General features: G+C 47.3%; 1 protein-coding gene across 1 annotated transcript; it reads left to right on the forward strand.

Annotated features, from left to right (window-relative positions):
• Positions 1-6,442: 6,442 nt before the first annotated feature.
• FAM78B (family with sequence similarity 78 member B) lies at positions 6,443-234,641 on the forward strand. Its single transcript, XM_086956963.1, has 2 exons — positions 6,443-8,426; positions 233,287-234,641. The coding sequence occupies exons 1-2, from the start codon at positions 8,164-8,166 to the stop codon at positions 233,807-233,809; spliced, it is 786 nt and encodes a 261-aa protein (XP_086813089.1). The 5' UTR covers positions 6,443-8,163; the 3' UTR covers positions 233,810-234,641.
• Positions 234,642-288,358: the final 53,717 nt, after the last annotated feature.

The following is a 288,358-nucleotide window of genomic DNA, read 5'->3' on the forward strand; positions in this document are numbered from 1 at the left end:
GCTCTGACAAACAGGGGGCTGCTGAAAGGCAGCTCCCTGTGTGTCAGAGCAATTTTTCATGTTTCCCTGCATGCATATTTGCGTGCAGGGAAACAAATAAAAACCCTGCTTTCTGCAAGCTTGCAGAAAGCTGAGTTATGTTTGCTTTTGCTTGGTGGAAGCTGTCAATCAAAATCAAATAGCTACCTCCCAAGAGTGGAAACGTTGAGAGGTAGCAGGGGTCAGTCCTGGGGGGTGGCGGTCCCCAGGACCATCCATGGCTCCACAAGGTGCCCCTCTAATGTTTATTTCAGCATCGGGTAGGTAGTGGACCCCCTTCATTATTTTCTTTGAACCCCGGGAAGATGTTGGTCCCAAGGTTGCGAGGGGCCCATGCGGGACCCCCCTACATTTATTTCACATTGTTTTCCCCAGAAAAGTGGCGGTTCCTGGGGTGCGGGCTGGCTCAGCGGGCCTGCTCGCATACATATTATACAGTGCTTCTGGAAGGTGGTGGTCCCCATGAGTAAAGGGGGGGGGGTGTGGGACCCCTGCGTTTATTGTACATTGTTTGCCCCTGGAAGGTGGCAGTCCCCTGCCCGCCTGCAAACATATTTCAAAGTGCCCCAGGGAGGTAGCGGCCCCGGGGCTGCGGGCCATTTAACATTGTTTGCTCTGGGGAGGTGGCGGACCCCGGGCTTTCATAAGCCCTGGGAGGGTCCATTATATAATTACTCATGCCCCCGAACCTGGCCCATCAGGGGGCTAAACATTAGAGAAGTGCAGAAGCCTGTTCAACTTTTTGTTTGTGCAGGATCCAAGGATTCGGGGCGACTACCAAAAAATCTTTTTTTCCAAATGCTTTTTTGCCATGGTGTGATCCCTCTAGGACTACGTCACCACATCTAGGGGGTCATGGTATTCCTACCCTGCCAACTTTTCTTTTTGAAACTTTTTCTGTGGGACTCAGCTGAAAACCGAGTCCCAAGGTGGCTGCCAACACTTCCCGGATTTAAATGTTGGCAGCCAATCAGATTTGAGCACAGGGACTGTTACATCCTCTGAGGATCCATATCCCTATATATACAAATTTGAGTTTTCCTTAATATTTCCAAAAGTACTGAATGGATTTATGCCAATTTACAAAAAAGGTTGCTTTCTGGACCAACAGCTTCCTTTCTGCCAAATTTGGTGTAATTCCGTTCAGCAGTTCGAGCTGTAGTCATGTCTAAAACCTCTTTGGGACTGAACATGGGGAAACCGCGTTTTGGGAACACTTGAAGTGAGCATCACACTAGTTTTGAAAATGTTGCGATAGTTCCTCAAACAACAACCAAGTCATTGGCAAATTTTAAAAAAATGCTCTTCCTGTACAAACTAGGTCCTAACTATAACTACCTAATGGCGACCACCAGTAGGTAATATGTATATATATATTCTCCAAAAGTTTATTTTTCTTCTCAGAGAAGATTATATGAACCTCCTTGTAGTGACAAGTGTGAATTTATTGGCCCAACAATCAATCAATCATTCAGTAGATTTGTTGAGCACTTCTTGTTACCCGTGGGGGTATCCAGGCGCTGGTCCATGTTTAACAGCCTTTCATGCATCTGTGTTAATGTAGTTTGTTTTCCCTGTTTTTCACCTTGTTTTTAAACATGTTCCCCTCTGGGCCCCTGAACAAGGAGGGTGGTCTCCAAAACAGGTTGGGTTTGTTGTTGTCAATAAATTCCCGCTTGTCACTACAAGGAGGTTTGTGGTATCTTTTCTGAGAGGAAAAAGGAACTTTTGCAGTACATTTGTAGGGACTCACAACCAAACTACCACCCTAAGAGGCCAGGAGTTATGTGAATCGAGGAGTCTACAAGACAAAAAGAATAATTTTCCGACAACAAAAAAATATATATATATACATATATACGCACATATGTATATATATATGTATATATATATATTTTTTTATATATATATATATATATATATATATATATATATATATATATATATATATATATATATATATATATATATATATATATATATATATATATATATATATTCCTTGTACTCCGCTTGACATGGCAGCCGCCATATCACTGTCCTTTTACCCAGACAGCTCTCCAAGAAAAGCGAACAAGACAGACCCAAGTTACTGGTGCAATTTAGTGCTTTATTTCCATAGAACCCAGCAAGACCGCACGACGCGTTTCGCCTCTGACTCGAGGCTTGATCACATGATACAGTTGCCAAAACATAGATGAGGGTACTTAAGGAGTTCAACAAATAGTGGGTGGGACTTAAAATGTCCACCTTTACCTGATTTGCCCATTTCTATTCACATAGAGAGAATACAATGTGATTAGTGTCATTTTAAATAAAACTGAGTATCTGGCGTAGTGCCATATTCCTAAAACACAAGAAATCTTTTGATGTTATGTTGTGTGTTGTAGTTCTATGCCTTACAAGCACTGTGCACATTTCACAATTTTACATACACAATCCATATATAATTTGATAATATGTACACAATAATATAAATATCTGCACACATAAAATTCAAAAAAACATATAAAAAGAATAAAATCCAATTCATTATTATTATATATACATAATACTCACAATAAAAGACAAAGTGCCTGTGCATAAGTGGATTATCTTAATCCTACTACAAATTGTATGTCCTGCTAGTAACATAATTAGTTGACAAAAAAGCAATATGTCACCTAACATGTAGTTTGGTGTTACTTATCATGTCAACAACATACATCGTTATAATTTCTTGTGTATTGAAAAAAGGACACTGTTGCTTCTCGCAATAAAACAAAATCATATTATTGATAGAAATTGGGATATCTAAATCTTTTGAACTCACATATTCTAGTTGTTATCCCTCATACAGACTATCACCTTATATGTGCAAAACAATATTGTGGATGCTAATGATTTATATTTCATAATTCCATTGGTAAAATAATCATGAAAAAGATTTTTAATTAAAATATTATAAGGTATGGGAAGAGGTTTCAGATTTTATAGGACTTCCCAATATCACCATCAGACAACGAGTGCCAACACTCACTATGGGAAACTCGGTCAAAAACCATTGATGTATGGAGGAACAGAGAGAACTTAGTGTCCAGGTTTCTGATCTATACGAATTCATAATTCATTTTTCAGGTATATCATAAAGAATAGGACTACAGACAAGTATATAGATCTTCACTCGCATTCATCCCATGCGGAGTCTTACTGTCCAATTCTATTATGTACCTGGTTTCCAATACCCGGAGTTTTGCATCTCTATCTCCTCCTCTTTTCAACGGGAGGACACAGTCTATGGCATAATATTGTAAGCAACTGGGGTCACTTTTGTGCTGCTTTTCAAAATGGCGGGCTACCGGGTATGCCTGGTCTTTTCCTACGATGGCCCTAATGTGCTGCAGTATCCGCTTGTGCACCGGAAGGCGAGTACTCCTTACATACCGGAGAGCACAAGGACACTGCAGCACATATACAGCGAATTCAGTTTTACAGGACATGCGTTTCCTTATCTTCACAGGATCTTTTTTGAAGGGTACAGTGTATTGCGTCTTATTGCACCCATACCTGCACGCCTTGCAAGTCGCACATTTCTTGAATCCCCCTCCAATAGCGCCCCAAGTATCCGAGACTTCTTTCTCTAGGAAATTATGTACCAACTTATCTGCCATAGAAACAGACTTTCTAAAAGTGATGCAAGGTTTGTCATGTATGTATTTTCCAATAATAGGGTCCCCAGTTATCAAATTCCAATTTCTATAGAAAATCTTACGGATTTCCTTATGCTGTTTGCTATATTTAATGATGACCCGTGGCTTGATCACAGTTTCTCCTTCCTTATGTTCAGTTGGCTTGGCTTTAATAGCTAAGGCTTCTTGTCTAGTGATCGCATTTGCCCGATCTATTGCTTTCTGGACAATCTTTTTAGAGTAGCCACGTGACAGAAAGCGAATTTTGCTCTCTTCTTGTGCTATCTTACAGTCTGCTTCTATACTACAAATTCGCCTGATCCTCAGCATTTCCCCAAAGGGAATACTGCTGATCAGGTGATGGGGATGCTGGCTAGACGCGTGCAAGACTGTATTTCCAGCCTTTGGGACTGAACATGGGGAAACCGCGTTTTGGGAACAGCTGAAGTGAGCATCACACTAGTTTTGAAAATGTTGCGATAGTTCCTCAAACAACAACCAAGTCATTGGCAAATTTAAAAAAAATGCTCTTCCTGTACAAACTAGGTCCTAACTATAACTACCTAATGGCGACCGCCAGTAGGTAATATGTATATATATATTCTCCAAAAGTTTATTTTTCTTCTCAGAGAAGATACTATGAACCTCCTTGCAGTGACAAGTGTGACTGTATTGGCCCATCAATCAATCAATCATTCAGTAGATTTTTTGAGCACTTCTTGTTACCCGTGGGGGTATCCAGGCACTGGTCCATGTTTACCAGCCTTTCATGCATCTGTGTTAATGTAGTTTGTTTTCACTGTTTTTCACCTTGTTTTTAAATGTGGTCCCCTCTGGGCCCCTGAACAAGGAGGGTGGTCTCCAAAACAGGTTGGGGTTGTTGTTGTCAATAAAGTCACGCTTGTCACTACAAGGAGGTTTGTGGTATTTTTTCTGAGGAAAAAGGAACTTTTCCAGTTCCTTTGTAGGGACTCACACCGAAACTACCACCCTAAGAGGCCAGGAGTTATGTGAATTGAGGAGTGTACAAGACAAAAAGAATAATTTTTCAACAAAAAAATAATATATATATATATATTACAACACGATCCAACTTTGTGTCGTCAGAAAAACGGCAAGCACGCAGGTTATCCGATATATTTAAATTCTTTATTGCAATCCTTCTCACCCCAGACAGACGCGTTTCGCTATAAAAGCTTCGTCAAAAAATATATATATATATATATATACGCACATATGTGTATACATATATATATATATATATACATATATGAACTATTCAGCTCCTTTCAACTTCCAGCAAGCAGCAAGCCACGCTGGCGACGAAAGAGACGGACCACCAGGTGCATGTACGATGTTTTTATTTTACCGCAAACAACAGCTACGCGTTTCGGGCTAGATCGCCCTTGTTCAATGTCAGCTGAAAAAAAAAAAAAAAAATATATATATATATATATATATATATATAGTGTGTGTGTGAGCATGGCATGTGAGTTTGGTCTCACGCAGACACATTGAGGATATTAAACAGGCACGCCCGTGCCCCACTGCCTCGCCTGACTCTGCTTCTGTTCTTGGGAGATAAAATGCCAACTCTTATAAATAGACTGCGTGATGGCAAGGACGAGGGGGGTGGGAAGGGCCAGGGAGTTTAAGGGCTCAGTGCAGATTACAGCAGCCTGGAAGGGACAAAAGCTGATCAGCCACCCGGTGGGTTTTGGCATCTCTGCTGCTGCTCTCTTTTGTAAGCCCTTGTCCACTGTACTTCTATGTGTGTGTTTTATGTTTAAGATCTCGCCATTTGTCCTCCAAAGATATGCGGTCCCATTACTCAACTCAGCAGCACCCATTTTGATAGCCCTTGTGTGTGGCTAATGGCCAGAGCTGTCTACTTTGCTGCTGGGTAGCCAGGTTCGATCCTGGCGTCTGCTTGACATCCTGTGATTCTGGGCAAATCACTTAATCTCCCCATGCCTACCACAAATGAAGGTGTCCTTAAGTAATGTAACTGATGCTCGTGTAAAGCGGTCCAATACCTTTCGGTCGAGTTCGTGCTATATGAAACTGTGAAGAAAACCCCTCTGAAGGATGAAAGGCTGCGTTAGTTCCACAAAGATTCGAATGTGGGGGGCTAAAAAAGCATGCACGTCTCTTCAGCGACGACATTCAGCCACTAATGCATCCTAAATAGGCGGGAATCTGCCGCCAACCGGTTTCATATAATGTCTCATAATGTCGTACAAGACTCCCAGTTAGATCGTAAAATGCAGGCACAATCAACGTGCATCTCACACCTGTGGGCTGCGGTGCCACTGCACCTGCTGCTCCACTGATCACTACTTCCATACAAGTCTCTGCTGCAAGTGCATTACCGCAGATAAGTACATCAGCAGGTTAGAGGCCTGTGTGCTAGAAGAGTTGCCTCAGGGGGAACTGGAACTGGATTCCCTGAAAGGGTCTGCAGCCTGCGTCCGGCAATTCCCCACATTTGTGCAGTAGGTGCATTACCTTCCGAGCTGTCTCAGTGGTCTCGGCCGTCTGAACTGCAGGTTGTGAACATCACTTGGCAGCAGGCGCATCACCCGAAGCTACTATCTCGCTCGGATTACAAATAGGCTCTACTCCAGGTTCCAGGCACCCTCCGGAGCAGGTGGGCGCTTTAACCAGCCGAGGCGAGCGCCCGTGGTTCCATGAAGGGGCGGGGCCGAGGCGGAGGGGGCGGAGCTCGGGCGGGAGCGCAGGATGCTCTGTAGCAGCGGCAGCACCGGCAGCGGAGGCATCCCGTCCATGCCAGGCTGCACCGCGGACGGCGCGCCCTCCGGCCGGGCGTCGACTAGGGGCTGCGGGGGCGTCCCGCCCTGCCTGGCTGTCAGCTGCCGCCCGCTGCGCAGGATGCGCCTCTAATTATAGACCATGCAGGGCTCCCTCGGCGCCCTCGCCCTGCCTCGCTGCCACTGCGGGGAGACTGCAGATGGCGAGAGACGGAGCCGGCTCGCAGCCTCATCCTCCTCCTCCGCCGCGGTGACGCTGCTCATGCCTCCGGCCGCCACCTCCGCTCCTGCCTGCCCGCTGCCCGGAGGCTGCCCGGCGGGGCTCGACGACCGAGGACCGCTCCTGCAGACCGTGCCGGCGCCCGGCCTCTAGGCGCGGTGGTATCCCTGCATGGGGGTGTGTGGAGGACAGGTGGGACCGCCGACCTCTGCAGGACATGGCCTTTTGATGCCAGCCTCCACTGGCCATGTATTGTGAACACTGGCCTTAAGAAGACTGGCATAGATTTCTGCTCTCTGCAAGGCGTGGGTCTGTGATCCCATCCGCATAAGACATGGGTTTTGAATTCCGATCTCGATGAGACCTTGGCGTTGGCTCGGGATGTCTAGTCTATAACACATGGGTCTTTGATCCCGAACTCTAGAAAGCCTGGATATTGAATTCCCATCTCAATAAGACTGGCGTGGATTCCTGGTCTCTGTACTACACACATCTTTATTCTCTGTAAGGCATGAGCTTTGAAATTTGACCCTGATAAGACATTGGAATTGATTCCCGATCCCTACGAGCCATGGCTGTTTGATGGGGATTCCCTATAGGACATGGGTTTTGAAATTCGACCCTGATGTGGCATTGCCATTGATTCCCGACCTCTTTAAGGCATAGGTCTTTGATCCCTACCCCTATAAGACATGGGTTTTGAGTTTCGACCCTGATAGGACATCAACATTGATCCCTGATCTCTTTAAGACATGGGTCTTCAATCCCAATCTTTATAAGGCATGGTGTTTGGATTCCGAGGAGACATTCGCAAAGATTCCGAAACCCACTAAGACATAGGCCTTTGATCCTGAACTCTATATGGCTTAAGTCTTTGATCCCATTCCACGTAAGACATGGGTTTTGAATTCCAATCTCGATAAGACATTGCCAGAGATTCTGAAACTCTAAAAGGCATGGGTCTTTGATCCTAGAATCTCATAAAACATGGGTTTCGAATTCCGATCTCTGAAAGGCATTGGCTTTGTATTCCTTTCTCAAAAAATCATGGGTTTTGAATTCTAGTCTCATTAAAACATTGGCCTTGAATTCCAATGTCTGTAAGGCGCAGACTTTGAAATTGTTGTAAGACACTGTACTTTGACCCCACTTTCTAGAACACCAGTGTCTTGAACGCTCATCTCTGTAAGACGTGGAGCTCCAATCGTTTTAAGGCCCAACTATGGAACTTCGATCGCTGTAGGACATGGCTCTTGGACCCCGGCGATGAATGGCCCAGGGCCCTCAATTGAACTTTTGCCTCGGCTGAAAAGCAGACACAATCTTTATGTTCAGTCATCTGCAGGATTTGGCTTTTTTTTTTCCACCCCTAGGATGCTGACCATTTCAGAGGGGCTTTGATGCCATTGCTCAGCCAGGTTACGTGGACGCCTTCCCCCCCTGGCCTCTCCCCGTCCCCCACGCCATGGGCTGCATCCAGAGCATCACCTGCAAAACACGGATCCGGCGAGAGAACATCGTGGTGTATGACGTGTTGGCCACCATTGACCCCTGCCCCACTGTCATCGAGGAGACCTCGCCCATCGTCCTGAGGTACAAGACCCCCTACTTCAAGGCTTCCGCCCGGGTGGTGATGCCCCCTGTGCCCAGGAACGAGACCTGGGTGGTGGGCTGGATCCAAGCCTGCAACCAGATGGAGTTCTACAACACCTACAGCGACCTGGGCATGTAAGCGAAGCCGCGTCGGTTCATGTCAGCCTTGTAGCTAGCTGCCCCTCCCCCACCCTCTTGAAATATGAAAAGCCCCTCAGTGGTCGCCATGCACGTGCTTCCCCTCGCTGCATGCCTGGGGAGGGGGCTGGGCTCCAGATTCAATCCATAATGCATGAGACCCCCCATTCCCTCACCACCACCCCCTCATGCATGCCACATTCACACTGTCCCTAACCACACACACCCACACCTCAGGACACCCTGAAACACCGCTGCAGCCGCTTGAATCAATGAAGTCATTTTACCTTTGACAAGGGAAGGGGGAAAAAACGAATGTGTGGCGAGTGCACGTGGATGAGAACCGAGAAGCTCACGGTGTCACGCTTTGGGGGTGCAAAACGGTTTCTAGAAATTCATGAATATATTGGCACTGAGAGGCGAAGGAGCGGGGTGGGGCTCCCGTACATCAATAATTGTTTTTTTTGTTAGTGAGTGTGCATTGTGCAGCAGTGGTGTAACGAAAAATCATGTGGCCCCTGCAGAATGTCACCAGGGGCCCCTGAGTCTCGTATGTATTTTTCGGCCTTGGGCTGAAGGGACAACCTTGAAAGGTTGAGGGGCCCCTTAAAGTGTTGTCCCCCCCATTACACCCCAGCTATGTAGGAGTTTACATAGAACACAAAAGGTCAACAGTTTCCCCATCTATCGCCCCACCTGCTTTCCTTGGTCAAAAGCTCTACCCTAGTTCTCCTGTCTCTGTAAACACGGATTTTGAAAAGTTTATTTGCATTTAGCACAGGAGAAGTCTCCTTGAAATACATCCTAGCCCCCGGCATGACACTCCAAGACGTATATTCTTTTTAACATGGCTGTAGTTCTTCCAAAGGTACTTGTAGTCAGTTTGTTTTCTTAGCCTAATCCGATGCAAATTTGTGAAGTGTAACACAATGTGTACATGCACAGGCCTTATAAAATCTTCTGGTACTTTTCTGTTAACTTTAATAGTCAGACACTTCTCTGTAAAGACTGGAATTCTCATGTGTATTTCAAGCTTCTGGGCGGTGTTAAGAGAAAAGTTTTCGTATCCATACCGTTCTATTGCATGGGTGACCCCAACTGATATACCCACGTTGTCCTGGGTCCTGAAGCAATCAAGGAGAAACCCCCATCGCCTGGTTTGATAGTAAAATGCATCTATACCTGGAGTGCAGTGGGCCCCTCAGACCTCTGGGCCCTGTGCCACTGCACCTGCTGCACTAATTATAGGTATATCCCTATTGCCCAGTGGTTAATTTGTAAAAAAAATTAGTGCCAAGGCTCTTGTCAGGAGGCAGCTTGCCCCAGCCCATTTCGCCTGTTAGCGATGCCTAAAACAGAACAAACTACTAACCGTGAAATTGGGGAAAGGATGTGTTGTAATGGCCAGAGCTGCCGACTTCGTAGCTGGGAAACCAGGTTTGAGTCTCGGCATCAGCTCAACATCCTGTGATTCTGGGCAAATCAGTTAATATCCCTGTGTCTACCATAAATTAATGTGTCCTTAACTGGTGCTCATGAAAAGCGCTGGCGTTGATGTTTAAGTGCTGGTGCTGAGCACCGGAAACCACCAGCTCAAATTAAGCACTGCCATTCCCCCTTACAGTTTAACAGTCTTAGATTGAGAAGGTCGAACAGTACAAGTACAGGATGGCCGGGGAGGCCAGCAGCTATGTCAAATAAAAGACAAGTGCCAATATCCCTAATCGGGGGCTACTAGATTCCGAAATGTGTTTTATTTGTAAACAGATAAAATGCCCTCAGTATTATCTATAAGCAGGGCCTCTGGAATAATGCAATTTTGTGGCTGCAGCGTTTTGTGCATACTTATGGATTTGCTGCATTTGTCACATGCAGCAACTGCTGCAATATCTGCAGATCGGAACAGAAAATATGTTTCAAGCTCAAACCGATCAATAGTTTCTAATAACGCAGTGACACGTCTTTCAGTGCACTGGAAGGTCCTTTGCAAAGGTTGACTGATCCCCTTTTTGTTGCTTATTGCTGTATTTTGGTGTTAAACTCGTTCTAATGACGTGAAACCCTTTCCCAGACTGCGTTCACCTGTGTGCAAAATGATAAAAAATGAAGAAATACCATCACAAAATATGCCCTCTTGCACTGCATAGTTTGCTTTTTCTTGTCGCATAATTTAGTCAATCCTGCCACATAACGTAGCCCTCCCATGCTGCATAATTATCCATTTTGGGGTTGCTGCTCTGGGCAATTGCTTATCCTTACGGCAAATTTATCTCAACACGCTGCCTCAGCATTTTGAGGTTTTTAGCGATTAAGGCAACTATTGATTGTCCTGATGATGGTCCCCATGACCCTTTAGGGGGACCGAAACGCCGTCGACCCATCTAGCGCTATATACAAATACTTGATTGCTAACTATTGTAATGGCGCTCTTTGACATTTTCTGTGGAAATTGAATGTATAACAGAAAAAGCGCTTGTTTGCCTTAAAAACCCTTCTATTTTCTCACCATCTGTAATCACCCCGCTAGTGTTGGGCACAGGCTTTTGTACCACACGGGTGTACTGTGGAAGGTATCTTTTGCTTTATTCGAATTGCTGTTTATTAAGTAAACTTGAAAGACCTCTGTCCGGCTGGACATGTCACTCTGAAATATAGATTTGACTCTGTCTATATTTATTTGTCATACATTATGTAATGCATGGGACCACTGTTGTTTGAATGAGTATGTTCCCCAAGGTCCCCTGCTGACTGTATTTGGGGTCCCTTGTTGTTATTGAGAGAGCATAATTATAGCAGCCCTGTCTTGAGGCACAAAAGCACCCTGAAAGTATTAACATTTGCACACAGTATCGAGTATGATTTTGCACCCATTTAATGTCAAGGTGATATAAAATGGGGGAGTAGCATGACCGAACGGGTTTTGCATCCAACTTGCATGTGTCAATGCACCATTATGCATACCGAGGTGCAAAACGTAAATGCAGCTTGTGCTCAGCTCACAATAGGCGCTTGTTGAAAACAAGTGATCAAACCTAAGTGATGCTGTATCTGTCTGAATTTTGTCTTCTCTCTCTTTGACAAAGCCAAGAGGTCAAAAACTCATACCAAGTGCAGAAAAGTACCAAATACAAGCTTTTTCTGTCAGCCCTCACCAATTACCTCTCCTAATTAAGTCATCCAGAAAATACGAGGGTGGGAGCAGAGCTTAATTTGCACCGGTGCTTGCCGGTGGTCAGCACAGGCATTCTTTTTCAGCGATCTGGACTTATTTTTCCTTGTCAGACTTTGACCCAGCGCAAAAGAGGTAGGCAGGAAACGGAGAAAAAAGAAGATATAGAAAGATAGGAAACCAGTAAAAAAAAGGTTGAAAGCAGGGAGGAAAAAAGAGCCTGCAATAGCGTGATAAGAGATAAGTGTAGGGTCGAGGAAGAAAGAGGCTTGAGGTGAAATCAAGATTTGGCAGCCGGCATTTGCAGCTCCCGCCCAGGGAACAAGCCTTAGTACTTTGAGGACGAGAATAAAGCGAAACCCAATCTGAAAATGAATCTTGAACAGTGTGGAAGTTGCCTAGCTACGAGTTTAGATGTTATTTGAAAAGTGCGGTGCGATTGGTTGCAATCCGCATTAGAACGTTTAGAATTATCCACAGTTGTTAACTTCTATTTTTTTTAAACACATCCTACTGCTGATATTCAGGGCCAGTTTTAGCACTGATGGTGCCTGGTGCGACAATAATTTTTGGCGCCCCCTCCCCCCCCCTCCCCATGACCGCATTCTCAGATTCTCTCACTACCACCAGGCAAAAGTGCCCCTCATCTCTCCAATCATAAGTTATTGCTAAACACAGCGCTCCCTCCCCCCACCGAGGTCAGTGCCCCCTCCACATGTAAGCGCCTGGTGCATCCGCACCGGTTACACTGCCCTAAAGCCGCTCCTGCTGATGTTCAGTATAGGCGCTCCTAAAGTAGACAGTTAATTCTCTATGAAAAATGGCTTTGCCCAGGAAGACACAATTTGGACGATTGGGGAGCCGGGATTAGAAGTGTATAGGTGTGGCTATTTATAAAGAATAACCCCAGCAAGTGAGCAATGTACATTATGAAGGTGTATGGGAATGGTTATGAGGTGCGCCCCCTGAAAATCGGCAGTATCGAATATTGGGGACAGAATACTGAAAATAAAATATCAACTGGTGAGCAAGTCTAGATTTTCGTTATCTATCAGTGCTTAATTTGTAAATGTAAAAAAAAACATGGGTGCAAGGGCCCTCGTCAGGAGGCCGCCCCACCCATTCCACCTGCCAGAGCTGCCACGGGCAGCCCCAACCCATCTACTAACCATCACACTCTTACAAGTGTGACAATTCCAGGCCCCCAAAAGCCATAAAAATGGCCTGGGTGGTAGGCATTAGTCATTGTTATTGTACATTGAGTTAATAAACAGCTGTTGTAGTTATCTCTAAATTCAACTGACCAGTAGGCAGACTGTCATAAGTGCCGGTGCTGACAAGTGCCGGTGCCGAGCACCGGAAACCACCGGCTCAAATTAGGCACTGGCCCACATATATGTACCCACACAGTACATATATCTTCAAGGTACATAGATGTGAAGTTAGGAGCAGTGTATCTATACTTGCCTACATGTACTTACCTTTGGATATGTTGTCCCTTGATATTCAGCCCTCAATATTAGTTTGCCACAATATTGTTGGTGCTGACTTTCAGTAGTATAAACCAGTATTCAGCAGTATAATCCAGTTCTGGGATTATGGTGTCGATTCAGGATTGTGTGGAAGTGGAGGGAGAAGAAGGAGAAGCACAGAGAAGCTGAAGATGTCTTGCCAATGATGACTGAGAAGTTGTTCCATGAAAAGAAAAAGGCCTTGGGGCATATTTACAAGGGGATTGCGCCACCAGAATGTCCCGTTTACCGACAGATGCCCATGGGCCTTTGCTGCGCTTAACAAGTGTTTAAATAAATAAAATAAATTCCGTTGGCGCAATGCCCTGCACAATATTTACAAAGTAGCGTTAATCCACTTTTTTGTGCCTTAACACTGCTTATTAACCCCTTCCATGCTGCCGTTGGCCATTGGCCGACGGCAGCACTACCTCCCCAGTGCTGCCGTCGGCCAATGGCCGACGCGGCCCCGCCCATTTTGCGGAAGTGCCGCACTGCAGCGAAATCGCGGCAGCATGGAAGGGGTTAAATATTGTAACTTTTCACACAGGTATTTGCGTGAAAGGTGTCTGCAGAGGGTGTTGCAGTGGGCCTTCCATCGCAACACCCATTGCTTTTTGTCGCTGTCCCATATTTACATGGATCTGTAAATCTGAGGCAGCGCCAAAAACTAACGCCATGCGATAGTAGGCGTTAGAATAGATCAACGAGGAGAAATACGTTTATTTCCCTTCTTTTTTGCTTTTTTGATGTGTGCTGCATCTGCACATCTGCCATTAATGATTGTTTATGTGCAGGATGGTGTCCCTTCCTGCACATAAACAATCATTAAATAATGACAATTTGCTTCTTCTATGTGTACCGCAGAATGCAGGAAACATAGAAGTAACAAACCGCCATTTGTTAATGGTTTATGTGCAGGAAGGGACACCTTCCTGCACATAAACAATCATTCCTGCCATGCAGGCACCCTTGCACTACGGCGCAAGGGTGTCTGTGTTGGCGCTAGGTAGCTATTTTTAGTGCCAGCTCTAGTGAAAACACAGAGGTGCGCCGTATTGTTGCAAATGCGACGCATACCAAGAAATGATGGAGCGCTCTTCAGCTGTGGAGAGATGAGGTCCTGATTACAATTGGCCTGACAAATTGCCACACCTGCGTAAGCACCTGTTTGCGCAGGGTTTGCAGTGAAAAGATGTGTGATGTGCATTACTGATGGTAATTGCCATGTGCGAAAAAGATTGCACTCTTCATTACATTTCGACAGCTCAAACCTCCTGGAATTGAACAAAGGGTAAAGGCCAGGTAGTTACCAGGACCTGTGTTTTTTGGTATGGTAAGCATAAAAATCCACGTTAGTCCCCCAAAAATCAGAATATGCAATAATTATCACATCCAATAAATTCGGAACACCACTGTGTCTGATTTTTATCGGATCATTAATCAGGCCTTTGGTGCATAGAGGGTGAAGGTTTGTCTCATGAACTTTTTTTAGCCATATGTCTGAATTTCAACTCACCTTCTTGTGTTAGATTGGCTTCCTGCTGTGATTAGTTTTTGGACCAGGTGGGTTGGTTCACTGTTCATTACTGCCTTGCAGGTGAAGAAGCAGTTCTTGTTGATAATGAGTCTCCCCCCCCCCAGGGACAGCCAATCCACTTTTTTTAGGAGACCAGTATTGTAATCTTGTGTTTCTACCTTTGAGGAGTCTGGCAGTGGCACACAGGACAATCTTCACAAGAAGGCCTCTGAGAAATGTAAATTACGCTGGCGTAATTTGCATATTTTTTGGATTTTGCATTACTCTTGCGACACGAAATTCCAGAAATGACGTCACTGAACTGTTTTGTGTAGTTATGCGCCAAACTCTGTTGAAATTTACAGTGCAATGCGCCATTCAAGGTTACCACAAAAGCACAGGAACAGAATGGGAGCAGCTGTTGTTTGTAGTCTTTTATTAAATGTTCCCTTTGACCAAAAATTGGCCTGAGGACGCATTTTACACTAATGTATAGTACAAAATGATAGAGTTGCATAATTATATATAATTTTGCTGAAATTTCAGGTAATTACACAAAAACAGTTACATGAATTTAGCATAATCCTATTCACAGGGATCAGGGTCCAGTCTGGAGCTCCAGGAGGGTCATTGGCCCACATTGGTGCCAGAGGATCAGGGTTTAGATGGCGGTTCTGAATCCTAGTTTTGATTAATATGTTTTTATCCTGCGTAGTAGTGAGAATTTGTGGCAGGATCCCTGAGTTTTCGTTGTTATTTATGTTTTGAAGAGAAGGCAACTGCAGTGGCGGCTCCTCCGCAATGGCGGAGGCGCGTCACCCCGCTGCTTTCAAGCAGTGCGAGATTGAGAAGTAAAAAAAAAAATGATAATAACTCTCAGTTACTATCATTTCATGTTTGTGCTTCTTTGCGGGCGGGCGGGTGAGCGGGGCTGCTCTTCTCTCGGAACAGAGCAGGGGAGGAGAAGTTTGCCCACTTCTAAGAGCACAATGAGCGTTTGGTTGACCCTCTCAGACCGCCCAAACCAGTCATGCGCACTTTCTCCATTCTCCATGCAGGCTGCATTACAGCCAGGGTAGAGAACATGCCAAGCCCCCATTCCCTGGTTGAGTGTTGAATCAGGATGCTCAAAATGAATCACAATGCTGCATTGCAGCGTTGTGATTGGTCAGTGGGGCCTGGCTATGCTTCCTGTTCCTTAAGGAGAGCAGGAGCAGAGACGCAGGACCCTGCTGCACAGTAAGTTATTTTTTTTGTTTTGCATTATGCACAGTATCCCCCCGAATCTGCCCCGCTCCTCCACCCACAAGCCTTGCCGGCCGCCACTGGGCAACTGTCCATGGGGAATCTGAGTGAAATGGGCCCAATTTAACTAAAGTTTTGCATTGGACCAACGCTAAGCTTTGGGTGCATATGACACAAAAGGGGCATAAATTACATCAGTGATCAACTTCTGCATGCAAAAGATAGTCGGCAGGGTTGCAGAACCATCAACGCCTTGGGTTGCACAGCCCTAATCCTTATTAATTTATGCACAGTGGGTGTAACAGAGAAGGACAAGCCAAAACTGGCCAGCCAATCAACTAAAATAGTGTGTACGGCCTTTGCATGAAATTCTAATGCCAAAACAAGCCAGGTGCAAACAAAAGGCGAAAGGAATAATGTGAGATATTACGACACATAATGTATAATTTAAGCAAAACTGCATATATACACAGTTTATACTTTGCCAGCTGTCAACTCTTAGGAGTTTGTAGACAAGGGTGAAAATAGCCTACACTGGGCATGCAAGGCACTGCTGCTTCACGTTTGCATCGCAGCACTAGTGCAGTGTTAATCCACCTTTTTTGCGTGAGCGCCAGTGATGTAGCTATCAGTAGTGCAGCAGGTGCAGCGGCACCGTGGCCAATGGTCCTAGAGTAGGAGTTCAAAAAAGGGGTGAGCCTTCCATGGTCCTAGAGGGCTCCTCTGCATTCCATTTATGGCTGTGTATTACTATGTAACTGGTACCAGAGGGGCAGGTTCCTTGCTTGCATTAATTCCTGTGGCACCCTTTAGATGCCACTGATGAGCACTCCAGATAACTCAGCATGCAAATTGTACCAGCTTAGATTCTGCAAAATGTTTCCATAATATTTCACGCACTTCTTCATTATATGAGCCACAGTAGCTGTAGGCCTTATAGTTCGCGAAGAGTAGGTGAGTAAATCTCTTCGGTGTTATGTTGCGGAGCCAATCCTGGATGTCTGCTTTTGTGGAACTGATGGCGATGAGAATGAGTCTAGGTTTAGTCAGTCGTGGCCGGTGCAGGTAAGCGTGGTGGGGTTGTTGGACGGGGTGGGGGTGGGTGGGCAGGGTGCGTTTTGTGGGGCGGGGTCAGGGGGGAGTCGACAGACGATGGAATAGGGAAAGTTAAATAAATAAGTAAATCCTATTCCGTCGTCTGTCAACTCCCCCCGCCCCCGCCCCACCACGCTTACCTGCACCGGCCGTGACTGGTTTTAGTCCAGTTAGATTCGAGGTATGCGCATGACACTGAGGCTTGTAGGAGAGTGAGGCAATCTCTGTGTGTACAGCTATCTTTCGTTGTGGTTTTCAGAGCTGAGGGCACGTTCTTAAGGTACTTCACAGGCAGAGCCACGGAAATTATGCAGCAGGGGAGGACCAAATGATGTGGCATTGTTTTTGAAACTATGAGGCAACAAAAGCCCTCTCAATCACCTCAATGAGGCGCATTTTGTGACTATGTTACTTCCTTATTTTGTCAGTTTTGCACGTTAACACTGTCTGGGCAAAGGTTCCTCTTCATCAGTTACAGTTTAACCCTAAAATACATTAAATATCAAGAGAAAGATCAACCTTTATGAAGGGCCTTCCATTGCACAGCAATACATGCTGCTGTGTTTTTAGTAACTTTTGATCCGTTTGAGGTAAAAACAATTTGTTTATTAAAATCTTCCAATTATGGAGCAGATAATTGATTATGTGGCAAAGGCAGCACATACATAATTATGCAGAAAATGCTCCGGCCGCAAAATTGCGTATTTCCAGTCAGGGTTGGATTGGGATTAAAAATCGGCCCGGGCAGGCTAAAAAAAAGTGGCCCACATTTGCATATTGCTTTTCCGCAAAACACTGCTTCAGCGCAATTTTTTTTTTTTAAAAAAAAGGGGTTTAAAAAATGCAGGGATTCGTTTACAGTGGTCAAACACCTGAAAACAAGTAAGGCCACTTCCGCTCATACCCCTCATGCACACATTAATGGACCGGCCACCGAGAGAAAGGGAGTGACACTTCTGCCCGGTGATAAAAGGGAGGTAATGGACACCAATTTACCTCCAGAAAGGCCACTCAGGGCCCCACTGGGCCACTGGAGGCATTGAACAATACAGAAACAGCACAAATCGCCCCCCAGGCTGCTCAACAAAGCAGCCCACAGCCAGAACTCGGATACTGGCCCCTCTGGAATTGCCTGAATGCCCTCGTTACCAATCCGACGCTGTTTCCAGTTGACTTGTCGGCAGGTAATTGGCCACCACTTAGATCTGAGAAATCAGGGTTTCCACTTCACATTTATCAATGTGACAAGTACCTACACAGGTGGAGGGTGGAGTGGAGATAGAGGAGGGGCTAAATCCTTGTTTTCTGGGTTTCCTTAATCTCCTCACTATTTCCTGCCTCTTACCATAAATGCTGAGGCAACAACCTACAGTAGAGTACCATCTTGTCTTAAAGTGGGGGGAGGAGGCGTGAGTCTGAGTAACACCGTACTACCACCAGTAAGACATATATATAAGTAGCCAATGCCCATGTCTATGAGGTTTTAGAGATCTACAGTTCACTCTCATCACGTGGCCCTGTGGGTTTAAGTGGACACTGCAACGATGTGTGTCATATATTGAAATCCCAGTAGAGTTGGCTCAACTTTTCCCTCTATCAATATCAATACAGATGAGTGCTATTGAGTTAGCTCTGTAAATGCCATTATAACATATGCCTATTACAGTGCCTCGAAGCTACATGACTGTTGCAGAAAGCGCTGTAGAGAACCAAGTTATTACTACTGGTAATCTTGTAGGTAGATTTTTATGGGATTGTAGATATGTCGAATCTCTCCTTTGTTTTGTGGGACATAAGGGAAAGGATATGTAATGTGTTTTCATTTTTGGGTGAGTTGAAGTAGGGATAAACATGTCTGCAGAGCGGCTGCTAAACTTTCAACATCTCCAAGTGGAGGACGGCTTGTATATTCCGGAGACTTCGCACACTGGCTATACATTTACCACCACTGGTAAATATACTATGAGAACAAGCACTCCCCCCAGCCAATAGAGTTATTTTCTAGTCCATTTTTAACCCCTCACTTTCTAGCAGCTTTTACATTAATTCTAAATGCTTCCAATCTTGTCAAAAGAGAGGAGGAATCAGATCAAAACGGGGAAAGAATTAGAGCATAATAAACCTAACTCCAAGAGCAAAACATGAGAGGCTGGAAGTGTATTCATATGACCTATATGAGAAAAAATTCGACCTTAAATCCTCTCAAAAGAGTGCCAATAACTCATATCCAGGCGTTCACACGCATAAAACAAAGACGAGGGATTTTAGGGCCAGATGTAGGAGAGGAAATACCGGTCGGTAACGGCCGAATTCGGCCGTTACCGACCGGTATTTAGGAATCGGCATGTAGGGGCCAGTATTTTACTGAATCGGTAAATTTACCGATTCGGTAAATTTACCGATTCTGTAAAATACCGAAGCGGTAATTGAAAATTAAATTTTACCTACATCTCCCACCTTCTATTTTACCGATTCATAAATACCGAATCGGTAAAATTCGGCATTTATGAATCGGTAAAATAGAATTACCTACATCTGGCCCTTAGCCCTATAAACTGACAGGACATGCCCAAGATGACATCGCCCACAAATTTTATAAATCTATATAGGGCGTTGACCTGAGAGAGGACTCTGCTCGGACTGAGCTTCGTGTGCTCAACATCCCTCCCATTCTTAGAAAAAACCTTCCAGAGGTAACGATACAAGCCCACTATTTCTAATTTATATGTACCCAAATACCAATTAAAAATTCCTCTTTAGTCCTGACGCCTTCTTATGAAAAATCAAGATTTTGCTTTAAGAAATACTTATCTTCAAAAAGTGGAGTTCTGCATAGTTTCACAATGCTACAAGATGACGCTGCAAGTCAATATGAGTTACGTCTATAATGGCTACATTGTCAGCATATATCAGGGAGCCAATGGACAGTTCACCAATTCTGGGAGGATCACCCTTCAGTTGAATTAAGGTGCCTGGAAGATCATAAATATATAAGGAAAACAGAAGGGGAGCCAAGAAACAGCCCTGCTTGAGATCGCTCCAAGTTTCAACCTTATGGGGTGAATCTTGTATCCCCCCCATCAGGTATCCATAAGTTGCTCCATAATAAGACCTGCAAGGTGGTGAGGAATACCCAAAAGAAGAAACTTTTCCCACATTTTTTGATGACCAACTCTATTAAATTATGTGGAGAAATCAATAAACGATGTGAACACTGAGTGCTGACATACCTTGCGAAAAGGAGTATTTTCCGCTATTGTTTGAAGGACCGCAATATTGTCAAGTGTACTATGATTCCTCCTAAAGCTGGCAGGTTCCGGGGGAATAATATTCTGATCTTGAGCCCACTGTTCTAAATGGCAGAGCACACTCTTGGCAATAAGTATGCCAGGAGCCTTCTTAAACAGTGGTACAATAGCAGTGCCCTCCCAAGATTGGGGGATTTTCCCGGAATGATAACAATAATTCAATAATGGGGCAAGGAAGGATCCCTAAGCTGCAGCCTCCTTTTTTAATGACTGTGATGGGAATTTTCGTCAGGCCCCAAAGTGCCAGAAATTATGGCATTCTTTATAAACCCTACAATCTCGTTAACAGAGGGAGCATCAAACACGGAATACAATACTTTGTCTACACAGAGAGTCACGGGGATATCTAACTCACTGTTACTCGTGTACAACTGCGAAATATATCCCACCCAGACATTTTCGGGAAAGGGGATTTCCTGCACGTTCACCCTGGAGTCACATTGTTCAGCAATTAAATGCCAGTTTTTCCTAGAGTCTTTGGCAATTGCAGCATCTCTTAGATTGATTTATTTTAAATTGCATTCCCTCCTACTTTCCTGGAGTTTACGTCGGGTTCTTAACCATTTGAGGCGGTCGATTTCATGCTGTCTAACTAGGGAAAACAGTAAATACTGTTTTCTTATTAGTACATTTATTTCCTGGTTTATTGCCATAATCTGGAACAGTTGAGGTACTGCTGCTAGAATGAATGTTATTGGCCCACCCTCAGACTTTTCACATTATAATCCATAGGGCAATGGAATTTTCTTTTTCTGTTTAAGGATTCTTTTTACATTTTTATTTTTCCTTTTCATAGTCAAACCCTTTTGGCTCCTTACAGGAGACTCCACCTGACCCTACACTATAACCCTACTTGACTCGGCCACAATATGATGCAGTGTAGTCAATGTACTAGCAATTACAGATTCCCCTTTCAGCCCTACTCCTTACTGTGGTGCTAATCCATTTACTTTCCCAGCTTTTTGGTACCTTTTATGATGCCTTTTTAGGTCTCGGCCTGCGTAGGCTGCGCTTGCGCAGTCTCGCTGGGCGAGAAATTATGTCTTAGAGTAGGGAGGTAAACTAGCCAGCTCTTCTCCATTGGCTGGCTTCCCAAACGGCGGCCAGCCATTGGAGAAGAGCTCTGCCTGTCACTCTAGGCCGCATCCGTTTCGGATTGAGGGGCGTGTTTTTGCTGTCCTTTTTATCAGTGACGTCATCCGTCACTCAACAAAAAAACACGTCCCCCAGTCTGAAATGGACAGGGCTTACAGACTCCTGCTGCCCGTCTGCCCAATGCTTGTTTTTATTTTAATATACCGCAAAGGCGGCCCGAAAGGCATTGGAGCGCTCTCCAGGGGAGAGGGCAGTTCATCCGCAACATCCACCATGCGGGGGGCCTCGGCGGCAGGAGCGCTCCCCAGCTTGCCTTGCGTTTCCGTCAGGCTGGCCTGTGCGTGCCGCAGCTTTCCCCCACCATCAGCATGAATGTGTCCTTGTGTAGCGTAAATGGTGCTCATACCTGTAAAGCACTCCAATACCTTTGGGTCGAGTTTGCGCTATATAAATGTACACAAAAAAAAAATTCGCCACTGACCTATATTTTTAAGACCAGTGCATATCTTTATCCTCGATCTCACCTCGTAAACCCCGCCCTATGCAAAGCTTATTCCCCGCCGCCACCCGTGCCGGAATGGTAGTAGGAACCATTTATTTATTTATTTATTTTTAATATTTATAGAGCGCTGCATATACCCTTGGGCGTCTTGGCGCTGATAAATCATTTATTTGAATACGAAATGTGAGGTTATGAACCAGTTGATTAAGGCGGACTGTAAAGGGTGATATGGTTATTGAGTGAACAGCCAGGTTTTCAGGAGTTTACGGAACTGAAGGAGGGTGGTACTTTGCCTGATGTTGAGAGGCAGAGTGTTCCAGAGTCTGGGGGCCGCCACCAAAAAGCGACGGTCTCCCCAGGTGACTGTTTTGGTGCGGGGGACGACCAGTTGATTGAGAGTGGCTGATCGTAAAGCTCTGGTGGGTTTGTAGTGTTGTAGTTGATCTTTTAGGAAGTGTGGTCCTTGATTGTTGACTGCTTTGAACACAATGCAGAGGGATTTAAAGTGAATTCTTTTTTGTACAGTGAGCCAATGAAAATCCTTTATATTTTTGGAGATGGATTCAAACTTTGTCTTGCCAGAGAGCAGACGTGCCGCCGCGTTTTGTATCGTTTGGAGTTTTGTGATTACTCTAGTTTGAGCATTAATAAATAGCCCATTGCAATAGTCCAAGGATGAGAGGACAAGGGCAGTGACTAGTGTCTTGATGGCAGAGTCAGGGAGAAAAGGACGTATTTTCCTGATCATTTTTAATTTCAGGTGTGCAGTGGACACTGTTTTGTTGGCGTGGTCCATGAAGATTAGACCGTCATCGAAGATGACTCCGAGGTTCCTGACCTTGGTGGTAGGAGTGGGAGGGGTACCGAAGGTCTCTGGCCACCAACTAGTTGGTCAGGCTGGTAAGAGAGGTCCAAAGATGAGTACCTCGGTTTTTTCCGAATTTAGCTTTAGGCAGTTGGTAGCCATCCATTCTCCTATATCCAGGAGCCCTTTCTTAAATTTTTCGGCTACTTGCTCTCCATTCCCTTTGATTGCCAACACTAGTTGGGTGTCGTCGGCGTAGGAGGTTAGGCTCATCCCATGTGCTTTGATGGTCTTAGCAAGGTCCGACACATAAATGTTAAAAAGTGTCGGACTCAGGGATGAGCCTTGAGGAACTCCACAGGGAGCAGAGAGTTGGGCCGATTGAAAGGGACCTAGAATGACAGCCTGGGTTCTTTTGGCAAGGAAGGACGCAATTAGGTCTTTGGCAGTGTGGCCGATGCCACATCCCTGGACACGGTCGACCAAGGTGTTGTGGTCGACCGTGTCGAAGGCCGCCGATAAATCTAGCAGAACCAGGATGGCAGTGCCACCCTGGTCCCTGATTACCCTGATGTCATCGGCGGCTTTGATCAGGGCTGTCTCTGTGCCATGGTGTTTCCTGAACCCAAACTGCGTGCTGTCCAGGAGCTGATGTTTTTCTATACATTCGGAAATCTGGATGTTCATGATTTTTTCAATCACCTTCGCCATGAAGGGGAGGCTAGCGAAGGGGCGATAGTTTTTTAGCTCACTTTTGTCTAGGGAGGGTTTTTTCAACAAGGGTTTTAGTAAGGTGTTTTTGAGGGGGTCCGGGTAATTGCCTGACAAGAGAATCGAATTGCAAACCTGCGTGAGTGCCGGTATGATAGAGTCCATTACCGGTCGGAGTGCGGAGAGAGGGCAGGGGTCCAAAGGTGATCCTGATTTAGTGGATAGTGTATTTTTTATTTGGTCAGGGGTGACCGGTTGAAAACTGAGGAACATATTAGCTGGGGAAGAGGTAGTAGATGTGGTTGTACTTAGAGGTGATTTGGTGGAAAAAGCCTGGTAGATATCATCTACTTTGGTGAAAAAAAAGGAGGCGAGAGAGTCACACAGAAGTTGCGACTGAGGGGGAGTGAGGTCGGGGGAATTACCTGATAGTGCTTTAGTGATTTGAAAAAGTTGTTTGCTAGAATTCTTAGCTTTCTCAATTTGATCACTATAGTATTCTTTTTTTGCTTTCGCTATCATGGCTTTGTAAAGTGCCAGGGCTTCCTTGTAGACTAGTTTACTGGCTGTGTCATAGTCTTTTCTCCAGATTCTTTCCTTGCTACGATTAATCTGTTTTTGTGCCCTTAGTTGTTCATTGTACCAGGGGGCAGTAGGTTTGGATCTGTTTTTGGAGTGTTCTTTGGAAGGGGCTGATTGGTTTGTAGCCTGGCCCAGCCAGTCGTAGAATTGCCCCAGAAAAGAGAAGGAAGCAGTTAAAGAAGATCGGGCTAGAAAAGGAGGATATGAGAGTCCGGGGGAGGACTGATGAAAAATCCAGTCTAGTACTAGAGGGAACGTAAGCAATTGAAAGTGGTGAATGGTGTTGGGGGGGAAGATACCGAGGGATTAGAAGAAGAGAGTATAGATAAGAGCTAGTTGGAGGGTGGTGGTGGGGCGAGTTGGGCTGGTCCCGGGGTATGGCAAAATGTCTAGGGGTTGTGTATCCAATCCGTCTTTCATTTGCTGTGTTTTACGAGGGTTTACTTTTCCCATTGCAAATGCAGGAATGCAACTAGGAAAAGTAACAACTGGATGAGGTACTCCAGCTGGCCGCGATACAACTTGAGATCTGTGCGAGGGGATAGTCCCAGCCGGAGGGCAGTGCGCCAGGCAGAGCAGCGGCCCTCTTAAGAGTGGTCTGATGGGGGTGCTAGGGCATACGAACGGGGCGTGGGGTGAGTGAGAGGATGGAGGGCTGAGGTAGAGTACAGCACTTCGGCGATGATAGCAGTGTTGCTGCCTCACTCCAAGTCGTTGTCATTTAACCATGTTTCCGGTTAGGCCCGTTCATTTGACAACTTGATGCCTTCTGGGAGTTGTAGTCTTGGTTTGTTTCAAATGAACCAACCGAATGAAGGCACCAGGGAACAATACTCGTAATACAAAAGCCATGGACAGGAAATAGTATACTGGTGACATACAGAGAGAGAGAGGGCAACCGTACAGCCTAGAACAGGAGAAACAGATGAACAGTGTAGAGGGGTGATGAGCAGGGGGCTGGGGGGATGCAAGTGCGAGCTTTGCATGTATTTGGGGGGAGGCGAGGGAAGATGAGTAGGGGCCAGAGAAAGCACAGTGTTGTACACACTGTGTGCGAGCGGTGTGAAATAAACCGATACTAGGATATTTTTACAGGAGGCATTTGCATTTAATTTGCTGAACTCAGTAACTACACCTCAGACCTTCCCAGCCAGGATCGGACCCGATAGAAAAACCTGCATCACAGGTCAATCAATGTGTATCATGTTCTGTCTTCACGTCAGTGCATACCTACACTTCCAATATCACTCTTGTTCCATGGGAATACGCCCTCGCTGCAGAGGTAAACTCAATCTCGCCTCAAATACCCATTTTTTGCTTGCCTCTGTTCCCTTCTTGTCATCGTTTTTTGCTTGCCTCTGTTTGCTGGGGCGTTACTGGGCAGGGAGCTCTCTGTGTGTGTGGCTCTGTGTGTGTCTATGTGTGTGGCTCTCTGTGTGTGTGGCTCTGTGTGTGTGTGTGTGTGGCTCTCTGTGTGTTTTTGTGTTGGGCTGTGTGTGTGGGGGGGCTGTGTTTGTGTGTGGGACTGTGTGTGTTTGGGGGGGCTGTGTGTGTGTATGTGTGGGGGGCTGTGTGTGTGGCTCTGTGTGTGATGGGCTCTGTCTGTGTGTGTGGCTCTGTCTGTGTGTGGCTCTGTCTGTCTGTGTGTGTGGCTCTGTCTGTCTGTGTGAGTGGCGCTGTCTGTCTGTGTGTGTGGCTCTGTTTGTGTGTGGGTGGCTGTGTGTGTGTGTATGTGGCTCTGTGTGGGTGGCTCTGTGAGTGTGTGTAGGTGGCTCTGTGTGGGTGGCTCTGTGTGTGTGTGGGTGGCTCTATGTGAATGACTCTGTGTGGGTGGCTCTGTGAGAGTGGCTCTGTATGTGTGTGTGGGTGGCTTTGTGATTGTGTCTCTGTGTGGCTGCAAATGCAATAGGTCTCGCATTTGCGAGCAATTAAGCTATTGGCATTGTAAATGACAATGCCATTTATTTATGTTTTAATAACCAAAACATAAATAAACATAATGTCATGAGCAATGCCTATAGCTCTAACTTTAGTAATGCAGAGACCATAGCATTGTAAATGCTTGTTAAATATTGGAAATATCTCTATCTTGTCGATGTCCAAAGAGGGGTTCTAGTTCCGGTGCCCAAACAACATACTTAAGTCTAGCTCTTTATTTTCAAGAAAACAACCATGGGTGACATCACATAAGGTAGCGGTGTACCAACTTGAACCGAAATATCCTTTAACCTTCCTGGGGGCACAACCATTTTAGTTTCGTTTTTTGTTTCACAGTATTATCCTTAAATGGGTTTATGGTTGACTTTAACTTGGAAGGGCATAACTTGTTTACAATCTGCTCTTCAAACAAAATTGCAGACATCATTTCCAATACATGATCACAGCTAAACACTGTTTTTTTCCAATAGAGACAAAACAGAATATAAAATCCTTTGAATAAAAAATAAAATATCAGATTAAACACCATCTCCTCCATTGACAGAGTTCAATTGAGTGCTCAGGAGGAAGACTTCATGGTCGAATTCTGAAAGGGACCCACCCCCAAAATAACACTTGGATTTGTAAAGTGCGGCTAATTACCCGTGAAGGTATCTAGGTGCTGTTCATTTTTGGTAGGAAAGGGGAGATTAAGTGATTGGACAGAATCACAGGATGTTGAGCCGACATTGAGACTCGAACCGGTATCCCCAGATTCAAAGTCAGCAGCTCCGCCCGTTTCCCCAAGGGAGAGAAGCTACAGTACAGTGGAGGTAATGATGGATGCTGCGAACCAAAGGGGTTGGGGGGGGGGGGGGGGTGTTGTGTTAAGAAGGCCCCTAGAAGTCAACATTTTCCAGGAGGGAAACTTACCCCCCATAAGCAAAATGAAGTAAATTTCAGGAAGAGCAAAATCTTCACCAAACATCTTCTCTTTGCTGGCAACTGTAGCAGCTTCATTATACATTTCTCTTCTTGGGGACACTTCTGAGGCTGCGCATAACCCCCCACGGAGGCCCCCTTCCTGGGGCGAGCTTGAAAAACAATCTTTGATAATGCTATCGGAGGGGTTAGAGGATGTTGAATGGGCAGCTTCAGGTGACTCCATAGAAGATGAAGCCGGAGGTGGATGAACTGGACTCTCCTGTATCCCAATACCCACCAAGGGCTCAATGTCATCACTGACCCTCTTTGGACATCCATGACCTGAAGAAGAGGACCTAGCCAAAAGTGGAGGCAAGAGAAGACAGGAAGTAGAGGCTTCCACCACCGCCATGAAGGTGACTTTAAGCATTTTCTGTAAACAAAACAGTAATAACGGGATGAGATTTGAAAAGATATTGCTGGGAGCTTCCTGTGCCACGAATGGATTTTTTTGTTTTTGAGTTTTGACTCTGGAAAGAAGAAATTACTCACCCAGAAAGCAATTTCTTCAATGTCACGGTGTTGTCACGAAACCCCTCTTAATCCCTTCCAAGCCTGCCCCCACTGATATTAAAGCTGCTGAACAGGCCGGGGAATTCATTGCACCCACTGTTCACAACTCAGAGAATGCCCAGGTAATTCCAGGAGGCCATTGGGTGACACAGAACAAAATGGGGCGCAAACCTCCATCAACCAAAGAGAGGAAGCATACAAATGTGTTCATACCCTTGACTCTACCACAAATCGCACCCAGACCTAGCTGGGCCGCTTCAGTGGATCCCGGCGCACTTTCAGCCAAAGCAACTAACAACAAACAGTGTTAACATCAGGGCTTGAGTCGGGGTACCAGGCGGGTGGACGGCGTCCCCCCACTTATTTTACCGAGAGCTCGATAACTGGAGGAAATGGAACCACACATTCACTCTCTGGCCTGTCTGGGGCGAGATCGGAGCCCATTCAGAACGCTGCTCACGCGATGGCTTCTCTGATGCAATCGCATCTAAGGGGTGAGCAAGGGGAGGCAATGAGTCTGATGGTGCAAGCCACCTTTTGTGACGTCACTTCCTGTCGTGACGTCAGCGCCCCCACTTCTTGTTTTTAGGACTTGTGCCCTGGTTAACATGCAATCAAAAGGCAGGCAGCAGGCACGACTCATCCTGGACATCCCTCGTCACAGCCACATCTCTGCCCATCTGAAGGACTTGCACTGGCTCCCCGTCAACAAGAGGATCACATTCAGACTCCTCACCCATGCACACAAGGCTCTCCATGACATGGGCCCCAAATACCTCAACAGCCGCCTCGCATTCTACACACCCACTCGCCAGCTCCAATCCGCCAGCCTCGCCCTTGCCACTGTCCCACGAATTCTCAGATCCACCGCCGGAGGAAGATCATTCTCCTACCTGGCGGCCAAGACATGGAACTCCCACGCCACCCACCTACGGCTGACCCAGGATCATCTCTCCTTCAGGAAACAACTCAAGACATGGCTGTTCGAGCAGTAGCGACTCCCCCTCCCACCAGCGCCTTGAGACCCTAGCGGGTGAGTAGCGCGCTATACAAATTTGCTGATTGATTGATTGAATGTCAGGGTAGAGATCAGGATAAAGCATGCAAGCATCTAAACAGCAAGCAAATGGATACGCCTGTAGATGAGCATATGTGCAGAGGGCAGGCTCCCCTCCAGGAGGCACAAGCCGCACCAGCCTTATGCCGGCAGCCTCTGCGCCACCGAGGGGGCCTGCGGCCTTAGCCTCTACCTGCTGCGCACTGCCGTCCTCAGAGTCACGTAGCACAGCTGTCCAACTCTGACTCCCTCGGGTTGCCGTGTGTCACTGCTGTCTGTCCCTACCTCACAGAGCAGGGGAGGAAAAGGCAGCAGGCCAGCAGAAGACAGGAAACAGGAGCTAGAAGGCTGGCCAGAAAACTCTCCTACTGCCGGCCACTGTTGTCGCCGCTATCGTCTTTGCACAGACCGAGGCTGTGGGCTGCAACAGATGGAGCACCCCCCTGCCAAAGCAGAAAGTTAGCCATGCTACAGCGCTTGCTCAGAGCCACGTCCGCCGCTTGCTTCCTCCGTTAGCACGTGCTGATTCCAGTGTCTGACGTCAGTAGACGCACGTGTCGGCTCTCCGCCTCTTGTGATTCTGGGCAAGATCACTTAATCTCCCCGTGCCTACCAAAACAAACGGAACGTGTCCTTATGTAATGTAACTGGTGCTCATGTAAAGTGCTCCAATACCTTAGGGTCGAGTTTGCACTATATAAAATCTGCAACAACAACAAGAATATGCGAAAACATGATTGCCCAAGGGCACAGATTTTTGTCAAATGGGGGGGTCAGGCTTAAAAAACATGTCTGCTGGTTCAATTAATAGTTTACATCTAGTCAACCTGGCCAAGCCAAGGAATTACCCTTTCCAGATAAATGTCACTGGACTTTGAGCTTTGTCCAGAATTGAAATTCAGTGCTTATATTTTGGTAAAGTGGCAAAGCTGGAATTAGATGCCATGTATTTTAGTTTGATGATTAACAAAAGCCCTATTGCCTAATGAGAATAACACACTTGACAGCAATTATTTCTAGTTCAAAACTTCAGGATTGGAGAGTGTCTGTAGTGACCTGCGTTCAGGTAGTGGCTCTACTACTGCTAGTAACTCTATGCCAAAAACCTTACCTCGGGTATTTGGGCCTCAATTGTAACATGGATTAAGAGGTCGCGGCTCACAGTCCCTTTCAGTTGCCTTCTAGTGATCTGTGGTTTTTCCTAGAGCAGTGGTTCTTAACCTTTTGACTTCTGTGGAACCCAAGTAATCATTACTCGAATCAAGAGACCCCCATATTCATTATTAGAATCAAGGGCCCCCAACTGAGCCATTAGTGGAAGCTGGAGACTCTGGTTTAAGCAGTATCTATGATTAGATACTGAAAACAATGCCCAAAAATACAGAAACAACATTCATCAAACACACATATACACTAGCAATGAATTATTTTATTTAGTTCACAAACATATTTTTTTTAATAATCTAAAATTTCATTTTAATGGGAAGATTGAGGCTTATCTAAATGCAAACCTATCATCCATACTGTATTCTGTAGGGTGCATTTGATCTGCTCCCACGAATCAATCTGAGCAGAGAAAGTACATTTTTAGCCTCCAATTTAAAATTCCTTTACATCTTCAGAGCGTTTTAAAATGTTCAGTTTTACATTTGCTTCTCTATCCAAATAAGAACTATTAATCTGTTATTATTTAATTTCCTAAGTAGTCACCGGCCCCCTGAGTAAGCGTCATGGACCCCCACAGGTCCCAGACCAAAGGTTAAGAAAGGCTGCACTAGAGAGTTACAAGAATGTATTTATTTATAAGTTGTATATAGCGCTAGCTAGACCCGGAGGTATCAGAGCGTTTTACATAATCGTGAGAGACTACAATAAATCAGGCATGCAATAAAAATATGAAAAGAGACTCAATAGATAATAGTACACATCAAATAAAATAGAAGCAAAACTAAAAAGAAGAGGACAATTCGATAATAGACAGCATAGGCAAATAAACAGCCAACTATGACAGAGGGTTTAGCCCTGTACAAGAGATGATTAGCCAAGTTCAGAAATCTATAAGTTAAGTATTTATTGACTTTCAGGTCTCTTTTGAAGCATGGGATGGAGAGGTTGCATGGAAGACCGCAAGGTAGAGAGTTCCATATGCTCAGAACATTTCCGGAAAAAGAACGAGCCCTGTTTGCTGATATTTTTAGATTGGGAGGTAGGAGCAAAAGTGCCTTGGAATTTCTCAAAGATCTATTAGTCCCTGCTTTGGTAAGCTTGTTTTCTAGGTGTTTGGGTATTTGTGAGTGACGGGCTTTGTGGGTGATACATGCAGTCTTGTAGGTACATCTTCCTTCGATGGGAAGCCAGTTGAGGCTCTTGAGGGCAGGAGTGATGTGTTCAAACCGTTTAATGTCTGTAATGAGCCGGGCTGCTGTGTTTAGAACTGACAAGGGGGCGAGGTAAGAATGAACAGTCTCACACAATTTTCACAGGTGCAGGAAAGTTTGATGTATTTATTCTAAGGTGAGTTTAGCCCTGTGCTGAAATATGCAGCATTGCTGTTATTCTGGGGTGGGACAGCCAGGCTAAAAAAGAAAAACATTAAAATTGTAGTCTAAGACAAGTGCCTGACTGTCAGGTAAATCTGGTGCACCTTTTTATTTCTCTCCCACTTGTTTCTGAAAACATCTCTTTTATTCTTCTGAAGAGCCCCCCCCCCCCCCCCGCCCCCCCCCACCTTGATAATAAGCAGGTTCTTAAGGCAGAAAGGCAAGGACTTGTTATTAAATGCTTACTGGGCACGCAGAAGGCGCCCGAACGCTGTGATACATGAAAGATTACCATTGAGCCATTTATGGAATAGTAATTCTTGATTTATGTATGGGACAAAATATCGTTTTGCATACATTGTAAGGATATTGCAAGTCACTGAGGAGTTGCACTGGAATATCGTGCAACAATTAAACCAAAATTAAACACACCGACAAACAACTAGTAATTTGTTATAAAAACGTGTTTGCTGTTCAGTGCAAGCCACCTTCAAGAGCAGCTACCGTTTATAATGGAGGTAAAATGCAGAAAGAGTGCTGCTTTTGTGTAATGAAATATATACAGCCTGGGAAAATCCCGACCATGCTTCCATAAATGGTTCCTTTCTGCTGCCAACTATTAATTTCAGGAAAACAGTTCAGAATAGTTGAAAATGTATTTAGCTGGTTAAACAGGCGTTGTAATTCTGCTCTTACCTGAAGTGTGATAACTTCTCTTGAGCTGCTATGCCGGTTTCGTATTACCGGTGAGTAGTGATGTCACAACTAGACTGTAATATGAAAAGCAGGGAAGGAATTTGTACAGGGATTGCTTCCTCCTCTCTCATACATCAGACCTGAAAGCTTTGAAGAGCTGCTCTGGATTAACTTTGTTTTGTCAATGCTTGTGTGATCTTGTGGTTTCGATGAAGAGATTTTTGAGGTCATTTTGCAGAGAGGGCTCAGAGTGGGGTTTTCTCAGAGGGTGACCATGATCAGGGTCTGAACTTTTGGGTCTGGTCACTGATAGTGTCAAGTGCCTGGTAGTTGTGTGGATGAAACTTGGTATTTCTACTAATAACAGAATCAATGAGCGATGATTGTAACTGTGTGAGTGTGTGTGTGTGTGTGCGTGCGTGTGTGTGTATGCAGGCTTCGTCCTCCTGAATTTGAGGTAGTGTGGTGTGCGGTAGTAGAAAATGTTCCCTATGGTGGTGAGGGCATCTAGGAAGCCAATTCTTGTCCAACCCTGGGCTATAGCGGCTTCGCAAGTAGCTTGAAAACTGCAGTTGGTGGGATGGATGCGGCTACTTCCGGGTATAGATTTCCAGTTTTGTCGGCCACCGACAAATCTGTAAAATAAAAATAAATACCCATAATGCTTCCCTCCCTCATTTCTGTCATTCCTATCACTAGCGCTGGGACGCTTACGGGCAGCCATGCGCTTTACAAATCTGTAAAATAAAAATAAAACCGATCAGCTCTTACCGTGTCCTAGCTGTTGTATATTGCTGCTTCTAGTCTAACCCCTGTTATGTGACAGGTTTCTAAGCCTCTGTCTCTCCCATGTAGTCAGCTTCTGACTTAACCATGTTGAGTTCATGGGGCGTCTTTAGTTCTCAAGTGCTGCACCCACATTGTGAGTCTGGTTGCTACATGTGAACATGCTGTAAAAATACAGGTCATAAATATGATGGGAATGCCGGAGTTAGCATTTTCAAGTCATTGGAAAAACCTAGCCAGTATTTTGGATATTTTTTTTATTCACTGTGTTATTCTCATGCATAATTTGTAACCAGATACAAGTATAGGGGTTCAATGTTTTTTTTTCTAAAAATGCCTCCACCAGTGCTGCCAGATACCAGTGTTGCCGACTACCAAGGCTGCCTAGTAATAATTCCACCTTACGCCTCTTTCGTCCACTGCCCTATACTTGCTATCTCTTTGTCTCAATTTCTTCCCTAATTTCCCCCTTTGTCACTGTGTTCATATCTTTCTCTTCCTCCTCACTCTTTCTCCCTTTTCTGCCTCTCTGTCTCCTGCTCTGGGTGTCTGAGGATGAAAAGTAAATTCTGAGGGCCTTATTTATGAGGCCCTTACCCCGCTGTTGCATCACTTTTGGTGACGCTGTGGCGGCATAAAAAATGTGCCACACTGCGCCATATTTACAAAGTGGTGCATCTAGGCAGATGCATCACTTTGTTAAACCCCTGCGCTACATTATACCTGTGTCAGTTATAATTTATGCAGGGTGGGCGTTCCATTGCAGAATTGCCATGGAGAAGTAACACCGCGAAATCTATGAGATTTCACAGCGCCACTACTAGGGCGTCACTACATCAAATCCTTACTCCTGCTTGAAGCAGGCGTAAGGAGTAACGCAGGTCTTTTCAAATGGGGCATGCCCCATGTGAAAAGACACGTTGCTGGAGTTGTGTCTGTTTTCAGACACACTCCAGCAATGCACCAATTTTGTGCCTACATATACGTCAGGAATACTGACACAGCAGTACATCCTTGCGACATGGAGTGCCGTATTGTAAATACGGTGCATCCATGGTGTCGCAAAGATGACACTATGAAAAGTGTGTAATCTCTGTTTTCCTGCAGCGATGCAACACTTTTCATAAATGAGGCCCCGAGTCCGAAGATGGAATGCGGGTGCCTACCACCTGCATCCACCATCACACATTAAGCATTGGTTATTTCAGGAGCGCACCCATGTGATGCTAATCAGTCTAGAGCAAGCATCAAAGGAAGGTGCCCAAAATATTTCGGTGTATGAGACTTTTTTGTCCGCTTTATGCCTCATTACTACTGTATCTTGCATCTATGTGGACAATGAGGAAGGCGTCCACAACTGGACCCAAGCATTCCTCTTAGGAATGTATTCCTTTCTTTATATTTATAGCATTCAATTACCCGAAAGCTTGTTGGAGCGGAGCGGAACTGACTTATAGAAATTGACCACAGAGCAGAACCATGATAGAAGCCTTTGTGCTGCAAACAGGTCTTTAACTGTTGGCAGAAAGCAAGATGGTCCACTTGCATCTGGAGACAGGGGAGGGAGTTACAGAAATCAGCGGTCTCCAGAGTAAATCCTCTTTTCAGGACATAGCCAAAGGGCCAAATATCTGTGTGCATTCCTTTTAACTCCGTTTGTCACAGGGTATCAACACTCATGGTCTCCAGATGAAGAGACTGCTGGAAACCCTCATGGATCGAGATTTCCAGCTAAAGTGTTAGCTGCCTGGTGTAGTCCAGTCCTCTCCAGGACTGACACGCCTTGTTAAATCAGCCTAATCGCATAGTTGCCATAAACTAGTGCCCCTCACACACAGGACAATACAGCTGTTCCCACACAAGCAACATTGTCTCACATGCATCTCACCTACCACTTTCTGAAACTTGATAACGACCCCACAGGAGGACGTTTAACCATTAGTGGCCCATTCCCTACCAAAGTGACGGTGCGGGCCGGGCTGAAGGAGGGAGGTGGGAAGAGAGGGGGGGGGTGGATTTTTTTTTTAATCTTACCTAATGCTGCCGCTGTCTCCTGCTGCATCGCACTCTTCCTGATTCTGGGCACAGGCTCCCAGAATGCACTGCAGCCAATCGTGATGCTGCATGAAAGCAGTGTCAGGATTGGCCTGAGCGCCGGCAACGTGCGCTCCCAGGCAGACTGAGAACCTGTGCCTGTTCTCTCCAGCCCCAGCAACGCAGCTGGGGCTGGAGAGAGCTTTGCTGCGCATGAGGGTTTAGCCACCCACAGATGTCTGGCCAAACCCTCGTGCACAGTGAAGGGAGTTCCTATCACCCACCACTCCCCCACCAGCAGTGTCATCCGCTGGACCCGCCCCCAAGATTCCTCAGAGTCCTGAGATGGGTCCGGGGGATTAAAATAAAACGATAATAAAGCGGGTTTAAAACCCATTTTATTATTGTTTTATTTGCTGGTGGTGGGGGGAGGGCGCTCTATGGCTCTAATAGAGCCGCCGCTGCTGAGTTGAACTTTCTCAACAACACACCAAAATACTGAGTCCAAATATGCAGGTTGATGGATATCCGAGCACCAAGGCACCACTCAATACTTCCAGTTAATTCACATAAATCAAAAACTACCAACAAAGCAAACCAAATAACCCAGTTGATATGTAAGCATTATTGTTTGACCTCTGATCACACCCAACAAATGTATAATATATATGTTAGCAACAAAACATAAAATATCCTTATGCCCTCACACTGCCTGTTTCTTACCACAATTTACCAAAAGCACCAAACTGTGATGAATCATCAAAGCATGCACCTGAAGGTACCAAACCAAAATGGCACTACGAGGAATTATTAGTGTCAGAGAGCATGCCACATAAATGCTTCGGTCCAGATTTTCCAAGATTTTGCTTCGGGGTTGAGTCTCTTTTTTGACGCAGCTCACAATGTAAAATCTATTCTGGGATTTGCAAAGCCAGATTTGTGTGACTTTGTGTGGCTTTGTAAAGAAAAGTAATGCAACACAGCTCATAGCATTGTCATGTGCTACCTTGTGTCAGGTAGGCGTTACATGGTTGGGGTGTTCGCATTCCTGTGAATACACCCATGTATTTTGATACAAACCCTTATTTACAAACATGTGTAAACACAGGTTTGCACCAAAATGATGTTCCTACCTGAGGCTGGTATAACGATGAGAAATATCTTTATTTCTCCTCGTTACTTCTACTTTGCATGTGTGCCAGATTCTGCAGCACACATACAAAGATGAAAAAGCCTCAAAGGACAGTTTTTGTGCAGGAAGGTCACCCTTCCTGCACAAAACGTATCCTGATCACATCTCTGGCACCCTTGTGGCATGATGGAAGGGTGCCTGCATCGATGCTAGGCGGCTAAAAGTGCTCCAGGCTAGGAAAACGCAGAACTGCAACTTATGTTTGTAAATATGACACAGTTCTGCTCTCTATCTTTCAGGTAATGCAGCACAGCACAAGAATGCAACTTCCTTTGCTACGTTATATTGCATGAAATGTTAGTAAATCTGGGCCTTACAACATAACAGGCATTCAATCCTAAAACACCACACAGTCTTATTTGAACTGTCCCTCCCAGGCGGCAGTGACATTATTGCCGACTGAAAGATGACTGTACGAAGACTGCTTCTGCGTGCACACAGACTATTACCACCAAACACTTCCTAAACATCTAAACAATTCACTCTCGTTCCTCCTAGGGCCTTATCACAAAAAGTGCCCCAGCGGCCTAACAGAGGCCCCTGCAGCCTCTGTGCCACAGGTGGACCCCCAAGTCATCAAGGGCCCACAACACTTCGGGGGGGCCCAATACAGCCCAACACTAATGAATTTATGTGAGATATGGGGGACTCAGAGGTCCCTCTTCATATGCTACAGGGGGGCACCATCATTTTGTGTTACGCCAGTGAGGAGCCCCACAGGCTCAACGGATGTGTGCGCCTGCTTCATGTGGGCCCAGGCATAATAGTATTACAGAAGTGGCTACAGATGCTCGTGTGGCCCTATTTATGAATGGATGATGACAGCACATATTGTTGACCATTGCGATCATGAGGGGGCATCGTGGCCTCATGGAAATAAGGGAATATTTTGCCTTTGTGCTCATGTCATATTACAGATGTGTATGCAGAGGCAATGGAGCAGTCTGGAGGCGCACACACTGCGCCACATAAAGGTGGTGCACTGTCAGAGTGTCACCTTGAAGGGTGCACCTTGGGATTGGAGCACTGTGGCCCAAGGGACCCGCAGGGACTCCCAGGTCCCCATGTAGGCAGGTGCATCTCTGGCCACACTCTGAAACACAGGCTTGTTTGGTCAGACGTGAGTCCCTTGCTCTCTTTGCCACTGGATTCAAGCAAGCCAGGCTGAAGACGGCTGGAATGCCAGAAACTGGTCCTCGGAAGCTTGTTTCCGGTTCAGGTAAGACATGGCTTGGCAGTTCGGGCTGGACTGTTCCCATGAGGCACAGGGTCAGACTGATTTGCATATGGCCATGTCTGAATTGGGTTGGCTGAGTTGACTGGGGGTGAGTGTTTGATTTGCTCAAACGCTTCGTCCATCATCCCCTTTTGTATCTCTTTGTTCGCCCTAAGTGTGGCAGGGTTTGCTTAGACGTGAGTCCCTTGCTCACTTGGCCACTGGATTCAAGATAGCCTGGCTGATGAGGATTATGAATCATAAACGGGTCCCAGGATGCTTGTTTCCGGTCTAGGGAAAACATGGCTTGGCAGTTCGGGCTGGACTGTTCCCATGAGGCACAGGGTCAGACTGATTTGCATATGGCCATGTCTGAACTGGGGTGGCGGAGTGAGCTAAAGAATGGTGATGGATTAAACCCAGATCAGTTGATTGGGGGTTAGTGTTTGGTTTGCTCAAACGCTCCGTCCATCATCTCCTTTTGTAACAAGCATTCCTCCATCCTGCAATTCCATGACCGGCTGTTGGAGAGGTGGGTATTCTCCAATATAGGCCCCGATTCCGAGTTTGTCGGAATAAAGGTGCAGTTTGCTGCACTTGATAAATAACGAATACGGTGCGGTCCATTATTTATCAGTTTGAAATTAATAACGCCTATCATGGCTTTTTGGGAAATAACCGCACCCTTTTCCCCCTCTTAAATTACGGCACGACCCTGTCGAAATGTATCACAGGTAATTTCTGGATGCAGTAAACATCACCTTCGTTGGAATTCCGAACCTTGCGTAAACAGGGGTTTATAGGGGATCGAAAAATTCTGATCAACGTGTAACCAGGGCCATAATGTTTACGCTGGCGTCACCTTCTCAACCCCCTCCCTTGAAAACAAATGGTGCCATGCGGTGTAAACAAACCCTCTCCAACCCGCAAAGAAAAGGTACCATCGCACAGTCATTTTATTTCTATTTACAAAGTTTTACATTGTGCCAGCGTTCTGCCTTGAAGCAGTCGCTCCAAGGTTCCTTAAGGCTCTGTAAACGTTCGTGGGGTTTCACTAAACACCGTTTAGTGCACAGAATGCGCACTGGATATCACGAGAGTGCGCAGGACAGGAATCTAAGCACACTCATACGTACTCCGGTGGAAACTCTAGTTGGTCAATTATAAATGGTTTCTGCTGCATGTGGTTGCTGGCAACGAGGGTTGTGAACCTTTAATTTACAGTGGAAGCAGCGCTGAGAAGTTCAGCACTTGGACAGCTCCGCTGGAAAGCAGCGGCTGAGCGAGGCGGGGTGGGCGGGCCGCAGGGGCGGGGCGTGGGCTCGAGAGGGTCCTGGAGTAGATGGGGCAAGTAGGGATGGAAGAGAGGGCGGGGACAGTGTGGATTGGAGCGGTGGAAGGGGACTCGGGGCTCAGGTCCACGGAAAGAGGATCATTTAATGTCTGGGAATGTGTGGATCGGAGAAGGGTGGAGCTTTGAGGAGGGGGTGGGGGGGGGGTGTCCCGAAGTGGACTATGGAGGGGGCTCTTGTTGAAGGTGGCGCACAGAGGGGTGGGGGCGGACTCGATGATGGGGTCTTGAGTTGCGGAGGGGAATAAGATGGGGTAGATTGAGGTCGGGATGGACTAGGCAAGTTGCCTGTAGAATGCGACCAGTGATCGACGGGGGGTGAGGGGGGAGTTGATGGAAGCGTGCACACGGGTCAAGTAGAAGTAGACTGGGGGCGGGGGCTGGGGTGGAATTGGCTACGCAGCCAGGGATCGGGCCGGGGTAATAGCGTGGGGGTGGGGTTTCGGGTGAGTTGGGTAACGGGTTGAAGCCAGGGATGGGGTTGTGGAGACGGAGGAGGGTGAGCGTGAGTTGCCGACAGATGGGTTTAAGAGGGAGCTGCACGTGGAAGCAGGGATGGGTTTAACGAGGTGATATTTGTGGGAGACACTGCAGGCAGCCTGCGCCCGCGTCTCCCCCCTGCCCTGGCCTCGCTGCAGACATGGGCGTAGGAACTGTGGGGGACGCGGGGGACAAATCCCCCCCAGATTTTGGAGTGGGGGGACGCAGGGGACAAGGGTGGGTCTACCTTCTGAGAGGGAGATTAGTAGGCCTGTAGCTCACGAAAAAAAGTGCGAGCGGAGCTGCGTGACCTAATGGCCCTGCACTTGACCTGGCGCCTCTCCAGTTACCGGTCTGTGAGCCGCCAATGATCCGATAGTCACAGCATAAGGTGACGTCAGAGGCCACTCGCCCCCCTGCCTATGCCCTCTTCAACTCTTTGTGTGGCGCAGCACCCCCGAGGCTCCGGGATTGATTTATTTCTCACCTCAGCTGCCTGGAGCCAGTGGGGAAGCACCCAGAGCATCGGTGTCAAAACACCGCGACTTTGACATCGCATCGTCCTTCAAATCGCAAGCTTTTAGTCCGCATGCCAAGACTGCGCGATGTCATTAACATCGCATGCAATTACAATGCATGCGATGTTAATGGCATTACAGCGCAAAGCGGTGGTTATCTTTGGCAAATACAGCAGATTAAGCGGTGGTTTATGCAGCGGATTAAGTGGTGGTTTTATATTTGGCAAATGCAGTGGTTTATAAAAGGGGTTTTATTATAAAAGACCGGGATTATAAAAAGGGTTTTGCCGTTTTGCCATATAAAAATGCTGCGGATTTTACAAGGGGTTTTGGCAAAACGGGATTTGTATGCGATGTTGATGGCAAAACGGGATATTAAAAACATCACAGTCACATGATTTTAAAAATGCATACTGGATGGATGGGTGTATGGGTGAATGGATGCATGGGTGCATGGATGGATGCATGAATGATTAATAGATGGATGCATGATGGGTGGATGGTGGCTGGATGAATGGGTGTATGGGTGAATGTATGGATGCTGGGTGGGTGGAGTGGGTGGGTGGATTAATGGATGGATGCATAATGGATGGATGGGTGTATGGTGCCCGGATTACTGGGATGGATGGGATGGATGGGTGTATGGGTGAATGACGAGGGCAACAGAGGGCAGAAGGCCACAAAAAACGAGGGCAACATAAGGCAGAAGGGCACGCAAAAACGAGGCAAACAGAGGGCAGAAGGCCACAAAAAAAACGAGGGAAACATAGGGCAGAAGGGCACGAAAAACAAGTGGAACAGAGGGCAAAGGGGCACGGAAAACGAGGCAAACAGAGGGCAGAAGGCCACAAAAAAACGAGGGAAACATTGGGCAGGAGCCGGAGGCCACATAAACCAGGGCAACATAAGGCAGAAGGGCACGCAAAAACGAGGCAAACACAGGGTAGAAGGCCACAAAAAACGAGGGAAACATAGGGCAGAAGGGTACGAAAAACAAGGCAAACAGAGGGCAGAAGATGCAAAATGGATGGATGGGTGTATGGCGCCCGGATGGATGGGATGGATGGGTGTATGGGTGAATGACAAGGGCAACAGAGGGCAGAAGGCCACAAAAATCGAGGGCAACATACGGCAGAAGGGCACGAAAAACGAGGGCAACAGAGGGCATAAGGCCACAAAAAACGAGGGCAACATAAGGCAGAAGGGCACGCAAAAACGTTGTCAAGACGTGCTAAGTATAGTCGCCGATGTGACAGGCGATCCTATTACATGGCCACATTTGCGTCGCAACTACTTGCGATGTGAAAATGGCTAGTGTAACTGCCTTTACGATGTAATTGTCACAATGCGAACGCCCGTGATGACGTTGAGGCCAATGGATCGTCATACAACCTAGCCAGTGGCAGTGCACTGATTGATTTGCTGACCTCGGACTCCTCGCTCCCGTGTCTGTTGCCGGCTTGAAGACGGAAGGGCTGCAGCAGCACGCTCCCACTAAGTGTGAGGTCCCTCCTGCGTGAGTACCTATCCCATTGAAGTGACTGACTTTTGGTTTGGTTAACTTGTAAGTAAAGCCAAGGGCTGTTACACTGCATTCATCTGTCGGTCTGTTGTACTCGTTTTTCCCCCTCCCTCCTTCTTGCTTTCTCGTTGCGCCTCTCCCTCTCTTCTGTTCTTTGACTCCAATTTTAGGTTGCTATTTGCTGAACTTTGATTTTACCTGACATTGACATGTGATCAGCCAGGTGAGACATGACAGTGAAATGTTGTGCTCCCCAGTTTTAGGATTCCAGTGGCTCTGCCTAAAACCCATACCCTCCTCTTGTGTAACGCAGACTCAGCTCCAGTGCGCTGGCCAGCAATGACATTCCACAACAAGGGAAATGGAAGACCCATGGCTTGACCACTGTGTATCTAATTATATTATAGAGTATGCTGATAACATTAATAGTAAGCTACATTTATTCAGGCTGAACCCGGAGAAAAATATGAGGGCCCTTTTTGCAGGCGCGGCAAGTGTAAACTGAGTTGCCCCATTATCAGTGCTTTAAATGGGAAAAATAAGTGCAGGTACTCATTAAAATTAGTTAGAGGTGTGGGAAAGGGGCGGGGCTAGGGGCGGGGCTAAGGGTAAGATATGATGATACATAATGACCTCTATATCAGTTACAGCACATATCAAAACGCATAAGGAATGCGTTTATGTTGAAAAAACACATCTTTATTTCATTGGTAGACTAGTGTTGATTATGGCATCTGTTGGGACGTTCATTTATCTTATATAAATAACGTTATAGAATGTTCTGCTGATTGGATTGTTTGAGAGCTGTTCTTCACACGTTACTATTTCCACCTGCGTTTGAGCCCTTATGATGTTACTACTTGAATAAACATAATTTATCCACTTCACATCTTCGTTTCCTGCTTCAACAGAGGGGCACACAAAGGAAAGCAGCCTTTGTGCTGAACTAAAAGGTGAAAAAAACATCTTTGGGAAGGTAGGGGATTGTTTGGCGCTGCTGCTCGTGCACTTCCCTAAATCGGACAGGATTAATGACTGGCAGCCCCAGCCCATTTCACATGCCTGATGGAGGAGCACTTTAAGCTGATAGCCGTTGCGCACCTGATCAACAGTGCAGGGTCGGTTTAGACCCTGTACTGTTGATCACAGCATGACACAGGGCAAGCCCTCTCAGACCTCTGCAGGCTGGGGCCATTCAATTGAGCACTGCTGGAATCTCCAGCAGCGACTCTGCAAACGGCCTTTCATGCGCTCTGTGACTTGCAAGCTCCTCGTAGGCAAAGCGGCGTCTGCCCTGAGCTGGAGGAGTCACTGAACCTGAGCCTGCTGTGCTCTCAATGAGGGTACTGGTACTCTTCCCTCAACTAAGAAAAGTGCCGGTACTGGCGGACAGAAAATTCGGAAGTGCCGGTACTCTGTACCGGTGAGTATCGGCCCATTTAAAGCACTGCCCATTATCAAATCTTTTACCATTAATGGCCTGACAGTGTTCCCAAATTAAAAATTGATTTTCCCACTTAAGCCGCTTGTGTTTGTGATTCACAAAAAGTGCAAGAGGTTTACTCACACTCTTGAACCAGCATTTGAAATGTGTGTAGCCCTTATGACCTTACTGCACCAGTCGGTGCCTGTCCACATTTAGAAGTGTCAGCCCTGCTAGGGCATCTTCTTGATAAAACATGTGCCAAGTGCCACATGCCCTCCGAGCTTTCTGTTTGTGTTTGTATGTGACAGCTGTGGGTCATCTTGAATTAGGGACACTCAAGTGGGATTTCAGGAAAAAATATGCTTTTGAACACTGTACAAATTAGATTTTCAGCTAAGTGACTTTAAATTTTTACTCACTCCCTTACATATTTTGGGTGCAAGGGCAGGCTATGGCAGAGTACCGGTGGACTATAGGCTAGAGGTTACCGGCACCATGTTTGAGCCTTTGTGCAGCTCACACACACTCACACTCTCTCCTAGTTCTGCGTTTCACAATTCTCTATTGCTCTTAAAACTATGTGGAGTTTTACACCTGATGGTATCTCGGCTCAGGATACTGCTAGTGAAGTTTTTGTCTCAAGTCCCTCAGTTTCATTTCTTTGTACTTGTCACCATTTAGCAACTGAGCAGGATGATCTTAGTACCACATTTGAGTAGCCAGTACATCTTCCAAGTCCACTACTTTCCTGCCTTTCTTAATATTTCTCTTCATAACTATGCGATTGTATACATTTAACGCGCGTACGGTCTCTCACAATGGGCGATTTGTATAGGGTCACTGGAAAGTCCACAAGATTGTCCCTGTCCCCCCCAGAAATTTAGTGTCTCCTACGCCCATGGCTGCAGATCTGCGGGGGCCTCGCTCCGCCAGGGATGGGGGAGGGGCGCCGATGGGAGGCGTCTCAGCCGTTTCTGTCTCTCGGCTGCTGGGGCTTAACTATCAACGGTGCAGCATGAGCAGTGGCACCAAGGGTCTAAAGGGCCTACTTTACTCTAATTATAGCATTTTTTTTATTTCCAAACCTGGGATGGCGGGGAACGTTCCTTGCTTGCATCAGGGCCCATGGCGCCGTTGCTACAACAGAGCTTTTCAACACAGTGTGTGTTCGTTTCTCATTTTACAGAGTTTCCTGTGCTTTACTGCAGCGTGACTTCTGAAAGCGGTCGATATTTGCCCACCTCATTACACTGAGGAGTGAAATTATTTTTTTCCTTTTTATTAACACTTTATGCCACCCTTAAGGTTTATAGCTCCAAGGAGGAAGCGGGTCTAGGGAGGAAAGGAGGGCACGAGAACAAGAGAGAGCTTTGGATAAGAGGCAGCATTCTGCTGTGACATGCAGGCCACTTCTCTGTTGCTTACGGTTGGGTGCAGGAGGACACCCCCTTCCCTCCTTTGTTGGGAGAGTGTCTCCTGACCCACCTGCCCCTTTTTACTTTGGGATTTGACAGGGCAGCTCTCAAACAGACCTATTGCTAACAACATAGTATGAGTCTGCCTGTTTCAGCCATTGGCTTTCTTCGTCTAACCTCTTTCAGCCATTGGTTCGAGAGTTCTGTCAGTTTCATCATGGCTCAGCCCAAAGCAGTATTGTTCGTCATTGATCTCCAATCCAATGCTATCATTGGCTGTTTGTATGTGTCTTCTCGCCTCTACTCCCGTGCTTGTGTTGAACTGCATAAGATACTATTTTACGACTGCGCCTTCTCTGTCGACCACAGTTGGCTCCCTCTCATGTGCGTTAACACATTCAACCAAGATCTACTTGTTTTACCACTGCTTGTTTTTTAGGTCGAGCTTGGGCAGGGCATGTGCTGCTGTGCGAGCCATGCTGTATTGGAGTATGTACTTGAAGTCCCGCCCTCTCTCCACCCATATTTGTCATTGGTTGGTGTCATTGCCCTTTGTAAATGCTGGCTTCTGATTCGTTATTAGACTTCTTAGTGCCCCCTTAGTACCGCCTTGTCTTCATTTGCCACCTCCCATGAGGACTGACCCTTTTACTTCGTTTTTACACGGTATGTCTTCTTTAGTCTGTAAGCAGTATTTTCTTTAATAAGTTTCTCTTAGTGCACAAGGGTCTCTCATGCGGAGTTGTGGCCACCGGCCTGTTTATTTAACTCGTAGCAAACGGAGAGCTCTTCTGGGGCCATGGGAGACAGAAGCGGGCAACTTAGTGATGCCTTCAAGCATCTGGAATGTGGAGGGAGGAGCCAAGATGGCGGACGGACAGGACGTGTGAGCTCCTGGCTCCGCAAACCGTCTGCTGTTTCACGAAATCCTGATCTTTATTCTCGCCTACGATGTGAGCAAATGGAGCCACGAACGCGTTCATGCTAACCGCGTTCCCCCGAGGTCCCCGCCGGCTGTTTTGATCGTGGATTTGCACCGTTTGCCGACTTCCGACTCTGCCCCCGGACTCTGCCCTGATCACCGCCGCCGGACACCGCTGGTTGCGTACGGTGAGACAAGTAGGGGCAGGGCCGGCTTTTAGAGGAACGTTGCCAGCTGCGGAGGTGGGCGGCTTGGTGAAACTCCCTTTAGCGACGGAGTGGATACTTGTGTGGTTGGGGCCGGGCAGGCGACACTTCCTTTGTTGTGCGGCCAGCGGACTGAGCGGACTCCATCTTAGAGCGCCTCCTCCGCCGCGTACCACCCGCATCGTCAGACAGTGGGGGGCTCTCACACCACGCGAGCCCCGTATTACGAGCCGTATCTCCCTTGGTGGCTCTGACTGCTGATCCTCCGTGCTATGGAGTCGCCCCCCCCCCTCCGATGTGGGCTGACTGCAGGGATGGTGATGGCGCCGGTCTACCTCGCCGAAAAGGCGGATGCTCCCATACCCCCAATAACTGCCGCCTTGCCTATTGTCGAGATGGAGGGTGCCCTGGTGGCGTCGCTGCACACTGCTACCAGGCCGCTGCTGGGAAAAGACCTGAATTATGGCGACATCCTTATAGCCCTTACAGACCTGAAGGCGACATGGCGGCGAAACGCCCGGGAGCTGGAGCGGAAGATTGAAGAAGCTGTGCCTTCCAGGGAACGACTGCGACTGTCTGGCCCCCCACTACCTCTCATTCCTCTCGCGGCGGATACAATGTGGCGACAGGAGAATACTGTGGAACGTTCTTTCCCTGGCTACAGTGTCGAGTGTTCTCTTAATAACGAAGCTGCAGTTACAAAGTTTCCTTCCATTCTGAACACTGAGACTTTGCTTCTGCAAGTGTTGCCACGGCTTTTTCATCATTGCTGGAGTGTGTGCCGATCTGGGGAGAAAAGTATGTTCGTCATCTTGGACATGGTGATGGTCGGTGATTGGGAACGCTCGCTTCCTCTTCCTCTGCTTCTTCTATGCAGAGAGCGGCCATTTTGCTCCTTTGTTCTGCCTGCAGTGCACTCGCAGCGGTGGCCATGCTTGGGAAGGTTTCAACGTTCAGGCCAGGGCTGATGTTGTCCCTCTCGATGATCTTGCCTGATTGACTGGCCGTGACCCGGACTAGAATACTTACCGATATATTTGGTGTGTTGCATATGTGTAATTCACTATTTTAGATTGCAATTGCTAATACTTACCATGGTCTTCCTCGTTTTGGGTCACACGTGATGTATCTGATTCTTGTCCCTTCCTAACGAGGTGGGTGTACGTGCGGACTGGGGGCCTGGGGATAACTATTGATATTGGTGGTCTCGAACTTTGTTTTTTGTTCGGCTGGGGGGGAATCGGGTTGGAACACTATCTTGATTTACGCTGGGGCTCTATGTGGGATATCCCTCCTCATTAGTGGCAACGACTTCTGTATTCGCTCTGATATGGTCGATGGGTTGTAGGTCTTGGGCGGGTAGTGGAAACCGGGACTCAGAAATTATGGCCCTCCTCCGGGGATAGGTGTTTCGTGGGAGTTTTAGATTAGATTTTCTTTTCTTGCTCCCTATATCTAAGGTGATGTTATATTTTTCTTTTCTTTCTTTCTCTTATTTCTTATTCTATATTTCGGGTTTATGGGGCGACAGACGCGCTGCAGGGGGGGGGGGGGGGGTAGGCCGTAGCCTTCGCATGCGTGTAGGGTGGGGGTTGGGGGATGGGTTTTCGTTTTCTTTCTGTTCCTATGGTGCCTTGTTTTTCTCCTTAATTTATTCCTTCTTTCTTCTCTTCTGGGTCCGTGTCGATGTTGCTGGCGGGCGGGTGGCGGTAGATAACTGTTAGGACCTTGGGTCTCATATCCTTGTTGCATACTTTCTTGCTGCCAGGCCGCCTGGGGGGTTTTGTCATTTAAGGTGTTGGGCTGTGTGTGCCTACGTCGCTATCACTATCAAGTCCACATGGACCCTGCTCTTCCTTTTGGCTTATTTTTCCCTTTTATATTGAAACGAAATAGTTGGACTTTACTAGTTGCTATGAAAACTTTAAAATTAACCTTCATTGATCCTGAGGCGTGTAAGCACACGATCTACAGTGTAACTGCTGATTGCTTGCTGATTGGTATTGCTGTGCTGTCGCGCCACCGTATTGCATGCACCTGTGCTCAACAGTATTTGTGGCCGGCCTGAGGGTTGTGGGCCACTATTTGTACTTTTCTTGATGCACTAATAAAGGTTTTCAAAAATGTTAAAAAAAAAAAAGCATCTGGAATGCAATAGGTCTCGCATTTTCGAGAGTTTAAGCTATTGACATTGTAAATGACAACTCCTTTTATTTATATTGCAAAAATCAAAACATAAATAAAAGTCCTTGTCATTTACAATGCCAATAGCTCAAACTCTCGTAAATGTGAGACCTATTACATTGCAGATGCTTGTTCTGTGTTGTTGGCTGTCGCCTCGCAATGGTGACCTTCTGTTCTACTCAGTCTGACACCTGTACAAATCCACTCCTTGACCAGTTGTGACTGGCCTGAGGCTTTCTGCCCAAGGAACCTGATAAACATGAAACCCAAGTTGACAAGATACATTTCACTCTGACTGGTAGGGTAGTTCACATTTTCAACAAAGCAGAATTGTGGTCATCGCAGGCTTTTCGCCTATGCCTTTAAAGTTGGATATATTCTGGCGACCACCTAGAAGAACTTGAACATCGCCTGGTCAGCGAGACCCGTTCTTGTCAATGTAGGACAGACACATTGCCGGGAGCAGGTCTTCAGGAGGCTGCCCTCTCCCGGGCTGGTACCTAGCATGGGTTACTGTACTACCCTGTTGCTGTGATTGCAAAGCCAGAGGAAGGGCTGGACAGCCGCAACAGGGGAAGAGCTAGCCCATGGTCTGCTAGAAGAGCTACATAAAGCCCACTCACTGGCATCTGTGTGGCGGACACCTCAAGAGGCCATGACCACCGGTAAACAGAAGACTTCTGCTTCCCAGGAGACATGGAAGAAATACTAAGACCACAGAGAGTCTATTGGGAGTAGATGTGACCTAGCGGCCAGACCTGCTGACTTTGGAACTGGGGAGCCACGGTCGATCCTAGCATTAGCTCAATATCCTGTGATCCTGGGCAAACCACTTAACATCTCCCTCCCTAAAAAAAAGAATCTAACTTTGTCTGTTGCTCGTGTAAAACATTCTAATGGCATTGAGCCAGTTTTGTGCTAAATAAAACTGCAAAAAAAATTGCTAGAGTTGTTGAGCTGCATAGACGCTTTCCTATGCATTAACACATTTTTGGAATTTGGAATTTGGAAGTGGATTTATTGAGCGCATAGCTACCCTTGGGCATCCCAGCGCTGAGAGGACCTAGTTTTTTCCAAGTGGAGGCCAGAAACAGGGAGGTTTAGGGGAAGAGCCAAGTTTTTAATTGTTTTCGGAAAGAGAGTAGATTATGATCTCTCCTCATGGCTAGTGGGAGGGTGTTCCAGAGCTTTGGCGCGTTGTAGGCGAACATGCGACCGCTGGAGTTCTGGACTTTTTGGTTCCGTCCAGAGGTGTCAGGGTACAACACCCAAAGACCCCGGAGTTCCACCTGCCTTGGTGCACAAATGAACAGAAACACGGGCTTCTCGATGGTGGCGTCAAAGACCAAAGGTTTATTACTGCAGGGACACAGAAGTCACAGAATCTACACACGGGCAGAGACTAGGAGCCTGTTCGATTTGTACAAAGTGGGTTGCTCCTTATATACGGTTTTTTTATGCTAGGGGCAAATTCTTTACATGTAATACATTCCCAAAACCTTTGTGTCTAAAACAATAAATATTTGGTGTTACACAGGAACCGTCGATAATATCTGAGGCCAAACATTGCGAAGAGAGGGGTTCCCACTAGTTTGTCACAATTCCCTGTCAATATTGCATTCAGGACCCGGACCGCCTCATCGTAAAGTTCGTTACCTCCCCCTAATAAAGATTCAGAAAGAAAGAAACAGAGCCAGGTGTGGAAGATAGAAAAGTGGGATAAGGGATGTTTGTGGGTTGTAAATGGGCAAGGCTACCGGCTTCGGCCGCCTAATCATGATCAGGTACAATGGACACGAAGACCAGTTTGGCAGGGCTGGCCTCGGGCAGAGGAGGCAGCCTTTGTCGAGTCATGCAGCTACAGCGTGATCTGGTTTAAGGTGCACGTGTCATGTAAGAGGTGAATCTCCGGCTAAGGCTACGTGTCCTTAATCAAAGTGGAGTGAATGAAGTGATCCGAGGCTATTGCATATGTGAGGGCAAGGAAACACAAAATGGCGGCCATGGTCTAAGATGGATGCCGTGGGTATATCAGAAATATGTCAATGGAAGGAGTGCTCTTGCTCGTAGCGTAGCGAAAACACTAGGATATACTAAATGGATCATTTGCGGTTCACTGATACCAATATTAGGTATTTCCGACAAACTTGAAAACACGGGTTCAAGTCGTCACAGAACCGTCACGGAACCTCAGACCCTCCTTTTGCCCTTACATAGGCAATTACTCAGTCTATGTCAGAATCTAGTTCTATGCTCATCAGGTCAGTGACATGTTGTTGTATCATCATCCTTTCTCGTGTCTTTTCTCCAAACGCAGGTGGTTTTCTGAGACAAGTCGCAGCACAAAGACTACACAGAGCAGGACCACACTGGATAATCAGACAACATGAGAATAGGAATACTAGGATGACACCAATGACCATTAGAACCTTCCATCCCCACGCTGAGATCAGAGTCCAAAACCACTCCATGAAGGACCAGTTTCCCTTGTCTACATGTATGGAGTCTGAAATCTTGTGCAACTTAGAGATCGCCTCATAGACTGTTGGAGCATTATTAGGAATAAAGACACAGCAGCTCGATTGGATCATTCTGCATACCCCACCTCGATCTGCAAGTATAACGTCTAGAACCATACGGTTCTGCAACGTCATGAGCCTATCCGCCTGAAGCTCAGCTGTCAGATTGCTAAGGGCACCAGCAGTTTCAGTAATAGTAGATTCAACTACCCGTGTTAGCTGACGTATGTTTCTACTATTGGCCATAGGTCCCCAGAACGGAAGGAAGCCTTTGAAGAAGTCTCCGGCTTCCTGACCAGCGGTATCTTCCTTGCTGAAGACACCTCTCGCTACTCTTGTTCTGTGGTAATCGGATGAAGCAGTGTATGTCGGAGGCAATAATCGAGCAATATAACAGGATCCTGAGAAGTCGGCAGGCAACCATGTATAAGCTCTGTCTCGACAAATGAAATAGGTACCCCTAGCAGTAAGAAAGGCAGGGGAAGAGTTAGCCGGAAACACATAAGTCTCTACGCACTCACTCCTCCCTAGCTGAGCTCTCGGATTTCTCCTATTACCTTGCAAACAGACCTGACCTCGGTGAGGTACGACCCAGATTGGAGTTGAGCTTTTACGCTTGCTTTCTCCTAAACTAAGGCGATACTCTGAAGTATTCCAACTTAAATATACTCGCAATTCGTCTCTAGGGTATGATGGAGTATTATTGACGTCCTTGACCATGTCAATAATTCCCTGGACTAAAGCTTTGTTAGCAGAGTTATATTTAGTGGAACGTGGTGGACGTGGAGGATAGGTTTCAAGGGCATAAGCAAAGATGGTTTGGAAGGCCTGAAATGATCCATTATAGCTGTAAGGCAAAACCAGATATGGAATACCTTTATCCATAGTGTGAGGTATCAAGCCACACACCCAGCAGTCTGTCGTGTTAACTACCAGTTGGTGTTGGTGCAAGAGCTGTACAAAAGTGTTGTTGGTGAATTCTGAGCGTCTGGCTTGCTCATGTTCCGGAAACGGGTGAAAAGAGTGTATAGAGGAAACAGTAGAAATAGCAGGATCAAGGAGAGGTACTGTAGAAACTGGAACAAAAATCAAATTTATGCTAAAGACGATTCCACCCACCAATGTTGCTAAAACAATCAAAAATGTAACGGCACATTGCATCAAGAAACATTTGCTGTGAAGAATTCTATTAAGTCTGTTTCTGCGAACGTAAATCACATTCTTTCGTTGCAGCGCAGGAAGCTCCATCTTCTACAATCCGCTCGCGACCACTGATGATGTGTACGTAGATGAAAATGCCTCTATCAGCCCTGGGAGTTCCCAGAACTAACAGAAAGATCGACCTTGTGTCAGACCCCTGCAAATTCAAACTAGGCACACAGCCACGACCCTACGGCTACCCAGACGGCAAGGCAATTTAAAAAACAATAAACAATAGCAAACTTCCTGGCTGAAGGCAAAGGTTCAATATATCAAAAATCACAATATGCAGTTGCCTGCTTTATTTGTCCTTTTTATGGCTTCTAAGGTTGTATCTCTTCTTCGCTGGTACTGTCTGATCGGAAAATAGTGTATTACTAGCAGCTGTTGCAGAGTTTAAGTTCGCAGATAGCAAAGTTTCTTCTGATGCCGGAGTCAAATGTTCAGTGTTCAAAGGAGTCTTTTCAGGAGGAGAGTCAGGTTTCAAAGTGTCAGTAATCAAATCGGCATCGCTGAAAGGGATAAATTTCGGAGTGATTTCAGATTCGGAGGCACCAATTCCCTTCTTCACCCAGTCGTCGTAGGGCAGCGGCAAAGGAACACGCTTTACGTGAGAGGCGTGAATCCAATGCTTACGGCCAGCGACACGTACGGCTGTCCTCGTTGCCAGTAGGACCTGGAAGGGGCCGATGTAGCGAGGTTGAAGATTCTTTGTCCTCGCAAAATTTCTGACCACCACGTGGTCGCCGGGTTTCAGCTGATGCCCTGGACTCTCCGGAGGTTTTGGCAAAGCATCGAAGACCTGTTGATGAATAAGACTCAATTTAGCAGTCAAGTCGTAAAGGTAGTCTATCAACATAGGATATTCAATGGAGCACAATTGTTTAGGCCTTGGCACACCCCAGATATTTGCCGGGCGGCCAAACACAATCTCATATGGAGAAAGCCCTATTCTAGAATGCACTGTTGCTCTCGTTGATAACAAGGCCAAAGGAAGTGCGTCTGGCCAGGCTAAACCTGTGGATGCTTGTATTTTGGCTATCTTAAGCTTCAGAGTGCCATTATAACCCTCGACTAAACCAGCAGACTGGGGATGGTTTGCACTGTGGAATTTTTGTTTCACTCCTAGACCGGCACACACACTCTGCATAACTTTCCCTATAAACTCACTTCCGTTATCTGACCATACAATCCGTGGCATTCCAAACCTAGGGAAAAATTCCTTGAGAAGAATTTTGGCAGTTGATAGGGCAGTGTTGTCTTTTAGTGGGTATGCTTCTATCCATCTGGAAAAAGCACAAACTACCACCAGGACGTACTTTAAATTGTTGCAGCGTTCCATGTGAATGAAGTCTAACTGAATCACTTTGAAGGGGCAGGAAGGAGGAGCGAAATGACCAGCTGGAGTTGGAGTTCCCTTGCCAGGATTATGCATCAAGCACACCATGCAGTTTTTCACCACTCTCTCTGCACACTTACTGATTCCCTCATTCTTCCAGACCGGAGCTAACATCTTACATATCCCTTTAGAACTTATATGCGCAACTCCATGTGCCATCGTCACTACTGCAAGCACATATGCATCAGGCAACATCCAACGCTGCTGTTCTGTCAAATCAATCCAACATCCATTCGAGTCCAATTTGCCCGTACTTTCTCTCCATACACGTTTCTCTTCCTCAGTCGCTTCTTTCTGAATCTCTTTCACACTTTCCATAGTGTCCTCACACATTCCAGACTCAGCAATCCATCTTGCAGACGTAGCAACGTACATTCTACTCATCGTGTCTCTAGCTGTCTGCTTAGCAGTTTCATCAGCAAAGGCATTCCCACGACCAACATCATCCGTGATTGCTTTATGAGCACTGCACTTCACAATCGCAACTTCAGTCGGCAAGGTTAGAGATTCCAACAAGTCGTTAACTAGCTGACCATGTTGGATCTTAGTCCCATGGGACGTAATGAAACCTCTTTCTCTCCACAACCGGCCAAAACTATGGGCCACGCCAAATGCGTACTGACTATCTGTAAACACATTCACTCTCTTTCCCTTAGCTAAAACACACGCTCTCGTTAGAGCTATTAATTCTGCAGCTTGGGCAGAATTCTGACTCACTCTTGCAGTCTCCACAATCGTCTTCAAAGTCGTTACCGCATAAGCAGCAGTCACATCACCATTCTCCAATTTAAAACATGACCCGTCCACATACAGCGTACCATCTGGGTTGGATAGAGGAGTATCTTTTAAATCGATACGTCCTTTTGTCTCTTCCTCCGTTTTGAAATAACAGTCATGTGGCTCAGAATCACTCGACTCTTGATCAGTCGGCAACAATGTTGCTGGATTCAATACATTGCATCTTTTGATCTGAATATGACTCGCTAATAATGTCAGCTCGTAACCAGATAATCTCGCACTAGTAAGGTGTTGTGTCTTCGTTCGATTCATGAGTGTATCCACTGCATGAGGAACCATGACCACTAGCATATTGTTCATCACCAAACCAGCAGATTGTCGAATGGAAGCTGCAGCTGCCGCTGTAGCCCTCAAACAACTAGGTAACGCTCTGGCTACCGGATCTAATGTTGATGAAAAATACGCACAAGGGCGTTGTTTGTCACCAAATTTCTGTGTCAGAACACTCAACGCGCAACCTTCTCTTTCGTGAACGTAGAGCGTGAATGGCTTGCTGTAATCAGGTGTACCCAATACAGGAGCTGAACACAATGCTTTTCGCAATTCAGTAAAACTCTCTTGACATTCATCAGACCATGGCACCGGACTCGGAACATTTTTCCCAGTCAAAGCTACCAACGGTTTTGCTAAAAGAGAAAAATTTGGGATCCACTGCCTACAGTAAGAGGTAATACCTAGGAAGGCACGTACTTCTCTCTGTGTGCGTGGAACACTCATCTGCGTAATTGCTTTTATTCTTTCTGGGGTCAACTTCCTTCCCTCCTTTGACAAGAGATGACCTAGGTAGGTCACTTCTTGGCAGCAGTATTGCATTTTTGAAGGTGATACCTTATGATTCAAATTGGACAAATGATGCAATAACGAAATCGTAGCTGCTTTGCAAGTTTCCTTGTCATCGGCAGCCACTAGAAGATCGTCTACATACTGCACTAGAGCCGAACCTGGAGGAAGGACAAAAGAATCTAGCTGACTTTTTAAAGCTTGACTATAAATGGATGGACTTTCACAATAGCCTTGTGGAGCGCGTTTAAATCTGAAACTGCGACCTCCTAGACAGAAGCCGAAAATATCCCTACTTTCTTCGGCTATCGGAATGCTAAAGAAAGCATTCTTTAGGTCTATAACTGAGAACCATGTAGCTGTAGCAGGTATCAATGTTAACAAGGCAGTAATATCTGGCACTACAGGAAACTGCGGAATTACAATCTTATTAACTTCTCTAAGGTCTATGACAAACCTATAAACTGGAGGTTTTGTAGGGTCAGTTCGCTTCAGAATCGGTAATACAGGACTGTTACAGACATTTCCTCTAGTTTCTTCAACTACATCTTTCTTAATCAAGTCTTGCACAATCAATAAAAGTGCACGCTCACCTTCGCTCGATATTTTATACTGGGGAATTCTTGGAAATTTCACATTTGCTTTCAAAGTTACTACATACGGTGGAATTTCTAGGAGACCTACATCATTAGGACCAGTCGCCCAAAGAGAATCAGGGAGTGAACGTAGCTCCGGCGGGAGTGCGTCCATTGACAAGTACATCGGAGAGGTGATATTTTTACCCAGTGTAAGCTGTACCCCTTCCGGAGAACAGTACAATGTCGCATATAGTCGTTTTAACAAATCTAAACCAAGCAGATTTTCATTACAACCTGTCGTCAAAATCAGGGGTGCTTTCAATTGGCATGGTCCAACAGAAATAGACAAAGGACCAGATATCGGGTTGTACACAGGGGCGCCTGAAAAACCTACGGAAACATTTGTTGAGCCAGACAAAGGTGCGCCAGGGAGTTTCGCATGCATGATAGAACTTTTTGCGGCACCAGTATCCAACAGAAACGGTTCGACTACACCTGATGTTGCTACTGCGACATAAGGCCCACTCTGATCCACTGGAACTGATACTACTCCCTCTCTCTGTCCATGGCTGTCCTAGTACCCATTTTGTTGAAAACCCTCTTCTACTTCACAATAATCTTCAACAAGATATTGCTGAGATCTATTTTGCTGAACAGATTGTCCATTTCGTTGATCAAAGTGATTGGAGGGACGATCATTCGTTTGTGGAGGCATAGCACCTCGTCCTCGTCCTCTAGAATTCTGCACAAAACCACCACGACCTCTTTGAGCTGCTGCTGCATTATTTTGCGCTAAGATCGGACATTCATTTTTATAGTGACCCTCTTTCTTGCAGTACGCGCATTGATTCCACTGATATTGAGGTCTTGATGTACTATAATCTGCCCTTTGGTATGAGTTTTGCTGCGTATTAGTCTGGTTCGTGCGAGGCGGATACGCCTGCTGCAAAAGAACTTTAGTTTTCAAATCTTTCGTTTTCTTTTCTGATTTTTCCTTCTCCTCTTTATCTCTATTTTCGTAGTACTGCGCAGTCGCAAGTATTTGCGCTGTCGTAGATACAGCCCACGCACTTTCTGAGTCTTTTAATTTATTGCATAATTCAGGTAACAAATTATGCACAAATTTATCGACAAACAATCTTTGTCCTCCTTCTGTACTCATGTCCTGACCACTATGATCCACAAAAGTTTCTTCGAACCTCGTGAAGAAGTCCGAGACACTTTCGTCTTTCTTTTGCCTACATGCTGACAACTTGTCCCAATTAACACGCAATGCTGGCATCAGAGTCTTCATTAGATCAATTATTCTACCTGGCAGATTAGCGATCAAAGGTTCAGGTTTCGCACCACCTATTTGTTGATTATCTGCTGCAGTGATAGCTGCCCAATCACCACCTAAAGCAACTTGATGATCTTCTCTACGAATTTTAGCCCACACTGGTTGCGGAACTACATTACCAAATAACATATCAATGTCGGCTAAGTTCATTATACAAGCCTCAACTGTCTGTGTTAATTCCTTGTAATATCCGGCTGGATTCTTACGCGGATCTGGCAAGGCCTGTTTCACTGCTAATACTTCTGCTCGCTTCCATGGAATGTGTATCCACACTCGTTGGAACTGCGCTGGAGCACCTGCAATACCAGCATTATCATCACGTGCCACTGCTTCGCGCCAGATTGGAGGAACTTCCCTCATAGGATATTGGCGACTTAGCTTCATTTTACCTTTCTCTAAATCTCTTGGTGAACGAAGAGATGGATCATTCCTAAAACTTAAAATGAGTTCCATCGCTTGTTTTATTTTCTCACCCACTATCATTCCAGCAGCAAACTCCTTTTGAACCCTAATTAAATCTTCCAAATCTGATTCGACATCGTCTTCTTCTATCTCTTCACGTAACAACGAGCACATCTCATCAAAGACGTATCGCTGCGTTGGTTCTCCCCACTGCATAAATGTGTCTAGCACATCTCTCGTACTATATCTTCTACCCTTCGAAATCCATCTGAGAGCCGTGGAGTCTAAAACTCCCCGTTCCTCAGTACTCGGAAGCTGACTCCGTCTCTGTACAGAGTCAGGAGTAGGAGTCTTAATCAAAGTTTTATATATAGGAGACAGCATATTAGTAACCGAATCAGTGATTCTCCGACGAACAGAAAGTGGAGTTAGTACACTCGCAGACATAGAGAATGCAGTGGAGGTAGGAATAGATGAGGAAGCAGTAGGAGAATCGAGGAAAATAATTTCTGGGGCAGTAGGTACAGAGGTAGGTATAGTGGCTGGCAGTGTAGGAAGAGGAGGAGCTGTAGGAACATTCACATTCATCACAGGAAGTACAGGAACTTGATTCTGAGGGATAGGAGCAGGAGCACCAGGTTGTCCAGCAACCGGCAATTGAACATTCGGGACGAGTGGAGTCGTAGCACCTTGTGCATACGGTGGAGGTGATCGTAACAGATAAGATAGCAGAGGATCGTTTTCGGAGTCCTCCAGTATCTTAGCCATTTTCGATGGCAAGGCAGGATAGCACTTGTCAATCGCTAAGTTATGCTCTCTAATGGCTACATCTATGACCTTCTCACACTCGTTAGCTTGCAACTGTTTAGTCGCTTGCTCTAGAGTTAACTCTTCTTGTTCTTTCTGCTCTTTCTTCAACCTTCTCATTTCTCTCTGTTTGGATTCTTTCCGCCAATAACGGAAGGAATCAAACATTGCCGGCCGGGCTTTCTTCTTGAACAATTTCGCTTCCAAATTGTCGAGAATCTCTTGCTCAAAACTACCATGCAGTGGCCAACTAAGGACACCATCCTTCTTACAATAGCGAACCCATATCTCATTATAAGTTATAGGACCCACGCCATACTTACAATATAAATCATATAGGGGAGTCCCAATCGGAGGAACCAGACAAGAGTCCTCCAATCGTGAGTCACTGTTGCAACTAAAACAAGACAACATTTTCCGACTTACCATTTTCAGTCCGGAACACAAAAACAAACAAAACACGGAACAAATATGTGCACTCGAACCAAGAACTTAGGCCTACCAAAACGAACTGATGTATCGATACCCAAAACTAAACCAAATAGATTATCGTAACTAGAACAACCAGTGATAATCTAACAAAACCAAACCAAACCAAGAACCGATCAAGGATTTTTAACAATCCTCACAAAAAGTAACCAGCTAGCTATCACTAAATACTTAACTGAGTCACTGAAGACGTCACCAAGGAGAAACCCGTCACGTTTCGCCGTACTAAGGACTGCACCACTTCGGGTCCAAGACAGGGCGACGGTCAAGGCAACGGCCCACTGCAGCCGTCCTGAACGGGAAACCCTCGTGGAAGAGAACTTCGGGCCACTTTTGCGATATGCCGGGATCGATGAAGTGGGGCGCCTCCCTCAGGAATCTTCACACGAAGCTTCTCGAACTCTTCAGGCTTTTGGACCGGTACCGAATGACGTCGCCCCACGTTGGGCGCCAATTGGAGTTCTGGACTTTTTGGTTCCGTCCAGAGGTGTCAGGGTACAACACCCAAAGACCCCGGAGTTCCACCTGCCTTGGTGCACAAATGAACAGAAACACGGGCTTCTCGATGGTGGCGTCAAAGACCAAAGGTTTATTACTGCAGGGACACAGAAGTCACAGAATCTACACACGGGCAGAGACTAGGAGCCTGTTCGATTTGTACAAAGTGGGTTGCTCCTTATATACGGTTTTTTTATGCTAGGGGCAAATTCTTTACATGTAATACATTCCCAAAACCTTTGTGTCTAAAACAATAAATATTTGGTGTTACACAGGAACCGTCGATAATATCTGAGGCCAAACATTGCGAAGAGAGGGGTTCCCACTAGTTTGTCACAATTCCCTGTCAATATTGCATTCAGGACCCGGACCGCCTCATCGTAAAGTTCGTTACCTCCCCCTAATAAAGATTCAGAAAGAAAGAAACAGAGCCAGGTGTGGAAGATAGAAAAGTGGGATAAGGGATGTTTGTGGGTTGTAAATGGGCAAGGCTACCGGCTTCGGCCGCCTAATCATGATCAGGTACAATGGACACGAAGACCAGTTTGGCAGGGCTGGCCTCGGGCAGAGGAGGCAGCCTTTGTCGAGTCATGCAGCTACAGCGTGATCTGGTTTAAGGTGCACGTGTCATGTAAGAGGTGAATCTCCGGCTAAGGCTACGTGTCCTTAATCAAAGTGGAGTGAATGAAGTGATCCGAGGCTATTGCATATGTGAGGGCAAGGAAACACAAAATGGCGGCCATGGTCTAAGATGGATGCCGTGGGTATATCAGAAATATGTCAATGGAAGGAGTGCTCTTGCTCGTAGCGTAGCGAAAACACTAGGATATACTAAATGGATCATTTGCGGTTCACTGATACCAATATTAGGTATTTCCGACAAACTTGAAAACACGGGTTCAAGTCGTCACAGAACCGTCACGGAACCTCACCGCCAGATCTTGCCTTTTTTATTCTAGGGATGGAGGCCAGGGCAAGTGTATCAGATCTTAGATGTTTGGTAGACTGGTGTGGTTTCATCAGGGATCTGAGTATTGGGGGGCCCTTATCATGCAAAATTTTGTGCGATATGCAGAGCGTCTTGAATGTGATGCGCTCCTTCACGGGGAGCCAGTGTAGGCTTTTGAGGGCTGGTTTCGCCGAGCTCCGTGCTTTGGTTCCCGTAAGGACTCTAGCTGCGGCGTTTTGGGCCACCTGTAGTTTTTGAATGACTGATGCAGGGGCTCCCAGGTACAAAACGTTACCGTAGTCTAACCTTGAGTTAACCAGTCCCTGCATCAGTAACTTCCTGGACTGGAAGGGAATCAGGTGGAGGATCTTTCGGGCCATACGGATTAGGCCGAAGCAGGTCCCTGAGGTTTTTCTGGCCTGGGTTTTAAAATTAAAACACGGCTTCCAGGAAGGAACAAAGGGAGATGGGGACACCTACATGAATTAGAAGAGGGTCCTGAAATACAAAAATAATAAAGCCAAAGAGAAACTGTTGCTCACGCATCAATGACCGATTAAACAATGAAAGCAATTATATACTGATTTTGTTTTAATTCCAGTAATTTTCATAGAGGGAAAATGGACAGACAGGACATCAAAAGACATAATTGTGGTTCACTTACTTACAAGATGTAACAACGCACCTTAAAGTACATAGGACACAGGAAGTTGCAAGACACGGGGGGGGGGTCCGTGTCATATTTATTTTTTATGAATTTGACTTCCTTTGCATTCGTTCAGTTATTTCCTTTATTTTAATTTCGTTTTACAGCCTTTTGGACAAACCAAATTAGTTTTCGCAGTGCAATAATTTCTGGTTCAACCAGTTTTCATATTGGATTTTGATTTCTTTTTCCCTCGCACTTTTATTTTTATTGCAGGATGCTCTCACAAACCTCTTCTCCCAGTGCCCCTTTTTGCTGTAAGTTTGTGTCTCAGGCATCCCCTTTGATCTATGCTGAGGTTCCACTTCACTGACCTTTCTTTTATATCTCTAGTGTACTGTATTTGCCTTACTTCAGCCACTTTTCATAGTGTACCTCACCTCTCTCCGACGAATCTTATTCTTTTTTCTGTATCTGGCTGTGTCTTGTGACCCAGACGTTATTGAGGTCATACCTGGTAGATTCCCCAAACATCAAAAGGAAACAGCAATCTTTTCAGAGAAAAGGAAAACTGGCGGATGGCTTTCGCCTTTGCCCTCAGAGTTATGCTTATACGGATAGGCCTGCTCCCTAGGATCAGAATATATACACAGGTGTTTCTATTTTATATTATATGAGTATTTATTATACACTATTAATGCACATATAATGTGAGTAAAAATGATTATAAATAATATAAACATCTCAGCAAATAATATATACAAAGTGCAAAGGTTAGATGCACTCAAATCATATTCCATCACACAGCCCTAATCAGTTAGTCTAATGCCTACTGATTAACAGGTAGTTGTGTTAGTTTATTTATGCTGACTCCATTTAGCTCATACTGAGCCATTTATAATTTCATACTCCTTCCCCTGCATACCTTTTCATGCAAATAACCCTGAAGTCAGACCTGCCTATCTAAGCGTCTCTCCAGCAACTGGTCCATGTGTGAGAAACGAGTCCGAGTCACCGGTATCTATATACCTTGCTAGGTCGACACCTACCAGAGCACCTCTTTGGGTTGCTAGAGTCGTCTTGGGTACATTCGGAGAGCTTCCCTGGGAATGCATTCCGCTAGTTGATCACCATCGGCTTTGTATTTTGTAACTCACTTTTGTGTGGATTCTATGTCTTTGCTTTATTTGTCTTAGGCTGTCCAGCTTGAGTTTTTCTCTTCCTTGGCCAATACCTTATTTACTGTATCTTTCCACCTGTGTTGGATTTCTGTAAACAGGCCTTTTAAATCTTGTTCTTATCTTGTCACATTTGCTGTGCATTCAAAAGCAGAAGTCAAATATCAGGCACTGTTTTTCAAGGGAGCTTGGTGCTTACCTTTCTTTCTCTGACTTCAAAGTGAGAGGATTTAAATGACCATCTTTCTGGCTACTGGGTGTTTGCTGAGGAAGGCTGTTGGATGTTATTTTTTTCTAGCACACAACACAATTTAAATGTCTATAAATTACCCTGGGCGGAGACCTCCATTCTGCTCCGCCCACAGAGCATGCAGAGATTTGCCTTCTTTGCGTTCCGTGGAGAACGGCGGAGCCGAGTTTGCCAGCCCCTGCCTCCACCCCCATCAAGAAATAAGTTAACCTTAACTAAAAATAAAGTGAAACCCACTTAAATGTCAAGTCAATAGCACTTTATTTCGATTATTAAAAATCATAAAAGCGGTCACACAGTTATATTACACACAGAAATATTAAAAAGACATTAAAATATAATCATAAATAGTACACGGTATTATACATGATAAAAAAGACATAAAATCAGGTATTGGTAATGGGGTCATCTTAAATGTGTACCCCTGCATCCCCGGGCTGCCCTCCTCCTCTTCCTCGCCTGTACCAGTAATGCTTGAGAAAATTGTGCATACGTGCGCGCCCGCGCATTTCTCGCAAGAAATGCGCATGCACGCGCATGCACAGTTTTCTCAAGCATTACTGATACAGGCAAGGAAGAGGAGGGGGGCTGCCCGGGGATGCCGCAGTACACAGGTTAGTGGTGTTAACTTTCTTTTTAATTAAGGTTAACTTATTTCTTAATAAGTGGTGGAGGTGGGTGGCGTAGCGGAGCTTCATGGAGTTTATTTTCAACTCCGTGGACCTCCGCAGAGCCCGCTATGCACACTAGGCCCGGAGGTACTATAAAAGAACTGTTCAGATATTTAAGAATATATCAGAATAAGGAAAGCTCTAATTCAATGAATACGCCAGGTGATGACATTTGTATAGATTATTGTTTGTGTGCTTTATGCTTTAATCAGTAAAACTGTATGTCTGTGTAAATGTAATGGTCATTTTAATTGAAGATGTGTTTTCCATAATGGCAGTATGCTACCACACCATATACTCCACTTTATTCCACTCTACTCTACACCACTCCACTCCATGCCACTGCACTCTACTCTATGCCACTCCACTCTACCCTGCACCACCCTACTCTACTGTGCTCCACTCTACGCCACTTCACTCGCTGAAACAATCTACTTTATATCACTGCACTCAACATCACTGTACTCAACACCACTGCAACCTACACTGCACCACTTCACTGTACTCTGCACCACTCCACTCTGCGCCACTGCGCTCTACCCTGCACCACTCCACTGTATGACACTCTACTCTGCAACATTGCACTCTAGGCCACTGATATCTATGCCACTCTACTCCGCACCATTACACTCTATGCCACTGTACTCTACTCTGCACCACTTCACTCTGTCATTCGACTGCCCTCTATGCCAATGCGTACGTTGCACCACTGCTGCTGCAGTGTGTCTCTCTGGGCACAGGTTGATAAATGCTGTTGCTACAGCCAGTCTTAACAAAATAATACTCTTCACGTTGTTCTTTGTTTTAAAATGATCATATATTTCACATATTATTTCTCCAATTCATTGCTTTACATGGATATCTTCATGATATGTAAAACTTCATTTCCCATAATGCATCATTTTTGTATACAGTTTCATTTTTCTCCCAATGCATTTCGGCATTGAATGCCTTCATCAGGTGAATATCTGAAAGTAATACAACCATAGTTCAGTTAAATGTTTAGGATTCTTTACCTTAAATACAACCTCCACCATAGAAGTTAGTGTGTGACTGTTTGTGCTTTCAAACCCAAATTAAAAAATTAAAATTAAAATCTGCGAGCCAAATGTGTGAGTGTATAGTTACGTTGTGGCAGTGACTGAGGTGCTATCTCGAGCGTTAATCGATGTGTGCTAAACACACGGTTTACGAGTTTTTTCTAAGCGCAATATGCATGCTGCCTTACTCGTACGAAGTTTCAATCCACTCAATGATGAGTTAACCCTACTCGAGATTTATGTTAAATCGTGCGCTGTATTAAATAGGTGCTTTACTCTATCAGGTGTTTGAAATGCTGGCGTGCTTGCTGGTTACCAATGCTGTAGTTCTTCGCGTGTAACTCCTAAAGCGATATCTGCATCGTACGTTGTTAGTGCATACAGGCGGTGCCTGACGTCTTTAAATAATGTTAAACGGACCGTCTTTGAATATGCTGTGTGATGCTCGCAGTTGCGACTCAATAAAGATTTCTTAACAATCATGATTCTATGCGTAGAATCATGTCAACTGTGAGCCGCAGTAAAACATCCACAAACCCACAGGAGAGATTGTTAAAAAACGTACAATGCAGATCGATTAACGCTCGAGATAGCACCTCAGTCACTGCCACAACGTAACTATACACTCACAAATTTGGCTCGCAGATTTTAATTTTAATTTTTTAATTTGGGTTTGAAAGCACAAACAGTCACACACTAACTACTCTGGTGGAGGTTGTATTTAAGGTAAAGAATCCTAAACATTTACCTGAACTATGGTTGTATTACTTTCAGATATACCCCTGATGAAGGCATTCAATGCCGAAATGCATTGGGAGAAAAATGAATCTGTATACAAAAATGATGCATTATGGGAAATGAAGTTTTACATATCATGAAGATATCCATGTAAAGCAATGAATTGGAGAAATAATATGTGAAATATATGATAATTTCAAAACAAAGAACAATGTGAAGAGTATTCTTTTGTTAAGACTGGCTGTAGCAACAGCATTTATCAACCTGTGCCCAGAGAGACACACTGCAGCAGCAGTGGTGCAACTTACTCACTGAATGTAATGGGGGGTGATTCTCAGGAGCACGGTAAACCAGTGAACCACACTGAAATCTAGCAGTGCACGACCAACACCCCTTTTCGATTTTCACCTTTATGTAAATGCATCATACATCACTACACGCCATTCTACTCTACATCACTCCACTCTATGCGACTCCACTCTACACCAGTCGACTTTATGCCACTGCAGTCTAACGTGCACCACTGCACTCTACCCTGCAGCACACCACTCTATGCCTCTTTACTCTACTCTGAAACAATCTACTCTATGCCGCTGCACTTTACGCCAATATGCTCTACTCTGCACCACTGTACTCTATGCCACAGCTCTCTATGCCTCTCTACTCTACAGCACTCTACTCTTTGCCACTGCATTCTACGCCACTGTACTCTAAACCCCTACACTCTATTCTGCAACACTGCACTCTTCACTACTGAACTCTACTCTACTCTGCACCACTGATCTCTATGCCGACTCACTCTATCCCACTACACTCTACAGGAGTAAGACATCCAGTTTCTCGATAGCCCACAGTTCAATAATACATCAAACGTCAATCTTCAGCTAACTGATCAATACCACTTTTGTATTCTGGCATGAGCAGCACCGACTGGGACCCCGTGTGAGTATTCCCTTTTCCTCTCTCACTTTACCTGTGTCTCACTTATTTCACTGTCTCACGAGGCTGATCAGTCCCCATCAGGTACTCATTATTCCATCTAAGTCCATCCTTGTTTAAGGATCCTACCTGACATATAGCATTCTAAGCGTCTGCCTTCTTTTGTTTTTCTGATCATTAGATTGTCCCCATATCCCTTGGTCCTGAAGAGACCCTGCACAGTAAAAGGGTCCAAACGCTGTCAACTGTATTTGAAATGAACCAGTTTAACAGCTCTGACTAATGTACACAGAAGCTGGAATCATTACTAAGTTAATCTATGGTTGCCTATTTAAAAAAATTGTGGAAACCAAGCTGTACACTTAACATGTTTTTCACTGTTTGTTTTATGGTTTCATTTCACTTGGGGACACAAAAGCACTATTGTTTTTTCTTGGTCTGTGTATATATCAATTTGAATTTTACAAATCTGATAAAAAGAATGAATGTGAACATAAAGTCTGCAAGGCCCTCTTTCTTTGTGACTTCACCTTAACCCGTTTTTGGGATTGCAATTGTGAATTTGATTATTAGTATAGATTAGCCTAACTTTCTGCTAGAACCGTTGTTTCTGTTACAAACTACACTCTACTCTGCACCACTCTACAACACTCTACTGCACTTTGTGCCAATACACTCTACACCACTACATTGTACAGCTCTTTGCATCACTCCACTCCACTGCACTCAACACCACTGTACTTTATGCCAATCCTCTCTACTCTGTATCACTGCACTCCATGCCACTCTACCCTACGCCACTACACTCTACAGTGCACCAATCCACTCTACCCTGACCCACTCTACTCTACACCACTTTACTCTGCTCTGAAAAAATCAAATCTTCGCCACTAGCCTCTACGCCACTCTACTCCACTCTGTGCCACTGTACTCTACGCCACTGCTCTACTCTACTCTTCAATACTCTATGCAACTGCACTATATGCCAATGCACTGTACGCCACTCTATTCTACACCACTGCACTCTGCGACACTCTACTTTGCAACTCTGCATTCTTCATCATTCTACTCTGCGCCACTGCACTCTATGCAACTGCACTCTACTCTGCGTCATTTAACTCTGCAGCCCTCTATAACACTATATACCAATGTCCTCTACGCCACTACACTTTATGCTACTGTACTCTGCATCACTCCACTCTCTATTAGACTGCAGTCTATCCAGAACCACTCTCCGCCACTCTAATTTACTCCGCACCACTGCAGTCTACCCTACTGAACTCAATGTCACTCCACTCTGTCATGGCCCACTCTCCTACACACCACTTCAATATACTCTGTAACAATCAACTGTACACCACTCCATTCTATGCCCCTCAACTCCACTCTGTGCCACTCCACTTTGTGGCACTGCAATCTACGCTGCACCACTCCACTCTGTGCCACTCTAGACTTTTCTACACTACACCACTCTACTTTATGCCACTTCACTCTACTCTAAACCACTGTGCTCTACATCACTGCACTCTATGCCAATGCACCCTTCACCACTTACCAAAACTGATACCTCTGCACTGTACACCTTTCTATTCTGTACCACTTTACTCTACTCCACTCTACGTCATTAAACTCCATGATACTTCACTCTGACACTCTACTCCATGAAACCCTACTCCAATTCTACAAAACTCTGCTCCACTCTATGCTACTCCACTCTACAACACCCCACTCCACTCTGTGACACTCTACACAACTCCCTCTATACCACTCCATGCAGCCTTACTCCCCTCTATTCTACGACACACTACTCTACTCCATTCTATGCCACTTGACTCCACTCAACTCTATGCCCCTCCACTCTATGACACTCTACTCCCTCCACAGCACTCTGCACCAGCCTTTAGCTATGCTTATCAGCAGCCATGCTGGTGTACAACATGGCTAATGCACATTGGCAAAGCCAATAGCTATTGCATAGCCCGAGAGTGCAGGACAAACAGGCATGTGCACTTAGGAGTGGTCAAACCATTCCTCCCCTGCTCCTCTGTCATCGGAACAGCCCCGCCCGGAACACAAAGCTGGAGCCGTAAGAAACATAAAATTATAATAATGCAAGTTAATATCATTTTATGTTTCCTTTTCTTCACTGCTGTGAAGCAGTGGGGCGACACTCCTCCTCCTTAGCGGAGGAGCTGGCACTACTAGAACAGGCTCCCCTCTTTGCTGCTATTATACCCCTTAAGTACTTGCATTGATCTCTACCTAACGTCAGGGCCGGACTAGCCATAGCGGGCACCGGGCAATCCCCAGGTGCGTCGCACGGGTGGTGGCCGGTTTTGGGCCCCTGGGGGCCGTTTTTGTTACAGGGCTATAATCGGCCCTGTACCAAAATCGGCCGAAAACCGACCCCGGCAAAGAGCTCGGCAGCACCTCCAAACCCCCGAGTGGGGAGGGGGGGCGAGCACTTTGCCAGGGCTGGTTGTGGTTCTCAGTCCGGCCCTGCCTAACGTCTTTCAGGCTGTGCACTCCTCTCAGCGGTCCCTTCTTCAGATCTGCGCTGTATCGCGAGCCTCCATTGCGCCGTCTCTAATCTTTCTTTATTCTTTAAGTGACAATGAACAGACATAAGCCTCAGGGCCAGATGGGAAACACGCTAGAGTGGGTTTTAAAAGGCTTATTTCTGTTTTACCCACACCCCTTTGTCTATGTTTGGAATTAGTAACCTAATCTGATTTGACTCCTGACCACTAGTGGAAGGGATGCGTGGTTTAAGAACAGGGCAACGTGGAGTCTAGTATCTGCTGGTAGATTTAATATGTGGTTTATTATTCAACATATAATATCCAGTATGAAAAACATGACATTGGTTTTAATATATTTTGTTGTAAAACATCTGCAAAGTCAGGTGCTAATCTCTATTAACGCTGTGATACCAGGCAAAATAGGTTACAATCCAGAGGTGTGGATGCTACTCTCTATGAATGCCATTAAATCAGGCAAATAAATTAAATATTTGAGTAGTTGGACGCTAATGTGTATGAAACTCTACAATTATACATAATGGTTCTGTTGTTGAACAGCTGGAAAATCATTCACTAATCTGTATGATACACTGTGAAACTATGCCCAATTAAATCTATTGTCGACCATCTGGACGTTCGAGGCCTAATTAGTATGAAACACAGTGTAATTAGGCCCAACCAAGCTGATCAATTTAATCGTCATCTTAGTGGTTGACAAAAGCATGGTTCTGGTTTAGTGGATGTTATATACTTGAAATGTGCAAACTCCTGTGATGCCTTGCCTGTGAAGAAGTCATAATTGGTACTCATGTGAGCGTGCTTTTCAAAAGTTATGAACTCTGTACTCCGAGGCCAGATTACATGATCGCCATATAGTTGTTTCACTTTTAGGATCCAAGTCTTTTTGTAATTATTAGTCCACCTGGTGTTGAATAATTCCACTCATTCCAACCTATATCGTAAAGGGCATCTGCATTTCAAGACTATGATACTCCACAATCTCCCTTCCGAAATGGGTGTCAGCCCCCTTTCCAGATGAAGGCTTTTCCCACTCATTTTGCCAAGCCGAAACATGTCCACGTTCAAAATGCACGATATCATATTCTCCCTGGTATGGAAGTCAACAGTATTCTGATCAAACAAGTAGCAGAAAACTGATGGTACGATGAACAGGGATCACCACTTATTCAAGATATTTAACAATCAAGGCAATTGATGCCTTTAAGCTTTCCAATTGTACATGATATCACTTTCTTGTGTTTATTGGACCACATACCATATGTGATTTATTTTATGATCGCTGTTTTTTGCACGAGAAGAGGCTCACCTTTCCGAGGAGTTCTGAGGGCAGTTCCGCCCATACGGCTTGCCGCTCCCGCTTCGCGGGAGCCGCTGCGCACAGGAGTGCGTGTGTCATCACCAGCACCTGGACACTGGAAGCAGAGGCAGGGGTAAGAGGAAAGGCGTGGGCTGCGAGTGTGCAGGGACTCCGTTATCCAGGAGTCCCTGCGAAGACCACGGATTAACATCCGGTCCGCTCTCCCCGCCGGCCCTCCCCCCGCCCATCTGACAGTTTAAAGGGCGCTTTCACCACCATCCCAGTGGGACGCTGTTTTTTGCACGAGAAGAGGCTCACCTTTCCGAGGAGTTCTGAGGGCAGTTCCGCCCATACGGCTTGCCGCTCCCGCTTCGCGGGAGCCGCTGCGCACAGGAGTGCGTGTGTCATCACCAGCACCTGGACACTGGAAGCAGAGGCAGGGGTAAGAGGAAAGGCGTGGGCTGCGAGTGTGCAGGGACTCCGTTATCCAGGAGTCCCTGCGAAGACCACGGATTAACATCCGGTCCGCTCTCCCCGCCGGCCCTCCCCCCGCCCATCTGACAGTTTAAAGGGCGCTTTCACCACCATCCCAGTGGGACGCTGTTTTTTGCACGAGAAGAGGCTCACCTTTCCGAGGAGTTCTGAGGGCAGTTCCGCCCATACGGCTTGCCGCTCCCGCTTCGCGGGAGCCGCTGCGCACAGGAGTGCGTGTGTCATCACCAGCACCTGGACACTGGAAGCAGAGGCAGGGGTAAGAGGAAAGGCGTGGGCTGCGAGTGTGCAGGGACTCCGTTATCCAGGAGTCCCTGCGAAGACCACGGATTAACATCCGGTCCGCTCTCCCCGCCGGCCCTCCCCCCGCCCCTTCCGCCCCACACGGCCACTATATTTTGGCTCGACTCTCCCGCAGCGCGGGACGCAGCACGGGCGAAGACAGGGCTAAGACTGGGCCGTTTGAGGCCGTTAGAGGACGGTAGCGGACTGGACTGGCCCACCCCCTATCGTTTTTTCTCCTAGATATTCATCTACTTGCTCACGAAATGAGTACTAGAGCAACCCGGAGTAAGACCTCCAAGGCTGCCCCACAAAAGAACGGCCCTATGGATGACTTTATCACCCGCACTAACATTGCCATTGATAATGAAATATCTAAATTGCAAACCCGGGTGTCCTTAGAACTAGATGCTGCTAGACGCCTGTCGCAAGTGATAGCGCACTCAAAAAAATCCTCTCTAGGCCACATAGCCACTGCGGTTACGCCAGAACGCCCTATTGTCCCTAAAGGCATAGTCACTCAGGCTGTTGTTCACCAGATCTCATCTAACTCCATTCCCTCCCCATCGCTAGAGCAATATACTAACGTAGAAGAAGCCAATCCCTTACCTGTGGCTACACTTTGTGCCCAGACTACGATCCCTAACCCCCAGCTACCCTCAATCCTTACTACTAGCAAACCACCTAAAAGGAAGCGTCGAGCAGGCACTGCTTATGCACGCAAAAAGGCGAAAATTGTGCCTCCCCAAAACCTAAACTTAACGAGAGACCAATTACCTAACGTGCCATCAAATGTCTCCCAAGGAGAAAGTATGGGGTCACAAACACCTAGGGAGGGTGGTATAGTGGTTCCAGAAGCTATCTCAATGAGTATGGTCCAAGAGACTGAGGGCTTGCAGACTGAAGGGTTAGGCAACAATGATAGGGCATTTATAGAATTGGTTTGGACAACTTTAAAGAAACTTCTTTCCCCTCTCGACCTTAGACTCTCGAGAATAGAGAATAACTTGCTCGAGATGGAAAAAAGTATTATCGCTCTGGCAACTCTCGGCTTGAAAACCCTTGAAAATCAGGGGCAGCTTGCCCCGGACATCACACGTCCACTCTCTCCAACCCAATCGCAGGATGTTCCTCCTCGTAACCCTTCCATACCATGTCAGGGTAACCCGCCCCCAGCACCACCCCCTTCCCGACCGATACCCAAGCCAAGGTCGGTGGCAGTGAATCAAATCCCTCCTGCCACCAAATCCAAAGCATCTCAACGACCTACAGAGCCCAATTCATGTAAGCCCAAATCTGACGCCCAGCCCAAACCCGCCTCTGGTACTGCACAGGACCCCCCAGCGAAGGAGAATTTCAAAGGGGGATATATTGATCTTCCCCCTGAGGCCAACGACTATGTGGTGGTCCTAACGGGCGTCCCCCAGATTGGTGTAGACCAATATGAGAACCACTGGTCATTAAAAAATAAAATAATGTATTGGCTAAACAATAATAGACCTATTCCCAATGGCCAGAAAAGCAGAGTACTGATGGTCCGCAGAACTCGCTGGGTGGGCCCCACAAAGAAATCTAGCCCAGGGGATTGCATTGTGGTGACCTTCGAGGACCCGCATACGGCACAATTTATCTGCTCCTGGCCTGGTCCTGAAGGGTCCCCCGTAATACCTAGACCCCTGTCTTTCTTTTACCCACCCCGCCTCCAGCATACCCCAGTGGACAATTGGTCCATAGTTCAACACCAACCCTGGAAAAGCCATCCTAAGGTCCACAACCAATTCCAGCCACTTTGGAATGGTTTTCCCACTTCAAATAGGTATGGTGGCCTGGAGGAGGTGGATTGACTCTTTAGCCAACGTTTCCAGCACAACTCCAACAAACCAAAAGATTTGTTCGCCGGAAGCCCACTAGAGCATGCACCCCCGGATCCTGTAGTGGGCCTAGTGGGATATACCAATGGTCTGGACATTAAGGTAGGGTTGATACCCTTTGGCACTTCCGTCTTTCATACTTCGGAAGGTAACACAGTTCCATCCTTTACGACTCCCCAACCACTGAGCCTAGAGAGTGCTGCAGAGGTGAATGGGGTTGACCCACCTAAGACTCCTCCTTTGCAGTACTCCAAATCTAGACCAAATGTCTACGGAGATGTTGTATTTGAAGCTGCTCCGCCCATCCTTGCTTCTCTACAGCATACCTCTGATCCAGCGGTAATAAAGGTCCTGAGTTGGAATGTGGCTGGGCTCGATCGTAACCTTGATGATCCAGATTGGACTGCATTCCTAGAACCATACAACATCTGCCTCTTTCAGGAAACTTGGTGCCAAGAACCAAAGCACAGAGTGGGGTTCACGACCTACTTTGTCCCAGCCGTACAGCTTCCTGGATCCAAAGGTCGTCCATCAGGCGGTCTATTGATTTGGATCAGTATCGCCCTAAGGCTAGGTGTCACCCAAAGGTCTACTAAATCCCTTGACCTACAATGGCTATCATTGCATTGCAAAGGAGGGAGGTCCTTTGAAATATTCAACATCTATTTGAGGGGCACTAATGGTGGGTCTTCACGATTATCATCTACAGGCCTAAGCAACGAATTAGCCTCTTGTAATATTGATTCTTATGTCCTGCTGGCGGGTGATTTTAACTGTTGCTTTGAGCCATTGTCTAGGGACGACATTCTGGATACCTTCGAAGAGGACTCCAAGAGAGGTATCCCCATTCTAACTATCGATCCGATCCCCAAATGGACTCAAAGTGCAATAGAAATCAATGCCCTTTGCCTGGAACACAACCTAAGATCAGTCAACGGTCGCTCTAAATCTGACCCCAATGGAGCCCATACTTATAACAGAATTGGACGGACCTCAAGAATTGATTTTATTATGCTTAATTTTAATTTGTGGGCTTTTCACCAAGACATGGAGGTCATTGCATCTAGCGATAGTGACCATAACCCACTCTCGATTTTGATCACTAGCCCATGGAAAGAGGGGACCTTTGCTAGCTCAGAGCACAAGTGGAAAACCTCCCGCGAAATCGTTCCCTCTAACTGTAGTAGGCGCTTGAAGTGGGCAAGAGTCTCGGCGGACGAAGAGAGGCTATCACAAGCGGCGTCTATTTTGCTAGAGGCTGATTCCAGGCTGGATGCATTGATCCCCACAGACGGAAGGACCCTGCCCCTGTTTGTAATGACAATAGAGGCTTTGAGTGATCTTTTCCTTATTTCCCAGACAAGCTCCAAGGTGGTCCGTAATGGTGCTTACTCGTCCAAGTCATCATGGTACTCCTCGAAATGCCGAGAAGCAAAGGGGGCCCTTATCTCGGCAGTAAAAAACGAGGATCCTGTCAAAGTAAGGGCTGCAAGGAAGATCTACAAAAAAACCATAACAGCAGCAAAAGAAGCATACGATCTAAACTTCTGGCGGGATCTGGCCGAAGCAAGTAAAAAGAAAAATGCCAAGGAGTTTTGGGACTTACTAAGAGCCAGGGAAAAGCCTATTGATCACCAAATAACCTGCAACATCTCCGGTGCCGCATGGTTTGACCACTTCTTCAAGTTGTACTCGATTCCACTGGGGGTTGGTGATCATATTTTGGCTCCTTTGCCTCGCCCTACAATAGTCCCTATGATCAGTGGTGGCCTTTTTTCCAAACAGGAGGTAGAACTGGCAATTAAGGGCATTGTTTCCAACAAAGCTGCAGGCCCCGACGGAATCCCGGGCGATCTGCTAAAAGCCTACCCGGCGTGGTGGAGCAGATTGATCACTTCCCTTCTAAATGAGGCCCTGCTAGGAGGCGCCTTTCCTGACTCCTGGAGGGGAGCGGAAGTGGTCCCCATCTTTAAGAAAGGCTCCAGAGACGACCCGGCGAATTACCGCCCTATTAGCCTGCTGGACTCTACCCAAAAAGTGGCGGGCAAAGTTGTCCTAAATAGGATATTACACTGGGCTGAAGAAAACCAGATACTGTCCAACCTTCAAGCAGGTTTCCGGAAGGGGACTGGCACTATTGAGCAGACATTTCGCCTCCTTATTCTCTACTGGAAAGTGGTGGTGTTGGGAGGGGGGAGTTTGTATTTGGTCTTTATCGACCTACGTACAGCTTTTGATCTGGTCCCGCGAGCATCACTTTGGAACACTCTCAATGAGTTAGGCTTACCACCATATCTACTAGCCTTACTGAGAAAATTCCACGATAGCAATTTTGCCCAAATTAGATGGGGTTCACAAGGCGAAAAAACATCCCGCATCCCGGTCAACAGGGGCGTCCGCCAGGGTTGTGTACTCGCCCCCACTCTGTTTTCTCTTTATGTTAACGGAGTGGTGGAGCACCTTTTACGAGATCCATCTGATGCTCCGACCCTGGCGGGGAAAAAAATCCCAACGCTCCTGTTTGCGGATGACACCCTTCTAATTTCTAAGACACCAGTGGGTATCCAAAAATTGCTATCCAGTTTCAAATCTTTCTGTGATGACAAAGGGCTGGCCATTAATATAGCAAAGACCAAATTTCTTGTGCTTAATCCCCCAAAAAAAGCAATCGCTACCCCTGTCCTTGACTCTGTGCACCTAGAGAGAGTCAAGGAATTCGACTACTTGGGTATTCGGTTATCCGATTCCATGAGCTGGAGGTCACATCATCAGAAGGTGTTTCTTGCTCACAAGAGGGTAGCTGGAGCCCTGCTCAAACAACAGCGAGCTTCGCCACTGAAACCCATTGGGGCTGTTCTAGACATTTATAGGGCAAGGGTTGTAAGCGCAGCACTATACGGCGCGGAACTGTGGGGCTCACAGAAGATCGATACTCTTGCCTCCCTCGATAACAACTTTCATAAAGACCTCTTGAGGCTGCCCCACAGTACCCCTACAATTCCTATTATGCTTGATACCGGTTCACGCCCGATATGTGATCAAGCAAAACTACGCCCGCTTTTATTATGGTCTAGAATCCGGAATGTCCCAGAACTTAAAAGCTATGCAGAGGCCTTGGACGATCTTTTGTCCCATATAGGATGCCATAAGATCGCGTGGCTTAGAGATGTTAAATCCCTCCTCTTTAAATTGGGGTTAGGAGATCATTGGGTTAGTAAAACCTCACCCCCAAAACAAGTAATAAAAAAAGCCTTCTGGTCGTGGTTAGACAATGAAATGCTGTGCAATCCTAATCACTGCAAAACTGTTGTCCAGTTTCTGTTAATCAAAGAGCTTCCTTTTAGGGAACCCTATCTGGACTCCATTCATAACTCTGGAGACAGAGCACTGTATATAAAATTCAGGTTAGGCGTTCTCCCTCTTTGCCAATTTACCTCATCCTGGAAACCGCCCCTGCAGACGGTGCCATATTGTCCCTTTTGCGAATCCAGGGTCGAAACTGTTGCGCATATGTTGTTTGAATGTAACACCTACGCTGCACCCAGGAAGATGTGGTTAAAACCACTATGTAGGATCCTGGGAACAAGATCGCATGTAGAAGCCCAACGCATATTGTGCACTGATTCAAGACCCTTTTTCGCCTGCTGTTTGGCAAAATTTTTAGGCTGGGCCTGGCGGTTACGAATTGCAAAAAAACTGTTGTTACAGTAGTATGCTTTTATCTCTTCTTCTCCCCTGCATAAAGAATCCCATATGATTATTTAGATTGTTTTTATCGCATAATGTGTAAAAATTGCACTGTATTGTATGCGCCAAATATTGTTTTTACTCGTTATAAAATGCAGCTTTTATGATATGTTTTTATATCGAAATAAAGCTTATTCATCATCATTCATCATTTATGATCTCAATAAATCGCGTCAAGATAGTAATTCATTTCACTAATGTTATGAATTTAGACAGGTAGATAGTAGAATTTGAGACTAATTGAGGAACACAAAAGTAGTAATAATTTTTAATTCTCCTATATCGCTCAACCTAAATATGGGCCTGACTATGAGTGGGTCAGTTAATTCCGATCCATCTGTATACCACTGTTTACGCATGGGTCAGAATTACAAATTTGAAGGTATTTAACACATTCTTTTTTCAACGATTTTGGCAGGTTAAACCTACCGAAAGTTAAGGGGGAAAAGCATATGGTATTTACTGAGTCATTTGGTCTTTAGTGCATTAAACACAAAAATCTGCATGTTATTCCTCACAAACTTGTAATAAGTGTTATATATTGCATCCAATAAATAACATACCCCTTGGACTCGTTAATTATCAGGTGCGTAAAATAACACCTAAACTCGTAACTGGGCCCTATATATTTTAAATTATAAAAAAGTCTATAACCCCTTAATTGATTTACAGAACATACAAAAGAGGGAAAAGAAGAAAACATCAGTTGGGTTGTTAAGGAAAATCACTGTGATTGGTGGAGGAAAGGCTACAGTCTGAAGACAATCCACAGGAGGAATTTCCTCTGCCATTTGAACTCCCCTATGTATTTAGAACTTCTGAAAAATCTGAGGATTTTCTCTTACCACTCAGCTGAAAATCAGACCACTAAATAGCCTTACTGGGTGTGGCAGTTCGGGCTGGACTGTTCCTATCAGAAACAGGGTCAAGACTGATTTGCATAAGGCTGGGTCCGAACTGAGGTGGCATGGTGGTTGAAAAATGATGGATTGGGATGCAGCCCGAGCGATTGCCAGTGGTTGAGATAAATTGAAGCACTCCATCCATCACCTTGCTATTTTTGCTAATTTATTTATTTTATCTATAATGTTTTATATTGCTTAAACATGACCCTTGCAGGTATCAGAGCGCTTTGCAATAATCAAGGCAACATGTATAGAAATAACAACCTCATCCAGGAAGTATGAGGTATGGGAGAATCCCCTAGAGAGAATGAAACCGTTTTCGAGGCAGACAACAACCCGTAGAGTAACATAAGAACAGAGTCAGTGACAAAAATGCATGCGTGCAGGCTACAGTCTAAATCATGTCCTGGGGTATAAAGCATGCATTTTATGGCATAAATTTGTTCATTAGTTTCCTTTTAATATCTTCCTTGACTGCGGCAGTTGAGGAATTCTTTCTGATTTCAGGTGGAAGGGCATTCCAGATTCTTGGGGCCATTCCTGAAAAGGTTCAGTTATAAGCTTTCTTTTTTAAAATGTTTTGATGGTTTCAGCAGTAGTGAGATAGAGCCTCTGGATGCTCTGCCGCCACCAGAGAGCTCTAGTTTTTTGTGTAAGGTATCTCGGAGTGTTGAAATGGAGGGCGTTGTGGGTCATGCAGGCAATTTTCAAATGGATCCTTGTCTCGTACATAAGCGTTTAAGAGATTTCAGGTCAGGAGTGATGTGATTGTTTCTTTTTGAAACTGTAATGAGCCTAGCAGCAGAGTTGTGAGAGGCCCTTAGAGGCACCATGTGCTGCATTATGTCGCATAATTTGACCCTTCCCTGTCACATAATTTGACCCTTCCCTGTCACATAATTTGACCCTCACTTGCCACATTAGTCCAGTGCCCCTGCCTATACTCTGCAGACATGTTTGTAGGTTTCCACTGGATTACGATTTTAACGGTGTGTGAAACTGCATAATTTTTTTTTACACTTTCCTAGCTAAATGTGATATCCCAGGATCTTGTATCACTTTTTTTTTTACCTGAGTACGCACCTCATGTAAAACAAAAGTCCTGCGATATTTCTGCAAGAGACTGCAGTGGCGGCTCCTCCGCTAAGGCGGAGAAGCATCTCCCCACTGCTCAAAAGGCAAAATAAAATGACACTAATGTATTGTTATTAATATTTTATTTCCCCTATTACAGTCAGTGATGGGCGGGGCTGGCCAGAGCAGGGGAGGAGTGGTGTGCACACCCTAAGTGCACATGAACTGTTTGGCCGGCCCTCTTGGCATGTTCCTATCAGGCTGCATTACACAGCCTGGTCAGGAACATGCACAGGCTCCCTCTCCACTCTGAGCGCCGATCCACGGCGCTCAGACCAATCACAATGCTGGGACGGTTAGATGAAGAGGACAAGGACCGAGGACGGAGGAGAGGCGGCGGCCGGCTGTTAAAAGTAAGTGCTTTTTAGGTTTCGCCTGTCGAAAGCTGCACACCGCGCAGCTTTTCGGCGCAGGCGAAATCTAATGAGAACAGTATGTGGCTTGGTCACCGCCTCTCTGTTCCATTGGCTAGCTCCATAAATCGAAGCTAGCCATTGGAACAGAGATCTGTCCATCATAGCCGGAGCAGATTTGTGGGCGTTCCCGAGAATTTTAGGCTTTTACCCACGTCATGCGGCTGTGGGCGGGGTTTTTTTTTGTCGTCAAGGTTTGTTTTCGTCGTTTCTCTGAAGATGGCGGCCGGGCAGTAGCTTGTTTGTACAGGTCAGGACATTATTTGCTTATGCAACCAACTTTGTGTAATAGTTGCAAGTTACTTTGGCGCTATAGAGGCGCTGTAAATATAATAAGATAACTACGTTTTAATTTAGCAGTGGGCTCTGGCTGGTGCCAAGCGTTTGCCTCCACAACCCATCAGACAGCGGGCTCTGACGAAGGCATCTCGAAGTTTCCTGCCTCTGTGGATACAGGGAGAGACCAGCACACTGGCATCAGCATTCACACTGAAGTGTCACTCGTTACCGCACAATTCACAAGCAGCCTCCACCTTCACTTCGCTTCTCAGGTCCCTTTCCGATCCTTAGCAGTAACAAGATGTGCTATTAAAACCGGGCGCAGAGACTGACGTCCTGACCCCGGGGCCCCGTCCTAACCCCAGGTGCCCCCCATCAGACAGACTGGCACCTGCCGCAAGCCGGACTGCAGCCTTTCACCCCCCCCCCCCCCGCGCACTCGCCTACACAACCCTGGCACCTGCCCCCGGGTGCGCCAGGAAGCCCTCCCGCTGGGGCTCCCTCCTCCAGACCACATTTTGGGTTGGGCCGCCATGGACCCCTGGTCCGGACACCCGAGGCACTCTAGCTTGGAACAACCAGCGCCGCTTTAAAGCGCCTACAGCGGTGACTTATGCGGCACAAGCACTGGCATTCAATCAACCATTGAGTCAAATGTGCGTCAAGTTCTGCATTACGTGGAATATGTGACCGTACAGGCAGGAATGTGTTAGTTACAGCACAGCCTGGGGTATATTACCGCACAGTCACGCATTACCTCACCCCACGCACTGTATTACAGCACCTTAAAGCAGTCTGTTAACACACACTCGCTGCTATCTGCCACACTTGGAGAAGCGCGCCGCATTGATTACACAGAATATGTGACCGTACAGCCAGGAATGCGTTACAGCACAGCCTGGGTATATTACCGCTCAGGTGCATACACTACCTCACGCCACGCTGCATTACAGCCCACACACTCTGTGCTGTCTGCCGCTTCAGAGTTTTATTTATTTATTCTGTAGCCATCGACAGAAGGAAAGACCGGTCCTCCCTGAGGTCCTGCTGTCTCCTCTTCCTTAGACCCGGCCGGAGCCCCGGCCCAGCGCCCAGCTGCCTTCCCATTGGTCGCCTCTGATGATGTGCCTGCCTGGTGCTGTCCAGGCGCTGCTGGCGTGGGGGCGTGGGGGCCCTGCCACTGAACCCCACACACAGAACGACTTACCCAGTCTCAATCTCCTCCACATGGCGAGCCTCTCTCTGCTCCAAAGGGGGGGGGGGGCTCCTGCTCAATCTGCTTTTTTCCACCACTCAAGTTTTTCTCCTTTTCCTTATCTAGCTCCTCCGTGCTGTATTTCTCTTATCCCTCTCGTTTCCCACCGCGGCCCTTTTTTCTTAGTAACTGTACTTGGTGCACTCACTTTCTTCTTCTTCCTCTCTGTGTGGCCCTCTTATGTTCCCTGCTCTGCAGTCCCTCACTCCTGTCTTTACACGAGTGCAGAACTGATGTCTCCCTCTCTTCTGTTTTGGCACCTTTGGCTTTACTGCTGTCGTTGCTGTCTTTGCACCCTGGTGTAATTGAGCTGTACCCCTTTCCTCTGCAGGGACACCCTCTCTTCACCCTGCTCTCCCAGCCTCCTTGTTCTCTGATGTTTCAGTTCTCCTCTCCTACTTTGAAATCTGTTTATGCCCAGGCCCTTGTGGTGGAGAGTTCATCCGTGTGTTCCTCTGCACCCTGATATTACTGATCTCCCTCCACTCCTTTCTTGGCACCTGTCCCTGCTCTGCACCTTGATATTGCAAGCTCCCTCCACTCCTTTCTTGGCACCTGTCCCTGCTCTGCACCCTGATATCACAGCACAGCTCCTCTCTTGCCTTACGTACCTCACCCCTTTAAATACCATTCTGCTTCTCTGACACCCACAGACTTGTGAAGAAAGAGTTCAAAGAATTTCATAACAAGGAAAATCTCTGCTCCTGCACCTGTCACAAGGAACTAACCACCCAGGCACTGCCCCTGCGGTGCATTCTGTCAGCGCTGGAAACACGAGCTGTGTCCCTGCAGGGCACTCCGAGCGGATGCACCGAGCAGCAATCAGGGAATTCCTGCACTGCATTTCAGGGTTGCGTGGACTGAGACATGTCCTGAACTGACGCAGAGGTCAGGCCGATGAGCACGGGGAAGTGCAGCTCCATTGCACTCTGTACATTGCACTTTATTTTGGTGTATTTTGGTGTGTTATTTGTGGCTCTTAGTGTGTGTGTGTGTGGCTGGCTCTGGGTGTGTGTGTGTGTGGCTGTAATTGCTGTCTGCTGAGCTCATTTGTAGGGTACAATAGGTCTCACATTTGCAAGAGATTAAGCTAATGGCAATGTAAATAACAATGCCATTTATTTATATGTTTTCAAAACCAACACATAAATACAAATGTTGTCATTTACAATGCCAATAGATCAAACTTTTCAAAAGGCGAAACCATTGCATTGTAAATGCTTGTTTTTAATGACATTAAAGGAATGCAAACAGAGAGGCCTCCTGAAGCAATGCTTTCTGTCCCATTGCACATTCTTTGGGCGGATCCAGTGTCAATGGATGGCACATGACCTGCTCCGATCACAACTGCGATCAGGGGCATAGTGTCCACTGGTGCAGTGGCACCGGGGCTCAGACATCTCAAGGGCCCACTTATCCCTGATTATTGCTGTATTTTATTATTCAAACAACAGCCAGGGGCCACTTCCTTCTTTGCACTAGGGCCCATGACACACTGGTGAGGCCAGTGGTTGAGGTGATATATCCGCCATTGGCTTTGCCTCTCTCTCTCCCTGTTCCCTCCTGGCCCCTCCCACTTCTTCCTTCCCCTCTCCCTCCCTTACCCCCTCTCTGTCTCGCTCCTGTCCTGTTCCTCTTCTATTTTCTTTCTCGTTCCCTCGCTCTCACCCTGCCCATCCTCCTCTCTCTCTCTGTCCCTTTTCTCTCTCTCTCTCACCCCTTCCCTCTCTCCTCTCTCAGCTCCTAAACAACCTCCATATGCCAGGCCAGTATTTGGCTCACCATTTCCAGACAGGCGGACACAGCGCCAAGGCACATTGTAACACTCCAGGGACTCTGCTGTACTAAAGTCAGGGCCACTGGAATTAGGCGGACTAAATTATGCGGCAGGCTTAAGTAAATTATAAGGAACGAAAAGGCAAATTATTTGACATAATGCAGAACATTTTTTGCTAGTATTACAGAATCACTGCCATTTTTCACGTTAACACTGTCTGGGCAAAGGATTCACCTCATTAGTACCAGTTTAATATCCAAATACAGTACTAAGCAAATGAAAGATGACCAGTGAACCTTTGCATAGGGCCTTCAACTGGGGTTGCTGCAATTTTAGTAACTCTTGATCCATTTGAGTTAGAAACATTGCAGAAGCTGCAGATGCTGGATTATGTGGCAAATGTGACAGATCCATAATTATGCGGAATACGTAGCGGCCAAAGAATGGCATAAATCCAGTGGAACTGACTAAAGTGTATCTTTAAAGTTAGATTGCGGCCTGCTGATTTTTCCATGTAGGGTTTTAAAGCAGTAATATTACGTCTTGCACAGTGACACTCATGTTTCAAGTGAGGCGGCTCACTAGGGAAAGGATTGTAAATTAGACTGAAACTCAGGAGGGTTGATTAAACTAAACTAAACTATCCAGGATACAGGAGACGGAAGAGAAAAGACACATCAGGGGTCTGTGCCACCTCGTGGACAGACCACGTGCCTCTATGTTATCTCTCAAACAAGCCATAGGTTTATGTTCCTGGCTGCACCCAAGAGTGCATGGGAGCTGCTATTTGGCCTGGGTATAGGTCAAGCGTGGCACGGATGGTCACACTAGGCTGGTGCTCACAGACAATGGCGTTGGATTCATTATTAAAACGGGTGCACTAGGGTGCTGCTCACACTGACCCGGAGTCGAAGGCTGACTTGGCACGCAGGGGTGCCTGAGGGGTCGCCTATGTCTGATAGCACCCTGGGGTGCACAAGGGGTCTCCCACACAGAGCACAGGTCGCCTATGTCGTATAGCACCCTGGGGTGCCTGAGGGGTCTCCCAATCTGACCACAGGTGGTCTATGTCTGATAACACCCTGGGGTGCACGAGGGGTCTCCCATTCTGACCACAGGTGGTCTATGTCTAATAACACCCTGGGGTGCACGAGGGGTCTCCCATTCTGACCACAGGTGGTCTATGTCTGATAACACCCTGGGGTGCACGAGGGGTCTCCCACACAGACCACAGGTCGCGTATGTCTTATAGCACCCTGGGGTGCACGAGGGGTCTCCCACACAGACCACAGGTCGCCTATGTCTGATAACACCCTGGGGTGCACGAGGGGTCTCCCACACAGACCACAGGTCGCCTATGTCTGATAGCACCCTGGGGTGCACGAGGGGTCTCCCACACAGACCACAGGTCGCCTATGTCTGATAGCACCCTGTGTTGCACGAGGGGTCTTCCACGCTGACCACATGTCTTCTGCGTCTGATAGCACCCTGGGTTGCACGAGGGGTCTCCCACGCAGACCACTGGTCTTCTGCGTCTGATAGCACCCTGGGGTGCACGAGGGGACTCCCACACAGACCACAGGTCGCCTATGTCTGATAGTACCCTGGGGTGCACGAGGGGTCTCCCACACAGACCACAGGTCTTCTGCGTCTGATAGTACCCTGAGTTGCATGAGATGCCTCCCACACAGATCACAGGTCGCCTATGTCTGATAGTACCCTGGGGTGCACGAGGGGTCTCCCAAACAGACCACAGGTCGCTTATGTCTTATAGCACCCTGGGGTGCACGAGGGGTCTCCCACACAGACCACAGGTCTCCCACACAGACCACAGGTTGCCTATGTCTTATAGCATGCTGGGGTGCACGAGGGGTCTCCCACACTGACAGCAGGTTGCCTATGTCTAATAGCACGCTGGGGTGCAGGAGGGGTCTCCCACACAGACCACAGGTCGCCTATGTCTGATAGCACCCTGGGGTGCACGAGGGGTCTCCCACACAGACCACAGGTCGCTTATGTCTTATAGCACCCTGGGGTGCACGAGGGGTCTCCCACACAGACCACAGGTCGCCTATGTCTGATAGCACCCTGGGGTGCACGAGGGGTCTCCCACACAGACCACAGGTCGCCTATGTCTGATAGCACGCTGGGGTGCAGGAGGGGTCTCCCACACAGACCACAGGTCGCCTATGTCTGATAGCACCCAGGGGTGCACGAGGGGTCTCCCACACAGACCACAGGTCGCCTATGTCTTATAGCACCCTGGGGTGCACGAGGGGTCTCCCACACAGACCACAGGTCGCCTATGTCTGATAGCACCCTGGGGTGCACGAGGGGTCTCCCACACAGACTACAGGTCGCCTATAGGTCTTCTGCGTCTGATAGCACCCTGGGGTGCACGAGGGGTCTCCCACACAGACCACAAGTCTTCTATGTCTGATAGTACCCTGGGGTGCACGAGATGCCTCCCACACTGACCACAGGTCGCCTATGTCTTATAGCACCCTGGGGTGTACGAGGGGTCTCCCACACAGACCACAGGTCGCCTATGTCTGATAGCACCCTGGGGTGCACGAGGGGTCTCCCACACAGACTACAGGTCGCCTATAGGTCTTCTGCGTCTGATAGCACCCTGGGGTGCACGAGGGGTCTCCCACACAGACCACAGGTCTTCTGCGTCTGCTAGCACCCTGGGGTGCACGAGGGGTCTCCCACACAGACCAAAGGTCGCCTATGTCTGATAGCACCCTGGGATACAAAAGGGGCCTCCCACAAGTCTTCTATGTCTGATAGTACCCTGAGTTGCATGAGATGCCTCCCACACTGACCGCAGGTCGTTTATGTCTGATAGAACCCAGGGGGCATGAGTGCCGACCCCACAGACGGCTGGTATAAGGCTCTTGCAGCACGCCGGGGCTCTCGTTCAGCCTCTCGCGCCCTCCTCTCTTGCTTTTCAATGAATGGGGCGGGGCCGAGGGTCAGTGTCTCCCTCAGTCAGTTCATTGATTTAAAGCCAGCATCCGGAAGCCTGAAATTAGATCATCAGCCGAGAGCTCCGTTGCACTGGGACGGGTGTCGAGTGAGGTAATGTGAGGGGGAGGGGTCAGGGTCCCTGGGGACATGAGGGGATATTACAGTAACGTGGGGGAGGGGCGCAATCCCTGCGGATGTTAAGGGTAATGTTGTGATGGCATAGGGGAGGAGACGGGACACCTACGATGTAGGGGGGTAATGTAGCAGGAACATGGGGGAAGGGCTGGGTTGCTGGAGATGGTAGGGGGTGATTGATGCTACAGTAATGGGTGGGGTCACTGGGCATGCGCAGTCTGTTCTGTAATCCTTCATTTGCCAGGGCTTATTGTATGGGTGAGTGATGCACGCGGCGAGTCTACCATTTATTCCTGGGTTCTGGGGGGGGGGGGGGGGGGGGGGGAGGGGGGGGCGATTTCATGGTCGGGTGGGCTTTCCAAGTAGTCAGGTGTGTTGATGGATGATTGGCTGCACCAGAACGCGCTTTAATTTGCTAATGGACATTTAGCTGCAGTATTGAACGCATTGCTAATGAATCTACCTTTTCCCCTCAAAGTAGCAGTGTGGAAGCCGGCACTAGCAACGCAAGGGGCTCCAGGCCCACCGGAATCGGAGACCCAGGCTCAGGGGGCACTATGTAAGGCAGTGCTTCTCAAATCTTTTAGAACCAAGGCCCAATTTTAAAATGGACACACTTTCGCTTCTCACATGACTAACGGGCATGAAGCTGGGCGATTTTTGAATGAAACTAAAGCAACCTGTGGCAGCGCTTTGTCATTTACAGAGAGCACATTTTCAATTGAAATGGTCACTACATTTGCACACACATACAGTTTTACTGGTAAAAAATATATAGCACACACATGATAAAGTGTGGAAATTGGGCTTCGGTGAATGCTTATCATATGTGGCACCAAGTAAAGAATTTTGATTTGTTTTGATCCTAATAAAATCCAGCACATTCAGATTTACAAGAAAGGAACCTCATTTTTGCTTTCCCAACTGCTGAATGCATAGAGTTCCTTTACAGGTATTTACATTTTGTTGTATGTTGCAAAAACATGCCATCCTACAGCCTTTCCTTTCCACCCCCTGTATCCCAGCAAGAGTGTCACATAATTCACTTTAACGACTTTGCAGTCAGAGAAGGAAAAGTAAGCACCATTCACAGCGGTGGCACTGTGCTGATGACGGAGGGGTTCCGTCATGGCCCGCCCGTCGCTCCTGCGCGGCGCGAATTCCGCGCCTGCGCTGAGCGTTCTATTGAGCGGGTGGGGCCATGACGGAACCGCTCCGTCATAAGCACAGCGCAACCGACGCTGGTGACGGAGCGGTTCCGTCACTAGCATGCGCCCGCCGTATTTTCGCCCCGCCCCTCAGCACTGCAGCGGAATAGCCGCTGCAGTGAAGGGGTTAAATGGCTGCATCCTAGGGGAGAGGTGACTTCCGACCCCATACTGATAGTGTCTATGGCCTTTCACTCAAACCTGTTTTCTTGGAATAGAGGACAAGATGCCCTCTAGTACTGAAGATGAAGAGCTCTCTTTACCCATTCAGTCCTTGGCAGTGGTTAATTTGTACAATAACAATTGCCAGGGCTCTCCTCAGGAGGTAGCGCTAACAGGAGAAATGTGCTGCTGTAAACTGACTCCTGACTAGAGCCCCGTGAATTATTAACCTGGAGAGGACTTGGCCTAATGGGTAGAGCTGCCGATTTCGGAGCTGGAGAACCCGGTTCGAGTCTCAGCATGGCTCAACACCCTGTGAGTCTGGGGAAAATCATGTGCCTTCTAAATAAGTGTGACCTTAACTGGTGCTATAAGCAACGGTGCAGAGGATTAAGTGCAGGTGCTGAGCACCGGAAAGAACTGGCTCAAATTAACACTGATCTGTGGCCTCTCACTCCTGGCATCTCCTCTAGGATAAAAGAAAGAGAATGAGAGACGTACGTCCCTATGTCAGCGTTTCCCCAACTGTGGGCCTCGACTTTGGTTTGATAGGAAAATCTAAGCAATAAATGAAGATGTCTTTAAATTTTGTGTTTATATTTGGCACATTTGATTTGCTTCAAGACACAAGTCAAATGCCATACTATGTTGTCTGACAAATTGCTGTTTATTCTTATAACATGGGGACTGGTGTTTACTTTTCTTTCTCGGAGTGGAGGTTTTAAAGTGAATTATGTGACAACCTTGCTGAGGTACAGGGAGTGTGAAAGGAAAGGCTGTAGGATATCATTTTTTTGCAAAACACCACAAAATGTAAGTTCCTGTAAATGAACTGTAGGAATTCAGCAGTTTGGATGCAAAAATGAAGCTCATATTTTTTTTGTAATTATGAAGTGTGCTTGAAAAAGAGATTTTAATCAGGTCAAAACAAGTCAAGAAACTTTACTTGGTGATGCACAAATGATACATTTTCACAGAAACCAGATTTCCAAACATTATCCTTTGAATGCTATATACTTTTATCGATAAAATTACATATCTTTGCAAATTTAATGACCATTACAATGGAAAATGTGCTATATGTAAATTACAATGCAAAACTACACAATGCTATCGTTACATTAAAAAATCACTTTGCTTCATGTCCATTAATGGTAGGTGGGTTTATGAAAGTTTGGAGTTCAAAAGATTGGGTCATGGTTCTAAAAAGCTCTGTCATACTTGGCCTTTCAGTACAGTCCTGGCCTCTATAAAGAGAGTACCGTTTGTACCAATTCAGTCCTGTTCATCTCACCCCAGGACTTCTCTCTAGCTTTGGAGATTGAGCATACTCAGTGCTAAAGAGTCCTTTACTACAAGCCAAGTCTCTAGCGTTGGACAGCATGCACTCTTTGTCCGTGTAATATGGGCCTCTGCCAGGCCGCCTTCCCACTTGGAGCTGGTACTGGGTCATTCACAGGTTATACAACCCATAGCCTCTATGTAGGTAGTATCCATGTGAACTGTGAGAAAGTGGTCTTTTCATGCCCAGTCCTTCCTTGGCCTCTTTCTAGCAATGTACTGAACCTCGACATTCAATGGACATTCGATTGAAGCTGTGCAAAACTTCATATATTGCGGATTTTCCCCTCGTCTCTACTTCCTATTTTCCTCCTACCCCTTTACCCTATCCCCTTACCCTTCCTTGCGCCATTCACCTTGTCTCCTATGTTCTTTAAATACTTTTCTTGATACTTATGCCACTTTTAACTGATGTAAATTGCAACATTATTGTTCCTCATGTAAAGCGCTCCGTTTCCTTTGGGTCTAGCCAGCGCTATATAATAACTCATTAATTAAAAATGTTCCCATTTCGTACTCTCACTCTCTTTATCTACTTCCCTAGCTCCTATCCCCTCTCCCCCTTGAATCTCTCACCTTGCCTAGCCCCCTGTCCTTTATGCCATTTTGACTAAGCACTCCATTCTCCCCTTGTTGGGGAATGATCCAGTATTTATACTCTGGAGTCTCAGCAAACCCGCTGAGGGAGTCCACTGCGCCAAGGGAGCCACTCACAGCTGAGGTATAGTATGGCACCCCTTGCCAAAGCACGCCCTGTCCCCTTTTTGGGGAAGGATCCAGTATGCAGGCCTTAGAGTCTCAGAGACCCCTGTGAGAGAGTCCACGGCGTAAAGGGAGCCTCCTGCAACAGAGATAGAGAAGCGATACCACTTCCCCTGGGATCACAGCTTACTGGACTTTGGGCGTTGCTTTGACTCATCTACCGGTTTGTGCCCCTGTCGGCCTTCCCCTCCTCTTTCCATGCTGTGTCCTTCACCCTCCCCTTCCCTTTCCCGCCTTCATTGCCTGTCTACTTCCCCAGCTCCTACCCCACTCCCCTGAATATTTCCCCTTGCCTGCTTTTCCCCTTATGTATTTGTGCTTGTTTTATCTCGACCTTACAAGTAACTATGTTGCCATGCTCTAATAACTGTGTAACCTTTGTAACGATGTAACCTGTAACTATGATCTGATGCTCACGTAAAGCGCCCTGATACCTCCGGGTCTAGCCAGAGCTATATAAAACCGTTAAAATAAATAATTAAGCAGTCTATTGTTTGCCCATTTATTATCGACTAGACAGAGTTATCTTTAGTCAAGTGCTGATTCAAAGATTTTTTTTTAAATGACCTGAAATTAACTATTACTAGGGTCACTGGAATGATGCGATTTTATCATAATTATAGATTTGCCGCATTTGCCACACAATCTATCATCTGCCGCATAATCTTTAGATTTTAACAACAAAAAGCTGGTCACCTTTCTGTTTCTTATTGCTATATTTGGGTGTTGAACTGGCACTAATGAGGTGTAACCAATGCCCAGACAGTGATCTGTTTAAAAATGACAAAATAATAATACAATATTATCACAAAATGTGCGGCACTAGGCTGCATAATTTACATTTTCTTGCTGCATAATTTACATAACCCTCCACATAATTTGGCCCTCCCCTGCCGCATAATTAGAGTGGCCCTGACTATTGCTTACAGCTAATTTGTTATTTTCTGCAACATTGCTTTATCTACCGCGGAGGCCATAAAGGCAAAATGTGGGAAAAAATTCGAGTGCAGACATTTAGCAATTATTGTCCTACACTAGTCATTACTGCACTATTAATTGCGCCGCAGCTCAGTACAGAAGTGCCGGTGCTCTACTGATTTACACGGTTGTAGTTCAGTACTGAAGTGCCGATGCTGTACTGACAGTATTGTATTCCAGGACAGAAATGCAGGTGATGTACTAATTAACAGTGTTGTAACCCAGTACAGAAGAGCCAGGGCTTCACTCATTTACAGTGTTGTTGTCCAGTACAGACTCGCTGTGCTGTACTAATGACACTTTATGGCCTATTTCAGATGCACCGAGTGCTGCACTTATTAACAATGGGGAAGAGCAGTACAGAAGTGTCTGTACTGTACTAATTAACAGTACTGTAGTCCAGTACAGACGTGCAAGTACCATAATAATTAACAGGTACATAATTATCCCAGAAGTATTGTTAACTAGTTAAAACTGTCGTTATCCAGTGCACAAGAGCTGGTAGTGTACACATTTGTACTGTACTAAGTATTGATGTTACAGTCCAGTACAGTAGCTCCCATACTGTACTAGTTCTTTTAAGGCCAAAAAATGGACTCGAGACACAAAAGAAGCAAATATGGAGTTACTGGTCGAAAGCTGCGAAAGAGAGTTAAAGCCACCCAACGACCTTGAGAACGTCAACGAGCTGACGGATCACTACACAGCAACTGTCGAAAATATCGTCAATAACACCATGCCATTAAAATTGAAAAGAATCTCAGAGAAGACTAAAAACCCATGGTTTAGCGAAGCACTAAACGAAGAAAGACGCAAATTGAGAATGGCTGAAAGGAAAGGGAGGCAACATCCGTCTTCCGTTGAATTGGAAGCACTCAGGAAAAGTAGAAACCAATATAATAAAAAGATCATCAGCTCAAAAAAGGAATTCATAAGATCAGAACTGGATAATGCCAAAAACAGACCACGAAAACTCTTTGAAATCCTAAAGGAGCAATCAAACAAACTAGCCAAATCGGTGCAAGAAAACTCAAAAACATCTCTAAGCTGCGATGAATTTTCCACATTTTTCACGGAAAAGGCCAAATCACTCGAAGTAGAGCTTAGAAACGCTGCGGTGAACCTTCCTACCGAACCTCGGGTTACCAACGATTCCGACTCTACAACGGATCGCACTAAGGCAAAAAATAGGGCAAGTTGGGAATCATTCGAACTGTACGACCAGCACATGATTGCCAAGATGCTCACAGAAATCAAACCAAACAACCACTACCAAGACCCCCTGCCTGCAAAATGCGTAAAAGAGATCAACCACATCCTGATTCCAATATGGACCGAAATAATAAATGCTTCACTTTCACAAGGGATCCTACCCGACTGCCTAAAAACAGGTCAAGTCGTACCCATAATCAAAAAACCCACAGCGGATGCATCAGATCCAAACAATTTTCGCCCAGTGACCAACATCCCTTTACTGGCCAAGCTGACTGAGAAATGTGTGCAGAACCAACTGAGCCAACATATCACAAAGTTCTCCTTGCTAGATGAATGCCAGTCAGGATTCAGAGCAGGGCACAGCACGGAAACAGCGATCCTCCATATTGTTGATGATGCGCTACAGGCTCTTGACCAAAATCAAGCATGTTTACTGATTCTCCTTGACCTGTCATCGGCATTTGACACGGTAAATCATGAAGCATTACTGACCAGGCTTCGGGACAGGATGGGATTGTCGGGAACTGTGCTAAAATGGTTCGAATCCTTTCTACAGAACAGAACGCAGCGCTTCCTGGTTAACCAATCAATCTCACTTCCATGCCCGATCGCATTAGGAGTCCCTCAAGGATCGACTCTATCCCCTGATCTTTTTAACCTATACGTCGAACCACTCACAGAAATTCTCCAAAAGTCTCAACTATCCTATCACATGTATGCTGATGACACGCAAATATACTTAAAGATCGCATCCCTAAAAGACTTGGAACTAATGAATGAGACACTAAAAATGGCACTTCAATGGTTAACCACAAACCATCTGAAGCTGAACGCACATAAAACAGAGTTCCTACTAATCTCACCACCAAGGAACAACTCAGAAATAAAGGAATGGACGAAAGTCGTGACTGCGCTGAACTGCACCCCTACCCTGGTCAACTCAGCTAAATCACTAGGAATCACATTAGACGAGAATCTTGATATGACAGCCCATATTCACTCAATGGCGAAAAGTGCCCGCTTTCACTTGAACTACTTAAGAAAATTGAAACCATTCATCACAGAGGCGGACCTCAAACTGGCAATCCAATCCTTAGTTATCTCGAGGATTGAATATGGCTGCACCGCCTTAGCTGGCTTACCAAAAATGTCTACGGCACCTCTAAAAGCCTGCCTTAACGCGGCGGCAAGACTTATCACCGGAACCAGGAAATATGATCATATATCCCCGCACCTGAAAGCTTTAAACTGGCTACCTTATGAAGCCAGAATCCAAATGAAGATAGCATGTATCACACACAGAGCGCTACACGACAACACACCAAGGTATCTAGCCAAGAAAGTACAACTGTCCGGCGGCAACAGACCAGCCCGGAGTGCTAAGGAGTTGCTGCTACGGCCAGCCATCTTCCAAAAGAAAAAAACCTATGACAGAGCGTTCACAGGAGCTGCCCCCAGAATATGGAACTCACTCCCTCCAAATATCAGGAAGATCAAGAATCTGGTTGCATTCAAGCGGGAAGTGAAGAGCCTACTGATGAATAGATACATTACCTAGTGAAGATCACTGTTCACGATTCTGATATACTAATGCCTTAGTACTGAACTTGTATGGCACTAGTAAGGGAAGCCTAATCAATACTAAAAGGAACACATATTCTTTGATATGAGAACAACCTAAAGGCCAACACTAATGGATACTCTGACAGATCACGAGAACAGCACCCCATACGAACATACACCGAGCTACCTCATATTGGTTATTTGTTATATATACCTGTTTTAGTTGCTAATTTAGCCATAGCATATTTTAACGCGAACGCCTCACGTGTTACGAATATATAGTGCTGTACTTTAAATGTTTTTATATATGTTAACCTTCTACCTCTCCTATGTCAAGCGCTCTGATACCCAAGGGTCTTGTTCGCGCTATACAAAACTCTATAATAAATAAATAAATAAATAATAAATCGGTACTGTACTAGTTAATAGTGTGTTCTTCCAGTACAGATGCATCTGTACTGCACTAGTTAATAGTGTTTGTCCAGTACAGTAGCACCCATACTGTACTAGTTAATAGTGTGTTCGTCCAGTAGTGAAGCACCGGTACTGTACTAGTTAATAGTGTGTTCGTCCAGTACAGACGCATCTGTACTGCACTAGTTAATAGTGTTTGTCCAGTACAGTAGCACCCATACTGTACTAGTTAATAGTGTGTTCGTCCAGTAGTGAAGCACCGGTACTGTACTAGTTAATAGTGTGTTCGTCCAGTACAGACACATCGGTACTGTACTAGTTAATAGTTTGTTCGTCCAGTACAGAAGCATTGGTACTGTACAAGCTAATAGTGTGTTCGTCGAGTACAGACTTTCTGCTACTGTGCTAGTATTTTTTGCTCCAGTACATACGTGCTTGCACTTTCTTACTTAATAGTTGCGTAGCCCAGTATAGAAAAACTGGCAAAGTCCCAAAAACAGTGTTGTCCTATTTATTTTGTTTAATACTTTCATTGGGAGCTTCTATGGCCAAGGGGCGTAGCAGAGCGGCTATAGTGTGAAGGAGGAAGGGGGGAAAAAAGATGTAAGGAAGGGTAAAATCATTCAGAATGCAGCTTGGGCAAGAAGATGGGTCTTCAGTTTCTTTTTAAAAGATCGGATGTTAGTTTCATAGGGTGGATGCGGTGGAAGAGGCAGTGCTTAATTTGTAAAAAAATAAGTATCAGAGCTCTCATCTTGAGGCCACTGTAGCTTGCACCACAAATTGCCCCTGGCATGCTGCCAACCATAGTAATACACACAACTACTAAACATCACACTCCTACAAGTCTGACAATTCGAACTGTGTCAGGCCCCCAAAACTATAAGAATAGCTTGGGCAGCAGGTCATATTTATTTTTAATGTATATTGAATCAATAATTAACTGTTGTTGTGGTCATCTCTAAATTAGCCAGCAAGCGCAACCTTGTAGCAGACTGTCACAAGTGCCAGAGTTGACAATTAAATGCCTAGCACAGGAAATCACCGGCTTAAATGAAGCACTGGGACAAGGGCTCCAGGGAGTGGAGACTTGTAGGCAGTAATTGTTTTGAAAAAACAGAAGTGCTGGGTCCAAAGTTTTTCTTAGGCGCCTGCAGCTGGTGCACCCAATGCTGGGACTGCTTGCTCTTAGATTGCACCTCATACCTTTTTAGGTCTTTCCTAGGCAGCGCATGCGCTGTCTCTTCGAGACATGTTGCATTCAGGATATGGACATTAAGCTCCACCCATTGCCTGCCCATGTTTTCAGTTGGCTCTTGTGAATGTCCTTTGTTAATGCTTTATTGTCTTTGGTTACTTTGCTAACTAGTCCCTCCTTGGTCCCTCCTTTTCTACTCTTGTAACCGCCCATAAGGACTACCCATGTTACATGTAATGTTACTCGGTATGTTTTATTTACGGTTTGTGAGCACTTTTGTTAATGAGTTCTGCGTCGTAGCTGCAGCAGCAGACACAACTGCTACACACTGCCCCAACCGCACTTCCACGACATGTTGTTCTTGTAATTGTTCTTGTAATTTTAATGTGTTTTTGTATGGTTTTGGTTGCGAACGTGTGCAAGGTACCATTTTATATATTTATTTATTTTCCCAGCAAAGTACGCCTCGCTTGATCTTTAATAATGTTGGCTGCACTTCTTGTCTTTTATTGTACGCGGCTCACCCAACTCAATGACTTATTTTTATTTTTAACACAGCATGCTGCACTTTATCTTTGCCAATAGCAGCCGCGCATCTTTTACTTTGTTGAATGTGGTTCACCCAACTAAACGCTTATGGCTCTATGATATCTAGTTTTATCCTGCTTCAGGCATCGAACAGGGGTCTCAGAGGGGATGATTTACAGATAATATTGAGCTAATTGGGTTGGATGCGGGACATCCGTTCACACTTCTGCGATGTGCCAGTCATCTGTGTCGCCTTTTTGGAAGACAGTTACTGTTTATGTGGGAGTCGTGGAGCGGCAAGAAAACACCTACAGTAGGTGTGTACATGCCTTCATGCTGCGTCCAACCCTCTATAGAGTGTGCTTGGATTGTTTTCTTTATCTAACACTTGGTTGAAATGTTTTTACAGATGAGGCTTCCGTGTTTCTTAGCACCCTTCATAATAGCGCGGCAGCCAGCGATCCAACGATATATTGTCTGTCGGTTGTTTTGTCCATGGCATCACCATTGGCAGATACTATCCTTTAAACTTTGCTTCAAGTGATATTTTCAATCTAATTATTTGGTCCCATCTATGTTCTCATTTCAAAGTGAGTGGTCCTTCTTCTGTGCCCGCTGAAGCTCACAGTCCCTCGTCTATGTCGTTATTAATTTAGTAGTCCTTCCTCGAAGGCTCTGAGTCCTGGCATGCAGTGAGCCGAAGAGAGCCGAGAATGCAATTTTCAGCCCTGTTCCTGAGAGCTCTCTGGGTTCAGGAGCCGATGTGTAGGTGCATCAGCAGCAAGGTGCGTGTGCTTTGTTGTTTTATGCTTCGGGCTGTCTTGTATTCAGTTGCCTACTTACTGTATGACATTTCCACTTTTGCAGTTTTTCAGTGTCTGACATATAAGTATTTTAGGGGTGACAATAGGTGAGTTGCATCGCAGTTATGCCGCTTAAGCAAATCAATAAAAAAAGTTAATGTTTTATCCACATGCATACAAAATAATTTAATGTGGTGTTCATGTTAAGCACATTAGTTTCCGTGCACGAAGTTCAAGCTACATAAAACTGCACAAAATAAACTGGAGAAAAAACACCAGAGGAAAAGACAGCAGAGGTTGAAACTCACAGTAAGAGTGAAATAAAGGGGCAGACCGCGTAATGTGGTGGAAGAAAGAGAAATAGGGTGGGATCAAGCCTATGCAGTTGTAACATTCTAAGGTGAAAACCTACACCACCAGCACGTAAATCAAATGTGTCTACTGCCTCACCTGTTCTCATCTCACAATCTGACTGCCCCCTTTCATCCCTCACACTCCCTATCTACTCTTTATACGGCCTGCTCACACATATTAAGAACATTTTCTTTTTTGTGCGTTTTCAAGGTTTTCATCTCTCAAACCCACGCTCTCCTCCTCTTCTTAGGTCTTCTGCATACACAGGTCTTTCCTCTTTATGCATATGTGGACTCTCTCCCCATATTTCTGTCTTTCTCACAATCTTTCTGCTCCTCTGTCTCGAGTTCATTCACTACTTCCTGCACAAACTACCTATCCTTCTCTATCTTACTTTCTATCTGTTCTTGCAGCTCTCACCCCATCTATTCACCATACCACATAATTTCACTACACAAATACACTCCACACCGCACAATTCCACAGCTAACAATTCCAATACAACCCACATAATTCCACACCTCATACATCCACTACACTCGAAACCAAAACATATAGGCAAAAGGCATTGTCATTTACAACGCCAATAGCGCTAACTCCCCCAAATGAAAGACCTATTGCATTGCAAATGCTTGTTCTTCCTACTCCCTACTCTTTCTGTGGCGTTATTTTACTCTTGCGGGTTCTTTTTCATTCTTCCTTACTCCTTTTCTCTCTGTTTCTATATCTTTCTCATCCTCCTTCGGTCTCCATTTTCTCCATTCTCCCTGTTGCTCTGTGTCAAAATCTGACTATGAAAAGTAAGTTCTAGTCCCCCCCCCAATATGAGTGCTTAATTTGTGCAGGTGTCCACCACTTGCACAAATTAAGCACTATTTGTGGATACTAAGCTCTTTCCCCATACCATTTCAGTTATGAAATTGGTCCTTTAACCCCTTCGCCGCACGGCAAATTCTGCCGCAGTGCGAGGGGCAGGAGGGAGGGGGCGGGGCTGGGCATGACGCTCTGGTACTCAGGACGGCTCCTGGGCGTCATAAATCACGGTGTGTGTGGGCTCATGACGGCCGGGAGCCGTCTGAACTCCGCCCACTGATTAATTCTACCGCACCGGCAGGAAATTAATCGCGCGTGGGCGGAGCGGCAACATTCGAATGGCTCACGGCCGTCATGAGCACACGTCTACTGTGACTCATGACGGCCGGGAGCCGTCCTGAGCATGGAAGCTGTTAATGGACAGGCAGTGTTGTGATTTCGATGTGAGGGTGATGCAGAGCTTTTAAGCAACAAAGAAGACCAACAGTGATGGTCTGAGGTCTTTGCAGTTTTCTCATGATTTTGGTTGGGTCCTCTATAAACTGCATTGTTATGGTTGGTTCTCACTGTGAGCCACTAGCATGAGTACCATATTCTAAGTATAGTAATTCACTCCTATATCATAGGTTCCGAGTGACATCTTAACCCAAAGGAGGTACGCTCTTGTTGTCTATTTCATGTCACTCAGAACCTCTTGATAAAAAAAATATCCCTGTATATCACTGTTATCCATCTTTAATTCTACATATAGTATTCATTACATGTTAGGAGAACCACTCTGGTTTGAGTTTCGAAGAATCCTGCGGATGCATTAATGGTTAAATAACACATTCCTGGCCATGAAGTTGCCTGGGGTGGTGAAAGTGACTTCTACATTGTTAATTGATTGAAAGAGGTGATATGAAAGCTCAGAGGGAGTGAGACAGATTGTGGCAAGAATCTCAAATTTAAGGGGCCTATATTTCTGATGACTAAGTGGTCTAATGCATCTGCAGCAGAAATATGTGTTTGACTTCCTGGTCGCAGGTTTCAATTTTGGTGGGTCCACTCAGTCATTTACCCTTCCAACTGCAATGATATAGTACCATTTTGATGGGTAACAATACACATCTGTTATTTCAGCAACAAGATACCCTTCTGGGTAAAATTGCGCTACAAATAACGCACTTTGTTATGTCAGTTTTTGCGTCCTTTAAGCCACAATTTTAGTCTGTCATCCATTTTTGGACTTGTGTGCTTAACTGCTGCTTTCTGGTTCTTTTGGGATCTTTGTGTGTAGCTGAGCCTTATTGATATACATATGGTAACCAGGACTGTCGATTGTTGCAAGGGGAGTCATGTAGGTGTTGAAGAGAACCTTTGGGTCAACTCACATGAGCCATTTTTGATATAAAAGGGTCACGTTTGACCTGTTGGGTGTGGCCTGAGAGGAATGATCTAAACAACTGGAAGACTGACCTTCTGGCCCTGAAGTAGTCTCCAATCTGACATCAAAAGGAGCAGACAGAAGATTATAGCCCAGTACCCAAGTACTGGTTCTGGCCTAACTAACAGTATTATAGTCCAATAAGGAAGCAGCGTCATTGCCCTAATTCATACCATTTTAGTCTAGTACAGAAGCTTTGGCACTGTCCTAATAATGGTAAGAAAATCCAGTACAGAAGTACTGATGCTGTCCTAATGAACAGAAATATACTGTAGTACAGAAGTTTTGGCATTGCTCTCTTTAATAATATTGTAGTAAAATACAGTTTTGCTGGTGTTTTTTCAATTAACAGTGTTGCAGTCCTGTAAAGATGTACTGGTACTGCACTAATATGTGTACTGTAGTAATTAGAAGTACTTAACACCAGTACAAAAATGCAAACACTCTACTAATGAGCAGTGTTGTAGTCCAATACTGAAGGCATGGCTTTGCATAATTATTTTTGCTGTCTGCTACAGAGTGCCGATTCTATAGCAGTTTATAATGGTAGTTAGGAGATGGCACTTTATGAATTAACAGCACAGTTTTCCGCAATGTAAATACTGGTACTGTATTCATTAACAGTATTCTATTCCAGTCCAGAAGTACAAGATCTGAATTAATTAACAGTTTTGTAGATCAGTAAGTTAATGCCAGAACTAGACTAACCCCGGTACTGTACTAATTGATCACGTTGTAGCCCAGTATAGAAGTGCTGTTACTGAACTATATAGCCTACTACGGAGGACTATCTCAGCTGTTAAAGGCCCTGAACCCAAGCCATAGGGCCCACAACGAGGGTTAGGGCCATTAACAACCATTATAGGCCATGGCAGATAGCAATAATAATCCATATTGGTAAAGCGCCAACATATAACCCCTTAAGGTTCCTAGGGACTAGGGGCCACCGGGGAGATTAAGTGAGCTATTGCCCAGAGTCACATGATGGTAAGCTGAGATGCGGCCAGGGAAAGAACCGTGAGCCCGGGCTCCGGAGTCCGACACTTTGGCCACTGTGCCACACCTCTCCCTTGGGCTATAATGCTGTTAGAGCATTCCACTCACTGTGAGTGGAATGTTCTGAAACAAACAGGGAGGAAGATGAACATTGAAATGTTGAAGCAGAAGGTCTGTACCAGCCACTAGGTGCCCGAGACACTTTATCGGGCTCAGTGGAGCTCTCAATATCCCTATATTATAAATGATCGTGTGGCATTGAATTTCAATGTACATAAGGCATTGTACTGCTGAGGGGGCACTGACGTTTATTTGTAAACAGATAGCACTGTTTTCTGTTGAAATGCATTGACAGCCACAGCCCACCTTCCTCTCCTATCACTTGTTGACATTATGTTTGTCTTTGACCATGTACAGTGCTTTGCTGCCTTCTGGTTAGGTTCACTCTATAGAAATACCATATACATTAATCTCGGGCGGAGCTTGTGGAGTGCAGCTACGTGGAGTTCAACGGAGCTGGGGGGAACCTCCATGGAACTCTGCGTAGCTCAGCTTCGTCACCCACCTCCACCGCGCATACATTAAAATAATGTGCAGCTGCTGCACGGCTCTGCCTGCATTGTTTTTGCCTAATCTTGTATTTTTACCCTGTGCCTAACTTTCTTTCTTGCCCAGACTTGTTTTTATTCCCCTGTGCCTGTACTTGCTTTCTTGCACAGACTTGTTTTTATTCCCCTGTGCCTTTACTTGCTTTCTTGCCCTGACTTGTTTTTATTCCCCTGTGCCTAACTTGCTTTCTTGCCAAGACTTAACTTGTTTTTCCTTCCTGTGCCCAGTTCTCCCGCGGCCCCTGCCAATTTTTCCGGCTGCTGCGTCCCTGTGGCCCCACCCACCTGCAATCCCATTCACTGCCACGCTCCCGCCTCCCAGCTGCTCCTCCCTCCCACATCCCCTCATATGGAAGCCGCTACGCGGCCGCTGCCCGGCCGCGCTCACCAGGCATGCCGCTGGCGCACCTAAGGCAAGCCCATCTGTGCCCGTCTGTGCATGGACCGCTCCCAGCGCCAGGACCCCTGGACACCACGAACCCACCCGACGCCCGACACCGCTACGATGCCAGAACCCTCCACGCACTCAACACCGGACGAACAAACACCTGCTTCCTGGCCGCCCTGAAGCCCACCCACTGAGCTTTCACCTGCCGGAACTGCAGCTTTACAAGCATCCGCCCCACCACGCTGCCTACCAGGAAAGATCCCAACCACCTCAGAAGCAACCTTCTCAACACTCGCTCAGCCCGAAAACATGCCGTTGAACTCTGGGACCTACTCGACTCAACCTCCCCAGACGTCGCCTTCCTGACAGAGACCTGGCTGAACCCCGCCTCGGCACCCGACATAGCCATAGCCGTTCCGAAAGGCTACAAGATCACCTGCAAGGACCGCTTCAACAGACCAGGAGGAGGAATCGCCATCATCCATAGGAACACTCTTAGAGTCTCGACCAACACCAACGACACCCTCAGCGCCGCCGAACACCTGCACTTCCAGATCCACACCGACCCCAACACCACCCTCAGAGGAACCCTCATCTACAGACCGCCCGGACCCCGACCACAGTTCAGCGACTCCATCGCCGACTTCGTCAACACACACGCCCTCGCCTCCACAGACTGCATCCTCCTCGGGGACCTGAACTTCCACCTCGAGAACAATGACGACATCAACTCCACCACCCTGATCGCCATCCTAGCCAACCTCGAACTCAGACAACTCGTCACAACACCCACCCACTCCGCCGGTCACACACTTGACCCCATCTTCTCCCCAAGCCCCCACATCTCTTTCAACCATACCACTGAACTCCACTGGACCGACCACCGCTACATCCACTTCACCTTCAAGAAACCCACCACGCACCACCGCACCCAACAGATGCCTCAACGCTGCTGGAGCAAAGTCACCGAAGACCAACTAACCGCCACCCTCGCCCAGAGCCCACCCGCTGACCATACCAAACCCGACACCGCCGCCCGCAACCTCAGACAGTGGATCAACAACTGCGCCAACACCCTCGCCCCGATGAAGAAACCCTCCAACAATCATACCAACAAGAAAACTAGCTGGTTCACTGAAGACCTCCGGGCCTCCAAGCAAACATGCCAAAAGCTGGAGAAGATCTGGCTCCGTGAACGAACACCGGACAGCCACGCCGCCCACAAGAACGCCACCCGCAGACACCATCACCTCATCAGATCCGCCAAAAGGGCCTCCTTCAAAGACAGCCTAGACAACAACGCGCACAACAGCACAGAACTCTTCAACATCGTGAAGGAACTCTCCAAACCCAGCTCCAACACCAACGACGTCCCACCCTCGCAAGACCTGTGCGACTCGCTGGCCACCTTCTTCCACCGCAAGATCACAGACATCCACGACAGTTTCAACGCCACGACCGCCCCGACAACCACGGAGACCTCCGCCCCCACGACCACCATCCGCACCAACCGCCTGCTCTACTGAACCAACATCAATGACGATGACACCATCAAAATCATGAACACCATCCACTACAGATCTCCGTCAGATCCATGCCCACACCACATCTTCAACAAAGCCAGCACATCCATCGTACCCCATCTCTGGAAAGTCATCAACACCTCCTTTGAGACAGCAACCTTTCTGGAGAGCTGGAAGCACGCCGAGGTCAACGCCTTACTCAAGAAACCCAAGGCGGACCCCAAGGACCTTAAGAACTTCCGGCCCATCTCCCTGCTCCCGTTCCCGGCAAAGGTCATCAAGAAGACCGTCAACGAACAGCTGACCCGCTACCTCGAGGAGAACAACATCCTGGACCCTTCCCAGTCTGGGTTCCGCAGCAACCACAGCACCGAGACAGCCCTCATCGCCGCCACCGATGACATCAAGTCCCTGCTGGACAACGGAGAAACGGTGGCCCTCATCCTCCTGGACCTGCCAGCCGCCTTCGACACGGTCTGTCACCGCACGCTACGAACACGCCTGGGATCCAAGAGAAGGCCCTGGACTGGACCACCTCCTTCCTCTACGGCAGAACACAGACCGTCCGCCTTCCCCCCTTCCGCTCCAAAGCCACCGAGATCATCTGCGGCGTACCCCAGGGCTCATCCCTCAGCCCAACTCTGTTTAACCTCTACATGGCACCGCTCGCCCATGTCGCCCATCGGCATGACCTCCACATCCTCTCCTACGCCGATGACACCCAGCTGATACTCTCCCTCACCAAGGACCCCCACACCACCAAAACCAACCTTCACAAAGGAATGAAGGCAGTTGCTGAATGGATGAGGAACAGCCGACTGAAGCTGAACTCGGACAAGACGGAGGTCCTCATCCTCGGATCCAACCCTTCGGCCTGGGACGACTCCTGGTGGCCGACCGCATTGGGAACCGCTCCAACACCCACCGACCACGCACTCAACCTAGGGGTCATCCTCGACTCCACCCTCTCCATGACTAAACAGGTCAACGCCGTCTCCTCCTCCTGCTTCAACACCCTCTGCATGCTCCGTAGGATTTACAAGTGGATCCCCACTGAAACGAGAAGAACAGTCACCCAGGCCCTTGTCAGCAGTAGGTTGGACTATGGAAACGCCCTCCACGCAGGAGCCTCGGCCAAACTCATGAGATGGCTCCAACACATCCAAAATGCCTCTGCACGCCTGATCCTCGACATCCCTTGCCGCAGCCATATCACACCCCACCTGAGAGTCCTGCACTGGCTCCCGGTCAACAAGAGGATAACCTTCAAGCTCCTCACCCACGCACACAAAGCACTCCACAACACCAGACCAACGTACCTCAACAGATGACTCAGCTTCTACACCCCCACCCGCCAGCTCCACTCCGCCGACCTCACCCTCACTACAGTTCCCCGCTTCCGAAGAGCAACTTCAGGCAGCAGATCGTTCTCCCACCTCGCTGCAAAGACCTAGAACACCCTCCCCATCCACCTACGGCAGACCCAAGACCTGCTGACCTTCAGAAAACTCCTCAAGACCTGGCTTTTCGAGCAGTAGCAGCATTCCCCACCCCAGCGCCTTGAGACCCTCACGGGTGAGTAGTGCGCTTTACAAATGATATGATTGATTGATAATTTAAAAAGAATAAAGGTAGCTTACCTTATTGCGGCATCCCCAGGCTGCCCTCCTCCTCCTCGCGTACATCTTGCACAAATGCGCAGTTCGTGCAAGATGTACGTGAGGAGGAGGAGGACAGCCCGGGGATGCCGCAATAAAGTAAGCTACTTTTATTCTTTTTAAATTATATTGTACGTTATTTTAATTTATGTGGAGGCCCAATTTAGCGGTGGTGGATTGGCTAACTCCACTCTGGAGCCAGAGTTGTTTTCCCTACTCTGCCTTCTCAGTTGAGCGCGGAGTAGGGAATTCTCTGCAGACTGCGCTGGCAGAGTGGAGGTCTCCGCCTGTGCCTAATATACATACATACATCTCTGCCTTTTCCCTTTGTGTAGTATATGACATTGGGCACGAGGACCACTTGATGCTCTCATTGTGTTTTATCACAGCATCTATACTTAAATTGGAAGTGAAAAGCAGCAAGGGATAGAATGCTTATGCGGTCGATGCTGGTGTGTGGATAGAGAGAAGCGTACACGTGCATGCAGTCTCAGTGGGAAGTGTTTCTCTGTTATGCATGGATGGGATTGTCTTCTCGACCATCTAGCTGCTCCTGTGCAATGGATGTAGAAGAGATTCCTTCATGTAAGCGTATATTTCATCTCTGGAGAGGTTTGAACCATACAGTATACGCCCGAGGTGGCTAGTACGTAAAGATTGCCACAGTCGGAGGTGCATTTTGGATCATGCGTTACATTTTGTCTGACGTCCAGCCACAGGCTGTCGCGGAGCAACCTAACTGATTGGGTATCATGCCATCGGAGATGGTACATGCCATGAAGATTTCCCCAGGAGAGGCAAGGAGCAATCCATAGAAATGAGTAGGGCTTTAAGTTGGACAGGTCTCTGCCAAGCTAAATCCATGTCTGAGATGCAATCCCTCTGTACATTTCACATTTACTTCATCATGGAGCGCCATACATTAAATACGGCGCATCCATCATGTCGCAAGGAGGGCGCAGTGGAAACTGTTGCATCGCTGTTTTGTTACAGCGATGCAGCAGTTTTCATAAATGAGGCCCTTGGTGTTTGGGTAGAGGCACAGCTGGATGAGGAAGCCTCAAAAGCAAAGTTAAACAAGCATTGACAATGCCATTAAGTCTAGCCAAGAAGCAAGCAGGGGAGAAGCGCATGGGTGAAAAAGCAATGGGGTGAGTATAGGAGGATGAGGGCAACATGGATAGAGGCAGGGAGAAGCATACCGGTGACAGACTGCAACAAGGAGCTCCGGGGGAGAGAAGTACATGAGGGAGATACCTCGAAAACACATGCACTCTTGTGGAGTGCTTAACCAAAAGAAACAAAATGATTGTAAAGCAAACCGCGAATGCACAGAGGCCAGCCAATCAAAACAGATGTAAAGAGGGTATGCTCTAAGTAAGGGGCAAACACAAGATTGACAAGCTAGGATTACAATAATGAAGTAGGCAAACGAGAGTGGACAGGAAAGCCATCCAAGTGTAAGCAAGGGGCAGGCTCTACTCCCCCATGTTGTTTTGGCCCTATTATATCTCTCAACAGACAGTGCATGCGCAGTCTAGTGGGCGAGACCTAAAAATAGAAAACATTGATAACAGAACTGTTTCCGCTAGTGGAGGGCTCAGCCTATTCTTTCAGAAGACAAAGCAAGGCATCATCCTTAGGGCGCCATCCAGAGATGATGCAAGATAACTGCAAAAGGTAAAAAAATGCCTTCTTCGGTGTACATGCAGCGTGATAGTGATTTGCCTTGCGCGCTGAGAGTCCTGGTGCTATTCCTGTTCGAGGAAGAAGGGAAAGCAAGTAAGAAACCAGGAAACCCGCTGCATCTGCCCTGAGATCTACCACGAAGAGTTGGCATTTTGCACCGTTTCCTACCTCACTTCTGGGGCTTTCAACTACGGCGTCCAGAGGACTTGACTTTATTGAAGTTCTGGTCGGAAATCATGTTTTTATCACATCTCAACAGTTCATTTCAGAGCTTTTAACACAGCTGGAAGCGTGTTACCTGACAGTGCGGGTTCGAGGTGAAGTGCTGCTGATCAATGAGGTAATTGATTGGCTCTTCAGGCAGCTCTTTTCAGATTGCTAATAACTACTTAGTCAATTGTACCACATGGGACAGATGAAAGAGTGACTCTGGCATGGAAATTGTGTGAACTAATAACACCAGGCATAGAATTAGCCCAGTTGAAATTTGTGTAACACCGGCTTAATTAGTGTAATTTTGTCTTACTCTTTTTATGCAGAATTCCTGAATTTACGCTATTGGGCCACATCACATAGTTACATGCCATTCACGATAAAAGTGTACAGCGACTGCTTCGTTTACGGTAAAAATTGACCGCAAATACATTGATACAATGCAAACGAAAGAGTGCACATCTGTTGTTCTCAGTGCTTTTGTTTTTTTTTGTTTCGCTTTTTACAATAAAATGCATTCTTGCAACTGAAATAGACGCAAGGGCGTATTTCATTCTAAAATACAGCGCCAAATGGCAGTTTTGCATTTCGCATAGTTCGATGTGCCACATTGTCCTTCACCGTGTGTGACACTTAAGCCAGCCCTTGTTCGTTGGCCTACAGAAATGAGCATGCTGGGTCAGTTAGACCAAGGACGCTGGAATGTGTAGCAATGGAAGATGAAATTATGCGGAAGGGTTGGTTTAATTACATGGCAAGAAAAGGCAAACTATGTGGCACATTCAGTGGTAGTAATATTTCACTAATTTCTCATTTGAACAAACAGTAATACTCCCTGGACAAAGTAACCACCTCATTAGTACCAGTTTATCACCAGGATACAGCCATCAACAACTGGAAGGCGACAAGTTCACCTTTACAAAGGGTCCATTTCTGTACTGCACTGTGTGCTGCACTTTTCTCAGTAACTTTCCTCATCCAGTTACGCTTGAAAACTTTTTTTGTTGAAACCTGCAAATTATGCGGCAAGTAATTGATTACGTGCAAGGCCACTGGAATTAATCAAGTGTGCGGGCGCGTTATTATCACATAAATATAGAGTTGTCACATTTGCTACATAATCCATCATCTGCTGCATAATATGCAGATTATTAACAAAAAAAGAAATTCTTCAAGCTCAAACGGTTCAAAGGTTACTGGATGGAGTGGTACGTTTTGCCACACAGTGGAAGAAATTTTGCAAAGATTGACTGGTCACCTTTCTGCTGCTTATTTCTATATTTGGGTATTAAACTGGTACTAATGAGGTGCACCCAATGCCCAGTGTTAACAAGTGTAAAAAGTACAAAATAATGAAGTATTAATATTTTAAAAAGTGCCAAATCAGGCCGCATAATTTGCCTTTCCATGCCACATAATTTACACGACCCTGCTGCATAACTTGGCCCTCAGCTGCCGCATACTTCCAGTGGCTCGGATTATGTGACACGTGTACTAAATTCATGCGCAGAAAACGCAGCAGTCACAGAATCCCATAATGTCAGTGGGCCTGGCGTGGTGTCATGTTTATAACGTAATAACAGAAAAAACATTGCGATATTTTTGAAAAATATACTATTTTCTGGAGGTCTGACGTATGAGATGGGAACTCTGATGCATTTGCTCTAGGTCTCAGGTACAGCCTATCTGTCTTCCTCTCTGACTCCGGTCGCCATGGGCTACAGCGAATCAGACTGCACCAGTCTAAACTGGGTAGTTGCACTCCCCACTTTGGAACTATGCGCAGAGAAGCCGTTTTGTAAAGCGCCTTGACAGCCCGTTTACATGGGTTTGATCGCGCTATATCAAGAAGTGCATTTTAAAAATTCGAATCCACTTAAATTGCCGCCACCCTGGTTGGAAAGGCCTCTTAAATACCGGGATCCGCGCCCTGTATGTTCACCCGCAGTTAAACCACAGCGCATCTGCAGGGATTGCCAACCGCAGCAGCCCACATCACCCCAGCCTCAATTTTCAAGAACCCTAGTCACTCAGACTTCTTGCCCAAGTGCAGTTCAAACGCTCTGTAGTAGCCCAAGTGCTTTTATAGGATGTTTAAGACAACCTCACTCTAAGTATTTGCAGAGAACGCAAATGGGTCACATGTCTTTTAGTATAAGCTCATTCATTAAAAATGTACTATTTACGTTGCTTAGTAGGGTTGTCTGATTTTTCTGTATTTGAAAACCTTTAAACTGTTAGTGACCTGACACTTTAAATCACTTAACACCAATGATCGGCTCTCTGTCTTTCATGTTTTTGCGGCGCCAATAAAAAACACAATTTGCTGAATATGTGCTTAAAAAAACCAACATAACAATTCAAAATACAGCTAATGTTTGCTCAACTGTATTCCAGGATCTGAGAAAAGATTATTCTGACTCCAGAAATAGAATACTTGGGTCAAGATGCTTGTCACTTATATGGGGCATGACAATCTTCACTGTGCCATAAAACCTATTTCGTGTTTTTGTTTATAAACACATGTTTATTCTTTTATTTGCAAGAAAAGTCACGTTCATGGTCCCCGAAAAACCCCTGGCCACTTGACTTACAGATATTAGCTGCATCAGTTGACCTTCAACGCCTCGTACACGAAACTTACAACCATTTTACATACAGTGTGATTGCAGCCCATCCTCACTCCCCCCCCCCCCCCCCCCCCCCCCCCCCAGCCATTTACCCCAAACCCTGGCATGCTTGGCAGGGCAACCCCGCGCCTCATACACCAGTTTCTCTTTCTGGACACACAGTGCCGGCCGGCAGGGCTTGTGCGTGATGGGGCGGGCACAGGGAAGGGGAGGCATGCAGGGGTGGGGTTGTGGTTAATGTAAAAAAAACAAAAAAAAACACTTACCTTGCCGCCTGGTCCCCCGTCTCTGCTCCTGCTCTCCTTGTCTGGACTCGAGGAACAGCAAGCTCATCCAGGCTCCCCTCACCAATCACAATGCTGCGATGCAGTGTTGTGCTTGGTAAGCACCCAGGCTCCCCTGACCAATCAAAACGCTGCAATGCAGCGTTGTGATTGGTTTTGAGTGTCCAGATTTGACGCTCAACCAGGGAATGGGGCCTGGGCAAGTTCTCCACGCAGGCTGTAATGCAGCCTGCGTGGGGAATGGGGAAAGGCCGCATGACTGGTTTGTGCGGCCACAGAGAGCAGACCAAACAGTCATTGCACACTTAGAAGTGGGCACACCACTCCTCCACTGCCCTGCTCCCGCTGCCAAACTAAGCTGCACAGAAACATAAAATAATTAAAATTAAAATAATAATTTAAAGTTATTACCCTTTTATGTTTCCTTTACTTTAACTTTGCACTGCTTAAAAGTAGTGAGTCGACGCTCCTCCGCCATAGCGGAGGAGCCGCCACTGTGGGCACACCAATCCAATCCACATCCTCATGTCGATGGCTTTGGAACCTTAGGGGCCATCCAGTAGCTCAAAATGTCCCTTTTAGCCACCAGCAAGAACACCCTATCTGCCTGGGAAACTCCCACACCTTTGTCTACCCCCAACAGGACCAGGAGAAGGGAGAGGTCCAGTGTCAGTTCAAATACGCGTGAGAGCCCGGCGAAAACCACCTCCCAGTAGCGTGTTATGTTGGGGCAGGACCATACCATGTGAAAGAAATCTGCCAGTGCTTGAGGGAAGCGTCCACATCCAGGGCCTGTTCTAAGGCCCGCTCCGAACAATCTGGCAGGGGTGAGGTAGGCATATATTAAGTTATTAATAGTGAGTTCATACTATTTCACTAAAAAGAGTTTTCTCAAACAGCCGCTACATTTTTCGAGCCTGTTTCTTTACTAATGCTTTTTTATCGAGAAGCCTAATCCAGAGAGAAAAATGCAGTTTTATTCGCCCAGCTGAGAGCCCTGCTTTTTTCTCCTTCTCCAAAACAACACCCTAAGGTCCACCAGGCATGCAGAGGAGCTTGCAGATTCTCATAAGATGGCTGCCAGTGTGTCACTTTGATTGCCATCAGATGTTGTGCAATCCTTACATTAAATTAAATACATTTTACTCCATATCGCCTAACTCCTATTAACGGACTCTACAGAATTAAGAGGGCTCTCCTAATAAGGGCATTAAAGCTAATTCTTCTTTATCCTTAGCTAGTTTACTTTGGAGAGAGGCCAAGTGCTGAATGAGCAAAGAGGCCACCTGTAATCCATTCTGCCGTCAGTGCAGGACTGGTCATAGCTGGCACTGTTAATACGCCGACTAGGCAGATGGGGGAGACTAGTTTAATGCCTGGAGGGGTGGAGGGCTTCTCAAAACTCCCAGCTCTCAAAGCAGCCCTCAGGGAGAAACATTTTGTTTTCTTATTGGCACATACATGGTTTGCTGCTGCAGAGGACTAATTCTCACCAATACTGTGCCAGACATTGAAACCCAGGAATATTTCAGGAATTAATTTTTCCTAGGAACTTGCTGTAAAATGCAAATATTTCACACAATATAATTTGATGTAAAATAAATCGTTTTATCCCATTAAGAAAAACATGTTTTAGTTCCATACTCCCATCTCCCTCCTAAAAAAATAAGGCCCCAGAAGAAACTCGGGCTTACTTGTTCCTTGCGTTTGCTGTGACACTTCTGTGTAGAGTTTGTGCACCAGGTCAGTGTCACTTTCTTACAGCCTCTGCCCTGACTTTATCTGGCCTACTGGTGAAAGTATAGCCCAGATGCCTGTGATCAACAAGTTTGTATAAGTTGCAAGTTGCAAATAGACCTGGGCAGAGTTCACAGAACTCCACAAAGGGCCGAAAAAACTCCACAGCGCTCCGTGGAGCTCTGCAAGCTGCGGAGTGTGATCATTCTCGCTGCTTGCACTGACTTTTAGCGCTGGGAGTTTTTCCCGCGCAGTAAAATCAGCACAAACGGCACCACGTGCAGCTCAAGAGGGCGCTGTACTTTTTTCTCCAGCTCGAGTGGATGGTCTACTTGAGCGGCAGCTTCCTCAACGCAAGTGGCAGGTTTCTCAACGCAAGCGATAGCGGCCTGCCGCGACCGCCTTCATTAACCCCTTCGATGCTCATGACGGAACGGTTCCGTCATGAGCATCGGTTGAGCTGTGGTGACCGGTGGTGGTCTAGAATATGATTTTCCATGCTCACCAACTAACCGGAGCGCGGAGTGGGCAAAACTCTGTAAACTCTGCCGTAGTTCACCACCCACCCCTAATTGCGAATCGAAAAGAAAAATGCTAAATAAGGCACAGACACCTGAGGAGGCTAATGCTCCTGCTGCAGAGATCTGTGTTTAACCGGTAGTCATAGCTCGCACAATTAGATGCCATTGAGTTGGGTGATTGTAACATCTGTTACTTCGAGTGCTGTGAAACAATAAGACACTGAGGCGCTATATGAAAATGCATTACATACTACCTGTAGGAGCACTCACCAGCCATCCATCATGGCTGTAAATTAAGACTTTAGATGAGAGTAAGCCAGCGTTCCTCCTTGCAGAATGGACCAGACCAGGTATCAACCCCCAACAGACCTACTGCAAGTTTTGGATAATATAGCACAGTGCGTTAATGCACCTTCAGTTAGCAGTAGATCACAGGCTAATTTTTTGCACCGAAGGCCCAGCCTTTATTCTTTTTTAAACTCCTCAAAATAGCTCCAGGAAGCTGAGCTAAGAGGAGCACCTATTATCCTAGCGCCAGCTCATCGCGTGGGGTGGGATATGTAAGCGGTGGATCTCAGAACTAAAGGCTGTTATTTGCTGAACCACAAATATCCCTTCACCGCAATGCTTTGGGTAGTAGCAGTTACATCACATATCGTTTGACCCCCAAGAGTATTATGGGGTTTGACCACTTGGTACACCCATAGCTCCTCAATAGAATCCAATTTGTTGCTTAGAGCAGTGCTTTAAAAGGGCCAGTACACAAAAGTCATGCGTCCCCACATTTCTTTATTTTGAGAGGGAGAGTACCTGCACTTCTCAGAGCGGGTCAGGGGTGGACAGGTCGTATTGGGCACTGGTCATTTTCCCAGTAGGCCGTAAGGGTGGAGGCCGGCTTTGGGGTGGTGGTGGATGTTTTTACTGTTGCAGGGGGCCGGTTTTGAAACAGTGCTGCAATATCGGCCCCCTGTAACAAAAGCAAGAGCAGTGTTTCCCACCAGCAACCCCCAGGGGCCGGTCCAACTTAATTGCCAGGGCTGGCTTGCGTTCTCAGTCGGGCCGTGGGGAAGGTTCCATACTTTTAATGGGAGAGTACCAGCACTTCTCAACTGCACGCAAGCATTATTGGTTGGTGAGTACCTACCCTCACACAATTCCAGTTTAACCACTGACTCAGGGCGTAGGATAGGGCGAGAATGGAAACATCAGGGTGAGTCCTGTTTGCTTTCCTTCTGCCCCTGCCTTCAATAGAGTAGTCACCTAATTGTGGAGAAGTGTGGCTCACTGGTTAGAGGACAACGATAGGGAGCGCGAACGTCACGCTCCACTCCAAAATGCACTGCAGTTATAGGATACTCGATCCAAACTCATATTATTCCATTTGTCCATTTTCAATGTTAATCCGTGTTTTAATCAAAACATGTTTTATCTAGTTTTTTTCACTTTTTCTTGCGCTCAATAACCACATATGTAACTAATTGCGTTTTTTGGAAACTTTACGTATCAACATGCGCCAATCCAGGCTTCTTTGTGAATACAAATCCGACACAACAAGTAGTTCCAAGCAGCTTCTTTATTCTTAACCCAATGCATTTCGGGCACTTTTTGCCCTTCATCTGGGGTAGCTGAAAATTACAAAGAAGTCCATTAATATTAATAATAATAACCTCCCCTCAATTTAAATTAATACATATAGCATTACTCGACTATAACAACTTGTTTAAAAATGCATTGCATCAATTAAGTTACCAAGTTCACAACCTTCGATGCCTCAGGTTACTTATTTTGCTTAAAGAAACACAATTACAGCCGGGATGAATTTAAACGCCAATGTAACAAGCTGAGTTCTGTTATTTGGTTAGTTTGTTCATGGTTGCACAAAATGTAATACCAGGTATTTCTCGAGGCGTATTAAACTCTCACTATTTCTTAGTGTTAGCATGTTCATATGCTCAATAAAAGCCAAATGCTTTCTTCATCTTAACGTGCTTAGTATTTATCTGCCCCACTCTTATCAATGCGCCGAGCGTACCTGCTCTCGTATTTCTTATCCTCCCAAGGCAGGAATGAGTCCAAGCTTCAAAAACAAGCTCTCCCACTAGCAGCTTAGCCGTTAGCCTAATGAATGCTCCACCCTACAGGTGCTGCCAATGAAAATGCGTTTAACACACCCTATGTTTCTTTTAAACTTCTAATCCCAACATGCATTATTTCCTCTCAATTGCAATATATGTATTAAAGTCATAAGTCCATCTTCTGCACTCCATGTGTTTGTACTTTCAAGCGACCTCTTTATTCCACACTGCCAGGAACTTGCTGTTAATTTGTATGTGGCTTTTGTTCGCGGTCAGTTCTTTTGATTTAGAAATTTCAACATTTTAGTCCTCGGGTGCAAAACCAACGTATGGCGATATATTTATAAACAATGAATGAAGTGGTATGCACACCATGTTTTTTTTCTTTTCTATTCGATTGCAACCGAATTTGTGTCATTTCCTTTTGCCTTTGCGTGCAAACTGGATTGTGCCTCACCATCATGCACTTTGCATAAACAACAACGATAGGGAGCGCGAACGTCACGCTCCACTCCAAAATGCACTGCAGTTATAGGATACTCGATCCAAACTCATATTATTCCATTTGTCCATTTTCAATGTTAATCCGTGTTTTAATCAAAACATGTTTTATCTAGTTTTTTTCACTTTTTCTTGCGCTCAATAACCACATATGTAACTAATTGCGTTTTTTGGAAACTTTACGTATCAACATGCGCCAATCCAGGCTTCTTTGTGAATACAAATCCGACACAACAAGTAGTTCCAAGCAGCTTCTTTATTCTTAACCCAATGCATTTCGGGCACTTTTTGCCCTTCATCTGGGGTAGCTGAAAATTATTAATATTAATGGACTTCTTTGTAATTTTCAGCTACCCCAGATGAAGGGCAAAAAGTGCCCGAAATGCATTGGGTTAAGAATAAAGAAGCTGCTTGGAACTACTTGTTGTGTCGGATTTGTATTCACAAAGAAGCCTGGATTGGCGCATGTTGATACGTAAAGTTTCCAAAAAACGCAATTAGTTACATATGTGGTTATTGAGCGCAAGAAAAAGTGAAAAAAACTAGATAAAACATGTTTTGATTAAAACACGGATTAACATTGAAAATGGACAAATGGAATAATATGAGTTTGGATCGAGTATCCTATAACTGCAGTGCATTTTGGAGTGGAGCGTGACGTTCGCGCTCCCTATCGTTGTTGTTTATGCAAAGTGCATGATGGTGAGGCACAATCCAGTTTGCACGCAAAGGCAAAAGGAAATGACACAAATTCGGTTGCAATCGAATAGAAAAGAAAAAAAACATGGTGTGCATACCACTTCATTCATTGTTTATAAATATATCGCCATACGTTGGTTTTGCACCCGAGGACTAAAATGTTGAAATTTCTAAATCAAAAGAACTGACCGCGAACAAAAGCCACATACAAATTAACAGCAAGTTCCTGGCAGTGTGGAATAAAGAGGTCGCTTGAAAGTACAAACACATGGAGTGCAGAAGATGGACTTATGACTTTAATACATATATTGCAATTGAGAGGAAATAATGCATGTTGGGATTAGAAGTTTAAAAGAAACATAGGGTGTGTTAAACGCATTTTCATTGGCAGCACCTGTAGGGTGGAGCATTCATTAGGCTAACGGCTAAGCTGCTAGTGGGAGAGCTTGTTTTTGAAGCTTGGACTCATTCCTGCCTTGGGAGGATAAGAAATACGAGAGCAGGTACGCTCGGCGCATTGATAAGAGTGGGGCAGATAAATACTAAGCACGTTAAGATGAAGAAAGCATTTGGCTTTTATTGAGCATATGAACATGCTAACACTAAGAAATAGTGAGAGTTTAATACGCCTCGAGAAATACCTGGTATTACATTTTGTGCAACCATGAACAAACTAACCAAATAACAGAACTCAGCTTGTTACATTGGCGTTTAAATTCATCCCGGCTGTAATTGTGTTTCTTTAAGCAAAATAAGTAACCTGAGGCATCGAAGGTTGTGAACTTGGTAACTTAATTGATGCAATGCATTTTTAAACAAGTTGTTATAGTCGAGTAATGCTATATGTATTAATTTAAATTGAGGGGAGGTTATTATTATTAATATTAATGGACTTCTTTGTAATTTTCAGCTACCCCAGATGAAGGGCAAAAAGTGCCCGAAATGCATTGGGTTAAGAATAAAGAAGCTGCTTGGAACTACTTGTTGTGTCGGATTTGTATTCACAAAGAAGCCTGGATTGGCGCATGTTGATACGTAAAGTTTCCAAAAAACGCAATTAGTTACATATGTGGTTATTGAGCGCAAGAAAAAGTGAAAAAAACTAGATAAAACATGTTTTGATTAAAACACGGATTAACATTGAAAATGGACAAATGGAATAATATGAGTTTGGATCGAGTATCCTATAACTGCAGTGCATTTTGGAGTGGAGCGTGACGTTCGCGCTCCCTATCGTTGTTGTTTATGCAAAGTGCATGATGGTGAGGCACAATCCAGTTTGCACGCAAAGGCAAAAGGAAATGACACAAATTCGGTTGCAATCGAATAGAAAAGAAAAAAAACATGGTGTGCATACCACTTCATTCATTGTTTATAAATATATCGCCATACGTTGGTTTTGCACCCGAGGACTAAAATGTTGAAATTTCTAAATCAAAAGAACTGACCGCGAACAAAAGCCACATACAAATTAACAGCAAGTTCCTGGCAGTGTGGAATAAAGAGGTCGCTTGAAAGTACAAACACATGGAGTGCAGAAGATGGACTTATGACTTTAATACATATATTGCAATTGAGAGGAAATAATGCATGTTGGGATTAGAAGTTTAAAAGAAACATAGGGTGTGTTAAACGCATTTTCATTGGCAGCACCTGTAGGGTGGAGCATTCATTAGGCTAACGGCTAAGCTGCTAGTGGGAGAGCTTGTTTTTGAAGCTTGGACTCATTCCTGCCTTGGGAGGATAAGAAATACGAGAGCAGGTACGCTCGGCGCATTGATAAGAGTGGGGCAGATAAATACTAAGCACGTTAAGATGAAGAAAGCATTTGGCTTTTATTGAGCATATGAACATGCTAACACTAAGAAATAGTGAGAGTTTAATACGCCTCGAGAAATACCTGGTATTACATTTTGTGCAACCATGAACAAACTAACCAAATAACAGAACTCAGCTTGTTACATTGGCGTTTAAATTCATCCCGGCTGTAATTGTGTTTCTTTAAGCAAAATAAGTAACCTGAGGCATCGAAGGTTGTGAACTTGGTAACTTAATTGATGCAATGCATTTTTAAACAAGTTGTTATAGTCGAGTAATGCTATATGTATTAATTTAAATTGAGGGGAGGTTATTATTATTAATATTAATGGACTTCTTTGTAATTTTCAGCTACCCCAGATGAAGGGCAAAAAGTGCCCGAAATGCATTGGGTTAAGAATAAAGAAGCTGCTTGGAACTACTTGTTGTGTCGGATTTGTATTCACAAAGAAGCCTGGATTGGCGCATGTTGATACGTAAAGTTTCCAAAAAACGCAATTAGTTACATATGTGGTTATTGAGCGCAAGAAAAAGTGAAAAAAACTAGATAAAACATGTTTTGATTAAAACACGGATTAACATTGAAAATGGACAAATGGAATAATATGAGTTTGGATCGAGTATCCTATAACTGCAGTGCATTTTGGAGTGGAGCGTGACGTTCGCGCTCCCTATCGTTGTTGTTTATGCAAAGTGCATGATGGTGAGGCACAATCCAGTTTGCACGCAAAGGCAAAAGGAAATGACACAAATTCGGTTGCAATCGAATAGAAAAGAAAAAAAACATGGTGTGCATACCACTTCATTCATTGTTTATAAATATATCGCCATACGTTGGTTTTGCACCCGAGGACTAAAATGTTGAAATTTCTAAATCAAAAGAACTGACCGCGAACAAAAGCCACATACAAATTAACAGCAAGTTCCTGGCAGTGTGGAATAAAGAGGTCGCTTGAAAGTACAAACACATGGAGTGCAGAAGATGGACTTATGACTTTAATACATATATTGCAATTGAGAGGAAATAATGCATGTTGGGATTAGAAGTTTAAAAGAAACATAGGGTGTGTTAAACGCATTTTCATTGGCAGCACCTGTAGGGTGGAGCATTCATTAGGCTAACGGCTAAGCTGCTAGTGGGAGAGCTTGTTTTTGAAGCTTGGACTCATTCCTGCCTTGGGAGGATAAGAAATACGAGAGCAGGTACGCTCGGCGCATTGATAAGAGTGGGGCAGATAAATACTAAGCACGTTAAGATGAAGAAAGCATTTGGCTTTTATTGAGCATATGAACATGCTAACACTAAGAAATAGTGAGAGTTTAATACGCCTCGAGAAATACCTGGTATTACATTTTGTGCAACCATGAACAAACTAACCAAATAACAGAACTCAGCTTGTTACATTGGCGTTTAAATTCATCCCGGCTGTAATTGTGTTTCTTTAAGCAAAATAAGTAACCTGAGGCATCGAAGGTTGTGAACTTGGTAACTTAATTGATGCAATGCATTTTTAAACAAGTTGTTATAGTCGAGTAATGCTATATGTATTAATTTAAATTGAGGGGAGGTTATTATTATTAATATTAATGGACTTCTTTGTAATTTTCAGCTACCCCAGATGAAGGGCAAAAAGTGCCCGAAATGCATTGGGTTAAGAATAAAGAAGCTGCTTGGAACTACTTGTTGTGTCGGATTTGTATTCACAAAGAAGCCTGGATTGGCGCATGTTGATACGTAAAGTTTCCAAAAAACGCAATTAGTTACATATGTGGTTATTGAGCGCAAGAAAAAGTGAAAAAAACTAGATAAAACATGTTTTGATTAAAACACGGATTAACATTGAAAATGGACAAATGGAATAATATGAGTTTGGATCGAGTATCCTATAACTGCAGTGCATTTTGGAGTGGAGCGTGACGTTCGCGCTCCCTATCGTTGTTGTTTATGCAAAGTGCATGATGGTGAGGCACAATCCAGTTTGCACGCAAAGGCAAAAGGAAATGACACAAATTCGGTTGCAATCGAATAGAAAAGAAAAAAAACATGGTGTGCATACCACTTCATTCATTGTTTATAAATATATCGCCATACGTTGGTTTTGCACCCGAGGACTAAAATGTTGAAATTTCTAAATCAAAAGAACTGACCGCGAACAAAAGCCACATACAAATTAACAGCAAGTTCCTGGCAGTGTGGAATAAAGAGGTCGCTTGAAAGTACAAACACATGGAGTGCAGAAGATGGACTTATGACTTTAATACATATATTGCAATTGAGAGGAAATAATGCATGTTGGGATTAGAAGTTTAAAAGAAACATAGGGTGTGTTAAACGCATTTTCATTGGCAGCACCTGTAGGGTGGAGCATTCATTAGGCTAACGGCTAAGCTGCTAGTGGGAGAGCTTGTTTTTGAAGCTTGGACTCATTCCTGCCTTGGGAGGATAAGAAATACGAGAGCAGGTACGCTCGGCGCATTGATAAGAGTGGGGCAGATAAATACTAAGCACGTTAAGATGAAGAAAGCATTTGGCTTTTATTGAGCATATGAACATGCTAACACTAAGAAATAGTGAGAGTTTAATACGCCTCGAGAAATACCTGGTATTACATTTTGTGCAACCATGAACAAACTAACCAAATAACAGAACTCAGCTTGTTACATTGGCGTTTAAATTCATCCCGGCTGTAATTGTGTTTCTTTAAGCAAAATAAGTAACCTGAGGCATCGAAGGTTGTGAACTTGGTAACTTAATTGATGCAATGCATTTTTAAACAAGTTGTTATAGTCGAGTAATGCTATATGTATTAATTTAAATTGAGGGGAGGTTATTATTATTAATATTAATGGACTTCTTTGTAATTTTCAGCTACCCCAGATGAAGGGCAAAAAGTGCCCGAAATGCATTGGGTTAAGAATAAAGAAGCTGCTTGGAACTACTTGTTGTGTCGGATTTGTATTCACAAAGAAGCCTGGATTGGCGCATGTTGATACGTAAAGTTTCCAAAAAACGCAATTAGTTACATATGTGGTTATTGAGCGCAAGAAAAAGTGAAAAAAACTAGATAAAACATGTTTTGATTAAAACACGGATTAACATTGAAAATGGACAAATGGAATAATATGAGTTTGGATCGAGTATCCTATAACTGCAGTGCATTTTGGAGTGGAGCGTGACGTTCGCGCTCCCTATCGTTGTTGTTTATGCAAAGTGCATGATGGTGAGGCACAATCCAGTTTGCACGCAAAGGCAAAAGGAAATGACACAAATTCGGTTGCAATCGAATAGAAAAGAAAAAAAACATGGTGTGCATACCACTTCATTCATTGTTTATAAATATATCGCCATACGTTGGTTTTGCACCCGAGGACTAAAATGTTGAAATTTCTAAATCAAAAGAACTGACCGCGAACAAAAGCCACATACAAATTAACAGCAAGTTCCTGGCAGTGTGGAATAAAGAGGTCGCTTGAAAGTACAAACACATGGAGTGCAGAAGATGGACTTATGACTTTAATACATATATTGCAATTGAGAGGAAATAATGCATGTTGGGATTAGAAGTTTAAAAGAAACATAGGGTGTGTTAAACGCATTTTCATTGGCAGCACCTGTAGGGTGGAGCATTCATTAGGCTAACGGCTAAGCTGCTAGTGGGAGAGCTTGTTTTTGAAGCTTGGACTCATTCCTGCCTTGGGAGGATAAGAAATACGAGAGCAGGTACGCTCGGCGCATTGATAAGAGTGGGGCAGATAAATACTAAGCACGTTAAGATGAAGAAAGCATTTGGCTTTTATTGAGCATATGAACATGCTAACACTAAGAAATAGTGAGAGTTTAATACGCCTCGAGAAATACCTGGTATTACATTTTGTGCAACCATGAACAAACTAACCAAATAACAGAACTCAGCTTGTTACATTGGCGTTTAAATTCATCCCGGCTGTAATTGTGTTTCTTTAAGCAAAATAAGTAACCTGAGGCATCGAAGGTTGTGAACTTGGTAACTTAATTGATGCAATGCATTTTTAAACAAGTTGTTATAGTCGAGTAATGCTATATGTATTAATTTAAATTGAGGGGAGGTTATTATTATTAATATTAATGGACTTCTTTGTAATTTTCAGCTACCCCAGATGAAGGGCAAAAAGTGCCCGAAATGCATTGGGTTAAGAATAAAGAAGCTGCTTGGAACTACTTGTTGTGTCGGATTTGTATTCACAAAGAAGCCTGGATTGGCGCATGTTGATACGTAATGTTTCCAAAAAACGCAATTAGTTACATATGTGGTTATTGAGCGCAAGAAAAAGTGAAAAAAACTAGATAAAACATGTTTTGATTAAAACACGGATTAACATTGAAAATGGACAAATGGAATAATATGAGTTTGGATCGAGTATCCTATAACTGCAGTGCATTTTGGAGTGGAGCGTGACGTTCGCGCTCCCTATCGTTGTTGTTTATGCAAAGTGCATGATGGTGAGGCACAATCCAGTTTGCACGCAAAGGCAAAAGGAAATGACACAAATTCGGTTGCAATCGAATAGAAAAGAAAAAAAACATGGTGTGCATACCACTTCATTCATTGTTTATAAATATATCGCCATACGTTGGTTTTGCACCCGAGGACTAAAATGTTGAAATTTCTAAATCAAAAGAACTGACCGCGAACAAAAGCCACATACAAATTAACAGCAAGTTCCTGGCAGTGTGGAATAAAGAGGTCGCTTGAAAGTACAAACACATGGAGTGCAGAAGATGGACTTATGACTTTAATACATATATTGCAATTGAGAGGAAATAATGCATGTTGGGATTAGAAATTTAAAAGAAACATAGGGTGTGTTAAACGCATTTTCATTGGCAGCACCTGTAGGGTGGAGCATTCATTAGGCTAACGGCTAAGCTGCTAGTGGGAGAGCTTGTTTTTGAAGCTTGGACTCATTCCTGCCTTGGGAGGATAAGAAATACGAGAGCAGGTACGCTCGGCGCATTGATAAGAGTGGGGCAGATAAATACTAAGCACGTTAAGATGAAGAAAGCATTTGGCTTTTATTGAGCATATGAACATGCTAACACTAAGAAATAGTGAGAGTTTAATACGCCTCGAGAAATACCTGGTATTACATTTTGTGCAACCATGAACAAACTAACCAAATAACAGAACTCAGCTTGTTACATTGGCGTTTAAATTCATCCCGGCTGTAATTGTGTTTCTTTAAGCAAAATAAGTAACCTGAGGCATCGAAGGTTGTGAACTTGGTAACTTAATTGATGCAATGCATTTTTAAACAAGTTGTTATAGTCGAGTAATGCTATATGTATTAATTTAAATTGAGGGGAGGTTATTATTATTAATATTAATGGACTTCTTTGTAATTTTCAGCTACCCCAGATGAAGGGCAAAAAGTGCCCGAAATGCATTGGGTTAAGAATAAAGAAGCTGCTTGGAACTACTTGTTGTGTCGGATTTGTATTCACAAAGAAGCCTGGATTGGCGCATGTTGATACGTAAAGTTTCCAAAAAACGCAATTAGTTACATATGTGGTTATTGAGCGCAAGAAAAAGTGAAAAAAACTAGATAAAACATGTTTTGATTAAAACACGGATTAACATTGAAAATGGACAAATGGAATAATATGAGTTTGGATCGAGTATCCTATAACTGCAGTGCATTTTGGAGTGGAGCGTGACGTTCGCGCTCCCTATCGTTGTTGTTTATGCAAAGTGCATGATGGTGAGGCACAATCCAGTTTGCACGCAAAGGCAAAAGGAAATGACACAAATTCGGTTGCAATCGAATAGAAAAGAAAAAAAACATGGTGTGCATACCACTTCATTCATTGTTTATAAATATATCACTGGTTAGAGGAGGCAGACCTGGAAACAGAGGTCTGCCCGGGACCAGGGTTCAATTCCTGGCTCGGTGGGGTCTTGAGTCGTAAAAAATGTCCTTGGACTTGACAATTCTCGCTCCGGTGCCTACTCGATTCACGGGTTCACACTCTGCGACTCTGGGCAATGGCTTGCTTAATCTCCACAACGGCCCCTCGCGGCGGGATTCCTGGCTTTCACCCTGCGGATACCTTGCCGGGGTTATCTCACAGGGGAATACCAGGACGGGTTCCCTAAGCAAGCACTTAGAAACCAGTGGTGATTTGCGCTATATAAATTCCTGTACATTTACATTTAATTCCAGGCTACTATAGACAGTGTTTACTGCCTTGGATTTTCATGTGGCAATCCATTGCATTCTGGATATTTTAGCCCTGGGTTGCTTTCATGTAACGGATTAGACAAACACAAAATTAGGGGTAACAGTGCTTAATTTGAGCCAGTGGTTTCCGGTGCTTGGCACAACACCGGAGATTATGACAGTCTGCCACGTGGTGGCACTGTCTGTCTAATCTAGAGATGAGCACAACAAAAGTTGTTAATGAATTCAGTATATATTAAAAATGATGAATATTTGCCACCCAAGCCACTATTTTAGCTTTAGTGGCGTGGAATAGTCTGAATTGTCACACTTGCGGGAGTGTGATGGTTAGTAGCTGTGTTGGGACTGTCATTGGCAGCGCTGGCGGGGGCAATGGATGGAGAGAGCTCCAGTTGCCTCCTGATGAGAGTCCTGGCTTTTATTTTGTTACAAATTAAGCTCTGGACATGTAGTGCGGCGGGATGCTAATACTGGCACCCCTAATTGGCTTCTTTGGGCATGACCCACCCCTGCACCTCCTCCTTCCAGGGTGTACATCACTGAGTATGATATTACAAGGCAGTCTAGGGAGCAAAGAACTCATTCACCTCTTACTTCACTCCTTGGCGTTTCATGCAGGCGTTTCTTGTTTCTTAAACAAGTTATGAATATTTTGTCGACCAAAGATGATGAGAGGCTGAGTAGGTCCACACAATCTCAAGACTTTCATCTCACTGTTCGGCACAGCCTCCTACAGCGGATACGTCATGACGTCCACAGAGCCGCCAGCCCCCCCCCCCCCCCCTTCTCTTTGTCACCTTCCTCTAATATGGCGGCGCCGCAGACAGGTGGCAGATGCCGTTAATTAGTGTGAGACCTGCTGATCACAGGAGACCAGGCAGGGGAGGAGATCAAGGCGCTCATCTGCTCCAAGCAGCGGGAAGAGCAGTTCCGCGTGTGGCAACGCCGTGCTGAAAGAAGAAACAGGGAAACTCAAAACCAAAACCGAAAATCTGTCCCCCGTTCCTCCAAGAAGTGCCTAGAGGCAAGTTAGTTTGTAAGGATTCACTGCACACCACCCTGGCCGGTTAACCCTCACCCTGAAAGGATTACCCTGACCCCCACCCACCTCCAGCGTTCGGGGATAAGCACAGAGGGGAACAGACTACTCTTAAATATTTTGGGGAGAGGGGTTACCATAGACACTTCATTGCGGCTCTCCTACTTTAGACACCTAGAGCTGTTTTCCCAGAGATGGACGACTTACACTAAACCCGAATGTAGGGATCGCAAAGATGCAGAATTGCATTGCAGTGCTTAATTTGAGCAGGTGCTTTCAGGTGCTCAGCACCTGCACTTCTTTCACAGGGCCCGGGCTACAATTTCTAAATCTGCAGGTGGTGGTCTCAATAGTAATTGTTCAATTCAAAATAAAAAGAATAGCATACATTGCATGGTGACTGGCTGGTAAATGTTCACAGGCAGGCCGGAATACGCCTGTCCAGGCAGGCATGATTGTGTAACACCACGTTAGTGATGTCATCACACTGATCACAAATCCAAGAAGTCATCGACAAACTAAGGCTTGCATTCTATTCCCCTAGTCTGCTGCACCCTGTCACTGCCTGAGCCTTATCCACCCATTGAATAATTGTAGCTGGGGGCTGGCTCATGACGGAGTTGAGGTAAGGAAGCTGCAAGAGCGCATTTGGATGTTGGGAGTGAGGGCTCTTGAGGAAGAATAAATAAAAGTAAGTGTGGACTTTCCACTTGTTACGTAGCCAAAGTATCATATCCGGCAGCCCTGCATTGTTCCTACCCTCAATGTGCTCGATGCGGCTGTGGCCCAACACAACTTTTGTGCGACATGGCGTCACCAGTAGAATCTGTGCGCTGCACTCCAGCATGGTAATTGCTGAGCGTGAGTGAGTCCAGTAGGCACCACAGCCATACATACCGGCATTGGCAGCATAACTGCTGGGGACAATGCCTGTGCTGTAGTAGGCAGGATCACAGCAAGCTGAGCAGTGGATGCCGATGCCGTCGCCTTCCCTGGACTTACTAATTCCAGGCAGCACTAGCAGTGACATGACCTGCTGTGCTCAAGAAGCCACCTGTTCCGCAATAAACCCAGTCATACCAAACTGATTAATATATGCAAAAAAGCATTTTCATTTGGTGTACATTTTGTTTTTGCGCTCAGTGTAGGTAAAAAAGTAAAACACGTCATCTTCCGCATCTTTAGGAATGACAACTGGAAAACGCAGAGTTCAAAATAGCAGGGACATGTACAGGCTGACGACAGGGGTCAAAGGCAGCAGCAGTGTTAGAGAGGAGAGACAGCAAGAGTAAAGAGGAGAAGAAACAACAAGAGAGGAGTATGATAAAACGGAGCAAAGTAGAAGAAAATGAGGAGAGCAAATCAGATGCAAAGAGAAAGCAGCCATGATGTGAAGAGAGCATTAAGAAGAGAGAAGATGGAACAAGCATTGGAAATGCAATAGGGCTCGCATTAGGAAAGTTTGAGCTATTGGTCTTATAAATGTTTTTTTTTATTTATTAGTTATTTTTTCAAATAGTTAAATTATTAGCTTTGTCATTTACAATGGCAATAGTTATAACTTTCGCAAATGTGACACCTATAGCATTTGTAATGCAACATGTTTTGTATTTACGTGACTTAGATGTATTGATATTACAAATAACAATGCTTTTAATTTTTTAAAATAATGAATACTTAAATCATTTATTTAATTTGTAATGACAATAGCTTACATTTTTGTAAATAACTTTTGTGAAGATTATGTTCAGTGTTTTTATTGTGACGAAAATCCAAGAACAGAAGTGAAATATTAACATCTTTTTGTGATTTGTAATAAAGCGTGAAAGCTTGAAAACAGCTTGAAACATTGAAAGAACATATTTGAACCAGTGATGCTGTGGTGGTGCTGAGTGGTGCTGTTGTTGCGCTGAGTGATGCTGTGGTTGGGCTGAGTGATGCTGGTAGATGGTTGATTGTGGGTTGAAGGAGAGATTCTTACAAAACACCACACCTAAATTACATATTCCGATTCTGTTGCTGGCCATGCACCCACTGACATAGGAAATACTGAGTTTTACAAGAAGCCAATGAAAGAAAATACATAGGGCCCGATGTAGGTAAACGGGATTTTCCGATTTCAAAATACCGAGGCGGGCCGAATCGGTATTCTGAAATCGGAAAACGAGATGTAGGAAAAAAATACCGAATGAAAACCGAATCGGTCGGCATCGGTAATGAGATTCGGTACGTTCCGATTCAGCTCGGTCCGAATCGGAAATTACCGAATCGGCCAACAACGAATCGGAAAATACCGAATCGGCTACCACCGATTCGGATATTTCCGAATCGGCGAATACCGAATCGGTAAAAGCCGATTCGGTAAAAACCGAATCGGAAATCATAGACCCATGGCGAAAAAGCCCATAGGAATGCATTGCATGACCCGATTCGGCTTTTACCGATTCGGATTTTACCGATTCGGATTTTACCGATTCGGATTTTACCGAATCGGTAAAATCCGATTCGGCAATAGGCGATTCAGCCAATGAGGTGGCTCCCCCTCCCCCACCCAAACAGGGAGTGGCAACCCTGGCAGGTGCAGCCAATTAAGAAGTTTCTAGAAGTTTCTGGAAAGCCTGCCTGAGCCCAACACACAGTTAGCAGCAGTGGGAGAAGGAGGTTGCAGACTGAGCAGGAGCAAGAGAATATGGCAGATCAGGCAGGAAGCCAGAAGTCCTCCCAAAAGAGGAAGCCCAAATTCACCACCACAGAACTACAGGTGCTGGTTGAGGAGGTGGTGAGGGTGCACCGCCAGCTCTTTGGCAAGCTGTCCCTCAACGTGCCAGACAGCACCAAGAGGAGATTGTGGGCAGACATCGCCCAGAAGGTCAATGCTGCAGGAGTCACCCCCAGGTCCATTGAGGAACTTAAGAAAAGGTTTTATGACCTCCGCAGCCTCACCAAGAGGAAGCTGGCCGACCTCCAAAGGCAGGCTGGACTCACCGGAGGAGGCAAGAACCCGGCGCCACCCCTCACCGAGCTGGAGGAAATTGTCTCCAGCACCATCGAGAGGGAGAGCATCGTAGGGATCGGGACCCTGGACAGCACTGCGATGGCCACAGCTACAGGTAAGAAGCATGCGCATCATGACACACCCTACCAGACACCTCCCCATTAGACACAATGCATAGGCAAACACCAGCACTGTACTGTCACCAACATACAAGAGACAAGCATCATGGTACATGTAGTCAGCAGAAGTTAGCCAAATATGTCAGTGCAGAATCACAAGACAGGAAACAGTGTGACACGGTGTAAGGAGATGCAAGGACATGTGGAATGCCATAATTGTACTGACTGTAATACATCGGCACTCAGTTTACAAATGCTTCTTTGTACCTAGGGGCACCATCAGGCGGCACCACTGTGGCAGCAGAGGGAGCTTCGACATCACATACTGCAGTGGCAGGGCCGAGCACCAGCCAGCCTGGCCAGGAGGAGGAGGAAGAGGATGAGGAAGGAGACACCCCAGGGCTTGGAATGGAGGGAGTCCTGGTGATTGATTTCCAGGCAGTGCACTCCCCAGTACTGCCCAGCTCACCCCCCTTGCAATTTTCACCATACAACTCCCCAACAAGGCAGACCATTCCGCCGACAACAGCTCCTGCCACAACCGTGGCCTTGCCACCCGTCCTACCTGTCCTGGGAGCAGGGGCTCCGGGACCGGCCAGCACCACACCACCACCAGTGGCACCCCAGCCCACTCAGCAGGCCGGAGGCAGCAGTGCCAGACGCCGTGCCACCACCACCACCACCACCACCACCACTACTGCACCAGCACGGGAGGGCAGTGTGTTCCTGGGCCTGGAGGGCCAGATGGTCAAAATCCAGCGCCAACAGGCCAGATCCACCATGGCCTGCCAACGCCAGCTCCTGCAGCACAACCTGCAGATGGGGGAGTTGGTGAAGGGGTTCCAGGCTGTTGTGGACAGCAACAAGGAGGTGGCAGCAGGGTTGGGCAGGCTGACCACTGCCATCACCCACTCCTCTGCCAGGCAGGAGGAGCATGAGGTTGCGCGCAGGAGGGATGCCCGGGTGCTCAACCGGGCCATGGCCCGCCTTGCAGCGGCGACCGCACAGCTGTGCCATCGTAGCTCAAATCAGGAGTCGGTGCAGAGTCAGCATACTGCTGAGCTGACCAGGGGGATGGCCAGGATCACCACGGCCATGGAGGCCATGTTAATATCAAACGCCGCCTCCAATCCTGCCCTGGACCTGGGTGATGCTGGTGACAGCAGCAGCCGCAGCAGCCCGGCCAGCGCTGCATCAGAGCCAAGGAGGAGCACCAGGCGATCCGCTGATGCTGCAGGCCATTCGGAGGGGGCCGAGGGACACCCCAGTGGGTCTGGAAAGCGGGCCAAAAAATAGGCTGGCAAGGGGGGATGATCATACCAGAACCCTGGACTTTATTTGTTTTGACAGACTCCATTTTTTGATGCACTTCAGTGATGTAACTGTGGTGCATCACTATTAAAAATTTTATTTTCCAAGCAACATTTAGCTGTCTTTGCATCTGTACTCAGTCAGAAATAGTTCTCAGTGATCTCCTCACGTCTGTATCTGCCATCACATGGCGTACACACCCCAGCTGGCTGTGTCAGTGGCACAGCTTCGTCGTCGTCATAGTCCTCGTAGTCAGACAACTCCACCTCAGTGCCCTTCTTGACCGCAAGGTTGTGTAACATTGCACATACAGCTATGATCTTGCAGCAGGTGATGGGGGTATACTGCCTTGCACCTCCACTCTTGTGCAGGCATCTGAATCTACTTTTCCAGATGCCAAAGGTCCGTTCAACAACATTCCTGGTGCGTATGTGGGCCCGGTTATACCTCCTTTGGCTGGGTGTGGAGGGGTTGAGGTAGGGGGTGAGTATGAATGAGCGGAGGGCATATGCACTGTCGCCTGGAAGAGAAAGGGGTCACATTAGACACATGCATACATGTATTACACCTACCTACTATGTGTTATGGGGGTCTGATGATGTGGCTCACCTAGGAGGTATCCTTCTCCAAAATCGCCAGCCATCAGCCGTGCATATATGCCGCTCTGTTGGAATATATAGGAGTCATGGGTACTCCCTGGAAATTTTGCTACCAGGTCTGTGATGGTGCACTTGGCATTGCAGATCACCTGCACGTTGATGGTGTGTGTCGATTTCCGATTGCGGTATATGTATTCGGTGTCCGCTGGTGGGCAAATCGGAATATGCGTGCCATCTATGCAACCGATGACTTGGGGAAAGTGTGCCATCTGGTAGAAGTCCGCTTTGGTTTGTAGCAGTTCTGCGTGGGTTGCAGGGAATGAGATGTATTGGTCCATCCTGTCTATCATGGCGTCAAGGAATATGTGGAAGAACCTTGACAGGCTGCTCTGGCTCACCCCTCCTGCTGCTGCTACTCCACTTTGATAGCTGCCAGACGCTACCAGGTGTAGGCTGCATAGCACCTGGACGTGCGCAGGGATGGCGTGTGCCCTTGGGGTGTGGTGGTCCAAGTATGGCTTAAGGTCCCTGATGAGCTCAAGTATGGTGTCAGAGTCCAGCCTGTATCTCTGTAGGATCTCAGCCTCAGTGAGCATGAACAGGGTTATCCTCTGTCTGTAGACCTGTTCATTTCTTAGCCATTCCCTCAGTCCTTCCTGCTGTAGCCGTAGCCGCCTCGCAATGACATAGAAAGCTGCCATCCTGCAAGTTGCAATGCATTTTGGGACTGTTTATATGGGTTTGAGTTGGTTACCACCTGATTGCAATCCATGGTAAATACCGAGTGAATTCTACCGATTTTGAGCCGATTTCGGTGTTTCTGTGCCTCCCTACATCTCCCCAACTGTCGGAATCGGGGAATTTCCCGATCGGAGATTCATACGAATCGGCATGTTTTCCGATTCGGATCATGTCCGAATCGGTATTTTTTCCGATTCGGTACATGGACCGAATCGGTGATTTTCCGAATCGGTGTCACTAACGAATCGGTAGTAGGACCGATTCGGTGATTTTCCGAATCGGTGTCACTAACGAATCGGTAGTGGGACCGAATCGGTGATTTTCCGATTCGGTGTCACTAACGAATCGGTAGTGGGACCGAATCGGTGATTTTCCGATTCGGTGTCACTAACGATTCGGTACATGGACCGAATCGGTCTTTGTAACCGAATCGGTGTTTTTCCGATTCGTTACATATCCGATTTTCGGTATGTACGTATCGGATTCTTTCACATTCGGTACACATTCCGAATCGGTTTTCTATCCGATTCGTTCTGTTTTTGGTTCCCTACATCTCGATGGCTGTTTACCGATCGGTAAGGGCCAAAAATCGGTATTTTCGGCCGATACCGATCGGTAAAGCCCTACCTACATCGGGCCCTATGGGCCCGATGTAGGTAAACAGGATTTTCCGATTTCAAAATACCGAGGCGGGCCGAATCGGTATTCTGAAATCGGAAAACGAGATGTAGGAAAAAAATACCGAATGAAAACCGAATCGGTCGGCATCGGTAATGAGATTCGGTACGTTCCGATTCAGCTCGGTCCGAATCGGAAATTACCGAATCGGCCAACAACGAATCGGAAAATACCGAATCGGCTACCACCGATTCGGATATTTCCGAATCGGCGAATACCGAATCGGTAAAAGCCGATTCGGTAAAAACCGAATCGGAAATCATAGACCCATGGCGAAAAAGCCCATAGGAATGCATTGCATGACCCGATTCGGCTTTTACCGATTCGGATTTTACCGATTCGGATTTTACCGATTCGGATTTTACCGAATCGGTAAAATCCGATTCGGCAATAGGCGATTCAGCCAATGAGGTGGCTCCCCCTCCCCCACCCAAACAGGGAGTGGCAACCCTGGCAGGTGCAGCCAATTAAGAAGTTTCTAGAAGTTTCTGGAAAGCCTGCCTGAGCCCAACACACAGTTAGCAGCAGTGGGAGAAGGAGGTTGCAGACTGAGCAGGAGCAAGAGAATATGGCAGATCAGGCAGGAAGCCAGAAGTCCTCCCAAAAGAGGAAGCCCAAATTCACCACCACAGAACTACAGGTGCTGGTTGAGGAGGTGGTGAGGGTGCACCGCCAGCTCTTTGGCAAGCTGTCCCTCAACGTGCCAGACAGCACCAAGAGGAGATTGTGGGCAGACATCGCCCAGAAGGTCAATGCTGCAGGAGTCACCCCCAGGTCCATTGAGGAACTTAAGAAAAGGTTTTATGACCTCCGCAGCCTCACCAAGAGGAAGCTGGCCGACCTCCAAAGGCAGGCTGGACTCACCGGAGGAGGCAAGAACCCGGCGCCACCCCTCACCGAGCTGGAGGAAATTGTCTCCAGCACCATCGAGAGGGAGAGCATCGTAGGGATCGGGACCCTGGACAGCACTGCGATGGCCACAGCTACAGGTAAGAAGCATGCGCATCATGACACACCCTACCAGACACCTCCCCATTAGACACAATGCATAGGCAAACACCAGCACTGTACTGTCACCAACATACAAGAGACAAGCATCATGGTACATGTAGTCAGCAGAAGTTAGCCAAATATGTCAGTGCAGAATCACAAGACAGGAAACAGTGTGACACGGTGTAAGGAGATGCAAGGACATGTGGAATGCCATAATTGTACTGACTGTAATACATCGGCACTCAGTTTACAAATGCTTCTTTGTACCTAGGGGCACCATCAGGCGGCACCACTGTGGCAGCAGAGGGAGCTTCGACATCACATACTGCAGTGGCAGGGCCGAGCACCAGCCAGCCTGGCCAGGAGGAGGAGGAAGAGGATGAGGAAGGAGACACCCCAGGGCTTGGAATGGAGGGAGTCCTGGTGATTGATTTCCAGGCAGTGCACTCCCCAGTACTGCCCAGCTCACCCCCCTTGCAATTTTCACCATACAACTCCCCAACAAGGCAGACCATTCCGCCGACAACAGCTCCTGCCACAACCGTGGCCTTGCCACCCGTCCTACCTGTCCTGGGAGCAGGGGCTCCGGGACCGGCCAGCACCACACCACCACCAGTGGCACCCCAGCCCACTCAGCAGGCCGGAGGCAGCAGTGCCAGACGCCGTGCCACCACCACCACCACCACCACCACCACTGCTGCACCAGCACGGGAGGGCAGTGTGTTCCTGGGCCTGGAGGGCCAGATGGTCAAAATCCAGCGCCAACAGGCCAGATCCACCATGGCCTGCCAACGCCAGCTCCTGCAGCACAACCTGCAGATGGGGGAGTTGGTGAAGGGGTTCCAGGCTGTTGTGGACAGCAACAAGGAGGTGGCAGCAGGGTTGGGCAGGCTGACCACTGCCATCACCCACTCCTCTGCCAGGCAGGAGGAGCATGAGGTTGCGCGCAGGAGGGATGCCCGGGTGCTCAACCGGGCCATGGCCCGCCTTGCAGCGGCGACCGCACAGCTGTGCCATCGTAGCTCAAATCAGGAGTCGGTGCAGAGTCAGCATACTGCTGAGCTGACCAGGGGGATGGCCAGGATCACCACGGCCATGGAGGCCATGTTAATATCAAACGCCGCCTCCAATCCTGCCCTGGACCTGGGTGATGCTGGTGACAGCAGCAGCCGCAGCAGCCCGGCCAGCGCTGCATCAGAGCCAAGGAGGAGCACCAGGCGATCCGCTGATGCTGCAGGCCATTCGGAGGGGGCCGAGGGACACCCCAGTGGGTCTGGAAAGCGGGCCAAAAAATAGGCTGGCAAGGGGGGATGATCATACCAGAACCCTGGACTTTATTTGTTTTGACAGACTCCATTTTTTGATGCACTTCAGTGATGTAACTGTGGTGCATCACTATTAAAAATTTTATTTTCCAAGCAACATTTAGCTGTCTTTGCATCTGTACTCAGTCAGAAATAGTTCTCAGTGATCTCCTCACGTCTGTATCTGCCATCACATGGCGTACACACCCCAGCTGGCTGTGTCAGTGGCACAGCTTCGTCGTCGTCATAGTCCTCGTAGTCAGACAACTCCACCTCAGTGCCCTTCTTGACCGCAAGGTTGTGTAACATTGCACATACAGCTATGATCTTGCAGCAGGTGATGGGGGTATACTGCCTTGCACCTCCACTCTTGTGCAGGCATCTGAATCTACTTTTCCAGATGCCAAAGGTCCGTTCAACAACATTCCTGGTGCGTATGTGGGCCCGGTTATACCTCCTTTGGCTGGGTGTGGAGGGGTTGAGGTAGGGGGTGAGTATGAATGAGCGGAGGGCATATGCACTGTCGCCTGGAAGAGAAAGGGGTCACATTAGACACATGCATACATGTATTACACCTACCTACTATGTGTTATGGGGGTCTGATGATGTGGCTCACCTAGGAGGTATCCTTCTCCAAAATCGCCAGCCATCAGCCGTGCATATATGCCGCTCTGTTGGAATATATAGGAGTCATGGGTACTCCCTGGAAATTTTGCTACCAGGTCTGTGATGGTGCACTTGGCATTGCAGATCACCTGCACGTTGATGGTGTGTGTCGATTTCCGATTGCGGTATATGTATTCGGTGTCCGCTGGTGGGCAAATCGGAATATGCGTGCCATCTATGCAACCGATGACTTGGGGAAAGTGTGCCATCTGGTAGAAGTCCGCTTTGGTTTGTAGCAGTTCTGCGTGGGTTGCAGGGAATGAGATGTATTGGTCCATCCTGTCTATCATGGCGTCAAGGAATATGTGGAAGAACCTTGACAGGCTGCTCTGGCTCACCCCTCCTGCTGCTGCTACTCCACTTTGATAGCTGCCAGACGCTACCAGGTGTAGGCTGCATAGCACCTGGACGTGCGCAGGGATGGCGTGTGCCCTTGGGGTGTGGTGGTCCAAGTATGGCTTAAGGTCCCTGATGAGCTCAAGTATGGTGTCAGAGTCCAGCCTGTATCTCTGTAGGATCTCAGCCTCAGTGAGCATGAACAGGGTTATCCTCTGTCTGTAGACCTGTTCATTTCTTAGCCATTCCCTCAGTCCTTCCTGCTGTAGCCGTAGCCGCCTCGCAATGACATAGAAAGCTGCCATCCTGCAAGTTGCAATGCATTTTGGGACTGTTTATATGGGTTTGAGTTGGTTACCACCTGATTGCAATCCATGGTAAATACCGAGTGAATTCTACCGATTTTGAGCCGATTTCGGTGTTTCTGTGCCTCCCTACATCTCCCCAACTGTCGGAATCGGGGAATTTCCCGATCGGAGATTCATACGAATCAGCATGTTTTCCGATTCGGATCATGTCCGAATCGGTATTTTTTCCGATTCGGTACATGGACCGAATCGGTGATTTTCCGAATCGGTGTCACTAACGAATCGGTAGTAGGACCGATTCGGTGATTTTCCGAATCGGTGTCACTAACGAATCGGTAGTGGGACCGAATCGGTGATTTTCCGATTCGGTGTCACTAACGAATCGGTAGTGGGACCGAATCGGTGATTTTCCGATTCGGTGTCACTAACGATTCGGTACATGGACCGAATCGGTCTTTGTAACCGAATCGGTGTTTTTCCGATTCGTTACATATCCGATTTTCGGTATGTACGTATCGGATTCTTTCACATTCGGTACACATTCCGAATCGGTTTTCTATCCGATTCGTTCTGTTTTTGGTTCCCTACATCTCGATGGCTGTTTACCGATCGGTAAGGGCCAAAAATCGGTATTTTCGGCCGATACCGATCGGTAAAGCCCTACCTACATCGGGCCCATAGGGCCCGATGTAGGTAAACGGGATTTTCCGATTTCAAAATACCGAGGCGGGCCGAATCGGTATTCTGAAATCGGAAAACGAGATGTAGGAAAAAAATACCGAATGAAAACCGAATCGGTTGGCATCGGTAATGAGATTCGGTACGTTCCGATTCAGCTCGGTCCGAATCGGAAATTACCGAATCGGCCAACAACGAATCGGAAAATACCGAATCGGCTACCACCGATTCGGATATTTCCGAATCGGCGAATACCGAATCGGTAAAAGCCGATTCGGTAAAAACCGAATCGGAAATCATAGACCCATGGCGAAAAAGCCCATAGGAATGCATTGCATGACCCGATTCGGCTTTTACCGATTCGGATTTTACCGATTCGGATTTTACCGATTCGGATTTTACCGAATCGGTAAAATCCGATTCGGCAATAGGCGATTCAGCCAATGAGGTGGCTCCCCCTCCCCCACCCAAACAGGGAGTGGCAACCCTGGCAGGTGCAGCCAATTAAGAAGTTTCTAGAAGTTTCTGGAAAGCCTGCCTGAGCCCAACACACAGTTAGCAGCAGTGGGAGAAGGAGGTTGCAGACTGAGCAGGAGCAAGAGAATATGGCAGATCAGGCAGGAAGCCAGAAGTCCTCCCAAAAGAGGAAGCCCAAATTCACCACCACAGAACTACAGGTGCTGGTTGAGGAGGTGGTGAGGGTGCACCGCCAGCTCTTTGGCAAGCTGTCCCTCAACGTGCCAGACAGCACCAAGAGGAGATTGTGGGCAGACATCGCCCAGAAGGTCAATGCTGCAGGAGTCACCCCCAGGTCCATTGAGGAACTTAAGAAAAGGTTTTATGACCTCCGCAGCCTCACCAAGAGGAAGCTGGCCGACCTCCAAAGGCAGGCTGGACTCACCGGAGGAGGCAAGAACCCGGCGCCACCCCTCACCGAGCTGGAGGAAATTGTCTCCAGCACCATCGAGAGGGAGAGCATCGTAGGGATCGGGACCCTGGACAGCACTGCGATGGCCACAGCTACAGGTAAGAAGCATGCGCATCATGACACACCCTACCAGACACCTCCCCATTAGACACAATGCATAGGCAAACACCAGCACTGTACTGTCACCAACATACAAGAGACAAGCATCATGGTACATGTAGTCAGCAGAAGTTAGCCAAATATGTCAGTGCAGAATCACAAGACAGGAAACAGTGTGACACGGTGTAAGGAGATGCAAGGACATGTGGAATGCCATAATTGTACTGACTGTAATACATCGGCACTCAGTTTACAAATGCTTCTTTGTACCTAGGGGCACCATCAGGCGGCACCACTGTGGCAGCAGAGGGAGCTTCGACATCACATACTGCAGTGGCAGGGCCGAGCACCAGCCAGCCTGGCCAGGAGGAGGAGGAAGAGGATGAGGAAGGAGACACCCCAGGGCTTGGAATGGAGGGAGTCCTGGTGATTGATTTCCAGGCAGTGCACTCCCCAGTACTGCCCAGCTCACCCCCCTTGCAATTTTCACCATACAACTCCCCAACAAGGCAGACCATTCCGCCGACAACAGCTCCTGCCACAACCGTGGCCTTGCCACCCGTCCTACCTGTCCTGGGAGCAGGGGCTCCGGGACCGGCCAGCACCACACCACCACCAGTGGCACCCCAGCCCACTCAGCAGGCCGGAGGCAGCAGTGCCAGACGCCGTGCCACCACCACCACCACCACCACCACCACTGCTGCACCAGCACGGGAGGGCAGTGTGTTCCTGGGCCTGGAGGGCCAGATGGTCAAAATCCAGCGCCAACAGGCCAGATCCACCATGGCCTGCCAACGCCAGCTCCTGCAGCACAACCTGCAGATGGGGGAGTTGGTGAAGGGGTTCCAGGCTGTTGTGGACAGCAACAAGGAGGTGGCAGCAGGGTTGGGCAGGCTGACCACTGCCATCACCCACTCCTCTGCCAGGCAGGAGGAGCATGAGGTTGCGCGCAGGAGGGATGCCCGGGTGCTCAACCGGGCCATGGCCCGCCTTGCAGCGGCGACCGCACAGCTGTGCCATCGTAGCTCAAATCAGGAGTCGGTGCAGAGTCAGCATACTGCTGAGCTGACCAGGGGGATGGCCAGGATCACCACGGCCATGGAGGCCATGTTAATATCAAACGCCGCCTCCAATCCTGCCCTGGACCTGGGTGATGCTGGTGACAGCAGCAGCCGCAGCAGCCCGGCCAGCGCTGCATCAGAGCCAAGGAGGAGCACCAGGCGATCCGCTGATGCTGCAGGCCATTCGGAGGGGGCCGAGGGACACCCCAGTGGGTCTGGAAAGCGGGCCAAAAAATAGGCTGGCAAGGGGGGATGATCATACCAGAACCCTGGACTTTATTTGTTTTGACAGACTCCATTTTTTGATGCACTTCAGTGATGTAACTGTGGTGCATCACTATTAAAAATTTTATTTTCCAAGCAACATTTAGCTGTCTTTGCATCTGTACTCAGTCAGAAATAGTTCTCAGTGATCTCCTCACGTCTGTATCTGCCATCACATGGCGTACACACCCCAGCTGGCTGTGTCAGTGGCACAGCTTCGTCGTCGTCATAGTCCTCGTAGTCAGACAACTCCACCTCAGTGCCCTTCTTGACCGCAAGGTTGTGTAACATTGCACATACAGCTATGATCTTGCAGCAGGTGATGGGGGTATACTGCCTTGCACCTCCACTCTTGTGCAGGCATCTGAATCTACTTTTCCAGATGCCAAAGGTCCGTTCAACAACATTCCTGGTGCGTATGTGGGCCCGGTTATACCTCCTTTGGCTGGGTGTGGAGGGGTTGAGGTAGGGGGTGAGTATGAATGAGCGGAGGGCATATGCACTGTCGCCTGGAAGAGAAAGGGGTCACATTAGACACATGCATACATGTATTACACCTACCTACTATGTGTTATGGGGGTCTGATGATGTGGCTCACCTAGGAGGTATCCTTCTCCAAAATCGCCAGCCATCAGCCGTGCATATATGCCGCTCTGTTGGAATATATAGGAGTCATGGGTACTCCCTGGAAATTTTGCTACCAGGTCTGTGATGGTGCACTTGGCATTGCAGATCACCTGCACGTTGATGGTGTGTGTCGATTTCCGATTGCGGTATATGTATTCGGTGTCCGCTGGTGGGCAAATCGGAATATGCGTGCCATCTATGCAACCGATGACTTGGGGAAAGTGTGCCATCTGGTAGAAGTCCGCTTTGGTTTGTAGCAGTTCTGCGTGGGTTGCAGGGAATGAGATGTATTGGTCCATCCTGTCTATCATGGCGTCAAGGAATATGTGGAAGAACCTTGACAGGCTGCTCTGGCTCACCCCTCCTGCTGCTGCTACTCCACTTTGATAGCTGCCAGACGCTACCAGGTGTAGGCTGCATAGCACCTGGACGTGCGCAGGGATGGCGTGTGCCCTTGGGGTGTGGTGGTCCAAGTATGGCTTAAGGTCCCTGATGAGCTCAAGTATGGTGTCAGAGTCCAGCCTGTATCTCTGTAGGATCTCAGCCTCAGTGAGCATGAACAGGGTTATCCTCTGTCTGTAGACCTGTTCATTTCTTAGCCATTCCCTCAGTCCTTCCTGCTGTAGCCGTAGCCGCCTCGCAATGACATAGAAAGCTGCCATCCTGCAAGTTGCAATGCATTTTGGGACTGTTTATATGGGTTTGAGTTGGTTACCACCTGATTGCAATCCATGGTAAATACCGAGTGAATTCTACCGATTTTGAGCCGATTTCGGTGTTTCTGTGCCTCCCTACATCTCCCCAACTGTCGGAATCGGGGAATTTCCCGATCGGAGATTCATACGAATCGGCATGTTTTCCGATTCGGATCATGTCCGAATCGGTATTTTTTCCGATTCGGTACATGGACCGAATCGGTGATTTTCCGAATCGGTGTCACTAACGAATCGGTAGTAGGACCGATTCGGTGATTTTCCGAATCGGTGTCACTAACGAATCGGTAGTGGGACCGAATCGGTGATTTTCCGATTCGGTGTCACTAACGAATCGGTAGTGGGACCGAATCGGTGATTTTCCGATTCGGTGTCACTAACGATTCGGTACATGGACCGAATCGGTCTTTGTAACCGAATCGGTGTTTTTCCGATTCGTTACATATCCGATTTTCGGTATGTACGTATCGGATTCTTTCACATTCGGTACACATTCCGAATCGGTTTTCTATCCGATTCGTTCTGTTTTTGGTTCCCTACATCTCGATGGCTGTTTACCGATCGGTAAGGGCCAAAAATCGGTATTTTCGGCCGATACCGATCGGTAAAGCCCTACCTACATCGGGCCCATAGGGCCCGATGTAGGTAAACGGGATTTTCCGATTTCAAAATACCGAGGCGGGCCGAATCGGTATTCTGAAATCGGAAAACGAGATGTAGGAAAAAAATACCGAATGAAAACCGAATCGGTCGGCATCGGTAATGAGATTCGGTACGTTCCGATTCAGCTCGGTCCGAATCGGAAATTACCGAATCGGCCAACAACGAATCGGAAAATACCGAATCGGCTACCACCGATTCGGATATTTCCGAATCGGCGAATACCGAATCGGTAAAAGCCGATTCGGTAAAAACCGAATCGGAAATCATAGACCCATGGCGAAAAAGCCCATAGGAATGCATTGCATGACCCGATTCGGCTTTTACCGATTCGGATTTTACCGATTCGGATTTTACCGATTCGGATTTTACCGAATCGGTAAAATCCGATTCGGCAATAGGCGATTCAGCCAATGAGGTGGCTCCCCCTCCCCCACCCAAACAGGGAGTGGCAACCCTGGCAGGTGCAGCCAATTAAGAAGTTTCTAGAAGTTTCTGGAAAGCCTGCCTGAGCCCAACACACAGTTAGCAGCAGTGGGAGAAGGAGGTTGCAGACTGAGCAGGAGCAAGAGAATATGGCATATCAGGCAGGAAGCCAGAAGTCCTCCCAAAAGAGGAAGCCCAAATTCACCACCACAGAACTACAGGTGCTGGTTGAGGAGGTGGTGAGGGTGCACCGCCAGCTCTTTGGCAAGCTGTCCCTCAACGTGCCAGACAGCACCAAGAGGAGATTGTGGGCAGACATCGCCCAGAAGGTCAATGCTGCAGGAGTCACCCCCAGGTCCATTGAGGAACTTAAGAAAAGGTTTTATGACCTCCGCAGCCTCACCAAGAGGAAGCTGGCCGACCTCCAAAGGCAGGCTGGACTCACCGGAGGAGGCAAGAACCCGGCGCCACCCCTCACCGAGCTGGAGGAAATTGTCTCCAGCACCATCGAGAGGGAGAGCATCGTAGGGATCGGGACCCTGGACAGCACTGCGATGGCCACAGCTACAGGTAAGAAGCATGCGCATCATGACACACCCTACCAGACACCTCCCCATTAGACACAATGCATAGGCAAACACCAGCACTGTACTGTCACCAACATACAAGAGACAAGCATCATGGTACATGTAGTCAGCAGAAGTTAGCCAAATATGTCAGTGCAGAATCACAAGACAGGAAACAGTGTGACACGGTGTAAGGAGATGCAAGGACATGTGGAATGCCATAATTGTACTGACTGTAATACATCGGCACTCAGTTTACAAATGCTTCTTTGTACCTAGGGGCACCATCAGGCGGCACCACTGTGGCAGCAGAGGGAGCTTCGACATCACATACTGCAGTGGCAGGGCCGAGCACCAGCCAGCCTGGCCAGGAGGAGGAGGAAGAGGATGAGGAAGGAGACACCCCAGGGCTTGGAATGGAGGGAGTCCTGGTGATTGATTTCCAGGCAGTGCACTCCCCAGTACTGCCCAGCTCACCCCCCTTGCAATTTTCACCATACAACTCCCCAACAAGGCAGACCATTCCGCCGACAACAGCTCCTGCCACAACCGTGGCCTTGCCACCCGTCCTACCTGTCCTGGGAGCAGGGGCTCCGGGACCGGCCAGCACCACACCACCACCAGTGGCACCCCAGCCCACTCAGCAGGCCGGAGGCAGCAGTGCCAGACGCCGTGCCACCACCACCACCACCACCACCACCACTGCTGCACCAGCACGGGAGGGCAGTGTGTTCCTGGGCCTGGAGGGCCAGATGGTCAAAATCCAGCGCCAACAGGCCAGATCCACCATGGCCTGCCAACGCCAGCTCCTGCAGCACAACCTGCAGATGGGGGAGTTGGTGAAGGGGTTCCAGGCTGTTGTGGACAGCAACAAGGAGGTGGCAGCAGGGTTGGGCAGGCTGACCACTGCCATCACCCACTCCTCTGCCAGGCAGGAGGAGCATGAGGTTGCGCGCAGGAGGGATGCCCGGGTGCTCAACCGGGCCATGGCCCGCCTTGCAGCGGCGACCGCACAGCTGTGCCATCGTAGCTCAAATCAGGAGTCGGTGCAGAGTCAGCATACTGCTGAGCTGACCAGGGGGATGGCCAGGATCACCACGGCCATGGAGGCCATGTTAATATCAAACGCCGCCTCCAATCCTGCCCTGGACCTGGGTGATGCTGGTGACAGCAGCAGCCGCAGCAGCCCGGCCAGCGCTGCATCAGAGCCAAGGAGGAGCACCAGGCGATCCGCTGATGCTGCAGGCCATTCGGAGGGGGCCGAGGGACACCCCAGTGGGTCTGGAAAGCGGGCCAAAAAATAGGCTGGCAAGGGGGGATGATCATACCAGAACCCTGGACTTTATTTGTTTTGACAGACTCCATTTTTTGATGCACTTCAGTGATGTAACTGTGGTGCATCACTATTAAAAATTTTATTTTCCAAGCAACATTTAGCTGTCTTTGCATCTGTACTCAGTCAGAAATAGTTCTCAGTGATCTCCTCACGTCTGTATCTGCCATCACATGGCGTACACACCCCAGCTGGCTGTGTCAGTGGCACAGCTTCGTCGTCGTCATAGTCCTCGTAGTCAGACAACTCCACCTCAGTGCCCTTCTTGACCGCAAGGTTGTGTAACATTGCACATACAGCTATGATCTTGCAGCAGGTGATGGGGGTATACTGCCTTGCACCTCCACTCTTGTGCAGGCATCTGAATCTACTTTTCCAGATGCCAAAGGTCCGTTCAACAACATTCCTGGTGCGTATGTGGGCCCGGTTATACCTCCTTTGGCTGGGTGTGGAGGGGTTGAGGTAGGGGGTGAGTATGAATGAGCGGAGGGCATATGCACTGTCGCCTGGAAGAGAAAGGGGTCACATTAGACACATGCATACATGTATTACACCTACCTACTATGTGTTATGGGGGTCTGATGATGTGGCTCACCTAGGAGGTATCCTTCTCCAAAATCGCCAGCCATCAGCCGTGCATATATGCCGCTCTGTTGGAATATATAGGAGTCATGGGTACTCCCTGGAAATTTTGCTACCAGGTCTGTGATGGTGCACTTGGCATTGCAGATCACCTGCACGTTGATGGTGTGTGTCGATTTCCGATTGCGGTATATGTATTCGGTGTCCGCTGGTGGGCAAATCGGAATATGCGTGCCATCTATGCAACCGATGACTTGGGGAAAGTGTGCCATCTGGTAGAAGTCCGCTTTGGTTTGTAGCAGTTCTGCGTGGGTTGCAGGGAATGAGATGTATTGGTCCATCCTGTCTATCATGGCGTCAAGGAATATGTGGAAGAACCTTGACAGGCTGCTCTGGCTCACCCCTCCTGCTGCTGCTACTCCACTTTGATAGCTGCCAGACGCTACCAGGTGTAGGCTGCATAGCACCTGGACGTGCGCAGGGATGGCGTGTGCCCTTGGGGTGTGGTGGTCCAAGTATGGCTTAAGGTCCCTGATGAGCTCAAGTATGGTGTCAGAGTCCAGCTTGTATCTCTGTAGGATCTCAGCCTCAGTGAGCATGAACAGGGTTATCCTCTGTCTGTAGACCTGTTCATTTCTTAGCCATTCCCTCAGTCCTTCCTGCTGTAGCCGTAGCCGCCTCGCAATGACATAGAAAGCTGCCATCCTGCAAGTTGCAATGCATTTTGGGACTGTTTATATGGGTTTGAGTTGGTTACCACCTGATTGCAATCCATGGTAAATACCGAGTGAATTCTACCGATTTTGAGCCGATTTCGGTGTTTCTGTGCCTCCCTACATCTCCCCAACTGTCGGAATCGGGGAATTTCCCGATCGGAGATTCATACGAATCGGCATGTTTTCCGATTCGGATCATGTCCGAATCGGTATTTTTTCCGATTCGGTACATGGACCGAATCGGTGATTTTCCGAATCGGTGTCACTAACGAATCGGTAGTAGGACCGATTCGGTGATTTTCCGAATCGGTGTCACTAACGAATCGGTAGTGGGACCGAATCGGTGATTTTCCGATTCGGTGTCACTAACGAATCGGTAGTGGGACCGAATCGGTGATTTTCCGATTCGGTGTCACTAACGATTCGGTACATGGACCGAATCGGACTTTGTAACCGAATCGGTGTTTTTCCGATTCGTTACATATCCGATTTTCGGTATGTACGTATCGGATTCTTTCACATTCGGTACACATTCCGAATCGGTTTTCTATCCGATTCGTTCTGTTTTTGGTTCCCTACATCTCGATGGCTGTTTACCGATCGGTAAGGGCCAAAAATCGGTATTTTCGGCCGATACCGATCGGTAAAGCCCTACCTACATCGGGCCCATAGGGCCCGATGTAGGTAAACGGGATTTTCCGATTTCAAAATACCGAGGCGGGCCGAATCGGTATTCTGAAATCGGAAAACGAGATGTAGGAAAAAAATACCGAATGAAAACCGAATCGGTCGGCATCGGTAATGAGATTCGGTACGTTCCGATTCAGCTCGGTCCGAATCGGAAATTACCGAATCGGCCAACAACGAATCGGAAAATACCGAATCGGCTACCACCGATTCGGATATTTCCGAATCGGCGAATACCGAATCGGTAAAAGCCGATTCGGTAAAAACCGAATCGGAAATCATAGACCCATGGCGAAAAAGCCCATAGGAATGCATTGCATGACCCGATTCGGCTTTTACCGATTCGGATTTTACCGATTCGGATTTTACCGATTCGGATTTTACCGAATCGGTAAAATCCGATTCGGCAATAGGCGATTCAGCCAATGAGGTGGCTCCCCCTCCCCCACCCAAACAGGGAGTGGCAACCCTGGCAGGTGCAGCCAATTAAGAAGTTTCTAGAAGTTTCTGGAAAGCCTGCCTGAGCCCAACACACAGTTAGCAGCAGTGGGAGAAGGAGGTTGCAGACTGAGCAGGAGCAAGAGAATATGGCAGATCAGGCAGGAAGCCAGAAGTCCTCCCAAAAGAGGAAGCCCAAATTCACCACCACAGAACTACAGGTGCTGGTTGAGGAGGTGGTGAGGGTGCACCGCCAGCTCTTTGGCAAGCTGTCCCTCAACGTGCCAGACAGCACCAAGAGGAGATTGTGGGCAGACATCGCCCAGAAGGTCAATGCTGCAGGAGTCACCCCCAGGTCCATTGAGGAACTTAAGAAAAGGTTTTATGACCTCCGCAGCCTCACCAAGAGGAAGCTGGCCGACCTCCAAAGGCAGGCTGGACTCACCGGAGGAGGCAAGAACCCGGCGCCACCCCTCACCGAGCTGGAGGAAATTGTCTCCAGCACCATCGAGAGGGAGAGCATCGTAGGGATCGGGACCCTGGACAGCACTGCGATGGCCACAGCTACAGGTAAGAAGCATGCGCATCATGACACACCCTACCAGACACCTCCCCATTAGACACAATGCATAGGCAAACACCAGCACTGTACTGTCACCAACATACAAGAGACAAGCATCATGGTACATGTAGTCAGCAGAAGTTAGCCAAATATGTCAGTGCAGAATCACAAGACAGGAAACAGTGTGACACGGTGTAAGGAGATGCAAGGACATGTGGAATGCCATAATTGTACTGACTGTAATACATCGGCACTCAGTTTACAAATGCTTCTTTGTACCTAGGGGCACCATCAGGCGGCACCACTGTGGCAGCAGAGGGAGCTTCGACATCACATACTGCAGTGGCAGGGCCGAGCACCAGCCAGCCTGGCCAGGAGGAGGAGGAAGAGGATGAGGAAGGAGACACCCCAGGGCTTGGAATGGAGGGAGTCCTGGTGATTGATTTCCAGGCAGTGCACTCCCCAGTACTGCCCAGCTCACCCCCCTTGCAATTTTCACCATACAACTCCCCAACAAGGCAGACCATTCCGCCGACAACAGCTCCTGCCACAACCGTGGCCTTGCCACCCGTCCTACCTGTCCTGGGAGCAGGGGCTCCGGGACCGGCCAGCACCACACCACCACCAGTGGCACCCCAGCCCACTCAGCAGGCCGGAGGCAGCAGTGCCAGACGCCGTGCCACCACCACCACCACCACCACCACCACTGCTGCACCAGCACGGGAGGGCAGTGTGTTCCTGGGCCTGGAGGGCCAGATGGTCAAAATCCAGCGCCAACAGGCCAGATCCACCATGGCCTGCCAACGCCAGCTCCTGCAGCACAACCTGCTGATGGGGGAGTTGGTGAAGGGGTTCCAGGCTGTTGTGGACAGCAACAAGGAGGTGGCAGCAGGGTTGGGCAGGCTGACCACTGCCATCACCCACTCCTCTGCCAGGCAGGAGGAGCATGAGGTTGCGCGCAGGAGGGATGCCCGGGTGCTCAACCGGGCCATGGCCCGCCTTGCAGCGGCGACCGCACAGCTGTGCCATCGTAGCTCAAATCAGGAGTCGGTGCAGAGTCAGCATACTGCTGAGCTGACCAGGGGGATGGCCAGGATCACCACGGCCATGGAGGCCATGTTAATATCAAACGCCGCCTCCAATCCTGCCCTGGACCTGGGTGATGCTGGTGACAGCAGCAGCCGCAGCAGCCCGGCCAGCGCTGCATCAGAGCCAAGGAGGAGCACCAGGCGATCCGCTGATGCTGCAGGCCATTCGGAGGGGGCCGAGGGACACCCCAGTGGGTCTGGAAAGCGGGCCAAAAAATAGGCTGGCAAGGGGGGATGATCATACCAGAACCCTGGACTTTATTTGTTTTGACAGACTCCATTTTTTGATGCACTTCAGTGATGTAACTGTGGTGCATCACTATTAAAATTTTTATTTTCCAAGCAACATTTAGCTGTCTTTGCATCTGTACTCAGTCAGAAATAGTTCTCAGTGATCTCCTCACGTCTGTATCTGCCATCACATGGCGTACACACCCCAGCTGGCTGTGTCAGTGGCACAGCTTCGTCGTCGTCATAGTCCTCGTAGTCAGACAACTCCACCTCAGTGCCCTTCTTGACCGCAAGGTTGTGTAACATTGCACATACAGCTATGATCTTGCAGCAGGTGATGGGGGTATACTGCCTTGCACCTCCACTCTTGTGCAGGCATCTGAATCTACTTTTCCAGATGCCAAAGGTCCGTTCAACAACATTCCTGGTGCGTATGTGGGCCCGGTTATACCTCCTTTGGCTGGGTGTGGAGGGGTTGAGGTAGGGGGTGAGTATGAATGAGCGGAGGGCATATGCACTGTCGCCTGGAAGAGAAAGGGGTCACATTAGACACATGCATACATGTATTACACCTACCTACTATGTGTTATGGGGGTCTGATGATGTGGCTCACCTAGGAGGTATCCTTCTCCAAAATCGCCAGCCATCAGCCGTGCATATATGCCGCTCTGTTGGAATATATAGGAGTCATGGGTACTCCCTGGAAATTTTGCTACCAGGTCTGTGATGGTGCACTTGGCATTGCAGATCACCTGCACGTTGATGGTGTGTGTCGATTTCCGATTGCGGTATATGTATTCGGTGTCCGCTGGTGGGCAAATCGGAATATGCGTGCCATCTATGCAACCGATGACTTGGGGAAAGTGTGCCATCTGGTAGAAGTCCGCTTTGGTTTGTAGCAGTTCTGCGTGGGTTGCAGGGAATGAGATGTATTGGTCCATCCTGTCTATCATGGCGTCAAGGAATATGTGGAAGAACCTTGACAGGCTGCTCTGGCTCACCCCTCCTGCTGCTGCTACTCCACTTTGATAGCTGCCAGACGCTACCAGGTGTAGGCTGCATAGCACCTGGACGTGCGCAGGGATGGCGTGTGCCCTTGGGGTGTGGTGGTCCAAGTATGGCTTAAGGTCCCTGATGAGCTCAAGTATGGTGTCAGAGTCCAGCCTGTATCTCTGTAGGATCTCAGCCTCAGTGAGCATGAACAGGGTTATCCTCTGTCTGTAGACCTGTTCATTTCTTAGCCATTCCCTCAGTCCTTCCTGCTGTAGCCGTAGCCGCCTCGCAATGACATAGAAAGCTGCCATCCTGCAAGTTGCAATGCATTTTGGGACTGTTTATATGGGTTTGAGTTGGTTACCACCTGATTGCAATCCATGGTAAATACCGAGTGAATTCTACCGATTTTGAGCCGATTTCGGTGTTTCTGTGCCTCCCTACATCTCCCCAACTGTCGGAATCGGGGAATTTCCCGATCGGAGATTCATACGAATCGGCATGTTTTCCGATTCGGATCATGTCCGAATCGGTATTTTTTCCGATTCGGTACATGGACCGAATCGGTGATTTTCCGAATCGGTGTCACTAACGAATCGGTAGTAGGACCGATTCGGTGATTTTCCGAATCGGTGTCACTAACGAATCGGTAGTGGGACCGAATCGGTGATTTTCCGATTCGGTGTCACTAACGAATCGGTAGTGGGACCGAATCGGTGATTTTCCGATTCGGTGTCACTAACGATTCGGTACATGGACCGAATCGGTCTTTGTAACCGAATCGGTGTTTTTCCGATTCGTTTCATATCCGATTTTCGGTATGTACGTATCGGATTCTTTCACATTCGGTACACATTCCGAATCGGTTTTCTATCCGATTCGTTCTGTTTTTGGTTCCCTACATCTCGATGGCTGTTTACCGATCGGTAAGGGCCAAAAATCGGTATTTTCGGCCGATACCGATCGGTAAAGCCCTACCTACATCGGGCCCATAGTCTCTAATATCTAGGTTTATGATGAGTCTACCACCTGAAGCAGTAGGGTTTAAATACAGGTAGAACACCTATAGCATTTGTAATGCAACATGTATTGTATTTACGTGACCTAGATGTATTGATATTACAAATAACAATGGCTTTTAATTTTTTTAAATAATTTATACTTAAATCATTTATTTAATTTGTAATGGCAATAGCTTAAACATTTGTAAATAACTTTTGTGAAGATTATGTTCAGTGTTTTTTATTGTGACGAAAATCCAAGAACAGAAGTTAAATATTAACATCTTTTTGTGATTTGTAATAAAGCATGAAAGCTTGAAAACAGCTTGAAACATTGAAAAAACATATTTGAACCAGTGATGCTGTGGTTGCGCTGAGTGATGCTGTGGTTGCGCTGAGTGATGCTGTGGTTGCGCTGAGTGATGCTGTGGTTGCGCTGAGTGAATATGACATGCACCCTCGAACCAGCTAATGTAAAAGATAGCGAAACTGGAGCTTTCTCCATCGAAATCGACAACAATACGGTTATCAAAGGCCTATTAATCTATAGACCCCCGGGAGGTAGCAGAAACTTCGCGGAAAGTCTCATTCAGAACGCTACCCCATCGGCCATGAGATACAGGAAGTTCCTTGTATTAGGTGACCTTAATCTCCACTTCGAAGACCTCAACAACCCAGCTGCTCAAGAATTGCGTCAAGAGCTGCAAACCATACAATTAGAAACAGCCTCCTTCCTCCCGACCCATCGACAGGGGCACCAACTTGACCCCATCTTTAGCAATTTGGAGGATCTGAAGCAGGACCCTCCCATTCCTTTGCTGTGGACCGACCACTTCCTAGTCCCCTTTCACCTCCTAGTTAAGACTCACTACAAACAAGCCCATCATAGTGCTAATAAACAACAAAGGAAATGGGCCCGTTTTTCCATGGACTCTTTTGAATATCACTTCCTACTAAATGGTTCCCCCACAGACTTAGGAGTTGATGTTGACAAGGCTTGCACGGCCCTGGACGGACACATCACTAAAGCCCTAAACATCACTGCCCCATGGGCCAATAAGGGCCCGGAGCGGCAAACCAAAACTGCACCTTGGTTCAGCACAGCTCTTAGAGAAACCAAGGCAGCCTGCAAGAGGCTTGAACGCGCCTGGAGAAAGAACTACTTACCAGAGGCAAGAGATGTGTACAAAGCTAGCATAAAAAAATACCACTTCCAAATTAGGAAAACCAAAGCGACCTTCTACGCTGACCGTATAGATAGTGCAAACTGCTCATCCAAGGAGCTCTTTAGGATCTACAAAGAGATCACTACTCCTCCCCCCTCTTTAGAGCAGGCCGACACCTCAGTACAATCTTGTAACGTCATTGCGGAATTTTTTCACAAAAAGGTACGTGACATCTACACCAGTTTCCCTGATGACGCCAGAACTGGCTCCAACCTTCTACCCCCTCAAGAAGAAGCGACTTGGAAGGCAAAGATCGAAGACTGCCTTACAGCATACCAGGTTCCGACGGAGGACCTATTGATAGCCACTGCTAAAGGAATCAAATCAGGCTCCCCCCACGATCCTGCCCCTGCCAAATTCCTGGCCAGCGCCATGAGTCTTCTGGCACCGTATGTGGGCCATATATTGTCTACCTCTTTTGACACTGGCAAGGTCCCACACGGGTGGAAACAGGCAGTCGTATTGCCTCTTAAGAAAAAACCCCATATCAGTGCGTCCCAGCTTAGCAACCTGCGCCCTATTTCGCTCCTACCCTTCTTCTCGAAACTGGCGGAAAAGCTGGTCAACCAACAACTCTCAGCACAAATAGAGTCTAGAGGCCTCCTGCATACCAACCAGTCGGGCTTCCGGGCCCGCCACTCCACAGAATCAGCCCTCCTTTTTTCGACTGAGGCACTGAGGAAGCACGTGGACGACGGGCACGTGGCGGCATTAGTTCTCCTGGACCTCAGCGCAGCCTTCGACACTGTAGCACATCATACGCTGCTACAGTGTCTGAAGAAAGGAGGGGTGACAGGCACGGCCTGGTTATGGCTGGAATCTTTTCTTACAAACCGTAGCTTCTCGTGGAGCAAGGAGGAGCACGCTCTGACACCTTTGACCTTGGTCAAGGAGTGCCTCAGGGATCAAGCCTGAGTCCAACCCTCTTCAATTTGTATGTCACCCCCGTGGCTACCACTGCGGAGCGCTATGGGGTGGAAGTAGTGACATACGCAGACGACACTCAGCTGGTGGTCGCTCTGACCCAACCTGCTGAACAAGCCGCCTCGAACTTCTCATCATGCCTCCAAGAGCTCGCTGGATGGATGGCGAAGAACTGCCTCCGTCTGAACGGAGACAAGACTGAGGTGCTAATTGTAGGAAAACCCCCCTCAGTCTGGTCGTCAGCCTGGTGGCCACAGACCCTGGGGCCTCTCCCTACCCCCAGTGATCAGGTCAAGAACCTCGGAGTATGGGTGGACTCAAAACTTAATTACGACTACCACACCAGACGGGTAGCTGGTACGTGCTTTTCTATTCTACGGAAACTCCGTAAGACCCTGGACCTGCTCCCAGAATCCTCAAGGAAGACCCTGGTCCACGCTCTTGTCACTTCGAGACTGGACTATGGCAATGCCTTGTATCTAGGCGCCAACGCCACTAGTCGGCGTCGACTGCAGACAATCCAGAATGCTGCCGCCCGCCTGGTCCTCCGGCTGCCCAGACGAGCCGCCTCAAAAAAATCTCTACAAATACTCCATTGGCTCCCGATCAATGAAAGGATCGACTTCAAGGTCCTATGTATTGGTCACAGGATCGTACATGGCAAGGGCCCTGCCTTCCTTCGGAACCTACTCTGCCCCTACACGCCAACCAGACAACTCCGCTCATTAGGAGCAGGCCTCCTCGCTGTCCCCAGACACAAGAGAGCCAGAATGGGGGGGAGATCCTTTCGTTCTCTGGCGGCACATAAATGGAACTCTCTTCCCCTGAGCCTAAGATTGGAAACATCGGAGCTCATCTTCCGCAGGAAACTTAAAACATTCCTCTTTCCTAAAGAATAGCCCCGCCTTTGTCTTACTGACTGAGCAACTAGTTCTTCTGACAGCGCGGGGACACACTGACAGTGTAACCAGGCGCTATACAAACTCAGAAATAATAATGCTGTGGTTGCGCTGAGTGATACTGTGGTTGCGCTGAGTGATACTGTGGTTGCGCTGAGTGATGCTGTGGTTGCGCTGAGTGATGCTGTGGTTGCGCTGAGTGATGCTGTGGTGGTGCTGAGTGGTGCTGAGTTATGCTCTGGTGGTGCTGAGTGATGCTGTGGTGATGCTGGGGTGGTGCTGAGTGATGATGTGGTGATGGTGAGTGGTGCTGAGTGATGCTGGGGTGGTGCTGAGTGATGCTGTGGTGGCAATGAGTAATGCTGTGTCGTTCAGTGATGCTGTAGTGGCGCATAGTGATGTTGTGGTGCCCCTGAGTGATGCTGTGGTGGTGCTGAGGGGAGCGGGACGAGAGGAGAGGAGAGGAGAGGAGAGAGATAAGAGGGTAGAGAGTCGATAGGAGAAGAGAGGTGAGAGAGAATAAGAGAGAGGAGAGTAAGGAGAGGGGAGAGTGAGGAGAGGGTTGAGTGAGGAGAGGGTTGAATGAGGAGAGGGGAGAGTGAGGAGAGGGGAGATGGAGAGGAGAGAGGGGAGTGAGGAGAGAGGGGAGTGAAGAGAGAGGGTAGTGAGGAGAGAGGGGAGTGAAGAGAGAGGGTAGTGAGGAGAGAGGGGAGTGGGGAGAGAGGGGAGTGGGGAGAGAGGGGAAAGAGAGGGAGGGGAGAGAGGTATTGGAGAGTGAGGAGAGGGGAGAGTGAGGAGAGGGGAGAGGGAGGGGAGAGGGGAGTGAGGGGGAGAGTGTATTTCGATTTTGTGTGTAATTATTATTTTAGCAGTCCCCAAATGGAATTCAATAGGAATATTAGACTTATTTCTTATGTTATATATTTTCATCTTTCTATGTGAATCAGATCTTTAATCGGGAGTAACAGGCTCGGACAAGTCATGATTTGAGGTGCCTCTCCATCTTGCGTCTTTAATCTTGCAGTTTCATTTCTTTTGCGGCCTTTAAAGATACTTGAACCTCCGCATGGATATGTCACGTTTGCAGCTGGGGTGACTCGAGTCTGAGCGCTGTGGATAAACCGCAGCCTCTGCCTGTCTTTTCAATGAACCTTCGACCGAAAGCTGATAGTCTGAGTTCTAATCATGCAGTGCCTTCAGGGGGCTGTAAAGGGGTCCCCGAGCTGTTGGATACACGAATAAAACGAGCCTCCCCTACAAGGGAAGTTACGAGGTTGAGAGTGAAAGGCCGCTTGGGGCCATGGCGTCATACACTAGCCCATATGCACGGCGCACGCTGTGACCGTGCACGGCTCACCAGCTGAGGGTATCACCGCCTGGACTAGAGTAGATGATCTGAATTGCCACTGCTGGTGCAAACAGTGCTTTTTCACTCGCCCCTCCTCCTTTCCACTTTACCTTTGAGCACTAGTGTGACATTCGTCCGATGAACACATTACTAATGAATAACATTCATTCATGGTAAGATGTACCAACGGAGCTGTGATAGTTCAGGGGCTCCCCTCCCCATCAGACCTGGGGGGAGGGGGTGTCTCTCAAAGGGGCGTGGCCGATTCAGTTAAGAGTGTGGCTTAAAACACCCCAGCTAAAAACCTGTGCAGATCATTGAGTGCCGCCTGACTGGCATTTTGCTGCCTCTGTGATTGCATCTAGATTTATAATACAAAAAGTAAGTTTACCTACAACAAGCTAGCGTTATTGTAAGCAAAATCCGATGCACACAACAAATCAGTGTGATATGAATGATCACCAACAAATGATAAAGATGGAGTCACACAGATGTGTTCTTTTTGTGTCGTTTTATTGGAATGCATATATTAAGAACATGAAACCAGCCAGGCTGGTTTCATGTTCTTAATATATGCAACCATGAAAGAACAGGTTATCGAGTTGTATTTAAACGCTGTTTTAGTGTCTCCCTTAAGATAATGGCAAGTCTCCGACCCAAGTCCCTTTTCCATTGAATTTTATTTTTCTATTTCTTTATATTGAAAGCAATGCGGCACCCACGCTTTTGATTAGGATGGTTAAAGCAAAAGTGCCGGTACCCCAATTACAAAAGGCATGCGACAACGAGGTGGTGCCAGGTAGGGGGAAGTCACTAACATATGATCCACCAGGGCAAACCCAGCATAAAAAAGTTTTAGACCCATATGAAATGTGCTGGATAAAAGGAGACACGGCCTGGCGGCCGTGAAACTGAAAGTACGGCCGGCCGGCCATGAATAATTAGGGGATGAGAAATGCGCTGGGAGGAGAAATGCAGAGCGCACGCTGAGAAGCTTGTGGGAGGGAGGCTGGGCTGCCTTTGATGTGGTAATGCGAGGCAGGCAGGCAGGCAGCTGGTGGCATTGTGCACACGCTTTTTAGGGCTTGTGCTTGCGCAATGACCTAAAAAGCGCACATGCATTGCATGGAATCGCCAGTTGTTAAACTCTGGATAAGCCACTATAGAGCTTCGCCAGATATGTGCAAGCGCATCAGCAGGCGAGCCCTAATAAAAAGGATGTGGAGGACAGGACAGAGGAAAAAAAAGCATACAAATGATAAAATGGAGACACAGCAGCTAATCACTGCTAGAGAGTGATAGTAAAGAGCCAAGATCGAGGGGAGAGAGAGCAGAGCATGGATAAAAGTGAAGAGAAAAAAGGGCAGGGCTAAAATGAATAGAGGGCAAATCAGAAATACAGGGTGTGACAAAGGTGATAGAAAACAATTAGAGAGCTGAGAGGGTAGACTCTTAGAGCAAAGACTACAGGTCAAGGTTAGACAATTGAGACTGAGGCAGTGAGAGTGTTGGAAGTGGGGTTTACCGGAGGAAAGCGTGAGCGGTGGCCTCCTTGGCAAAATTTTCGGCACCTACACTTCTTTTTTTTACAAATTAAGCACTGCATACACAGGACTTCTTTTATCACCGCCGCTGGGATTATGCTGCTGGGCCGGGGAAAGGGGTGAGGGGGAGGACGGGGGGGGGAGGAGCACAGAAGAATGCAGCAGGGCTGAAAAAATTATGCAACAAGAAAAGGCAAACTATTAGGCATAATCCGGCACATTTTTTGTAAGTATTACTTCATTTTATTGTCATTTTTACACATTGTAATACTGTCTGGGCAAAGATTGCACCTTATTAGTACTGGTTTAACAACCAAATACAGAAATAAACTGCTGAGAAATGACCAGTTAACCTTTGCGAAGGGCCTTCCACTGCACGCAGGCACAAGTCAATACATTTTTAATAACTTTTGATCCGTTTGAGCTACAAGCATCTTTTTTTATAAATCTGCAGATTATTCAGCAGATGATGTGTTATGTAGCAAATGTGGCAAATCCATACTTATGCAAAACAAGCTGCAGACGCAGAATTGCAGAATTCCAGTAGCCCTGACATTAGATGACGGTGAAATCGCGGTTCCAGATATGGAGTTGTTGGACAGGCCACGTGAAAGGCTTGCTCCCTCCCCGCACGACCAGGCCCGAGCCTGGCTCTTCAGGTGTTACACGCAACAACCACCCGTTTCCCGTCTCATATGGGACCCCTGCCCCTGGACATCTCCCCATCATGGGCCCGATTCCCTACCGGCCCTCTCGCCCGGCCTGGGCGCCATCTTGGACACAGCACCACGAGGCCGCGTGGCCTCCGATCGACCCTAACCCTGGGCCTGGCCAGGCCCCGACATCCCGGCACCACCATCCACCCAGGAGGTGAGCGGACTACTTGGCAGGTCAATGGGAGAAAGAGGTGTCGATGGCTCTCCCCCGCCAGGTGCCGATCGCCCCCAGCTCCCTCAGGTGCTGGCTCCGCCCCCCTGCTGGGTGTCTGGACTCCCTCATCCCGGACCTCCCGACCTCCAAGTGCGAGGGTCCGGACATCAAAGGGCGCCAGACCTATAACTGGGGCAGCTCCAGAGCAGGAAACCAGTTGTATCCTGGAGTCGAGAGACGCAGTGAAGAACTCATCCTTGACGGACTACTGGCGCTGCCGTAGCCCTGCCTTGCGAACTATCGACCTGCCTGCTGGCGCTGCCGCAACCTTCTGAAACCTTCATCGTCGTCGGGACCTGCTGGCGTGGCCGCGGACCGTTTGTAACCACCACCTTCATCGGGACCTGCTGGCTCCGCCGCGGACCGTCGCTACCTTCAACCATCCCGGGACCTGCTGGCTCCGCCGCGGCCCGATCATCTAGAACGCCGAGCTCGAGGATTGTGAGCCATTTCATCTACCAGATTGGTAACGAGACTGTCCCGCTACCCCTTTCCCAACCAAGAGACTAGAATAGAGGGGACCCCTGAGTCCAGACCTCCTTGTACCATTTCACCGTACTTAAAGAATTGCTTATAAAGTAACGTTGAACCTTATCCTTGTGTGGTGTACATCTGTGGGGGGGAAGTTACTTGTCTGTACGATCGCTGGAGACGGCTCTCCCCGGAGACCTCTCCCCTTGTCCTCGGCCGACCCTCCCGGTCCGTCTAACAGGAGTTGTATTATCTTGCAGCACAACTGCAGTGGCCATCTAGAGGGAGGGATGTGCGATGGGATGACACTCAAACATCGGGATTGGATTTTTAAAAACATTTTTAGTGAGTTTAACAGCAACCTATTCCATTGTATAGAAAGCATCAAGGCTGGTTTTAGTCTCAGAGGCACCCAGTGCAACAATTTATGTTGGTTCCCCCCTAATGAGCTCCTTCTCCACTGATTCCCTCTCTACCACCTTCCAACAATGCCACTCATTTCTCCACAGCCCCTCTCTCACATGCATTTCACTTTTTTCTTTGCGCTGCTCATACAAACCCTAGTGTGTCAGAGCACTTTACAACACCCAACACTTACGCAGAGGTAAGGAATCGTACACGTGTAAATCGGTCTATAGGAAAAGTTCAGGGCTGGACTGACCGTAGCGGGCACCGGGGGTTATCCTGGTGGCCCAGGAGGGTGGGGGCGGTTTTGGACCGGTTGGGGCAGTTTTTGGTATGGGGCGGTTTTGAAGGAGTGCTGCAATATTGGCTTCCTGTACCAAAAGCAGCAGCAGTGTTTACCACAAGCAGCCCTCCTCTCTCCTCCTCGTGGCTGGTCAGACTTAATTGCCAGGGCCGGCTTGCGTTCCCAGTCCGGCCCTGGAAATGTTACACAAAACAGTGGTATTAACGTTCTGTGATCTGCATGTATACGTTCTTTGCAGCAGATATATTCACCCTCTTTACTACTTTATGCTGTGTCAAAGCTGCCACTAGACAAAACTTCCATCTCTCACCAGAAGAAATATTAATCACCTGGTTATCTTGACATTTAAATTGTTGCCTGAAAACTGCTAGACAGGCAAGGAAACAGCAGGTGCTTTTGAAAACAAAAGTTATTTCTGAACACAGTGCTTCTTCCAAGGTCAGCGCCCGGTGCATCTAACACTGGTCCCACTGCCCTAAAGCCCTGCATAACATATTGACTGTAAGTTCACACCTACTGTGCAGCACATTAGCATCTTTCTCCTAGGCCCGGTCGGTATTTCAACTATGCTGGAGTATTCAGAGTAATTTCAGTGATCCTGCTTTACTCTTTGACATGGAATTACTGATAATAACATGATTGCTCCTGCTTGCGTAATATAGAGTATTTTGGGAAAATCTTTTCTACTGCAAAAGCACATTTAGCGAGCAGCCGCTCGCACACGCTACTCTTCTTCTGCAGCATTTAGCACTATTTCTTAGTGCAAACTGCATCCTTGCAACCATTATGGACGCGAAGCGGCATTTTGCACAAAAAAAATAGTGCTAAATGCTGGAGGTAGTAGCGGGGAAATCTACCCCAGGAGCACATTTAGCGATTGCAAGCGGCTGCTCACTATTTGTGTTCTGTTGCATTTAGCACTATTTCTTAGCGCACCGCAAAATGTATTCTCATGGTCATTTTGGATGTCAGCGGGCATTTTTGCAGTATTATTAAGCGTACTCTCACAGAATTCGTAGGTCATTCTGTGTGATTACACTGCACTGAATTACACGAGTTACGCCCACCCCTACTATTAACATTAAATACACATACCTGACATGATTAAATTCGCCATGTATCATCTCTCATGCTATTGTTTGAAAACTGGTTGCTGTGGGGAGTGGAAGGCCACCAGGCAATCCTCCTTTTACCTTAGCAAAGGATAGAATCTTTTAGTCTATGACTAGGGGCACACAAAGTTACGAGTTGTTTGGGTGTTCAAGCTATAGCATCTTTACGGCCGGGGTTAGACCTGTAGATGCCTAGTCTTTGTTTCCCTGTGCAGACGTTCCTAAGTCCCCTGTATTACCATGTATGCCAAGTCCTTTGTAGTCTTACAGAATCTCTTCCCAGTGTTGTGTGTACTACTCCCTGCCCAACCCTTCATAGTTTTCCTTCCAAATTGTCTCTAATTCATTGTCAGCCCAATGAGTTACAGACCTGGTCCAATTCTGCACCCTCTGGCACTTTCCACGGCATTGCTGTGCCACGTTTTGGCAGGACCGAAGCAAGGCTTAAGAATTCGTGGCCCATTTTCTTTTTCTCAGGTTGTAGGAGTAAACTGTACAGGAAGTATGGCTGATCTATTCAGAGCACCTTCTAGCATGCCTGTTACCTTGCTCCAATAAAACTCCATTATCTGGCAGGTTCACATCATGTGGAAGAAGCCAGTGTCAGTGTGAGTATCTCGTGTCTGGAAAAGGGCATATCAGACCTATTCTCTTTGGGGTGAGGTCTGCCCTGTGCAAGAAGTTTAACTGCTGTCATCTGAATTGCGTGCTCCTAGCACCTCTAGTCGGGAATTTCAGTGCACCCTTTCATTCACTATCAATGCACCCTTTCATTCACTATCAGTGCAGCCTACTTCCAGGGCTTGAGTCTATTTCAATTGCAATTGACTGAGATCCCCGTCTAGGTCCTCCTGAAGGGCCCTGTACAAACATGTGCTTGGTTTCTTTGTTGACCCTATGTCCAGCACTGCTTGGAGTGTAAGACTCTGATTTGGCTCTATCATGGGCATGTGCCCCCATTTTTTTTGCTATACCCCAAAAAGTCACCATGTATTAGTAGTCATCCTGTAGGTACTGTGTACATTTCTATAATCTCTGTGAAGGTTTTCAACACCCCTACCTCATGCACATCTGCCACTTATGCTATGCTTCAAAACATAGGGTGCTACAAGGGACTTATTTCAGAAATGTTTTCTCTTAGTCAACGAGTGGTAACACAATTTCACACTCTTAAGTATCCAGAGGATATCAGATTTGTTTTGAACACAGCATAAATGCATGGAAGGTAAAGATAAAACAGAGCAAAAGAAGGGATGTATGTTTTGAATCAAATCTTTACTTATTCTACAATATTTTTTCTATGGTTCATAACATTGAGTATCAGCTCCAGCTAATTCAAACAAACAACCCAAATTAAACAATAAATAGTGGTTGTAAGTTGGCGTCTAACGACAGCATTAAAGGAGATGATAGCAGGATGTCGACGTTTCGGTCTTTGTCTCGAGACGAACCTTTGATGATATTTTCCGCGCCGCTCGAAGTTTCCCCAAATAGAACAGAACACCGCTCCGTCTGGACTAATTAGCCAGCACGTTTGAAATCCGAATAACGTTGGCTCACATCCTTTCTTTGTGAGACTTCTCCTTTGACCGTTTTTCATCCAACACGGTTCCCCTTGAAACACCCCAAGGGAGTTGTTTACAGCATTGAAATAAAACATCGTCCTGATGATGGTCTTATCGATGGATACAACAAAGACCGAAACGTCGACATCCTGCTATCATCTCCTTTAATGCTGTCGTTAGACGCCAACTTACAACCACTATTTATTGTTTAATTTGGGTTGTTTGTTTGAATTAGCTGGAGCTGATACTCAATGTTATGAACCATAGAAAAAATATTGTCTTTCTTCGTTCATGACTTTTTTTGCTTGAATTAATTTGTGTTTTCACATCCCTTGTCACTTTTACAAAGTAAAGATTTGATTCAAAACATACATCCCTTCTTTTGCTCTGTTTTATCTTTACCTTCCATGCATTTATGCTGTGTTCAAAACAAATCTGATATCCTCTGGATACTTAAGAGTGTGAAATTGTGTTACCACTCGTTGACTAAGAGAAAACATTTCTGAAATAAGTCCCTTGTAGCACCCTATGTTTTGAACCATAAACTGCCCAAGCCTACAAGGGTTTATTGGGTTTCCCCTGAGAAAAATCTCCTATCACTTATGCTATGCGGCATTGCTCCCGGTTCTGCATCTCATACTTCCTCCCTTTGATCAAGATTTTAAGTGGTATATTTGGCAAATAGACCATACCATGCCTAAGCCTATGTTTACAATTTGCGCAAGCTTATGCTATTACCTCTAGCAAAACCGGTGGCTCTGCATCACTCTTTACACATCCAGACAGTAGGGTGTACAGGTGTTCATCATGCGCCATCCCCCCACAGCCCCACTGTAGGAAAGTAGAGTATTATGTGGTATAGCTGGGTGGCCTTAACATGATATATTTTCACAATAAATCCTTAGATCAGTCCTGGTAGAGTGACAAAGAGCAATCAGGCTTTACTAGAGGAACAGCTGATGAGGATTTCAGAGTACCAACATGGATGATAAGTAATTGGCACGACTTGAGAGAAATCCAATACCAATTTATAAAATAGAGGGTATTTTTTATCTTATTTAAGACACCTAAATGAACATATCATACAAACAACTGGAATTATAGATTTTTGAAGCAATATTAACCCCTTCAGTGCTCATGACAAAGCCAGCTCGTCATGGGCGTTACCTGCGCTGCGCGCATGACGAGCTTGCTTTGTCATGTAAAGTGGGTTCTTTTAATTTTCAGCGCACAGCGGGAAAAGCTGCAGCACTCATGAAGTTAAATTAGTGCAGTAAGATACAGAAACAAAATGACATCGCGATCAATGGCAAAATACAAGAGTGACAATTGGTCGCTTTCAGATCAAGTTACTTGGAACCCTTATGGGGTGGTTATGGTCATGCTGGCCCTAGGACCAGGCCACAACAGTCAGATAAATGTTGCCTACCCACTGGAGTTGTTCTGGCTATCCTTGGTGCTGAACGGGAGCCGCGGTTGGTGCTGTTTTTTACCACTTACACTGTACTACAAGAGAAAAAATGCAAAAACTCTACAGGTACACTGCTGCTGATGTAGGATCGCAGTTGCCCAGTGTTCTCTGTAGCTGCAGCGTCGAGTGTGAGGGTCAGTTACCAGATTGGTGACCAAGCCTTGGCAGCAGTAAGCACAACAAAAAGCTTTGGGAACTTCACTGGGTCCAGGGGGAGTAACGTAGCAGCCTGAGACTTCAGGCAGGTGAGGCTGCAACGTCCGCATTGCATTGCATTGGGCCACCAGGATTTAGGCGATGCCTTGGAGGGTCCGATGGCCAGCGATTCTTTAGGTCTGGTGAGTGTCTTTACCTGCAGGTGCAGGGGACTAATGCCACTAGTTCAGGTGAGACTGAGGGGGCTTCTGACTTCCACAAGGGTCTCTCTCTTCATCAGTGTCGAGTTTTAGCAAGAACGGGGGTCATTCACTCACTTCCAAGTCTGTTGTCTTGGGGACAAAGTATCCCTCTTTTGCTGTGTGCTGGTTGGCAAGGTCCTGTTGTTTGCAGCCAACATGGGTCTCCTCTTGGTCCTTCCTTGAAGTAAGTTGTTCATATCTAAGGTTCTGGTGTCAGGGACATCCATTACATCCTAGATTTAGTGGGATTAGGGGTGTGGAAGCTAGTAGCCAATGGGCAGCTAGCCGCTGCAGCTAGTCTGCCCCTGAGGTGACCACATCCAGTGGTGTAGGTCACCTTTTCTATCCAGAACCCACTATTTCTGCCATCCTAAAGATGGCAGAATTGCATTTTAGGTGTACTGAGCAGGCTGCCCACCCTAGAGGTGTAGCCAGCCTTCCTGGGGGTGTACACCTCCTGCATGGCTAATTTCCCATCTTGCCCTGGTGCAAGCATGCCTGGGGCAAGGGGAGGGCTGGTTCCTCCTCAGGCGGACAGCCCAGATGCATATCAGAGGCAGTGTACCCTTTCAAGCTCACCCGCTTTGATGTGCCAATTCACTAGTTTTCTGGGAGGAGGGTTGTGACCTCCTTCCTGCCCGGCCTTTGTCTCTAACTGGGAGTGATCACACTGCCTGGCAGGAGGTCAGTGTCCAGTCTTGGTGGCAGCAGACGTTGGAAAGCATCTTCTGGTCAGCCAGAGCACAGTAAAGATGAAAGCATGTTGTTTGATATCAAACATGACTTATTTTAGTGGTCTCATTATGGAGATGCCAATCTCGAGAGTGCCCGGTTGGCAGCCCATGTTTTCCCATGGACTGCTAAAATATATAGTGGTTTCCAATGGGGAAAGTCACTATCTGGACATATAGGTTTGCACTTACATGTCCACACCTGCACTCTGCCTCCTGGGCTGAGGAGGCCTTCCTTAGGGGTGCCTTACATACATTAAAGGCAGTGCATGTGACTGTGCCACACATGATGATGGCACGGTCGAGTTTGAGCAGTTTGTATTGCTTCTGCAATGGAAGACCTGCTGTCAGTAGGTTGCATGGGTCACCCAGGGTGGCACAAACTCATGCTGCAGCCCTGGGGGCCCCTTTACCAACAATGCCCTGGGTACCCATGGTACCATATACTATGGACTTATAATGGGGTAAAACCTTTGCCAATTTGAGATTACCAAGTCGAAAATAACAGTTTTAGGAACAATCACAGGCACTGGGGTCTTGGCAGCAGACTCCAGTACACTATCAGAGCCATAACCATCAGCATTTGGAGCAAAAACTGAGGTGGTGACTATACAAAAAGGGGCACTTTGCTATACCCACTGTGACTCCAGTGCGGGGGCCCACTGAGGTTGGGCATCCATCTGGTAATATATGAACTTAGGAACTCCCACGCACTCCTTCTTTTTGGGTAGTTTTGTTTTAAAAAACCAACTCTGTACCTTCCTGCCTGCTAAATCAATGACACCATCAAAGAGTCTAGTTCTTTATAATAGCGAACAATTGGAATTTGATGTTCCCTGTCGGGTTATTATATTGACTCTCCTACTCAACCCATTTAGTAAAGCACGCTATTGAAAGGAGAACCTTTTGATCTGTTGCGTCGCTGTGTGGGGCTGGAGCCCTTCAGAGAAGGCATAAGAAGCTTCATACACAGGTGAACTGCCACTAGCGGCTTTATTAGCATGGCTCGCGAGTGCAACAGCGGTGGGTTACATGCATAGGTGGGGCAAGGGCTGAACACAGCGGGTGGGCTGTTCGGGGAAGGGAGACTAGTGGCGTTTCAAGGTCTAGTTAGTGAATATGGGATTCCAGCACAGCACTTTCTCTTAGATGGGGCATTGGCAGCTGAAGTCCGTAGGTGGTGGAAGTTGGCATATGGGAACCATCAACTCATGTTTGCTTTAAAGATACACACACAATTAAAGGCAAACATAGAGTGATTACCCTCTTGTATAACGCGTTGATTATGCAATCTAAGTATGTGGTGACTGGGTTGCGGGACCAGTGGTCTGCAAATATGGGAACACCATTCAAAGGAAGGGATTAGGGCAACATCTCAAAAGATACCCCCACACTTCAGTGAATTCCAGGTTGAGCTTATTCAGTAGTACTTTTTACACAGGGTTTATCTCACATCTAAAAGCATTAAACTTATTTTTGCAAATGCACATGCGGCATGACCTCGCTGCAACTCAGAGGGAGCAGACCTCTATCATATGGTGTGGAAATGTCCTATGCTTGTAAATTACTTGGAAACAGTGGTGCATTTCATCAATGAATCCACAGGCGGGAGCATTACCAACGCTCCAGTGACTCGCCTTTTCCCTCGGGCTTAGTCGAGTGCTCGTCACATCTAGACATACAGACCTGGCATTGATACTGGCTCCTAGACAGCTCTCTATGAACTGGAAGGCCCAGAGTGGGCAAAGACAATGGGGTGGATACTCCAACAGCTCAAGTGGGCAAGGTGTGAGGGTGCAGCACTGAACGGGAAATCAAAACAAGGGTTGGGAAAGCATGATTGGATGCAGGCCTGGGATGCAATATTGCAGGACTACCCCTGTATGGAGAGCAACAAGCTAATACTTCCTGCTCCTGATGACGATGCTACTAGGGTATAATACAATGACAACCTGCTGGAGGCCCGCCCCCTTTTTTATATTTCGTTATTATGTATGTGCTAAAGTAGGTCCTTAAGTCACGACAAATAGATTTCTGGTTGGCTACACTATCTTTGTTCCCTCATATGCTCCCTCCCTTTGAAGACAGCATTATAAATGCATATTTCTGATACATCTCCAGTGGTTCTAATAATTTTCTGTTCTTTTTTCCTTATTGTTTTTTCTTGATATCATGTAAGTATTACACAGTCCACTGTCTGGAAACGACCTAGCATTTTTTTTCTTTTCTCATTAGGGGCTGCTCCTCCGTTTGGTGCAGAGGAGCGTCGCCCCACTTAAATTACCCCAAAGATAAAAAATAAAATGGTACTACATTAGCATTTTAGTTTTCATCCTCCGTCCTGAACCGAGCATCAGGATGGGGGTGGGGTCACTTCTAAATGACAGCAGCAGGGAGGAGGGTGGGCTGTTGGGTCACTTTTCAATGTGTGCATGTCTCTTTGGCTGGCTGTCTTGCTACGGCCAGCCACACATACGCAATCTGAAAGCTCTAACCTGGCTATCTTATAACATCTGGGTTAGAGTACGTGCATGCCTTCAGGGAGGTGGGGAGCACAGATTGAGGCTACTCCCTCCAATGAGGGCGCTGCTCTCACAGCCTGCAAGCAGCACCAGGATTGAGGCCCACATAGTAGCGTGCAGTTCATCGGAAGTGGTCCAGAGCGGAGGTTGTTGGTTCAGATAAGTTTTATTTTTTACTATTTGTGTGCGTGCCTGCCCACCCCCTCCCCTTAGATACCCACTGCCACTGTTTGTCATTGACAATATGATCCTTAATGGACACCGTGACAACTCCTTTTTAGGTCGAGGACCGAAAGGCTGCGCTTTTAGTACGGGGTTTGAACCCGCCTCTCTCCTCCATCTCTCCTTCATTGGCTGGCTTCCTAAACGGAGGCCAGCCATTGGAGGAGAGGGGCATCACTCCAATCAAGCCCCGTCTCTCGGATTCGGGGGCGTGTTTTTTGCATTCTTTCGACCTGTGATGTCACCCGTCACTTAGAACGCCTAAAACACGCCCCCGAATCCGAAATTTTTGGATGTTTGCGGCGGCCATTTTTTTTTTAGCTTTGTTGTCAGGAACAGTCCCGCTGCCACTCCAGGTAAGTTTTGACCCTGCTCTTCCTCGTTGTGCTTGTGTCCGTCCCCACACCCGCTCTGATGTTCCTCATTGTGCTTGTGTCCGTCCCCACCCCGCTCCTGCTCATCGTTGTGCTTGTGTCCGTCCCCACCCCGCTCTGCTGTTCATCGTTGTGCTTGTGTCTGTCCCCATCCCGCTCTGCTGTTCATCATTGTGCCTGTGTCCGTCCCCACCCCGCTCCTGCTCATCGTTGTGCTTGTGTCCGTCCCCACCCCGCTCCTGTTCCTCGTTGTGCTTGTGTCTGACCCCACGCCCGCTCTGCTGTTCCTCGTTGTGCTTGTGTCCGTCCCCACCCCGCTCTACTGTTCATCGTTGTGCTTGTGTCCGTCCCCACACCGCTCTGCTGTTCCTCGTTGTGCTTGTGTCCGTCCCCACCCCGCTCCTGTTCTTTGTTGTGCTGGTGTCCGTCCCCACCCCGCTCCGCTCTTCTTCATTGTGCTGTGCTGGTGTCTGTCCCCCCCACCCCCGCTCTTCCTGGTTGTGCTGGTGTCCGTCCCCCCCGCTCTTCTTCATTGTGCTGGTGTCCGTCCCCTCCACCCCCACTCTTCTTCGTTGTGCTGGTGTCCGTCCCCCCAACCCCCACTCTTCCTGGTTGTGCTGGTGTCCGTCCCTCCCCCACTCCCGCTCTTCCAGGTTGTGCTGGTGTCCGTCCCTCCCACCCCCGCTCTTCTTCGTTGTGCTGGTGTCCGTCCCCCCCACCCCCGCTCTTCTTCGTTGTGCTGGTGTCTGGCCCCCCACCCCGCTCTTCTTCGTTGTGCTGGTGTCCGTCCCCCCACCCCCGCTCTTCTTCGTTGTGCTGGTGTCCGCCCCCCCCACCCCCGCTCTTCTTTGTTGTGCTGCTATCCATCCCCCCCACCCCTGCTCTTCCTGGTTGTGCTGTGTCCGTCCCCCCCCACCCCCGCTCTTCCTGGTTGTGCTGGTGTCCGTCCCCCCCACCCAGCTCTTCTTCGTTGTGTTGGTGTCCGTCGCCCCCACCCCCGCTCTTCCTGGTTGTGCTGGTGTCTGTCAACCCCCACCCCCGCTCTTCTTCGTTGTGCTGGTGTCCGTCCCCCCCACCCCCACTCTTCTTCATAGTGCTGGTGTCCATCGCCCCACCCCCGCTCTTCTTTGTTGTGCTAGTTGCCTGTTCCCCCCTCAGCCCTGCTCTTCCTGGTTGTGCTGGTGTCTGTCCCCCCCACCCCTGCTCTTACCGGTTGTGCTGGTGTCCGACACCCCCATCCCCGCTCTTCTTCATTGTGCTGGTGTCTGTCCCCCCCACCCCCACTCTTCCTGGGTGTGCTGGTGTCCGTCCCCCCCACCCCGCTCTTCCTGGTTGTGCTGGTGTCCGTCACCCCCCACCCCCTCTCTTCTTCATTGTGCTGGTGTCCGTCCCCCCCACCGCGCTCTTCTTCGTTGTGCGTGTCACCCACCCACCCCCGCTCTCAGCTGTTGTAAATAAACAATAAAATGAATCATCTTCCTGAAGTACTGCAATATAAATGAAGTTTATTCCATCACAGTGTGCACTTCTCACTTCAGGGAAATGATGCATAAATGTATTTTTACCCTTTTTTTTTATTTAAGTGTTATCTGGGTGTCTGGGCGGAGCACCTAAATACGCCAACGTATTGTTATTTGAAAGCTTGAGAGCGGGGTGAAAAGGACTGATTACTAGGGTGTTTACATGTTTTATGCAGTGAAACAAATGTCTAACGCCCTTGTTATGACTGGCCAAGCAAAATGGGCAGGAATGTCCCACCCCCAGAGTTACTGATACAGGGAAAATCCAAGTTGGACCCTAACAGACCACTAAGAAATAAAGAATTACTGGGTAAAATCTGTAACACTGGTACTAATTCCCCTTTTCACATTTTTTCCATGCTTTCACACAGATTTTGTCTGTTTTCAGCAGTCTAAATCTCCGGGTAAAATAAAAAGATCCGTGGTGCTTCCACAAATCTCATAATTCCGAAGCGGTTTCGGGCCCCATGGGAATTAATAGGTCATTCATATTAAGGGCCTTATATGCTTGCAATTAGGAATACTGCCTTGAAAAAGTATCAGCAAGTGGCAATCCTTCCTTCTGCTGTAAGAAGTAACTGCTCCTAGCAGTCAAGTGCTGGGCAGAATCATTCAATACAGTAGGCTGTGAGCTTTAGGATTTATTGAGGTTTGTTTTTGACCTGAAATCAAATTATAAATCACGCTGTTCCTCGTTGTGCTTGTGTCCCCCCCCACGCTGTTCCTCGTTGTGCTGGTGTCCCCACCCACCCACGCTGTTCCTCGTTGTGCTAGTGTCCCCACCCACCCACCCCCCCCCACCCAAGCTGTTCCTCGTTGTGCTGGTGTCCCCACCCACCCACGCTGTTCCTCGTTGTGCTTGCTCCCCTGGCTTTGCTTGCTCCCCTGCCCCCTGGCTGTGCTTGCTTCCCCTGCCCCCTGGCTGTGCTTGCTTCCCCTGCCCCCTGGCCGTGCTTGCTTTCCCTGCCCCCTGTCTGTGCTTGCTTCCCCTGCCCCCTGGCTGTGCTTGCTTCACCTGCCCCCTGGCTGTGCTTGCTCTCCTTGTGCTTGCTCTCCTGTCCGTGCTTGCTCTCCTGCCCGTGCTTGCTCTCCTGCCCCCTGCCCGTGCTTGCTCTCCTGCCCCCTGGCTGTGCTTGCTCTCCTGCCCCCTGGCTGTGCTTGCTCTTTTGCCCCCTGGCTGTGCTTGCTTTCCTGCCCCCTAGCTGCGCTTGCTTCCCTCCCCCCTCGCTGTGCTTGCTTCCCTGCCCCTCGCTGTGCTTGCTTCCCTACCCCCTCGCTGAGCTTGCTCTCCTGTTTGTGGCTCTGGGTGTGTGTGTGGCTCTGGGTGTATGTGTGGCTCTGGGTGTATGTGTGGCTCTGGGTGTGTGTGTGTGGCTCTGGGTGTGTGTGTGGCTCTGGGTGTGTGTGGGGGGCTGTGTGTGTGTGTGGCTCTGTGTGTCTGTGTGTGGCTCTGTGTGTGTGTGTGTCGCTCTGTGTGGGTGGCTCTATGTGTGTGTGGGTGGCTTTGTGTGTGTGGCTCTGTGTGGGTGTAAATGCAATAGGTCATGCATTTGCGAGCTATTAAGCTATTGGCATTGTAAATGACAATGCCATTTATTTAAGATTTTAAAAAAAAAAGTCATGTGCAATGCCAATAGCTCTGCTTTTAATAATGCCGAGACCATTGCATTGTAAATGCTTGTTTTACTTGCTCCTATATTGATGAAAAGTGTGGAAGAGTATAATTAAGTAAGGCTTATATTGAGCAAGGTAATGGTCGATGTATCATGTTGTACTGTAGAAAATAAAAATACATTGTTTTTGAAAAGTCAGTTTGTAGGGTAACACTATAGAAGTTCCTCCATCACTAACATACCATTCATGTGGCCACCTAACCTCATGTAATCATGGACATGGTTTCCTGTTCTGGCCTTCTCAATTACAAATCTTTGCTATCAGGTGGGTTTGTCATCACTTCCTGCCCGCCATCTTGTGGGGTTAGTGCTCCCTCCTGAGTGCCTTTATCAAGGGCATGACAATGCAGACGCGCAGCAAGGTCCGGGCGCTACTCATGCTGATCATTATTTTTTAATTGTTGGGCTGAATTGTGCTATTTTATTCACTGTTTTAGGATTGTGTTGGGGATAGGGTCCTTATTTTTATTTTGTGCCATGCTGCAGTGCCTACCCCTCAGTCCGCCCCAGGTTTCTGTCTGTGCAGAAGGGGTTAGGCTACTGCAGTTTCTCCTCACTTCCTGGCCACCATCTTTTGGGGTTAGTGCATCAGCATTCCCTCCACTGGGCCTTTATCAAGGGAATGACAACACGGATGTGCAGCTGACACATGCTGTGGGAGTGCCACTGCTGCGCCACCGTAACACCAAAGGCAAGCCTGTCTGCGTCTGTCCAAGCCTGGATGACTCCAGGGGCCAGTACACCTGGTGGTTTGGCATCAGCTCATAGCCAGCAACCTAAACCGGTACTACTGGGTCTTGCAATGTCCCTGCCATTAGCCTACTGCCATGTGTTCGACCCAGTACCGGTAGATCTGTGGTTATTTACTCAAATCTTGGCCAAAGAATAATACTCTGGGTAACTTAACCTTTACCCCCTAGCCCACTGCAATATTTTATTCTATTAATTGAGGGTCACGAGTTAAGCATAAAGTGGAAATACATGATTTCCTGGAAGAGCATCAGCCAGATGCTCTCTTCCTCACCAAGGCCTGGCTCACACAAGACACCTCTCCTGATCTTCTTGAAGCTATCCCTAAATGTTTTGCCATTGTGAGAATGGATGGTCAAGGACTGAGAGTCCGGTGAATCGTAATATTTTTCAAGCAAGCGGTACAGTTGACCCTCTCCAAACTGTGTATTAAAGGCAGTGAAGCAGCTCGCTTCTCGTTGGCATTGACCAACAACTGCACAATAACCAGCAGTGTGATCTATCATCCACCAGGTCCTGCCTCTAAGTTTGTTTCATGATTAGCAGACGTGGTGTCTCCCTTGGTTCTTAATCTGCATTCTGATGATGTCACCTGTTCGGCAGCAAAATCAGTGATTGCAGATCTGGAGGGTATGCAGCTGGTCCAGGGTGTGACTTCCCCCACACATAGATTGGGGCATATTCTTGACCCTGTTTTTTCTAACCAGACTGGTTTAGTCACTGACCACCCTATCCCTCTCCTTTGGTCAGATCATATGGCAATTCCTTTTTCAGTTTTCTTCTGAGAAAGAGCCTGCTAGGTTTGCCTCAACCTCGTCGATCCGGGTGAAAAAGTGGGCAAAAGTTACTACTACTAAATTTTGTGATGCCCTGTGTACTAGTCGGCCCACTTTGGACAGTCATGCACATAGAGCGGATGCACAAGTGGACAATTGGATTAATGGAGTGCTAGACAGATTAGCTCCATTAGAGAACCAGATCTTTCATAGATTAGATCCATCAGGTGACTGGTTCAATGAGGATCTGATGTTCTAAAAAAGAAGTGCACGTGTCTCGAGCGCAGGTGGAGCAGAGAGTATGACCCTGTGTGTAAGAGGAACTATGTGGCTGCACAGAAAATGTATCACTGCAATTTCAAAAAAGCTTGACATCAATTTTACACAAATAACATTCAAACAGCCCAAGGTTCGTCCTGTGAAATCTTTGCATTAGTGAACTCACTATCATCTCTATCTAGAGTTTCAGCATCAATTGCACCCTCTGAAGAGGGGTGCAATGTTTTGTCCCAGTTCTTTATGGAAAAAGTAGCCTGAGAAAAAGATGCCTCATGCTTGAGCTCATGGTTCAATGGGCCAGAGGATAGCTCAAAGCTATCAAACTTCAGGCCTCTTGAGCCTGAGGAGCTGCCCCCGCAATGTGCTGTGGTAAAATCAGGGTTGCACTGGACCTGACCGCTCCATCCATGCTGCAAGGAGAAGTGGAAGTAATTCTACCTGTAGTAGATGAATTTATTAATGGAACCCTGGCCTCTGGAAGCATGCTGTGGTGGTTCCACTATTTAGAAAAAAAGGCAGCTGGATCCAGCTAAGCCAGAGAATTTCCATCCAATTTGACTACTACCATTTTTCTCTAAAATCACGGGGAAGTTTTCTGCCTTCATAGAGAGTCGTTACTTACTACCCATGATGCAATCAGGCTTTCACCCATCACACACTGCTGAGTCAGCCTTGTTGCTCGTGACATAGTCAATCCGTAATATTTTGAATGCAGGGGATTCAGCGCCATTGCTATTATTAGATCTTAGCACCGTGTTTTATATTGTGTCTCATAACTCCCTGCTGGAGAGACTCTGGAACTGTGGAGTCGGCAATAAAGCATTGAGCTGGGTCACCTCCCTTTTGCAGGGCTTTTCAGGTAGCACAAAAGCTGTACCAGTCAAAAGTGTTTCCAGTGTTTGCAGTGAACCAAGGAGTGCCACAGTGCTCGTCTTTGAGCCCTACATTGTTTAATGTATACATGCAACCGCTTGAGCAGGTCATCAAACACTATGGGTGTATCATCATCTCATATGCGGATGACACGCAGCTTATCACCACTCTGTCACAAAACTCTTCCAACATGGCCTCATCCTTGTGTCTCTGCCTTGCAGAAGTTGGAAGGTGGATGGACTGAAACTGTCTTAAGCTTAGTGCTGCAAAGACCAAAGTGCTAACTCTTGCTATGCAATCCAACATCTGGTTTACAGCTTGATGGCCGTGGAGCTAGGTCCGCTACCTGAACCTAAAGCTAAGGTTAAGGACCTGGGCATTTGGCTGGACAGTAAGCCATCTTTCGACAGCCAAATCACTGCAGTGGCGGGAAAATGTGTTGGAATTCTTAAGATGCTAAGGAAGATTCTCTAGCGCCTGCCAGAGCCAGCTTGAAAAACAGTGGTTCAGGTCCTGGTTGTGTCAAGGCTTGATTACGGTAATATGCTGTACCTGGGGGTCAGACAGGGTCGGACCAGGAGACTCCAAAGAGTGCAGAGCTCTGCTGCTTGTCTTAACCTTCTTTGGCGTGTATCAATGGGGGGCGCACTTAAGAAGCTGCACTGGAGGCCTGTTAGGCATAGGTCTGTTTTTCAAAACCTTGTATTTTTGTCACAAGGCACTTACAAAAAAGACCACAGTACCTTCAATCTCTGATCAGACTATATGTACCAGCTAGAAATCTAAGATCAGCTGAGGAAAGGCTGGTGTCTGTTCTTAATATTAAAAGAACACACTCAGGTGGGAGCTCCTTTGGCTACTTGGCATGGAGCTATGGAACTCCCTGCCTCTGGCAGTTCATCAAATCAAGTTGGAGTATGTTTTAAGGAAAAAATTCAAAATATTTTTCTTTAAGGGTGGGAACTAGGGGAGCTCTCTTGTAAAGTACTTAAAGAAAAAGAAAAAGGTATCACCGGAAAAAAGTGAGCAGTGAAAATACACAAGTAATGTATCCATGAGCTAGGGCAGGGACAAATACATGAAGCGAAAGGAAGACTACGAAATCTGAGTTATAAGAAGCAAGCAAATAAAAGTGACAAGGAGGCCATGAAAGTGACAAAGAGGCCAACCAATGGTAAGCAATAGGTGACCTCTAAGCCCCATAAAAGGCATCAAAAGGACTTGCACATATGCTGTCTAAGGAGAGACCTAAACAACCCTGTACGACTAGTGATTTTCTTCTGTTATCGTGTCCACCATCTTGGATAGGTAAAGAAAATGGTGTCCCCGCTATTTAGTAGGCACTTGCCTACTGAATGACGCAGAGTTAGTACTGTCATGATGCAAACGCACTATGCGCATGTCACCTCATGACATACTTTTTCTTTCTTTTTCTTTTTCTTTTGCTGATGCTGCACAGCAGCAGCTAAATGCATTTTGCCATTTAGTGAGGCTGTATAGCATCCCCAAAAAAGCATTGCCAAAGCCAAAAGGTTTCGAAGCAGAGACCTACTGGATTCTTTAAAAGATGGTCCTATAGCTTATCCTCCTGGCTCAATTGGCTTCCCTGCCATGGTCAACCCCTAGTAGTTCAAAAACTCCATCAAGACCTATTTTCTGATCTAGATATTCTCCATGTTATAGGCCTTGGTGATGTGGCCCACTGTTTTTGGCCATGAAGCGTCTTGATCCCTTGCACTCTGACTAAAACTCATGCTCATATATCTTGTCTGTAACTTCTGGTGTACGGTGCTGGTACAACGAACACAGGGTGGGGGTGGGGGGTGGGGAATCCTAATTGTTTTTTGATCTCCAATCCCATGTTACATCATTTAAAAATAAATCTATGCTGGGGCACTACATCTAGCCCCTTTGCTAAGTCCAAGCACAGGTTTTGTTGAAGATTTTGCCTGGCCTGAGCCAATAATACTAGGAAATATTTATATCATCATAGAGCCCTGCAGTGCTTAATTTGTAACCAATTAAGAGCCAGGGCCCTTCTCGGAAGACCACTGCAGCCTGCAACACCCACACCCTGCCAGCGCTCCCAATGACAGTACCAACATAACACCTAATCATCGTGTGACAATTTAGACTATTTCAGGCCACGCAAATCTATAATAATGGCAGGAGAGGCTGATATTATTGCTTTTTAATGTATATTTACTTAATAAACACAGTTTTTGTGCTCATCTCAAAATTAAAAAGACATTTTCACCATGTGGTGGACTGTCTCTAGAGCTGGTGCTGAGCACTGGAAACCACCGTCACAAATTAGGCACTGGAGCTCTGTAGTAATATACACTTCAGTTGTTTGGTCTCTTGCTAGTAAATGAATTGAGACATAATTCAGCATCATGAGAAATAGGCACTGATCAGCTGTCTCAATGCTAGAAAATGAACCCGAACCAGCACAGAGCCACATCAGATTCCTGATCTGAGAAATGATATGGAGTTTGTCTGATTTCTGTTAATTTCCCCTGTCAACAGTTAATACGTTTCTTTTTAGAAGGTCCAGCTAAAAGGAAGTTGTTTCTGCTAATAACCTCTGTCTGCATTTGTATGCTACTAAATTAAAGCATATCAGAAGCCCTCAGAAGCCTACTCTGGCACCACAAAACCCGCTGGGCCATCCCTGATCAAGCAGACATCTGCTACTATCTTTTCTCGAATATAATTATTCCTGATTTTTTCCAATAAAATCCACAGTTTACTTTGGCAAACATATTATTCCCAAATCGATGCAAATACATAGCAAAGCTGCCGTTTGTGATCTGTGTGTCTTATAATATGTCAATGAGTTTTCTGAACGGAATTTCTTCTCAAAATTAGGCTTCAAAATCTATACTTTGATGGATAGGGAGCTTGATTACTGAGAGACTGTTCCAGAAAATTAAAATAAACCTCTATGTTCGTGGACCCCACAGGAATCCCAAATCCCACCTAAAGCTTGCCAAAATGGGTGCGAGGACACACCGAAGCCTTATTTAAAGCACACTGCAGGAGGCAGCCAGTAGTACAGCAAGGAAGTCATGGGCCCCAGAGCAAGTAAGGAACATTGCCCCATAAGTACTGACAGCTAAGGATGAGGCCAAATGTAAAAGAGAAATAGCATTGAAAGTGAAACAGGAAATTAATATTCTCAAAATGAAATGGACTGGTTACAGAAGGCACGTTAGGCCAAGCAAAGGTTGTTCTTTGCAGTTCAAGCAGCAGCAGTGAAGGGGGGATTAGCTGATGTGTTGCAGCATCACACAATGCCCGCACACATGCAACAGAGGTCAAAAGTCATAGAGATGCCAAAATGAATTTTTAGTTCATTTGTTTTTATATCGCGTGTCCAAGATGATCACTGGAAAGCTAGAGCGCTTTAAAGATATACCGGAATGTACTAAATAATGTTGCTGTTGCAAAGTCTGCGATTCATAGAACTGAAGCATTGGCAGCTACAAAAACCTGGGACCATATTTATCATGTAGTTGCGTTACACTTGCACTACGCAAATCACTGTGTTGCTTTACCTGGCCCCAGAGAGGCCATCCAAAGGTGGTGCGAGGGGGTGTTCCCACTGATCACAAATGGATTTTGACATATTCCCAGATTTACCATAAGTGGTCGACCTGTGGATGCACCAAAACTGCTACGCCTCCCCAGGTGAGGCATAAGGAGGAGAAATGTTTTATTTTTCTTTGTTTTTTCCTCTCTCTCTGTGTGCTGCATTGTGCAACATGCATAGAAAAAGGAAAATGCCTCAAGGGATTGTTTTTGTGCAAGAAGATGTCACTTCCTGCACAAAAACAATCTTGCCCCATGGCACAAGGGTGCCTGCATTGGCACTAAACAGCACATTGTGCGCCAGCACTGGGAAAAGACAGGAATGCGCTGTATAATGTTAAATAAGCAGATTCCTAACCTTTTCCTGACACACATCGTGGCTTGCTGCATTGCATGACTTATTGATAAATAGGCCCCTTGATTTAGAATGTGCAAAAGGAATATTACAAGTCACAAATGCTTTGGTGACTCAGAAATTGTATGAGACTTCTTGTGTTTTGCACAGAAGAGGTGCCATAAAAGGGCCACCTTCCCATCTAAGGAATTGCAATGAAATGCATCCATGCTTAGCAACAGCAATTGCAGTCACAAACCATTGATGGCATAGCATTTTCTCAAATAGGTGGTACTGCATTTGCAAAGCGGAAGCTGTCTGTTTTGGCATGGTAACAGCATTGTGACAACCAGTTTGGGGGGAGCAGATAGTATTCCGGAGGACCGCTACATTTTCCCCAAGCGATGTCCATTCACATTATGCCAGTTAAAAAAAAAACGTTGCATCCCTGTCCCTTTAAGGGGCAAGGGCTGCAATGTCAGCATTTTACAGATACAAATGCAGGCATGAAGATGTGCTGTCCCTCAAAGGCCTCCATCTTTGCATGTGCAGCCCTTTCGGTTGAATTCACAAATGGAATCTTGCCTCAGTACTGTTATTTTAGCAGTCGCCTGCAAATCCTACCAGATGGTCATTTTTGGCCTGTGATATAATGGTGCATCCATTTAAGTGCATTTTCAGGTTGCAAACTATTGAAGCTGCTTTGCGACCAGAGAACATGTGGCCTAACGGCTAGGGCGGTTAAGCTCAAATCTGGGAAACCGGGTTCGAGTCTCTACAATGATGTTCAACATCCTGTGATTCTGGGCAAATCACGTAATCTCCTCGTTCCTAACGAAAAAATTGAATGTGTGCTTGTGTAAACTCTAATGGTGCTCATGTAAAGTGCTCTGATGCCCAATACCTCCAGGTCAAGTTTGCCCTGTATAACACTCAGAGAAAAAAAATACATTGGGTTCCTTGTTCCCAACAAAATGAAGGCACCAAAATAGAGGATACCTAATGATTTTTCAAGATCAACAGATTTTTCAATAGTTTAAGATACTTCCGGTACATTTTGCCAATATAATACAGGCTGTCAGGTTAAACAGCAGAACATGCTAGACAGTGCATCCCCTATTAACACAGCTCCAAAGCCATGCAGTTGGCAAAGTAGTCCTCCCTTACAGAACTATTCATTGAACTACCTACACATACCAAAGTTGACCAATGCAAAAGAAAACAGCCGGCAGTGCACCACATTATGATGTGCTCTATTCCACACCATAGTAACTTGGGGCCTTTATTGCGATTGCCCTGCTGCAGATTGTAATTGCACAACTCTGGAGTTAATAATAATGGGGCTGCAGAATCAGTGGAGTTACGAGCTGAACCTTGAGAGCAGGGGTGGGGGAGCCGCTTAAGACTTGGTCCTTGCTCGAGCTAGAAGTCAAGCGCTGGATTGGCCTGAGGTCTGCTGGGAATCCCGCCAGAAGCGAACCAACCCGAAATGGTTGTATGACACAACCACGCTTTCCTTTCCCACGCGTTCCTTAACAACCCAGGCGGAATAACTAATGCTTCTGAACCCCACGTTCCATTTGCAACACAAGTCGCTACAATGACTTACCTTAGAGGGGCGCTGGACTTTGGAATAATATAATTTACTATTCCAGCTCCAGTCCCCGCAGCAGTAGGGAAAGCGCTGGACCTAAATGTCCAACACCGCTTTACCAACTGCATGTCACTGTAAATGGAATGTGTGTTCAGACGCATTCCTTGTTCTGCCCGCGTTGCAAAGGCGTTCGGTGGTTGTGGTGATCCAACGAAAGGCCAGGATAAATATTTCACGATCCACGTATTATTCACAATGGGCCCATATACATGTTCAGTTTTCCTGACTATTTCACTGGGTGTCAACTTTATTTCACTTTGATCTGAATTAGTCAATACCTAACAAATCTTCACAGATCAACACTCCTCCTTTGGTCAATGGACCATTAGTTGAGTAGTTGATGGTGATATTAACATATTCATTAATCTATCTTAAAACTTTCAAATAAATTATCACAGACCCCGAGTAAGAGTCAATAAATTTGATCTAGTAACTCAATCAAAATGATCGCTCATTTGTACAGATTCACAGTGCAAACTCCATCAACTTTCATGGGAGAGAAAATTCATTTATCACATAACATTTCAATACACAAATACGTCCAACAATCTCGATGCATTAGGAGAGATACAGGAAGAGACAAAAGACCCAATAGTTCATACTTTGCAAGGAACATGCAAAATTTTAAGCTATAATGATAATTACCTAGGTTAAACGGGAAACCCAACCCCTGGCCAAAAGGATTGGTGGAGGTCACCTGATTTAAGAGTCAGGAGAAAAAGACTATAGGACAGGTGCAAGATAAGATTATGCATACTACACTTCTCTAGAACCCGACACACCAGAGCGCATCCCTCTCTTACACTCTCTCCCTCCTCGATATTCTTCCACAAATCTTCAATCTAATCAGGCTGTATTAAGTATTGAATCTTCTCAGTCTGTTCTTCCCAACAGCAGTTCTCTCTCACTCCTCACTCAGCATCAGCATCTCTTCGGAGCAGGTCTCTCTATCTTAATTTTAAGTCAATCAAGTTATACCCTTTAATTTTGCATGTCCTACCCTCAATGGTTGCAAATATCTGTGAATCATAAACTATGATTGGGCCGGGGCAGGGGAGTTGTCATCACCTCATGCGGTCAACCCAAAATTCTTAACTAATTCTTTGTTTATTAAACCATTCCCACCTAACCTTTTCTATGCGTCGGACGGCCGCCGTCCGACATCACGCCGGCCGTCCAAACTGTGCAGGCGTAATTTTTTTTCTTTTCACATGCATTCATGAAGCAGATAGATACAATTTTTATATAATTTCTTCAGTTGAAGAACTTTTCCAAGCATTCGCCCTTGGTTCTTGGCAGCAGGTCAATGTTCCTGTCAGCAGGTCATTCCCAGATTTTAGTGTTCAGACTCAACGTGCCTTACATTTCATCCGCCATCTTTTCTTTTGGCTTAGCACATCAGGCCCAAAACGTTCACTATTGACGAAAGAATCATAAACAGATGTTAATTTCTCAAATATGTCATTATCACTGTTTACCTTCCCCTTCTACTCCATCCCATGTTATTTTCTTATTCATTAAGCAAAAGCATTACCAGCGGCAGCTCTTTTAAATCCAGTCAAGCATATGCCAAGCACGCAGTACCTCGAGACCTACGGTTAGTGACTCCTTGCGCATGCGTGAGAGTCTTCCTCTCACATGGGTTAATCACACGTGGAGAAGTGTGGCTCAATGGTTAGAGCAGGCAGACCTCGATGCAGAGCTGTGGCCAGGGACCAGGGTTCGATTCCTGCCCCGGTGGGTCTCGGGCTCATTAATTCCCCTGACTGGATATTCTCGCCTCAGTGCCTATTCTGATCATGGGTCCCACGCTGCAACTCTGGGCAATAGCTTGCTTAGTCTCCACAACGGCCCCCACAACGCGAGGGATGCCTGGTCTGCACCATGGGGGTGCCCAGGAGTGGACACTTCACAGGGAAAGCCAGGAAGGGTTCCCTTGCGGTATTCGTACAAGCGCCGGGAAACCCACTGTGGGTAGCTGTGTGCAAAACAAGTACAAAAACATTTACATTTACATGGTTATTACACGGTATTAGTTCTCACATGTGCAAGGCGATTTTCGGTTTCGGGCGGGATTTCAGTTTTGTGGCACATTATTCTTTGTTATTTAAGCAAGCAGTAAGCCTTTTCCCCATGTGTGAATGTCGTGTGTATATTAATTCTCTTTCATTTTTCTACTTCTACTTGTTAGTGCTTATGAACAAGAGGTTGAGTCGAGCAAGTTTCTTTTCTTTGAATCCTTGCTCCATCGGTGGTATTTGCTGTTTCTCACCCGAAACACAGTCGCTTTAGCCTTTGTGCAGTGTCACATCATACTCAGGTCCCCACTGGTGCAGCAGTGGAGGGGGTGGTCAGCACTGCTCATTATTTGCATTTCCACATGAAAAAGCAAAAAGCCCATGACACTGTGCAGTGGAGCTTGAAGAATGATGTGATAATGAGAAGAGGGGGAAAGGAAGGGCTTGGTGCAAGGAGGCTGCTAACCGGGTTTACAGGCGAGAGATAGGAAGAGGGAGCAAGAAAGCAGAAGGAGAAACAGAGCGGAAGAGCAGGGGGCAGGGGGGGCAGAGCATAGGGGAGAGGTAGTGGGTCTTGGAATTGAGAGTGAAAGAAAGCGAGAGAGGGCAGGAAAGAAAGAGGTAATAGGAGAGAGAAGGCAAGGGAGTGGAAAAGAGAAGTGGAGCCAGGAAGAGACAGTGGAGAGTGAGGGAAGGAGAACCGGAGAACGGAGAAACAGAGGGGGGCGGAGAGAGAGACAGCGAGAAACAGAAAGAAGGAGCAACACCCGGGATTCCAAGGGATCTCCATGGAAAATATGACATGTCTGCGGTGTTTCAACGGGGTGGGGGGAGAGAGAGAGAGAAAGTGTGGATGTGTTATCATCTTCAGTTCCGAGAAAAAAACGACTTATTTGAAAGAAAGTATTACAAATAATACCGCTGTTTTGGTTACTTGAATTTAGTGACTCTTTATTTTGATTAGAATTTGCTTTGGCTCGGTATTTTCGAAAGTGTTATTATAAAAGCCAGTAGAATTGCCTACACAATCCGAGTGCCTTCCAAACATTCTCCTGTCTTCTACATCACTGCAAAACGAATTGCAGGCGCACGAGCCCCCGGTAAGCAGATTCCTGCCAATCAGTTTCTCTTTATTTTGTGAAGGAGCGGGGATGAATGTGTGTGTGAGGTGCGCGTTAAAAAGAAATTATCAATTCGGGTATGTTTCTTGCCTCCGTCTAAGGACACCACGAAGATGGCCGCCCCTTTTCGGTGGGGAGGGGGAGGGCGGAGCTGCTGCCCAGTGTGACAACACAGGAACCCTGACAGGGCCCAGATATAGCTGTGGTGGCGCGTGCCTGGCATAGCGGGCGCTGCTGGGCCGATGCCAGCGGGTGCTCTGCCAGGCATCTTGATGAACATTCGAGTCCCGGCAGGTGCTCCTTAGCGTCCGGTTTCAGGGCGGGGGCGGGGGTTATTTCAGGCCTGGATTCCCCTCACAACATCGGTGCCTCCTCTGAGGCCAGTCGTGGGAGTGTGGACGACGACTAGGAGGGGATAAATAGCAAAGCCTGCTGCGTCACAGACTGACAGGAACTAACACCCTCAGAGGCAGGTGAAATAAAACAAAAACAAATAGAAGCCCTGAAATGTGCAAAAGGAACGATACAGTGCGCATAATAAGCTGTCAAAGTCATGACATAGGTGCAGCACTGAATTATTGATTTTTTAAATGTGTAATCCGCTTCATATGCGGTCAAGTGTTATAATTAAATTCACAGTTAAATGCAAATTAATTAAAAAATCACGATGGAAATATTTTACTGTTAAAGAGAAAGAAAATGACAGCCTTAAACGAATGGCGGATATGGTGTTAACCAAGCAGCAGTAGCAGTGTTGGCGAGTGCACTGGCAGTGGTAAATCAGTGGCAGTGGAGGGGTATATTAGCAGGGTGGCAGCTCCAGTATTCACCTAGTAGTAGTGTGTATAGAGGTCTAGCGTTAAAATAGTGGTGCTGTTAAATCAGTGGCAGTGGTAGTGTTAACCCAGTGGCAGCAGTATTGATAAATGAATGGTATTGGCACAAATAAATCAATGGTTGTGGTGGTGTGAACCCGGAGGCAGGGTGAACCCAGTGTTGTGGCAGGGTTAGCTAAGTGGCGGTGTGAGCAACAGATGTGGTTGGTAAGGAAGAGCGTTGGTAGATATTAAAAAAGGTGAGGATGAAGGTTTTGGTGACCTGCAAAGCGACGAGGGAGTGGATCTAGCGGGCATGATGGGGCGATGACTTGTAACACTAAAGGTAAAATGGAAATGTACTGTCGGAGTGCTCCCGCTTCACTTAAAATAGGCCTCGGGGGTGTAATATAGCATGGAAAGGCACCTTGCCTGATGTCTGAGGGTGCGATGAGCACCCCTGGATTCTGAGACCATTACCCTGGGCATATTAGTATTACTTGCGCTGATAAGTGTGGGCCAAATAGCCTTGTCTCTATAAAAGAAGGCTAGCTAAGTCCTACCCCATGGTGCCCACAGGCACTTGCATAGGATTGCTTAGTAGGCATGTCTTCATTTACTTCCTCAACAGCATGGTTGAGATCTCAGAGTTCAAGTTAAACCAAAGTACAAGGCCCAAATGCCAGAAATGCCCCTTTCCTGTTCTCTTGCACCATTTGGGCAGCTCCCGAGGCTAAGTTGGACCTCAGATTCTGCTCGGGGTGCAGGGCCTAATTTGTACAACTGTATTTGCCAGGGCCCTAGGTATTTCACAGCAGCCAACACCACCCGAAGCTCTTGCCATTGCAGCCAAATGGTAGTGCCAGCATTACCTACTAACCATCATGATTACAAATGTGTGACATTTTGGACTACTGCACGTCGCCACAAACTGTAGAGATGACCTGGAACTCCGAGTTATATCATTTTGGAATATATTGAATTGCTGAACACTTGTGCTGAGCTCAGTACATTGGCTGAGAGCGCCACTATGTGGTGTACTCTCATAAACATGTGCTGATGTTTAAAAATAAGTGCCGGTGCGAGCACTGACAAACACCAGCATAAATTAAGCACTGTTGTGGTGAGGGCCGGGGTGTAACACAGGGTCCTGCATCCCCAATGTCGAGAAGGGGGACAGGCTCCAGGTTCTGAGGGGGCATCACTTACCTTTTATCTTCACCCTGAACGTCTGTATGGGTGTGGGAGACCCTCCACTGAATTCGCTGTGGGGCTCTCTCAATTTTCCATCTATCCCTGGGTGTAGGCATGGGCCCCTTTTAGGTTTCACCTGCACAGCTTCCGCTGTGCATGTGAAATCTATTGCGTTTAATAAAAATCTTACACCCCGCTCCTACTTTTCATTGATTTGTGTGCTTGCCACTGACTTTTCCTCTGTTTCCATTGGCCGTAACATACTATTTCCTGTTGTTCCTCATGTGTTTTTCTAATCAGTGTCCCACGACCCAAGTTCAGTTTTCATCTGCATTGCTGAAACTTCTTTTCAGTGTGTCTGCACCTCTACATGCTTTGTGGGATGCCGATCGCAACGCCCACTCACCAGTCCCCCCCAAGCATGAAGCAGGGACCCACTCTAGTGCTCAAATAAGTTTGAAAACCGAGCAGCGCACTCACTAGTACCCCCGACACCAAAGCAGGGACCCACTCTAGCTATTTAATCTTTCTGTTTCTTTACAAGTAGCAGTGCGCAAAACGAACGGTGCCACTTTGGAACGCTTAAATGCAATGCGTTTGAATGGTAGTCGGAAAAATGCCAGCCTACTGTGTGTGAGGCTTGAAGCACCCTAAGATCACCTTGCACACCTCTTGCATAAAGGAACACTGACACCAGCATAGAACAGCAGCTTATTACAAGCGAGATTACAGGCTGCGTGCTTTCACACAGTCCAATTCGAGTGGAGCATGCCTTTTTGTTCAACAAATATCTGCATATTGCAGAGAATGGTTTGGCAATACATTTGCTTTTCTTTCTTTTCTTTTCTTTTTTTTGAAAAATGTCAAGTTTCTTCTTTCTTCTTTCTTTAACTTTACGCACTTTTACACTTGATTACCAGGCACGGAGTTGAAATTCACTGTTAAAATGCATTTTCAGTGTTGGTTTTCAAATGAGAGGCACTTCACAAGGAAGGGTTGATGCTTCGTGAGTGCGTGGCTTTCTTCAGTACGGTTTAACATTGATTTTTTTATTCTGTGTTTCAATACGTGCGCACTGCAGACAGTGTCAAATTGGGACTGAAAATCGGCCGATTCAGAAAAGGGGGTGGTGATGAACAGAGTGTCTGAATTAAGCAGACCACTCTTACCCAGTCCAAAGATCAGGGCTTGATCCATCACCGTTATTTATCTCACTGCACCATCCCAGCTCAGAACCTGGCTATATGCAAATCAGTCTGTCCCTGGCCCAGTGCATCATGGGAACAGGGCAGACTAAACTACCAAGCCAATTCTTCACCAGAAAGGAGACAAGCTACCGGGGACCGGTTTCTGGCATTTCAGCCGTCGTCGGCCCGGTTTGCTTGAATCCTGATGGTGCAGTGAGAAAGGGACTCATGTCTGAGTATACCCTGCCACACATATAGTGGCCAAAAACGATTCAGAAAAGGGGGTGGTGATGAACAGAGTGTCTGAATTAAGCAGACCACTCTTACCCAGACCAAAGATCATGGGCTTGATCCATCACCGTTATCGGCCCGGGCACACAAAAAAAATCGGCCCTCATTTGCATAATTCCTTTCCTCAAATCACTGCTTCAGCGTAATTGCATTAAAAAGGAGGGGGGCTTAAAAAAATGCACGCATTAGTTTACACTACGGAAACACACCTGAAAACAAGTGAGGCCACTTCTACTGAGGCCCCCTGCGGCGCTCAGTATGTGCACACATTAATGGGCCGGCCAGCGAGACAAAGGGAGTGATACCTCTGCCTGTTGCTAAACCGGGAGTGGGGGATAGGCGGTGTTGGTGGCGGGTGAGGGTGGTAATGAGCACCCATCTGCCTGCAGAAAGGTAACTCAGCCACCCACTGGGCCGCTGGCTATATTGCGAAAATAGAGACAGCGCCCAAATCGGCCCCAGAGTGCTCAAAAGCAGCCCACAGCAGTAACCCAGACACCGGCCCCTCTGGCATTGCCCGAATGGCTGCGTTACCAATCCGAGGCTGACTGCAGGCCATATTGGGAACAAGCCCCGTTCTCCGTTCAAAATATGTACTTATTTAACTTCAGGAGACTTTGCAGACGTGTTAGTTCGCTAAGACATTTCATTCTTGCACAGGTGTATTTAGTTTATTTAATTCCTAAAAAACGCAATGTTGTTGGTGTGGCTCTGGAGTGCAGGATCAGAGCTACTGGGTTTGAAACTGGGGATCCAGGTTCGAGTCTGGCGTCAGCTCAACATCCTGTGAATATGGGCAAATCCAAATCAACTTTACTCCCGGGAGCGTTGAAATGAATGTGAACTTGTGTAATGTAACTGATGCTCATGTAAAGTGCTCCAATACCTTTGAGGAGAGTTCGCACTGTATTAAACTGCAACAAAATAAAAGTGGTGTGGGGCTCCAGGCTTTTACATGGTGAGGAAAGATCTTGTAGCTTTGCATGCCCACATAATGGCCTGTGCGCTCTGGAGCTGCTGCTGTATTGTATTTATATATTTGCTCTTACTACCATGACAAGGTATGGAAGCACTTTAAGAATATTTTTCACCGCTGACCTTCAAGCGAAGCGTCACACGCCTTGAGCCTGTGGGTATACAGGGTAAAAGCTTTGAGGTCAGCAGTAGTTCTCCAAACCACTGCTGTACTGACCTTGGTTTTCCAGATCATTGACCGGAGCAGCAGCAGTCCGTGCGGGTAACAGCGGTGGGGCGGCGTTGGGGGGGGATTTCGAGGGACGATGCCGAGGGGAAAATTAAATAAATAATTTTCCCTCGGCTTCGTCCCTCAAAAGCCTTCCAACACCGCCTCACCGCCCCACCGCTGTTACCTGCATGGACCGCGGCTAGTCCGCAGTCAGGTTTCAAGAGAACACTCCAGTCACCCGTCCAGGGTCGGAGTGGCCTATAGTTCAATGTGGAAGTGCCCATTCTGCTGATCTGACACATCAGTTTGTGGATCAGTTTTTAGTAGATTGTGGGCCTTTTTTATGGCCTTTACCTAATCTCCCCATGGCTGCACACATTTTAAGCGTACTTATCTGGTGCATGTTTTTTTTAATTTGCCTCTGCCCTTTACCTAATCTCCCCGCTTTATAGTGCCACCAATAACAGCACAATATACTGCCTTTCTCAATAAACAAGACATAACACTTTAACAGAGAAACTTATATTGAACAACTGCTCACCAAGCTACAACCTACAACAAAAAACTGTTTATTTATTTATCACACAGGCAAGACCTTTGCATTTACAAATGCTTGTTTATTATATATATGGTTCCACACCTCAGAACACTTCCAACAGGGAGTACAGAATCCTGAATGTCATTGCCTGCTTAATCAAGAGTCATTTGAAGTGGATGGGATGTAAAGTGTCAATAACAGACAATGAAATTAAAGTTTCAATAACAGACCGTGTGTAGGATTAAATCTCCTATAACAGTCTGTACATGTTATGAAAACTATAACAACTGACCGTTCTGGGGTTAGAGATTCAATGACTGACAATTCTTGGGAGAAAACTCCCAATACTACACTGTGGGTGGGATTAAAGTTCCAATCACAGACCTTGGATGAGATTAAAGCTCCAATAACTGCCCTCGTTTGGAATAAATCTTCAATAACAGACTACGGGTACGGCTAAAACTCAAATAACAGATGGATGTTCGACTAGCATCCCAATCTCACGCTAATTGTGGCTAAAGCACCAATAACAATTTGTGGGGAGGAATTAAAGATTCAATAGAAGATTCAGCGCTCCATTTGAAAACATTAAGTGGCAGGACCCTTCTTGGGAGACCACTGCACCCTGCACCACCCACTGCCACTGCCAGCACTTCCAGTAGCAGTACTAATTGAACTACTAACCATTGCACTCCTACACTTTTGAAAATTCAGCCTATTCTAGGCCATCCAAAGCTATAATTATAGTGTGAGTTGCAGGTAATGTTCTTCTTCAATATATATTGACTTATTAAACCCTGATGTTGTGCTTAAGGTAAACTTAGGCAGACAGCGCCACCATGTGGTGGATTCTCACTAGAGCCAGTGCTGACCATTAAGTGCTGGTTCCGAGCACTGGAAACCACTAGCTCAAATTAAGCATTGAAAGACTGTTGGTGGAATAAAGGCCAAAAACCACAATTATGAAGCAAAAATATCTTTGTGTTGAGCACAGGATGAGATATAGGGTATGGCAGAAGGATCCCTAACCATATTTCAAAATCAGGACAGTTTCCTGGTAATGAAATATAAAGTTGCTGTGCTGTCTGTGTAGTCTAGCCAGCGTGTCATGGCCCTATTGTAAGAAACGAAATGGGCCCTCCAACTGCTCTTAGTCATAAAATACAGCAATTAGTAGGGTTTAGTGGAACCCTCAGTTCTGTGAACCCTGGTGTCACTGCACCTGCTGCACCAATGGAAGTTAAGTCACTGATTCAGGTGCACATTCTGGATCTTGCACCAGTATTTTATTTAATCCAGCACATGGTCCTGGTTAGCACCATGTGCACCTACTTAGGGTGGGTACATGGCAGTCCTGGACCTCGTGCCCTAATTTTGCCATGAATGACTACCACTGTGCCACTGCCAGGTACGGGTTCCTTCATTTGCAGAGATAGACCCAAATGCTGGTTGAACGGGCAGTTTCAGGTGCTAAGGAATGCTCAAGATGCAGCGGTTGCTGCAGAAAGGGGCCGTGGCTCTGTTTGGGGGAGGGAGGAGGAGAAGAAAATTACTTGACATTAGCGAGCATGCATTTATAACCAGTCACCAATTGAGCGTTCATTGAAATCTGTTCAAAATATTCTACAGAATGAATTTATTTTGTCCCTAAAATATCTTCTCATCTCCCTTAAGTGCTATTTGCCTTCCCAATACCAGCTTTCATTTCCAGTAAACATGCTATTTTTGTCTCCAAACATCAGCTTGTTGTCTTCTTAAAATGCAGATTTTTAGTCCTAAATAACAGGTTTTCATGTTTGGTAAATGAATTATTTATTCCCTGATGACAGCTTTAATTCTTCTTAGAACAAACATATTTTGCCAGTTTTAGCAAATGCACCAATTTTGTCCACAAACACTTTTTTAAATTCTTTTTAAATATGCCCCAGACTAGTTCAGAAACACTTGCGTTATGAATGTGATTATTTTTGCCGCGTTGCAGAGTTTCTTGTGCACAAAGGGACTCGTTAGGAGGTTCCAAGTAATCCTGATTTGGCAGTTAATAGGAGTTACCATTAGAATCAGGATTAAAAGCAGGGCCAGACAGGCTTTTTATTCCACTGGGCATCAGGCGAGGTGCGTCCATTGGGGCGTAGGGCCGTATCCCCTCGGCCGGCCGCAGCGCTGGCGTCTTTGAATTTAAGTAAACTTAATCAGTTTACTTAAGTTCAAAGTCGCCGGCCCGACGGAGAACGAACTGACAATCATGTCAGTCAGCATGACGTCGGACCCCCACCGGTCCGACGTCATGTTGACTGACGTGATGGTCAAACCAGGAGTAACAGGCAGCATCACAAGTGCGCATGACTGGGGACGGAGGGCACCCTGCCTACTCATGCGCACTACTGTCTGCTCTGCTGGCGCATGCCCATTAGGAGAGCGAGGGTTGAGCAAAGGCTCAAACCTCGGTCTCCTAATGGGCAGGCGGGCGAGTAGTAACCGTGCCCGGCACTCAGGTAGGTTTTGATTTGTGTTTGTTGTTTTATTCCCCCTCCCTCCCTCGAGCATGCAGGCCGCCGCTGGGAAGGAAAGCAGTGCCTCGAAAAGTAAGAAGTAGTTCTGCATGAGTTTGTTTGAATTCTTGCCGTGCCTGCAGGTTGAGGAGGAAACTGTAAAAATATATTTCTCCAAGCAGGGAATGCTTTCTGTCGTTCGTGCCCAGATGATCGCTCGGATGCCGGACAGAATGAGTGCATCAGTTAATAACGTTGTTACTTTCTCCAGGCACGAAAATTCGAATGCTACGCTGCGCACCCTGAAGGAGTAAAATTGTTTTTTTAAAAGGCTATTTGCTTGGAGGCTTTGTTTTAATAGTGTACATAATGGGTGGATTATATCGTGCTTCCTGTGTTACTACAGAAGCGTTATCCAGGCAATTTAAAAAGCTGCGCCATTGCTTATCAGCAGTAAAGTTGTCTCGTGCAAAACAGGAGCACCACGCGCAGGAGCAGTACTTGAGCTGGAATGGGCAGTAGATAAAGATGGATTAAACACGCCCATTTGACAAGCCGTAATAGTAAGGTCGAGTGCAAAAGCTGATAATGGAAAAAAGTGGATGTGCCTCCCGGTGAGGAGCTGATGTCAGGTGATGGCAGGGAAAACGAAAAACCTCTGTAAATAGGGGTATTCCAGCTGGTTTTCCGAGGCTTTAACCCGTTCCATTCATTGGACGTCCCCCGGCCATCGGACGGCACAGTGGGAGTGTGCGGAGGACGGCCGGGGTCCGTCCGAACCCCGCCCACTCATTAATTCACCAGCACCGCGGCGGAATTTGTGCCGCGGTCAAGGTGTTAAACTGCCGACGTCAATTAAGGTTTGAAAAATACCCCAAGGGGAGGAGGGGGGCTGGAGGTGGGGTCTGGTTCAAAAGTGCCTTGTAGGTACTTCTCGGAACGAGGCCCCGCCCACTTCAAGGCCCCGCCCCTTGCTTACACAATGAGATTCTTCTTCAAGTTGGCAGGTATGCTGTCCCTCTGTCACTTTTCCCAGCTCCTCAGGTTAATGGGATGGGGAGGCTTCAAGAAAGAGAGACAGAGGAGGAAGATAGAGAGAAAGCGATCACAGAGGGAGAAAGAAAGGTGAGTGGAGCATTGCACTGCATTCTTATTTAGGAGCAATCTAATTGTGTGGAAACCAGCCTAATTGCATGTTTGGGGAGGGGAACTCAATCATAGAGTTGCATTTTGCACTTTCTAGAGAGACGCTACCGAAGTTAGCGCTCTAGATAGTTTATTGTGCCCTTCAATGGCAGCTGAGATGCGGGCGCGCCTGTGAGTGAAGCGGTGCACTGCATTTTAATCTAGTAGCATTAACGGTTGTGCGAGAACTGCTTTAGCCTTTAAAAAACCAAATTGCTTTTAAACTCAATTTTTCTGGTATAATCTAATTTGTGGGTACCACACTGATTACGTGTTCGGTAAGGGGAATTCAATCATAGAGTTGCATTTAGCACTTTCTAGAGAGATGCTGGTGAGGTTAGTGCTCTAGACATTTTATTGGGGCCTTAAATGGCAAATGAGATGTGGGCGTGAACAGTAAGCGTATTAAAGGCATGCCAAAGGTAAACCTGTCTGCGCCCGTCCACGCCCTACCAGGGGGCAGGATCCCTGCCCAAAATGCTACACAACAGGTAAGCTACTCAGCCTAGGCCCAACTCGCGACCAGGCACAAACCTTCCTTACATGGCGGTTTTCTCATGTGGCTGGAGAATGGGGAACGCCACTGTTCTCAATGTAATAATTCACTATGCAGAACTGAGGAAGGCAGGACCAAATATACGGCCCGTTAAAATTGAAAATTTGTTTAATCAATTGTAGCTCCTTACTGTGCCAGAATTACAAGCTCTTAACTTTAATAGTGGACGAACAATTTGATGTTTAATTACTGACTGATATTAATCAAGCCCTCTCCCTTGGCTATTTTATATGCAGGAGAGACCGTGCACATAAAAACAGCAAGGGTATTGCTATCTTATTAAACAACGCATATAGATTTACTACCAACACCCTTCCCATTTCAGACTGTGAAAATTTGTGTTTTACCATAAACTTTTTACCTGCCTTTTCCTTTTCAGGCATTTTAATATACAGATCCCCCCTGGCCCCTGTACTAGCTACATTACCAAAAAAACGAACGTTATCCTTTTAGGGGACTTGAATGGGACTGACAAACCCATGGTTGCAGGGATCCTGAAAGACCTTGGCTGTCTGAAATAACACAATGGTTAACAGACCTACCCACAACAAGACATTATCGTCAAGGAATTAAAAAGGCGCAAGCCTTATACTATGAAATCTCAATGGTTATAGCAGCCAATGCTCCCGGGGAGCTGCTTCAGATTGTGAAAACCTTGATCACTCCCAAAGCAGATATCTCACTAGCTCCCCCTTCTGTAGTCCGCTGCAACAAATTGGCAGGATACTTCCAGGACAAAGAATCTGGAATCTATAGTGAATTACAAAAGACAAAATATGTCCTACCCAAAATAACAGGGATACCTACCAGATCCAAGGATGGCCCTGTTTCTCCAATTTTCCTCAATTGCTCCTTAAAATTAAATGGAGACCAAACCAAGCTGATGGTGGGGGAATTCTTTTAATCCCACATACAACTTTAGGCTGGTCAGACTGCTTAGGACCTTCTCCTCTCCCCTAATCCCCTATAAAAAGTTTGGGTATGTGGTTGAGAGTTCGCTAACAATGGAAGTCCAAGCCAAAAGTCTGACTACATCTTGCTTTGCCATGTTGAGAACCTTATGAAAAATCATAGATCTACTTCTTCAACAATCTAAGAGAATTGTGGTCCAGGTGCTCATTCTTTCCCACCTGGACTACGGTAAGTCTCTGTATATGTGATCTCCAAAATCAGTCATCATGAGAATTCAGGTGGCTCAATATGCTGCAGCAGGAACAATCTATAAGTTGCCCAAACATTCCACTGTGAAAAGTGCCTTGTTCTCCCTGCACTGGCTCCCAGAGGAGGAAAGGATAAAATGTAAGGCTCTTTGCTTCGATCAAAGAGGTGAAAACCATAGAGCAACTCCTCTTGTATGAGCTTATGTCCCCAACAGGAGTTTAAGATCATCAGGTCTCCTGAAGGTTCCACATGTTACCAGATCTAGATGGGGTGGCAGATCATCCTTGTATCTGTCCCCCAAACTTTGAAATTCTATGCCAAGGAAATTAAGAACGGAACCTAATGAGACTAAGTTTAGGAAAATAAATGTTTACAACTTGGCTCTGTCCTCATTAGCTTAGTCAGGCATTAGCTCTTGAGGATTGAGGATGCGCACTTGACTAACTCAGTGCTGGGAAGCCTCAGGGTAGCTGCGCGCTTTACAAACCTACATAAAATAAGAGAGAATGAATGGGTGGATGGATGGAAAGAGAGTGATAACCCGAGGCGATGAAGGAAACATTGCTGGCTTGAGCATTTTTGCCAGGGCTGCTTTAGGTTCCTCAGCCTGGCTCCAGTTACAGGATCTGAGGCGACTCCATGGATCTATGGAGTTTTGCCCCGAAAAGTAGGTGGAGTCTCTGAGTGACAACATGTGAAATGTTGTATATATTGTTGTGGGACTATGGACTGTAATTACATGTTTCCGTGGAAATTCATAATATCTCAGAGACCATTCAGTGCCCCTCTTATAATCCCTGTTAACTCCTCCTCCTGGAGTTAGCAATATCCCAATATCAGTAGGTAGAGGGGACAGAGTTAAAGGGGAAGATCGCGGGCACCTTTTAATGATGTCCAAAGTATACACTAGGTGCTGCTAGTGCACAGTATATATGGGTTTGCACATCATGAAAGGAACAAGTTATACTCTACACAACTTCTTCGCACAGCTGGTGGTGTTGCCTTCCTTAGATAGCCCCATGTGTCCCATTCAAGCCATTTTTAGCAGTAGGAAGGCGTACGCCTATATTTTTGTGCTAAAAGAAATAAAAGAAAGTGAAAGCTAGTGGAGGGGCCATGAGACAGTCTGCACAGGAATATTTTATCATGGCCGAAGAGGAGCCACAATCTTGTAGGCTATTTCCATCTTACTAGTGCCTTCAATGAGTTAATCTCTGTCACACCTTGGTGGACTCCAGGCAGCACTCCCTTAATGGCTCAGCAGCGCCAGCAAGGGGCTGGTCCTCCGTCACTGATAGGTGGACTCCTTGTATCACCCCCTTGGTGGCTTAACTCTGTCTCCACTTGGCTGGTCCTCCATCACTGATAGGTGGACTCCATGGAGCACTCCCTTAGTGGCTTAACATTGCCAGCAATGGGCTGGTCCTTTCTCGTACCTGGGTGAACTCATATATTGCCCCTGCGTAGACTCCAGACAGCACTTCTTTGGTGATTTGACTGCACCTCAAATTTGTTGGGTTTTGTGATTCTGCTGAGTGTACTCCATACACCCAAGTATGTTCAACAGATGCACATCAAAAGCTGGTTCTACAAATTATACTGTCCACCCTGAAGTTAGTAAATTCTTGCATGCATGAGGGTATCTACTATCACATTCTCAGCTACACCTCAAGCTTATCTGTGGAGGTGTTGGGAATGCAGTGCTTCTATCACATTGCTCAAATCTGTCAGCGTGCTTGTCCCACATGGACCAAACTACAGATAACACCCTTTCAACCATTACTCAGGACCCCAGTGGAAATCGGAAATCTTTGTGACCTTGCCTGGGGTATGAAGCACTATATAAATAATGTAGTTGGACCATCAAAAAGGAGACTTAGGTGTTGCAATGTGTATGAAAGTGCTGCAGAAACACCAAACAATACTTTCTGCTCCAGATTTTCCTGACATACCATGCATCATTTAAGGGCACCAAGGTTTATGGTTGCATATGCTTTCTAAAGGAAGGTGGCTGAGATTGAACTGATGGATGGGGTAATGGGCAGAATCTTACACAACTCTCAACAGGGTCACATCCGAAAACTATGTTGCGAGACCTAGACATCCACAATATAATGGCTGCCTTGCTCCGTAGGTGAAGCTTTTCCCTTAACCCCTTCCATGCTCATGACAAGGTCAGCTCATCATGGGTGTTACCTGCGCTGTGCGTTTGACAAGCTGACCTTGTCATGAACAATGGGGATTGTAAGAATGCAGCACAGGACGGGAAAACCCCATAACAGCCAAGGTGTTAATAAATGTGGTGTCCTCCCTCCACAAGCAAAAAAAGGCCAATTTGAAAATGGATTCCTTTGATTAGTACTAAACATACTTGCCTCCTATGCAAGAGCGTATATGTTGGGAGACCTCCTAACAGCTATATCACCTAGGATGCGTTAGAGGTTTGAAACGATCGCACTCCCGCTAGCACGATTACATAAAAACACAAAAAATGCAATGGTGCTCAAAGTTATTCTGAAGTCATGCAGTGACCTGATCGACTTAACAATATAGTATAGATTGGACGAGGAAGGCTCAACCACACTTTTGTGGCATGCTTCATCATAGGCATCATCATCCTACCCTGATAATTTGGTACAACCAGAGTTGACTCAACCTCGGTGAGAGGAAGTTCTTAATAAGAACCATCGGATAGTTTAGAGATGAACGGGAAACTCTCTGGGCCTGAGTCACAAAGATAAACATGCACTTTTGTGTAAGTTTACGATTGTTTGCTATTCACAAAGGTATTTTACAAGTAATATGTTTACGACTACCAAGTCTAAAACACATAAAAAGATAGGAAAGTCCTAACTTTTTATGTGTGGTAGCTCCGCAGTCGTAAAAATACTACTCATAAAATACCTTTGTGAATATTTAACAATCGTAAATTTACAAATTGTTACTTTACCTTTGTGAATCAGGCCCTCTGTTCAGCTACTAAAACTCCCCTGCCAACATTTAACATCTGCGCCACGACAAGAATTGCTGTTGTGAGAGTAAACACAGACGAAACTCCGTACAAAATAACAAAGATGTTGAAGGAAGAACAGATATGTACAATTGATTGAATGACGGCTGTTGAGCCGTGAGTCAGTTTGTAAATACGAGCTATGTTCTCAGTAAAGTGGCAAGAAGACGGAGGCCCATCTACGAGCGGGCCAGAACACTGCCCAGTATTTATATTCTTCTCGCTTTCAGAACAACTGGTAACACGGGCTTTGGTACTGCTGGCTGGACAGAAATACTATACTCCTGAATATATGTTTTTGGAGCTCAACATGTGGAAATATAAGTTTCTGCCCGGATTCTTCACCTGCTTGCTTTGAGCCGGCACAATGATCTGGGAAGGGGTGGGAGGGGTGGCTGGCACAGCTCGCGGGTAGTGGGACGGGCGTGCGGTGGGGGGGTGCGGCTGTGATCTTCATAAAAAATAAAAAATAAAACTTACTTTGCCGCTGCCGGGTCCCGTATCTTCGGTCCTGTTCACCTGTGTTTGACTCTGGTTCAGAACAGGAAGCAGACAGCCAGGCTCCCACCCCTAACCCAATCACAACCCTTTAGGGGCTGGAGGGATGTGCTTGTTTTCCATGCAGGCTGCAATGCAGCTTGCATGTTGAACAGGGGAGCATTGCGCACTCAGGTGTGGGCAAACCAGTTATTCCCTGCCCTACTCCTTTAGCAGTTCAGCCAGCCCACCCACCCGCTGGCAAAAATAAAATAAAATGGTGATAATTAAAAGTTATTACCATTTTATGTTTTTGCTTCTCGCACTGTGAGAAAGCAGTGAACCAACACTCCCCGCCATAGTGGAGGAGCCGCCACTAGGTCTGGGTGAAAAGCTTCAGACCCGATGTGTTCCCACGGATCTTGGGTTACTGGCCCCTTTGGGAATTACATAGTGCTGCAGTGGGGCGATTCTCTAAAATGGCAGACGTGAGGCACATAGAGTTGAGTCGCCACATCAGCAGAAGTGAGGTCAGGCACCATTTGATCCCTCAATGACAGTTTAACCCTTGCTGAACGATTAGACCCTAACCAACCTCCTATGTGCCGCCACATAGCCAGTAGAGGGATAAGGAGGTGAAACTAAAAAAAGTAAACAGGGCTCCTAGAGCCATGTACAGTTTTTGTTCCTTCCACTGCCTTCAGGACCCCTGAGATGAAGGGTACAAGGTGAATGACAGGGGTACCAGCGGGCAAACCCCTTGTCTACCCCTTTGAAATTTATAGGCAGCCATTGCCCATCCTGATCCCAGAATTGATGTAAAAAATGTATTTATGCTGCTAAATATCATGGGGCCAGATGTACAATGGTTTTTGCATGTGCAAATTGATTTGCGAACCCGTTAACAGATGCAAAAACCAATAGGGATATGTACCATACCAAATAGCGAGTCGCAATTTATTTGCGACTCGCAATTTTGGAATTGCGAGTCACTATTAGGATGGGGTGTTCCCTTCCTAATAGCGAGCGCAACCACATGTACAAATGTTTTGCAACCGCCATTGCAGTCGCAAAACACTTGCATCCTTAGTATTAGCTTACGTAGACATACCTAGGCGTATGTAGATGGAACGTCCTATAGATTTATGGCCCCAAGACAAAAATGGTGTTCACTCAAAATGGCACCTTCTCTGGTAGAGCAACAGCAGCATGGGTTTTACTACTGATCAACATCAAAGTCCTGCCATCTCTCCTTATCTTCAGAAAGCAGCTCACGACACATTTATTGCTAGACTCGTGAGAACTCAACCACCCAGCTCTCTCTGTTTCACCTTGACCATCCTCTTTGCTTCACCTCTTCCCCCAGCATCTTAATGCCTCCTGCTCTTCTTTGATGTTGACTCATACTCCCCTCTTTCTTTTCTTCTTTTTATGTAGTTTTATATATTGCAAACTTGACCTAAAGGTATCAGAGCGCTTTACATGAGCACTAGTTGCATTACACAAGGACACAATCATTTTTTTGTTAGGCACAGGGAGATTAAGTGATTTGCCCAGAATCACAGGATGTTGAGCGTCATTGCCAAGACTCAAACCTGGTTCCCCAGATTTTTCTCTCAACTTATTCTTAAAGACTGGTCCGTTCAATGTAAAGCATCTAAATGTTCTTAGGTGATACTGCGCTATAAAATGCTAAATTAAACTAAATAAGCAGGCTTTCCTCCATGACCTAGGCAGAAACTTATACCAGACCGTAAAATGTGACAATCAATAGCCAGATTAAGATTTAGCAAAGGTCTATAAAATTGTTGAGGGTAGTAGGTTCTCCCCCAGTCAGGGAGGAAGAGAAAGACAAACATTGGAATGTTGGAACAGATGGTGCATACCAGCCATCAATCACCATCTACCCAGCCAGTGTCTTTAAGGGAACTGTTATCATTCCAATGTTCTAATTAAAGGGATGCTGATAAAGTTGTTTTTTGTACTTTAATTTTGTATAGTGATTTGTACCCATGTTTGGCTCTGCGTGCTGTCATGGGCATTCGAGTAAGTAGCTCCCCGATTTGTTGTGTGCAGTTGGTAAAGTGTATGTTTTTAGGAAGCATTTGGTGTTCTTGATGGCCGAAGGGTTGCTACAATCAAGTACCTTTCGATATTTCAGTGAAAAATATTTTGTAATCAACATTACGTTACCACAATATTCTGTATTGAAATGGATTACATTGCCCTTTCGGATGTAAATATCTGGAAAGGGAAGCCTCTGCAATATATGTTTGCTATGTAATGGCACAGCATCCAGCATTGATCTCAGAGCCATGAAAGAGTTTTGAGCAATCGTTTTAACTGTGCAAGTGACTCCTGTTTAGATTCAATGCCTCTCTGTACAGTGCACATGTTAGTCATTCTCTGTTCCACTGTACATGTCAGTTTCTTTGTCCCACTGAGAGTGTTTAAATTTCCTTTTCCGTGTTTATACCTCATTGTCGAATTGTTTCAATTCCTGTATGTATCTCTGTACTTCTCTATTCCACCATGCACTGTTGCTCTTCACTTTTTCCCATTACCCCCTCATCCATCTGCCTTATCCCAGTCCTTACTGGGTAAGATAGTATTTTGGCAGAAATGTGTTTACAATCATTTTTCTTAATGAAAAAAATACGTTTAAGATGGCTGCCTTCCTCTTCCTGTTACAAACATAAATAAAGGACATTGCCGCCCTATCTTGCTGTAAATAACAAGCAAAAATATACACACGCCACAACAACCTTTCTGATTGCCTATACCCCACAGGAAGGGTTGCGCAGGACTTTGACTAGGAATACCCGAACCTGGAGTAGTAAATATTACAGCTAAGTAGCAGTAGTGAAGATTACCAGTATGTAACAGAAGCATCTCCATCCGATTAATATCCGTGTTTGTCTTTCCATCTCCCACTGATGTTGTCTCACTAGAAGTGTGAGCTAGTAAGTACCTCACTGTAGCTGTGTGTGTTATCAGTGTCTTTCTACCCAGCGCATGTGCCAATTCTCTCTCTCTGTGCACTTGGCAGTAACTCTGGACACTGCACGTTAATAGCACTCTGTCTCATTGGGTATAGCGTAATAATCTTCCCCCCGGTCATTATGGACAGTTTCCAGTCCTGGACTTTTGTGTTATTGCCTAATGCATTTGGGGTGTTGTAGTCTTGTTTTGCTTCCATTGAAATCATTAGAACACATCGAAAATCAATTATTTGTAGGTAAGAAGTTCAGGATTGGCTGAAGCAGCGTCTGCAATGTCCTGGAGCTAGGTGGTCACCCTCATTGGTTGTATCAATGTCTGTGTGCCCCACTGCGCTCATAGCCCCTTTTGCAAGTTTCTGTGTCTTTCTGCCCCAATATTGGTGTGTCTGATTCCAGTGTTATACTATGCCTATGTGCCTATTTTCATTCCCTGCCATCCGTGTTAGTGTCGCCCTGTCCGAGTGTGGGCATCTCTCTATAATACAATTTCTCTCTCTCTTCCAAAGCACATATCCATACCTTTCTGCTGCAGTGATTATATCTGTCTGACCTTGTTCTACTGAGCTTGTCATTGTATTGTATAGGTATTGCACTTCTATAGCATATAGTACCCCAGGAAATGTTTTGAAGTGCTTTTCTCTCTGTCCTAGAGTCGGGATCTCATTGTCTTAGTGTCAGTGCTCATGTATTACTGTCCAAGTATCGGTGTATTCCCTATCCCAGTGCATTCCCTTTCTGTTTGCTCTCATTGTATTACACTTTTCTCAAATGGATATGCTGAAGAACCTGGCTCATCTCCAGCAAAGTGGTCAACGCTGCACAGCCCTGTCCTAGAGCAATTGGATAAGGTGCATTTGTGGGAACAAAATGAGTAAACCCAATTTCTCTTTTTAAAGATGTCTAATTTTTTGAAAAACATCAATTTGTTGGGTTTACCGGTAATCAGCTTCCCTTCAGACGAATCACTGCAAGGGCGTCACTTATGAAATTTCCACTCATTGCTAATGAGCCCTCATGATCTTCTCTGGTTGATACCTTGAGTATTTTGCCAGACATTACAAATAGCATTAAAATGTATTTAGTATTCCACTTAAAAATTGTATTCATACAGATGAAACATGAAGCCTTGTAATATATATTTTAGAAACAAAAGTGCCCAGTGGATTAAATACCGAGGAAGACGCACATTAATTTCTAAGAACAACTCTGTAATAGCACCTATCAATGGATGGAAGAGACATGTATGAGATTTCAGGTAAAGTATTATTGCAGGGATATGTATAAAATCTCCTATAGGAAATGCCCATTAGGGCGTGGTTCTGTGCTGGACAATCTTATATTTCATCTGATTATGTATATTAATCCATTGGCTATACAGGATGGGTGCTATTTCAAAGGCAGCTATGTATATTCTAGCACAGTTTGTGGTATGCAGCTCTAATCTAGTCCCGATTTTACATTTAATTATAAGCAAAAGAAAGTGGCAACTTTGATTTCCTTCAAAAAAGGCAAGGTAGCTGATCGAAATTCTTCAAGTTTACTATGGACCTTTTTGCACGTACTTTCTCTTTTTGCACTCTGACATAGCAGAAATGGTTAGCTGTAATCGAACATAATGAAAATAATTATAGACATTCATTTTTGTGCCCTTGAAGATAAATGATTTGCCATCATCACACCCAAATGATGTCCCTGAATATCTATGCCATTGAAACTAATGTTTTGGGTGGTGATGAAGAATGACCTTGATGCTCAGCTGCAGGTTAATTCAAAACACAATTCTTTGACAAACAAGAAAGGGTGTTTGTCTACATAATTAGTGAAGGTCGACATATTAAAATCTTTATTTAATACGACCCATAACTGTAGATTACACAAAATATATGTTTTAATTTTTCCTATTGCAATTTTGATTGCATGGGAATTCTGGCCAGAGATTTCTGGGGGAAACAAATAAGGAACCATTTCTCAATTCAGAAATTTGTGGATCTTTTTACCAATACATTTCAAGAATATAGCGCATGAACATGTCTAAAATAGATCCATTTTGTAGCAAAAGATGTAGTTAAAGAACTGCTTTCTGCATGACAGCCTACATTCCATACAGAACAAGCATTGGCAAGCCAGTGGGTCTCGCCTTTGGGACCTATTGGCTTTTCCTGTGGTTCAGCCATGCTGCACAGCATCCTGGATGTTGAAGAGCATGGTTAAAAAAGAGAAAGAAAAATCAATATGTAGGAATGCAAACAAAGCAACTACGCACCAACAAAATTACATGAGCACAATTTTTTTTCTTTTTGTTTACCGATCTGAGTTGTATCACCAAGGCAAGTTTACACTGGGAAGTACAGATTTCCAATTCTTAACTCCACATCTAAGTACCCTGGGATATGTTGATAGTCAGCATTGTGTAGTAGATGTAAGTGTTGGCTGACATTATAACGTCAATATTATGAGGAACACCCATCTGACAGTTATTTATCCTGCTTCTCTGCTGATACTCAGATTTTGTTCTATATATACTATACTTTTCTCACAGCTGATTACTCTTTACTGCTTTTGGAAGCCCTTTGAATAAACTCATGTGTTGCCCAAGCGTTATACAAAAACAATTAATACAACTAAAATTAAATAAATCTAGGATGTTACAAAAGCAAAAATATACTTGTGAAAGGCATTCAACTGTTACAGAAAGTTCGGAAAATTCTGATGTTAGAGCTGGATATCTTTTAGCAGGTACCAGAGGCTGTAGATTAAACACACCTCTTTTGCCACTACCTTTTGTTGACTTTTTGAGGGGAACACACCTTTTTTTAAACATTATGGCGTTAAAAAATATTAGAGTGTTAGAGACTATTCAGTCGGCACTCAGACTCATCCGCCAGCTATCCTTCTGGTGTTACTTTCAGTTCACAAACAAATATTATTTCAGAGGCAACACAATGCAAGAATAGATAATTGAAATCAAAATAGTAAAAATTTATATTTTACTATTTTATTTACTTCAGGTGACAACGTGTCATCCAAAGATCATAGTCCAATTCCTGATTCACTTGTTTCATTCTGTGGTTCATCATAGTTTGTATTCCACTATCGAGTTCATAGCTTCAATTCCATATAAAATCAGTTATTTTCCGTTTCACTTTATAGCCGGTGTGTGTTTGTTGATAATGGCGCACACATCACAGCTTTCTTGTTTTATACAAGAATGCTGGGCTGAATAAAACAGATTAAAAAATAAAAATTAAAAAATAATGCTATGCCATTATCACCAAATGAAAATCCTGTTATCCAGGTTTTTTTAATAATTACAGTACAACAGATAATCAAATAAGAATGAATGAAGGTACCAATGATATACTTAAATTGAGATGTACATAGTGTGACCATGTATTTGAAGCCTTGATAAAGCTGTAGATTTGGCGAAACATGTGTCCGCTGTATAGTGTTAGCAAAATTACCTGATTTGTGGAATTGAACCTATGCGCTGTGTACTGGAATGAAAACTAGGGTGAACCACGAAAGGAACTAAGCTAGTTATGAATTGTACTATTAAGCTATGACAATGTGTTTTCAGCTGAAGTAAATAAAATAGTGGTAGAAGAAAAAAATTGGCACTGTTTTGAACTTAATCTCGTTTTGTATCATGCTCCATCCAAAGTAATATTTAATTGATCAAAGTATTTGTGATTTAAAAAGCAGACAAACAGCAGCCTGAAAACATTGAATGATATTAAGAGCATCATGGATTCGCAAAACGAAAAGTTACGCGCCTTGATATCTTTCATACAATAAAAGAAATGTGATAACATGCATAACAAATGGGGCTAATGAAGAATTATGAAAGGGGAAGACACTTTCCAGGGAATTATTGTTTGGTGTTTAATAAGGGAGGTCTGGGGTAATATTGGTATTGTAAATCAGAATATTGAGTTTGACTGTGCAAGCAACAACTTTATTTGTTAGATGCAGTGGTTTATCATGGTATCATAAGGGTGGGAGGTAACATGAAAGGTGATTAGGCTGCATCATTTGTTGCCCTGGGGCCACTTGAGCGTTCTTTCGAAATCCGCTGGAGTGGAGTGTGTGGCTATATTTAGAGTCATAGCAAAGTAAGAGCTTGTTGGTTTTAGTGGCAATTTAAATCATTTGCTGGTGGCACCTCACTACTTCTAGGAATGATGGAAATGTACAGTCATTTTATCATGTCTAGATATTGCTGCCATCCTGTGATTTGATACTCCGTCTTTAGTATTTGTATTGATTTATCAAGCAAATATATGACACACAGACAGTGTCACAAAAAGTAAAGAAACTTGAGAAGAGTTTTAGGATTAGGTACATACAATGAGAAGAGGAGGTCAAGAAATGGATGAGGTCAATAACATATAGCAGAGAAATAAAACAAAAAGAAAGGATAGACAAGGAGGCAAACAACCAAAAAAAGTACTGTGTGTAAATCGTAGGCAAAGAGGAGGAGGACCAGTGAGACCAATATAATAATCAAGACCTGACAATAATAAAGACGTGACAAGGGCCTCTCACTTTTCTCCCTGTACCTCATACCCACTCGTCGATCACTGGTGCTCTTCTGCCCCTCTCTGTTCTGCACACTGAAGTCTGAACACAAGAAATAAGGTCTGTTCGCCACCCACTGGTATTGTGTTTGCCAACGCTTGTTTGCTGCACACAGCCAATAGCTTAGGAGTCCACTTTATACTGGTAAATGCAACATGAAATCATCGTTGAATTGTATAACAGTAATACATTCTAGAAAATACCGCTATTGACATTGCCAATGATTGTGGGCCATTCGTGCTTTGTCATAGCCGATACCAACAAGTTCATAATTAGCAAAGCCAATTGGGCAAACAAAACTGATTGGCTTTCCTAACGCTTTTTATATTGTGCTTAAAATGTAAGGAAATTTATCTGTACAAATAAGCAACATATGTTGCTGCATCTTTCGAGCACTGCAAAAATATACCTAATATTGGGGAGTTAAAATCCAACTCCTGCATTTATCAATAATCAGGGCGCTAGTTTATCAAACAAAAGAACAAGCGGCCACTCCTTTCTCAAGCTAATACCTGATGCAGCAGTCTTTGTTAGATTTCAAATTGAATTTTAGCTCCTCCCACCCCCCCCCCCCCCACTACTTTCTCAGTTTGTAACTCCTTTAGACTAGGGACAAGCAGTGCTTAATTTGAGCCGGTGGTTTCCGGTGCTCAGCACCAGCAGTTAATTCCCAACACTGGCACTAATGACAGCCAACCACATGGTGGCGCTGTCTGTCTAATTTTGAGATGCGCACATCCAAAGTGTTTACTAATATAATATACATTAGAATGAACACTACCAGCCACCCGCTGCCTTCATATAGCTTTGGGTGGCCTGGAATAGTGGAAGTTGTCAAACTTGTAGGTGTGTGATATTAGTAGTTGTGCTGGCAGCAGGGCAGGGGCAATGTGTGGTGGAAGCTTCAGTGGCCTCCTGAGAAGAGCCCTGGCACTTGTCTTTAAACAAATTAAGCACTGGGACAGGTGATAAGAAACCCTTGTCTTCAAACTTGTCATTTCTCCTTGGTGAAAGAGGTCTACCATTGATGTGGTTGTCTGGCGGTTTTTCTGCCACTGGATCTCTCCCCAATGAGGGGTGGAGCATGCCTGAGTGGACATAATATCTGTTGTTGACAGGGGATTAGAGCAGAGCACAACAGGGGATGAAAGAACCTCAAGTCGAAACAAGCCCAATGACAAAACACCTCCAAAGTTTCTCAATTGACTGAGAACATAATCCTTTTAAGAATATACAGATTGGACCATAGCAACATTTACATTAACCCCTTGTGTGCTGATGACGGAACCGCTCCGTCATCAGCTGCGGTGGCTCTGTACTGATGACGAAGCGGTTCCGTCATGGCGCGCCCGCCGCTCATGTGCGGCGCGAATTCCGCGCCTGCGCTGAGCATTCTATTGAGCGGGCGGGGCCATGACGGAACCGCTCCGTCATAAACACAGCTCAACCGACGCTGGTGACGGAGCGGTTCCGTCACCAGCATGCGCCCGCCGCACTTCCGCCCCGCCCCCTTAGCACTGTGGCGGAATAGCCGTTGCAGTGAAGGGGTTAAGGTGGCACATTGTGCATAATTTTGCGAATTTCATGTAACGCTTGTTCTGCAAATTTCCTCGCATTATGACACTTCTCGTAATTATGTGCCATTTGGGATACACATTTGTGTCAAAACGTGTAAATTTGCAGTAAAATGTTACACGATCGTAGGGACATCAGAACGCAAGCACCTGTTGTTCAAGGGGCTTTGGTATGAATGCATCCTCATACCAAAATTTGGTGCAAGGATGCATTACACGCTACAATTTAGCATGAAATGGCAGATTTGCATTTCGTAATTTCCCATAACTTTGCAGAAATTTTGCGCAGTTATTCGAAAGCAAATGACAGAAATGTTTTCATTACATGAGGCTACCAAACTCCTACAGCTGGCTCGAGGCCTGACCTAAAAATAGTGAGGTAGACTGTCAACAACATAGCTCAGTGGCTGAGCCCCCACTGTTTATCCTGCAGGTCTAAAGTTGCAGGCAGGCCCAGCACGACTAGCAGAGGCTTCATATTTCTAAAGTTTATAAAGTGAACACAATTGAACTGTGGTTAAAGAGGTACCTTTTATTTGAGCACCAAGACACAATTAAATCTATGATGTGCGCTGTTTGCATGGTGTATACTAACAACTGTAGGGCAGCTTAAAATTGGGTTCGATCTGTTAAAAAGAAAATACATGGGAAATGGTAGGTGTGCTCAGACCTTTGCCCCATATAGAGTTTGGCAGAGCAGGAATGCCACCGTAAACCATGCTACCACCCCATCAAACTCAAGGTGCCCCCGCTCTCTTTAGCGTCAGAGGACGCACTGTGTTTACATTGGGAAGCATTCACTGCCTCTGACAAGGCAAACCTCTCATCTGGTTGGCTATCTTCTAAAGGGCCGCAAGGACACAGTGTCCGTCATCCCGCCCTATTGAGAGTGGTGCAATTGTCACTCTCAATTAGGACTGCCCATGGCGTCCTTGTAACCAGGGGCGGCTGCTCTTTTAGGGCGGAACCGCCTCGCCCGGCAGATTCAAATGCACCCCCATGTCCCAGAGATGAAAAATAAAATTGTAATACAGTTAATGTATTACCATTTTATTTTTCAATAACCCTGTCCCGGACCGAGCGTCAGGACTGGGCGGAGCAGCTGATGACTGGCAGCAGCAGAAAGAAGTTAAGGGCAGGGCACTTATATTTGAAGTGTGCATGTCCCTTTGACCAGCCATCTTGCGACGGCCAGCCAGATATGTGCACTTTAAACCTCTCTAACCCAGCTGCCTTGGACAGCTGAGTTGAGACCGGACCGGACAAACGCCTCCTGTGCTCTCTGGAGCGGTGAGAGAGCCTGCTCCATCCAATCCTGGCGCTGGTCTCACATTAAGAGCAGCGCCAGGATTGGTTAGGGGAGTTGCCCGAGGCCCACGCTGGAGGAGTGAAGGACACTAGACAGCAGCGCGGATGTGCCTCAAGGTAGGTGAGTTTTCTTTTCTTTTTTCTTAAATGTATTTAATGCGTATTTAATGTGCCCCTAATTGCCAACATGCATTACATTACCGTTTTAAAGTTACATTAATGTAATGCATGTCGGCAGTTTTGTTGATGTAATGTTGCCATGCACCGGCACTCATCTCCCATTTGCCCGCCTCACCACTCCCCGTAGGTGGCAGCCTACTGCATGTAACGCCTGGTAGACACGGGCAGCGACCCCGATGCACTGGAAGAAAATTCCCTGCAAGTCTGGGCTGTTTGATTCCAGTATTGAGAAAACAAACTCCTGCTTTGGCAGTTTATTTTCTCAATAGAAAAAGTTTGCGCTTTAAACATGGCGCCCACTCTGCAAGCCGTCAGTGCTGTGATGGGAAACGCCGGATCGCTAAATATGGTGGGTGGTCCTCTGCCAGAAATACGAAATGCCATGTCCTTCACACCCCCAGCGGCCTGGCAGACAGTGCCAGGCAGAGCTGAAGGAGCAGAGAAAAGAGACTCTGGTGTCAGAGACTGAAAACCCCACCGCACTGCTGCAGGTTCACACCGTCGATTATTCGGCACGCCAGCGGCAGGTGTTGCTGTGGGTGGGTATGAGAGTGCAATTAGCACATGGCAGATTGCAGCTGAAGAGGAACATATTAAAATAGATTTTATGCGTACCTTTCGTTTCTTGTTGGTGGAAAAGCCTCCCCTGTAAAATTGAAGTGTTTAAGCAGAATGAATACGGCAATTATTGCGCATTTCAAGTACGTGATTGGTGTTTTGCGGGTTTGAAACTGCTGCGTTTGTGTAAGTATATTGTAATTATCGTGTGATGAGTCACGTAAATTGAAGTAGGCCTTATACGTGTTTATGGAGAATAGGAATATTTGATGTTTTAATATAAATGTGATGTGGGGGTGAAAGGGCAAAGTAAAGTTATAAGTAAAGAAAGTAATAGCACATACTTTTTTCTTTGACTAGAAGGCCCCTCCCCCACTGGCCTCTGGTGGCCGGCCGAACTGAATCCACCCCCGGTTCCAGCCTCATCAGCCGGAAATTTGGGGATCTTGTTTGACCCAGCTCTTCCCTTTGCCTCCCAGATCAGGATATCTGGTCGATCTCCTTCCTGAAGCTCAGACCAGTCAGGAATCTGAAACACTTACTTCCAACTGAGACGCGAAAAGCAGTAATCCACGCTCTTGTGAGATCCCGCGGGGATTACGCTAATGGTCTTTTTTTAGGTCTGCCTGACTATATGATCCACAGGCTTCAGATCATTCAGAAGGCAGCAGCTAGGCTGGAACGGCGGGTTCCTTTCCACCATCATATTTCACCATATCTGAGTCAGTTTCATTGGCTTCCTGTAGCAAAAAGGATCAAGTTCTAGGTCTGGCATTCAGAGCCCTTGCAGAGAAGGGCCCTCATTGCCTGAGAAATAGACTTGGGTCGGTGCCAACAGGAGAGATCGCTGAGATCGAACCACCTCTGACTTATGCGTATCCCCAGGTTTTCCATAGTCCGTCAGGGTGGTAGATCCTTGAAACTCTGGAACACCCTACCAATCAACCGCCGCATGGCTGAGTCTGAGCACCGCTTCAGAAAAGAACTAAAAACCTGGCTGTTTGATCAAAACTAGTTTTGACAGTCCGGTCCTGAACTCGGTCTTTGCTTTGAGCACCAGGACGCTTCTTCTGAAGCAGCCAAGTGAGACACAAAGTTAAGTGATTGATTGGTTAACTGGTAAAATAGCTCAGTAGGTTAGTGTGCCTGTATCCAAATCAGCTTGTGACCTGCTGATCACGTTTATTCCCATCAGACCGACTTATCCTTTCAGCTTTTCGAGGATGGTTAAATGAGTACTATTGAAATGGATGACAGGAAAAGTCATTAGATACTCAAGTTGGCGAAGAAGGCTTTCGAGTTCTAACTTCAATGGTTGATTAAGAGGGGTCATATATGCAGTTCTTCGGGGCCTTGTCCCTTCAAAGGGGGAGTAGTCCTATTTTTATCTTGTTTGAAGCTATAGGTACTCAGGGCTCTCTTTGAGTTAGGCAGCTTTGACATTTTTTTTTCAGGTGTGAACTCGAGGTGAGACGGTTTTAATAGTAATAATGGTATCTTGTTTCTTATGTACTGCTTGTAACTGCTCTTTCTCCAGTTCTAAGCACTGTAAATAACAGATGTTACTATCACTTACTTAAAAGGAGGGAAGACCAATTTGGCCTTGTTTGGATTTGGACTTATGATCTGCACACCAGAGCAATTTTCCGTGGTAAGGGTTTAATTCAATGAGCCTTCTTGCTGGCATATTGTAGGCCCATTACATTGATCATTGGTTCGCTTGCATCTTTCAGTTACATTTCATCTGAGTAATTAGGTTGGCGTTTCCTGACCTCTGTTTGTGGCATACTGTTTTATGGGGTATCTGCTTCTGGTGGTATTTTGAGTCTGTGCTCCAAACTCTTTGGAGATGATGACGAGTAACTTGCCTTTGATTCTCTGGGTCCCTCGGAGATGGTGCAACATTTGAAATCTTGAGCAAGGGGTCAGGGGCATAACACAGCGCCCTGGAACCGCATACAGTGCATGTTGGCCCCAATCCCTCAGGGGTGCCCCATTCTGCCAAATGCCAATGAATACTTGTAAGATATAGAATACTCAGGGGGCCCTCTTCACATTCTGCAGGGGCCCCATCATTTTGCATTATGTCATAAGAGGGTGTCTGATCTCTTGAGGTTGAAGCAGTGTATGGCTGCTTGCTTCTGGATTTGTTGGAGTTCTTGGATTTCATTCTTCGGACCCACGCGTAGATTACGTTTCAGTATACCAACCAGGACAGAACCAATTCACTTCTAATTTCAACATGGTGGGTCATGGGAGGAGCCCATTGCGGCATCACAAGTTATTCATTTTAAGAATACTATAAGTTGGTGCATTCAGGAGAGCAGGTAGTAAAACCATATTCAGAGACTTTTTTAGGTCTGGCTTGACAGCGCAGATATCAGTAGACCTTGTGGTCAAAAAAGAGCATTCAAGAGAGACTGCGGCTCCGCGTGGAGGTTGGTTCATCTGAGTTCAACTTCGACTTGTCAAAAGCTGTGTGCTTCCAAAGAAAGAGCGTTCACCCTCCAAAGAACCGTGATCCTTGTGTATTAAGATGCTTGACCCAGGCTTCTTATCAAGCAAAGGTCCTGTGTTTGTCCTTCCATCACACATATGACGCTGTGGTAGATAGAGCCCGGTCTTTAAGGACCAACAGTTCTACTGTGATGCTACTCATTAACTTCTCCGTGTAAATAGATCATTTTGGTGTTTGTTCCTCTCTGGATGCCATGTGGGACAGTTTATGCTCAATACCACAGGGCTTTGCTGGTTGCGGTGGTAACCCAGTGACGAAGGCTATAAGATAGATCTGTTTATTATGAATAGCTATGATAAAGTCAATGGGCTGACTTATTTATTGTGCAAAATATATGTTAAAGCCAATCGGCATTTAAGTGTGGATGGTATTACTCTATTCAACCGCGGCAGAGAGGTATTTTGTAACATGCAATCTCACAGTTTACCATAGCAGGTTAGGGTTGTAGGGTTGGTTATCCCCCCTGATAAACCATGCGGCTAGAAGATTTACATTTTTACTATGCTAATCCTTAAGTGGTATTCACTGCCTGATTTTCGCCTTGATTTTTGGGGTGGAAGGATTGAGGTTGTGTGGGGCTTGCTGGTTCACACCCATGCCGGTAGCCCCTGCCTCCATCTTGCTGTGGTTCAGGAAATCCCTGGGATTTCCCAGTCTGCCACGCACCCTGCGGGTGAACTTGAGGTGCTAGGATGGTGCATTCCTTCCAAAGCGCCTTGTAGCTTTCCAAGCCTAGGCGCTTTATATGGTGTGGGTTTCAAATGGGAACAGGGACTTCGGCAAGGCAATGCTCGTACTGCTGTGCTAATGTATGTTGTGTGCATGTTGGGGTATTTGGGAAACGTGGATGCACCTGGAGAGCAATGGATCATCAAACCGAGTCAGGGTCATGACTCCATTCTCTATCCTGTGGGCCACCGCCCTGGGTTTCACCCCCCATTGACTGGCAGCTCCTGTAATCAGCTGCGGCCCGTGCAGGTAAAGGCAGTGGGGTGGTGGGGCTGGGTGGGGGGGATTGCGGCAGACGACGACGAGGGAAACAAATTATTTATTTAATTTTCCCTCGTGGTCGTCTGTCAAATCCCCCCCTCCCCCCCAACCCGGCGCCACCGCTCTTACCTGCACGGGCCGCGGCTGCCTGTAATTGAAGGCAATGACTTCAGAATGCTGTGGCGGTGTAAACGCTGGTGGTGGCAGGGTTGTGCCTTGCAGATTTAAATGATTTCGAGGCCCCAGTATTGCAACGGTGCATAGTGCTTGGGATTCTCATAGCTCTGAAGGAAAGTTGCAATCAGTGTAACATTAGTATCTCAATGCTATGATTGTAGCTAGTTTTAAAGTTTGACACTGTTTTAAAGTTATGCTACTAAGTATCTGTCAGTGGCAGCAAACAGTTGAAAATAGTACATTCTTCTGAAGTTTGATTGGTACAAAAATAATATGACTACAGGTGTAAAACAATTATCATGAAAGAATTTGGGTACGCTTGTAAAGTTCTAGCAGTGCTGGAGTAAAGTTAGTATAGATGTAATGTAAATCCAGTATTTGTAAAGCGCGAACAATTGCCCAAGGGCGTCAATGCGCTGGGGGCTGTGGGCAAGATTAAGCGAGCTATTGGCCAGAGTCACATGGTGCTGGACTGACCTGCCGCTGTTGTCGGGGATCGAACCCTGAGCCGCGCGCTCCGAAGTCAGACGCCCTGGCCGCTGCGCCACACCTCTTCCTAATGTTGCTGGCATAACTCTGCTGGGGTAGCAGAGTAAAGTCACCATGGATGTAAAGTTGGTTAAAAAAATGTTTTGATTACTTACATCTTTTCCATTGCTTCAGGGGTATTTCTGCTATCCTAGCTCTTCTGTGGTACTAAATGCATTGGTAATTATGTAGTGCACAACCATCTGGGTAACAAGGAAGCAATGTACTTTACCTGGGAGGCACCGGGAAACATTATTAGGTTGTTACGTCAAATGGGGATTTACACCTTTGAATTTCACAATGACATTACATGTCACACATATTTACAACTGTAGGCACCAGGGAGGTTAAACGATTTGAAGAGAATCAAAACATTTTAATTCAAGAATCAGAGGCGAGATTAGAACCTATGCTCCAAAGCGGGTAGCTTAATCATTTGACACAAACTCCTCAACATGTAATTTGAAGGTGTCATTACAAATGCAAGGTTGGTAAATTAATACGAAAGTTGTGTATAGTGCTCCGAGGGCCTCCTTACTAACTTTCAGCAGAGCACAGCGGTGCAAACTGCCGCTCCACTGAAGGTCTCAGCAGCCCGCCCGGCAGATTACTTCTTTTCAGTGGTCTGGTGAGCGGGCAGCATGGCGGTTCCTCCTGCGGTGCCCTTTCAAAGGCGGCGGTGCCTTTTAAAATGGCACCTCAATGGGGAGGTTCCTGCAAGGCATTGACTTGAAAGTCGCATGTTATGCCCTCCTGTGTACATTCACATATGTTTGAGGCATAGGGGGCCTTGTAGGGTCCCCTTTGTTTCCTCTCTGCCAGGCTTTTCATGGCAATGGAATCATCGTGAAAAGCCTGACTGAGAGGAAACTCGTAATAAGCTTGGTTAGACCGTGGCAGTACCGCCAAGCATATTGAGGACTCTGACCACCACTCAGGCGGTCCTTGGGCGGTCCGACTGTCTGAGTCGTAATTGGGCAGTCAGACAGCCGATGCCGCTGGGTCTACCAGCGCCACGCCACCATGAGTCTGGTGGTCAGGGCGGCTCCTCCACTAGGGCAGAGCAGCGTTGCCCCACTGCTTTCTCACAGTGCGAGAAGCAGAAACGTAAAATGCCAATAACTTTCAGCTATTACCATTTTATGTTTGGTTGACGGCGGGTGGGCGGGGCTGCTCTGCAAGCAGTGCAGGGGAGGTATGGTGTGCCTGCCCACTCCTGAGTGTGCAAAGACTGTTTGGTCGACCCCCTGGGGCCCCCAGACCAGTCATGCGCACTCTGCCCTTCTCCATGCAGGCTGCTGGCCCCTGGCTGTGGGGTGTCATGCAGGCTGGGGGACGTCACAACCAATCACAACGCTGCTTGCAGCATTGTGATTGGCTTAGGGGAGGGAGCCTGGCTGCCTACTTCTGCTGGAGGCAGGAGAGCAGCAGCAGAGAAGACGCAGGACCCGGCTAGCTGAAAGATACGTTTAATAATTAAAAATAAAATGTAATTAAACCCTCCCACGTGACCTCCCCACCCCGCGCGACCCCGCCCCCACCCGCGTGCCATACTGGCAGCGACTGCTGGCGGTCCTCAGACCGCCAGACTCGTAATTAAGCCTTAAGTGTACTGACGTAATGATGCTGTTGCTTTAGTGTTGCTGCTACTAATGCAGTGTGTTATTCTCAGCTTTTTAACCTGCTCTGATATTCTATAAGTGTGAACCAATGCCACAGAGCACCTGCTCTCCACCCTCCCATGATTCAGCTCCGTCAACAGCAATCTCCCACACCCATGTGATTGCCTTGCCAATGCAAAATACTGTGTGTGTCTTTATATTTTTATACGTGCATTTGTATTTGTGTGCATGTGTACACAAGTGTGTATTTATATTTTAGTGTATGTTTTCACCTGTCTGTGTGTGTTTCTATTTGTTGTGTGTTTGTGGTACAGTATGTATTTGTGAGCATGTTTGTTTGTATTTCTGTGTGTGTTTGTGTAACTGTGTGTATTTTGTGTGCATATGTGTTTGTAGTTTGTGTATTTCTATGTGCGTATTGTATACGAGAGTGGGTGTTTGTGTGTGTTGGGAAGTTTGTCTCTAGGTTGTGTTATTATGCACAACTCATCACATATCATACTGTCACTCTGAATGTATTCACTCAGGCCTATGTTGTCCTTATGAACCATCTGGTCATGTGTTCAGCACATCTTGCCCAAATGCCATCATGCCTCACAAATACAAATATGGAAGTAACGCCAGGATAATTGTATATATATCTGGAGTTCAGAACTACTGAAGTAATGTTATGATAGGTGTGTGATAGTGTTGTTGCTCTGCACTGTTACTCAAGTCGTGTCCACCGCCCACGCAGTAGCCTTCCCTGAAGATCTGTTTAGGGTGATAGTGCTAAACTTGTGTCTAATTCTGAGGGCCTGGGAGTACTCAAGTGATGTTACAACAGGTGTCTTACAACTGTTGCAACTCTGCTGTGGCACACAAGGTGTACCTAATTCCCTGCTTTGAAATCCTGTTGCCAATTCCATAGGTGAAATGTTATTTTTTTTATTTTTATTTTTTTATTTTTAACTATTTATTCAATCCATGAGTAATACAATCAATACCATATACATAAATAGATAATCTCTCAATTCATCTTACTGTGTACATACATCATTAACACAATAAATAATCCAAAGTCGAGAACCAGACTGATAAGACATGCATAATATACTTAACAGAAAATTCCATAGCTGAAATGCTAGATGCCTATATTGAGTATGGTTTTGTAGGTGTACTGAAATTATGCTACCGTAGGTGTACTGCCTGTAAGGGAGTTTATACATAGTTCTCGTGCTGCAGCATAATCTGAGGTTCTCTCACATTGATTGTGATGTTAGGACAACAGTGTTAACATTGTGTATAACTCTGTTGCTCTAGGACATGGGTACTCGCAAACTTTCTCTTGGGGGCCAAATTTACAGTGTGGTTTGTGTCTGTGGGCCGCACTGGTAGGGGCGGGGTCAGGTCAGTGGGGGAGGGGGCGGGGTTAGAGCAACAAAAAAACTGTGACCATGAGGTTGATCACAGGTCCCTGCAGCGGATGCCTTCGTCCACTGAGCCACCAGACCCAACCTACACACACATCTCCCTCTCTCTCTCTCTCTTTCTCTCTCTCTATCTCCATCTATCTCTCTGTCTCCTCCTTCCTCTCTATATCTCTCTCTCTCCCTCCCTCTCTCCCTGTCTCCCTCTGTCTCGCTCACTCTGACTGTCTCACTCCCTCTCTCTCCCTCTCTCTCCCTCTCTCTCTCTCCCTGTCTCCCTCTGTCTCACTCCCTCTGACTGTCTCCCTCCCTCTCTCTCTATCTCCCTCTCTCTCTTTGTCTCCCTCTCTGTCTCTCTGTCTCCCTCTCTGTCTCTGTCTCTCTGTCTCCCTCTCTCTCTCTCTATCTCCCTCTCCCTCACTCGGACTCCCTCACTCTCTCTCTCTGTCTCCCTCTCTCTCCTTCCCTCTCCCTCACTCTGTCTCCCTCACTCGGTCTCCCTCTGCCCAGGCTGAGACAGCTTCCGGGCACACACACCCGCCCCCCAGCACTTCACAGGTCTTAAAACGCTTCGCTGCAGCCGGAATTCTCCTGCGGTGCTGAGGAATTTGAGGCGTGCGCAGTTCGGACAGCCCCTGGTCGTCTTCCTCACACATCCACCGTGGTGTCAGATGGCCAGGGGCCGTCCGACGCACGGTAGAGGTTACAATACCATTTGCATGTTAATGAGGGTTTGTTCACCTCTTAGCCCCCTTCAGCCCCACTCTGACTATGGCAGGAATCGCCCGGCCCCCACAGAGCAGCAGAGTCTCTGAGTCGCGCTGACACTCCTCAAAACATTTTTTTTAGAACACAGGTACATGCCTGCAAGGTCCGCGGGCCGCCAGGGAAGGCTTGCCTGGCCGCTGGCAGCCTGCGGGCCGTACTATGAGTACCCGTGCTCCAGGAGTACTGATTTAATGTTACAACTGGTGTACTGCAGCTTCTGTAGCTCTGAAATGATGTTGCAACAGGTGTAATGGTGGCACGGAAGGTGAGTTTCTCAGAGTGTAATGTTGGTATTTCAGAACTCCTGGGGCTTGATTATAAGTTGGTCGGTATAGTCTGACTCGTGCGTGAATCCCTGTTTATGCATGGGTAAGAATTATGAGTTTGAAGGTATTTAATGCATCCAATGATTATCAGAACTCAACCTTTGTTAAATTTCGGCAGGTTATACCTGCCAAAATGTAATAGGGGAAAAGCATATAGTAGTTACTGTATCGTGTGAATTTTGGTGCATTAAAGACCAAAACCCAACTGTTATTCCCCAGAAACTTGTAACATGAGCTATTTATTGACCCAGATAAATAACCCACCCACACTCATAATCAGCCTAGTAACAACTTTATCAAGGGTGATGCCTTGAGCTAGCCTTGGTTTTTTAAGTTAACAGCACTTGCATGCTGGGATTATTACCCCATCAACCCAATGGTAAAAACAAAGTTACAAGTCCCAGAATGCACCTTGAAGCTGATGTAAAAACTAGAAGTGGCTGAAACGGTTACACAAGGCAATCAGCCACTATACAGCTATGGTCAGTTTCCATTCCCAGCAACTAAATCAGGCCAAGATGGTGGCTGGAATAATCACAGGAACAGTGAGACACAACGTTTGCAGGAGGACCGACCAGGGTCTCTGAGAAAGGTATGCAGGTCGAGTTAGGAGTTTGGGCTGGACTGTTCCCATGAGGCACAGGGGCAGACTGATTAGCATATGGCCATGTCTGAACTGGGGTGGCAGAGTGAGCTAAAGAATGATGATGGATTAAACCCAGATCAGTTGACTGGGGGTGAGTGTTGGCAATGTTCAACACTCCGTCCATCATCCCCTTTGGTTTTGCAGAGTTAGGAGTTAGGACTGCCACTTGGCCAGTATTTTACCGACATGGCTGGTATTTTCGCGTCAAGGCCTAAAAACACATTTTAGAAAAAAGCAAAGGTCAGCATTTTTCGTCTTTGAAATGCGAACTTAAAACAGCAAATACGAGGAGAAGTCGGTATAAATGTGCTCTCTGGCTTTTTTTATTATTCCCAAATGCTGTTTAAAGCAAAAAGAGACGGGATAGCCGTGATTAAAAAAGATTACAGAGAGCTTCACACTAATCATTGTTCAAGTCCCAGCTCCTGGCTCTTCCAAAATGTCAATACATGAAAAAAGGCAGTATTTTTCTCTGAGAAAGCTGGCGACCATAGTTCCAGTGTGGTTACTAGAATAATAGAATCATTCTGGGCGAGATGGGATGTTGGCTTCCATTTTGTAATGTAGGCGGGGACACCTGTCACAATGTTTCACACTGCAATGATGTGCCTTCTGCTTCCTGTGCGGCTATGGAGAGCAGGAGAGGAAGGGGGTAATGCCCAGAGCAGGCAGAGGAATTCCTTTATCTGGGTCTCTTGTATAAGATCAGAGACAAGTAGGAAGGGGTTTAATCTTGCTGTCTCGCCTCCTGTCAGTCTACAAACACCACACGTCAATAGTTTTTCCTCAAGGGCTTACACGCTGTTTCTAAGCCATACCTAAAAATGAACTGAAGTACATTCAGATCAATATAGTTGTTAGAAGTTAAGTTATTGCAAAGGCTGTGAGATTCAAAGAAAATCCATAGACTAGAAAGAGGGAACAGTTACAGCAGTATTTAGTCCCTGTAAAAAATTATCAACCTCAAAACAGAGCAAATGTATCAACATGAGCTTAGCGAGTCAGTCATCTGCTCCCGGGTAATTGATCTTACCCATCCATGCCCTGGAATCAAAGATAGTCTGTCCAGTGGCGTAGCAAGGTCAGGTGGTACCAGGTGCGGAAAATTTCTTGTCACCCCCAGCTTGACAAAATGGCAAAAATATGTGTTTAAAACATATTTTTGTCATTTTGTCACCCGCCCTCAGTGATGACACCCGGGGCGGCCCAAACCCACCACACCCCCCTTTCTTTGCCATTGAGTCTGTCATTGTTAAAGTACTCGCTATACATAAACCCAGTTCTGCAGTTGTCTCCCCGGACCTTCTCTCACCCGAGGCAGTGTTCAAACTAAGGAAGTCATTTTGACCCCGGCGGATGGTCCATGTGGTGGAGCACCATCTTTCCTATTTAGAACTCCCAGCCTGGGGTCGCGGTGCTGTCAAGGGAGCCACTGTCGCCATAGCTCCTTTCACAGCACTGTCAGTTTGCTGAGCCGGCACCATGTTTAAGTAGGCCTGGGTGGAATTAATAATTCCACTGGCGGAATCAATAGGAATTTGGTAAACCTGCATTACTATTGTAAGCGGAATTACTAATAAATTCCACCACTCCGTTTGGGGAATTAATTGGCAGAGTTTATTTCTTAAACAGGGCTCAAAGAAAGAGCAGCCCCTCACTGTTTAGCAAGCATTTGCAATGCAATCTGTCTCGCCTTTGGGACCTTATTTGTTTTTAGCTATGCAGCACATTAGCCTGGGTGCTGAAACATCTACTGTGCTTTAACATGGAGAAAAAGTAAGCAGCAAACTGCATGACACGCCAGGTATGGAAAGAAATATTGCCTGTCAGAGGGGATTGTATAGTCCAAAGCTCTGTTTTTAATATAAAATCAGGGCCTTCGGTGGTCATATCACTGAAAATACAAGATTTGAAAAAAATATTGTTTACGGGTGCTCATGGAAGACTATTTCTATGGACTGTAATATAGAGAATGCTAAAGTGATTCTGGTATTTTACTGACCTCTGCTGGTAATTTTTTATCAAGACAGGTAAATGGAGGCAGTTGAACAAGCAGAAAGCAATTCTGGTATTTTACTGACCTCTACTGGTTGTTTTCCATCAAGACAGGTAAATAGAGGCAGTAGAACAGAAAAAAAAGTCCCTAAGCGGAAGCAGACAAGTCCTAGGGCTGATCTCCAGAGCCCACAAAGTACATATACATATAACTATATACTAAAGTATATACAAGAGGTCTTGAAAGCTCGACCTAAAAAAAACAATTGCAGGATAATGTTTAATTTGCAGTGAATGTTAAACATTGAGGGACAATTCCCTCTTCTGGCCGTTTTTAGAAACGACTGACTGCACTGCTGGGCATGCCCCTCGGCGACCTTATGTGCTCAAGTGCATATTTACAAGCTCCATTGCGTTGCTCTTGCACCACGCAATGTGGTTCCATAGCGCCCCAACTCAAAAAAGAGATTTATGAAGCCACACAAGGCCGCTTTGCGTGGCCCTGAGTGGCTTCATAAATTGCAAGTAAAGCCACGCAGCGCAAATCGCTGCGTTGCCTTGCTCTACACCAGGGAGATGTTCCATGGGCGTTGCGTAGGTGTTCCCACGCAATTTCCATGGTTTTTGACGCATTCCCAGATTTACCAGAACCGGTAAACCTGGGAATGCGCCAAAAAGATACTCCACCCCAGCTGAGGCATAACGAGAAGATATATCTTTATTTCTCCTGGTTACCTCCTCTTTCTGTTCTGCAGCGCGCATAGAAAGAGGAGTTTACCTCTCAGGATTTGTTTTACGTGGGAGGGTTTCTATTCCTGCACCAAAACAGTCATGGCTGCAACGCAGGCACCCTTGTACCATGTGCACCATGGTACAAGGGCGCCTGCATTGGTGCTTGGTAGCCACAACGGCACCAGCACAGGGACAAGGATATGAAAGCATTGGATTGTTTTAAATATGGTGCCTTCCTGCCCTTTCCCTGTAATGCAGCGCAGCAAGATGACTTGCTGCACTGTGTTACTTTGCCATAAATATGTCCGTCAGTGATTACTGCAGAGGGTGTAAGGGCACCGAGGGGTATACACCACTGTGCATGCACCTCGGCAATCTTGCATATGCCGCAATAATCACTGCAGGATATGCAAGGGCGCTGAGGGGTATGCACTGCTGTGCATGCCCCTCGGCAACCTTGCATATGCCGCAGTAATCACTGCAGAGTATGCAGGGGCGCTGAGGGGTGTGCACTGCTGTGCATGCACCTCGGCAACCTTGCATATGCTGCAGTAATCACTGCAGGGTATGCAAGGGCGCTGAGGGGTGTGCACTGCTGTGTATGCCCCTCGGCAACCTTGCATACGCCGCAGTAATCACTGCAGAGTATGCAGGGGCGCTGAGGGGTGTGCACTGCTGTGCATGCACCTCGGCAACCTTGCATACTCCACAGTAATCACTGCACGGTATGCAGGGGCACTGAGGGGTGTGCACTGCTGTGCATGGCCCTCGGCAACCTTGCATACGCTGCAGTAATCACTGCAGAGTATGCAGGGGCGCTGAGGGGTGTGCACTGCTGTGTATGCCCCTCAGCAACCTTGCATACGCCGCAGTAATCACTGCAGAGTATGCAGGGGCGCTGAGGGTGTGCACTGCTGTGCATGCACCTCGGCAACCTTGCATACGCCGCAGTAATCACTGCAGAGTATGCAGGGGCGCTGAGGGGTGTGCACTGCTGTGCATGCACCTCGGCAACCTTGCATATGCTGCAGTAATCACTGCAGGGTATGCAAGGGCGCTGAGGGGTGTGCACTGCTGTGTATGCCCCTCGGCAACCTTGCATACGCCGCAGTAATCACTGCAGAGTATGCAGGGGCGCTGAGGGGTGTGCACTGCTGTGCATGCACCTCGGCAACCTTGCATACTCCACAGTAATCACTGCACGGTATGCAGGGGCACTGAGGGGTGTGCACTGCTGTGCATGGCCCTCGGCAACCTTGCATACGCTGCAGTAATCACTGCAGAGTATGCAAGGGCGCTGAGGAGTGTGCACTGCTGTGCATACACCTCGGCAACCTTGCATACGCCACAGTAATCACTGCAGAGTATGCCGGGGCGCTGAGGGGTGTGCACTGCTGTGCATGCCCCTCGGCAACCTTGCATACGCTGCAGTAATCACTGCAGGGTATGCAGGGGTGCTGAGGGGTGTGCACTGCTGTGCATGCACCTCATCAACCTTGCATACGCCGCAGTAATCACTGCAGAGTATGAGTATGCAGGGGCGCTGAGGGGTGTGCACTGCTGTGCATGCACCTCGTCAACCTTGAGTACTCCGCAGTAATCACTGCAGAGTATGCAGGGGCGCTGAGGGGTGTGCACTGCTGTGCATGCCCCTCGCAACCTTGCATACGCCGAAGTAATCACTGCAGAGTATGCAGGGGCACTGAGGAGTGTGCACTGCTGTGCATGCACCTCGGCAACCTTGCGTACTCAGCAGTAATCACTGCAGAGTATGCAGGGGCGCTGAAGGGTGTGCACTGCTGTGCATGCCCCTCAGAAACCTTGCATACGCCGCAGTAATCACTGCAGGGTATGCAAGGGTGCTGAGGGGTGTGCACTGCTGTGCATGCCCCTCGGCAACCTTGCATACACCGCAGTAATCACTGCAGAGTATGCAGGGGCGCTGAGGGGTGTGCACTGCTGTGCATGCACCTCGGCAACCTTGCATACTCCGCAGTAATCACTACAGGGTATGCAGGGGCGCTGAGGGGTGTGCACTGCTGTGCATGCACCTCGGCAACCTTGCATACGCTGCAGTAATCACTGCAGGGTATGCAGGGGCGCTGTGGGGTGTGCACTGCTGTGCATGCCCCTCAGCAACGTTGCATACGCCGCAGTAATCACTGCAGGGTATGCAGGGGCGCTGAGGGGTGTGTACTGCTGTGCAAGCCCCTCGGCAACCTTGCATACGCCGCAGTAATCACTGCAGAGTATGCAGGGGCGCTGAGGGGTGTGCACTGCTGTGCATGCACCTCAGCAACCTTGCATACGCCGCAGTAATCACTGCAGAGTATGAGTATGCAGGGGCGCCGAGGGGTGTGCACTGCTGTGCATGCACCTCGGCAACCTTGCGTACTCCGCAGTAATAACTGCAGAGTATGCAGGGGCGCTGAGGGGTGTGCACTGCTGTGCATGCACCTCGGCAACCTTGCATACGCCGCAGTAATCACTGCAGAGTATGCAGGGGTGCTGAGGGGTGTGCACTGCTGTGCATGCACCTCGGCAACCTTGCATACTCTGCAGTAATCACTGCAGGGTATGCAGGGGCGCTGAGGGGTGTGCACTGCTGTGCATGCCCCTCGGCAACCTTGCATACGCTGCAGTAATCACTGCAGGGTATGCAAGGGTGCTGAGGGGTGTGCACTGCTGTGCATGCCCCTCGACAACCTTGCATACGCCGCAGTAATCACTGCAGAATATGCAGGGGCGCTGTGGGGCGTGCACTGCTGTGCATGCACCTCGGCAACCTTGCATACTCCGCAGTAATCACTGCAGGGTATGTAGGGGTGCTGAGGGGTGTGCACTGCTGTGCATGCACCTCGGCAACCATGCATACTCTGCAGTAATCACTGCAGAGTATGCAGGGGCGCTGAGGGGTGTGCACTGCTGTGCATGCACCTCGGCAACCTTGCATACGCCACAGTAATCACTGCAGGGTATGCAGGGGCGCTGTGGGGTGTGCACTGCTGTGCATGCCCCTCAGCAACGTTGCATACGCCGCAGTAATCACTGCAGGGTATGCAGGGGCGCTGAGGGGTGTGTACTGCTGTGCATGCCCCTCGGCAACCTTGCATACGCCGCAGTAATCACTGCAGAGTATGCAGGGGCGCTGAGGGGTGTGCACTGCTGTGCATGCACCTCAGCAACCTTGCATACGCCGCAGTAATCACTGCAGAGTATGCAGGGGCGCTGAGGGGTGTGCACTGCTGTGCATGCCCCTCGGCAACCTTGCATACGCCGCAGTAATCACTGCAGAGTATGCAGGGGTGCTGAGGGGTGTGCACTGCTGTGCATGCACCTCGGCAACCTTGCATACTCCGCAGTAATCACTGCAGGGTATGCAGGGGCGCTGAGGGGTGTGCACTGCTGTGCATGCACCTCGGCAACCTTGCATACGCCGCAGTAATCACTGCAGGGTATGCAGGGGTGCTGTGGGGTGTGCACTGCTGTGCATGCCCCTCAGCAACGTTGCATACGCCGCAGTAATCACTGCAGGGTATGCAGGGGCGCTGAGGGGTGTGTGCTGCTGTGCATGCCCCTCTGCAACCTTGCATACGCCGCAGTAATCACTGCAGAGTATGCAGGGGCACTGAGGGGTGTGCACTGCTGTGCATGCACCTCAGCAACCTTGCATACGCCGCAGTAATCACTGCAGAGTATGAGTATGCAGGGGCGCTGAGGGGTCTGCACTGCTGTGCATGCACCTCGGCAACCTTGCGTACTCCGCAGTAATCACTGCAGAGTATGCAGGGACGCTGAGGGGTGTGCACTGCTGTGCATGCCACTCGGCAACCTTGCATACACCGCAGTAATCACTGCAGAGTATGCAGGGGTGCTGAGGGGTGAGCACTGCTGTGCATGCACCTCGGCAACCTTGCATACTCCGCAGTAATCACTGCAGGGTATGCAGGGGCGCTGAGGGGTGTGCACTGCTGTGCATGCCCCTCGGCAACCTTGCATACGCTGCAGTAATCACTGCAAGGTATGCAAGGGTGCTGAGGGGTGTGCACTGCTGTGCATGCCCCTCGGCAACCTTGCATACGCCGCAGTAATCACTGCAGAATATGCAGGGGCGCTGTGGGGCGTGCACTGCTGTGCATGCACCTCGGCAACCTTGCATACTCCGCAGTAATCACTGCAGGGTATGTAGGGGTGCTGAGGGGTGTGCACTGCTGTGCATGCACCTCGGCAACCATGCATACTCTGCAGTAATCACTGCAGAGTATGCAGGGGCGCTGAGGGGTGTGCACTGCTGTGCATGCACCTCGGCAACCTTGCGTACTCTGCAGTAATCACTGCAGAGTATGCAGGGGCACTGAGGGGTGTGCACTGCTGTGCATGCCCCTCGGCAACCTTGCATACGCCGCAGTAATCACTGCAGAGTATGCAGGGGCGCTGAGGGTGTGCACTGCTGTGCATGCACCTCGGCAACCTTGCATACGCCGCAGTAATCACTGCAGAGTATGCAGGGGTGCTGAGGGGTGTGCACTGCTGTGCATGCACCTTGGCAACCTTGCATACTCTGCAGTAATCACTGCAGGGTATGCAGGGGTGCTGAGGGGTGTGCACTGCTGTGCATGGCCCTCGGCAACCTTGCATACGCTGCAGTAATCACTGCAGAGTATGCAGGGGCGCTGAGGAGTGTGCACTGCTGTGCATACACCTCGGCAACCTTGCATACGCCACAGTAATCACTGCAGAGTATGCAGGGGCGCTGAGGGGTTTGCACTGCTATGCATGCCCCTCGGCAACCTTGCATACGCTGCAGTAATCACTGCAGGGTATGCAGGGGCACTGAGGGGTGTGCACTGCTGTGCATGCACCTCGGCAACCTTGCATACTCCGCAGTAATCACTGCAGGGTATGCAGGGGCGCTGAGGGGTGTGCACTGCTGTGCATGCACCTCAGCAACCTTGCATACGCCGCAGTAATCACTGCAGAGTATGAGTATGCAGGGGCGCTGAAGGGTGTGCACTGCTGTGCATGCACCTCGGCAACCTTGCATACGCCGCAGTAATCACTGCAGAATATGCAGGGGCGCTGTGGGGCGTGCACTGCTGTGCATGCACCTCGGCAACCTTGCATACTCCGCAGTAATCACTGCAGGGTATGTAGGGGTGCTGAGGGGTGTGCACTGCTGTGCATGCACCTCGGCAACCATGCATACTCTGCAGTAATCACTGCAGAGTATGCAGGGGCGCTGAGGGGTGTGCACTGCTGTGCATGCACCTCGGCAACCTTGCATACGCCACAGTAATCACTGCAGGGTATGCAGGGGCGCTGTGGGGTGTGCACTGCTGTGCATGCCCCTCAGCAACGTTGCATACGCCGCAGTAATCACTGCAGGGTATGCAGGGGCGCTGAGGGGTGTGTACTGCTGTGCATGCCCCTCGGCAACCTTGCATACGCCGCAGTAATCACTGCAGAGTATGCAGGGGCGCTGAGGGGTGTGCACTGCTGTGCATGCACCTCAGCAACCTTGCATACGCCGCAGTAATCACTGCAGAGTATGCAGGGGCGCTGAGGGGTGTGCACTGCTGTGCATGCCCCTCGGCAACCTTGCATACGCCGCAGTAATCACTGCAGAGTATGCAGGGGTGCTGAGGGGTGTGCACTGCTGTGCATGCACCTCGGCAACCTTGCATACTCCGCAGTAATCACTGCAGGGTATGCAGGGGCGCTGAGGGGTGTGCACTGCTGTGCATGCACCTCGGCAACCTTGCATACGCCGCAGTAATCACTGCAGGGTATGCAGGGGTGCTGTGGGGTGTGCACTGCTGTGCATGCCCCTCAGCAACGTTGCATACGCCGCAGTAATCACTGCAGGGTATGCAGGGGCGCTGAGGGGTGTGTGCTGCTGTGCATGCCCCTCTGCAACCTTGCATACGCCGCAGTAATCACTGCAGAGTATGCAGGGGCACTGAGGGGTGTGCACTGCTGTGCATGCACCTCAGCAACCTTGCATACGCCGCAGTAATCACTGCAGAGTATGAGTATGCAGGGGCGCTGAGGGGTCTGCACTGCTGTGCATGCACCTCGGCAACCTTGCGTACTCCGCAGTAATCACTGCAGAGTATGCAGGGGCGCTGAGGGGTGTGCACTGCTGTGCATGCCACTCGGCAACCTTGCATACGCCGCAGTAATCACTGCAGAGTATGCAGGGGTGCTGAGGGGTGAGCACTGCTGTGCATGCACCTCGGCAACCTTGCATACTCCGCAGTAATCACTGCAGGGTATGCAGGGGCGCTGAGGGGTGTGCACTGCTGTGCATGCCCCTCGGCAACCTTGCATACGCTGCAGTAATCACTGCAAGGTATGCAAGGGTGCTGAGGGGTGTGCACTGCTGTGCATGCCCCTCGGCAACCTTGCATACGCCGCAGTAATCACTGCAGAATATGCAGGGGCGCTGTGGGGCGTGCACTGCTGTGCATGCACCTCGGCAACCTTGCATACTCCGCAGTAATCACTGCAGGGTATGTAGGGGTGCTGAGGGGTGTGCACTGCTGTGCATGCACCTCGGCAACCATGCATACTCTGCAGTAATCACTGCAGAGTATGCAGGGGCGCTGAGGGGTGTGCACTGCTGTGCATGCACCTCGGCAACCTTGCGTACTCTGCAGTAATCACTGCAGAGTATGCAGGGGCACTGAGGGGTGTGCACTGCTGTGCATGCCCCTCGGCAACCTTGCATACGCCGCAGTAATCACTGCAGAGTATGCAGGGGCGCTGAGGGTGTGCACTGCTGTGCATGCACCTCGGCAACCTTGCATACGCCGCAGTAATCACTGCAGAGTATGCAGGGGTGCTGAGGGGTGTGCACTGCTGTGCATGCACCTTGGCAACCTTGCATACTCTGCAGTAATCACTGCAGGGTATGCAGGGGTGCTGAGGGGTGTGCACTGCTGTGCATGGCCCTCGGCAACCTTGCATACGCTGCAGTAATCACTGCAGAGTATGCAGGGGCGCTGAGGAGTGTGCACTGCTGTGCATACACCTCGGCAACCTTGCATACGCCACAGTAATCACTGCAGAGTATGCAGGGGCGCTGAGGGGTTTGCACTGCTATGCATGCCCCTCGGCAACCTTGCATACGCTGCAGTAATCACTGCAGGGTATGCAGGGGCACTGAGGGGTGTGCACTGCTGTGCATGCACCTCGGCAACCTTGCATACTCCGCAGTAATCACTGCAGGGTATGCAGGGGCGCTGAGGGGTGTGCACTGCTGTGCATGCACCTCAGCAACCTTGCATACGCCGCAGTAATCACTGCAGAGTATGAGTATGCAGGGGCGCTGAAGGGTGTGCACTGCTGTGCATGCACCTCGGCAACCTTGCGTACTCCGCAGTAATCACTGCAGAGTATGCAGGGGCGCTGAGGGGTGTGCACTGCTGTGCATGCCACTCGGCAACCTTGCATACGCCGCAGTAATCACTGCAGAGTATGCAGGGGTGCTGAGGGGTGTGCACTGCTGTGCATGCACCTCGGCAACCTTGCATACTCCGCAGTAATCACTGCAGGGTATGCAGGGGCGCTGAGGGGTGTGCACTGCTGTGCATGCCCCTCGGCAACCTTGCATACGCTGCAGTAATCACTGCAAGGTATGCAAGGGTGCTGAGGGGTGTGCACTGCTGTGCATGCCCCTCGGCAACCTTGCATACGCCGCAGTAATCACTGCAGAATATGCAGGGGCGCTGTGGGGCGTGCACTGCTGTGCATGCACCTCGGCAACCTTGCATACTCCGCAGTAATCACTGCAGGGTATGTAGGGGTGCTGAGGGGTGTGCACTGCTGTGCATGCACCTCGGCAACCATGCATACTCTGCAGTAATCACTGCAGAGTATGCAGGGGCGCTGAGGGGTGTGCACTGCTGTGCATGCACCTCGGCAACCTTGCGTACTCTGCAGTAATCACTGCAGAGTATGCAGGGGCACTGAGGGGTGTGCACTGCTGTGCATGCCCCTCGGCAACCTTGCATACGCCGCAGTAATCACTGCAGAGTATGCAGGGGCGCTGAGGGTGTGCACTGCTGTGCATGCACCTCGGCAACCTTGCATACGCCGCAGTAATCACTGCAGAGTATGCAGGGGTGCTGAGGGGTGTGCACTGCTGTGCATGCACCTTGGCAACCTTGCATACTCTGCAGTAATCACTGCAGGGTATGCAGGGGTGCTGAGGGGTGTGCACTGCTGTGCATGGCCCTCGGCAACCTTGCATACGCTGCAGTAATCACTGCAGAGTATGCAGGGGCGCTGAGGAGTGTGCACTGCTGTGCATACACCTCGGCAACCTTGCATACGCCACAGTAATCACTGCAGAGTATGCAGGGGCGCTGAGGGGTTTGCACTGCTATGCATGCCCCTCGGCAACCTTGCATACGCTGCAGTAATCACTGCAGGGTATGCAGGGGCACTGAGGGGTGTGCACTGCTGTGCATGCACCTCGGCAACCTTGCATACTCCGCAGTAATCACTGCAGGGTATGCAGGGGCGCTGAGGGGTGTGCACTGCTGTGCATGCACCTCAGCAACCTTGCATACGCCGCAGTAATCACTGCAGAGTATGAGTATGCAGGGGCGCTGAAGGGTGTGCACTGCTGTGCATGCACCTCGGCAACCTTGCGTACTCCGCAGTAATCACTGCAGAGTATGCAGGGGCGCTGAGGGGTGTGCACTGCTGTGCATGCACCTCGGCAACCTTGCGTACTCAGCAGTAATCACTGCAGAGTATGCAGGGGCGCTGAGGGGTGTGCACTGCTGTGCATGCCCCTCGGCAACCTTGCATACGCCGCAGTAATCGCTGCAGGGTATGCAAGGGCACTGAGGGGTGTGCACTGCTGTGCATGCCCCTCGGCAACCTTGCATACACCGCAGTAATCACTGCAGAGTATGCAGGGGCGCTGAGGGGTGTGCACTGCTGTGCATGCACCTCGGCAACCTTGCATTCTCCGCAGTAATCACTACAGGGTATGCAGGGGCGCTGAGGGGTGTGCACTGCTGTACATGCACCTCGGCAACCTTGCATACGCCGCAGTAATCACTGCAGGGTATGCAGGGGCGCTGAGGGGTGTGCACTACTGTGCATGCCCCTTGGCAACCTTGCATACGCCGCAGTAATCACTGCAGAGTATGCACGGGCGCTGAGGGGTGTGCACTGCTGTGCATGCACCTCAGCAACCTTGCATACGCCGCAGTAATCACTGCAGAGTATGAGTATGCAGGGGCGCTGAGGGGTGTTGTTGGACAGGCCACATGAAGGGCCGCTCTCCCCCGGCCCGACCAGGCCCGAGCCCGGTCCCGCAGGTACCACACACCACCATTACACGTCCTCCGTCCCCTCAGGGACCCCTGCCCTCGAACATGTCGACCTCGTGGGCCCGATCCACTGCAGGCCTACGCGCCCATCCTGGGCGCCATCTTGGACACTCCACCACGAGGCCGCCTGGCCCCCGATCGACCTCAACCCTGGGCCTGGCCAGGCCTCAGACATCCCGGCACCACCATCCACCCAGGAGGTGAGCGGGCTACTTGGCAAGTCAATGGGAGAAAGAGGTGTCGATGGCTCTCCCCCGCCAAGTGCCGCTCGCCCATCGCCTCCCCGGGCGCTGGCTCCACCCCCCTGCTGGGTGTCTGGACTCCCTCATCCCGGACCTCCCGACCTCCAAGTGCGAGGGTCCGGACATCAAAGAACACCAGCCCTATAACTGGGGCAGCTCCAGAGCAGGAAGGCAGTTGTATCTTGGAGTCGAGAGACGCAAAGAAGAACTCATCCTTGACGGACTACTGGCGCTGCCGTAGCTCTGTCTTGTGCACCATCGTCTTGCCTGCTGGCGCTGCCGCAACCTTCGTAACCTTCATATCCTTCATCGTCGTCGGGACCTGCTGGCGTGGCCGCGGACCGTTTGTAACCATCATCTTCATCGGGACCTGCTGGCTCCGCCGCGGACCGTCGTTTCCTTCGTCCATCTCGGGACCTGCTGGCTCCGCCGCGGCCCGATCATCTAGAACGCCGAGCTCGAGGATTGAGAGCTATTTCTATCTTTTTGGTAACAAGACTGTCCCGCTACCCTTTTCCCAAACCAGAGACCAGAATCGAGGGGACCCCTGAGTCCAGACCTCCTTGTACCATTCCATCGTAACTTAAAGAATTGCCTATAAAGTCACGTTGAACTTTAACCTTGTGTGGTGTCCGTCTGTGGGGGGGAAGTTACTTGTCTGTACGATCGCTGGAGACGGCTCTCCCCGGAGACCTCTCCCCTCATCCTCGGCCGACCCTCCCGGTCCGTCTAACATTGGTGGCCAGCGGCGCGATCCGAATAACCGCATAATCGTACAGAGAGTAGCTCACCCCACGACGAAATCACGATGACAACTAAAGAAAGCGGAGCAACCGAGAAATTCCAGATGGAGAAATTGGACGAGTACAGCCATCGTGAACTAAAGCAGTTCTGCATCGAACTAGGTATCGCTACCACCGGACTAAGTACCAAAGACGATTTTAAGCATGCCCTAGAATCTTGGGCAGAAACCGGGGCTGCCGGAACCCCCGATCAAAGCATCGCAGCAAAAACCACCACGGCCCCTGAAGAGCGAAGAACGGGTCTCTCGCAAGACGAGATCCAGGAACGAGAAAAAACCCGACTACACGAGCTGGAAATGGCCCGGCTCAAAATGGACGTTGAACTTAAGTTGGCCGAACAAAAAATCAACTTAGAGCACCTGCGTCTCCGAGAAGAGAGAGAGGAGAAACAGAGACAAAGGGAGCTCGAGGAAAAGAAACTGGCATATGAACATGAGCGGAAACTAGCTGAGATCGACCTACGCAAGCAGAATAAAGAAGTAGGGGTGTCCGAGCAACCCCACACCCCAGGGGCAACAGAGAAAAAGGTACACATCCCCAAGGATGTCGTTCGAGAATACTTCCGAGAGGACGACATCCAGCAATGGTTTAAAGCCTATGAAATCGCTATGACTGCACACCGGATCGATAGAAGCGATTGGGGAGCCGGTCTATGGGGGAGATTCCTCAATGAGGGCCGCGACGCCCTGCTACAACTCCCGGACCACCAGATGACCTCCTATGACCATATGAAAGCTGCACTCCTCACCCGCTATGGCCTCACACCCGAGATGTACCGTCAGAGGTTCCGAGACTGCACCCGCATCCCGGGTACAACTTGGGTGGACTATGTAAATTACTTTAGCCGAGCCTTCGAGGGCTGGATCAAAGGAAGCAAGGTCACAACCTACGAACAACTGTTCAATCTTATGGTATGGGAGCATCTGTCGAACAATTGCTTCATTGAACTCCGCCAGCACCTCCTCGACAGCAAGTTAACGGATCCCCGGCAGCTCGCAGCCGAAGCTGACCGGTGGGAAATCACCAGAGTGGGCCGAAATGGGTCCTACGAACAGAACCGGAACAACAATGGTCAGCACCGTCCCCGAGGAGGAGGAGGAGGCCAAGGACGCGGAAGAGACAACGCTCCGGTCGCCCCCGCTACCAGCACCACCCCCCCGGCCAACCGGGGCAGCACCCCGGCGCGACCGGGATACCGAGCCAATGTTACGTGCCATCGATGCCAACGAGTCGGCCACTATGCAAACGACCCAAGCTGCCCCCAGTACCAGAGCCCAAGACCCCGCCAAGTAGCCGCTGCTGCTCTGGGGGAGGAACAGATCTCAGAGGAACAAGAGGAATATGAACAGGAACACCAAGAATGGGAGCCAGCCGCCATGGCTCTAGCCTGCTTAGGGGGGAGAGACATGGTCCCGCGGGTCCCCCTACCTGCTAACACCCAGAGGTACAGCCAATGGGTGAGCATCAATGGACGCCGGGCCGAAGCCCTTCGTGACACCGGGGCCAGTGTAACAGCCGTCCGCTGTCACCTGGTGACCCCAGAACAATATCTACCGAACATTCTCTGCCCGGTACGTTCAGCCGATAACTCGGAAAGTCTGTGTCGGATGGCCTGCGTCCCCTTCGAATGGGGAGGGGTCTCCGGCATGTTGAAGGTAACGGTCCGAGACGATGCCCCCGTAGACTGCCTCCTGGGGAATGACCTTGAAAGCTCTCCGTGGGCAGCCGTAGAACGAAGAGAACACCTGGGGATGTTAGGCGTCCCGGACTGGGCGTGCGTCACCACCCGGTCCATGGCCGCCCGTGCCAACCCCCGCCCAGAGGAACCCGAATGGCCGGCGCCGCCGCCTCCGGTCGCCCCAGCCGAAACCACCGACCGTGACGTCCCCCCAGAACCAGCTCAACCTCCAGACCTCGCTAACCTCGACCAGTGGCCTCAAGAGGGGGGGCCCACGCAAGAACAATTTCGCCAAGAACAGAAGACCTGTCCCTCCCTCGAGGGACTCCGCCAGCAAGCACTCGCCCAAAGCGCAGGGGATACCTCCGGAACTCACTGGGTCTACTGGGACAATGATCTGCTGTACAGTGAGCAAAGAATCGCGGAGCTGGGGGCCAGCCGAGTACTAGTGGTGCCCCTCCGGTTTAGAGACTTTCTGCTAAACCTGGCCCACGATGTCCCCCTGGCGGGACACCTGGGTCAAGATAAAACCTACAGTCGTCTGGTGACCCACTTCTTCTGGCCCAAAATGAGGAACGATGTACACCAGCATTGCCGATCTTGCCCCACGTGCCAAGCCAGTGGAAAGAGCGGCCGCCAACTAAAGGCCCCCCTGCAACCTTTTCCCGTGGTCACCACCCCATTCGAGAGGGTCGGGATAGACATCGTGGGGCCCCTGGACCCGCGCACAAAACAAGGCCACCGATTCATCCTGGTGCTAGTGGACCACGCCACCCGCTACCCCGAGGCTGTTCCCCTGCGAACTGTGACAGCCCCGGTAGTCGGCCGGGCTCTAATGGGGATCTTCTCCCGTGTGGGCTTCCCCCGAGAAGTCGTCAGCGACAGAGGCACGAACTTTATTTCTAAATATATGAAGTCCCTCTGGCAACAGTGCGGGGTTACCTACCGATTCACGACCCCCTATCACCCTCAAGGAAACGGACTCGTTGAGCGGTTCAACCGCACGCTCAAAGGGATGATCGGGGGGTTGGAAGAGCCCCTCCGTCGCCAGTGGGACGTGCTGCTGCCGTGCCTCCTCTTCGCATATCGAGAGGTTCCCCAGAAGTCCCTGGGCTTCAGCCCGTTTGAACTGCTATATGGACACCCAGTGCGGGGGCCGCTCAGCCTAGTCAAGGAAGGCTGGGAAATGCCCCCTCTAAAGAACCCACCAGATGTCTTCCGGTACCTCCTAACCCTCCGCAACCAGACCCGGCGGTTCAGAGAGCTGGCAAAAGCCAACCTAGAGGCCAGTCAAGAGGACATGAAAAAGTGGTATGACCGGAATGCCTCCTCCATCGAATTTGAACCTGGGCAACAGGTATGGGTGATGTCCCCCACAGAACCCTGCGCCCTGCAAGACAAGTGGACGGGGCCCTTCAAAGTAGTCGAGCGCAAGGGTCCTGCCACCTATCTCATCGACATGGAATCTTCCCGGAACCCCCTCCGGGTCCTCCACGCTAACAGACTGAAACCCCACTTTGTGCGTTCAGAACTCAGCCTCCTGATGGCCACAGACAATGGGGCTGAAGAGGACTCCGAGCCCCTCCCTGACCTCCTACGGACTCGGGAGAAAGACGGCTCCGTGGATGGGGTCCGACTCTCGGAGGCCCTCACCCGAGAGCAGCGCCAGGAGTGTCGAGTCCTCCTGTCACAGTTCGCCAGCCTGTTCTCCCTCGCCCCAGGTGTCACTTCCTGGTGTGTGCACGATGTGGACACGGGGGACAGCCCCCCTATCCGCCACCGGGCCTACCGCGTGCCAGATCGGGTACGGGCCTGCATCCAGGAAGAGGTAGCAAAGATGCTCACGCTCGGGGTCATCGAGCCCTCAGACAGCCCCTGGGCCAGTCCTGTAGTACTGGTCCCCAAAGCGGCCGCCCCTGGCACCACACCGGAACTCCGGTTCTGCGTCGACTACCGGGGCTTGAATGCGGTCACCAGAACAGACGCACATCCCATCCCCCGGGCAGATGAACTAATCGACCGCATGGGAGCTGCCCGCTACCTCAGTATTTTCGACCTGACAGCGGGCTACTGGCAAATCGGCCTCACACCCCGTTCCCAAGAACGTTCTGCCTTTTCCACCCCCGATGGCCATTACCATTTCAAGGTCATGCCCTTCGGCATGAAGAATGCCCCAGCAACATTTCAGCGGCTCGTCAATCAGGTCCTGGCGGGGCTCGAAGGGTTCAGCGCCGCCTACCTCGACGACATCGCTGTATACAGCCACCATTGGTCCGAGCACCTCCACCACCTCCGAGCAGTGCTACAAGCCCTTCAGCGAGCTGGCCTCACGATCAAGGCCAGCAAATGTCAAATTGGTCAAGGGTCTGTAACCTACCTCGGGCACCAGGTGGGCAGCGGCCTGGTGGCCCCTCTGCAGCTCAAAATTGCCGCCATCCAGTCCTGGCAGCCCCCCATCACCCAGACCGAGGTACGAGCCTTCCTGGGCCTCACGGGCTATTACCGAAGGTTCGTGAAAGACTATGGTACTATAGTGGGGCCCCTCACAGAACTCACGTCAAAAAATCAACCCAAGAAAGTCAACTGGACCCCAGAGTGTCAAACAGCGTTCGAGCAATTGAAAGCCGCCATGTGTTCCGCCCCTGTGCTCCAGGCCCCCGACTACAGCCGGGAGTTCGTTGTCCAGACGGATGCCTCCGACCATGGCATTGGGGCAGTCCTGTCTCAAGTGAACACCGAAGGCCTTGATCAGCCAGTGGCCTTCATCAGCAGGCGACTCCTACCACGAGAACAACGCTGGAGCACCATAGAGAGGTAGGCCTTCGCTGTGGTGTGGGCCCTCAAGAAACTCCGGCCCTACCTCTTTGGCACACACTTTCGGGTGCAGACCGACCACCGACCCCTGCAGTGGCTGATGCAGATGCGGGGGGAAAACCCGAAGTTACTACGTTGGTCCATCTCCCTTCAAGGGATGGACTTCACGGTTGAACACCGGCCTGGGCCAGATCACGCCAACGCGGATGGCCTGTCCCGGTTCTTCCGCCTCGACGAGGAGAGTCCCCAAGAGGATGGGTAACTCTCCCCGCCTTCAGCTGGGGGGGACGCATGTTGGACAGGCCACATGAAGGGCCGCTCTCCTCCGGCCCGACCAGGCCCGAGCCCGGTCCCGCAGGTACCACACACCACCATTACACGTCCTCCGTCCCCTCAGGGACCCCTGCCCTCGAACATGTCGACCTCGTGGGCCCGATCCACTGCAGGCCTGCGCGCCCATCCTGGGCGCCATCTTGGACACTCCACCACGAGGCCGCCTGGCCCCCGATCGACCTCAACCCTGGGCCTGGCCAGGCCTCAGACCTTTCCGGCACCACCATCCACCCAGGAGGTGAGCGGGCTACTTGGCAAGTCAATGGGAGAAAGAGGTGTCGATGGCTCTCCCCCGCCAAGTGCCGCTCGCCCATCGCCTCCCCGGGCGCTGGCTCCACCCCCCTGCTGGGTGTCTGGACTCCCTCATCCCGGACCTCCCGACCTCCAAGTGCGAGGGTCCGGACATCAAAGAACACCAGCCCTATAACTGGGGCAGCTCCAGAGCAGGAAGGCAGTTGTATCTTGGAGTCGAGAGACGCAAAGAAGAACTCATCCTTGACGGACTACTGGCGCTGCCGTAGCTCTGTCTTGTGCACCATCGTCTTGCCTGCTGGCGCTGCCGCAACCTTCGTAACCTTCATATCCTTCATCGTCGTCGGGACCTGCTGGCGTGGCCGCGGACCGTTTGTAACCATCATCTTCATCGGGACCTGCTGGCTCCGCCGCGGACCGTCGTTTCCTTCGTCCATCTCGGGACCTGCTGGCTCCGCCGCGGCCCGATCATCTAGAACGCCGAGCTCGAGGATTGAGAGCTATTTCTATCTTTTTGGTAACAAGACTGTCCCGCTACCCTTTTCCCAAACCAGAGACCAGAATCGAGGGGACCCCTGAGTCCAGACCTCCTTGTACCATTCCATCGTAACTTAAAGAATTGCCTATAAAGTCACGTTGAACTTTAACCTTGTGTGGTGTCCGTCTGTGGGGGGGAAGTTACTTGTCTGTACGATCGCTGGAGACGGCTCTCCCCGGAGACCTCTCCCCTCATCCTCGGCCGACCCTCCCGGTCCGTCTAACAGGTGTGCACTGCTGTGCATGCACCTCAGCAACCTTGCGTACTCCGCAGTAATCACTGCAGAGTATGCAGGGGCGCTGAGGGGTGTGCACTGCTGTGCATGCCCCTCGCAACCTTGCATACGCCGCAGTAATCACTGCAGAGTATGCAGGGGAGCTGAGGGGTGTGCACTGCTGTGCATGCACCTCGGCCACCTTGCGTACTCCGCAGTAATCACTGCAGAGTATGCAGGGGCGCTGAGGGGTGTGCACTGCTGTGCATGCCCCTCGGCAACCTTGCATACGCCGCAGTAATCACTGCAGGGTATGCAAGGGTGCTGAGGGGTGTGAACTGCTGTGCATGCCCCTCTGCAACCTTGCATACGCTGCAGTAATCACTGCAGAATATGCAGGGGTGCTGAGGGGTGTGCACTGCTGTGCATGCACCTCGGCAACCTTGCATACTCCGCAGTAATCACTGCAGGGTATGTAGGGGCGCTGAGGGGTGTGCACTGCTGTGCATGCACCTCGGCAACCATGCATACTCCGCAGTAATCACTGCAGAGTACGCAGGGGCGCTGAGGGGTGTGCACTGCTGTGCATGCACCTCGGCAACCTTGCATACTCCGCAGTAATCACTGCAGAGTATGCAGGGGCACTGAGGGGTGTGCACTGCTGTGCATGCCCCTCGGCAACCTTGCATAAGCTGCAGTCATCACTGCAGAGTATGCAGGGGCGCTGAGGGGTGTGCACTGCTGTGCATGCACCTCGGCAACCTTGTGTACTCCGCAGTAATCACTGCAGGGTATGCAGGGGCGCTGAGGGGTGTGCACTGCTGTGCATGCCCCTCGGCAACCTTGCATACGCCGCAGTAATCACTGCAGAGTATGCAGGGGCGCTGAGGGGTGTGCACTGCTGTGCATGCACCTCGGCAACCTTGCATACGCCGCAGTAATCACTGCAGAGTATGAGTATGCAGGGGCGCTGTGGGGTGTGCACTGCTGTGCATGCACCTCGGCAACCTTGCATACGCCGCAGTAATCACTGCAGAGTATGCAGGGCGCTGAGGGGTGTGCACTGCTGTGCATGCCCCTCGGCAACCTTGCATACTCCGCAGTATTCACTGCAGAGTATGAAAGGGCGCTGAGGGTTGTGCACTGCTGTGCATGCACCTCAGCAACCTTGCATACGCCGCAGTAATCACTGCAGAGTATGAGTATGCAGGGGCGCTGAGGGGTGTGCACTGCTGTGCATGCACCTCAGCAACCTTGCTTACTCCGCTGTAATCACTGCAGAGTATGCAGGGGCACTGAGGGGTGTGCATTGTTGTGCATGCCACTCGGCAACCTTGCATACTCCGCAGTATTCACTGCAGAGTATGAAAGGGCGCTGAGGGGTGTGCACTGCTGTGCATGCACCTCAGCAACCTTGCATACGCCGCAGTAATCACTGCAGAGTATGAGTATGCAGGGGCGCTGAGGGGTGTGCACTGCTGTGCATGCACCTCAGCAACCTTGCTTACGCCGCAGTAATCACTGCAGAGTATGCAGGGGCGCTGAGGGGTGTGCACTGCTGTGCATGCCCCTCGCAACCTTGCATACTCCACAGTAATCACTGCAGGGTATGCAAGGGCGCTGAGGGGTGTGCACTGCTGTGCATGCTCATCGGCAACCTTGCGTACTCAGCAGTAATCACTGCAGAGTATGCAAGGGCGCTGAGGGGTGTGCACTGCTGTGCATGCCCCTCGGCAACCTTGCATACGCCGCAGTAATCACTGCAGAGTATGCAAGGGCGCTGAGGGGTGTGCACTGCTGTGCATGCTCATCGGCAACCTTGCATACTCCGCAGTAATCACTGCAGAGTATGCAGGGACAACTGTGCATGCTTCTCGGCAACCTTGCATACTCCGCAGAAATCACTGCAGAGAATGCAAGGGCGCTGAGGGGTCTGCATTTAGTATTTGGCAGCCCTATTTCTTCGCACAAAATGTATCCTCGAGTCCAATTTTAAACGCAAGGGTGCAATTTGGCCTAAGAAAATCGTGCAAAATCCCACTTCACCCTGTCGCAGAATTCCGCGGAATCTCGCTGAATTTTAATGTAATTCCATGCAATTCTGCGGAATTACATCCCCCCCCCCACCCCCCCCCCCCCCCCACTTAAAATGCAATTTCACAGACTTTTTTTGGTTCAAAGAAACTTCCGATCTCATTCTTTCCAGACTCTTTTTCATCCATGCTTTCTCTCTTTGTCACAGTTTTCCTAGTTACCTTCCTCCTTCTTTGCTCCTTTTCAGCCATCTCTCTTGCTCTGGGTCAACAACAAACTAAAAGTAAGTCCTGGTCTCTAAAAATGAGTGCCACCTGCAGCTACCTGAACAAACTAGGCACAGTCTGTTCTTGGGTTCTGTCCTGAGCTTCTTCAAAATAGGACATCAGGCTTCTAAATTCCAAAAGAATGTCCCTAAATCTACTCTCTACTTTCAATGATTCCACACAATCTTTCATTAGTATTAGCATCTCTACAGTAAAATTATCAGCGGGGTTTAAACACCAAAAAAGATATAGCAATGGTGCTTGACTTCTGATGTTTAGCAGGGGTCTCCAACAGGTTGAGAGCGAGCTACCAGTATCTTGCAGGCTGCCACTGAGTAGCTCACGCTTGATAATTGCCTGGCAGCAAGTTTGAGAATACACAGCTGCCCACCTCATAAGGCAGCTATTTAAAATACTGTGCCTATTTGTGTGAGAACTGCGAAGCTGACAGCGCAGGAGGATGCAGTCTACCCTCTTCTGAAAAGTTATTTCTTTAATTTATTTCTTCATTCTTTCTTGCCTCTCGTTCTTTCCCTTTCTTTTTTGCCTTCCTTTCCTTTCTTGATTTCTTGTATCCCCTCTTTCTTGCTTTCCCTCATTTGTTCTAATTTTTTTTCCTTTCTTCTAATGCTACTTCTTTCTTTCCCTCCCTCTTTGTTGTGAATTGTTTTCAGTTTCTTTCTTTCTTTCTTTTACTCTTATTTCCCTACTTTTTTTCTCATTTCTACCTCTAGTTCCTCCTTCTTTGTTTCTTCTTTTTTTTAATTCTCCTTTTTCATTCTCTTTACTTCTTCCTCTCTCTCTATGCTTCTTTCTGTTCTATTTCTTTACCTTTATTTTTCTCCTTCTTTCTCTCAAGTTCTTCCTTCTCTCTTTTTCTACTCCTTCTTTTGTAATTTTTACTTTCTTTATCTCCTTTCATTTATTAATTTCACTCATCCTTTCCTTTTTTCTTTTATTTTCTTCCTAATTTCTTTCTTTCTTCATATATTTTTAACTCCTTTCTATTTTTTTATTTTTTATTGTTTTTCTCTCTTTTAATTTGTTCTTTCTAATTGAACTTCTTTCTTTCTCTCCTTACTTCATTCACTAATGTCCTTTTCACTATGTTACTTGTTCTTCCTTATTATTTTATGTTTTTCTCTACTCTCTTTCCCTTTCTTTTCTCATTTTTCCTTTCCTTCCTTTCCCTCCTTTTCTCGTTGTCTTTCTCTTGCCTTCTTTATTTTCTGGTTTTCTGCCATGCTCTTCCTGCTCTCTTTTCCTACTTTTTCTTTTGTCATTTTTCTTTCTTCCTCTCATTTCATTAATTAATTTCACTGTTTCTTTGCTTTTTCTTCCACATTTATTTTCTTCCAAATTTCTTTTTTCTGTCATCTCCTTTCTTTTGCTCCTTTCTCTCTATTTATTTTTCCTTTTTTCTGCCGCTCCTTTACTTAGTTACTTCTTTCCCTGTCTTTCCCTACTACTTTCTTCCTTATTTTCCTTTCTTTCTCTCTTGCCTTTTTCTTTCATTCTGTTATTCTTTAATTCAGTATATTTCTTCCTTTCCCGCTCAGTTTTTCTATCAAGTGCTCTATCTCTTTCCCTATTTTTCTCCCTTTCTTCTTTTTGCTGTCTCATGAGCAAAGGGACAAAAGTGGTCCTCATGGACACCAAATATGAATCTTTTATGATACAGTTCCTGTGTTATTCATACTCTACGGTCCCAGTAGCAGGGATGGGGTTATCTAGGGCAGTGTTTATCTTATTTGGCCTCTATGCACATTTATCGATACCTATTAGGCAGTAGTAGCTCAGGACAGTTTCTAATGATCAGAAGTAGCTCTCGCTATTCAAAAGTTTGGAGACCCTGTTCTGTTGTCTGGGGCGGTAACGTGGAATGAAGCACAGTTGATGTTTAGGGAGGCTTTTTGCACTGTAAAATGCCAAGATTTTTAAATTATCAGTAAGATCTATTTAATCTAATTAAATTTGGAAGAGTAGGAGCTAACCTCTATTTGATAAAAGCAACACCCCTTCTTCCAGCACCCTTACCATTTCAATGTGAGCTTTTTTATTTGAATTGCTTTAACCATGGATCCCTGAAAACATATTTGTTGTGCCGAAGTGACTGCCGTGAATGTGGGTCTCTAGAACTCTGTATTGCAATGGCATGCTTTCATTACTCCATCTGCATGTATCAGCTCAATGTTGGTAAGGGTATTCCAGCCTGTCCTTTGGAAACTCAGAGAAGCAGTGAGCAGCGCAAAATGTCAACAGGCAGGATTTGTCAGAACAACGTGAACAATTCTGATTGGCTAATTCCCACAATGCGATTTAGTTCAGAAAATTGAGGGACCTTGTATCTGTCACTTTGATCTTCCTCAGAATTCAGACGGCTTTTCTTTTTCTTTCTCCAGGTCAAGCTGGGAGCTTCCTGATCTCAGAGAGGGAAAGGTAAAAGCCATCAGCGACTCGGACGGCGTCAGCTACCCTTGGTATGGGAACACCACTGAAACTGTGACCCTGATGGGACCCACTAGCAAAATCTCCAGGTTCTGCGTCAGCATGAATGACAATTTCTACCCCAGTGTGACTTGGGCCGTGCCCGTGAGCGACAGCAACATGCCCCTCCTCACGCGCATCAAGAGAGACCAAAGTTTCACCACATGGCTGGTGGCCATGAACACCGCCTCCAAGGAGAAGATCATCTTACAAACCATCAAGTGGCGCATGAGGGTGGACATCGAGGTGGACCCGGGGCAGATGCTGGGCCACCGGGCCAGGCTGGTGGGACGGACTCAACAGGAGCAGCCCCTGCTACTCAGCCGGATGGAACCCATCCCACCCAATGCACTTGTGAAACCCAATGCCAATGATGCCCAGGTCTTAATGTGGCGGCCCAAGAGGGGGCCGCCCTTGGTGGTCATCCCTCCAAAGTAGGGGAAGGCTGCCCAGTTGGTAGAAGATGGACCGCTGGCTTTCTGAGCCAGCGCATGTGTCTCAAGAGAGGCGAGTTTGCCTCTGACCTCAAAAGCAAGGAAGGTGTGAGCCTGTGCTCCTGCTTAAAAAGAAGTGGCGGTGTTTTCAAAATGGCTGCCACCTCTTCAATCATATTCTGTGTGCAGGAACGGCAATGGGCTATCCTCCTATCTGAAGACAGAGGGATTACCTACTGGATGTCATTATTAGAGGGATATTCTGTAAAAAAAAAAAAGTATGGTGGAGGAGGGCAAGGGCCTTCCTGAAAAGAGGTGTCTGTACTTCCAATATGGCTGCTGCCACTAAAGGACGATTTTGTGAAACAAGAACGGCGATGAGCTATCAAGAGAGGCGGTACCTCTAAGATGACTGGTATCACTGCAGGGATACTTTGTAAAAAATAAAAAAAAGTCATGCGATGGATTATCCTTCTTCCTGAAGTGAGAGGACATAACTTCAAAATGGCCACCTCCACTGCAGGGGGTACATTTTGTAAACAAGCACTTCCAATTATTATTTTTTTGATGATGGGAAAGGGATTGAGGAAATGTTTTTTTATTATTATTATAACTGATTCAAATGTACTTGCTTGCCATGAATGAGTAGACGAAACCGGATCTGTGCCTGTGGCCAACGCTTTTTTGTAACCGCTTGACGTGGCAGTGAAACACACTCCATACAGCAGGCATCCTTCCACCGACTTCCGGTACACAATCCTACCGACATAAAAAACAAAAAACAAAGGGGCGAGCGAACGTGTAGAGGGGATTGGAATAAAGTTTACACCTATGGGTTGTGGAGGGACATCATCTCCACGCAATCCTGGCGGGGTGGGCGGGCTTCACGGGGGGTGGGGGCGGGGAACGGAGGTATGGCTGGGCCTGGAAGCGCTGAAAGTGCCCGGGTGATCGTGTTAGTTGCTCATCCTGCGGAGAGCTGTCCCTGGTGCTGAAACTAATTCCTTGTTTGCCAATTTTCAATGTAACCTATAGTACGTGTCCTTTCTCTCAAAAATGTATTTATTTGCGGTCGTATATATCCGGGAAATGTTTTTTTCTTTTTCTTTTTGCATGATCTTTCTGTAGTGCGAGGCCTGTTTATCAGAACTCCAGGATGCCTCATGTTTTATTTATTTATTTATAATGGCATTTTTACTGCTGTGCGTGTTTTTCTCATGCCCTCTCCTGTCCACAAAATGATCATTGCAATAGTATCATTTCTCACCACTGGTAGAGCACGTGTCACAATCTCGATTGGCTGCTGGCGCTTTCGTGTAACCCAGAGGTTTCTAAAAAAAACACACACACATGAGCACAGCCGCACATTTGAAAAGGGCGAAGTGGAGAAAATGCCCCGAATGCCTGTTCCGCTTCGTCTGGCAGCTGGCGTGAATGAACGTACTTTAATTTAAAGCGCTGGCTACCTTCCTCGGATCCTTTCTGCGCTATAAATGGCTGTAATAATTACTCAAGTCAATTGCAATCCTTGGAAGCATGCAAGGCTGAGTGGGATCTACAAGTGAAGTGAAACTGGGACTGGCAGGCTATAGAAAGATCCCGGCCGTATGTATCTTTTCCTACTGAGCTATCTCACTGAAATTGCAATTAACCCACTGAGCAATAGACGGTGCCGCAGATCACTTCAGGGATCGCCAGTGCGGTAACGACCTCTTCAATGAAAGTTCACAGTTCATCGGCTGGCAGGCCTAAACCAGAACATTTAAGTAATAACTCAGATTCTTATTCCAGCCCTAAAGGACCCGCCCACCTCGGGCTAGCAGCTTCTTGCGCCCTCAAAGACCCAAAGAAGTCTCGCCTAACTTCGGGCACGTTCTTGCGTGTTCCACCATTTCATAAAGGTACATTTCTGTTTGTACCCACTTGTCAGAGCTCCAACTCCCCATCTTGCCTTTAGCCAAGGGACTACCACGGGGCTCAGCTTGCCCCTGCATTGCACGGGGTCCCACGGGCTGTTGGTCCTGAAGGTGACCCCTGTCATCAGCACCCTGCAGGTCTGGGTGTGTGCGAGGACAGCAGTCCGCCCTAAAATTTCGTTACGCCCCTGCCCCCACCAGGGCCTACGACGAAGGGTCCTTGTAGACCCGCTCCGGTCATAATCTACTTGCTTAGAGAACCCCCGGCCCGCTCTATCCCGACTCGGACAGTCAGGCCGGCAAAAGAGAGTGGCCTAAAATGGACGCACCTGAGGCGACCTCGGCAGAGCAGTAAATGAGTCACCCGCCCGATCAATGATAGATGGCACTGTCCTTCCTGGCCGCATCACCCGCCAAAATAAATGCTCCATGGGCCTCGGATTCGTCCCCTGGGACACCATTCCGATGGAGAGCCGCGTGACACTGGTTCGAAACTAAGGAAGATCGGTGGGTTCAGCGCAGGTAGTTGAGGTAAAATTCGGGCGGGGGTTATGAATCACCGTAAGATAGTGCAAGAAGTCCACGTGCCTGCTGAAGAGATGTGCGCGGAAGGGCGCATAGTAACCTCAGCAAGATAGCTCAGCAGGTTAAGCGCCCGCATTGTTAGCCGTGTGTATCTTACAGGGCACAGGTTTGACTTCTGGCAAGGCTGGCGCAGACGGGCATTATGTACCAAGAAGTTCAATTTGTGGTGTGGGCTCCAAACACGGACCATCATTATTAGAGAGCGGCTTCGGCCCAGTTCCGCCTGAACCTCCCCTTCCTTTCAACAAGAAGGATTACACATCAGATGTGCTGACGTCACTAGTTATAGTGTTGTGCGAGTGGCAGGATGTGTGTGTTTGAGTGGAGCAGCAGCTGAGGGCTGACATGCTATAATCATTCAGACGTCAGCCCAGCGTGCCCATCTTCCGGCACCAGCCGCTGATGACGTGGAAATCCCGCGAGAGGGACCGCCCGGGTGGGTGCAGACTAGGGACGCCCGGGACGGACCAAGAAGCGTCTCGTCACTAGAGACATGGTTGTATCATCCTCACTCGGTGTGTGGGCAGGAGACCTCAGGGGCTCCCTCTTCAGGCAGAACAGAGGCAGCTTCACCCAGAGGACTATCTATCACTCGAGGCTGCTGCTTCACCGTGGACAGACACCAAACGGGTCCTTATCTTTCTGCCCCAATGTCGCTCCTCTTCACTGTGGACAGACACCAAGCGAATCCGTAGCTGTCTGTCCCTGAATCTATCAAATGTAACGAAAGGCATCAAACTAATCGTTAGCGTTGTGCCTCGGCGTCTGTTCCCTTTCACGGTGCTCAGACATCAAACTAGTTGTTAGGTTTGTGCCCGTTAGTCTGTTCACATCATCACCAACCTGATCTCTAACCTTGGTGTGTCTGAAACTGTCCCCTTCACTGTGAGCAGCCACCGAGCTAATCTTTTATTCTGTTCCCCTGGACACGACCCCATGATCAGACACCAGCCTCACCCAGCTGTGTACCCCCGTGCCTGGCCCTTAAATATGCACAGATACCGACCCCATTCAGAGCTGTAATATGGAGTCTGTCACAGTCACTGGGGACAGACACCACCGTGACTCCAGTCCTCCAACACTGAGGCTGTGACAGGCACGGCCTCACCAGAACTGTGTCAATTTCCTTCAATGAGTGCAGCGACCACTCTCACCCATGCCTATGTGAAAATAAGCAGAGCCACTGGGATTAGGCAATTTTGTGGCTGCAGCATTTTCCGCATTATTTTGTATTTGCCACTTTTACCACATAATCCATCATCTGCTGCACAATCTGCAGATTTCAACAACAAAAAAGTTTCTAGCTCAAATGAATCAGAAGTTAGTAGAAATGCGGTGAATTGTGTACCACGCAGTGGAAGGCTCTTTGCAAAGGTTGGCTGGTCACCTTTCTGTTGCCCATTTCTGTACTAGAGTGTCAAAGGGATACTTGTGAGATTAAACTTTGTCCTGATAGTGATACTATGTAAAAAAACATAAAGAAATGCACACAATGTACCACATTATGCCACATATTCAACCTTTTCTTACCTCATCATTTAGTCAACCCTGCTGTATGATTTGGTCCTGCCCTAAAGCTTAATTTTAGTGGTCCTGGCTATAAGCCTGCCCCTTGCAAATGGACAAGTGCAACCCGATCCCTCACTGTGCGGACTGTATTCTGTCCCCTTCCGAGAAGACATGCACCCACCTGACTAAGCATGGGTGGAAAATCCGTTACACTCGCGGATTTTGCGGATTTTCGGTAAATTCGCAATCCGCGAGATTCGTGAATTTCCCGCAAAATCCGCAAATTCGCACGCAGCGGATTTTTTTTCTTTGCGGTGTAAGTTCGCAATTGCGAACATGTAGGTGCGGCGGGCAGCAACAATCTCGCACTCTCGAAATTACAAAAATTGCAATGCTGCACAAGAAATCTACTAGCAAGCAGCATAGACCTTCTGAAAATGATTATTTTTATCAGAATAACTCCTCAGGTTGACATTTGCCTGCACTTTTTTAGATTTGAGGCCTTTTGATTTTCTTTGGATAACTTTTGGATTAGAAATCAACTTTCTCATATAAGCTTGGTGGGGCATTAAAGTTGCTGTAATGCTGCTCTGCAGAAAAACGAGTTTTGCAAAAGTGAAAGCAGGTTCAAAAGTTCAAACTCATCATTAGTAACCGTTCCCTGTAGTGCTTCCTGACAAGGGCCCCTCCAAAGTTCAGTTGCTAGTTGCAACAATTGTTCAGTTGCTAGTTGCAACAATTGTATGACCCTGCTCTGACCCTCACAGCAGGCTCATAGAATAGCTACAAGTAGGCCACAAAGGTCCTGGAAAAAAAAATTGCACTGCAACAGAAAGCAAATTACAGATAAGGATGCAGGTGCCAGACTGGAATTTTAAAACAGTGACACATTAATAAATCAACCCCAAATTAATTCATGTCAGTTGAAGCAGGCAGGTGTGCTTGCTTTTCCCCCCCATAATCTACAGTGATGATGAACCAGAGGGTGGCCTAAGGCATTGATGTACCAGAGGGTGGCATGGGTAAAACAGAGGGTGGCAGGGGTGAAACAGAGGGTGCTGGGAACCTATGATGATGAACCAGACGTAGAAACAACATAATCGTGACCGTTGCGAGCCGACATGTAAGTTCGCGATTGCGAACTGTTACAAAACCCTCGCGAACTGTCAGAAATCTTTGCGAACTGGCAGAAATCCTTGCGAACACAAAAAAAAATCCGTAAATTCGCGAGAATTCGCGGATTTTGCGGATTGCGAGTTCGCAAATTCGCAAAATTCGCGAACGCCAGATTCGCAAAATTCGCCCATGCTTACACCTGACTCCTAGCTGTGTGCCTCTGTCCCACGGGTCACTAAACCTGGCCCTATTGCCCCTAAGGGTACCCCGATATGTACTTGAATCTGGTTCTATAGGATCTTCAAACTAGTCCTATCGGAAGGGTGACCAGGCGGTCCAAATTTGCCAGGACAGTCCCGGTTTTCCACCAGCTGTCCCAGCAGATCTTGTGAAATTTAGCTCATGCCCCGGTTATTTTGAGAAGATCAACTGAAAACATGGAAAGGCACAGTTTTATGTGCTCAAAGGAAGGAAGAGTTATCAACTCTTCCCAGACCACAATTTAAATGACAGCCATGCAGCTGGTGCATTCCATGGTGGGTGCATGGGCGTTGCCATCAGGGGCGTGCCTAGAGCCAAATTTCGGGGGGCTACTAAAAATTTCAGGGGCGAGGGAGAGGGCTCACTTTTCCAGTGATAGTCAGAGTGGAGTTCAAGGGGTTCCAAGAAGGGGTGAAAACACAACAAAGCCTCATTCAGGGCTGGACTGGCCATAGCGGGCACCCGGCAATACCCCGGTTCGCCGCACGGGTGGGAGCCGCTTTTGAGCCCCTGGGGGGCGTTTTTGTTACAGTCCGTTTTTGCAGCATAGCTGCAAAATGGGCCCTTTACCAAAATCGTCCGAAAACGGGCCCCGGCGAAGAGCTCGGCGGCACCTCTAACCCTCCCGAGTGGGGAGGGGAGGCCGTCCGGGCACTTTGCCAGGGCTGGTTGTGGTTCCCAGTCGGGCCCTGGCCTCATTAGCATGTAAATGGTCTTTTAAAGACCTGTGAAGTACTCGGGTAAGGCTATTTGTGTTCCTGGGAAGCTGTGTCAGCTGGGCTGACACACACAATGGAGAGGGGGCTGAAGCCCTTTGATCCCAATGGGCATTGCACGTCTGCTTGCCATCACAGTACTGGAATAGCACAGAGGGTTGTCCATAAGTATTCAGGCTCTTTAGGGGAGCTGTGCTTGGACCCGGGATTAAGTCCATGATCAAGATGTTTTTGCTGAGCCGTGTGTGAGTGTCAGGCCTGGAATGAAAGAGTGTTCTGTCAGCAAGGTTTAGATGCACTTGGAGAGCAGTGTGTGGGTCTCAGTGCTGTAATAACAGGGGCACTGTAGGTATGGATTGAGGTGCACTGGTAGAGCTGTACGTGTATCTAGGCGCAGGACTAGCATGGTCTGTTGGTGGTAACTGAGTGCGTGTAGGCCCAAGATTTGGAATGTGAGTGAGTGTTATAGAGAATACAATTCAAATCACTCTGCATTGTCTTTAAGGCAGTACATGGAATGGGACCTAGACCACTGCAGAGCAAATTCGCCTGGTATACTCCATCTAGACGTCTCTGCTCAGCAACAGCAAAATTGGTGAGCACTACCAGATTTAAAAAAAACAGGAATGGTGGCAGAGCATTTAGTTCTTCAGCTTCGCAGCTGTGGGATGCACTCCCGACTGATCTTAGACAGACTGAGAATCTGTTGGATTTCAGAAAAAAGCTGAAAACTTGACTTTTCCCTAGGGGATAGTGTAACTCAGCTGCAGTTCTAACTACGTTCATCTGGAATGGTGGTACTTGCGCACAGGGGAATGTATGGTAACCTCAGCCCCAGGATACCCGTAGGATGACAGTGCAATTTATAAGTTCAGCTTACATTACATTACATTACAAAGGATGTACATTCACAAAGCGTATAAGGGAGTAACGATCTACCGGCAGGGACGTACTGACCATACCAAACATTGGTCATTTCCCCGAGAGGCCGGAAGGGTGAAGGCCGGTTTTGCAGTGGTGGGGGCCGGTTTTGTTACTGAAGGTTTTTTTTTACAACAATGGAATCCTATTAATAAAAGCAGCAAGCAAGTGTTTTTAGCCCTGTAGGTGCCAGGCTGTGCTTCCACAGGAGCTCGTCCGAGAAAATTGCCATGGCATATTTGGGTTCCCAGTCTGGCCCTGTCAAGCAGGGATATAGGGGGGGGAGAGTGGATTGAGCTTCGTTGTCTGAACTGTAAGTGGCCCATGTATTGGAATACAAGAAGGTATCATCAGCACTTGAAACAGCACAAGCTCACCAGAGGTTTCTTGGCGCTGACCCAGTACTGAATACCTGGAGGGGCGTGCAGACTTAAAGATGCTCGTGGGTCCCAGCCATGAGGTTGCTATAGGTCTGAAAGTAGCTGCATTGGTAGAGGTATGTTTGTTCCAGTGACGGTATCCGAGCTTGCTGCAAATCAGGATAGAGGCGCCTCGGCAGAGCTGCTATCGGTTTCTGGGTCCCGGTACTCAAATAAACGGTGTGGTAACATTAGATTTAGGTCTCTTTCCAAACCCGTGCGAGGGTCTCAGTACTGCAGTACCAGAGGGGTGCTGTAGGTTTGGGTTAATATATCTTCTCAAAGTTGTATGTTGGTGCCCAAGATGGAATATGAGGGGGTGTTGCAGGGCAGGGTTGACTAGTGTTGGTAGAGCTGGGTGAGGGCCCCAGTACTGCAATGTCCAGAGCCGCAGGTAGAAAGGGAGAGAGAGTCTGTGCTGGAATGGAAGGGTGGTGGGCAGTTCGGAGGTGCATTAGCGGAGCCTATGGTCCCAGAACGAAACCAGCAGAGGGCACCGCAGTACAGGGTGGAGGGGCATTGGCAGTGGCATGTAAGGGCCCCGTAATGGAGTAGGAGGGGGTGCAGGACAGTGTGGTGGTGCATAGCGCCCAGAACTGAATGAGCAGTGGGTGCTACAGGGCTAGTGCACTGGCAGAATTATGTGTGGGGCCAAGTGCTGGGATAGCAGGGGGTGCTGCTTGGCATTGTTGAGTTGCATTGGCAGAGCTGTCTGTGGGTCTCAGTCCTGTGTGCTGCAGAACAGTGTTGAGAGCATATGCTCACCTTCATGCCTCTCTGTCTGTCTGCCTGACTTAAGGAAGATTGACGGGTAGCTGAACCAATCACTTCGTTCATTCAACACGTTGGGGCGGTGCATGCGCGAGGCGTCAGTATTCAGTGTTGCTGCACCGAAAGATGGTATCATGCTAAAATACCCATTCGCTCGAATTCCCCCTTCACTGTGTGTGACGTCAGCCCTTCCACTCTGACTTGCATATGACGCCATTTTATGTGGCACCTGTTGCTCCTCTGGCCGAGCCCTGCACCCCGCAGCCCAGGAGTACGAGTGCGTGCATTTGCAGTGCCTTAAACCCCTGTATGCTCTTCCATGTCCGCTAGGACAGCGACAGATCGGGGTACTGCTGGGGTTGCCGCTGTCCTGTTTTTAGGGGCGTCTCTTTCGTTTGGATACAATGGTGCCATGTTGTCTGTTCTGCCCTTTAATTTGCTGCATCTCACCCCCATGGATGTATAGTCCTATCCCCCAAAATGGCCCAGGTTTGCCCAAGAATATCCTGCAGATCTGCGTTTGAGAGGTGGCAACTCTAATACGTATCCCAGAGGGCCTTGCGGCGTTCCACCGAATTCTGGAAGTCGAAGTGTTAAATACAGTATGTGTTGGAAAAAAAACCTTGTCTTGTTTTCTTTTTGTTCAACAAAGACCTGAAAATAATGAGGTCCATAAAGTCCTGACAATTTGGTCAATAGTTATTTCTAAGTCACTGGGACGCAGCCTGTCCAGTGCAGGACTTTTCATTGTTATGTTATGTGGCTGGCACTTGTTATTGGACACATCCTGTCACTAGTGTGGCCTCGTTGTGCTGTTCACAGTCTTGGGGTTCCTCAGCCTGAGATTACAGGGTTTACATTGCAGGTTGGAGTCTGGGCGGCCCTGGGCTGATATGTTCTGGTGTTGTGTTTTGATTCATTTGATTCGATGGCAGTGTCATGTTCAATGAGCTGTGGGTGTGTGATTTGTTTAATGATGGTGTCTGAATTGTCTGCAGCAAGGCATCTCTCCTAGGTATGCTGCATGATATTTTTCCTGCTAGAAAGATTGACTTTGTTGGATGGTTTCTTAGAGACAAGTGCGTGAGATCAACGTATTTGGCATATTGGTGGTCTGGTGGGTCCATAGGCAGTGGCGGCTGCCTCGGAAAGGGGGTGGTGAGGTGGGAAGGGAAGGGACTGAAAAATAAAATAAACTTACCTTTGAACGCTGCTGCTGCCACCGCTGCCCCTGCCTCTCCTCTGTCCAGTAGCAGCCCGTGTTTGGGACGAGTGGCGAGGCGGGCGGGGGAGGTGGGGGCAGGAGTGGGCATAGGGGTCAGGAAGTGAGGGTGCAAAATAAAAAATAAAAAAACTTACCTGCAGCCGGTCTTTTCCTCAGTCACAGTCCGCTGCTTCAGACAGGCACAGTTTCCCAGAATGCCCTGTGGCCAATCCTGAAGCTGCTTTCACATGAGCGCAGCTTCAGGATTGGCATGAGTGCCCTCAATTGGCGCTCCAGGATGGACTGAGAGTCTGTGCCTGCTCTCTCCAAAGCCAGCAATGCAGCTGGGTTGGGAGAGAGGTTCACTGCGCATGATGGTTTGGCCGGCCTGAGAAGGCAGGCGAAACCATCACGCGCAGTGGACGGAGTGTACTACCACTCCCCTCAGTGCTGTCACTCCCTAGGCCCGCCCCCAAGACTCGACAGGAAATGAGATAAAAACAACATACGTATTTTAAGAGTGCAAACCTCTCCTCTCACTGCTCTTGCCAGCTCAACCTCGCCCCTCCCCAACCTGGCTCAGAGTCCTGCACAGAAAAATAAAGTGATAATAACGTCTAGTTATTATTATTTTCTTTTTTTGCATTGCTCAAAGAGCAGTGGGGCAATGCACCTCCGCCTTAGCGGAGGAGCCGCCACTGTCCATAGGGGCGGTCTGCCTAGCATCTATTGTGGGACGGATGTGTATGGTGCATGCACGTGTATGTGTGTCTGTTGATTCTTGGCGGTGAGTGTTTTGGATTTCTCCTATGGATTTATCTACATAGCATAAAGCTAGCCAGAAGAGTAATGTTGTTCTACACATGGTTACATTTAGAGGATATTCACACTACATCAGTGCCCTTAGTCCACATGGTTACATGAACAGGAATCTTTTCAAGGCAGGTATACGGCCTATTACTCTGCATGTGCACTAAGTAAGCGGGATAACAAGTGGATCATCAATCACAGTTGGAACCTTTTAAAGGCGCAGATTTTTCCTATGGCTCAGATTTGCCCGGTATGACGCAATTTGCACCCCAAGTAGCTTATTGTTACAAAGTCATCCTGTGTGCCCTCTGCAACCCAATTTTTGCTGAAGGATACTGGTGGTTACTGACTCTGACTGTGCCCTGGGCTCTATTGACAGGCTGAGGACCAGTGCCATGTTAAAACACAAATACACACATGCATTAGGGTACACTATGAGTTAGGGTACATCTATAATTGGCATAACCCACCCTATAAGTCCCTAGTAGATAATAGGGCAAGGAAGATTAAACCTATCTTTAAGGCCCTAGTAAATAATAGGGCATGGCAGTTTAGAAGCCAGCAGCCTTGTTGCACTGGCATGTGTGCACTGCTGAGTGCCTGCAGCACTGCTTTTAGATGTAAATTGTACCCAAACTCGACTTTAGTGGTAGGGGCAATTAAAATGTGAGAATCAACATTATTCTTACATAATAGATATCCCAGGGTCTCCCCTAGGTGTCCCAGGGGTGGGGGGCAGTCATGTAATTATGAGTAAGGTCATTATAAAAGATGTTTTATATGCCTTGGGGTTAGATACATTGCACATTTCCCATTGTAGTAAAGTCCCTCCCAAAATCAATGTAGCTGATATGAGTACTGTGAGGTGAGGATTCACATTATTTTTAAATATTCCGGACCCAAGGTCTCTCCTAGGTGTCCCAGGGGTAGGGGGTCGTGTAACTATGAGCAGGTTTGCAACACAGAAAGGGTGGCAGGTACTATTGCTGCACTAACCGACAGATATTACAACCGTTCTTTGGTTCACGCTATAATTTCCACTTCTGCCCACCTCCTAAGACCAGCCACCAGAAATGGTCTTAACATATAAACTTGTTTAACACAATAGTGGAAAGGCAAAGCGTATCAGTACTACTATTGTGGCTTCAGATGCCATACATTTGAGTCAACATAGATGACAGGAGTAATGGTTGTCCAAACGGTGACGTGATTTTCAAGTGCCTTTATTGTGTTCATAAAATCCACAGCCAAAATCCACAGCCTACACGTTTCGCCCAAACACGGGCTTCTTCAGGGCTTAGTATTATATCCTGGTGCTACACTGGTTTCAAGACTGGCTTAGTCCAAATGTAGCTCCAACGAATGGCAGTTGTATCCCACTTGTATTTATTAAAGGTATATAGGTATAGTCCCTTTTGAAATTCGTTCCGGAACGAATTTCAAAAGGGACGGGCTCCGACATAGGAGACACTAAACTATGCCTTAATCGGCACATGATAGCGACACGGCTAAACATGAAGTTCTTCTCCCATCCGCTGAAATAAGGAGTTTGGCAGCATACAAGGGATCACAAGAATATACCTTTAATAAATACAAGTGGGATACAACTGCCATTCGTTGGAGCTACATTTGGACTAAACCAGTCTTGAAACCAGTGTAGCACCAGGATATGATACTAAGCCCTGAAGAAGCCCGTGTTTGGGCGAAACACGTAGGCTGTGGATTTTGGCTGTGGACTTTATGAACACAATAAAGGCACTTGAAAATCACGTCACTGTTTGGACAACCATTACTCCTGTCATCTATGTTGACTCAAATGTATGGCATCTGAAGCCACAATAGTAGTACTGATACGCTTTGCCTCTCCACTGTTGTGTTAACTAACTATAAGCAGGGCCTTTATAAAATATGTTTTGTATGCCCTAGTGGTGAAAAAACTGCACATTTAATTTTCCAGATTGCAGATACCTCCCACAACCCATGCCCGCACCACATCTTCAACCTCGGAAAGCAAAGGATTAGCCAAGAACCCACCACCCTACTCAACATCTCTCACCACTGCTACATTTCCTGATGCCTGGAAATATGCCGTAGTCAGACCACTACTCAAAAAAACAATGCTGACCCCAGCAAACTCAAAAACTACCTGCCAATCTCCTAGATCCTATTCCCAGCAAAGGTACTGGGAAAGATCATCAACATTCAACTCATGAGCCACCTGGAGCAGAACCAGCTGCTCAACGCCTCCCAGTCTGGCTTCTGCAGCAATCACGGTACAAAAGGGGGTGGTGATGGACAGAGCATCTGAATCAATCAAACACTCACACCCAGTCGAAATATCTGGGTTTAATCCATCACCGTTCGTTAGCCCACTCTGCCACCCCAGTTCAGACATGGCTATATGCAAATCAGTCTGACCCTGTGCCTCATGGGAACAGTCCAGCCCGAACTGCCAAGCCATGTCTTCCCTGGACCAGAATCAAGCTTCCGAGGACCGGTTTCTGGCATTCCAGCCGTCTTCAGCCCGGCTTGCTTGAATCCAGTGGCAAAGTGAGCAAGGGACTCACGTCTGAGCATACCATGCCACACTTATGGCGGCCAAAAGCGGTACAAAAAAGGGTGGTGATGGACGGAGCATCTGAATCAATCAAACACTCACACCCAGTCGAAAGATCTGGGTTTAATCCATCACCGTTCTTTAGCCCACTCTGCCACCCCAGTTCAGACATGGCTATATGCAAATCAGTCTGACCCTGTGCCTCATGGGAACAGTCCAGCCCGAACTGCCAAGCCATGTCTTCCCTGGACCAGAAACAAGCTTCAGAGGACCGGTTTCTGGCATTCCAGCCGTCTTCAGCCCGGCTTGCTTGAATCCAGTGGTAAAGTGAGCAAGGGACTCACGTCTGAGCATACACTGCCACACTTATGGCGGCCAAAAGCGGTACAAAAGGGGGTAGTGATAGAGGGAGCATCTGAATCAATCAAACACTCACACCCAGTCAAAAGATCTGGGTTTAATCCATCACCGTTCTTTAGCCCACTCTGCCACCCCAGTTCAGACATGGCTATATGCAAATCAGTCTGACCCTGTGCCTCATGGGAACAGTCCAGCCCGAACTGCCAAGCCATGTCTTCCCTGGACCGGAAACAAGCTTCCGATGACCGGTTTCTGGCATTCCAGCCGTCTTCAGCCCGGCTTGCTTGAATCCAGTGGCAAAGTGAGCAAGGGACTCACGTCTGAGCATACCCTGCCACACTTATGGAGGCCAAAAGCGGTACAAAAGGGGGTGGTGATGGACGGAGCATCTGAATCAATCAAACACTCACACCCAGTCAAAAGATCTGGGTTTAACCCATCACCGTTCTTTAGCCCACTCTCCCACCCCAGTTCAGACATGGCTATATGCAAATCAGTCTGACCCTGTGCCTCATGGGAACAGTCCAGCCCGAACTGCCAAGCCATGTCTTCCCTGGACCGTAAGCAAGCTTCTGAGGACTGGTGTCTGGCATTCCAGCCGTCTTCAGCCCGGCTTGCTTGAATCCAGTGGCAAAGTGAGCAAGGGACTCACGTCTGAGCATACCCTGCCACACTTATGGCGGCCAAAAGCGGTACAAAAGGGGGTGGTGATGGATGGAGCATCTGAATCAATCAAACACTCACACCCAGTCAAAAGATCTGGGTTTAATCCATCCCCGTTCTTTAGCCCACTCTGCCACCCCTGTTCAGACATGGCTAAATGCAAATCAGTATGACCCTGTGCCTCATGGGAACAATCCAGCCCGAACTGCCAAGCCATGTCTTCCCTGGACCGGAAACACGCTTCCGAGGACTGGTGTCTGGCATTCCAGCCGTCTTCAGCCCGGCTTGCTTGAATCCAGTGACAAAGTGAGCAAGGGACTCACGTATTAGCATACCCTGCCACACTTATGGCGGCCAAAAGTGGTACAAAAGGGGGTGGTGATGGACGGAGCATCTGAATCAATCAAACACTCACACCCAGTCAAAAGATCTGGGTTTAATCCATCACCGTTCTTTAGCCCACTCTGTCACCCCAGTTCAGACATGGCTATATGCAAATCAGTCTGACCCTGTGCCTCATGGGAACAGTCCAGCCCGAACTGCCAAGCCATGTCTTCCCTGGACCGGAAACAAGCTTCCAAGGACCGGTTTCTGGCATTCCAGCCGTCTTCAGCCCGGCTTGCTTGAATCCAGTGGCAGTGTGAGCAAGGGACTCACGTCTGAGCATACCCTGCCACACTTATGGCGGCCAAAAGCGGTACAAAAGGGGGTGGTGATGGACGGAGCATCTGAATCAATCAAACACTCACACCCAGTCAAAAGATCTGGGTTTAATCCATCACCGTTCTTTAGCCCACTCTGCCACCCCAGTTCAGACATGGCTATATGCAAATCAGTCTGACCCTGTGCCTCATGGGAACAGTCCAGCTCGAACTGCCAAACCATGTCTTCCCTGGACCAGAAACAAGCTTCCGAAGACCGGTTTCTGGCATTCCAGCCGTCTTCAGCCCATCTTGCTTGAATCCAGTGGCAAAGTGAGCAAGGGACTCACGTCTGAGCATACCCTGCCACACTTATGGTGGCCAAAAGCGGTACAAAAGGGGGTGGTGATGGACGGAGCATCTGAATCAATCAAACACTCACACCCAGTCAAAAGATCTGGGTTTAATCCATCACCGTTCTTTAGCCCACTCTGCCACCCCAGTTCAGACATGGCTATATGCAAATCAGTCTGACCCTGTGCCTCATGGGAACAGTCCAGCCCGAACTGCCAAGCCATGTCTTCCCTGGACCGGAAACAAGCTTCAGAGTACCGGTTTCTGGCATTCCAGCCGTCTTCAGCCCGGCTTGCTTGAATCCATTGGCAAAGTGAGCAAGGGACTCACGTCTGAGCATATCCTGCCACACTTATGGCGGCCAAAAGCGGTAAAAAAGGGGGTGGTGATGGACGGAGATTCTGAATCAATCAAACACTCACACCCAGTCAAAAGATCTAGGTTTAATCCATCACCGTTCTTTAGCCCACTCTGCCACCCCAGTTTAGACATGGCTATATGCAAATCAGTCAGACCCTGTGCCTCATGGGAACAGTCCAGCACGAACTGCCAAGCCATGTCTTCCCTGGACCAGAAACAAGCTTCCGAGGACCAGTTTCTGGCATTCCAGCCGTCTTCAGCCCGGCTTGCTTGAATCCAGTGGCAAAGTGAGCAAGGGACTCACGTCTGAGCATACCCTGCCACACTTATGGCGGCCAAAAGCGGTACAAAAGGGGGTGGTGATAACCAGAGCATCTGAATCAATCAAACACTCACACCCAGTCAAAAGATCTGGGTTTAATCCATCACCGTTCTTTAGCCCACTCTGCCACCCCAGTTCAGACATGGCTATATGCAAATCTTTCTGACCCTGTGCCTCATGGGAACAGTCCAGCCCAAACTGCCAAGCCATGTCTTCCCTGGAACGGAAACAAGCTTCTGAGGACCGGTTTCTGGCATTCCAGCCGTCTTCAGCCCGGCTTGCTTGAATCCAGTGGCAAAGTGAGCAAGTGACTCACGTCTGAGCATACCCTGCCACACTTATGGCGGCCAAAAGCGGTACAAAAGGGGGTGCCTCATGGGAACAGTCCAGCCCGAACTGCATATAGCCATGTCTGAACTGGGGTGGCAGAGTGGGCTAAAGAACGGTGATGGATTAAACCCAGATCTTTTGACTGGGTGTGAGTGTTTGATTGATTCAGATGCTCCGTCCATCACCACCCCCCTTTTGTACAGCTTTTGGCCGCCATAAGTGTTTCAGGGTATGCTCAGACGTGAGTCCCTTGCTCAATAAATGTTGGAGAGTAGCAGAGCCTCTCATAAATACTGCCTGAAACTAAGGGAAGAAGAAGAAAAGCCATGCTGGAAACTTGTTTTGCACCACCAGGCCCGAATCCTGACTGACTGCACCCTTTGTACTATCTGGAACTGCAGCCCTGTGGATGTACCTTGATTCAAAAGGATTAAAGAATAAACTCCCTGCAAGCTCCAGGCTGACAGAGCTCACCTCACAAAGGTGCAGGGACAAAAAGAGGTGCTGAATCCCAGCAAGGTTGTCCAGTCTCAAGAAGCGAACCCTGTACTCTCCTTTTGCATGTGACAGGTGCGTGATGAATTGCAACACCCATAGCCATCTCAAACAAAGCACCAGGCACATGTGTAGCTTGTAGCTCCTTAAAGTATCCCCAGCAGCACTTAGTGTTAAATGGCACTTGGCTTTATAGAACTGGCTGAAGAGTTCACCACCTTTAATGGTGCTCAGTAAACCCGCAGCCAGGACATGTGGGCTGGCGCAGCAAAAACTCCGCTACGCGGTAGGCAGAGTTGTTTGCAGAAAGTATTATAACTACTTTTCTGAACAATTTAGGATAAGTTCAGCAATGGCATATTGATATATTTATCAATACCATTCTTCTATGCCTTTAAATGATATTCAATTCAATTCCTAGCAATATTTATGTGTCCACAAATTATTGCAATGTTATCTTATGTGCTTAGATATCTACAATGGGACAGATTAATTGTGCAATTTGACAATCACCAGGGCATACAAAACGTCTTTATTAAAGGTCCTGCTTATAGTTAGATGATCCCCTGTCCTTGGGACACTTAGGGAAGACTTTAGGGGTCCTGAATATGTAAAACATTATGTGATTCCTCACCCCACAGTGCTCACAGCACCAAAGTCAATTTTGAGAGGGTCTTCACTACACCGGGCGAAGTGAAATGTGCAATTTCTATATCCCCTGGGCAATAAAACATATTTTATGAGGACCCTGCTTATAATTGCATGCCCTCCACCCCTGGGACACCCAGGGAACTTAATATGTAAGAATCATGTAGATTATTACTTTTTACGTGCCCCTACCACCAAAGTCGAGTTTGGGTAGAATTTACATTTGAAATCTGTGCTGCAGAGCCGGGCTGCTTGTAAAGTGTTTTAATCCCCCTAGCCCTCTTATCTAGTAGGGACTTATAGGATGGGTCATGCCAAATATAGGTGTCCCCTAACACATAGTGTACCCTAATACATGCATGTGTTTGTGTTTTACCATAGCACTGGTCCTGTCAATAGAGCTCATGGCAGAGTCAGGTACCACAAGTATCCTTCAGCAAAAAATGAGGGTGCACAGGGCACACATGATGACTGTACAATACTTGTACTTGGCAGAAGATCACAAGTCGGTCACGCCTGAGCCCTTATTAGCTTCACACCTTATGTATCCTGTACACTAAGTGGTTGGCAGGCTATTGCCCAGCGAGAATGAAACCCTTCAGAATCAACCTTCTGCTCCCACCACTCCACACAGGTTCAAATCTGTATTTTAGATCCCAGATACTCCTGCAGGGCAGGTGTAAATGAGAATTAGTACATATATAGAGGACCCCAAGGTCCTGCTCAACAACTTTATAGCCATAGTCTATTGCAAGGCTATATGGTGTACGTGTGCATCTGTTCTGGGTAAGGTCCACTTTTCACAGTGGGTTCAAAGTTTACATTCATGAAATGCAACCACTAAATAAGCAACAAAAACAGTTAGGATCCAATACTTGAATGTACAGCAAGTCATGACACCAAAAAAGTACAATTGAATCTAAGAAACAGGTTACTACTTTATTTGTGTTACAATAACCAGATTGGGTAGAATACTTGCAGTCTTGTTTATTTCCAACGAGCACGTGTTTAGCCCCATACTCCGCAAATGGTTCAGGGGCTTTTTCAAGGCTTAATTATATATACACAAGCTCCCTCGTTTTTCGACAGGACTTCATATTGACCTATGTCTGATTCAGCATCACAGAATTAATTTTGAGGTTCTTCCTTTATTAGGTTGAACTAGTTATGCCTCAGTGCCATGGTATTCCATTGTGACTAACATAAGCAGGTTTCAAGCTACCAGAATTGCCTTCGCTGTTTGCCTCCGCTTGGAGGCAGGGCACCATGTGTGGTGTTTGAAGGTAAAAGCGATGGTGTCAATTCAATTCAATATTTATTTGGCTTGTAAAACCATAAAAGAGTATGCCACATAAAAACCATTTAAATACAGTCAATATTTCTTGGCAATTAAAATTTAGAAACAGGAACATAAAATAAATACAAAATGACATATGCATCGAATAGATTATTTGCCAGCGAAAAACACATACTCTGCTATGAGAATTGAGACCATAAAGTTATTGTGCATAAATGATCCACTCTGATGTTCCACACTCAGAGACGCATCAAAAAAGCGAAAAACAAGACAGTTAAATAAATCTCCATTAAAACATTACTTTCGCACCATATTCCTCAGCCTTACATGGCCGATCTAAATGTGTGCGCCATTGTGTAGACAAATTCAGTTTATCGCAATTGCAAATTAAAAAAAAAGCTTGTGTGCACTTTCTAATGTTCAGAGACTTAAGTAGCGGAATTAGAAACTGTTTCCTTGGGATGGCATACAGTTAATAAAAAAAAAATAGGGAGGATGTCATCCAGGGATGCGGTGCAGAATATATGCATCGCTCACATGCAGGACAGCACCATGTCGGGTGCTGCTGTGGGCGCCAACGGAGCAGCATATAGAGAGGGAGGACACCATGCTGCAAAGTGCAGTGGAGCAGCTCACCATGTAGCTATCCAGAATCAAATGCCTCATGTGGTCTGATTAGAAACAAACAAATAAAAGATAGTCATGTATTTCTTAGGTTCATTTGTCCTCTTTTTCAGTCATGGCTTCCTGTAAATTCAGATATTGAATCTCCAAACATAGTTGTGCCAGTTTCTGTTTTTTTTGCTTTTTTGGTCATGGTATCTCTTTACTGTAAACGAGAAGGAATCCTTCAGACAGGTATGGTACACAGCAGGGGTCTCCAAAGAGTAGCTCAGGAACTAGTAGCTCACTAGCCCCCTTTGCAGAAGCTCAGTGGTGAAGACAAGCCCATGACTTCATTCAGAGAGGCTGTGCATATTAAAGATGGCGGCACTGCTCATCTCAAGTGACAGCCAGCCAATCCAGTGGCAGGGCCTCATTATAACAATTAAATACTCATAGAGTTATCCTATGTGGTCTTCCCCATAACCATCTATCTCCAGGCTCAATCTAGCTAAGTCAAAGGGAGATTAGTCGTGTTGTAGGCCCTGGCCGTCAGTCAGACAATGTGTGAACAGAAGGGCATAAAAGAAGAGTGCCAGCAGTAGCCTATGCAGTAAACAGTGCTGACCCACTGCAGTGCTGGACTGTAGGAGTGAAAGTGAAAAGATGTTAGTTGGGTGCATAATGAGTCCAAGAGCCGAGGTGAGCAGGGTAGGCATCTAGAGCTGAGACAATAAAGACCCTCGTGTGCATTCATCTGTGTGTGTGTGTATGCCTGTGCACATTAAGGTGTGTAGGTATGTCCTTTGTGTCAGGAGGGTGTGATCCTTTGGCTCTTACTTCATTAGTCAGATGGAGGCTTTTAATAATAATATACATATTTCTAGCATTTCTGCTGGTAACCTCGTCTGAAATGTTTGGGTGGTGACAGCTAACCCTGTTTAGGATGCATATAGTAATGTTAATGTGTGGTCAACGGTTTTGCAGTGATATAATTTGCTAGCAGCTCGGGAGGACTTATCCTATGCAGACGTAGCTCTCACTACAATAAAGGTTGACGACACCTGGTAAACATGCCTGATAAGAGTGAACGGTCAACCTCACCTCCAAATATGTGAGTCTCTCAAATGATAAGTGCGAATTGAAGTCTCTGGATTTGCCACAGACACCAGTTGTTTTACCAGCTTCAGGCTATTAGCTACACACATTCTATGTATTTGTTCTTGTTTTTCTTTTGCTAAGAGCCTGATGCTGTGGCTGCTCACTTTCTAGAAAGCAGAGACATTGTAGTGGGTGTAATCTGAATGAATGCTTCACTTTGTCTTTCCAATATGTTTGACTCTGATTGCTCACTTCACTTCCTCGCGCCTGCAAAGGTAGGAGGGAGAGCTCTCCTGGACTTTGTCACTCATTCAACAAACCTAAGCTCTCCTCCCCAGTGCATGTTGCAAAACACAGCCCCATTGAACACTGGTAACCCAGTCCAGGGTCCAATTGGCTATTATGCCACTCAGGCATTTTTGCCTTGGGCTTCAGGTTGAGGTTGGTTTCAGAGCCGAATGTGCTGCCATGAACCAACCATGGAAGCCCCCGTGGACTCATTCCAGCTTGGACCTCCTGCAGTGAGGGGCTGGTTTCAACTTTTTTGCTTTGGCTGAGTTTGGTTTCTACAGCCTGCCTCTCTCGGAGTAGCCTTGCATGAATGAAGAAAACTGTACAGGTTTGGGTGCAAACTGAAGCGTCCCTTCTTGAGTGAACACATGAGCTCACCAGTGCTCAGTGTGTAAATAAAAGTGCCCACCAGTTGCACAGTCAAAAGGTGGGTTGCTGAATACCAGCATTGCCTAGTTTTGATTCCATCTCATGTGTCTTTCTTACACCAACCCTTCCTGTCTTTTTATTATAATCTTGCAGGTTCTCCTTCACCCCTGCTGTCTCCCTTTGTTTCTGTTTTCCTATCTTCCTCCACCTCCTTCTTTCTCCCTTTACTACCTTTCTATTTATTGGTCAAAGTCTGATGATGACAAATCCCCAACACAAAGATGAGTCGTGGTGCCCGCCTCCTGCTACCATCAGTACAAATCAAACCATGGAGAGAGGGCTTTTTTTTAATGTGTGTGTGTCTGTCAGCCTCCCTCTGAAGCTTTCCTTCTTTTACTGCTAATCAAAATGTATTGGAGTCCTTCTTTCTTGTTATTGAGTACGCCCACTCCTTTTAATTGGTCTATTTGGGGGTCATCTGACTAGTGATGGCTCCTACCACCTTGATCCCATTGTCTTGGTACGAGAAAAGCAACCATCTTAGGCAAGCCCCCAGACCATGAGGTTAGTAACTTGGGATCAGGTGTTCTTGCAAGTGCACTGTGCTAGCTGCTTTATTTTAATAAAAACTGACCCACTGCTTACCTTGCAGATTTTTTTCTGGCGGCACCATCTCGGCTTGCAATATGTGCCTGCTTTGTCATATGCAATAAATAAAAATGGTTCTGTCGGGTAGGACAACTAATTTATACACTGTATTTAATACCTTCAAGACATTTGTAAGAAACACACCAAAAGAAAAACACAGCTCTTGATCAGCAGTGAATAGTATTCGTTTACGTTTCATATATTGAACTGGCTGTCAAGTGACCAGCTGCACAAAGACAACAACACTACACAAGACTCAAGTGTACAACGAGTGACTTAATGTGATTAGTGACTGTTGTGCTGTACATGAAGTGACAAAGATGACATATGAATACAGACAGAGGGAGGGCTCTTTATGGTCAGGTCCAAATTTACAAGCAAAACCCTCCGACAGGGATTACGATATCCTGTTCAATTCAGAGGATTGCGTGGACTGATAGAGACGGTAATGTCGATGTTTCAACCCTAAATATTGGTGCAGATTAGTGTGCATCTAGAGCAGGTCTTCATCAGGACAGTGCTTTGTTATATATGCAAAGTACTTTAAAATAATGGTATGAGCTTTCTAATGCTAAGGGTTAGCTTAAAAGAGTTGTTTCCACCTTATTTTCTGAATTATCCCTCACTTTTGTTCTCTCCCTCCTACCCATCATTTCCAATTTCCTTTCCCTCTATCTGAGTCTCACCGTCTTCCCTTAATTCTTATCAAAACTTCTTGAAGTCCTTAAGTGAGCCCTTATCTGGCAATGGCCTCTTCTGCCCTGGCATTCTTGTTTCGGCTAAACCATCTTACTATTTTTTCATAGGACATCCAACCCAGGCGTTCAAGTAAAGGTTAGAGAGGACTAGAGCATTTTTTGTTGTTGCTGTTTTTATATAGCGTGAACTCGACCGGAAGGTATTGACGCTCTTTACACGAACACCAGTTACATTACACATGGATACATTCATTTTTGGTCAGCACGGGGAGATTAAGTGATTTGCCCAGAATTCGAGGATGTCGAGCCAACGTCGAGACTCGAAACCGGTTCCCCACACTAAACTTGGCAGCTCCGCCTTGGATATCACTATTATTGAGCAGACAGTTGATGTCTTTATAAATTTGATTGGAATACAAACATCAAATGAAGAAGTTCTCAAAATCGTATTGGTGTATAAAGTTTTTCATATTTTGATGTACATGATTAAAAATGTTTATGGTATAAATTGAAACCTTAGGGACTTTACGCAGTGCACTGTGTGTCAGGAACGGAGTTCCTCCGTTTCCTTCCAAGAATAGGCAGGTCCCCAAGCTCACAGTTGCACGCATTGGTGTAAACACATTACTTTAGCAAATTTTGAAAACACGTTTGTAATTTGGTGTGCAGGTTGGAACCCAGTTTTTTTTTTAGCTCTGGCTGTTATGCCACATCTTAAGTGCTTGGGCCTGGTAGGGCTCTGAGCCAGAATCCATACCGCTTTCACGCCCATTTAACCAGCCACTTGTTCTGTAACCCAAATGTATTTCTTTTGCAGAATCACTGTTCATGCCCTTTCTCATGTTTCCTTAAGCTAGCCCATACTGGTGATTTTGGTTTCACCACTACTGGGTGGTGCCTAGAGACCCAGGTATGTATGGTGACTGTTGAGTCATTGGTCTGCTCTCTGCTCCTCTTGGGTGGACCCAGTGGCGTAATGTAGTATGATAGCCCCCCCTGCAGAATGTGATGAGGGCCCCCCTAAGTCTCCCAATTAGATAAAAATGGGGACCCCCTCTCAAATTTACTTTTAGGTCAAGGAGTAGAGGGGAAGAAGGCAAACAGAAGCAAAAAGAAACTCCCTTGTGACCTTTAAACACTTTGCAACTGGGTATAACCTCTGATATCACAGGCATACAACAAACCACATATTTACTTTTTTTTATTTATTTATTTATTATATTTTAAAGTATTTTTCTAATTTCTTTATGTCATTTTTCTGGATGTAAAAAATTATTCAACATACATCACATACATTTCTTTAAATACATTTCCAAACGTTCAGTTATAAATACATTAAAAAAGCATATATCTTAAAAGTGAGACAATTCTAATAACCCAGGTAGAGAACCACATACATACACACTCAATCACACATCCTAAACATGCACAACTCCAATACAACCAAAAAACATCCTGTTGTTTTGCATCCGTTGTCCAGTATACAACCAAAAAGGGTTGGATCTAAATAGGAAAATGTCCGACGCGTTTCAGTGGAAAAACAGCAATGGAGACCACCTTCATCAGGACCCGCCAGAGGCAATTCAACAGAGGGTCTCTAAACCTGGAGTTTGTGTCTCAATAATCTCCGTCCAAGAAGAAGAACAGTCAAATAAACTCTGGTATAATTCATTACGTTGTCAATGCGGTTGGATATTACAGGTCCGGATGCTCTGCGGTGCCCTGGGAGGAATACTGATCACCTAAACATAGCACATTATCAGGTGACAACGTAATGAATTATACCAGAGTTGCCGCAATTGAAGAGCTGAAATCAAAGAACTGTATGATTTATCAATAGTAGTACGAAATTCGTCATTTTTTCAGATCAAAAGGAAACCGGGTTCTGCTGAAAGCACCATGAGAATAGCACTCACTGAGTTCATTCTGCATGAATGAGCAAGTTCACTTTGTGGAACTCTACCAAGGTTGCAGCAAAAGGAGTTTAGGAAAAGAAAAAAAATGTATTTGACTGTTCTTCTTCATGGACGGAGATTATTGAGACACAAACTCCAGGTTTAGAGACCCTCTGTTGAATTGCCACTGGCGGGTCCTGATGAAGGTGGTCTCCATTGCTGTTTTTCCACCGAAACGCGTCGGACATTTTCCTATTTAGATCCAACCCTTTTTGGTTGTATACTGGACAAAGGATGCAAAACAACAGGATGTTTTTTGGTTGTATTGGAAGTGTGCAAGTTTAGGATGTGTGATTGAGTGTGTATGTATGTGGTTCTCTACCTGGGTTATTAGAATTGTCTCACTTTTAAGATATATGCTTTTTTTATGTATTTATAACTGAACTTTTGAAAATGTATTTAAAGAAATGTATGTGATGTATATTGAATAATTTTTTACATCCAGAAAATGACATAAAGAAATGAGAAAAAGACTTTAACCCCTTGGGCGCGGCCACGATTCTGCGCCTGTGCGGCAGAATCGCGAGTGGGCGTGTTTATGACGGCCCCCAGCCGTCATCAGCACACGCCCACCGTAATGCATGACAGCTGGGGGCCGTCATCAGCATCGAAGGAGTTAAAATATAATAAATAAATACATTTTAAAAGTCACTATGTGGTTTGTTGTATGTCTGTGATATCAGAGGTTATACCCAGTTGCAAAGTGTTTAAAGGTCACGAGGGAGTTTCTTTTTGCTTCTGTTTGCCCCCTAAGTCTCCCACCGTGTCTCACTGATAATTATTGGCTTTGAGCTTAAAGAGGAATCAATACGTTTATTTGTGTCAATAATTAAAATTGATGCAAGAGCTCTTGATAAATCATAAAATAACAATAGTTAAAAGCATCACTCTAAAAATATCCAAACTTTATAATGTCACTATGTAAAAATAAGTAGTCAACTTTGCACAGTTACTGCTCCAGCGATGGCAGTGGTCAGCGCGATCAGGGCCTTCGCTCTCGAATTGCAATGAAGATCTTATTAACAAGTTTGCCAAAGCGAGCCAAGAGCAGAGGAACGGTAGTTGTCATAGAAAATTCCAAAGCATCCTTGCAGGTGGAAGCACCATATGCCCTAACCATCGGCGTTAGTAAGGCTTAAAGAGAGGCCTCAGAAGGCTTGGCGCCCACTGAAGTGGGAGGGCCCCCTTCTGCGACTCAGGGGCTTTATTTACGCCTATGGGTGAACTCCCTCAGTCCTAGTGCTTAAAATGGGCCGGTACTGTCCGGTACGGAGTACATGCACTTTTTTTATTTTGAGAGGGAAAGTACCTGCACTTGTATGTTTCCATTTCGAGCACTGCTCAGTCCCTATAACACTATATACGGCACATTGGCATTGGATCATATTCGCCCTCCTTGTAAGTGCATTTCCAGGGCCAACTTACACTGGCATTAGCAACATTTCCCAAAATGTGTACACCCATAAGCAGCCGTTCCCACATCAGACATCCCCTATTCAAGAGAGAAAATCCTATTGTCATAGCAACGAGCTCAATACACGGTGGATTTCAGCCGCCATTGAGGCCTGGTTGTAGGCCTGCAAAAGTGACGTGCGGACATTCCGAGAGGAAAAACACTATAAATTCGCTTTTAATTTACTTCAAGTACTGTCATCGGGTTATGCTGGACGCTGGCTACCTAAGCCCTGGGCGAGCAAACAGTCTGTGAATCTGGAGCACGAAAAAAGGGTGACCCTCTTAAATGACGTGCAGTTGGAGTCAGTCTGCCAAGAAACGCCCAGCGCCTGAAAGTGGCAGGAATGTAAAATAGTCTTAAGCAGTGAAAAATCAGTTCAAGCCAGACACTGCGCTGAACTGCACAAACGACACGAGCCTCGGGTAAAATGTTAATGTGTGGCCGCTCTAAAAAGCCTGGGCTATTCAGCAATCTGATCTCATGCGGGTGGGGGGAATGCTCGCACTCTCTCCGGGGAGCGCCTGAAGCTAAGCCAGCGGTTGCAGTGCCCCGGGGGCGTTGCAGCCAATAAACAGAACACCCTCCCTCAGCACAGCGCTGTGAAGCTTGTCGCCTTCTAAAGGCAGGCAGCTCAACTCTGATGAGGTCAGAGGTGCAATGAATGCGCGAGGAGCGTGTAGTTTGCGGTTTCCTTCCGGGACGCTGTAAGGGGCGGCCATGTTGTTAAGAGTTTAATGGAGAAGCAAGGGTTACGTCAGTAGATAGGAGTATGGTTTCCCTCTCTCCTCTCCCCTTTGACCTGGAGAAGTCAGTCTATAATTTAACTCTGAACCAGACCCTCTAGGGGCATATGACTGGACCAGCCAGGTCTTTTATTCCCATGCCTCTAACTCACAATGGAGCGGTGCACAACCAGAGTAAAGTCACGTTCAATAATGAAGCAGAATCAGTTCCTTCGTTGATATCATCGAACGATTGCTCCAGGTTCATTTACATTGGCCCTTATCATGAAGGCCCATACCACATCACTGTGACCGCATACGATCTGGAATGTTATCGGACGCTATTTCAACCACGATTATTAGATCTCGCCACACATTTTGCCCTGACGAAGTTCATTTCCTGAGCGAAACGCGTTGGCTGATGTTCTGTTTTTGCTCTTTTGGATATATTTAAATAAAGGATGATACCAACGAAGGAACTGATTTTGCTTCATTATTGAACGTGACTTTACTCTGGTTGTGCACCGCTCCATTGCGTTCCCAGTTTTGTTTCCCGGGCAGGTGGATTGCATCCCTCAACGGCGGATGCAGGAGTAGCCTATGCACACCACTCAATCAACCGTTACTTTGACTACAATTTTGGTTAATACATTGAGGCTTGTGCGGCACCCAGAGTCCGCCGTTGGATTCGTGCTTCCACTCTAACTCACAATATCGGCTCCCATCACAGGTCTAGTGGTGAGGAGTCAATGTCACATGGTGGCAGGGAAAATAAGCTGAAAACCACAGTAAATAGAGGTTTTCCAGCTCGTTTTCCGAGGCTTTAAACATCTGACGTCCATTAAGGGGTGTTCCAAGACATCGGCACCAGCCTCAGCAAGCGTTTTTGGGGGGTTTTCGGGAGGAGGGGGTTAGGGGGTGGGGTTCAAAAGTGCCTCATATGTACATCTCTGCATGAGGCCCGCCCCTTTCAAGGCCCGCCCCGCCTTACAGAAGAAGACGACACGCAGGTATGTTTTCTAGTCCGTCCGGTCTCCCAGCTCCCCGGCAGCAACTGCTGAAAGCACCGCAATAAATGTTCCACTCAGGGAACGCAAAGATAAGAATGCACGGAATGCACGAGATCCCAACACACTCCCTTACTTCACATGGCAACAGCAAAGTAACAAAGATATATCTAACAAAAAGGACAAAAGGAAAAACAAGAAGCTAACATAAATTGCAAAGTTGACAAGGTTGACAAAACTTCATCCTTTAAAGAAAATGGGCTGCATTCAAAAATAAAAAAATGCTTTATTTAAAAGCAGTCCCAGACATGGTGGTCTGCTGAACCCAGCAGGCCACCTTACCTGGGAGGGCCTGCCATTCCCAATGGGGTCGCAAAGTGCGAGTGGTTCATTATTATTCATGAGCCTCGCATTTTGCGACCCCATTGGGAATCGCTAACAGTGTCTCTGACACTGTTGTACATCCCATTTTCCGACTCGCAATTGTGACACAATTTGAGAGGCGCAAATTGGGTGGTAGTATATCTGGCCCTTGGTTCTTAATTCAGCACCTACTCTCCTCCAACTCAAGTACAGAAAAAGCAAAATTGGGCGTCCGCAGAAAATTTTCCAGGGGGGGGGGGCAAAATGTTAACGTCATCACCATCCTCCGACATGGTGTGTGGCAGGTGTGGCACAAGAAATACTGGGGCGCAGGAGGAGCCATGGGGGCAGGAAGCAGGCCGCATATGATCTCATACACCATAGGGTTGTTGTGCCACAGCCATCTCTTTCTTTTGTGGCACTCCAAAATCCATACCTGCCCTGGTCCCTAAAATTACCCCCTAGCACCCCAAAACCCATACCCACCATGAACCCTGAAATTACCCCACCCCCCAAAAAACTCATACCCTCCCTGAACCCTAAAATTACGCCCCTGGCACCCCAAAACCCACACACACCCTGTTACACCCTAGCACCCCAAAACCCATACCAACCCTGAACCCTAAAATCACCCCTGCCCCCCAAAACTCATACCCACCCTGACCCCTAAAATTGTCCCCCTTGCACCCCAAAACCCATACCCGTCGTGAACCCTAAACTTTCCCCCCTGGTACCCCAAAACACATACCCACCCTGAACCCTAAAATTATCCCCCTGGCACCCCAATCCTTAACCCACCGTGAACCTTAAAATGACTCACTGGCACCTTAAAACCCACACCCACCCTCCACCCTAAAGTTACCCCCGGCACCCCAAAAGCTGAACACTACATTCTGATTTTGTATCACGCTGTCTCCCTGCTCAGGGAGGATCTGCTGGTCCGGATCTTCTCTCCCTGGTCCGTTCTGCTTGCCCTTCTCTGGAGCTGGTCTGCCTGCCCTAGACCTCTTCCGGACCCACTGAGCCTACCTCCGTGCACACTGCCTGGACCTACTCTGTCTGGCCTGGTTCTTTCTCCTTTGAACCCGTTGTCTTTACTGGCGGAGTTAGGACACAGGTCTCACTTTTCTGAAGCTGCTCTCCCTCACCCAGATCCCCCACTCCCCCTCCACTTGCTCTCTCATCTTCCTTCCTCCCTACTTCTCGGTCTCTCTTTCCCCACTGCCTCTCTCTCTCTTTCTCTCCCCCCTCTTCGTTCACTCTCACACCCCACCGTATCCGTCTCCCCGGCCCTACCAAGTCTTCCTCTGTCGCCCCTCTCTCTTCCTCCTCCTCATGTCGGTGATAGGGAGACCGGGGCTCTCTCTGAAAATGCGAGCTGGAGGTGACGTTCAGTGTGAAAGCACCAAGGTGTTAACGGGGAGAAGAGGTGGGGGAGAGGGTGGGCGGCAGTTAGAGGGTCAAAGGGGGCACTGGCTCTCAGAGAGGTGAGAAGGGGGGGGAGCAGCCTGAGGAAAAACACAACACCAGAGAAAGAGGCAAACGCTCTGCGAGGAGCCTGGTTTAAACTGAAGAAACGTACACTTCTTAGCACTACAAAGCAGCCGAAGGGCGCCTTTCACTTGAGCCAAGAACCTGACCCATCGCGAACAAACAGCAGCCACCGTAGAAACCAGCGGTGTCATGAAAACAGCAAAGGACAGAGAGACAGACGACTGCTGCCGAAACCTGGAAGTACAATTTACACCTTTAACAAAAGGCAATTCCTAATGCAAGCACCACATGCCAGAACACTATAAATATATACATCTTCCATCAATGCACACCTGAGAGTGAATAAAAAGATGAGCAGCAAACTAAGGCAGTGACTGACAGACACTATGCTCGTCCTCTCGTACTGTGCCCTATTAATACTTACTATGTCACCAGTCACTCAGCGCGGAAGAATTCCTTATTGATTGCTACTCTGACCACCCCCATGTACCTCACTGTGTTGAATAGACTAATATGTTTTGTCGGACAAAATTAAAAAGATTTTTTTTTAAATCTGTGTTTTACCTTATGCAGCTATTGTCCTCATAAGTTTCTCCCAGAGATAAAGGGAGGTGTCCTTCCACAAGGATGATATGGACTGTGTGCACCCACACCCTCTTCCTGCAAAGCTAGCCCCTCCTCGACCCGGCAACCACCATCTCTCCAGTATGCAAAAGCCATTTTAAATGTTTTGATCAGCTGGTTCCTCGGTTTCCAGCTACACTGGGAATTGGTTGTTGTGCTCGACGCTGACCCTGGAACATCTGATTGGTTCCCTCACAGACCTGAGGTACTTGAAGCACCTGCTGCGCTTCTAGGTTAACTTAATGTTGGATTCGACAAGCAGAAGGAAGCAAAGGGCCAGTGGAAGCAGGGAAGCCCCTGAGAAGCGCATATTTCCCAATCAGGGCATTTCAAGTGGTGAAGGAACAGGCTGAATATTAAGTGCTACAAATCAACTAGCTTGCCAGAGGTTTCTCACAGGGATCAAGGCACAATATTTCCTATCCTCAGGGCACCAACATAGTTTTAATAAGTAGTCAATTGTGCTGCTCTTTACTTCGGGTACTGGACCAGTACCTGTGCTATCCTGGAAATCTTCCCGTCCTGATGGTTGGGGTGTTAGTTACAACTTGTGGTGCCCCCTGCCTCAATTATGCAAATCTCACAACCACTACATTTAGACCGTATATTCTTCTAAGCACCTACTGGTTATTTAGTTGGCTGCCTGTGTCAAATGTATACAAAAATAAAAACACGTGTTATGGCCATTTACAATGCTTTACTGTGATTAAGAACAACTGTGAACAGATGGACAGAAAAAGAGATTCAGCCCAAAGTTGAAAAAGGATGGATGGATGGCCTTTTTTGTCGCGTTACAAAGTACCTCCCTCCCTCTCACTCCCTCTCTGTCTCCCTCCCTCTCACTCTCTCTCTTTCCCTTTTCCTCCCTCTCACTCCCTTTCCCTCTCTTTCACTCCCTCTCACTCCCTCTCCATCCCTTTCCCTCCCTCTCCCTCCATTTTCCTCCCTTTCCCTTTCCCTTCCTCTCACTCCCTCACTCCCTCTCTGTCTCCCTCCCTTTCACCCCCTCTCCGTCCCCCTCCCTTTCACTCCCTCTCCCTCTCTGTCTCCCTCTCTTTCCCTCCCGCTCACTCCCTCTCCGTCTCACTCCCTTTCCCTGGGTACGATGTCTCAAGGTCCGCGGGCCGCCACGGAAGGCTTGCCGGGCCGCTGGAGGCCCGCGGGCCGTACTATGAGTACCCGTGACCTAGAAGATAGTTCCAAAGGGACGGTGCAGGCAAATGAAGCCCACGTCTTGTCCTACTGAGCCCTGGGACGCAGAGGAGCTTCAGACTAGAACAGAGAGTGTGAGCTTGAGAGGAACAGTGGGTGGAGCACCATGTGTAATGCATAGTGGCATGGGCGTCCCCAGGGGGCACGGCCGGCTTTAGCGCTGGTGGCACCCAGGGCGACAAATTTAGTTGGCGCTCCCAATGACCACCTCCACCACAGATTCTCTCACTAGCACCCTTTAACAGTGACCAAGTCTCCATAACCACCCTCTCTCAGATGCATTGAATTCGTTATATAGCGCTACTCATACCATTAAAGCATGCCAGAGCACTTTGCATCACACACACATTACACAGACAATCAATCATACTTGTGTAAATCAGTGTATAGGAAATGTTACATAAGCCAAAGGACTAAAAGTGTAGGAGTCACATGTCATTCATACTGGTAGGCAGTATAGTTTAGGAGGGCTTGGTGTGGAGAAGCACAAACTCAGAGTCGAAAAAGAAACAGCATAGTTGAGAGTTTTCTTTAATAATAAGAATCCATTTCTACCCAAATGAACCCTTTTTGCAACATTAATCAATGTTCTAAACTTAGCAGAGAGTATGCACTTCCATGATGAAAGTTAATACCTCACTATTCTATATTAGGACTTTAAGTTATAAATTGCAAGTAACAAAAGGATGGCTCTTTTAAAAGCAGTAACCTGCTGATCTATTTACATTAAATGCACCCTGTAATCTACTTGGAACACGTTCTTTGCAGTAGGCACATTAACCCTCTGTACTACCGTCGCATAAGTCAAAAACTTCAACTACACAAGACTCTGATCTCTGGCCAGGAAGAACATTAATCACAGGACTTATCATAATTAAGTTGTAAACATGGCGCCCCAAGGAAGCCAGCGGTCGCACCGTCCTAGAGCCGGCCCTGGCAGGGGGGCAAGGAGGGACGCTCCAGGGGGGGGCAAGCGCCCCTCCTTGCCCCTACCCTGCGGACGCCCATGATTAAGGCTTCTATCCAGACCCCCTAGCACACCCCATGGTAACTTCTTGTAACTTTTGGTTCAGACCCCAGGAGAAACTGTCTAAGTTGCAGCAGCAAGAGTTTTGCAGGATGGCCAAGGCCAGGGACAATCAGATCCATGAAGATCCAGGGGTTGTGTTCTTGCTCCTAGGGAGACGAGTCATCTTACCATTTTTGTACTACAGCTCCACTCCCATCGAGGTGCTAGGTGTGAGCTTAAAAAAGCTTGTTGTGTAGACCTGACAGAAGAGACACCGCCCATGGCAGGGAATCTTGGGCCCCCAAAAGCATGATGCTTTATTTGAATGCCACCCCATAAAATTGTTGTTGAACATGACCCGACAACAAATGCTGTTCGCACTGACTTCCCCTCATAGTTGCCTTTGTGGCTTCCTGGCCTTCAGCTGTAATTGTGGTTGGAGCACATGGTGTACTTGCCAACTTCCCCAAAAATTGGTGTTGCTGTAGGTACCAAACAAGTATTGATGGTACCGTGGGGTGTACTAGACGGCCTGACTAGAAGCCTTTATTTGCTTTTTCTGTACTTGGGTTGGAGGCGAGTAGGTGCTGAATTAAGAAACAAGGGCCCGATGTACGACAACCCAATTTGCGCCTCTCAAATTGCGTCACAATTGCGAGTCGCAAATTGGGAAGTACAACAGTGTCAGCCAATGAGGGAAGGCAGCAGTCCCAATGTCATCACAGAGTGGGATGGGGTCAGTGAGGCTGTGGACCCCACCCCACTTTGTGATGAAGTGTCACTGATTGACACTCGATCCTGGGCGCTTCAGGGCATAAAACTGAAGCGCCCAGGTGTGAGGCAATCAGTGATGCTACCCCTCGTCACTGAAGGGAGGACCTCAGGGACCTTTGCTAAGCTGAGGAGGTCATGCCCACAGGAGCTGTGACTTCCTCAGCCCAGCAAGGTTCAGCGCAGGCAGCCAGCAGCCGGCGCATTTTGCGCATGTCTGGCTCCTGGCTGCTTGAACTGAAAGTGAAAAGTGTCTGTAAGGCTGACCTTTGTGCATCCTGACAGACACTGCTCCTGAGGGGCAAAAGGTGGAGGGGAGTGGCCCCTCAGCCCCAATGGACCGGCCGCGCCTGCGTTCCGCACATAAATAATCATTACCCCAATGCAGGCACCCTGCTTTATGGTGCAAGGGTGTCTGAGTTGGCTCTAGGAAGCTGAATTTATCGCCAGTGCCGGGAGAAATGCAAGGGTGTGCCGTATTATTGCAAATATGGCACATCCCTGCATTTCTAAAGTGATGAAGCACGGTGTTAGCAATTTTGGAGCTAACCCGCGCTCCGCCAGTTTCTTATAAATATGCCCCTTTGAATTTTCTGAATTCCTTACACTGATCCTCCAAGAGGAACATTTATTTCCATTTTATCTTACTGCAGTTGGGGAACGTCCTTTACAACTGAACTTTTACAACGAAGTACAGTTATGACTCAGGTTTAACAAAGAAAGTCATTACAACGACTTTCGCTGGAGGGCGCTCTAGGATAGGTAATAGTTTAATTTACTATCCAACACCTTCCCTACTATCCACGGGGACTGGAGTTGGAATAGTAAATTAAACTATTCACTATCCAGCACCCCCCAACGCAAGTCGCTGTAACGACTTGCGTTGTAAAACCTGCGCCGTAACGGTACACGTTGTAAAAGCACACGTTGTACCGTCATACATCCCCGCTGTTGATTTCAGAAAATGCAAATGCCCTGGTAGGCATACTAGCAGGTCCCCGAGCTCCTCCCTCATTGTAAATTTCACCAGAGATCACTCCCCACAACACTAGTAAAGGGCCCAATCACAAAGGATCATTTCCCCCTCTCACTTATGTCTGGCCAGAAGCAAAAAATTATGCCTGGGCAGAATTCAAGTATAATCTTGCTGAATTTTTAGGTAGTTCCGCCTGATTGCGCTACACTGAACTACGTGAATTACTCCCACCCCAACGGAAAATCAAAGAATCGACGGCCGTGCATGGTGAAATACACAGTAGACTGTGAGAATAAATAATATCTTCAAGAGAAATTCAGAGCTGATTAAAGTTGTCAGCTTACTAAAACAATAAACTGCATATCCATTTTCTTCACTTCATCATCTATCCCACTGCTAACCGCTGCATCGCATAACACAATAATCGCACCTCGGTGATAATTACGCACGACAAGCAAACACTTACCACATAGGATCAATACAAAGGCAACACCCTTCCAACCTCGCACCCTGTAGCATGCTACACATTTAGTAAAGCATGTAAGTTCCCCACATAGAGATAGTCAGAACTATATAAATGTTACAATGCAATACAAGAACACAGAAGGGCTATCAATGGCTATCAAGGGCTTGATGATGACACCCTTTGGCTGCTTAGGATTCAGTTACCTTAACTAGAGCCTGAACAATTTGGAGAGCCCTCTAACTATGGCTGTGATAGAGTTCACCTCACTAACCAAAGCATGGACCCACTTCCACTTTCCAATAGAGGGGATGCATAGCTTTTGGAAAATAACAATGGAGTATGTGCGCTGAAACCAAATAATCACACAGTGGAATGATTGAAAGCGCATCTCTCAGACTGCTTCGTCCCCAGCCATGCCTCATAGATTGAAGGTTGGTAGATCCAGCAGTCCACATGGTTCTGTATAGACTGAGACCCAGATTTACTAGGCATAAGGCAAAGCAAATGCTTACGTACAATTTACAAAGCTACGCAAATGCTGATTTGCACCGCCTTGACAGCTTTGTAAAGAAATGTACTGCAACGCAGCAGCTTGTGCCGTGCTGTGTTATATTTCATAGTGGTAGGTGCTCCATGAGAGGAGCATGGGTGTACCCGTGCATCCACCCATGGAATTTTATGCAATCTCAGGTTTACTGAAATCACTATACCTTGGATTGGGCCAAAATGCTACACCACCGCAACCATGACATAAGGAGGAGAACTATGTTTACTTCTCATTGCTTCCTTTTTCCATACAAGATGCATTCTGCATGACACATAGACAAAGAGTAAAGTGCCTCTTAGGATTGTTTTTGTGCAGTAAGGTATACTTTCCTGCACAAAACAACAATCCTGCCCATAACACAGGTATCCCCGGGACATGTTGCAAGGGTGCTTGCGTTGACGCTAGGCAGCCCCAAGTGCACCAGAGCAGGTAGAGAGCTGAAGAGTTGTATCTTAGATACCGCACGTTTCAGATCTCTCCCATTTACGCAAATCAGGGCAGCAACTTTGTTTATTGCCCTGTGTTTCATGAACTTTTAGTAAACATGCCCTTGAATGCTTAATGAATGAATGAGAACTCATCAGAAGTGCACGATCACCCAGTAAGTGTAAATGAGGAAGGACACCGGAAGTAAAGAGTGACGCAATACAAGTGAGAGACTTTATCAACCAGATGTGAATGGCTACTCAGTAATGGCGATTAGTGAGTGTTGGGACTGGCACTTTCTTGTTGGCTGAAGCGAGGTACCAGCCAGACAGAACCTACCACTCCCATCAGGGATGTGTGTTTATACTCACTGTATATAACCTTTGCTCACCCTTGGGTACCTTGGCACTGAGCAGTCAGGCTTATCACAGAGGTATTTTGAAGGCATCAGCACAGCACCCAATAACAAGAAACACAATGAAATCACATAAGAGATTTCACACATGATGTATGTAAATAATATTTGTATTCAACACACGCAATAATCAACACAACTTGAATACCCTGTATTTCTGGGGATAAATCACACTAGTCATACTAGGCCCAACCGTGTTGAAATAACATCAGTAGTATGCACACGTGGGAAACGTCCTGCTCTAACCCCCTTCCCCCCAGCACCCTTATGCGGTCAACACGTTGTCAACCCCAGGCCCACCCTAGCAATTCTTATAATTTAATAACACACATTTAAAGGGTGCACCCCAGGTCACAATGATTTCAGAAATATGTACATACAAGAATACTTTTTAGAAGCACCATGAGCCGAGGCCGAGCGGGTAAAACCAATATTAAACATAGTGTTTTTCTGGCAAGAAATCAACGTGTAACGTACACTGCCGGCCAGTGTCGTGAACCACAGGTGGTCCGCAGACTGCCCTCCCACACACTCACTCAGCACCAATGGATTTCAGGCAGGTCTGTACAGAACGCTCTTGCACACATACGCATACAACACCGTAATGCAGTGCAACTGATACCCAGCAGGTCAATTGATAGCACACTCCAGACCTCATGGCCCAAGACTCCCTCTACTCCGATTGGAGATAACCAGCCCTCCCCCCTGATACTAGGCCACATATGGCCGAACTCACACTTAGTGAGGGTCCCAGGAAAGTTGGTGGGGGTAGGTAGCAGGACTATTAGGATCCAGTAGTCAAATGGGGGTTTGACATCCACTTGGCAAGTTCCACCACAGGATGCGGAGCAGAAGCGGGCTGAGGTCAATAGTCGGTCACTCAAAAAGGGGTTCTACAAGGGCCTTCTGGCACCAGCCCAGTTCTGCGAAGCAGGGGGAGGGGTTGCACAGTCTTTTGACCCACTTCCAATCTCTTTCTGAAGCGTTCCTTCAGCCCAGTCAATCACTCTCACTACCAAGGCCCGATTTAGGCAATACTACCTGGCAGCACAATAGCGTTGAGGCCAGGTGAGGAGAGGGCAATTGGTCTGCTGCACTGAGTGCCAACAAGGGAAAAATTAATGAATGGGGAATAAAGCAGGAGAGCCTCTCGGTTGAAGGAGGCACCCCATCAGGTACACACCAATCAGAGTTGCACCCAGGCAATCTGGACACAGCGCCTGGTGCGCAGTGATACAAGTCGCACCAGACAATTCCGGCTTTCCACAACGAAGAATTACGCTCTCAGTATGTCCCTGGAAAGGAGGCATAATGCCTTGTGTGCATTAATATGTGTCGCACCAGGCTGTTCTGGTCACTCACACAATGAAGAGTTGGAAATTTCGTGCCTCCCTGGAAATGAGGCACAATGTCCAGTGCACGTTTATATGGGTCGCCCCAGACAATTCTGGTCAAACACAACAAAGTTTCACAAAGTCCATACCTCCCTGGAAATGAGGCACAATTCCTGGTACGCATTGATAATGGTCACACTAGGCAATTCTGGTCCCACGCACAGGCACAACTTTAGCAGTGCCACACAAGGTAGAAGGAAGCACTACTACAGTTATGCCCCATCCTCTGAGGATCACAACCTTTGAATTGGACACCATACACAATGAGCATGCAGTTGGTGTGTCACACAAGAGAGATGCAGCACAATCGACAAAGAGGTCTTTCCTTATCACCAACAAGATGCTCCTGCGTGTAAAGATCCCCAAAATGCAGGGGCCACTATCATGAGATGAGGGCAAGACTTCTGGGGCTTCGCACAAGGCAATCCGGTCTCCAGGCACAAATTCTTAGCTCTACGCTCATGCCATGCTACCAGCTGGTATTCAGCAGATGATGTGGGCTCTTAAAAGGGCTCTGTTCTCCAGATAGCACAACTATTTGGTGTAGGTCCCTTGTAGGAGATCTTTGATGTCTCATAAACCTCCAAAAAAACAAGGGGCAAGCCAACAAGCCCTTGGAGAGCACACTCCAGGTTGCTACACAACAGCAGGTGGTCAGCCCATGCCAGCCACTAGTCAAGAAGGGCGCACTATCCCTTTCAATGGCAACCATTCTCCTTGTCCACAACAGACTCCTCTGGCAATGTGCACCACCCAGTTCCAGTTTCTCCAGCCCCACATCCACAAGTGTATCTCTGCTCTGTTGAAGTATGGCACCAGTAGTTATACTGTAGTGTGCCTTTGAAGTGGGGTGGTTCGGAGGGTCTCCTTTTGAATAACAGATGTCTCTCCTAAATTTCAGTCCTGTCTGCCATAAGGCCATGCATAGCAGATTTTAATCTTTAGTGGGGCCATGATCTGGCTCCCAGAAGCCAAGTGTCAAAACCACTTCCACCAATCTATCCCGCCAGGTCCTCAAAAGGCAGAGGACAGTTGTTCCTCTTGCATGCCCAAGTACTTATTTATAAACCCCTTGCGCCACCGCTGCGTCACTTTTTGTGATGCTCAGATGGTGCAGGAGCCTGCTCCATATTTACTGGGCAGCACTAATCCACTTATTGGGCTTAATGCTGCCTTGTAAATCATTCCCTTTAACACAGTTCCCGGTAACATCCATGGCTTTTTGACACTGCCCCGGATTTACGAGAAATCATAACTCTGAGGCAGAGCCAAAAACATGTGCGTCCCGAGTGGAGGTGTAAGGGAGGCACAACGAGGAGAAAAATCTTTATTTCTCCTCGTTTTTTCTTTTTCTATTTGTGCTGCACTCTACAGCATGTATAGAAAGAGGAAAAAACCTCTTGTGATTGTTTTTTGTACAGGAAGGTTTCCCTTCCTGCACAAAAACAATCATCCCTGCAACGCAGGCACTCTTGCACCATGGTGGAAAGATACCTGAGTTGGCTCACGGCAGCCCATTTTGTGCCAGTGCAGAGGAAAAGGACAGGAACGTGCCGTATCTGAGAGATACAGCGTGTTCCTGCCCTTTTCTTTTGCCATAGATTAGCACAGCAAGAAGGCCTGTGGCGCTGCCCTATGGCAAAAACCCTAAATGAGGAATCCAATGTTTTATAGCTGTTGTGGGAAATGCCCAGATGTTTTCCCCCTTCCTCCAGTGTGGACTGGAGTCAAGCTAAAAGGCACACAAAACGTTTTACAGCACTTTCTAGACGTGACATTTCCAAGAACCACCTTTACCACAGGAAAGGGGTTGTCATTGTGAATCCAATGATAGGAAACATGACGAGGCTGCTCCATTGCAATCTACTATTGCAGCCTGAAGTAATTTTTACCATTTCCCCAAGTTAGCCTATGGGAAGAGCAACCCCCATAGGTAGTGAAAACACACATGGGTATTCCTCACTACCTGGGCAGGGAATACCCATATCTACCTACCCGGCCTTTCAGCTACCACTTGTTTCATCTTTTAAGACATACTCTAGGGGTGCTCTAGCTGTAGTGAAAGGTGCTCTCAGGATAGGCTAGTGATTTAGAAAGACCAGCCTGAGCATAGGCGCAATGCGTATCTTTAATGGTAGGCTGGACATATGTTTGAAAACGCCATAGGTGCCACTGCTCACACCAGCCTGCAATGGCAGGTCTGTGACTTGTTTAAAAACATCAGGTAAGCACCACTTCCTAACGTATGTAGAATGGGGGCGCTCACTTTTGTTATGCATGAACAGTGGGAAAGTGCCAGGAGCCCATGGGTTACTGCAAGAGAATCATCACATAGCAATCGGGTGACCCAAAAATAATCCAAAGGACCTGGGTAGTTCATGATACGTGACACCAGAGGTCCAATCAGAATGATTAACTATGCAGATAAGGTTTTAATGAATGAACTTATCCTAACAATTTTTCAATAGCCCCAATGCGTATAACTGAAAGATGAGGGTAGAGACTCTTTCTAACAGTAAGGAGAGTTTGCTTATATTATTGTAAAATTATAACATCACACACAAGAGAAGCACATTTGAATGTATCGTTTTTTGCATTTAGAGAAACACCAAATATACGTACATTATATACATTTATGGTTGCTCCAAAGAGATACGCGAAGGGGTGGTCATGATAGACGTGCTGGTGCATGAAGTTTTTGGAGAGAGAAGGTAAATCTATTACGTAGATTATCTTATTTATACAATATCCTGTTTGTACATACTTATTATCCAAAATTAGTATGGTCACATCTATACAGAGGTAACCGTATTATTCATTATTGCCCCTTAGTTGAACCAATTCACAATCCAGACTGTGGGAGATATTGACGTTTTGACCAGGCAAGAAGTGGTGGATGGGGGCCAATAAAAGCGCAGGTCTTCATCAGGACTGGATAACCCTTTTGAAATGTGGAGCAACCTGGAAACTCATCCAATGTGAAGACTGCAGAATTGATAATGACCATAGCGGTAGCAATCTGTTTTGATTCTTAACTTCAGGAGAGCTGGAATAAGTAGGAGGCTCCCCTTTATACTTTAAAAGAATTTGACTCTATTACTCTGGTTCGAGCAAGGACATCAAAGGACTCATACTCCAGGGTTACACATGTTATTCTTATTTCAAGTCTGACATCATCTTTTTGCCTTAAGAATTAATTCCACTGACATTCAGGAGCCAGGCGGCCCCTGTCAATTGCGAGACCGATTCTGCAGTCTTCACATTGGATGAGTTTCCAGGTTGCTCCCGGATGACCCACACTATTTAGAGTGTGGCACCTATCACTTACTTTTTTTCTGCCTGTGTCCACCATTGTAGGCAGTGGTATATAAAAGGGTGCAGATATGAAGATATAGGTAGGGATAAAAGTACTAGGATTCAGGTGCAGGCAGTACACCAGGATAAAGAAAAAATTAGGTTGATATAGAAAGAGGGAGGAGCCAACTTGATAATAGGATGAAGTATTAAGAGAGGAAGTGAGATTGGGGTGGATGGCTCCCCAAGAAAAAAAAACCAAAGAGATAATAACCAGGAGGAAGGACACACCAGAGTGTGCGGTTTTCCCTTGTAAAAGGAATACAATGGATCTAAGTTATCCTGAGGAAAATACTGCAAGTAATTATTTGGGACATTAAAGGGCATGCACCAAAATGGACTGTACATCTAGTAAATTCAATTCATTTGGAAAATTTGGCAAAACAGGTTTATGGAGAAGCAGTCTATAGAACACATTTCTTTAAGTCAATTGTTCTTCATAATCACATAAAACCACCTAAATACCACATAGGAATTGCCGCTCATCATGAAAGACAATACATCATCTCAATGAATTAAGAAAGAGCCCAATGGGATAGTTTACTTCGACACTGCTATTTTTAACTGAGGCTGTATTTTTTCTTCTTTTTAATTTTATCATTGAACTCTAACACTGGAAGACAAATCAGGCACAAAGGAAGCAATGCAGGGGATAGCTGTATTAGGGTCCATTAGAGTATGCATGTAACACATGTCGGCTATTTAAAGTCCAATGATGTGAGATGGATAAACATGAAGTTAAGGTATATAAATATATTTGTGTAGGGGTGATGTAAATGGAAAACCTTTCTAACAAATTTTCTAACAAAGTGCAACAAGATATTGCACTAATTCTGAAAACCCAACTGAGCATGAAAGAAACTGAAATAAAGGATATAGGGTGACACAGGGGAATCATTGCATGGCCCCATAAAAGTGAACCGACCAGCTAGACTTGTTCATCTGCAGCCCACTAAGTACAGTGACTAAATCCTTACATGATGAGCAAAGCATAAGACAAAACACAATTGCAAACCACAGAAAGAGTAGGAGGGCCGGTATAAGCCCTCATTCTATTGGAATAAAGTTAGAATGTTTAGCCCACTTGAGGTGAATGGTTACAGTTTTAGAGAACACACTGATAATATTGACAAGATTCTGGAGTCAAGTACTTGTGGCATTGCATAAGGTATGTTTTTTTTCAAGATATGATGAGGTGAATTGATTCAAAAGCAAGGAACAAGAGAAAAGTATGATTTATGTCTAAAGAATAACATTTATATTCCTTTACAGCCCTGTGTTACTGGGCTTAATTTGTGAAAAGATTGATGCAGGAGCCCAAAGTTTTTCTAAGGAGTTCATCACCAGCACTGACACATATCAGGGTTACCAGATACCAAGGCAGCGTTTGGTTTCAGCTCAAACCTCTTTCTTCCACCACACAGCACCACTTCATGTCTCTTTGTCTCAATCTTGCAGGTTCTTTTTCAATTCAGCTTTCACCATTTGATATTGTTTTCCTACCTTTTCCCACCTCATTCTTTCTCCATTTTCTGCCTTTCGCTCATTTAGTCAATTTCATGAAGAAAAATAAGTCCCTTTTCCCAAAAATGAATGTTTTGTTATATTATGTAATATTATTAAATTTGTAGAGCACACATTTACCAGGAGGTGTGTTGGCGTGGCAGCACTAGAGCACGAAATAGCCCTTAATTTCTAAAAAGCCAGATTTTAAGCTGCTTTCTAAAGGAGAGCAGGGTAGGTTGGGCCCAGATGTAGGGAAATGGGGGAGGGTGGGAGCTGTTCCAAAGTTAAATAGTTCCGGTAATGAAACTTATTCCACCCCAGTTTGACTTCCCGAATCTGGGGATCCTAACACCCTGATTCATGAAGCAAAATTGCGCCCGCAATAGCTGCGAAAAAGGTATCGCGGGCGCAATTTCCAAAACTGGAATTCACCATCAAAAATGCGAATTCGCAAACACAGATTTGCGAAATCGCTAAAAAATTCGCAGAATGCCGGCAGGATACCAATCGCGAATCGGAAATAGTGAGAATGCACAGAATCAGCTAAAATAATTGAGAATTCGCATATTACTCGCAATCGGTATTCATGAAAAATCGCTATTAGCGAAAAAGCCAAAAATCGCATTTTGCGAGGCGCAATTTAAGGAGAACCCAAAGCAGGTGGTAACCATCAAACCCATTGGAATTTTTTTTTGAAAAACCGTTGGCCAATCAGTAACTGGTGCAGGCCTGACCTAACACACTTAAGGGAAAGCAGCAACAGCAGAAGGAGTCTCACAATGCCAGGAATGTACATGGTGGTCAGGCTGCGAAGGCTACAGCGAGCAGCAAGGAGGAGACGCAGAATCCAGGAGAGGATATTCCGCCAGCGGGTCACCCTGCTGGGCCAGACCAGAGAGCAAATATACGCAAAGTACCGGCTGAATGGGGCTATGATCATCAAGCTTATACAGGACCTTGACCCCCTGATGCAGCACCCAACAAGGCGGACCAATGCCGTCCCAACATATGTCCAGGTATTGTGTAGCCTGCACCTCCTGGCCTCTGGGAGCTTCCAGGGGATAGTTGCGGTAGCTGGGGGGATATCCCAGCCCACCATGTCCCGCTGCCTACGTAGTTTCCTTGACGCAATGCTGACCCAGCTACACCAGCACATCAAATTTCCCACCAGCCAACAGGAATTGGATGAGACCAAGCTACAATTCTACAATGTTGCCCGTTTCCCACACGTGATAGGATGCATTGACTGTACCCACGTCCACATTTGCCCACCTGCTGGAACGGAGTACATGTACCGCAATCGCAAGTCCTACCACTCCCTCAACATCCAGATGGTCTGCAATGCAAAGACATACATCACCGACATAGTGGCACAGTACCCGGGGAGTACACATGACTCATTCATATTCCGCCACAGCGGCCTCCACACACGACTGGTCAGGGGAGACTTCGGGGAAGGACACCTACTTGGTAAGTACACTTTGCCCACAATGTCACATTGCGAATGACTAGCTGCGCTGCACAGGCACTCACCCTCTGCTCCTCTCATTCAGGTGACAGTGGCTACGCCCTGCGTGAATACCTCCTCACCCCATACCTCAACCCTGCTACACCACAGCAACGGCGTTACAACGTATCACACATACGCACAGGGAATTGCTTAGAGAGAACATTTGGGCTACTGAAGAGCAGATTCCGCATACTTCACAAGACAGGTGGGGCCATGTACTACAGTCCTGATGTGTGCTGCCGCATTGTGGCTGTGTGTGCTATCCTACACAACATTGCTACCAAGCGCCGGATACCTGTCGACATCTCTGGCAGTGAATCGGAAGGGGACGACCGGCCACCTGCACATGCGCGCCATGCACGCGGGGAGAACCCAGCTGAAGGCCACAGACGCCGCAACCACATCACAATGAACAGTTTCTAGTGCACCCTCTACCCTCACCCCACAAATCACAAATGCATGCAAAATGTAATAATGACACAACGCCAATGTGTGCTGCAAAATAAATTATTATTGTTTCATTCACAATAATGCTACCACTATAAATGTTGTCATTGGTAACAGTATTTCGGCATACTGCTGTGTGAAAGGACAGGGCAGGCTTATACTCAGCCTGTGCCAGAAATAGTCATATGAAGTCAATTGCGCCTCCTGCGCGTACCACCCAAGCGCCTCTGCGGCTCATCCTCTTCCAAGGCACGTGTACCTGCTGTGGGCCTGGTGCTGCGCCTGAGTGCCCCTACTTGTGAGGCAGAGTGGCTGCTCATGCTCGATGTCCCCTCACTGACATCATCACCCCCAACAGTGGCAGGTAGAGCAGGAGGGTGTAATGGTAGAGCAGGTGGGTGTAATGCTGTGACGGCAGTGGCCAGGTGCTCAAGGACCCTGGCCACATCCTCGCAGCACTGGATGAGCTGCTGCTGCTGCGCAAGGGACCGCAGCGATAACTGTGATGTTGCATTGCCTACAACATAATTGGACCTGGTGTAGGCCGTCAGACGGGTCAATAGCTGACGGTGGCGCCGGCGCCGGCGTGCTGCGTTGCGCTGAGATGTTATAGCTGCAGTGTTGGCCTCCATGGCTGCAGTCATGCGGGCCATTCCCTCCCCCACACCTGCCATGGCCGCCGTCATGCGGTCCCCCACTCCGGCCACATTGCGCCCAATGTTGTACAGCTGTAGCTGTATGGCACCTTGCCGGTGTGCCTGCAGCTGATTTATTCGCAGCATGCATCTTTCCACGCTCATTCGCGCCAGCCGCTGTCCATTCCCCCTGCTGCTGATAGCTGTATTGGTCTGCTGGTGAGACCTGCCACGCCTGCTCTGCTGGCCTGACACAGTGGCTGGCCGCTGTGTTGCCGCTGTCGCGGGCCCTGATGTAGAAGCACCAGCTGCTGGTGGTGTCACAGCAGGCGTTGCTGGTGCGGCAGGGGCTGGAGGTACACTGGTAGTGGGCCTGGCTGTGGCTGTAGTTGTTGTGGCTGAGGCTGGGGGCACGCTAGTTGTGGGCCTGGCTGCGGCTGTGGTTGTTGCGGCTGAGGCTGGGGGCACGCTAGTTGTAGGCCTGGCTGTGGCTGTGGTTGTTGCGGCTGAGGCTGGGGGCACACTAGTTGTAGGCCTGGCTGCGGCAGTGGTTGCTGCGCCAGACACAGGAGGCACACTGCTGGTGGACCTGGCTACTGGTGTTGTTGCTCCGGCAGGGGCTGGTGCCTGTGTATGTGGCGGCACCTCCTCCTCATCCTGGGCCTCCTCATCTATTAGCAGCCTCTCGCTGTCGCTGCTGTCTGCGCCACCTGTGAGGGTAAGTGGACGTTCATTAGTTGCATGTATCTGTCACACGTGCAGTTGCTACATGCATGCTGGGTGACATTCCCTGACTGGCTATGGCTTTGCGTACTTTGGAACCTGTCTGGCTGCATTGTGGTACTACTACATTGTGGCCACACTACATGTCCCACAATGCTTCAGGGCATTACCCGATGTGCAACAATGGCATGACTATGGAACATTATGGGAGGCTATATGGTCATGGACATTCATAGGGGGCAGGGTCGCAGTCGCATGCCACTTACCTTGGATGTCTTGGGTGGGGCGGGATGAGTCCAGACGCGTTACTCCAATGCACGCCTCCCTCTCCAGCGTGTCTTCTACTTGGTCCTCCAAGGCTGTGTTTGGAGGGACTGTAGGTCCTCCCCCTCCAGTGCCCGATGCCTCTCCAAGCCGCTCAGCCACCTTCTCTTTGGCACGACCTCGGAGGTCGTACCAGCGTTTTTTTAGTTCGTCCAGTGACCTATCAGCCACACCCACAGAGTTCACCGTGGATGCTATTCCCTGCCAGATCCTCCTTTTTTCCTGCTCCGGCACCCTCCTAGAGTCCTTGCCAAACAGTTTGGAGTGGTTGGCCACCACCCCTTCTATCAAATGCTCCAGCTCCTGTTCGGAAAATTTTAACTTTCTCTTCCGCCCTGTGGTGTTGCTGGGCCCAGGAACAGCTTCCTCAGACATTGCAGCACTGTTGTTTCAGAGTTGGAATCCAAAAAGAATAGCAGGAGCTCTCCCAGTTGCTGACTCGAGGTCTGCCTCACTGTGGTGAATGGGGGTGGGAACTGGCTGCTTCCTGGTTGTGATGTCATCACTGTGCTCGAAATGCGACTTCCCATTTTCCCGATCTCGCGATTTTGCGATCTCGCAATTAGCGATATCGCTATTTGCGATATCGCAATCCCGACACGGATGTAGCCGGAAATAGTGATTTTTCTGCGATTATCAATAATCGCAAACGGTTTTTGCGACCACGTGCGAATCGCTTTTTATTATCGCTAAACATCATGAATTCCGATCTGCGATTTCTCAATAGCGAATCGCAATTTTTCGCTATTTGAGAATCACAGATTCCGGTTTTCATGAATCAGGCTGTAAGTGTTTTGGGCCCCCAAGGAGGGCAGTGGTCTGCTAGGTGTATACCACTGGAAGATATGCCTCAGAAACTCTGGGCCTGTATTGCGCAGTGCCTTATGGGCGATGCAGAGGACTTTGAATTTAATGCGACTTCTCACTGGACGCCAGTTTAGTTTCTGGATTCCAAGGAAGATTGATTGGAATTCAGGAATTCCTAATGGCATTCTGGCCGCAGCATTTTGCACCATCTGCAATCTGTTAGCATGATTTATGTAGAGGCCGTTACAATAGTCTAATTTGGATAGTACTAAGACAGCAATGACTGCCTTTTTGGAATTCGCTGGAATGTAGGGAAGGATTGTTATGATCATCCTGATGGAGTAGAAGGATGCGGAGACAACAGCCATCACCTGAGAGCCATAGTTAAGCTTATTGTCAATTAGCACACCCAAGTTCTTGGCCTTAGCCACTGAGGTGGGAGGGGGGCTTAGCTCACCCGGCGCATAAGATATCCCATTACTTGTATGCAATGTCATTCTGGTATGCCTTTGATACTTTGACAAAGGTCTTCAGGCTGAGACAGCATCAGCTTGGATTTGCCCATGTTTTGATGAAGAGATTTGGATGAAATGAAACAGTTGCACTGCAGTTACAGCAACAAGCTGTGCAGCTTGCTTCTTCTGATTAGCTGTCACAGAGGATCACTCGCTTCTTTAAAGCCTGGCAGCAAAAGGGAGTGAATTATCCATCAAGGTGGTATGCAAGGGAAGGTAGCCAAAGAACCTGCATGTTTGAAAAACACATAAGAGAACCTATAGATGTAGATTGCATCGAACACAATCGTATTAACGAGGGGCACAGCGAATGTTGTCGATTTGCGGAAAATACGCATTCAATTATTGTCAAATATCGCAAACATATGGGTTTTTGTAAATATACAAAGCATACAATACTAGAAAAAAAGGGAAGTTAAGAATTTAAAAAACAAAAGATAAAAGTGAAATATAATTGAATGGTCACCTTTGCAAACAATGTAATGCAGGATACCTAAGATAAAGCGTAGGGTAACTGTGCAATTGAAAAACATCGATAATTTGAGACAATGCTGTTGAGAAAGAGAATGGTGCAAAATATGCTCTCAAGCACAAGAGAAATAATAAAACTATTAAAATATTTACAATGTTCGAAAAATCGCTGCATGCTTGAGGGCAAGCATGAATGAAGATCCGAGACATGGCTGAAGGTCGGAGATGAAGAACAGAAAGAGCCCATTAACACAATAGAGGTAGGCACAGCTATAATGAACAAAACATTCTGCAGATCCTCTCTGGATGATTGATCTTTAGCAGAATTTCCTAAAGTGTGGGAACAGCAAGGGGAACAATATGTGCACCAGGATAACCAAGCCAAAGTTGCAGTACCCCTTCCTATTTATGCAAGGCTACAAATAATAGAGCAATGTTCAGGGAGAAAACTCTTTGTGTGTCAGGGCCGATGATTTTTCTATCTTTGTGAAACAGACTCCTGCTTTCAAAGTCTGTTTTTTTTTTTAATAGCCGTGCAAGTTAAAAACAAAAGCTAGCTGTCCATTTGCCATGCATCTGTGCCTTCAGTACATTAGCTTTGACAGCTGATGATTTGCACACACAGAGAACCCAGACCAGTGGGGGGGGGGGGGGTGCTCAGGTCTCTGAATATGGTGGGTGATGTATTCAAAATGAAGCTCAAGAAACACTGAAATTCCTATTAGTTGCTTTTCCCCATTCTGGATGCTGGTGAGGTTGTGGAGCAAAGCTTAATTTGTGCCTGTGGTAGTGGTGGGCACTGGCACTCAATGTTAAAATCGGGACTTCATTTTCATAATCACATTTAGGCCCAGAGTAAGAAAGGAAAGGGCAGAAAATGGAGATAGAAAGGAAAAGGGAAAGATTGGAAAACAATGGCAAGGGAAACAAGCATTGGCAAAGTGAATAGGTCTCGCCTATGAGAGAGTTATTGACTGTGCCAATGTCTTTTAGCCATATTGTACAGCAGTGTGGCTGTGCAGCAAGGCTAAATGCAAAGTTAGACTAGACGATGTGATCCTAGGCAGATCCCCTTATCTCTTGTGGTTCTGGAGCAGTTATTGAATAGCATTATTAAGTTCTCTTAAAAACAAGGGCGAGGGGGCTAAAGTACTTTTATGGGAGTACTGCTGGGTACCAGGATATAGGGGTTGTTTCCCATCTCCTGCCAGGTAAGTTCTGCACTGTGGCGCCAGCCTGTTTCATGTAAGCAGAAGGACCCCAGGATGGGTGGGCCTGCTTACGCCATGTGTGTTTACTTCTGTGTAAGCCTCTATATGTGAGTCTATTTATCTGCGTCCTGTGTGTGCGAGCCGATGTTCAAGAATGTTGTGTGTATGTCTGTCAGTTAGTGCTTATATATGTTTGTCTGTTAATGTGTTTGTGTTTTAGAGTGAATGCACATCTGAGCCAGTGTTCATGTGTGTGTGTGGGTGTGTTTCTATGGCTTAGTGAGCAATTGTGTGTGTTAGTGTGTATTTGTTCAAGCTTGTGAATTTTTTTGTTTGTGTCTATGATTGTTTGTGTTTATGTGGATTTGAGAGTACAATGTCCATGTGCGCAATTCTTTCCGACTGTGTTCTTGTGTTCTGGCCCTGACTGCTTATACATGTGAATCTTTCCATGTGTTTGCATGCGAACCAGGGTTTTTGTTTGCTTCTGTAATTTTGTTTCTGTGTGTGAGTGTGTGCATATGTGAACCTTTGGTCTGCCTTCCTTTCGGTCTGTCCGAGTGAGCCTGTGTGTTCCAGCCTATTTCTGAGTGTGTCTGTGGGACCCAGGTTGTGTGCACATCTGTGATGTATGTAAATGTGGTCTCCAGTTTTTCTTTTTTCTACAAATGCCCCTTTACATCAGTGGTTGAAGTGAGGTGGATATGAGGAGCTCAACATGCCCATACTTTTAAACTTTAATGCCTCACTAGGGATAGTAAACGCCTTAGAAATGCCATTTGAATTAAATTTTTAAAAAACAGTATCCCTCCTTTTTAGGTCGAAGACTACCAGACAGAGCAGCTGTCTGGTTTGCTAAAGACATATGGGGAACACTCAGAAAACTGACCTAGGAATGCATTCCTCCCGTTATTTACCATTGGCTTTGTGGATTTTAGCTCACATGTTCTGGCTTTCTATTTGCTGGCTTTATTTGCTTTAGGCTGTCCAGCTTGAGTTTGTACCTCCCGTTGCCCAAACCTTGTTTACTGTATTCTTACACAAACTCACCATGCACCATGGTGCAAGGGTGCCTGGAGTGCGCCAATGCATGGAAAAGACAGGTATGTGCTGTATGATGTTACTTGCTGTGCATTTTTGCCCTTTCACGCAGCACACGGAGGTGGCTTGCTGCGTTGCATTATGTGAACATTTGATAAATGTGCCCCTAGGTGATGATATTTCCACAAATTATTAGTTGTGCACTGTATACTTTCTGCTACTGCACTCTACTCTTCACCACTGCTCTCAGCACCACTCTACTCTGCACCCCTATACACTTCTCCAATGCACTCTATGCCATTGCACTCTATGCCACTGCACTCTGTGACACCCCACTCTATGACACTCTACTCTGCAAGACTGCACTCTCTGCCACCGAGACCAATGCCACTCTGCTCTGCACCACTGCACTCTATGCTACTGCACTCTATGCCACTTCACTCTACTCTGCACGACTCAAGTCTACTGCACTCTACACAAATGCACTCTACGCCACTACACACTACATCACTCCACTCTATAATAATAATAATAATAACGTAATTTTATAAAGCGCACAGCTGCCCCAGCAAAGGGGAGTCCCGGCACTAGAAGCAAAAAGCAGAACAAAGGCAGCGACACAGTCTAGGCAGGAAACAGGAGGGTTTTGATGGCCTTACGGAAGGTGAGCAGACTATCCAAATGGCGAACATAGGCAGGGAGGGAATTCCACAGCCTAGCCGCCAAAAGGCAGAAAGCTTTCCCCCCGGCTCTGGCCAGCTTCACACGGGGAACCACAGCCAACAACTGCTCCGAGGAGCGAAGTTGGCGGTTGGGAACTGCCACTCTAATCTATTCTGCACCACTGTTCTTCATGCCTCTACACTCGACACCACTCTACTCTATGCCACTGCACTCCATGCTACTCTACTCTACACCTCAGCTCTCTACCCTGAATAACTCCACTATACCCTGCACCACTTCACTCTACGCCACTTCACTCTACTCTGAAACAGTCTACTCTATGCCACTGCACTCTACACCACTGCGTTCTATGCCATTCTACTCCTCTCTGCACTGCTCTAATCCACACCATTGAAATCTACATCACTACAATCTACTCTGCACCACTCTACTATACCTAATTGCACTCTAGGCCAATGCTGTCTACACCACTTTACTCAAAACCAATGCACTCTACACCAATCTACTCTGCACCACTGTACTTTACACCACTTCACTCTATGCCACTCTACTCCACTCTCTGTCATTCCAGTCACTCTAGAACACTACATTATATGGTGCTCTACTCCATTAAACTCTACTTATCTCTATGCCACTCCACTCTACAACACTCTACTCCAGCCTATGCCACTTTATGACACTACTCCACTCTATTATACAACACACTACTCCACTCTGCTCCACTCTATGCCACTCTAGTCTATGACACTCTATGTCACTTCACTCTACGCCGCTCAGCTCTACAACACCCTTCTCCACTCTATGCCATTCCACTCTCCTACACTACTCCACTCTATGCTACTCCACTCTACGACATTCTACTCCACTCTACGTAACACCTTCTATGCCACTTCACTCTGTTCTACACCACTCCATGACACTCTATGCCATTCCACTCTAGGCCACTCCACTCTACTTTACTCTATGCCATTCCACTCTACAACATTATACTCCCTCCATGACACTCTACAATACTCTACACCGCTCCACTCTACTCCACTCCATGACACTTCACTCCACGCCACTCAGCTCTACTGTATGGCACGCCACGCCACTCCACCATCTCTACGCCTCTCCATAACATTATAACATTCCACTCTACCCCACTTTATGATACTTTGCTTCACTCCACACCACTCTCTTTTATGCCCCCAACTTTTAGCCATGGGGAACAGCAGCCACACTGGTGTACAACATGGCTATAACATATTGGGAAAGCCAATAGCTTTTGGATATGCAATACTTATTGGCTTTGCCAGTGCTTATTTTGAAAAGACAACCATCCTGGGACGGTTAATTCTGAGTGCTGAAATGCTTCAGCTAAAGTGTAAGGCAGGGAGTCTCCTGTGCTGTGAAACCGAGGGAAGGGCAGACAGCTAAACAAACCTTCTTGACAGGGTGCCTGATCTCCTCAAAGATTTGTAAATATTAAGCATGGGCGAATTTTGCGAATCTCGCGTTCGCGAATTTTGCGGATTTGCGAACTCGCAATCCGCAAAATCCGCGAATTCTCGCGAATTTGCGGATTTTTTTTTTTGTGTTTGCGCGGGTTTCTGCCAGTTCGCGAGGGTTTTGTACAATTTCGCAAATTGCGAACTTACCTGTCGGGTCGCAAGTTTCGCGAACTTGTTGTTTCTACGTGTCCAGCCTGTTTGGGACACTCTTCTTCATCACTGCCACTCTCTGTCACCACTGCCACTCTCTGACTACTCATGCCACCCTCTGGCCCACCCATGCCACCCTCTGTTTCATCACAGCACCCTCTGGTTGTCCAGTCAGTGTACATTATTGTGGCAACGCAAGTACACCTTCCCTGCCTCAAGTGACCTGAATTAATTTGGGGCTGATTAATGTGTCACAGAATATTTTTTTAGCTGGCACCTGCTTCCTTAGTGCTTCCTGATTAGTGATCTTTTGCACTTGCTAAGTGCTTTCATTGTTGCAAAATTAGTTACAACACCTGCCCTGCCCCAACTGACAATAATGAATTAGGGGCTGATTAATGGATTTGAACTTCCAGCCTGGCTCCTGCTTGTCTCCCTTAGCTGTAATTCAGGACCTTTGTGGCATATGTGTAACTATTCTGAGGTTCAGAGCAGGGTCACATAATAGTTGCAACTGGCAACTGAACTCTGGAGGGGCCCCTCAGGAAGCACTACAGGAAATGGCTACTAATGATGAGCCTGAACTTTTGAACCTGGTAAGTAGTTTCAGTTTTGCTAAGATCGTATTTCTGCAATTTTGCACTTATTCGCGGGGCGCGAAGTTGTACTGGGAAGCCGCGAACTCACGCGAACAGTGCGAGCAGTGCGAGCAAAATCCGCTGCTCGCGGATTTGCGGATTTTGCGGGAGATTCGCGAATCTCGCGGATTGCGAATTTACCGAAAATCCGCAAAATCCGCGAGCGAAACGGATTTTCCGCCCATGCTTAGTAAATATGCACATCTGGTCAGTCTATAAATGTAAGGAGCGCTGGACGAGGAGTTGGCTATGGAATCACTTGAAGCTTCTTGATGACACATATTTATTCCTTTTTAGGGGCATTGTAAGGGAGTTATAAAAACAATTGCACAGCGTACAGTCTGGGTATCATTAAAATCTATATCTTGGAAGCAGTTTTTTACCTTAACCCTTTTTATGCATTTTGTAGCAGCCTATCGTGTACTGTGTGTAATTCAAGTATAAAAGAGTGGCTTACATGCTCACAGTGTGTTCTCTCATAGAAAGGCACCTTGTAGTCTTAAACATACACAAGTTACTATTCTCCACTGCACCAACCAGGATTCAGTTTTGTGACTCTCGGGTGAAGCGAATTATTTAATATAGGTTTCATACTTCATACTGTACGATAGTGCATTTCCCACTGATTAACATAACTTGCATTCAAGTTTAATTAAAACTGTGCATTTATTAAATATATTTCCTCGATGACTGATGGTAAAAGACTGGAAAAGTTACAGAATATTCTGGGCTATAATTATGAGCTCCTTGAGACACTTTTGTGCCGCCGTTGCGTCACTTTTCGTGATGCAGCGGCAGCGTAAACAATGCGCCATATTGTACCATATTTACAAGGTTACGCATCTAGGCAGATGCATCACCTTGTAAAGCCCTGTGCCTGTGTCAGGTGTAATGTATGCAGGGTGGGCATTGCCACGCAACAAAGCCTCTTAAGAGTGGTGCAGTCAAATCTATCAGATTTCACTGCGCCACTTCTAGGGCGCCACCGAGTCAAAACCTTATGCCTGCCTCACAGCAGGCGTAGGGGTGATGCAGTGCTTTGTGTATGGGCCTGCCTCATGCATTGCTGGGGTTGTGTCATGCTTGCGACACAACTGCAGCAAAGCATGACTTTTGCGCCGACAGATAAGTCAAGATTCCTGACGCATCTGTCACTTGCGACATGGAGCGCCATACAGTAAATACGGTGCATCCATGGTGTTGCAAGGAGGGAGCAGTGAAAACTGCCCCATTGCTGTTTTCATGCAGCGATGCAACAGTTTTCACAGAAAAGCCCCTTTGTGTCATTTTTAGCCACACCAGTGACCATGCCCCCACAGTTCCTTACCACACCCCATTGCACGCAGCATCACAGCTGCCATACTATTTTTTAATGCACTTCGATCACTGCTTTACGTTGTGTAGAAAGTAACTATAACCTAGCACAAAGCACACAGTGCACATGGCGGTCAGACAAACACCCACAGACTGCCTCCCCCCCCACAGAAAAGAAAGAAGTGGCTACATAAATAAACAGATGTTCTCTCCAAATTAATACATGCTCGCATTAACCAGTAAATTGAGATAGCACTAGCTCCGTGTCATAGCGCTTTTTTCTGCAGGTGGGACGGGCAAGTAATGAAGGAAGGAGAGATGGGGTGCAGGTACAGCAAGCAACGAGGACGGGGAGGGGTGCAGGAGGATGCGAGCAGCAAATTGAACCATAAGCCGAGCACCAAGGGCAAGTGGCGCGGAAGAACACTAATCAAGTAATCAATCAGTACTTGGGCTGTGCTCCAGATAAGAAACAATCAGACGGAGACATGCTGAAACAGATTCCTGCACACCAATTACAAGCAAAAAACTGATAGTGGCAATGAAGCCAACAAATGACAAGTAATGGGCAGGCTCAAAGCCATTTGTTAGCAGTTTTTGTCTTCTAGAAGTAAGAGATATGGTCCAAAGTGACAGCGCATGCGCGCTGCCTGCACCGAGACATAAAAATGAATGAAAAGAACATGTAAGAGTAGGATAAAGAGACTGGAAGTGTAGGGTGGTGGAAGAAACAAGCATGCGTTGAAAACAAGACCAATCTGCCTTGGTATTCGACAACACCAGCATTAGATAGCAGTAATGTGAATGTCTAATAACATTTTGGGGCCTCTGCACTTATTTTAACATTTTTTTTTTTTTTTTTTTTTTTTTACAAATGAAGCACGGCATGGGCTGCCATATTGGGAAACCATGACGGCCCCACGTTTGG

Source organism: Lissotriton vulgaris, chromosome 1_1 (assembly GCF_964263255.1).
Source record: "Lissotriton vulgaris chromosome 1_1, aLisVul1.2, whole genome shotgun sequence".
In the NCBI taxonomy this organism is placed as follows: Eukaryota; Metazoa; Chordata; class Amphibia; order Caudata; family Salamandridae; genus Lissotriton; species Lissotriton vulgaris.

What these genes read in the sequence shown, in the direction of transcription:
- FAM78B (XM_086956963.1), top strand. Translation starts at nt 8,164, where the DNA reads ATGGGCTGCATCCAGAGCATCACCTGCAAAACACGGATCCGGCGAGAG. An exon ending in ACCTACAGCGACCTGGGCAT is followed by an intron (nt 8,427 to 233,286) that starts GTAAGCGAAGCC and finishes TTCTTTCTCCAG; the next exon opens with GTCAAGCTGGGAGCTTCCTG.